Source organism: Drosophila sulfurigaster, chromosome 3 (assembly GCF_023558435.1).
Source record: "Drosophila sulfurigaster albostrigata strain 15112-1811.04 chromosome 3, ASM2355843v2, whole genome shotgun sequence".
Classification (NCBI taxonomy): Eukaryota; Metazoa; Arthropoda; class Insecta; order Diptera; family Drosophilidae; genus Drosophila; species Drosophila sulfurigaster.
In genome coordinates this window covers 34,318,533-34,582,128 of record NC_084883.1, presented here as the reverse complement: position 1 = coordinate 34,582,128, position 263,596 = coordinate 34,318,533, and the positions used below count along the sequence as shown (strand labels likewise).

Below are 263,596 nucleotides of genomic sequence, written 5' to 3'. Positions count from 1 at the left end.
ATCACTTATTTAATTTTTTTAATAGTTCTAAATAGTTGCAGTACAGAAAACTTTGCTCTACATCTTCAAATTTCGTTCTCAATTAGCTTCGTCTTCAGTAACTTTATAGTATTGCATTTGCACTGCAAAAAAGTATATTCTAAAATCGATATGTCCAATCAATTATTATGCTACTCAGTTCATTGTTCCTTCTTCAAGATGTTGCCATTTCTATTTCCCAATTCAACTCTTTCGTCCACTTCCTCTTCAATACTTTGCTTTGCTGCATTTTATATTTTCTTCTACAGTTTCTTTTATTGGCATCAGCACGCGTTTCTTTTTTGAAAATGTGGTTGCCTCACTTTCCTCACTCCACCTTGGTGTAAAAGTTTGCTGTCTTTAATTGCTCTCGCAGATAGAAGACCGGAAAAGTGCCGCTTATCGCATCGCATTCGCATTGCAAGTGGAAAACTTTTTGGAGCAACTCTTGGCCAACTTTAAAACGCAGACCACAAACAAAGCATCTAGTGCAACTTGTACTTTAATTGCCACTCCCAATGAATGCCTCCGATTTTGCTCTTCTGCAAGTGCTTAACTCCCTTTTGCTAATTAAATGCAGCAAAGTGCAGCTCATTATGGAAAAGCTGAAAAGAAAAACTCGACACTTGAAAGACTGCGAACTTTAGCGCCCACTAGCTGTGGCGCTGCTTAAATTCCCTTTCTCTCTTACTCTCTCTCTCTCTTTCTTCTCCTCCAGCTGTCTGTCTTCATTTGGGGACTGCTTGTCAAGCTGCCAGCCTGCATGTCTGTTGACAAACATTGTCAACACCCATGGCCAACGTCATCATCAATGTCACTGACAGTTTCCACTCGCTTCCTCCCTCTTCGCTTTCTCACTCCCACTCCCCTACTTTGTTCTCCTCTCGTTGTCAGACATCACTCAGCTTCAACTTCAACTTCAACTTGAAGTTCTCTTCACGCTTTCAATGTTGACAAACTTTTCACGCGATTATTTCGCCACTCCCTTCCCCACATTGTCAGCCACTTGGCAATCAATTTCCATAATTTCCCATAAAAACGGCATGTTACACATTACTCCCAAAATGCAAAGGGTCCACAGAGAAATATGGGGGAGGTAGGGAGAGAGAAGCCCATTAGGACGACCAGGCGCCCCTTTAATATCATTTGATTTACATTTTATGCGCGTTCGTCATTAAAATTTATGTTTGTCAAATATTTCGACAGCTGGCAGCAATAACTAACAACGAGATACACGTACTCACTAAAATGCATAAACCGTTGAGTGCTTTTCTGGATTGCCTGCGCTTCAGAGATGATCGTGTTTAATAATGATATGAGATGACTAGAAACTACTCTAAATAAATAACCAACCATATCATACCATAAAACATAAAAGGCATCAAATATAATATCTTCTTTAAAATATTTAGCAAAATTATTAATGAATAATTTAATGTAATTTCAATTACAGAAATTTTGCTACAAAACTTTACACTTTTCTTTAGGCTTTACATAAAAATAAATTAATCTCAATTAAGTTGTTTTATACAATTGTCCTGTGCCTACATTTATAAAGCTTTTGTAAACATTTTTTTTTTAAATTTTTGTTCCTTACTTTCTGTCTTTTATTTGTGTAATTTGGTTCAATAGGAAAGACCAAATTCAGAAGTTTTCATTATCATCTCTTTTTTAAAAAAATTAACTTATAAAAATGCTTTTCATATTTATTTATTTCAAAAAATAGATATTAAAGTGAACACTAACGTATTACTAGAGCACAGGCTGAAAAGGCCTTTAGCTTTTTTTCTTTTCATATTATTCTAATAAAGTGTTCCAAATATAGTTCTATATTAAATTGTTTCTACTTTCATATTTAATTAGATACTCCCAAAATAAATTGTATTCATACCCTCAAAAGTATACTACTAATAATCTATATAACCATCCACTAATTAAAATGAAAGCCAGGCATATTTGCAACCTTAAAGGTCATTCATTAAATTTTGTATTTATAGTATGATTGAACGAGAGTACGCGGCGTATACTCAATTTCGCCTACACTTTATTATGAGTGTAATTTAAGTATTTATCTACCCATCGGAAATTAAGCCACTTTTAATTGGGCGTCGAATGGCAAAAATGTTGCATTTAATATTTGCTGTCGATATTAAAATATGCAAATTAGCATTGCCTACATTTAGGCGCCCGGTCGTTTGGCATCGCTCCGCATCACATCGCACGTAATCGAAATGAACGTGAACGCGAAAAGGCTTTTCATCCATTTCATTTGCGTTTTAATTATGTTAATTACTCGTGTCCGGGGCGGGAGAAAGAAGAGAGAGGGAGGAGTCAGCTTTAAGACGACTTTGACTAATTACTTATTATAATTGCACAATATTTTTGTAATTGGTTTCTGGTTAGAGACCGAGTGTGTGTCTTGGTCAAGTCAACAACAGCTGCTTTTAAGGGAATGAGGATAGCTCATCAATCAATGAACAGCTGACAGTCTCATTTAATAACGAGATTAGAAAGGGGAATAACAGATACTTTAAATAGGATAGACAGAGAAAGAGAGTGCCGATAAGTAGCCTATTGTTGGCAGCACCTTAACAAAAGTCTTTTGCCTTGGGAGTCGCTTCATTCCATTTGGCATTCGAGAGCATCGCAATGCATCGACACTTCTATTCAACTTGGCAATTTTCAAGTGACAATTTCCCCACACACATATCCACCAAACAAACTCGGCCCTCTCTGGTTAGTTCCTATTGAAACCGCTTTTGGACTTGGAAGGGAAAGAGGGGAACGGAAATGCTCTGCAATTTGGTACGCCTTTGATATGCGACACACTGTGGCAAAATCCTGTGCAACACGAATGTGTGGTAAGGATGCAGCAGCAGCACCTTCAGCAGGTGGTAGCAATAGAATTGAAGAGTAAAAATGTCAGCAGTCGCACACATTTTCACTTCGATATATTCAAAATATCTTTGGACTAGTCGCCTGGCACTCAAATGAATGTCAGCGTAAGTAGATCTAGCTCAACGTTCGTCCTTAGAGATGTGCAATAAGTCACGAAATGCGGGCATGCAATGCAGAATATAGAAAAAACTTTCAAACATAATAGTTTGCTATGGGAAATAACGCTAACGAATTGATCTTGGGGAATCAAACCAATATGTATTAAAATAAATAAAATTAATATTGATATAAAAAAATGTTTAAAAAATTCTTGAGTTGTCATAAAAAATCTTCAGATTTTCTGATTAGTTGCCAATATTTTAATTTAGAATAATAAAGTTAATGAAATTCTTTGCCAAATTTTGAAAGTCCTTTAAAGAATTTAATAAATATAGTAAATAATCTTTCCATTTTCCTATTGCTCGCATATTTTAAAACATGAAGTAATCAAGAGACAATTTTGTAATTTGGAATATTGAAATACATCAAAATATTTGCAAAATTTATAATCATCTTGATAGAAGTCTGAAACTGTCATACAAAATTCTTTAAATTTGCTAAATAGTTTCAAGTTTTACAAGAAGATGTAATCAAAACTAAGTAATGTAGTATAATTTAATGATATAATTCTAATTATTTTTAAAATTCTTAATCTCATTCAGTTAAATTATATAATTTTGAAAATGTAATAAATGCAAATGTTTTCAAATTTTTAACTATTACGAGAAATTATCTAAGTCCATCGATTTTTTGATTAGTTGCAAATTGAAGAGGTTTAAGAATTCTAAAATAAATATTGTAATTTTTAAATATAAAATTTAGTTGTTAGCCATTCCTTAAAAGGAAACAATTCAACAAAATGGAACACTTTTAAATAAGAAGATAAATATCATAAAAACTTCAAAACTACCTTAAACCATAGTTGAAATATTTATAGTCCCCACTTCTTAAACCTTCAGCTTTGATTAATCACTTGTTAGCACAGCAACAATATGTTGAGCAACAGTAAACTTATTTATATATATCTCCCACTCTCTTAAAGAAAACGTAGATATATTTCCGTTTCCCTGTTGCTGATGTACACTTATAGATAGCATTCTCGAAATGTGACAACCCAATCACGAGTTGGCTCATCACCAGCTGACAGTTCCTATTTAAATCGAATGTGGATAATGATGCTCATGCTGATGCTATTGATGCTGTCGCTGATGATGATGATGACGATGAGCTGTAGATGGCAATGACGATGGTGATGACGATGATGAATCGGTGGCGTGACAAACGCTGCACTTCCCTTTCACAGCAATTTCAATTTCGCATCATATATAAATAACTTTGAATTTCAAAGATATACTCGCTTGCATTCAGTATTCGAAGCAGGAACAGGAGCAGGAGAGGCAAAGGAGTCTGCTGCTAGGGTAAACATGTCTCTGTAATGTGTATTACTTTTGATTGAACCAAGTGCTGGCTCCATTTTTATCTTTTTTTGCTTTCCTTTCGCTACGAGTGCGTTAAGCTGGAAGAAGTTCTTTCTTTGATTGGTTGCGTTGGGTTGCCTTCGTTTGGTCCACTTTTTTGCATGTGGTTTGTGGGTTAGTTTTTTTTGTGATTGATTTTTGTTTGGATTTGGCATTTGATGGTGCTGCTGCTCTTCGTTGCTAGTATTTTCCTGCTGGTTGCTGCTGGTTGAACAGCCATTGATTGGCTTTTATATGCTTAAACTGTCAAAGCACTTCAAACACAATCTACGCAGTCAAAGCAAATTCCTAATGCTCCACCAATTGATCCACTTTTGCAACACTCAAGTTTAGTGTTTCAAGTTCTTAAAGCGCCCGATCTGCAACACACATACATACATATATTTGCAAGAGGTCGCATTTATTTGCACAGTTTGTCACTATTAATTTGCTGGCACTGAAAGTGTAGAGGTAGAGTTCATATATTTGCTTTGCTCTGTTATGCCGAATAATATTTGGCATGCAGCTCGTTCATCTTTTACCTCTCGCTCGCTCAGTTGACACGGCGTATTTGTCTTGCTCTTGTTTGTTATTGCTTTGTTGCATTTGTTTGCTTTGCACTTGCCACATAAATTCATGGCACAAACGCACATCTAATCCTGACTCTCTCTCTCTCTCTCGCTGCCATTGTCCCCTTCTTATCGCCCCGCTGATTTATGGACTATAATTAACGCAATCTGTTGGCATCCAGCATTAATTTAGCAAATCCATTGCAAACACAAAATAAAGATGAAAAACGGAAAAACAAAAAGAGTGTAAGCGAATTGCTGCACGCACTGCTGCAGCCATTGATGAAAATTTAATGAACTGTCAACGCTGTGCGCGGTGCAACGTTGCGTATGTGTGATTTATGTGGCACCAGCTAACGAAAAATATCTATTAAAACTGCTAAACCAAGCGCAAGTCCATAAAAATCAAAATACATAGCAGCTAGCTTGTGTGTTTCATTTTAGATGCTCTATAATATAAATAAATTATTATTAGGTATAATTTTAATCATCTAAAGAAACAACTAAACTACAATAAATCAGATATAACGATAATATTTGTGTGAAAATAAATTTTATAATATTTATTTTTTAAGCTTAATAAACCCAATTATTTATTTTTTCTTAACTTATTAAATGTCTGTCTTAAATTCCTTATTTAGTGTTTTTTAAATCATCTCGGGGAATTATCCAATTAGTGAAATTGTTAATATATAAAGAGAACTTTTGTATGGAAATGAATATCGAAATTCGGTTTGGTTTTTAGGTCTTTATTTTAAATTAAGTATACGCAAATTTTTCAAAGTTTTAAATAAATACGCAATATTTTCAACGGTCTCGGTTAAATCGTTGCGATATGAAAGTAATATTTTTACTGTAAAAATCATTTATTGGTTATTTTAAATACCTCTTAAACTTATTCAATTTATACCGTGCAATAAATTTGTTAGTGCAATCATTAGAGTAGACCGATATATATTATATTATAATACATTTAAAGTCTGATTTATATATTCAATTTCGCTTTTGTAATATTTAATTATTATTTAGTTATATTTACAAGTCGCATACTTAATGAATATAATATATTTAATTATTATTTAATTATTATTTAATTATATTTATAAGTCGCATACTTAACGAATTTATTCAATATTATTAAATTTACATAAAGCAAATGTTTACCTTATAATTATTAGGTATACTTTTAGATTATTTCTTGGAAAAATTAATAAATTACTGCAAAGACATAATAAATGCAATTCATGCATGAACTTTATTTTGTATAGCTAATAAATGTATTCATAATTATTAAGTATACGCAATTTTTTTAGAGTAATGCAAGAGCCAGAAAATGCCTACAAATATTTTAGTTGAAGAACTGTACCCTGATTGCTTAACAACTTCTACATCACAGCTAAGATGCCCAACACCGTCTAAGGTATTAGAGAATTAAAACTGAGCATAGCTGAGCTCCTCCCTTCGCGTGAAGATAATGATGATATATGACTGCGATGGCAATCCGATGCACTGCTATTGTGAATCAAAAACAAATGCCTGAAATTTATCTGTTGCAATGTGGCGAGGGAATAGACGACACTCGCTGTGAGTGTGAGAAGATGTGTGAGAAGGTGTGTGTGTGCATCGAAGGGAGGCGTGGTCTAAATGCATTTCCGTGCGCTCAACTGCTTCACAAGCATGTGCGTGTGTGAGTGAGTTTAATACTTTAATAAAGACACGACAAGGGAACATGCTGGTGTTGAAGAGATGGCGACGTGGGTTGCTGAGCATGCGGCGGAATTCCTTCCTTCGCCTGTCGCCATGCACTTTATCAACTTCCGGCGAGTGAGCGACAGCGGCGGCAGGACGAACGCAAATCAAGCGTGGCAAGCTCTTTGCAAAACTTTGCGGCGTAGAGCCAGAGAATTCGCGGATGCTTGCCATATCACAATGAAGCGTCGCGCAACGTGCAAAATGTTCTTCGCCCATTCCCCCCCCCCCCCAAAGTCTTTGCATATTTTAGGAAGTGATTGCGCAAATGCATAATTTAATGACAGCCCATTGAGTGGGAAAGACATGAGGCAGCCACACACACACACATTATATTCGCTGTTGCAATTTTGATGACATGCCATGATAAACGCCCCCATATCGGGGGGGGCACTCACACAACCATAAATAATTCGAAAGGCAGGCAATAGATTTGCATTTGAGATTACTTCAATTCGCCTTTAATCGCAGCACATTAAAGCGAAGAGCACAAATAATTGAATCATTTGCTGTAGAGTTGTAGAAGTTGAAATTTACCAAGCTGCTTCTTCCACTCGGAAACTCTCCTTTGGGCAAAAGTTGTGCAAGTTTATCGGCGACAACTGGCCAAAATCAATGCCAATTTCAAGCTTTGGGCTTATCAATTTGTGTGTGTGTGTGTGTGTGTGTGTGTGTGTGTGTGTGTCGGTGTGCGCCGCCCACAAAACTTATTCAATATGCCAGCAACATGTGTTGCGCTTGCAACGCCATCTTCATCGTCTCACGTTTCGGTGAAGCAAATCCCCCAAAGAGTTTTGCACTTTAATTGAAAACAAACCGAAAAAGTTATGTTAGCAAATGGCAACTAGCAAATGCCAAATGGCTCCTTATACTGTCTTCCTTTTCGCTCTCTCTCTTTTGGTCACATTTGATTGTCATAATTAAATAAGTTAACAAGCTGGTCAACTAGCTGGATGGAGTGGGGGGAGGAAAGCGAGGGGCGTGCCAATAAATGTAACTGTAACCAACTGTGGTCTACTTGAAATATGCGTAAGGTCATAATAATTAAATATCACTCATACGCACTGGTTAACAATATTACGAGCATCTCTCTGCGCTGCTCTGCTCATCGTACTCGTATAATAAACAAGGCACTCGCTTGTCGCTCGCTTACGCAACAACACGCACAGACAAATGACAACCAGTACAACAACAACAACAACATCAGCAACAACAACAACTGCAAACTACAGTTGCAACAACAACAATTTGCCATTGTTTTTGGTCTGTTGTGGCATTTAATTTATAGACTACGTTGTCGGTCTGCAGCCTTACTATCTACTGCTTTCTCTCTCTCTTTCACTCCCTCTTTACGTCTCTTCATCTATCTCTCTCTATCTCTCGCTCTGTCTCATTCACACGGCTTTGTATTACAGTTGTTAAACTGTGTTACAAATTATTTGACACGAGTGAACTAAATAATGAAAACTAAACGCAATGCTAGTTGTTAACTAAATTGTTTGTTACATACAAAAAGTAGAAATACATTTGGAATATTAAATGTTCTTACAGAGTTTTATAACAATTTTATTTTCATAAATTACATCTTAAGTGAACAATTTAGAATTACATTTACAATATTGATTACTCTTACAGAGCTATACAACAACAATATTTTTAGATCAAGCTTAATCATTAGTTCCTATAAAAAAAATATATTGACTGTAATTCTTAAGTTGTAGTTAACAAAAGAGTTTTGAAATGTAAATATAATCCAACCATTTCATGAGAATGCTTTTACACCTAAATAAATGAAATATATAAACTTCGAAGTATTATTCAGTTGCAACATTTTAGTATTATAGTAAACACAATGTATAGATAGAAAAGCTTAAAGAAACTATACAAATTAAACATACAAACAATAAAGTAAACTTAGCCTTAAGATATCTTCATTTATATTCAATTTTGAATGAGAAAATAAAGTAAAGAAACAAAATAGTCAAAATATTATAAAGTGACAAAAAAAAAAGAATAATTAAAATTAAATCCATACAGTGTTTATCACTTCTGACACCAAGGTGATTGAAAATTCATAAAAATATGTTATTTAGCTTAATTTATTTTTTCCCATAATCTTTCTTTTCTACTGTTTATAAAAAGAACAAATATTCAAAAAACAAGTTGTAATGTGTAAGTGTAATTTATAAAAGTAATGCTTTCTGTAGAAATGTGGATGATGGCGAAATTTCATTAGGATTACTTTAAAACAAAATTGAGTCTAAGATCATGGCAGCCAACACTTTATTAATATAAGTTAGCTGCTTGATCTTAAATTACATTTTAAATAAAAAATAAGAAAACAGATACAGTGAGTGGAGAAACAATGGAATAGTTCACTTAATTTCAACATTGACATAATTACAAGCTTTTGCATTTGTTCTTCTACCCAATATTGCCAAGTAATTCCCAAACTTTGCAGCCCAGTGTAAAACCGAGCGTGCCTGTGTCTAAGGCAACTGCAGATTATATGCATAATTGAGTTCTGTGCGTGCAATTCTATGCACTCATAGAGAGTATCAAGAACAAAAGCTTTGGGTCCTCCTCACGCATATTTCATAATTCAATTGAAATAGTTGCAAAATTATTAGTAAAATATTTGTGCAGCACAAGAGACAGGCAGACAAAGCAGAGACAGAGCGAGAAAAAGAGAGAGAGAAGCAGTAAACTGTATTTACTTGGCCCACTTGAAAAGCTGCAGCTTTCCTCCTTCGCATCTGGCTGCTTGTCAATGAGTGTTTTGTTGAGGGATTTAAACACAGCACGGACAGCTGCTGTTGCTGCTACTGCTGTTGCTCGAGGCATCGTTGTATTGCTGCTTTTGTCCTTGTCCGACTGTGAAAAGGAGCTTAACAGTGCTTAAAAACATTTGCTAGGAGAAATCTGAAATCAATTAGCTGGCATTTTGTGCCGGCCTCAGCAATGCAGCATTGCAGCCGCATTGCTCATACGCCACATTGCACAACGTTGTAGGCGTCAAAGACTCTTGCATTGTTCATTGGCATCAACATCACGAGCCATAAGCCGCTCTAAGCCCACGCCGAACAATACAAGGCAAAGACAAGCAAGCGAATTAAGCCACAAACCGAACGAAGTCTCAATACCCTTTCCTACAAACATACATAAGAAAAGCTATTAAAGCAGAGACTGCGCAACGAAGATAACAGCATTAAATGGACCAAAAAAGCGCAATCAAATGCCTAATGCCTAAACACAAGTTTTCGCATGTAATTCGCAAATGGCAAAACTTTAAATATTATTTAATTGCTGCTTAAACACTTAAGCTCTTTTTGCATAGTTTATTAATCATACGCTCCGTTGGTCAAAAGTTTTTCAGTACTCGCAAAAGTTTTACAGCCCAAGCCGGGCGATCAATGGAAATTAATTGCCAGCGCAAAGGCAAGCAGTAAAATGAATTGCAACTGCATTGCAAGAGGAAGAGTTGCGTCCTGCTTTCTCCGAGTATCCTTTAACTGCTTAACACGTTAATAATTCCAGTAGGAGCAAAAGCTGAGATTGAAATTGCCCACGCAACGACGCAGCGCAGCGCAACGCAATGCTACGCATAAGGCTAACGATTATGGCTAACGTCTAATTACCAATTCTTGGCCTGAACAATCAATTGACTGCACACACACACAGAGCCCGGAATTATCCTTTGGCCTTCCAGACAGACACACAAACAGACCCCATGGGATTCGCCTCCCTCTCTCCCTCTCTCTCGCTCTCTCCCTCCTTTCTGTCGCTGTTGTTGTTTATCAGCGGGGTGCCAATTTATTGCAACATCTCCAAGGCAGCGCTCACTATTTGTCCTCCTTCTCCCTCCCACTTTTGGCCCTTCTGTTGGCCATTTCCCTAATCAATGCTCGAATGCTAATTACCAAGCCAAATTGGCTCACATATTCGTAAATTTGGGGGCCTAAAATTGGCCTACAAACTGTCTGAGATTTGCATTTCGTGTAATTTGCCTGAGATTTTGAGGCACTGCGATTTCACAATCAAATGCGGGATGAGATTGATGGGTTCAAAGTTTGGCACCTTGTATCAGGCGTATCGAGGGGGATTTTCTCAATGTAAACAATTTTGTAGTGCACTGAAAACTTCCCTTTTCCCTTTGTTTGTATGTGAATATTGAACAAGGAAGGTTTATTGTTAAATTAAAATCGAAATTCTACAAATAAATTGCTTGAAATTCAAGATTATAATATAGTTTCAAGAATGGAAAAATCTCTTAATTTAACCAAGAAGGCAAAATCATAAATCAACATTAAACAATCTTAAACGTTTAAAAGCAACGAAAAAAAAAAGATTGTTTGTTTTTTACCTATATAAATAGGTATAAATAAATATATCTGTTGTTGTCTAATTTCTTTCTAATATTAGCGCTACAATTGTATACGAGCTGACTATAATTTGAACTCAAGACCAACTCAAAGATTTACGACATCTTTACTCACTGATCTAACAGGAACATCACCAGAAAATAGGTTCTATATTTAACCCTTCCTTTAAATATACATTTTAAGAAACAAGGACATAATTTTGGTTTTTTAAGTTCGACAAAATTTTAAATCTAGATTTGCAATCTAGAATCTAGAATAAAGCAATCTCGAATAATAATTTCAACCTTAAAATAAAATGTTTTTAATCAAAAAATGAAAATTCAGCATACAAATCTTGATTTAAGATGGTTTTAACATAAAAATCTTATTTCAGGATCAATCTTTTTAAGATCGACAAAATCTTAAATTTAGATTTGCTATTTACTTTTCAATGTCGAATAGAATATTCTTGAATTAAGAGTATAATCTTATAATAAAATTATTTTAATCTTAAAATAAAAATTTAGCATAAAAATTTTGACTTGATTTCTTTTTAAGATCGAAAAAATCTTAAATAAAGATTTTTTCTCTCTGTGTAGTGAACTGAAAATTCATCAACATTTCCCATTCCGTCCGGTCAGTTTGGCAGCCATCAAAAATTCAGCCTTCGCTTCCCTTTAACGAGCTCATTTCATTCAATCGAAATTATCCTTTATGAATTTCATCAGCACTTTTCCATTCCGCAGTTAACGTTGAGCCTTTCTCCGAGAGAGAGAGGGAGAGTGTGTACTTTCTTAGGGCCATTATCAACTCTCTGTCGTGGCTTGGCATCTTTTGCGTGACACTGTCAACGGCGCTGAACCAATTCAACGCTATTCAAATTGCGTATCCATCTTCATTTATTTCATTTTCCTGTAATTTCCTGACATTTTTGCTGATATTTTGCAGCAGCCCACGTAGCAGGAACTAGTCTCTTCTCCCTCGCTCTCTTTTCCCCTCTCTCCCCAAATGGCTGGCAATTGAGTTGCCGCGTCCAGAGCCATGATGCCACAAACTAGGAGCACGTCTTGGCTTGGTCCCTGCTCGGAAATGGAAAAGTGCGCCAACTTTTCGCTTGAATTGGCAATGGTTACACCTCACTGCCTGCCTCTCTGCCTCTCCCCTGTGGCTGCAGTCTCCCCCTCCTCACTTTCTGCTCATCCTCACACCGCATCACCATTTGTTGTCTGCGGTTTTTTCTTGCGGCGCTTGCAACGGGACAACCTGTAATCGTTCTTTTGCGCCACATTTAAAATGTCTCCGGGTGTTCTTTGCCTGTCTCCTCCTTCTTCTTCCCCCCTTCTGCTGTCCATTCGTTCATGTCTTGTTAGCGTAAATCAAGCGTAACAAAGCGACGCCACAGCATCGCTGTGGGATGCGGCACAAAGAAAAACTGCCAAGATGAGGCATTGGTCTCCTCTAGCTGTGATGCTTCTTCCAGTTGCAAAACTCCTTCTTCCTCCTTCTTCAATTCCAAGTTGTCGCAAAACTGGCAAACGGGCAAAAAGTCGCTGGCAAATTTATTATGGCGCTCAAACGGAAATGCGAGCGCTCGCTCACTAAACTGCACCTCTGGGATCTGAATTCGGGATGCCACCAATACCAAGCAATACTTTCAGGGGGTTTGAGGTTCCAGGCTCCACGCTCCAACTTGTTTTTGGCTCCAACTTTTACCCCGTCCTGCGACTGTGCTTATTTTGGCAAGCAAGCAACGGACAACGTTGATTAAATGCTGAGAGATTTGCCATTGAGAAAGGCTTTAGAATGCGACAAAAGTTTAAATTGAATTTTTTGAGGTTTAAAACGAAATGAAGTAGAGACGGCCAAAAAACTGCGATTTCAATGGAAATTTAAAGTCAGAAAACTTTACTAATAACAGTTGAAGGAACTTAAAACGTTAGTTAAAGTATTAATGAATTGAAAGAAGTGCAAATAAAGTAACGAAATAAAATAACATTGAAGTTAAAGAGTAAAAAATTCATATCAGAAAATAAGCATAACTAGATAAAATATATAAAGATGCGATGTTAATGGAAATTTAAAGTAGGAAAACTTAACTTATAACAGTTCAAAGAACTTCAAATACCAGAAAAAAGTACCGAGAAAATGACTCAATAAAATAAAGTTGAAGTTAAAGAACAAGAAATTCAAAACAGAAAATAAATATTAATAAACAAAATGTAATATAATAAAGACGAGTAAGCGATGCAATTTTAATGAAAGTTTAAAGTAAGAATAGTTAACTAATAACTGTTGAATGAACTTAAAACGATAGTTCAATTAATAAAACATTAAGAAAATACAGGTTATTTTACTAAATAAAACTAAATAAAATTTAACTTAAAGTACATAAAATTTTATAGCACAAGCAATAAGTCAATAAAATAAACTTGAGGTTAAACTACATACAAATTCATAAGAGAAATAAAACACTAAATAAATCACTAAAATAAAGTTGACTTTGAAGTACATACAATTCTAAATACAAACAAATTGAAAGTCAAATTCCTATAATTTTAAATGCACTTAAAGTTAATTGTCTCGTTTACCTTTTTAAGCTTTAAGCTGCATTTATTTTAATCTTACTCAAACTTACGTAAAGTTTCAATAATCTAATCAAAATGGAGATAACAAATTTTGTGAAATTTTAGTTCCGGTCATAGAAAGTTGTCAAGTGTTAAAGTTTTGGGAAGTAATCAATAAACAATAAAATGAGTTTCAAATTGAATTAAAAACAAGTAAAACTAAAAGCATTTAAATGTGACTTTAAGGCAATCAAAAATTACAATTGACAAAAGAAAAAAAAAACAAAAGAATTTAATTTGTGCATTGTGAATTGTAGATTGTAGAGTAGAATTTATTTTCACACCTTTTTGATTAAATTAATATTATATAATTGCACAATTATGTAATGATGCATTCCAAGTGATAAAGCATGACTGCAAAATTAAATGCAATTTTACAATTTCACAATTGCACTAATTAAATTAGGCGCTGTCAGAGTTCACATGAATGAAAACCCAAACTGACAGAAAGTTAGATATTGTATTCACTGCTTTTTAACATGATATCAAATATCTCGAAATAAAACGAGACAAGTTTAACAAACTAATCAGCGCTTGATTGAATTTCACAACCCAAACTCCAAAAAATTATTTTCTGACCAATATCTAAAAACTGTTTTTGCATCGAGTTAGCTCACTTTTCCCCCCCTCCTCCTCCTCCGCTGTCGGAATAATGCAATTATAAAGTATTAAAATTATATGGCAAACTGTCGAGCGAGACTGTTGCCAGGATATTGTGGCTGGAAAATGGAGAGAAAAACTCCCGTCAGTGGCAACGTCCTTCCATCGAGGCAGAACTCTATGACTATGACCAACGTTGCGCAAAAATGTTTACTAATTATTTATAAAATATTGGTCGCCATCTGTTTACAGAATTAGTCGCGTTACACGAGGGTAATAGAGAGAGGGGAGGAGGGAGGAGAGTGAACCTGTTAGTTTATTAAAATTGCACAAGCTTTATTGCAATTTCAGCAAGTTTTTGTTTTTGTTGCGGTCTGCGTCCATTTGATTAACAATTTAAAATTATTTTGATTTGACTTTGCAAGAGAATATGAAAAGGAAAAACTTTCGTTGCGAAACACTGCCTTAAATGGCAGCATATTAAAAGCACATTTATAACCATTAATCAGCTTAATTACTACTTAAAAGCATTTGTAGCCTATCACAAGCCTATCAAATTTTAAAGTGTCGGATCATCAATTTCACAAAGAGAAACACACGCACACACTGAAGGAAATTATAAATTATGAACGAATAATAAGTTATGGCATAGGCAATGCATTAAAAAACAATGTTAAATGGAAATTTATGCGACAAAGAAAAGCGGCAGCAAACGGCAAGACAACCGAATGCCATAAATATTCTCAAAAGCAATTTCGTGAGCAATTCACCAAAGCTAATTTTTTGCAGATGAAGATAAAGTGTTGCTAGAAAAACACAGCAAACAAAAAGGAGTTCACATATGTGTATGATATAATATTTAATATTTGACTTTATTTATTTTGATATATCACAATCCTGAAAAAATCAAATGCCTAGACAATTTGTTCATTGAAGAAATGTGACAACTAAAAACTTAATAAAGTCTGAAATAATATTTAATATTTCAGTATATATTTTATATGTATGTTTAAAGGACCTACAACAAATAACAAATTAAATAAATAAATCAATTGTATACAAAATCTTTTTATAAAGAATAAACAAAAAATGTGACAACTAAAGTTTCTAATTTCAAAAACTAAAATATTACATACATAAATAAATAAATTACCTTTAAAATTAAAATATGCATAAGCTAAAAACTATATAAAAAGCAATATGATATTAAATATTTAATTATATTTATTATATTCGTGGCTCAAATAATATTAAATTAATTAATCAATTGACCATAAAATCCATTTATAAGGAATAAGCAAAAATGTCTCAGCTAAACACATTATTAAATGACATTATTAAAAAACAAAAAATTTAAAATAAATAAGTCAATTTAGTCAATAATATGTTCGTAAAGAAGAAAAAACGAGAGTGTAACAATTAAAGACTTTATTAAATGTATTTTTTAGTACCATTAACAATTTTTAAATTATAATTAATTTACATTTTAGAGAAAGGAATTTGGGATCACCTTTTACTGATAAAAATTCATAGCATACTTTGAGGCAGCATATTTAACAAACATTCTAGATAACTCAAATAAGAATGTAATTAAATCAAATTAAAAATTATACTGAACCAAAAATGTAATAAAGCAAAATCAAAAAAAGTGTTTTTTTTTAGTTTTTTTTTATCGATGCAATTGCAAACTGTAATGTGGAATTTAATTTAAGAACATGTTCAAATGCGAAATGAACTGAACTGAAATGCGAATACAACAAACAGAAAAAAAGAGAAAAATGCGGAAAAACAAAGTGCGAGTCAGTTTCACATTAATTTGATTTAAGCGTCGTTGGTTTTTTGACATTTTTATTGTTATTGTTGTTGCGCTATCAGAGGCTGCCGCTTGTTACGCTCTCTTGCATTGTTTTAAACATTTTCCAACACACACATTTCTTTTTTTTTTTATTATTGCTGCTGTCTCCATCGCTCTTGTTGTTGTTGTTGCTGTTGGTTTAATTTTTCGCTTTGCTTGTCTTTTTTTTGTTGTAATTTATTTGTGTGTGTGTGTCATTTTTTTCGGGCCACTCGCCATTGTTAAATGGCATTTTCATGCTCAACTGGCGTCAAATATGGCGGCCAATGAGGCGCTCCAGCAACCACGCTGAACCTCTGCCCCTCTTCCCTCTGCTCGCCATCCATCACCCTATGAAAAAAAGGGGCGCCTATTGGAGGCAAAGAGAGACGGGGGACAGCTGCTGTGCAAATAAAGTTTTTGACACGTGCCAATGCCAGAGGCGGAAGGGAAAGAGAAGGGAAGGGAAGGAGGCAGGTGACAGCTGAGCGGCAGGTTAATGCATAATATAAAGCAAGTGCCTCCCAAGTAGGGATAGGGAGAGTGCCTGGGGGAGAGAGGGGGAAGCAACATGGCCATGTAAATAAATGAAATATTGTTTTGGCTGTAAAAATCATTTTCAAAAGTGCCGACAAATGCACGAAAATAAATTGTGTTCACCTCTTTTCCATTTGCTGTTGTTTCGCTTAACAACATTTTTTATCACTATTATAAAATTTCGTATTAAATATTCAATGTTTTTTGTGTGTTGTTATTTTTGGTGCAGCAACCGCAAGTTTGTAAATAGTTTGTACAATTTGCATGCAATTTATGGAAAGTGGAAAACAATCCGCAAAGTGTTGGTAAAAAGCAAGAAACTTGGGGATGGGAGCTCAGCTTCTGTTTACATAGTGTTGGGAAACGACAGGATGGGAGGTTAATGTTTGTTTATGCAGTGTTGGTAACCGACTCGTGATATATTATTCTTTTGATGTAATGTTTAACTGCAACGTTCTAAACATATCAAAGTTGTATAATTTAATTCTTTTTTGAGTTCTACTTAGTTATAACAGACTATACAACCAGTGTTGGTAAATAACATTCTCATTTTAAAACAAATAATCTACTCTTAATTTGTCAACTCTTTGCCTATGAAGAAAACTTAATATTCTGTTATTTTGGCTCAAAAACAAACTTAGAGATGAAAGTCAGAAAGCTTGTGTTTTAAATTTTAAATAAGTAAACTATTGTTAATTCAAAGGTTTTTAATTTGTGTTCTATCAATACCGTTAGCAAATATATTAAATTTTAAATAAATTAACTGCTCTTCAACATCTACAAATGATGGCAGACAACACCTTTAATGATCTCAACAACAATCAACATTTATAACTGTCTTTAGATATAATTTTATGTGTTTCCGCTATGCAACAGTTGAAATCGAATTAAATAGCGATTTAATGTGCTGATCTGTTCGCTTCGTTGATCTTTTCACACTGCCAGTTGTCATTTTATTGCACATTTAATGTAAATTTGAATGACTCAGAACACAATCCAGTGTTAACAACAAATCCGGAAGGGGAAAAAAAGCGTTAAAAGCGCTGCAAAAAAGACAAAAAAAAAAGAAAAAAAAACGATGTGAGAGAAGAAGTCGAGAACACAGAACTAAAACGCATAAATCTTCGTAAAGTGTCAGTTTGCATATTTTTTTTGCATGTTTTTGTTGCTATTTGTTCATCTCGCCGTTGTTGTTTGTTGTTCTCGTCGTTGTTGTTGTTGTTGTCAGCAGCAGCTTTGCAATTGTTGTCGTTGTTGTTTGGGTAATTTGTACGCATTTTCCCATTGTTTTTATTTTGATGGCACATTTTTTTTATGCATTTGTTTCCAAGCGATTTGAAGGCAGCTGCTCTACTGTTTGTTTGTTTATTATTGTTATATCATTTGTTTATTCGAACGCGTCGAGAGTGTGTGTGTGTGAGTGTGTGTGTGTGTGTGAGTGTGTGAATAACGAGTTGCAAAACGGAAATTAGTTGCAGGACTCTTTTCGAAGAGAAACGGGCTAAAAGTTGCTCAACATTCATCATTAAACCAAAATGGCCGCAAAAAAATGGAGTGTGAAAAGTGCATGGAAAAAGTGTTGCCGAGCTGCGCAAAGGAGAGCGACAAACAAAAACAATTAGCAACAGGCATAGCAATTAGCAAAAGCACACGGGAGCAATGACAATGCGAGAGAAAGGGAGCGAGAGAGAGAGAGAGAGAGACAGAAAACAGACAGCAGATAAATGCAAATGAGTTTCGAGTTGTGGCAAGAGTTTCAGAGCAGTCAGCTTTCGGTGCAGCCAAAGCGATTAGCAGGATTTATGCGAACCAAAAGTTTCGGCTGGACAAGCCGAAAGTTTTCCATTACGTGGTCAACTAAAGAGAGAGAGAAAGAGAGACAGAGATGGGAGAGAGAGCAGTTGAAAGAGATAAATGGAGAATGTCTGCGTAGGATTGGCAACTTTTGTGCTATGCTGTGTGTAAATGATAAATAAACAAGTGTGCGCACATTTATTACGTCTTCTTCTTGTTGATATTAAAATACACTAGCCAGCAAATAAAATACAACCAGACAACTTTTGGGGAGCGTGAGTGTCGTATCCTTGTAGGCGAGTGAAAGTGACAGAGTGAGAGTGAGTGAAAAGAGTTAAAGAACATTGCGTAAATTGCTGCAAAAGCAGCTGGAACAAGCAACAAAAGGGGGGCTAGAGTTTGTATTTAAATAATTTGCACAGCTTGCAGGATAAAAGCCAAAAAAAAAAAAAAAGAAAAATACGAAACTAAGGGGATCAACAACAAAAAGTTGAACTAACGTGTTAATGAATGTGGCCAAAGCTTCGGGTGGCAAACACTTAACTTCTCTCGCTCTCTCTCTCTCGACCAGGGCCAATGGCGAAAACTTTGCCCGACTGACAAATTACAACACTAATTATGTGGATTTATTAAATTTACAACGCGAACGAGGAGGAGACGGAGGGGCAGCATTGTGTAAACACCCAAACAGCACTCAAGAGCAGCTTCAAATGTTGTGGAAAATTGTGATAAATCGAGTGGAAGGCGTTGCCAAAAGAAAATGACGCTGCATTCGCCTAAAAAATGAGCATCTTAATTCGCCTAAGCAACCGAATAGACTACGAATACTACTCAAAATGTCTCCTATGTGAATTAAAAGCTCACACATTTATTCTTATAAATCTCTAGTGGAGCATTTTGCAGCTTTCAAGTTAAAGTGGCATAAATGGTGTTAAGATATTCCGCTGGATGAATGATGATATGTCGTTATGCTAAGAGTTCTCTATGCTTAAAGAGTGTTGACATTTAAACAAAAAAGTTGTGGTTAATGATGAGTAATACATTTCAAGAGCAAACTGACCTAGAAGACTAGAATAATGTTGCCTTGAGGTTTTCCTAGTGAAGAATGATTCCTAAATAACTTTCTCTATTTAAAAGATGAGTACTTAGAGTACTAGAAATATTATATCATTAAGCCTCACCTAAAAGAATTGTTGCTAAATATTTTCCGCTATTGAATGCATGATAACTTAAAAGAGTAGAATAATACAATATTATTCGTACTTTTACTAGAAGTATATTAAAATAAGATTTACAAAATTCGAGAATAAGATCATTTAATGAACTACTGGAAGACTCTAACACCTAAATAAGTTCCAGTAGTTGCGAAAAATTATAATCTAGAAGACAAGAAAAATCAATCGCCATCGCATTTAAAAAATCTGCCAAAAAATACTGCTATTGGAAAAAAATGAAGACTAAAAGAATGATATCCTTCACCTTTCTATTGGAAGTGAGTTTGTTATTCCACAATTTACTTCCACTATTGGAAGCATAAAATTCTCGACTGGAAAAATTACATCTTTCACTTCAGGAAGTAACTTCCACTAGAAGAAAAAGATTGATATCTCTTCTTTCAGGGAACAATATTGTGTATTCCCATACTGGCATTCCATTAAGCACTTCCAGTACTGGAAGACTGTCTTTTCAAAAGCTGCTGATCATGCGAAAACTTCACATACTCAATAAACTTTATGTGCATGTCAAGCTCTGTCTATCCGTCGAGCTTTTTGTTAATTGGTTTCCCGCTGTCGCTCTGGCAATTTATAGCCATATAAATTAATGTACTTGTAGCTGCATTTTCCGTCCCCCTTTTGTTGAATTTTCAATACAAGCGATAAACTAAATGTAAAATACAATAAATCGCCCTCATTGACCTGCGCGTCGGAGTTGCAACTGCGAACAAATGGGTTTAATTATGCGCCACACAGTTGCAGGCAGTCCGGGAGAGGGTCCGGGAGCGGGGGCCAGGACAAGGTGCATTTGGAGCCAGGACAACAGTGACAATAAATTCCAGTCTGGCGTTGGCGTCGTTCTCAAGTGCAAAAATATATTGAAACCAGACGAAACAACAACTACAACTATGGCAACAACAAAGTTGTGAGCTGAAAAGCGCATTTGTAGTGGAATTTTCATTTTGCCAAAGGAATTTTCCATTGCTCCTCGGAGCAAAATTAAAAACAAAGAAGGGAAGTGGACGTTGGGGGTGCGAGGGCGTGGCAAGTGTGAGCAAGTGGCATAAATAAGTTTGCTAAACAGCTGCCCAGCAGGCGAGTGCGGATGGGAAAGCGGATGCGGATGCGGATGTGCTCGGCCGGATGTGCCATAAAGAGCACGACTTACATGCAATGAACACGAAGGTGAACTACTCTGACTGTACTATACATGAAGGCGAGGGAGGGACTTGGCTTAATTGAGTGCACCACGACAACTTATCGACAATTGGGGCAACTTTGCACGAATGGGGCAAAAAGAAATACCCCAACTATGCTTTGCTCTGCCAACAACATTGTTTGAAGGCGTTCAAAAGGATTGAATTGCCACAGCAGCAGCAACAGCAGCAACAGAATTTGCTAGCTGGCAGGCAGGCATCTTCCGTTTGCTTGTTTCGAGTTGCCAATTGCATAAATTTCCAAAAGGCATCCGGGAGAAGAGCAAACACACGCACACACACACACACGCACACAGAAACACACATGAGTACAGCTGACCTGAGTATTTGACTCTAGCTATCTCTGTCTTACTCCCACATGATGCGAGCTTTCATTTGCATTGTTTGCCTTGCTTCGTTTTGCTCTCACTCACATTCCACATGTGAGCGACGCCTGCATTTTGTTGTCTACGTAATTGAGCGACAGCTGTCTATGGTTGTGTATAGTATGTGTGTGTGTGTGTGTGGGTACTCTGCTTTGTGGATCGTGTCATCGCACTCGCGGATCACGCTTCTGCAGCTAATTATTGATGTAAACAAATCAAAAGCGCAGCGAAACATAAAAACAGCTTGCGACTACAATTACAATTACAATTACACAATGAGTGTAAAATTTGTGCAGCTTTCGCACGACGTCAAAGTCAAATATTTATTGCCACTCAAATAAAATTCAAAGCAAGAGTGGAACACAATTGCTGAGAGCCAGAGAGCAAGAGAGAGAGAGAGAGAGGGAGAGCGCACATCACGTTTAGTATTGCCGTCGCAGTCGTTAAAGCGATAAAGTGCCGAAATGCCAAAGCTGCTGTCGTTTGAACTTTAGCTCCCTCTCTCCTCTTCCTTCCCCTCCGCAACTGCTGCCTGCAAAGCAATCGTTAGCTAATTAGATTTATTTTAGCAAAACAAAATGAAGCAAAAATACTAAAAAAAAATTGCTGAAGTGCGCCCACATGAAGATGAATCGCACTCGACGTTTTTTTTTCTTAGCTGTGTCGCGTTGGGTCACGAAAATTGTTAATGCCATAAAGTGGAAAAAACGAGCGAAAAAAAACATAGCGAAAAATTAACGTTGCTATGGGAAAATAATTTATTTTTTATGGGAAAATCGTAGCCGTTTCTCCATTTTGACAGTCGTTTATTTTGATTATTATTCGCAATTTGCGTGTGATTTCAATTTTTCCTTTTTTTATTTCGTTATTTATTTATGCGCTTGCTGCCATTGTTGTTGTTATTGTTTTTGTTGTTGCTTTCATTTATTTATTGTTGAATGACATTTAAGTTTGCGGTGTGGAATTGATTTATTTGCTTAATGTCGCATTTTATGCAAAATTCATGAGACACGAACATTATTCTCAATGGGATTATTTAAATAAATACTGATTAAAGTCGGGGGCGGGCCATACTACACAATATGATAAATGATATCAGCATTATTCAAGTTTATTAATAAGTGACTGTCTGTGGTGTTATTTTGATATATTGCACAGCTTAGAAAAATAATATGGAACATACTCCTCTTCCTTAACTATTTTTTTTTGGCTCAGGCAATTTGCCATTAAAGTTAACAGCTTCACGTTATTTTTAATCAAAAGTGGCTAAGAGAAAAAAAACTACAACAATAATGGCTGCAAGACTGGAAGCAATAACAGATGTAATCACGCTTACAACATGCCGCCATATTGTTTCCCATTTACAGTTAGCCATAAAAAGCAACTTACATAAGCAGACAAGGAGCAATCACCGCATACAGGTCAGACAGAGACAGATAGCTAGCTAAATGTGAATAAGTATGATTGTGAGTGTGTGTGTGTGTGTTTGTGTGTGCGTAAGCGAAAGTGAAAATGTAAATTGCAACAGTGTGCGACATCTTCTTCGTCTTCTTCTTCCAGCGAATTACGCTGTGACCATTTGCTTGATTTCATTTCACATTCGCCTCGTTTCCCAATCATAAATCAAACACACTCAAATCATTCCTCACACTTCTGCTTCTTCTTATCCACTTTGTATCTCTCATGCAATTTGTTTGTCATTTTTTTGTTGTTTTGCTCTCGCTCTCACCGCAATGACATTGCAGTTCTTCTTGTGGATTGTGTTCGTCTCGTTGTCTTCGTTGTTGTTTTTGCCATTTAAACTAATCGCTTGGGCACTTTGCACTGACATGCGTCACTTTGGCATGTCTCTACTTAACCGCACACTTCTGTGTACATCAACTGTTTTTTCTTGTTCTCTCTCTCTCGCTCAGCTTGAGTGAGTCCGAAAAAATGTCAAAACTTTGCTTGATGTTTTACTTTCGTCTCAAATTTCGCGCGTCACCTGCAGTCCTGCTTGCTGTTCTTGTTGTTGTAGTTGCTTTCTTATTTACTTACCAATTTCAAGCTTTTGTTTTTGTTGTCTTTGTCGAGGCGCCATCTGTTGTTAGTGGGCTTTACTACAAGTAAGCAAAGTTGTTTAGCTGCCATCTTCCTCTCTTCTTCTTCTGTTTAGCTGTTGACATCGCGTGCTCGCTGCGCATTCTTAGTGCTTGTTGCTGCTGTGTTGTGTTGTGTGGCTTGTGTTGCACTAACTGATTATCTTATCGAGAAGTAAAATGCAAACAAGGAAGTCATTAGCACAAGCGTAAGACTCGCAAAACCAACTACTGTTGTTGTAATGCGATACTTGTTGAGCTTGGCACGTTTTCAATACGAGTTAAATAGCATCCACTTGGTGCCTATTTTAGGGTCCACATACTACACAAACAACTCGACCATTTGCAATATCGACAGTTCATTCCTTCTTTGCCTTGCCGCAGAGCCTTTGGCATTGTTCTGTTTGTGTGTGTAAGTGTAAGTGTAAGTGTGCGTGTTGTTTACGCTCTTTGTGGTTTTCCAGCAGCGTTGCCAATTTAGCTATTTCCCCGCTAGATCTGACGGTTTTCAAAAGCAAAATGCGGGATAAATTGAAAACTAGCGGCTAGCGGGAAATATAGCTATTTTCAAAACAAAACTTTAAAAATATCTGGTACTTTTGTGTATTTTTATGTTTTACTATGCCACACTTTAAAACCTTGCAGTATTTTTGCATTGCAATGGTAAAAAAACATCGATATGCCAAAAGATCTTTGCATTTTTATCGATTTATAGTTTTTACTAGTTTTATACTAGATATACATGACCAACGACGCATTCATTGGTCAGCCCCATTGACCATTTGGGATTGTTGTGAGGGAACAATTTTCGCAGAACAAAGTGCACCAGAATAGGGCATGATTGATGAAATTAACTACTCAAAAATACTTAATAAAAATATTGTTTTACTAACGTAGCTTTATATTTTGGCTATCATCCTTATTTTCTGGCGGTTTCTAGCGTTTTTCATATGTTACTTTCGCTATTTTATGAACAGAAGAATTGGCAACACTGTTTTCCAGCTGTCGCAGCAATAGTTTTTGTCCCCCCTTCCACCATCTAACGTTACGCTCTCTGAGCAATTGCTCTCGCTCCTTTGGCATATTGCAAAACTTTTAGCTTCCTCAATTTTTGCATTTTCATTTATTTCGCCGCCGCCTTTCATTCACTTATACGAATTGCTTGTTGGGTAGGGGGGAGCAGAGAGTCACATGCACTTTTGTTTGTTATCAGTGCTGGCAACATAATACGCTAGCTTTGAGTATTCTTAGTTTTTTTGCCTAGTAAACTCTCTTAGCTTACACTACAAAACTCACTATCGCATTTAGGGTAAAAGAAGCTGAATTTTTAGCGGCAGAAAAAGCTTAGTTGGCAACACTGGCGTCACTTCACTTTTAGTTGATTCTTCTCCAGCGGCTGTTGTAAAGAAATTTCATTTCATTTCTAAAGAAACTTTGCGTTTCCTCTTTGCCGATGCCCTTTGAACTTTATGCACAACTTTTTTTTTTGTTAGCCGGACACGAATATAAAGAAATAAGCATAACTTCAATAACTAAATGCACACGCCCACAACCCGCGGCCCGCGACCGCATTCCCACCGTACGCACAATACAAAGCAAAACTTTGCACTGAGTTGCAGTAAAAGAAGTTGGCAATTATTTGTGTGTGTATTTTATTTAGATTTGTGTGGGTTGCATTTAAGTGGAATACGTGGAAGCTATATTGAGTACAGAGCTTTGAAATCTGCAAAGTGGAAGGCAAAAGGAAATGCATTAAGAGAAATTTCAATTGGGTTAATTTCCATTTTTTTGAGAAGTAAAGGTTTGCTAGCAAGTTTAACATGTCTCTGAATATATTAAGCTAATAATTGTATGTCTTGATCGCAGTATTAAATATATTATACATATTTGTAAATCATTTATATTTTGAACATTGTTGATGCCAGATGATGGCAGGAGTGACCACTCAAAACAGCTGACAGTGTGGTCGCGATCGATTGATATCGATAGCGACAAAGTTAGTATACTGTGCGTGTGACCTTGTCACACGCGCAGTCACACTGATCTAGTTTATCCTCATGTTGGTCACCCTGCCCACTTTTAGTGCTTTTTCATATAACATTTGTTCTACTATTCTGACCGGCACAACAAGTGTACTTTTTCCAAGTGCAATAAAATAATTGTAAAATTACAAATTCCAACAATTCGAAAAGTTAAAGTGTTATTATTATTCTGAAGACGCCCCCCTACACATTTTGGTCCTTCGAGCCGGATATATGATTGGATTCGCTCGACCCCAGCAATAGCATTGGTTTTTTCAAGATAAGTAATACACTTTCATATATTCTCCATACATTTTGTGCAAGTGTCGTGTTCGCGCCATATTCTTTTTCCTTGTACATTATATGTGACACAGCATATATATAAGTACATAAGCGTTCTACCGGCTTTCTTTCCGCAATCTTTTCTACTTTGTGTATACTTTGCACAGTATATATATATATATATCCTTATATGTATATGTATGTGTAAGTATCTATACAGTTTAAAAGAGTTCGCTTATATTTTCCTATTTGGCCGCTGTTGTATGTACTTTGTTACATTTCTGTCGTGTCGCGTTTGTCTGCTTTTTGACACACTCCAGTGTATGCAACCTCTTCGTGTTATTTTACTCTAAATAACAAGGAAGTTGCACTCTATTAAAAACAAACGCGCGTAGATCCACTACACTCCATATATATATATATATATATATATATATATATATATATATATATATATACATATATATATACACATATACACACGACACATATACATCCACATACGACACACATACATACACGAACACTTCCATATACGACACTTACACACATATACACTCCGTATATATTCCATATACACTCCGTATACATTCCATATACACTCCGTATATATTACATATACCCTCCGTATATATTACATATACACTCCGTATTCAATATACACTCCGTATATAGTTGTGTCGGCTTTGTTCACTATCCTGTGATAGCCGAAGTTCCTTTCCATTTTTTGTGCTTGCTCTCGGCTGCCGAAGCGTAGTATGTCCAAAAGCCAAAAGAGTGAAAAGGACTCTAAACTTTCATTAAAGCTTCCGACCACAGCTCGTCGCCTGTCGTCCGCTTCGCCCGCTCCTTCGGGATCCAAATCCGCCACTCCTGCCGCTCAACTCCGAGTCAAAGTTGATCGTCCATCGCCGTCTGCTTCTTCTGCAACTACACGATCCGTCCAGGCTAAACTTAGCAACACCCGTGCGATGGCTCTCAGCAACTTCATCGCCGTCTCTGACAGACTGGTGCACTTTGAGAGTCGGGTCAGAGGGCCTGCAGCCGAAGACGACAATGTACACACGTACGAGATCCGTCGTGACCGCCTGCAAGCCCTCTGGGACAGTGTAGAGACCGCTTATGCCAAGTGCGCTGATGCACTGCATCGAGACGGCGACAACGAAGGCATACAGGCCATGGAGGCCAAATATGACCACTGCTATGCAGTGTATGAGCGGTGTCTCGCCCATGTAAAGGGGCAAATTACACAAGTTTCCGAATCAACCAGGAGTGAAGCATCCGCTCCTCCTGTGTACTCCAGTGGCTGCCGGCTCCCTCCAGTCGACATCGAAGTATTCCGTGGGGATTACTTGCGGTGGCCGACCTTCCGTGATCTTTTCACGGCCATCTACGTCAACAATCCGAGGTTGACTCCGGTTGAGAAACTATTCCATCTCAATTCAAAAACCGCAGATGAGGCCAATGAGATCGTAGCCAAATTTCCGCTGACGAACGATGGTTTCGCGTTGGCTTGGAGTGCTCTCTGCGAGCGATTCGAAAATAAGCGCTTGTTAATAACGAGCCAGTTAAAAATTCTCTTCAACCTGTCCACGGTTTCGCAAGAGTCTGGAGCAGCGATTAAGGAGCTGCATGGCACAATTCAGCGGTGCTTGACCGCTCTTGACCACTCAGACATTTCAGTCTCTAGTCCTTTCGCCGACTGCATCCTGGTCTTTCTTTGCTCATCCAAGCTCCCCAAACTTACACTCTCACTATGGGAGCAATCATTGGTGGACAAGACCAAGATTCCCGCATGGCAGGACATGAGCACATTCCTCAACGAGCGTTATCGTACGCTCGAGGCTGTTGAGGACGTGACGCAAAAAACCTCGCAGAACTCTACCGCTGGACCATCCCGTCCACAGCAGAGTTCAAAGCGAATTAACTCTTTCAAGGCCCGAGTCACTCAGAGAGGCAAATCGTGTGACTTGTGCTCAAAAGAGAATCACCCTGTCCGGGTTTGTCCAAGCTTCCTTGAAATGTCGGTCAATGATCGGATGAGCTACATCAAACAGAAAAGTCTCTGTTTAAACTGCTTCGCAAGAGGTCACCAACTCCGAGAGTGTACGAGTGCGCACAATTGCTTGACATGCAAGAGGCGGCACCACACTCTTCTCCATCGGGGCGACAGTGCCCACAATGGTGCCTCTTCCACTCCATCCACACTTCCCAACATACAGTCCACTCCGAATCAATCAGCAACAAATGTACAAAATTACTTTGCCATTAACGCTCAGAACATCCTTCTCGGCACGGCGGTTGTCAATGTATGCCATCTAGGTACTACATACACCGCACGAGCACTAATCGACTCAGGGTCCGAAGCGACTTTCATTTCTGAGCGTTTATTCCAGCGCATAAAGTTGCCATTCCAATCCGTGCAAGCCCAAGTATCCGGGCTGAATCATGCAATTGCGGCCCAACCGCAGAAGTTATGCAACTTCAGCATTGGTTGTCCAACGAAGCCGAGGCTCCACATCGAGACCTCAGCGTTCGTTATTCCACAACTGGCAGACAAGCAGCCATCATTCCGAGTGCCGAAAGGGTTCCTAAAGGATCTACCAGCGATTGAACTGGCAGATCCAAACTTCTACAAAGGTGCTCAGATTGACATCTTAATTGGCGCGGATATCCTTCCGTCAGTCATCCTGAGCGGTACCCGGCCAAACATTTGTGGCTCACTCCTTGGCCAACAAACCGTGTTTGGTTGATTCTCACCGGCCCCGTCTCCCAGAATGTGTCGACAACTGTCTCTGCGTTTTCGACAAGAGTCGCTATCCAAGCAGACGATCAACTCGACAGACTAAGCTCCAAAGTTTGGGAGGCGGAGGATATTCCGTCGAAGCTGGTTAGCTGCAAAACACAACTTCACGCAGCAGATGTGGCAGATCTCGGGTGACTCTTCCATTCCGGAAGCCCGTCACCACTCCTAATTTGTATCTGCCTCATCATTCATCCAAACCAGATAGGCATCGACACAAAGACGAATAACCTCCTACTTCGTTTCTCTATTCGTCGTCCTGTGCTGTCCTATACTGTAAAGAAGCTACTGTAATAATCATTTGTTCTTGTTTCATTCCATGTTGTATGCCCTTCTCCGTGTGGATGGGCCTCAACTCTATTACATGATTGCTGCCATGGGACCCAAGTACCAGAAATTTATTTGGTGGAACCAGCCAAATACGTGAATGTCAAGTCGTCAGTGACGACGCGACGACCAGCCGGAAACGACTCGATCTTGAATTCCAGCACGGCCACGTTCCCGCTCGCCGTCGCCCACGAGCAGGCCTCACCTCTGGGGAGTTTCCAACTTCGCTCACATCCTTGCCCCCTCCGTCCCTGGTGCTCGGCACTGATGTGTATCCTCACATCATTCAACATGGCATCCTGCCGAGCACCAACGATTTGCCAATGGCCCAGAATTGGATTCTGTCCGGTCCATGTGGACAATAAATCCGTTTGCAACTCATTGCAAGGGGGGGAGGATGTTGATGCCAGATGATGGCAGGAGTGACCACTCAAAACAGCTGACAGTGTGGTCGCGATCGATTGATATCGATAGCGACAAAGTTAGTATACTGTGCGTGTGACCTTGTCACACGCGCAGTCACACTGATCTAGTTTATCCTCATGTTGGTTACCCTGCCCACTTTTAGTGCTTTTTCATATAACATTTGTTCTACTATTCTGACCGGCACAACAAGTGTACTTTTTCCAAGTGCAATAAAATAATTGTAAAATTACAAATTCCAACAATTCGAAAAGTTAAAGTGTTATTATTATTCTGAAGACGCCCCCCTACACAAACATTTTATTTCAAAAATATTTACAATATAAAAGATTACAGGAAAATTTTAAAGTTATCTGCTTAAACAGAAAAAAGTTTTTTTAAATAATAAAAAAAAATCAATAATAATATTTTTTGGGGAGAGAGGTATTTACAAACAGAATCTCATTCTACATTTTATTTGTTATTTAAATTAATTAGTAAAAAGAAAAATACTGTATATCATTTTTTTTAACATACGATTATTACATTTTCTCAAACTTTACGCAAGTCACTTTATAAACAAATACTCTTTGTAATTTATGAATCCTCCGGTTATCAGTTAATAATGAACAGTCTACATTTTAGAGAATTTATTATAGCACTCAATTTTAATTCATATTTGCTCAGATTACACCGTATAAAATGGGGGAAGCACCTTTTGGTTGGCGATCGCATATCAAATGTTGGATTGTTGTTGCAACAATTAGTGGCAGCCATACACATACAAAGGCTGTTTAATCAAGCGGCTTTTGTTGCCTCCGCCCCAAAAGCCAAGTTAACAGCATTGTTACACATTTAAACGGTATTTTTACGTTTAAATATGCGACCAGCTTTGAACCAGACTCCTGGTCTCCTGTTCTACACTGCACTCTCTCCTCTCTCCACAGTCTCCACTATTCCCTGTCTCCACTCTAAACTGACCTGGTCCAATTCTGGTTTTGGTTTCTAGTTTGGTTCTAGCCGCGTCCACTACTGCGGTTCATTAGCGCACCAAATGCGATTTGCTGGAGCAGCGTGGGCGGGACAAGAGGAGAGTGGAGAGAGGGAGAGAGAGAGAGTGAGACGGGGGATGGTTGTCTACCGAACTCTATGTTAGATAGAACACATGAGCACGTAATTTAGTAGCCGCTTTAGCGCTTTTGTGTGAAAATCACAACGACAACAAAGGCATGCGTCTCCCTTCCTCTCTACCTCTCTGCTTCACAACGTTGCAACATTTTCCATTAACCTATGTGGCTTGTTGTTTATGGTCATGTGCCTCATTGGGATCAGGGGCACTTTGTGTGGGTCCGGTTTTTGCCGTTAATTCCTTTTTATTAATAGCCAGCGACACAATGCCCAAGCGAAAAGAGCAAAAAAAATCCACCAACAACAAGTACAACTACAGCGAAATGAGGCAGTATGAAAGAGACAGCAACAACATTGAAGAAGAAAAAAAAAAACAAACTAATTTTGTTTGCTAAACGGAAACGTAAACGAACCTTTCGACCATGGACGCAAAACTAATCAGTTTTTTTCGGTCTCGACCCGAAGCCGAAGAGAGAGTAATGTTATTGCCTCGCCTCAAATGGAGTAGTGGCTATTGTTGTTGCTATTGTTGTGGATATCGCTGTAATTGGAGAAGACTTTATATCAGTTGAGTAATGCCAAATTACATAGTCATGTCTAGCGCAGCACACAAAACTATTTGAGCTGATCAAATACGGGTCGTAAATTTAACTAGCTTTGTCTTTCAGTTCAGGTTTGTAAATAAGCAAACTCGTATTATTTTTTGTGCAGATATTGTTGAGGAAAGTTTGGTGGGGAAACTTTATTTCTCAACTAAATGAATATGAAATATTTTGATTTGGTATTCAGAAATTTAATATTATAGTATATCATGCTAAATTTATAGAACGTAGCCAAGTTAATTCACTTGCAATGAGTGGAAAATACTTGTAGATAAGAAATCTATAGGGAGTCAAAAATTTATTATAATTTAAGCATGAAATTGAATGCTTAGGTTCTTAGAGGTTCTATCGTATTTTCAAAATTCTAGCTGTAATAAAAAACGGAATATTGATTAAATGTTCAATTATGATATAGCAATGTTATCATTTGCTATGACTCCATTTGGTAACGATTATTTGATTTAGCAATTTTACGTATGTATGTTATATATAAATATAAATAATCATCACACATCAACTACGCAGCAAATAAATGATAATAAACTACCAATTAAAAAAAAAATTAAAATTACACATTGTAGGTGATATTGCTTACTTAAATTTCTCCTTTTCTTTTTTAGGTTCGAGCATTTTCAATTGTTTCATACCCGAAACCCAATGAAAATATTTGCGATTTGAGTTTAAGTGTTACAAATTTAATTTGAATCGGTCTTCATGACTTAATATTTATACATATATAGTAATATATGTATTTAGTTGTGTGTGTAATAATTGATAAAAAAAAAATATATGTATGTTCAATTGATAGTACAACTGTTATGCATATTATGGAATATGAAGATTTTTGGGGATAGATTGAATTACATGCCCAAGATGTCGTCATCCAAGATGTCCTGTGGCTCACGCTTGATGTCAAGTGGCTCACGATTGATGACCTGTGGCTCACGCTTGATGTCCTGTGGCTCACGCTTGATGTCAAGTGGCTCACGCTTGATGTCCTGTGGCTCACGCTTGATGTCCTGTGGCTCACGCTTGATGTCCTGTGGCTCACGCTTGATGTCCTGTGGCTCACGCTTGATGTTCTGTGGCTCACGCTTGATGTTCTGTGGCTCACGCTTGAGGCGACTCATATCAAAGTAATCGGCGGCAATGATGCCCGCCATCTGCGTCTCCTCATGTTGCTCCGAGGCTGCTACTGTCTTAGCTGCTGCTGCGGCTGCTTTGGCTGGCTGGGAATGTGGCTGAGATGGAATTGCAATTGCAGTTGCAGCTTGTAATATCTGTGTGGGAGCTGGGAGTCGTTGAGCTGGATTGGACATGTTTGGACGCGAATAGCTCAACAAATTTGCTACATTAGGCGACGACGTCGACTTGATTTGACCGAGAGGCGCCGCAGCGCGCACAGCAGCCACCGAAGATTTGGCCTGCTGTTGACCTTGACCCTTCACATTGGATATGACCATGCCACGTTTCTGTGGCGATGTGACACGTTGCAGCGTTGTGGAAGTGGCAAACGAGTTGAATCCCGTATTGCCGCTAAGCTGCGGTGACTTTTGTGTCAGTGGAATGCCGCCCTGTGGCGACATTTGCTTCTGTGCACCTGCCAGAGCAGCGCGACGCACCAGCAAACTGTTGTCAGGACTCTGTGAGTAGCGCGGACGTTGCTGCGGCGGCACCATCGACTGCGACACATTGGGGAGACGACGCTTGAGCAGCGCCTCCAAGGAACCATTCATGGGCGACACAACGGCGCCAACAGAGGCAGCAGCCGATTGCGAGTTGGCCAACGCGGCGCTGGGTCCAACACCTCCGCAGACGGAGTAGCGTCTTCCCATCTGACGTACCAGGGGATACATGCAGGATCCGGTTGCAATCCCGGGCGTGCTGCGTGAGGTGCTGCTGTTGCTGTCGATGCTGTCCTGACGCAACATCGTCATCGGCACCTTTACGCCATTGGCCATGGGCATGATGCGATACATTCGCTTCTCATCGAGATTCGGCTTGACTGTCGACGATGTCGCTGCTGGCGACGCTGTCGCGGCTGGCGACGCTGCTGCTACCGCGCCTTGCTGCAAACGTCCGCTGTCGAGAAAATCGGTGGCATCATCGAAGGTCTCCATGAGCGCGTTGAAGACCTTCTCCTTGAAGCGCATCTTCTGCCGGGGATTCATTTCACGCATCTGCGTTCGCACCATGTCCTGAAAATAATCATCTGAACTGGAACTGGAACTGGTACCGGAGCTGGAGCTCATGGTTGTGGTAGTGCTGCTAGCCGTCGGGTAGCTGGTGGTGCTTATGACGAGCGTGTTGCTGGAGGAGACCAAACGTTGTTGCTGCGGTGGCGAAGAGGATATGGCCCCTTTGCTGGCGGGTGGCAGCTTCAAAGGATCGTTGTGTAGACTATGTGGCGGTGACGCACGAGGGTTTATAGAACCAAGCCAGGAAAATTCACGAGTCTAATAATAATTTTTTATGATTCCTGCATGAAATTGTACACTTTGTTTCTCAGATTCTATAGTACTAATAAAAATACGTTGAATATTGGTGACAAGTTCATTAAAAATATGACAGTAAAACCTATGTTAACTATATTTATCAGTCTGTCAACGACGAAAGAGAGAGAGCTTAAGAAAAAGTGAGACCATGTAAGGCCAAACATCAATCGATATTCGATATCTAATATATACTGATTTAATATATCAGTGATGAGATGTTGCGATAACAAATGTATATATATACTGTTTTTGCATCCAGTTTGATGCTACATTTCCACATTAAATAATCCAACTACTTCCATGTATTCTTGTATTTAATTGGTAATTGTCAATAAGATGAATAACTAATAATTAAGGCAATAAACCAGATATGGCAAATAAAGAAAAAAATGTTATTATAAGCTATGACTTCTTTCGTAATGATTGTTTGTTTTAGATTTTTATATATGTACACAAATAATTCATTCCTCATCAACTGCGAAACAAATAAATGATAATAAATAATAAATTACTAATTAATACAAAATTGTTCAAATTATCTACACACTGTCTGCTTTCCTTTTTTAGCTTCGAGCATTTTCAAATGTTTCACACACGTGCCCACATCAGATGATTATTTCAACGTGACAATAAATAAAATTGATAAAGCGGAGAGGAGAAAGATAAAGGAATAAGAAGATAATAAAGTCAATGCGCACTTCTAAACGAAGCCTTTATAATTTATTAATGCTGCTCATATAAATAGAAAAACTTAAAAATACAATACACATAAACATAGTTAACATTAAGAGACGGATTTTCTGTTTGTTTTGTTAACACATGGTTTACAAGGCATCGCTGGCGACGGACATGTCGGGTACAAAATCGACATTAGCCTCAACTGAAGATAAGGATGAGAAGTCAGAAAGGAAGGCATGGAATCATGTGGGGAAAACTTACCCTTGTCCAGAGCATCGGCGGCAACGGACATGTCGGGTACAAGATCGACATTAGCCTCAACTAAAGATGGTGAAGAGGAGTCAGAAAGGAAGGGATGTTAAGGGGAGAAAACTTACCTTTGTCTAGAGCATCGGCGGCAACGGACATGTCGGGAACCTGAACCTTAGCCTGGGCAGCTAATGAAGGCAAAAATTATAATAAAGCTAAATCCTTCAGAGCCGCTCTTTGAAGACTTACTGTGGTTATCCTCAGCATCGGCAGCGACAGACATATCGGGCACAGAAGCTTCCTCCTTACGGAACAGCTGACGGAAGGATTTGCTGTGCACGGTTTCATCAGCATCGCTGGCCACCGACATATCGGGGATCAGAATGCTATCCTTGCCATCCTCGGCCGTGGAAATATCGGGAATAAGATCCACATCGGCTTGCTGGGACCTTGGCACCACAGCGCCATAGACGAGGGGCAAAAGCAGAGCAATAATTGCCAGGTATTTCATTGTAGGCTGTCTTGGAGTGAACTAAGCGCGCAAATGGACTGACAACTTGTTCTTATAGCTGTTTATTTCCCACCCCTCAAACTCATCTTATCACTTATCATTAAATTTATAAGCACACAACTGTTCTCCAGATAAGATTCTCTTCGAAATCGAATCGAAATATAATTGTAAATTTTGTCGTGTGCTTTACCCGATCTCAATACTTGAATGGCACAATAAATAATAAATGGAAGCAATTGATAAGTGTGCGACTTTTAAAGGGTGTTTGAGAGATCTTTGAGTTGAGAGCATGTTTGCTATTGTCTCTTGTCCATTACTCTTTGTTGATTGCTGGCACTTCAGAAACAAACTGCAGCTGCTTATAGATATCGTCTACCTGCGAGTTTCCGGTTTATACCCTACACATTTTCGATGGGACGAATGAGAGTGTAATAGTTCAGTAAAGTTTGACACTGACAGTGAATGTCATACTTACTTTATATACAATATTTATAATGAGTATATTTTTTACCAATTTCATACATAGACTATGTATATTTAACATATAAGGAGTGTATATTTTACCAATTTTAAATTTCGATTAGTGCTAAGTTTTTAATATTCGTGTAAATTTCAACAACGTATCTTATAGTTTTCATTAAGAATTGTCTATTCCAAAATAAATTTAAATTAAAACAATTATTAATCCATCAAGTTGGAAATTGTTTATTTTAATTTCTGTACCACTTTTAACAGATTGTTATTACTTTTAAAGGGTATTGCCTAGACGACCATCATGTAGCAGAGCAGTCGGTGAATTCCAAAACCCAAGAAAAACATTATTGACTTTTAAAGCTACAAATTATACTTCAACTTATTTACTCCGGCAATTGTAAAGATTCAAGAAATAAACTTAAACTATTTACAACTTACTTGGTGCGGCAGCTGATCTGAAATCGTAATAGTCTAGTTTTTGTTATTCTCTTCTCATTGCATTTATTTAAAGCGTATTGTCAAGTCGATTACCCAGCACCTTGAAGTAGCTGCGGAAACCCGAAACCCAATGAAAATATTTGCGATTTGAGTTTAAGAGCTACAAATTTTATTTGAATCGTAATATGGAAAATCTTAACAAACTGAACATTAAATTCTCGGTCTTCATGACTCAATATTTATTCATATATAGTAATATATATATTTAGTATTGTATGTAATAATTGATAAGAAAAGAAATACATATGTATGTTCAATTAATAGTATAACTGTAATGCTTATTATGGAATATGAAGATTTTTTTGGGGATAGATTGAATTACATGCCCAAGATGTCGTCATCCAAGATGTCCTGTGGCTCACGCTTGAGGCGACTCATATCAAAGTAATCGGCGGCAATGATGCCCGCCATCTGCGTCTCCTCACGTTGCTCTGCGGCTGCTGCTGTCTTAGCTGCTGCAGCTTCTGCTGCGGCTGCTTTGGCTGGCTGGGAATGTGGCTGAGATTGAATTGCAATTGCAGCTTGTGATGTCTGTGCGGGAGCTGGGGGTCGTTGAGCTGGATTGGACATGTTTGGACGTGAATCGCTCAACAAATTTGCCACATTAGGCGACGACGTCGACTTGATTTGACCGAGAGGCGCCGCAGCGCGCACAGCAGCCACCGAAGATTTTGCCTGCTGTTGACCTTGACCCTTCACATTAGCGATGACCATGCCACGTTTCTGTGGCGATGTGACACGTTGCAGAGTTGTGGGAGTGGCAAACGAGTTGAATCCCGTATTGCCGCTGAGCTGCGGTGACTTTTGTGTTAGTGGCATGCCGCCCTGTGGCGACATTTGCTTCTGTGCACCTGCCACAGCAGCGCGACGCACCAGCAAACTGTTCCCAGGTGCAATGGGTCCGGTGGGACTCTGTGTGTAACGCGGACGTTGCTGCGGTGGCACCATCGATTGCGACACATTGGGGAGACGACGCTTGAGCAGCGCCTCCAAGGAACCATTCATGGGCGACACAACGGCGCCAACAGAGGCAGCAGCCGATTGCGAGTTGGCCAACGCGGCGCTGGGTCCAACACCTCCGCAGACGGAGTAGCGTCTTCCCATCTGACGCACTTGTGGCACTGTGCTCAGCAGCGTAGTTAGGGGATCTTGTATGCGCGGCGACTTGGCGGGTATAACAAACTTGGCACGTGCCGCAGCTGCGGCAGCTCCGGTTACGGTTGCAATCCCGGGCGTGCTGCGTGAGGTGCTGCTGTTGCTGTCGATGCTGTCCTGACGCAACATCGTCATCGGCACCTTTACGCCATTTGCCATGGGCATGATGCGATACATTCGCTTCTCATCGAGATTCGGCTTGGCTGTCGACGATGTCGCTGCTGGCGACGCTGTCGCTGCTGGCGACGCTGCTGCTACCGCGCCTTGCGGCTTGGCTGCCTTCGCTATAGCACCGCTCTTAGCCACAGTGGGCAAGATCAAGGCTGTTGCCACCGTCGATGTTGTCTCTGGCGTGTGCTTGGCAGCGCTGACAATACTCACAAGCTCACGCATCAAACGCAACTCCACATCGGAGACATTCTCGTAACCCGATGGAGTATTAATGTTGAAATGCTGCAAGTCACCGCTATCAGGAAAATCGGTGGCATCATCGAAGGTCTCCATGAGCGCGTTAAAGATCTTCTGCTTGAAGCGCATCTTCTGGCGGGAATTCATTTCACGCATCTGCGGTCGCACCATGTCCAGGAAATAATCATCCGAAAAGACATCTGCGGTGTCGGTTTGTGAGCACTTCTCCAAGCGCTTGACGAGAGTTGTGGTGCTCGCAATCGCCGAGGCTGTGATGGAGGTGGTGAGTACTGTGTTGGAACCGGAACTGATACTGGAACTGGTACCGGAGCTGGAGCTCATGGTTGTGGTGTTGCTGCTAGCCGTCGGGTAGCTGGTGGTGCTTATGACGAGCGTGTTGCTGGAGGAGACCAAACGTTGTTGCTGCGGTGGCGAAGAGGATGTGGCCCCTTTGCTGGCTGGTGGCAACTTCAAAGGATCGTTGTGTAGACTGTGTGGCGGTGGCGCACGAGGCGCTGTAACCGTGGGCACTGCAAAACGCTTGGCTGCAATTGGAGCAGGAACTGTGTGGTGTGTTCCTGGTACAGGGCGCGGCTTGATGATCTGACGCATAAGCGGTGCAGTCGCGGAGGCAGCTGTGGACGAGGGTTGCGCTGGTGACTGCGATGATGATGGGGTTGGCGACGAGATCTGTAGAGGCGACTGTGTTAACTGCTGGCCAGGACGACGGGCCATGACCACAGCAGGTGGCGCGGCGCGTGGACGCGGAAAGATGTCATCCCGTGAAGTAGCAGCAGCCGCTGCAGTTGCTGCTGCTGGTTGCCCGACTTTGGCTGCCTTGGGAGAAGTTGTTATGGTGCGTGGCAGCGGTGTCATCTTCACCGGCGATGTGGAGCTGCGCAGTCGGAGCGCAGCCGCCACGGACAAGGACTTGCGACGCGACAGTCGGGTTATGCGTTGCTCCGAGACTGTCTTCTGTATGGGGAGCTGCTTGCGAGCGGGACCGCGACGCAGCCGTCGACCACCACCAACGCTTGCGGTTTCATCGGCACTTTCGTCGGCCATTGGATCGAAGTGATCGTCGGCAAGCTGTGGCGGCCCCGTTGTGGCGTCTTCTGTGGGCTGTTTCTTGCCAATGATGAGACAGTTAGGTGTCGTCTTGCTGCTCTGCTTGATGAAGAACTCTGACTTGTTGCTGTCGAGACGCAGGCGTTGTGGCTGCTCCAGCTTTGCTGCTTCTTTTTTGTCCTCTGCTTCGTGTTCCTCTTCCTTCTCGTAATATTCGCTGTATTTACGCTTGTTCTTGGCTTCCTTCTTCTGCTCGACTTTCTTGTCCTTTGGCTTGATTTTGTCTTGTTCGGATTCTGTTTGTTTTTGGCTCAAAGTTGTCTGCTTTAGCTTGGACAACGGCTGTTCCTCAACTGCTTCTGAGTCTTCGTATTCCTCCTCTTTATAGCTCAGCTCAACCGAAGGTTCCTTGCTCTTACTCTTGCTATCTCGCTCGCTCTCATTGTCCTTCTTACTTGTATCCTTTTCGCCGACCGTACTCAACTCGGACGGCGTCGGCAGGTGAGCGTTAAGAAACGCAAGCTCTTCGGCCATGAGGAAGTTCGGCGCATTGCGATTGGCAATGTAATCGCTGCGTATTTGACGCCAGCGTCGTTTGCATTTATCCACTATGAGTTTGGGCGTGCGAAAGAAAGAGACAAACATAGGCACATCATCAAGTTGTGAGCGAGACAAATGCATTGCGCAACGCAGGTAAATCTGAGGAGGACTTCTGGAAGGGGTGTTCGGCCTTTTGATTACCTATTTATGGTACCTATTGCAACCTAACAGATGTCGCGGTCTTCGGACTAACCGTAAATCTGGTGATCGCAATATCTCAACTCTAATCCTAACTCAATAAGCGTCATAAACGTCCCTTACTTTTGCATATAAATTGCCTAAGCTGTTGTTTAAAATTTGCCCGCAAATCTTTAAAGTTTGACCTGATATTTATGACTGTTACCAAAATTTCTTGTCGTAACGTGAAAAATGCTCCGCGGCAGTACTTTTAGTTTTTCTGTATTCCTATAGCAATTATATAAGAAACCATTTTGATTTCATATTTAACCGTCGAGGTTTTTGATGTGTATTTATTTAGTAAACGGAAAAATATGAAATATTCAATCTAAAAAGCACAAATTGATGAACTAGTTAGCAATTCTTCTTAATCGGTTGTGTAAGCCCTTTTTAATATAATAATTGATAAAATTTAGACTGATCAACTCAAAACTACCCGCTTTGATCACTATAAATAATTTAACAAATAAGAAAGCTACAGTATAGCGTGCTCGACTGTGAGATACCCACTACCCATTTTGAATAAAAGCAAAACATTGCGGTATTGTTTTCAAAATATACCGAAAATACTACAAAAAATTAAATATATACCAACTGGTGTATTTGGTATATTTATATAGGACCAAATTCAAAATATACCATAGACACCACAATATACTACATTGTCAGCCAAAGCAACTAAGATCCTTAGTAAGTAGGCGTTTTTGCCCATACAAAAGTATTTCTTTAATAACTTCCACAATTTATATCTGATCGCAACCAAATTTTTAGGAATCATAATTACTTTTGTTATAATTATTTACACTGAAATTCACAACTTTAAACGCTTGTTATTCGATTTTTTTTTGATTTGCGGGGCGAAAGCGGATAATTTGAAACAAACTTGATCTGCGTGAAAACATAACAAATGCTGTCGAAAAAAAATTATTGCTCTATCGCTTATAGTCTCTGAGATCCAGTGTTTCATACGGACAGACACACAGACGGACATGGCTAGATCGTATCGGCTATTGATGCTGATCAAGAATGTATATACTTTACAGGGAGATGCCTCCTTCTACCTGTTACATACATTTCCTGCCGGCACAAAGTTATAATACCCTTCTACCCTATGGGTAGCGGGTATAAAACGGAGCAATTTCTATGTCCCGCCAGTAGACCTGTGGGTATTTCCTAATATTCTTCCCCTGTGTATAACACGCTTTAGTTTTGGTAAAAGTATTGAATACTATAATATTTGTAACCGCTTTAGCATTTAATACCTAAATATCAATAACAAATTTATTTTAGCTAAATTCAGTTATGAATATTATTGAAGTATTTAAAATATATCATTAATTATCTTATTTGTATACTTATAAAATAAAGGCAAACAAAAAATATATATATTTATATATCAAATTCAGGGCTACTTGTAGGAGTAGTTTTCCAAAAAAAAAAGGTAATTATCTTATTGCCGTAAAATAAAAGGAGACATATTCCAAAAAATATTTTTTAATCAAGAAAAATGTCCAAATAAATTGTTCTCTGCTTTTATAATTGCTGTCAATTCGTTATCACTGTCACGTGATAAAAAACGGAAGTGGTTTATACATGAAATCTCATTTAAATATTAAACATTCAGTGAACCCAACACATTTTTTTTTAACTAATTCCTGAATTTTACACATATTATATACACTTGGCCCTCACTTAACCCGGGGGGTTACGTTCTTAGAAATTCTCGTGTTAAGCGAAACATGGATTCAGTACAAAATAAGGAGTTACGTTCGCAAAATTGGCAGCAAAAAAAATTTTTTATTATTCAAATTTTGTCTGTTTTTTATTAAAGTTTCATACATTTGTTCAAAATTAAGCAAAAGTTATTATGCATATGCATTTAATAAATGCATAACGTTCATATTTTCAAAACTAAAAGCTAGTATTTAGTTAAAAAGGTTGCTTCATATAATAATTTAACAGATTAATCTTTATAGAAACTTAAAAATGTTAAAAAGTAAGGAGATCATATGTTTCTATTCATATCAAGTTTGAAATGCATTTGGTGGCATTTATAGCTTAAGCCAGTTTGCTTCAACATGTTTTCTCATTTTGGTGGCTCCTTATCAAAAAATCGTGTCAGAACGAGGTTATTAGCCTGTTAAAAGGGGATGACAGCAAATTTGTAACCGTATAGGACCGAGTTCGTGCTAAAAGAGTTCGTGTTAAGCGAAGGCCAAGTGTATTTGAAAAAGTAAAACATAATTCAAATTTTTGAAAGTCCTCATAAAAAACAGTATATGGGTAATTCCATGACGGAATTTGTCCCGTGCGAGACTCTTTACATTGAAAATAACATAAACTGAAAAAATTTTAAAAATAAGAAAAGTTTATTTTTATAGCTCTAGATAAGTAATTTAATTAGAGCTAAGAATGGTTTTGGAATTTTCTTTCTGTTTTGTTTTCTGTTGTGATAATTGCAAAAATTAACCAATTCGTACGCAAAACCAAAAAATGAACCAAATTATATATTTTATCGGAAAACAGATCAAGTCCCTAAAATCAATCTTAGCTCTAAATATAGTGCATTTCTAGAGCTTTAAAATAACATTCACTTATTTTGACAATTGTTTCAGTTTATGTTATTTTCACTGCAGTGCACTGTAAAAAGTCGCGCACGGGACAAATTTCGCCATGGAATTACCCATATACAATATGACTCTGAAGAAACTAAGTATGTATTTTATAAATAAAAAAAAGAAAAATTATGCTAAAATCGAACTAGATTCACGAAAGTCATAAAAAAATAGTTTTACCCAAATATATTAAAATAATATATGTACATTCTATTTCCATGTGTATTTTTTTCTTTAATCTGAAGTATTTTCATATTTATTGCAGAACGTGAAGGATTACGAAAAAGTATTATTTTTTAAATAATATTCTTAATTTTGAATTTTTGGAGAAACATATAGTACTTAGTAAATTTATTAATAATTAACTTTTTGATTGAACTAAAGCGCTCGACCCAAAATAAATTGCAATATTAAAAATAAATTTTCTTGTATATTTTGCAAAGAAATATAATGTTTACTTATTGTAAATATTGTAATAAAAATAACAAAATTACTTGTTACATATTTGCTGAAAACTAACTATTAAAACTTGGCAATATTCATTATCATTTTGTATAAAAGTAAATGAAATAAATATTCTTTTAAATAGTTTTCGGTATGACCATAAAATATTTTGAGCAAATTTCCACGTTATATTTAATTACATAAAAGGTGGAAAAACGAGTTCACTGAAATTTTTACTCCCTGAAGAAATAATTAATATTTTCGAAAGCTTTCAATTTATTTTAATTACATATACATAAAGGGTTCATTATATTGAAATTGGAATCTGGAGTTTTTCAGATCCTAACGTAATTGTAAATGAAAGATAAGAAAAAATTAATTGAAGCTTTAAATATGCTTGGAGTGAGATTTTCTTGAACTACATTGATTCCTTATGTAATTATATCAAAGGAAATAATTTTTATACCCGCTACCCATAGGGTAGAAGGGTATTATAACTTTGTGCCGGAAGGAAATGATTGTAACAGGCAGAAGGAGGCATCTCCGACCCTATAAAGTATATATATTCTTGATCAGGGTCAACAGACGAGTCGATCTAGCCATGTCCGTCTGTCGTTTTCGTTTTGCCAAGCCCACTTCCGCTCCCGCAAATCAAAAAAATCGAATAATTTTGAAGCTAGAGCAGCGAATTTTTGCATATACAATAATAACAACAGTAGTTGTGATTCCTTTTTGGTTGCGATAAGATAAAAATTGTGGAAGTTTTTAAAGAAATACTTTTGTATGGGAAAAACGCCTACTTACTTGGGCTCTTAGTTGCTTTGGTTGACAATCTGCCGTCTATGGTATATTTTGAATGTGGTACTATATCGATATTCCAAACATACTATTTGAAATTATTTAAGTATTTTTACTATTTTCGGTATATTTTGAAAATAATACCGCAATATTTTGCTTTAATTCAAAATGAGTAGCGGGTATCTCACAGTCGATCACACTCGACTGTAACTTTCTAACTTGTTTTTATTTCTAATGAAATATTAACACCAACTAAAAATTTAAATTAAAAAAATTGATTTTCTTATAAAAAATTTAAAAGCCCAAGTGCGCCTTATTTATTGACCAAGAAAAATACAACTATATTTTGAATAACTGTAAAAAAAAATTGAAAAACACTATTTTGTTAAATTTAAAAAATCATTTAAATATTTCATTTAAAGTATCATTCAATACCAAATGTTTCTGCATATCAACTTCATTTTAATCCTCATTAAAGCAATAAATATTAAACAAATTTTAATAGAAATAAGCGTGCGACTATCCTAAGACCAGCAGTGTATTTTAAAATTACATTTTTATTTTGAATTTATTGCATTTGTATTAACCAATGAGCATAAATACATACATACATTCTTAACTGCATTTGTATTTTAAAAAAAATAATTCGTTAAAGCAATTCAAACACAAGCAAACGTAAGTTACCAACACTGAACGCGCTGCCAACTCGTTTACAGCGGCGAACAATTCACAGTGACAAGCGATATGCGATAACGATAAGCGCGAATGCGCACGCCTCGCTTTGCAACACTGCTTCCACTTACCCGACACTCCCGTCTCCGCCGCAACCGACTCCCAGCAAATCTCCGATGGCTGTCTTTTTCTATGATGTTCATGGTTTGGATCATATAAAGTAGGTTCTTTCTCGATAGCCCGACATAGTTTAACATTCGCCTTATACGCTGCACTATGCGATGACGGCAATGACATAATTAAACAGTTTAACACACCAACGAGCGATTGGTTTGGCTTAAAATTGTTTTTTAATTTCACTTCACAACACGAAAAACTGGCGAGAAACTTGCCCGACACAAACACGCGTTGCAGAAACAAAAATGAACTAAGGCATCTGCGAGAACCAGCACACACACACGCTTATACAAACGCTCATGTATACGAACACGTATTCATATACGTGCCGATGGAGAGTGTGGCCAGAGAGCCGATTCCGATAGTATTGGTGTCGCTGTCGACGAACTTAATTGACTGTTCAACGACGGAGGGTTGCATTATTGAGCTGACCGTCGATTAATGCAGAATGTCAAAGCTCCAAGTTTAACTAAATATTTTAATAAGTTATTATCTAAGTAAGTTTTCTAAAATTTATTTCATAATCCAAGACATTTTTTGTCTTAAGTTGCTGCAACAAATCAGGCATAAATACAACTAATTCGATAAAATTGGCAAATTATTCGTATTCCATATTCCAGGGCCTCAACAAAATTTATACGTTTTCGACATTAATTGCAACCGATCTAATATTGTTGCCAGCTGTTATTCAAACACCAACTCGTTGTTGCTTGCAAATTTACAGCTGGCAATACTGGCGCGCACTCTCGGGTTTGCTCTCTCCCAATCTCTCTCGTTCACTCTCTGGCAGCACAGTTGTCGCTGTGTGCGTGAGCAGTGGCATCCCATTGTTTTGCCAATGAGACCAGGGTAGTTCGCCTGAATATTAGCCATTCCCTTTTCATACAAGTCGCCAGCCAACGGCGCCCATGCTTTAATTTTGTTTAGTTTTCTTCACTTTTTGCCGGCACAAAATTGTTTACGACAATAGCAGAACCTACCATACATATACAGAGCTATTGGAGTTTACATATCTTTCGCGTATCAAGTTTGTTGCTAATGTAAGGAATTCATCTGTGAAACATTATTGACGTTGCAATTGCTGTCGCTTTTAGAAATTGTCGTTATCATTTTGCAAGCAACGCCGGTTGTGACTGTTGAGAGAGCCAAACATACGTACATGCATATGTATGTACAATTTTGAGAGCGACTGCGAGAGCTAGTGAGAGCGTTAGCCTAAATAAATTCTATGTGTGTGTATGTGTGTCGGCTACAAAACTCAGCAGCAACAGCAATTTCACCGCAACAGCAGCATCAACAACAGCAGCAGCTCAACAACGACAGCAGCAACACTTCCAGCAACGGCAGCAACAAAAGCGAATCAACAGCGAAGGCGAATATTTAGAAAATCTGTGTAAAAAGCAATAAACGGATACAACAAATTGCAGGTAAGTGCATGAAGTACAAACCACTAAACGAATGCACAAATTGTAAAAATAAGCGTAATTGTTGCTGGTCTAGTGGAAATCGCGCGCCAAACAGCTGTTGCGCCCTACAGGCGAACGAAATGTCCGAAACGTTTTGTCGTCTGCAAATGCAGTGAATGTGTTTTCGTTTCGTTTGTCACCTGTGTGCGCAACGGTTTGTTTTGGGCTCCGCTTCAATGTGTGTGTGTGTTTATGCACGTGTGTTCGCTCTATCTTGTGTGTGTGTGTGTGTGTGTGAGTGAGAGCGTCAGTTGCTGTGGAAACGGACGCAACAAAATTGCAGTTTCGGTTTGCACTGTTGCTGCGCAGTTAACGTCTAGTTTCTTTATTTTTTGTCGTTTCTTTCGCCACAGCAACAATGAATACTCGACGCAGCACAGGCAGCATCAACAACAACAACAACTACACTAATCACAACAACAACAACAGCGAGAGGCGCAACAACAGAAACAAGTCGCTGAGCAGAAGCCTTTTAGCAGCAACAGCGATTACCACAAATGCGATAACACCCGAGTTGCATGCGATCAATGCCAAAATCTGTCGCCTGGTGAAGCAACATCCTTGCATGTACGATCGCTCGCATCCTTCGTACATGCGCAAATCACATGTGGAACGCGCATGGGAGGACATTGCCAGCCAGATGAATGATGACAGTAAGTTGACATTTATCGATAATCGATAGCAACGTTTGTAATCGTTATGCTTTCCAGTTGATAGTTGCAAGGAACGCTTTCGTAATATACGCACAAGTTTTGCCCGTTCCATCAACGTGCAGCGTCGCGCGAATCGCGTCAAGCCTTACTATCTGAGCGAGGAGCTCGAGTTTCTCAAGAAGCACATTACACCCGGCGTCCCGGTGCCCATCAAAGGCAGACGCTCACGCGACAGCGTTCGTCGCGGCGATGAGGGCGACGATGATGAGGCAGAGGAACTGGTCCAAGAGCCGGGCGCCTTGTTGCACATCAAACACTCGATGAGCAGCGGCGAAGAGGATAACAGCAGCGATAGCTCCGAGTGGGCCAGCCAGGAGCATGCGCAGAGCGTCGCCAGCGAGGCAAAGCAGCCGAGCGACGACGAACAACAGAAGCTAATAGCAAATGCCGCCATTCCGCCTAAAAAGCGTCGCCGCACAGTAGTCGAGGGGGCGCCAGCCACCGAGGTAAGCATACGACTTCTGCAACGTGCCAGAAAGTTTGACTTTATGCATCTTTTTTTTTTCTGGCAGCCCACTAACAACAATGGAGATGTTGCTGTCGAAACGAAGCCAATGATAGACTTTGATGACGCTTTTCTGCAAGGACTTCGTCCCGAAATGAATCACATGAACTTCCATCAGAAACTGTATTTCAAGCGTCGCGTTTACGAGCTGCTGGGCTCAATATTCGAGGAAAACGAGCCACCCAATAACAATATTAATCAAGTTCATTCGAATGGACACCCGACAGCAACACCTTCGCCGAATGCACTGCAGCATCTCGGCTTGTTACCACGCGCTGGCCTGTTGCAGTTGCCCAAATTGGCTCCCAAACCCACCAAAGATCTCTAAAACAGAATTGTTAGCGATTCAATTCAACCAAGCTTGCCCAAAGATGGCCACAGTTAATCGTAGCTGTGTTAATCTCTTCGAATTTACGATGTACAGTAATTTCACTTAACACTAACTAGATATATACACTTATATATATAAGATGTTACGAAGATTCTAGATTCTACTTAACTAGTTTAAGCAACACTTTTTCTAAGCTCAGTTCAAGACGTTAAAGAAAACATAGTGTACCGAAAGTTCGTTCGGTATATGTTTATCGGCTATCCGCATTCCAACAAGTGAATGGCCAAGATATTTGCATTAAATGAAAAAGAATTAACGGTTAACAAATACAAATATATTATTTTAAAAAAGAAAACTGCGTTTATTTATTGGGATATGAATGACAACATTTTAGAGGGGATCGCAAATTTGATTTGATTTATAAAAGTTACAAATAATTAAAATGTTTTTATTAAAGAAATTTTAAACGTTTAATTATTCAAATAAAATTGAGCCTCGAAGTTTAGCGCCTGAAAGCGCGCAGTGGATATTTTTGCGAACCAAAATTGTTGCATACTTTTAGGCAGCTGGAAAATATTCGTCAATGGAATATTTGCTTCGACTCGGCAATAACTACTCCGATCATCAAAAGTATAACATCGATAAGAGGACTATTAATGGACATTTAAGGATAATTATATTGATAGATCAACCCAAAAATCAGGGAATATCTGATCTTCAATTAGAATACTTGAAGAAACTGATCATCGGAAAGATACCGTTTCATCGTTAGCAGATCTAACCCATAAACAAGTATGTATGTATATCATATCATCCCCTTCCAAAGCTATTAATAAAATATAAACTTTCAGATCCAAGCTATCTTAAAATCTGCCCTTTATAGATTAAAAAAAAATTTTAATTTTCTACAACAAAATTTAAAAAAAATTGTTTTATATATTGTATAATTTGTTTATTTTGTAAGTATCATACATACAAGTATAGTGTATATATATAATATAATATTTTTTAGCAAATACTTTTGTAAACGTAAACATTGATTTTGTTTGTGGTTTAAATAATATAAGTAATAATTATTAAGAATAATATATATATTGATCCCGCATAATTTATGGCATAAAATGCATCAAATATTATTGTTGTATTTTCTTTTTTGTTTTTGTTGTTGTTATTATTATTTTTGTCCCATTTAATCTTTTGGATATATATGTATATTTAAGTATGTGAAAATGGTATACCAATATTATGTATAAGGAAAACTGAATTTCATCGCATCGCGGCTTTATGCGCGTTAAATAATGTAAATTAAGATAAGAATATTTATGTACAATCATCATGTGTATGCATGTTATGGTATATAGTATATAGTATATGTATAGGGCGGTGGTTAAATGCGACCGCAATCAAATGATCAAAGTTTAAGCAAATTGCACTTTAAATTATTTTTTAAATAGTATATAATGATTACGATTACGATTACGTTATACGATTACGATAAACATTGTGTATAGATCGTTTTCTAAATGCAGAAACAAAACACTTTGCTTAAAAACTAACAAATTGTGGCGCATTTTCACTATATATCAGCTTCGATCCGTGATCTGTGATTTCTTCAGGGGTTTCTTCAGGCAAATGAAATCTTGACCGGACCCAGCGGCAATTGCTTCATGTAGTTCCAGGCATCGACGCGTGTCATGCGCGCCGTGGATGCACCATTAATGCTGAGGATCTCATCGCCATTTCGCACCTGATTGGTCTTCTGGGCAGCGCCGCCTAAGATAGAAAAGAGAAACCAGGGTTATTAGCAAGATAAGTAAGGAGGAGGAGGAGGAGGAGTTAGTGCTCTCAACTCACCCATGAAAACCTTCTTGACAATCAGCGGGCGATTGCCCAATGGCGAGTCGAAGCCTCCCTCGATGGAGAAGCCCAGTCCACAGCTGTCCTTGACGATTTCCACACACCTCGCACCGCCGCCAGACGCAGCATCCTCAGCTGGAACGGAGAAACAAAAGTTAGTTGCTGAATTTCATATTGTTCAACAACTTGAACTTACCCTGAGCACGAATCTCGGCGGCAATGGCATGACGTGCCTCGGCAGCTCGCTCCAGAAGTTCGCTGGTGCTCAGCTTGGCGGCATCGCCACGGGAGAGTTGACGTCTGGCCCGAATGGTGGCAATGGTGGCTTCCGCATCATTGCTGTTCGCTTCGTCTAGCAGACTGGCTGGCTGCTGTGGACTGCTGGTGCCTGTGCTTGGGGTGCTGGGCGTGGCAGTGCCGCCTTCGTTGGACACAATATCCAAGTCCAGATCGAGGGAGCGCGATGCCTTGTGATAGTTGCGCTTGCGTTCGTAATCCAATTCCGTGGGCTTCTCATTCAGCGAGCTGAGTGAGCCGAGCGAGGAGCGTTTCTTGTTCAATGGTTTGATGATCAGCGATTCGGAGCGTGTCACGACCACAACGACCTCAGGACGTGGTGTCTATGGGGAGGAAAGAGAAGTGCGTTTAAGAGAAGTGCAAATCGGAAGAATTCCTTTGTGGTGAACTCACCTTGAGCACGCTGATGGACTCGCGATGGGTCAAGCCCCGCATGCTCATGCCGTTGACGGCCAAGATGCGATCGCCCTTCTTCAGGCGACCATCCTTGGCAGCCGGCGTGTTGCTCAAAATCTTGTGGATCTGCAGGAGAATAGGAGAACGAATTTTAAAATGTTTTAATACTTATCCAGTAAAATAGTCATGTTATTATTGTTATGGTTATAGTAAATTATATTACAATTCTAAATTTAAATTCAATTCGTGATTTTCTATTTTAAATTAAAAATGTGTTACTAATACTTATTCGATTATTCTGCACTGTCCTAATTTTAGCACGGAGTTCATTTATTAAACAATATCAATTTGGAATTTTAACTGCAATTTGAAATTTCAACAAACCAAAATTAAGTAAGACTCAAGAATGAAATGCAATTAATAACAAATAAATGTTAAGGAATTAATTAAAAGAAAAAAAATAAATTTTCAATTTAAGGTACAACTTATACCTTAAGCCTTAACGGTCGCAACCGGACCCGAAAAAATGTCAATTTACGAGTAAGTAATGCTTCTGTTTTTGAGTGTGGTTAACTAGCTTAACTTGTTAATAAATATTGGAAATAATACCTATATGAGTTAAACAAATAAGCTAAGCAAAAAACCAATATATTTCTTATAATTGCTTTGGTTTTTCCAACTTATGTTTTTGAGTGTGAACGATATGGAAATATGGAACTAAATATAAAGTGTAATCGGCCATAACTCATGTTAAGCAAATCGGCTGTTAAGCGAAGAATAGTGTGAAAGTATATAATAGATGAATATTATAATAAAAATGAGTAAAATCGAAATAAATAAATACCGAACTAATAAATATGCAATAAATAAATATTCAATCAATTCTTAATACGTAACACTTATTTTAAAAATCGAATTATTATTTTATTGTAATAAAAGCGCACTTACGGTAATCTCTTTAGCCTCGTAGTCGGAGCCACCGGCGAGCGTGATGCCAATGCTGCTCTCGGGCGTATCCCGCTGCAGGACAATGATGAACGCCTCCGGGGTCTTCAATGGGGGATCGGCCTCCTCGACAATCTGCTGCACATCCTGAGCGGTGATCAAGCTCTGATTGCTGCCCAGCGACGAGAAGCTGCCGAATTCCGTGGCCGTCTCCTGGGTGGTGCTCACATTCTGTGTGGTTGAGCTAACACCCGACGAACTGGAAGCCAGCGAATCCAGCGAACTGAAGCGTTCGTGATGCGGCTTTGTGGCCACCACCACGGTGGCAATTGCCTTGTGCACCGGCGGCGTTTGTGCGGCAGCAGCTGCAGCAGCCACAGCGGCAGCACTGCGTTCGAATTTCTCCCGCAACTCGGCGGTTGTCTGCGACTTGTTGGCTGCAGCACCGAGACCGACACTGCTCAGCTTAGGGGTTTGAGTACGCTGGGCCAGCGGACTGATGACCGGCTTGGCCTGGACACGCTGTTGCATTTTGGCACGTTGCGTGGGATCCGCTTTGAAGCTGGCTTTGCGCTCCTCATCAATAAACATGGCACTGATCTTGGCCGGCGTATCGGAGCGACGACTGCTGTCGTCTGTGTCGGATGTGAGCTCCACATAGGCAGCCACATTGATGAGCTTGTCCACCACAAGTTGTTTTCCCAGCAGCTGATGTTGCTGCAGTTGCTGCAACTGTTGCTGCTGCTGTTGTTGCTTGTAGCTCGACTTGACGCGACGTCCGTTGAGCACACAAGCCTCACCATCGGTGCTGTCGTTGTCATTGTCCTGACTGTTGTCCTGGCCACGACTCTTGGCGCTGCGACACTTGGCCGAGGCCAAAATGCTCTTGCGATTGCCCAGCGACAACTCCGAGCTGTTGGCGCTGCCATTCAACTTAAGCACACGACGTGTCAAGTCGACTGTGGGAGTGCTGCCCAACGAACTGCAGCTGGCCTGGGAACCAGCTGAGCTGCCCGACGTCAGGGTGGAGGTGTTGGAGCTGGCTATCGAGGTGTTTGTCTCCGAGCTGAGCGTGCGCGTCAATGCGAACTTCTCGGGCGGCGTTGGCACGCGTGCTGTGGTCGAGAACACCGAATCCGTGTCGCTCTCCTGATCACCCAGGAATTGTGTGGATAGATTAGGGCGTGTGGGCGTGGCCAGCGAGGTGCGTGGCGGCTTTGCGGGTGGCTGTGACAGCTGCGACTCAAGCGGACGACGTTGCGAGCTGGAGAAGATGCTGCGATAGCTGCCAATATTGTTGTTGCTGCTTACAGTCGAGTTGTGGGAGTTGGGTTGGGAGCTCAGGTTGTTGCTTGTGTGTCGCAGTGGACGCGTCTCGCCCAGTCCGCTGTCTGTGGAGTCTTCGCCGCTGGCCGCCTTCACCTGGCTCTTGATCTCCGGCAAGTCTAAGATCGGCTCCAGCAGCTGGGGACGCTCCGGGATGACTAGGCCACGCAGCTTGGACAGACTGCGACGCCGTTGCTCCAAGATGTTCGTAATCGCTGCCTTGCGATTGGCCGCATCGCCCTCACCCGAGAAGCTAATGCGACGCTCCACAGCCGAGGCCGAGTTGGAGCCAAGTCCGTGACTGCGACGCGGCAGCGAGGCGTAGCTGTAGTTGTTGCTGTGTGTCGTTGTGGGCGTGGCGGACAGCGTGTGCAGCGAGTACATGGAGTCGGCCACATGCAGCTGTGGCAACTGCTTGGCCAACTGATACTGACGCTGTGCATCATTCAGATTCTCCACGCTCATCGCGCGCGTCTTAAGCGCTGGCGTTGATTGTGTCGCCTCCAGCAGATTCTCGCTGCTCATGTTGAGCGGCTTGCGTGCAAAGCTGGAGCTAGAGCTGGCGGAGCTAAGTGTGGATGTGGGTGTGGGCACAATCGTGTCCAGCTCGTTGCTGGACGAGAACATGGCAATTTTGTCACGCACCGATTTCTCGGACTTTTCATCTTTGCGCCAATCGCTCGGTTTGCGTGGCGCATTCGTGCTCGAGGAACGTTGATAATCACGAGCGCTAGATGGCGCTGCTGTGGCTGTTGCTGCTGCTGTGGCTGCTGTGGATGGTGTGGTTGCTGCTGGACGCGCATCCTCCACATTGATCACCAAATCTTGGCGATACAATTTACGCGGCACAGTTGGCGGCGGTCCCGTCTTGGGCAGCGGTGGAGCTGCCTCCAATTTGTTGTTGTTGTTGTTGTTGTTATTGTTGTTACTCGTGTTGTTGTTGTGCTCGAAGCTGAGCTCTGTTTTCGCTCCAGTCTTGAGCAGCAGCGTGTGTTGCGTCTGTGTGGGATGCATGATCAGCGGCTCACTGAAATTGGGCGGAAACTCATGGCCATCGGGCGGCAAACGTGAATATGTTGGCGGGGAGGCGTAATTCAAATAATCCTGCACCAGCAATTGTTTCGTTGTGGTTGTTGTTGTCACTGCTGCTGTGGCTGTTGTTGCTATTGCTGTTGCTGTTGCTGGGCTGCTCAGCAGCTCCATTTTGTTGTTGTGCTTCTGCTGCAAATTTAAAGTTGGATTTGTGCTCGGATTCAAAGTTTTTGTCGTCGTTGTTGTCGTTGTCGCTGTTGCGGTGCTCGTTGTGCTGGCCAAAAAGCTCTTCTTGCTATTGACTCCAGTTGCTGTGGCTGTTGCTGTGATGATTGTGCTGTGATTGTTGCTGCTGTTGTTGTTGCTGTGGTTGTTTAGGGTACCAAGATCTGTAAGAGGTGGCAAGAGAGCGGGAAAGGCGGTGGTTAGCAAGACACAAGAGGAGCAACAAGTGGTTCAACAAATAACAAAATATCTTAGGGATGTCCTATCATTTATGTATATCGATAGTGTTGAATGCTACTATCGATAGTAAGCTTTTGGTATAATTATATTGATTTTAATTGATGGGAAACTGCAGAGAAGTAGTTAGATATGCAATAGATATGTATATTCATCTCATTGCATACAAATTCATGTAAAAATATTTAGAAATAATTGTTTGGTAAAACAAGGTAAACCATAATTTAAACAAAGCATAGAGAAATCGATAAACTTCATAGGTATTGTTGATTCTGCTTTAGTTGGCAAATTAATAAAACAAGTTTATGAAAATAGAAAACTTTGAGACTGCAAATTAATATATAAATATTAATTTTAAAAGACAACTATAATTCGAAAAATTTATGTCGATTTATTCTAAGCAGTAAAAAAAGTTTGCAAGATTCAAATAAATCTGCTAAATTTAACTTTAAATTATTTGGGATTTTTATATAAATTACGACTTATAGAATTAATGAATATTTTAGAAATAAAATAAAAATTTTATAACTTTCTTCCAATAACAAAACTAATAGAATGGAATTATTTGAATCGAAATTAAAATTCATAGAATTCTTTTGATCTTGAGAATGAAATAAAAATGACTTCAATTCCTTTAAATTATTAATGTAAAGTAATAGCTAAATCATAAAATAAAATGAAATTGAAAGGTAAGGTTGGATATTAGTCAAGAACATGTCACAAAAGTGGTAAGGTTTATGTTTGGTATCAGCTGCATGTGTTTTATATTTTTGTTCAGAGGTAATATGAGTTGGAGTCGTAAGCTGTGCGGGAATTTGGCCAAAAGAATAAAGAGAGAAACATTTTAAATAACAATTTCGAAACGTTTGTGTCTATTAAGCCAAAGCGACAGTGCCTGGCATTAGACTAAACACTATAATTATTCGTGAGTCGAAAACGAAACTTAAAACTTTCGCCCAAAAATAAAGAGATACAAAAAACGCAAAAAGAAAAAAAAAGTCGCAGAAACAAAACAAAAACGAAGCTAAGCGAAACAGTTGCCATTAAACGTTAACCCCCTCGAGAGCTTTTGAGCTGAGTCGAATCTTACGTATTGCCGGAATCTCATAGAGCAATTAAAAACCGCAACAACAAATTGTTTGCGGTCGGTCTCCAGCCAAGTTGACAAAAATATCTCTAATAATAATAACAATAATACGCGCAATAATAAGTAGTTATCATAATACCCGAACAGATGCCAAGATTAATGCAAACAAAGGGCTTTGTTATTTTTATATTATTATTGTTTTTTTTCTAAGCGTAAGAGCGAAAGTTTCGCCAATAAAACGAAGAATCGTAGTAGAAAAGAGTTGACAGATTTTTGCATTGGGGTCAATCGTTATTGGGGGAGTTTTGTTTGTTTGTCTTTTTTCCTTTCTTGAACCTACGTTGAACTCCGGCAGCTAATTTATGCCCCAAGTGGCTTTATTTCTTTTCATTTGTTTTGTTGTGGCACAACAAATCAAGTTTATGCGTCGATTTCTTTGTTTGGCATTAATTGAAATTAGATTTCGTCAACATCAAAATAGATAAGCAGAGAAATTGACATGGAAATGGAAAAACACCCACATACCAAGCAAGTATCATAAAAAATATTTGCATATACTATAATTTTCAACCAAAAAGAACGCAAACATAAAAAACCAAAAGAATGCTGCGTGATTCTTTTCGTGCTCATGTTAATGAACTTTTGCGCATTAAATTGTTTAATCAAAAGTAGGGCCAAAATATCAGGTACAAAATTCACGTTCCAGACGCATTTGCAAAAAAAGCATAAAAAACTGGCAATGTAATTTTGCGTTGTGTAAAGAAATCGTGGGGGCCTGACAAGGGCATTACTGAATGACAGACGAGTACGAGTTCTAGACCTAGAAGTGTTTGCCCATGTTTAAGGTGAAAGAGATGGATAGAGAGAGGGAAGACCTTCAGAGAGTGAGAATAAAAGTAAATAAAAGTGTCGTCAGCACTTCAATGATTTTATTACTCAGTATGTGCAATCGATAACGGAAGCCGAAATAAAAATTCGCTCATCGATTGGACATTATCTCATTCAACTATCAGAAATATATACTAAATACTTTACAAGATAAGTATGAGTAAGAAAAAAGTGATTCAGCAGCCACAAAGTCTGCTTTATGAATGAAATGAATTGAATTGAGTGTATTTGTTCATAGCTTATGACACATCTCTGACGTTGGACTGTGAATTGTGTAAATTAAAGGTAAATTTGTGTATAATTAATAATTATGAAATAGCTGTAGGCGCCATCAATTTAATTTTTAATTTGTCGATTCTATCTGCTTAATTAATCAAATTAAAGGGTGGGGGGCATAGATTATTATTAGCTGAACTCCAGCGAACTCTAAACTCTCCGATCTCCAAATTCTCTTGGCGATTAATCTTGCCACGTCCCAAGTGTAACATGAGGCGCCCCTTGGTATTTAGCAAGTTGTTTTAGGCTCTTTGTTTAAATATGCATACTTTGTTTATAGTCGCTTGATTCTTATCTTGACGATGTTTAATGTAGGCTTCAGTTTTGGACACCTGCCACCAACAAAAAATTAATAATTTGTTTGAGCTTTCGAGTCGAGTATTATTCACTCACCTTTATGGCAATTAAATAACACCAGGCCAACTTGAACTTTCAATCTTGGCAGCTAATAACTAAATCTTTTTTGGCCATTTGCGCAATCTTTGTTGGCCATTTTTTGTGTATTTCTATTTCTGCAGCTTTGGCAACCCGCTGTGGCAAGAAGTGGCTAGAATTAATTGTAATCTTCAGGGGATCGATCGATCGATGTGTGTGAGATGTGAAAGGTTAAGAAAGATCAATCGAAAAGCATTGACCAGAAGAGATTGTTACGTAAGCCAGAGAACAGAGTTGTTCGACGGGCACTTCAATTGACTTAAAGCAATTCTTGGTACTTTGGCAAAACGATCGAGCGTAGAATTCTTCAAAAAGTCTCAGCTTGAAAGCTCGAACCGTGGCATTTCCGTGCTCTCGAGTACATGCCAAAGTGTCGTCTTTAATTAGAAGCGAGTGAAACCAAAGCGAGCGGCAGGCAAAAGCTGAGTGCTAAACTCACTTGCCAAGTCACAATTCACAACTCACACAAACTGGCCAAGTGGGAACTGGGAACTTCAATGCCAAGTTCTTTGGAACTTGCTCGCATAACTGAACTCGACTCGACTCGACTTCAGTCGATTCGTCTCGACTCGCCAACGGGCTCTAATAACTTCCGCTGTTATCAACATGCAACTTCTGCTGCTGCATTGCATAAGTCGAGTGCTTCTTTCTTCTATGGCAGCAGACAGCACGGCAGCGCCACCTATTGCTGATAATTATAAATTACATACAGCCGACTTTTCCCACCACTGAATTTTCCACAACTCCCTGTTTGCCCACTCCGAAAAAATCCTGTAACAAATTGCTCGTACTTAGCGCACAAAATGCCACTTACATCTTACAACTTACAAGACTGGGCGCAATTGCGCCCCTCTCTGCGATTCTCAGCATTCGAGCGCCCCTCTCAGCGATTCTCAAACAACGTGGGAAAATCGCATCTTTCGCGCTGCTTCTGCGTGCTGCTTTTACAGTACGTAAATAATTGAAATTAATATTTTCAGCGATTTCTTTAAAACATTTCATCGTTCGCATTTTACTTGTCGGCCTTTCCTTTGACGTCGTCTCGTCGAAACATTGTAAAACCAAAAAAACAACGTACAAAAAATGTGCGTAGATTGGTAGCCCGCACATTTTTCTACATGGATAGCATTCTGTGGCCACGTTACCGGGGGCCTCTTCGTGGTTTCTGATATTTTTTTATACTTTTATTATTCTCTTTTTGTTTTTTTGCGTTGTTCCCTCCTTTGCAATTTACTCAAGTGCGAAGCTGGAGCGAAACACTTTTAATACGCGTATTGTTCAATTTCAGCTAGAGAATACCGCATTTTTTCTCCTCCTCATTTTAATTATTTTATTAAAGTCCCTCTGCAATTATTTAAAGTGTTTCGTTTCGAAATTTGTAGCTGTAGCTTGTATATTGCGGCCCTAAGGGGACGCAGAGTCATCTTTTGAAATCCGTATCATAATCTTAATACACTTTAATGAGCTCAAGCTACATCCACATACGAGTGGCAAATTTGTATGCATTTTGTGTCATTGATTAATGATTCCATCGAGTTGATGATTGCCACGCATTACGTGTACTATGTCAAAAGGTATTTTCTTTATGTTGTTGTTGTTGGTGTTTGTGTTATTTTCGGCTTCACCTTGGCAATCCACGTTGATCCCACAGTTTGCCATTTGTTTAATTATATTGTCGTAAGACAAGAAATAACAACCAGGCAATAACTCAGCTCAGCTCAGCTCAACTCGGTTATAAGCCAAACAGTTTGCCTGGCCAAAAACGGAGCAAACAGCTGCTACAGTCTGAGAAACAGCCGGTTTATTATGCAAAAAACTAAAACGAGAACTTTTGGTATAGAGTCATCAGTCGCATCAGTTATGCTCTATAATAAGAACAGGAATAGCATGGCTGTTGAAAATTTGAAAGTCGAGGTGGAAATAATGAATACTGAAGAATACTGTAAACTAATAAAATGCTCAAATTTTTAAGGGAATGTAAAGTAAACTTTAACTAACTTCATTTAAAAAATAGAAAATAAAAAAACCTTTAATTGAATATAGTCAAAAAATAGACAAATCTTTTTGCGGCGTTTACAAATTGCAAATAAATATGACAACATTAAAAAAACAATAAAAAAATAAATCACACAGTAAAAGTTAGCTTCAATCTTTTATATCTTTTTCTCATGTTCACATATGGCAAATGAAAATAATGATTTAAGCTAATTAAGCTCAAAATAGCAGTACTATATGTTTTTAGCCATGCCATATGACAAACAAGCATTAAAAATAAATTAATATAATAAAAGATTTAATCAAACTAAGTTCACATAATAAGGAAATATTTTCAAAATGTTATAAAGCCTAGTCTTCCATACTCTTCACCTTTTATAAAATGTTGCAGAGTATTTTATACCAAAAAAATTCCAGAGCATTTCTTTTATTTAATAAAAGCAACACGGGGAGAATAAGAGAACCGGCAGCAACAACAACAACAACAATAACAACCGAGTCAGAAACCGCTGCTCAAACCGACTTCTTGGCGGGGGCAACAAAATTCTTTTGCTTCTCTTTCTCTTTCTGTCTGTCTGTTGCTGTCTTTGTCTAGCAGTTGTGTGTTGCACGCTGCCCGTTTTGCATTTAATGTGTCATGCAACGCTGCATAGCGGACGCTGCCGTTGCTGATGTTGCATATGTTGCAGTTGCAACTTCTGTTGCTGCTGCTGCTGCCGCTGTTATGTGGCAAGCGCCAAGTGTTGCAAACAATGCGATGAGCAGCAAAAAGGGCGAGGGGGGGCAGTCGACAAAAAGGGTAGCTGGAAAAACTGCTTATGCATATGGCGAGGAAAATGTGTTGCCAAGAAAAATGTGCGCTTAAATTGCAGCTGAGAAAGAGAGAGAGAGAGAGAGCGAGAGTGAAAGAGGGAAGAACTGAAGTGAAGTGTGTGCCGTTGCATAAATATCGAGCTAAAGTGCCAGTCCAACTGGGACTCGATCAGGGGAGGAGTGAGGAATGAGGGGAGCGGGGAGCGGGGAGCAGCAGCTGCTGCCACACACGTTGAAAACACACGCACCCGGCGGCTTTCGGCGACTTGACTTAAACGCATTTTTGCCATTGGCAAAGGCCAACACCAAGGCTGATGGAGGAAGGAAGCAGAGGAAACAAAGGAGGGGTAAGGTAAGCGCGTTAAGCGCGCTGTGAATTATTCGTAAGATAGTCGCAGAAAAGGCAGTCAGAAAGGCAGGTGAGCAGGCAGAGAGCGAGAGAGAGCGAGAGAGAGAACATTTCAGTGCTATTTACGAGGCAATTTGGCCAAAGGAATATTACAGAATGTCTACTAACAAATTTATGTTGAGCTTTGCGTTTCTTTATTATTATTTTCGCCTTCTTCATAAGCAGGAAACTCTCACTCCATCCGAAAAACTAAAGCAAAATCAAAGTAAAATTCAGTTTTTCCCGCAGATGAAGAAAAAATAATACTAGTATTTCAGAAGAATTACGATGCCATCTCAAAAACCCAAAAAAAAAAAAAAAATGTGCATTGTTCATAAATTATAGTGGCAGCTTCATAGTTTCATCGTTTGTTTATCATTATCAACATTTTGTTTTCGTACAGCAACGACAGAAAAAAAAGCAAATAAATCTTTGGGGCGGCACATAAAACTCTGTCACGGACTGAACGCAATTTAAATAAAAAATAACAAAATAAAAAAGAAGCAGAAACTAATTAAAATAATACCAAGAAATTACGGAAGCAAACTAATTGGAGAGAAGAAGCTGCAGAGAGTCTTAAAGTGTGACATTTGTGGAGCTCAACTGAAATGAACTGAAGCTGAAAGCTTCAACTTATATAACATGCGGATTGCTTTTAATGTTGCGCCACAGTTGATAATGATGCTGCGGCGATCATCATCATCATCCACATTGCGATGTTGATGGGTTTTAATAACCCCACGAGAAGTTAAATGAATTGAAATGGAATGCTTTGAATATGTCGAGAACCGTAGCAAAACTCAGAAGTCACAGAAGTCGGCAGCAAGAACTTTGATCTGACCATTGAAGAAGCGTTGAGATGAGTTGTTGCCTCAGGTTGCAAACTATTTGCCAACTTTTGTATTTGTATTTGTATTTGTATTGTGTGTGTGTATTTTTGGTATTCCAAATATTGGACATTTAATTGCACGGCAATCGAACAATTAAATGAGAGAACATGGCTTAATTACTCTCTTTCTCTCACTCACTTGTGATTCTCATGTGTTGAAAAAAGGCGTAACTGGCAGCTGAGTGAAGAGGAGTAGGAGGAGGAGGAGGAATGAGGACTGTCTAGAAGCCATTGGGGAGCACGCTTCGTTGCATCGTTTAAGTGCCTCGACCATCGACAAAAAAAGAAGGTTCAAAACTATTAAGTGCTGCTCTGCATACCCTGTAAGTGTCCGCTGCCAGCGGGTATAACTGTTGCTCTACACAAACAATTAACCTTTGCAAATAATTGTAATAAATGAGAGCAATTTTAGTTACGTTCTTTACAGGGTATCTGCATTGTTAATCTTCCATGCTCGAGGCATAGAAAAGTGCACTCAATTGTGGCATGATTCTTAGTTTTTCTCTTCTTTTTTAGATCGGAGCAGGAACCGCCACCTGTGACTGGGGTGTGATCTTTATCGAGGCACAGCTGGCACTTCAAGTTCATTTTAGTTCACTTGGGTTCTTCTGCGTTTTTTTTTTTTAACCTTCTTCTACTCTTTTTTGGTTTTCTTATTTGGTTCTGTCATTGTTTTCCATGGGGATTTCCATTTGACTGACTTTTGTAGCGTTTCATTTACCTACAGTAGCCGGTTCGGAATCTTTATTTTCTCTCTAGTATTTTTTCTGTTTTTTTGGCTCTCGGCAAAGCTACATTGTGTTTTCTTATCAATTAAAGCGTGACCTTTGTTGTGGTTTATCTGAGGGAATTAGTTCGGCCAGGCAGGTCGGCTGCTTTATGGTCTAATTAGTTGGAGAAACCTCTCTGAAGGTTCATTATGACTGCCGAGAAATATAATAACAATAAAAGTAAAGAAAGAAATCATCATGGAAAACAAAAAACGATAGAAAACTCGTTCGGCGATGACATCAAGTTAATGTTTCCATCACTTTCGGCGTCTATCGTAAAAGAGTTAAGAGTATCTGATGATAAATCACACCCTATCAGAGCCGTAAATATCAATTTTGGCACCGTGACAAAGGCAATTAGGTAATCATTGACTCCCAATGCACATAAATAGCTATGAAGTACTCGACCTCTAATATTTTATAATATGTAAGCACTAAATGGCATTTTCTATCTAAAGCCCAATTCACGTAAGTTGACCAATAAATATGCTTTATTACACGTATTTGCTTTTTATAATTATTGCCCCCCCCCGTATTATTATTAACAATTTGTTGTAATGCTCGACAAATACGTGTACAAGTTCGAGTCTCACAATTGCACCTGTCAACAAGTGTCTCAGAGAAACAGAAACAGAGACAGAAAAAGAAAAACGCTTCGCTTCGATTCGATTTAAACAAGTGTCAGTTTGGGCCATGGCTTTGTAATAAGAGCCAACTTGTCATTAACAATTGACAATGGGGCGAATGGGGAAGTAATAACACAACAACAAGCATTCGAATTGCTTTCAAAACAATATCGAAATTATATTACGAACAAAACGAAACAGATCATAAGTTCGCACGAAGGTTAATTGGAAAATCTTATTACAATAAGTCGGAAATTTTCAGGTGGTAATTCCCAACGAACCAAAGAGAACAGAACAGATGAGAACAGAACTCTAGACTGCGTTTGCTGATCTTTTGTGATCTTTTTCGATTACACGACTCTCAATTATCAGTGAGGACAACTTGTCGCATTTTTGCTCATTAAGTAAATTATACGTTTTCACTTTGAAGTCACACCGCACACCGTCACACCGTCACACCGTCACACACGACCCTCTGAAGATCCGTTACGATACGATCCTGAAACTCTTTAAAAATGCCAAACACAAAATGCTTCAAAATAAAACAAAGTACACACAAGTAAATGAAGGAAGGTGACTTCGTTTCTGTGGCTCTTATAAAAACAATTTCAATTGGTTTGCGTTTTGGGTCTTTGGTATTTCCCGACCTCCCCACCTCTTCCCTCTTCCCTCCATTGAAGACACATGCAAGCTCTCTTCTCCTCTTCGGCCCTTTTTAACCGAATTCTTTTTTAATGCGAAGCGCGCAATTTTCGTTGACATTTGCAAATTCTTGTCACAAACGCGAAAACAAAAAAAAATACATATATATGTACATATATATATATAAAACAAAAACGAATCATAAAAAATGTATTTCGTTTTTGTTTTTCGTTTGCTTTTGATTTCGAGCGAATTTCAACTATTTTGTTGCTGCGGCCTCTTTTTTTTTTGTATGCGACCGCTGGAGTTGCATTTAAAAAACCCCTTCCCCTCGTGTGTGTCGTGACAATTTGTGCAAAATTTAATGCAAATATTTGAATGAAAGCAAACTTAAGACTGTCGGGGGACTGAAACTGGCGACTGGGGGCTAAGTAGGTAAATGTTTATGGTGCGTTTTATTTTGTTACGACTGCATTTGACAGCAAAATCAAAAACTTGGTGACTGTCCAAATTGTGTGGCAAGCAAGTGAATGAAGAGAGCGAAAGATGCGGAGCCACATACTTAATAATACTTGCGATGAGTGTGTCGAGATGTATGTATGTATGTTAATTCCCTGCCACCAAATGAAAGTAGTTCAATTTTAGACACAGACAAATGTTTGCCAATGGCATACAAATTTTTCAGCTCTTTGTCAAACTTGCTCTCGCTCGAATAGAAAAGAAAAGAACTTGCGAATTGTAGTTAAGTGAATGAGTGAGTGTGTGAGTGAGTGTCTTGTGTGTGTCTCTATGGAAATGTGTCACAAAAATGAGTGTTTGAGGAGCTGTCCCCACCTAATGATCTACAGAGTGACAAGGCGTATTTTACGACACGGAAAGTGCGAAAGGTTGCTTGTCATCAGGTGTGAGGCTAAAGTAGGCTAAAGATTAAGGAAATGCCACAGAGGAAGTCAGTGGAGCAACAATGAAAATGAGGCAGACGGCTCACCAACTATTGTCACTATTTATTATGATTGCAGGGATACTAACAATGCGATGAATTGAAACTATTTTCGTACTAATGACTTTAAAGAAAGCGCCCAAAGTGTTTGCAACTAGATTATAACAATACTGCTTTCATTAAATTATTTTTTTAACAGCGTTGTAGTATTTGTATAATTGTATTTAGAGTGCTTCACATTCGTATAAATGTGATATTTGACATTTAAATCAACTTTGTTATAGGTAATACAAATTTACGATTTATTCAAAAACCAGTTTAAAATTCTAAAAGCACATTCAACTAGAATTTGGAAATATTTTAAATTCTTTTATTTTGGGCAAATTATATCAGCAATTTATTTTTAATGATGAGGTTCACTTATCTTTCATATTAGATACATTTTTGAAATAAAATCATTTAAATTGATTTAGTTTAAATAGCATTTCAGGAAACTTAAAGCTTATTTGATCGATTTTTCACAGCTTTTGCTTTATGTTTGGAAATAATATAAGTTCTGCCTAGTTTAGTTGTATTACATTATATTATGTTGAATTTTAAATAATTTCAACAACATAGATGCAATTTTAAAAGGCATTTAAAAGGCAGCAACTTAAAAGCTTTTTTATAAAACTTTTTACTTTGCAATTTATAGCATCGAAAAACTCTTTTAGTTTCGTTATTTTCTATGATATAATAATTATTTTCCTTGAATGTAAAAGCTTTTGTAAATCATTTCCATTACACTGTTTTACGATTAAGTTGCTTTTCAGCAACTTTAAAGCTCATTTTTCCCATTTCAACGACTTACGTACCTTTTTAAAAGCTTTTGCTTTGGGTATGGGACTTTCCTTTATGGGCAAATTTCACAGCCATTATTTATACATTATTAAACATATGTTTAATTGTTGCGTGAAAATATTTAAACAGTTTGGTTTTCGTTTGCACTTAAGGGTTTTGTTTTGTTTTGTTTTGTATTATTTTTGTTTGGTTTTTTGTGTTTTGTTGGTTGTCGAATAAACTGTTTCTCACTGTTGACGGTGGCGAAACGGTTATCGAAATTAGCATAATTATTGGTTATTTTTAATTATTGCATTAAGTATATTTTGAGAAATTTCACTTTCTTTACGCGAGCGAGGCATTAGCAATAATCAAAGATAGACAGAGAGACAGAGAGAAAGAGAGGGAGAGTGTTGCCAACCATTTGCGAATGCAACAGCAATTATGAATTGTTGCGCTCGAATGCGCCGCAAAAGCTTAACGGAAATGGATGTGAACAAATGAAAAGCCGAAAATACAACAAATAGAAAAAAAAAAATCAAACAATAATCACAATAATAATAATGTTTGCTAATTGTTAATTGCAATTAGTTTAACACCGATTTCAATATTTGCTTTATTACATTACTCGTACACTAATTAAGCAGTTAGCATGATGATGATGATGAAATTTGCAAACGTGAATGAACTTGCCAGCGAACGTTAACGTGAATGAATGTGCTAAGCAACTCGCAAATGGCAAATGGCAAACAAATAACAAAAGCACTGTTACAGTTACAGTGAGTTCACTCAGTTTATAGACGACGACATGCAAAAAAGAACACTAACTTCACGGTCAGACTGCAGGCGAACGACGCGTTCACACACGCAGACACTTCTCAGGGTGTGTGTGTGTGAATGTGGGGGAGAGCGAACGAACGCGAACGTGGGGGGAGAGTCAAAGTCAAGTTTACAGTTAAGACTTGTGTGCGCGCCGCTTACACGTTGTGGCCGCAACGAGCGCCGAAAGATAACTGAATGTGCTGCCGGTAAGCACGATACGTCTGCGCAGGCGAATACGACTCGAACTTGCTTGACGACCAGCTGAGCGCGACTGCGGAGAGCGCGCTGCCAACTGCGACTGCAGCAGCGACTGCGACTGCGACGCTCGGCGCTTGCAATTCTTTTGGCTTTGGCTTTTAATTGTCTTGGCGTCGCGTTGCGTTGCGTTGCGTTGCGTCGCCTTATTGATCATTATCTCTCAGCTGCTCAACTTCATTATGAGCAGCATGTGGCGATCGCGCTCTCTGACTCCCAACTCCATGTGTCAGAGTGTATGCGTGTGTGTTTGAGTTTGTGATCGCATTACAACAAGCTGATGACAAATTCATGATAAGCGCTGGAAAAATCTCTCACTGAGTATTAAATTATTTAATTTACCTAATGAAAATGCCGATTGATATCGATTGAACTTTGTACTCTGCAGCGTAGCAGTAAACAATTTTCTCAATTTGCGGCATTACAAAGTGTGAATAGGAATTTCTCGGGTAACATTTCTTCAAATGTGTCACAAACAATAATATTTGCATGTCATTTTATTTGCCTTTGTTTATTATTTAAATGAATTTACGACCATAATGTATAATATATATATGTACATATATTGGAACTTATTACTAAGCGTTGTAACACCCAATGCTCAATTGCTTTGTTTGCTTTCATTGGAATTTTACAGCAATTATCGTAAATAACACTATAAATACAAATATGACATATATTTTCAGTGATCGCGGTTTCTTTAGTTCTCGCATTCAACCTTGAAACAGTTCGTCTTGGGTTCGTTTCACATCACTGAGAGATAACCCCATAAACTTTTGCCCAAAACAATTGGCAATTCTTGCGGTCATGAAATTCTAGATATTGTTTAAATTGGTGATCGAAAACCGAAATAAAACGCAAAAACCACAAAATGTGCGATGTACTCGCCACTTAAGGGGAGAAGAAGTGAGGGGGTAAAGAAGTGAGGTGGCATCTCAATGGTGTTTCGGCCACGCTCCACGCTTTGGGCTTAGTAATTTTTAATTTGATGATTAATCGATAAGAGACAGCCCCATCGGCTGACTCCATCGGGCCATTGTACCAAGAGAGAGAGAGAGAAGAGATCGAAACGAAACGGATCGGAGATTGCATGTGATTAGAATTTGTAATAAGCCAAGCACCCAAAAGCTCAATCCGAGTCTTTCATTCGTTTTATTCTCAGCACGCTCTCTGGGGGTATTTGCCAGATAAAGATCTACCCGTGATTGGCCCCGATCAACTGCTGCTGCCTGTGGATGCTTTGTTTTTTTCTCTGTTATTTTGGTTAAAATTCCCAAAAACCAAAAAAGAAATAAAAAAAAAACAACACCCGCAACATGAAAATGATGGAAAAACCGAAAGTGCATTAAGATGAGTACACAATATTTTTGTTGTTGTTGTTGGGATTTTTTTTTAGCTTTCACTTCCCATTTCCATTGTCTAGAATTTGTTATAAAGTGATTTGTATAAACATTGCATAATCTTGTCGAGATTCACGACCTTTAGGCAATTATCATACAACTTTCTTTGCTTCTGCGCAACTTTCACACACAGAACACAAATAAAAAACACTTTCCCAAAAACAGAATTTTTGGGGAATGGGGGAATGGAAATAATGTAGGCAAATGGAAGTTCCACTTTAGTTTGTCATTTATCAAAGCAGAGGTTCTCTCCATCCCCCCCAAACGTCTCTCTGCTCATCGTGATGAGTTATGTTTTTCATTTGATTTTCTGATTGACAGATGCGACCCCAAAGCGTTTGTAATGGATACCAAATGTCTGCTGCCTGCTGCCCCCATAAGTTTTGGCTTAGTTTCGGATATGGTTTCGGTTTCGGTTTTGTGTATAATCGTGATAGATATGTAAATATGTTTTGGCAAATGCAAAACAGCTGCACATTAAAATGTGCCAGCAAAGTGCGAATCGTTTTCATTAAAAGTCACAGACCTTGGGCCACTTGAGAGGCAACAGACTCTGTACCCATTACTATCCCATAAACTATCCCATTCCCGACGCGATCGCACTTCGAACATCATCATGAACATATAATATATTTGTAGATCCCATTCCATTCCATTCAATTTCATTTCAGACAATCAACAGCAAAATCTCTTGGTTCCTCGCGCTCATGTCGTGCGTCACTTGGCAAAACAAATCAATCAAAGGCAGCTGCAGGAGGGCTTGCAAATTGCACATAGCGTATAAAACACGCCCCACACGATGATACCGATGATGTTTCACTTCGCCTCTCTTCCCAGTCTTCCTCTCCTCTTCGATAGCGGACAAATTGCGACAGAAGCTGCGGCGCCAGCATCGACGCCAAAATGCAAATTGCGGCAAAACTTTAAAGGCAAATTATTTGACATGTGACATTATGCGAGAATTTCCTCCCTTGGGGTCCGTGAAACTAGCAATACCAATAGGTCCCATTTGCATTTTACATTAGCGGCAGGCTGTTTACATTATCACACTGTGTTTGCCAGGAATCTAAAATATGCTCTCTCTATACTTTTTTCTTGTTATACGTCGCTTGGCATTTGATTAATCCTCGTAGTTTTAGGTATGAAATTTAATTCGTTTCATAAAAATGAATATTTTTGTAAAAAGCTTTTTACCCATACATATACATACATATAATATTAAAATGTGTACCTTGGATTGTTTTTATTGAGTTTCATTAATTATAAGTAGAAGAGACCTAACTAAACCTTACTTTGTATTATGAAACGTACAAATATTTTGCATGTGAAGTATTGCAAAAATTAATACACATTTTTATAAGGTTCTATAAATGGAATTCTCTAATATTCACATATTTATATTCTCTCTTTTATTTAATATTGAAATAGTAAACTCTGAATTATTAAAATTGTTTTCATTCTAATGATATCCTAAAGAGCTTTCATTCGTAGCTCTTCAATCTTTCCCTTACTTGTCTATAAATTCTCTATGATAAAGTAATTTTCTTTTTTGCTTGGCAATGTATTTCTATAAACATATTAACTAATCATTAATAAAATTCATAAATATATGATGAACTATTTCTTGTTCTGCAATAAAACATTCTTTTATTCATATTAATAAAAAAAAATAGGTAGCTATGTAATGAATTAACTGTTTCTATTTGTGTTTGGTTATATGTAGATATTCTTTAAATCGCCAGCATAATTTTTTCTTTTCTTTGGTTTTATTAAGAGAAAAGTAAATCAACAAGTTGTCATAGATAGTGCATATTAAATTCGGATTGCTGTCGCTTGAATTTTGGTCATGCACCTCGCCAATTGGCGGCAGGCAATCAAAGGCTGTCAATTGATAAGCGCAATTGTTATTGAGCTGGTGCCTTGATTTCACAGGACAGTCAAATGACAAAGTTCAATGTGTCGATGTATCTAAATTTGCATGTGTATCTGTGTGTGTGTGTGTGTGTTGGAGTGGAGTGGAGTGGAGTGTGTTGCATGCCACGGCGAGAGCAAAGTTATGATAGCTCCAAAATGGAGCTCACAATGCTCACATTAACCCCACAATGGAGCATGTTGCACTTGACAGTTGCATTTGTTGTGGTCGCCGAGGGAATTTATGGTTTTGATATTTGAATAAAACAGCCAAAAGCAGCCATAAAAGGCTGCCAGCTTTGGCCTAAACTAGCCAAACTAAATGGCCAATCACTTGACCGCGCACTGTCGGCTCATTAAAAGACTTTTTTCTGTTTTTCTGTTACGTTTTTTTTTCTTCTGTTGTTGGCCAAATTATGAGCCGACCGCACAACTCTATTTTTTTTGTATTTCGTTTGGTTTAGGCCACCTTTTGCTTGGCTTGTTAGCGTAATTTGTTTCTCTCTTCTGGCGGTTCTTTTTGGCGCTTTTAGCGTGTTTATTAATTACAATTTGATTCAACACGTTTTGGCTTTTTAATCCGCCAAATCAGCCAACCAAAAAGGAGGCGTTACAATTTTGGTTTTTCATGAGGTTCTTTTTTTTTGGTGGCCAAGGAAAAGACAATCGAATGGAATTCTTTTATAAGTACACACGATAATCACATAACTTGTAGTTATGTGTAGAGGGCGAAAGCTCAAACATAAACATAAATAAAAATGTGTTAAACCCATTAAAACTGTCAATTTGTGTTCGCAAGAATGAATTGAATAAATTTCAAATAGTTAATGCGAATTATACGCGGGGCGTACCGTAAACTCTACATAAAACAAACATAAAAAAAATATCAAAATAATAATAAATATAAATAGCCAAGGAGTGAGTGAGGGAGAGAGCGAAAGAGACGGTCGATGGTTAGACAAGCTAACGATCATAAATTTCAATCAGCTGGCCAACTAAAAAACCATTAAAAAATATATTTTATAAAATGCATAAAAATTCAATTTCTGGCCCAGCGAGCACTCACTATATTTCTGGCCTAAAGCAAACGCGGCCCAAAACAACAATTGGCTAGTACAAATAATGCACAATAAACATAAATTAGCAATGCCATTTTCTTGTGTTTTAATGCCCTGGGATCGATGATTGAGTCAGTGGGGTAGTCGCGTCTAAAGACTTCAAATGTATTGGTATTCTTTATGCACTACAAAATATTATTTATAAAGATTCTTAATAGCAAATAGTTTAAATTTGGTTAATCTATTAAGTTCACAAGAAGATATTTTGAATGAAGATCACTGAGAATTTAGTTAATCTTAAAGTTTATTAGTTGGTGTTTTTTAAGTTAAGATTTCGAATACGCATTAAGATTTAATGAAACTTAGAGTTTATGAATATATACATTTGTTTATCTGATTTAATGCACACTAGGAGTTTCATTAATCTTGAGGTTTATTTTACGATATATCTGATCGATTTTGAAAGGAATGAAGTAAATCTTCTGATTGTTAGAAGGTTTGGAATCATTTATTTAAATTAGTTTTGTAAGAAGCTCTTCCTTATCTTTTGTTTAAATAGTAATTCGCTTATTGATATTACATTTCAATAATTTCGTTAATCTGAAAGTTTATTTGAATATAAATCTGATTGATTTATTTTAAGTTAAAATCTTGTATAAACTTTAGGAATGAAGTAAAAAAATAGTGAAATCTTTTAAAAGGTATAGAATCTTATATTCAATATTTTCTTTAATAGATTTCCCTTTTTTTCATATTACTAATTTTCTAATTGAAATTTCAATTACTTTTTTTTTTTTTAATAATTTACTGGGTATCTTTATGTGCCCCTCTTTTCAACCCTGTTCGCAAACATATTCTTTAAATGAATTAAATTGGGCTCGTTATGGCCAAGTGACCTTTGTTAGCTGGTAAATAATACCTATAGCATAATACCCGAAGACTTTACATTACAAATTGGCAATTGGCAATTGGACATTCGTTTGACAGTCGCCGATTTGGCCAAGTTCACATGGCCAACACATTGTATCCGATTTCGATGTCGATTTCGCGAAATACAACTGATGTCGATATAGAGTCGATGTTGGAGTCGACTCCTAGTTCATGCATTAGAAAGTACAGCCAGATTTGAATTGGGGCGTGCCTGGGGACGACGACGTCGACGTCGATGGCGATGGCGACGATGGCGATGGCGAAGACACACCTTATAAGTAGAGTGGAGGGGCTCATAATGAGATTTGTTGCCATATCTAAAACAATTGTCAGTGTGCTGAAAGGGGCGTGAAAATTGCAGGGCCTTTAGATACCACAAAAATCTGAGACTGCGACTGTAACTTGGGGCACAAAACATTTGGGCTGGGTCTCGACAGTTCTCTCTGGGCCTCTTACTCGTACTTGAGACGCTTCTCCTCCTCCTCCTCCTCCTGCTCGTTCTCTTCTACCCTTTCGATTCTTAGTGCAGTTCTTCATGCAATCGGCAAGTGCCATTTGCTGCGATTTTCTTTGTTTTTAATTAGTTGACTGTTGTTTCATTACTTCCCCTGGTTTGATCTTTGTTGTAGTTAGTTTTAGTTTTGTTATTGTTGCAGCTGGGCGTGCGAACTTTTTTCTTTAATTAGCTGGCATGTTGTTCGACTTGAAGTTTGACATTTGCAGACAAATTTCATACGGATTTCAGATTTCGCAGCTATCTGCTGACGCAATTCATTGACGTTGCAATTAACTGTAATCTATAACATTATAACATTAGCCAGCAAGCTGACAAGCTTTAATTAATGGCTATATAAAATTTCTCACTATATTCTATAACTTGATTCATTTTTATGGAGTTGACATTCGAGTTTTACGCGCTTTGAAATATTACGTATCCGCTTTTATATATTTAATTTCACAATTTCCTTCTCTTTTTTTTGTTGTTGTGTTCACACCCAATTGAAATTGATTGTTTGGCCTTGTAATTAATAAATAGCTGGCAATTTATTTAAATCAAATATTGATGATTAACAATATGATAAACTGTTGTTTAATGCAGCGAAACATTCACATCAAACTGATGCACTCTTTTATTATTAATGCCAATGGAAGAGAGCACAATAATAATAAAACCAAATTGTCGCAAAACATTTTGTTTAATTCATTGGAAAAGAGGCGAAAAAAAAGAACCCCAAAAAAAAAGTATAATAATAATACACGCTGTGCTATTGTTTATCATTGTTATTAACTGTGGACAACAGCTGCGATATCTGATTAAACAATTAAAAGCGAATGTTTTATTAATAATTGAGTTGAGGTGGCTGCTTTTTTTTTTATTTTCGTCAGTTTTCCTCCCTCGTTTCCGTTTCTGTTCGTTCTTTGATTGTTTATTATAAACTGTTTCATTCTGCGCGCTTTCAATTATCTAAATTAAAAAATTCCTCGCACTTGTTTTGCTTGTTTATTTATTTAATGTATTGCATATTCGCTAATTGTGTGTGTGTGTGTGTGAGTGTGGCACATTTCACGCTTGCTGATTGCTTTTCAGCACTTTGTTGTTACCTTGCAAGGTCGCCGCCGTAGAGAAAACGTTCTCGCAGATACATTTCACAATCAGCTGCAGATGTTGAGATACAATATTTGCGACAAATTAACTTGTTAACATTACGTTGAAGTTTCGAACTCATTTTCTTTGGCATTTTATCTCGCCCCTTCAAGTGTTATCGAACTTTTACAAGTGTGTGTGCGGGTGTGTGTGTGTGTGGGAGTTGACCTTGAGGCATTTGTCATCCGACTGCTTGAAACCTTGACGCAGGTTAATGCCGATGTTAATTGGCAAAAAGCTGAACAGGTTTATATAGATCAGCGACAGCTGATAATCCTGCTCAAGTGCAGAAAATGAATGAATGACTGCTTGAATATTGTCAATAATAAATGAAATGAATGCTTGTTATTCGCTAATTGAAACGGTATCTTCTCTATCTCTATTTATACCATATTTAATCTCTGTGTATTCTCAGCAACTCGATGATTCATATACATATAACTTGCACAATTTTCAAATCGCATTCACTTTGCACATCGTGATTTCGAGTTGACATTTTGTCGAGAGTCTGTAAAATTTGCATTTAAATCAAAGCCGACAGCTGAGACACCTTTTGTACCTTTTATTTTGGCTTTGTTGGTGGCGCCAAAAAAACGTAGCTCATAAATTATATTTGTGCCTAATTTCCCCCTCTTTAAGAGGTAAGTTGCCCTTGCCAAAAAAATAAAATGTGAGTGCTACACACACTCACACACACACATACACACACACACACATAAATCAACGACGCGTCGTCAGGTATGGAAAAGTCGCCTGCCAGGCACTTAGTCAAAATAGAAAAGAAGAGAGAAAAAAATACGAATTTTTGGCGGCACCGCACAGAAAGTTAACATGGAAACTACATAATTCACTTAAATGTCAAGTTTGCCAGCTTGCTTCAGAGTGGGATGAAGGTGGCTAGTAAAAGGTAGTAACTTGGCTATAAGTAGCAAAACGAAATGCTGGTAGCTAGCAGCAGCGGCAGCTGCGCCAAAAACTGTTCACGTCACTCAACCGGCTCTTTGAAAATGTGGTAATAAAGATCCAGCCAAGCTGAAGAGATGAAAAACAGACAGTTGCAAGGTAGGGCAAGAGGGGGGGAGGAGGGGAGAAATTTCACTAAAGCGCTACAGTCACGATTTATCATCATTGCCGAGGAGCCATTTGACAAAAAGGGAAACATCTGCCCAGCTCAGAGACTGAGAAAGAGAGAGAGAGAGAGAGAGAGAAACTTTGTCGAAGGGGTTTTGGTTTAAGGTTCAAGTTCCAGTCAAGCGGCAAACATTTTGTGTTTTTTTGGTTACATAGTTTAGTTTTTTCGGCTTGTCTTTTTTTTTTTAGCGGCCCCCTCAAACGATTGACTCTTTGGGGGATCTCTGGGGGATCTGTTGTAGTGCCTGACACTTAACGTGTCATTCGAACATTTTATTAGACTTGACAATGAACTCTTGAACCGCAAACGGTGCCAAACACAAAACACAACATTAACAACGGAATTATACAAAAAAGAAAAATTGTATAAAAAGCTGAAAAAATCTAACAAAAAACATTAAAACAAAACTTTCTGCAACTTTCACATTAACAAATGTCAACAAGGATTTGCTTCGAAAAGTTCAAAGGAAAATCAGGCTGCAAAATGTAGAAATATGCAAATTTCTTTAAATTTTATTTTTTAAAATGCATGAAATGAATTAAATGCATCATTAAAAAATTTCTACATTCTTGTAAGTTCTTCATTTATTTAAGTTATTTTGTACTTAACAAATTTAAGAAAATACACTGCTAGTCTTAAGTTGATGTGCAAAAACATTTGGTATTTATTGATAATTTAAATATAATAATCGAATGATTTTTAAAACTTGACCAAATTGTGTTTTCAAACCTTTTTTTTAAACTACTCAATTAAAATGTGCGTTTTCTTGGTCAATAGAATAGACGCAGTTAAGCTTTTTAATTTTTGTATAAAAAAAGTAATTTTGCCAATTATTTTCTAATGAAGCTTTTGAATTTGATATATTATTTAAATAAATGCCAGTACAAAATTGTGAAATTTCTTTACTTATTGCAGCAAATTATTAAGAAATTTGTTTTATTTTATTTTAACTTTTCAACCCAAAATATTAATTCAATAATTTTCAATCAATGCCTATTAAAAAATATGAAATTTATTTTTTGTTAAGCTTGAATAAGGAAGTGTTATTTATTTATTTAAAGCCAATGAAAATATGGTTTGTTTATTCGTTAACTCCTTAACCATAATCAGATAAAGTTGTCATTAAATTTGTATTTTATTATAAATACTTTTGCTAAATAGTTTTTCTACTTTTGGCTTAGAATATTTAGCTAAATATATATAAAAGCACATGCCACATATAAAAACATTATAAAGAGTTCTCGTTAAGTTAAACGTTAGCAGACTTTCTCATTTCTATTTCCCATTTGGGGCTACCAATCAGTAGCTTTAGAATTTGACATATTAACATATATAAATAAATGCTAGTACAAAATTGTAAAATTTCTTTACTTATTGCAGTAAATTGTCAAGAAATTTACTTAGCAAATTATCAACAAATTTGTTTTATTTTATGTTAAAAAATTTAATTCAATAATTGCAATCAATGTCTATTACAAAATATGAAATTTAGCTTTTGTTTAGTCTTAAGAAGGAAGTGTTATTTTTTTATTTAAAGCCAATGAAAATATGGTTTGTTTATTCGTTAACTCGTTAACCATAATCAGATAAAGTTGTCACTAAATTTGTGTTAGATTATAAATATATAATATAATATTTGCTAAATTGTTTTTCTACTTTTGGCTTAGAATATTCAGCTAAAATATATAAATGCACATGCCACAAATAAAAACATTATAAAGAGTTCTCGTTAAGTTAAACGTTAGCAGACTTTCTCATTTCTATTTCCCATTTGGGGCTACCAATCAGTAGCCAACTTCTTTTGGTTAATCCAAAATGCAGTCACCCACGACACAACGAAATGATTTGGGTTCTCAGAGAGCTGAAGTGAAAAACGATCTGCTATTTCCCATTTATCAATGCCGCAAAATCGTAGTTTACATTTCTATTCGAATTGTCTTTTAAATGTTATTTTGATTTTATTTTGTTGCTTCTCCGAATTGGGGCCAAAAACGTAAACATTTCTCAATGCGCGCGCTGATCGCTTGGCCTTTAACCAATTCCAACAACAACAGCAACACAAACTTGGCTCAAATAAATCTTATCAAATTAAGCCGAGACTCTACAACAACAACAACAACAACAACAAGTTAAACGTGGGCGTGAGTTTAGAGGCGACTACAAGTGAGAAGTTCCAAGTGGGCGTTCCGCTTGTTTTTTTCCTTCTTTTTTTTTTGTAGGGCTTGTCGAGGTTTGTTGGTTTTTTGTGAATTCGGGTTTTTTTGGTTTTTTTTTTTGGGATTGGGATTTGGATTTTGGGCTAGGGGACTGTTGAGTAATTGTTAACGAGTTGACCAAGTTAAATGTGTACCATGCCAAAATTGGGCAAATTAATTAAGCCATTTTAAACAATTTTACTTTTGGCTTTTGCTTTTGCTTGTGCTTTTTCTTTGTATTGTATTTCTTTTTTTTTTGTTGAACAGTCCAGCGAGTTCAGCTTGAGTTTGCGTTTGCCTTTAAATTGCACTCAAATTAAATTGTTTAATTTAATTTGCTTGAAAATAGTTGCAATTGTTGTCGTTGTTTTTGTTGTTGTTGTAATTGACAGGCGCATTGCGTTTAAGTGAAAAGCGCTCAGCACGTTTTACTTTTTTTTCCATCCAATTCGCTGGCGTTAATTTCCAACTGTCCAGTTTTTTGCTTTTCTTCTGCTCAGTGCAATTGGTTAGAGTAGGGTATATTGAATTTGTAGCAAGGTTTGCTACAGTATTTGGTTGACTTATATACTTAATACTGAAAGTGCTGAAAATATTATCAAAGTACACATACTATATCCCTATCGATACTTAACTTTTGCTCTGCAGAATTGATGTAAACTAACATTAAAATGATAGTTGCGAATAAATACTCAAAGCAGAAGGACGTATTTTATTCACGCTTCCGCCAAGATCTTTATTGACGACATTTTAAATTTGGTTTATCCACAATGCAAAACGCACGACAAACACTATTTGAGTTCTTTCTTAGCTCAGTTTAGTTGAAGTTAAAAAGGATATGCTATTTCCCATTAGTCGAAACCAAAACAAATTAATAGAAAACACACATTCATATTTATAGTTATGTATAATATTATAATAAGTAAATTATAGGAATTTATTCTCAATAAAGAATTCAATATTGAGATAAAACGTCTTAACAGAACAACTAAGATTTTCAGTTTATTATGATGCAAAATCATATAAATATATAATTATTCCCATTATTCCCATTGCATTACCATTTCACTCCATCTTTGAAGACTACTTCGCTTAAAAAGTGTCTTTTATAGTTAATATTTGCGAAAACATTAATTAAGACTTTATACTAAGCTTTATATGCCGGAGCACACACGAAACAGATATCTAATTTTCTATATATACGAGGGTGGGCTGATAAATAGTCGGCCTAACAAAGAAAAAAATTTTAAAAAATCCGTAAGTATTTTATTCGATTAGTGTTTTCTATCAGCCGATTACTGTGAAAGTTTCATGCGGTTTTATCAACACTGGTAATTTTGGCGGGACTTTTAGCGCATTCACTTTTGCATTGTCGTCAACATGAATAAAATCGAATATCGTGCTGTCATAAGATTTCTGTTTTTAAAAGAGAAATTCAACGACGATATTAAAAATGAGTTAGACAAAGTTTATAAGGATTCAGCTCCATCGTTTTCAACCATAAAATATTGGACTGCTGAATTTAAACGCGGGCGGACAAGCATTTTTGACGATGATCGCCCGGGTCGTCCTAGAGAAGTGACAACACCAGAAATTGTGGAAAAAGTCCATGGAATGATATTGGATGATCGCCGAATCAAGCTGCGAGAGATTGCAAATGCTCTAAACATTTCTCGGGAACGCGTTGGAAACATTTTACACGAATTTTTACACATGAGAAAGCTTTCGTCAAGATGGGTGCCGCGATTGCTCACAATGGAAAATAAGCGCAACCGCTTGCGCATTGCGAAGGAGAGTTTGGCATTGCTTAACGCAAACAAACACGAATTTTTCGTCGTTTTGTGACTGTTGACGAAACCTGGATTCATCACCATACACCAGAGAGTAAGGAACAGTCAAAGCAATGGATTTCAACTGGGGAAACGGCACCGAAAAAGGCAAAGATCGGTTTGTCGGCCAACAAGGTGATGGCAACGGTTTTCTGGGATGCCCGAGGTGTAATTCATGTGGATTATCTGGAAAAGGCCGAACAATTACGGGAGAATACTATTCCAATCTCTTGGGACGATTTGATTCGGAGCTGAAGAAAAATAGCCGCACATGGCGAAGAAAAAAGTTTTGTTTCACCAGGACAATGCTCCCGCTCACAAGAGCGTTTTCGCCATGTCGAAATTGTGTGAATTGCACTACGAAATTCTACCCCATCCACCCTATTCTCCAGATTTAGCACCCTGTGACTATTATTTATTTCCAAACTTAAAAAAATGGCTTGGGGGTAAGAAATTTCATTCAAATGAACAGGTAATCTGTGAAAAAACGTCTATTTTGAAGACCTGGACTAATCCTATTTTATGGAAGGTATTGGGAAACTGGAGGATCGGTGGTCCAAGTGCATACGTCTAAAAAGAGATTATGTTGAGAAATAAAAAAGCAAAATTAAAAAAAAAAGTATTTTCTTTGTAAGGCCGAATATTTATCAGCCCACCCTCGTATAAGTCTTCATTACATAAACACAATTAAAAGTGGTGTGCTCATGCATCTGTAATTACTTGAAATAAGTTACTTTTATATTCTTCAATGTTTCAGATAATTCGTTCGTTTATTTATGTAATACTTGGCAATTCTTCCATAATGTCAATAACTACTTGGCAAAACTCTATTGATCTGAGAGAGTAGTCAAGCTTCGTTGAGTTTTAGGATTGAGGAAGAAGCTTTGGCAGTCGATAGGCCTCGTTTGTGAGCTTTTTATCTGGCATTGCGATGCACGTTTATTTCTTTTTTTTCATAGCTGCTGCTGCTGCTGCTTCTCATATTTGTGGCAGGAAGCTGCGCAGGGCCCAATTTATGGAGCTGCCGTTGCCGTTGTGCCTCACTCGAGGGCCATCTCCAATTACTGATTGCCCGGGTACCACATGCCACATGCCACAGACACACACACTCTCACACACACACACACAGCTCGAGGCGGGAGAAAGAAATGAAAACCGACTGTTAACAGAGAAAAAAAAGAGACAGAAAAAACAGTTGAATTTGTTGGGCCCCCGAGGGCTGGCAAAATATTTGACGCTTATTCCATCAACGTCAACGGCTGGAGGAACAACAATAACTCAACTGATCGATCAAATGTCGTCGAGGAATGATCGCACCAGAGGCTAAGTTAATGGGTTACCGAGTTGCTCAGTTATTTTGGTCAATTTTTGACACACTTTTCCACGGTTCGGGTTTTGACACCAATACCACAAATTTCAAGTCGCCGAATTTTATGATGAATTACAGAAAAACTTTCAATATTGTTTAGCACAAATAAATAAATGAAAGTCTACAGAGAATCGCAACTGTATAAATTACTTTCGCTCTCCCAAAAATGGGGGAAAAAGTGCAACAATTGCAGCCAATTAATTTGTCATAAACAAAAAGATCAATACACAGAAAAATTATGTTATTATTAATGGAGAAAATGTCTGTCTGATTTGGAACTGATAAAACGTAGTCAAAATGCCGAATGCAATATGCACCCACAACAATTATAAATAACAACAAACAACAACAACGAGAAATTATAATGCAAAAGTCGATTCGAAATTGAGATGAAAGAAATGCAAGCGATCCTCAATGGCAAACAACAAGGCAAAGCAAATTGCATAATTATTGCTACAAATGAAGCTGAAGCTGGAAGAAGAAAGTGGTACCGTTTGAATCGTGATAAAGCGATAATTTTCCCCCTGCGCCGAATGCATTTCACTTTCAAACAAAATAACAAACAACAACCAACAAAAAATTACCAAACAAACGAGCAGCTTTAAATTCAACTGTCGACTGTGCAGCAGTGAGTATATTATTATGAAATCCGATTTTTTGGGGGGAATCGTCCACAAGGCGCCCACGCCAACTGTTGACCAGACAGAGAGAGAAAGAAAGAGGGAGAGTAAGAGAGAGGGGTGATCGCTTGAGCTCTCTATTCAGCATTGAGTTAGTTCCGTCTGCGAGTTCAAAGTTTGCGCAAATCCGAACAGCGTCTGTCTCCAGGTTCAGCCCCTTCGCCAGTCGCATCCTCTTTCCCAGTCTCTCCTCCTCCATCTCTAGAGATCATCCTACTTCATTTTAAATCATTTGCTTTTCACTCTTTTATTATTGTTCGAGGCACAACTAAAACAATAAACATTAAGGAAAGTGATATAAACATCAGTTTTTATACCCGCTAGTCATAGGGAAGAAGGGTATTATAACTTTGTGTCTCCGACTTCATAAAGTATATAGATTCTTGATCAGCATCAACAACCAAGACGATTAGAAGTAAGCCTATCGGGATTTGGTATACAGTCTGATATATTTTTACCTCTTTGGTATATTTCGAATGTTCTTCTTCAACAAGATACCAAATATGGTCTTCGGTATATTTTTTTACTATTTTTCAATATACTAATTTGGTATATTTTAAAGTTAATACCGCACGGTTTTGTATTTATTCAAAATGTTATCGGAATATTTTGTACTCTATACTATATTATAAATTTTGGTATATAAACATACCAAATATAGCATTCGTCACATTTTAAGTATTTTAGTAGTATATAAATATTATGAATATACGATTTGGTATATTTTTATAATTTCGTGGTATATTAATTTGGTATATTTCAAAGTTAATACCGCATTCATATGCTTTTATTCACAATGGGTACAGGGTATATCGCAGTCGAGCACACTCAACTGCATATTTCTTACTTGTTTTCTTTGCTGCCGCTTTTCCTATTCGCTCTTCACGTCACGAGGACCGTCAGCAGCATCTTTTGGCTGGACTAAACGAGCATTTCATTTTCCAAAAATACGCCACATCATCATCCCAGCTGACGGAAGCTTTGCGGCCGCATTTGACATGAGTTTTGAGCTGCACTTTTGAAAGCCAACAATTTGTATGAAACACGCTTTAGGCACATTTCAATCAGGTGGGAAACGTATGAAATTCCTGCGCTGAAATCGCATTCAAAATTGTGACAAACAATAAGAAAAAAAACCGACTTTTTTTTGGCTACCGTGCGCCGCAAGCTATGCAAACAAGAGGCGGCAACTCTGGCACAAACAAAAGCGTGCTAATCCCGCCCTACGGTTATTGAGGCAACCCACATATCGCATAACCGTCGAATACTTTTTCGCCTCGAGCTGGGATTAAGTTTAATTATTTTCAGCTTAATTAATTTACAAGCAACGAAAAGAGAAACACACGAGGGCCAAAGTTATTTTTGCGCGCGTTGACAGCTGCGCCTTTATCTGGGAAATTGGCCAGATGCATCATCGAAACTAATAGAAAAATGCTAGGAAAATATTTCTGCACGCCCGTTTTTTTGCAGGGCAGAAGGATGTGGATCGAAGGGTGGAGAGGGGAGGGGAGAAACTTGCCACTTGGGGCGCTGCCTTTTTTGGAATTTTCACAGCCGCCAGAGCGGCGACTTTGGCTGCCTTTTGATAACGCCAATGACTTGGGCATCGCCGTCTATAAATAGACATTGGAGCAGACGAACGAAGCTTTGGAGCTTGAAGCTGCACATGCGCACTCGAGGCATGCAGCATGCAGGTTCCTTGGAAAAATGCAGCCTCAGACGTAGTCGAAGACTCTATGTAGCTGAGGCGTAGGACAAGTTCCAGTGACGGGCGCGCAGGGCTGTGTGGGAGGGCAACGTGAGACGAGACGAGACGCTGCGACGCGAACTCCATTCAATACGCTGCCATGCGATGCCAAGCAAAGGCAAGCCAAGCTAAAGCCACAGCCACAGCAAAGTCAAGCCAAAGCCATCCCCTCTCAAAGTCATCCCATCATAGACAGATGCTGTTAAATTGATAGCGTGCGTTGCGTTCGATGTTGTTGTTTGCGTGTCTGCAACTCAAAAGTCGAAGCTCCTCTCTCTCTCTATTTCTCTGAACACAGAGTAAAGTGTCGGTAATGTGGCTAAAAGACTTGCCTGATCGCTAGGTGTGTCTCTCACATTGTTCTAAGCGAAAGGGAAACTAATCGCAGAGCATTCGAAATTGAGAATTTCAAGAAAAGAACTTACCCCTATAGCGCTTAATTGTTAACATATTGGAACTGTTAATTACCTGCAAAGAGAAAGATGGGAAAATGTTGGAGATTAATCATAAATTAAAAAAGAAATGGGCTTAGAATAAGCATTCAAAATAATAAAAGAAAAGATGAGAAAAAGTTAAAAAAAATCATGGAATGAAAATACATAAATTTGAAAAGATATAAGCTTAGAATAATCATTAAAAATAATATTCAAATAAAAGATGTGAAAATATTGTAAATTAATCATGAAAAGCAAATACATAAATTTAAATAAGAGAAAACTTAGAATTATCATCAAAAATAGAACATAAATTTTTAAAAATAATTAGGTGAAACCTTATTTGACACCTAAAATATGTGAAAATGTTGGATATTAAAGATAAAAAGGAATTACATTACTTCTAAAATGAAATAAGCTTTGAATAAGCATTTTAAATATTAATAAAAATATATTGGAAAATTCGTAAAATAATCATGGCATGAAAATACATAAAGGCTTAGAATAATCATTATAAATAATAATAAAAATATATGAAACAGTTAAATGTTGTAAAAATGTTCGAAATCAATCATGAAAAGAAAAATAGATTCCTAAAAGAAATAAGCCAAGAAGAAATATTAAAAATAGTACAAAAAGTAATACAAAATAAATAAATAAGACCTTTCTCTACAGCTGCGCTTTCAATATTCCCTTACTCAGCTAATCAGTCGAGACGTCAACTGCAACTTGGCCAAGCCGCGAGCCATCGGCATCGACATGGCCATGGCATTGATAAGGTCTAGGTCGCCACGTCTGCGGGCGCCCACTGCAAAGCTGGCAAATGCCAAACCCAAACCCAAACCCAATCCCAATCCGAAGCCCAAGCCCAAGTACAAGCCTCGGCCAGTCAGCGAGAGAGATAAGAAAATGCCTTTTATTGGTTTTTCCTTTTGACTTGGCTCTATTTGCTGATTAGCCAGCCGATTAGTGGCAGGCACAGCTGCAATTTGGGGCGCGGCTAAAGCACCGACTGCAACAACTCCGTACATACTTGTATTATTTTATTTTTAGCTGCAAGTAAACTTGTGTAATAATCATAGATGGAGTTTTAATAAAAAATTCCAATTTGAATACAACATTCTCTTCATGCTTAGCTCGTCGCTCGTCTTTTCGTGACAGCTCTACATAAATTTCGATTAAACACTTTTTTCTTCGCTCTTTTGCTTTGTGGCCTCACAAATTTCCATTGCATTTCTCACACCAGCAGCAAAGCTGGCAACGTGCCGTATACGTAATTATTTTAAATATGTTATGAATTTTGCGCATGCAACAACAAAGCATAGACTTTTACAGCATCCGCAAAAAAAAACAAACAATTTGTGGAATTTTGTTAAAAAATTGCTAGAAATTTCATGAAGCGCCGCTGCTAAAGTTCAGTAATTAATTATAAACAAAGGGAAAAGAAAAAAAAACAACGGAAAACAAAACGAAATAAATTTCTTTTAGAGCCGCCCGCATTTGACACGCTGTGGAAAAATTGCGTCCATTTTGATAGCAAATAATCAAATACTAAATTCGATAAAAAACGAAAGTTTCTTCAATATCGATTTCTATTATTTTGTTGTTGTTGTTGTTATTCAATGAGAATTGTGCAACGATTTTGGCCCATTGATTATATTTTTTTGCTCGCCTTTCAAGGGTTATTTTTTCCCCGTGCTGCCTCGTTTGATAAATTGTCAATAATTAAACGTTGGCCCCATACAAATTGGCGAAGATGCTCCCAAACAACGAGCTGGGCAGGTAAATAATTTGCGCCCATTGCCAAATCCAGCCTTAAATGTATTCAATTGATTGACTGCTCAACATTATGTGTGATTTTTTTGTGTGATCTTCAAGTAATTAATCTTTCAACTCTTTGCCGTCGCACGCTTATGCAATCTTTCCGTTTGCCAAAGCAAACAATAGTCGCAGATGTATAACAGTTTCAGTGCCAATCAATGGGGAAGCTTTTAAAAACAGTTAACTTTTCAGATACAAAAAAGGTTCATGTTAAGCAAATGAGTATTTGATAGGAATAGAGAATTTAAAGCTGATATTTAAATGAGAGTGTTTATACAAGTTGCAAATACTTTGCTTCTGTTTTAAAGTTTGTGACAACGCTTATAATTTATTTATTGAAAAAGTTAAGAAAGTATAATATAGTTGGTAATATTAATCTTCTGTCTATTGATTGTAACCTTATCCATATTTTAATTTTTCTTAAAAAAAAAAACGTAAAATGTTTTCATATTCTTTTTATGAATTTCATTTGAAGTAAAGAAATGCCATTTATATTTCCTTTTTTTCTTTCTTTTGCTGTGAGAAATAGTTTCAATAAACATGTATAAGTAATTTCGTTTAAATTTAATTTGAGGAAATTGATCAATGCATAGAATTAAAGTTATATTTTAGGGGTTCCTTCTCTCAAAATGTTTTAAAAATGACTTTTGCTAATTTCTTTTTCTTTTTCAATAATAATTTCTTTGATACAACAATTTATTGAATTGTTAAGTTGTCTCTGGTATCAAAATTCTGTTAATTTTTCATATCATTTTTATTTTATATTCTTTGTGAAGATAGATTGCTGTAGTAGTAAAATCAGTATTATATAAAATGAAATGTATTTTTAGTAAATAGAGTAATTATGTAAATATATGGCTGTTTATAATATCATAATCTGTTTCTCTTTCCCTTTACTGCAATCCAGATTAGATTCCTGATGTGATAATACTTGCATCTCAGTGCTGTTTTAATCTTTCTCTTCCTTTTCGTATTTCTGCTTTGCTATCTGCATTGCAGCGATAACATTAAAGCTTAATGCCCAGTTTATCCGCCCTGGTCGCTGTCCTCCTCTCTTCCCCTCTATCTTTCTCTGTAGATCCTGCTCAGCTCAGCTTACAATATTTGATCGTAATATTTTACGGTCTGCCCCGCTGTCCGCTGTGGTCGGTCATATCGATGTTGCATGTGGAAATTATATGCATTATTAGATATTATGCCAGGCAGCAACTTGGAGAGAGAAAGAGAAGTGAGAAGTGGGACTAGAGAGACTAGAGAAACGTATATGGCTGGCAACAACAACAACGACAACGACGACGACGACGATTGCAAGAGTTGCATTCGATTCGCTGCAAATCTCTGCATAGATTCTAACGGTAACTGGCCAACAAAAGACAACAATAACAACAAAGGCAACAAGAGGCAGCCACAAGCAAGACAAACAAACATGTGTAAGCCGCTGCTTAGCAGCCTGACGATCCACCTTCTTCTTCTTCTTCTTCTCGTGTTGGTTGCAGCTTCTTCTAGCCGTGATGATTCTTTTGCAACAGCAACTGCAACTGCAACTGCTGCAGCTACCGCTTTTAGCCTGAGTCGGAGTTGGAGTCGGAGTCAGAGTCTGAGCCTCTTCAGGCTGCTTTGCGCTTGGCCAAGTTGTTTAGCAACATTTTGAACCTGTCGTCATGACTTGGCCAAAGTCAAGTTAGGCACAACAACAACAGCAGCAGCAGCAGCAAACCACAACAGCAATGCGGCACACGTGATTTAGTTCCTGTCGCTGCAACAAACTTGTTGTTTGTCTCCCCCTTCCCTACCTCCCCCTCTGTCTATTATTGCAGTTGTTGCAAGGCGTAGTGTCGCTTGTGTTTTATGCATATTTTGTGGCCATTGGAGCTGCTCGCTCGCTCGCTTGCTGCTGACTGGGTGATTGTCGCTTATCTTTGGCTTAAATAAATTTTACGCTCGTGTATTTCTTTTCAACGCCAGCCAGTCAGCCAACCAACCAAGCAGCCAGCCAGCCAGCCAGCATCCAAGACTCCCCAATCGCCCCAAACAACGTTGACAACGACACACTGCCCAAATGTCCTCAGTTACCACATTGCAACTTATTTTGTTGTTGTTGTTGTTGTTGTTGTAACATGCATCCTCCAATCGCTTGGCAAGCATCTTTGTCTGGCTATTTTTCCCAGCTGCCTTCGCTCTCCCTCTCTCTCTCTCTCTCTGCCTCTTGTTGTTGCACATTGTTTGAATTTATTGCCACATTAATAAAATTTACAGCTAATAAAAAATGCATCGAGGTCTTGCCATGACACCCACCAAAGCAACCAATTGCACCCGCTTCTTCCCCCCCTAAGCTTGACAATATTATTGACCAGCGAATGGCTTCTTCAACTGCTTCATTTTGTTTGATACGCTGAAGGAATTCTTCTTCATTCTCATTGCAAAACTACGCCCAAAACTTTCTTCAGCTTGTCTTCAGCTGTCTGCGTTCGTTGCCCATTTCTTTGAATGCAACAGAAATTGCGCAATATTATTTAACAACAACAGCTACAACAATGCAATTGATTTTTTTTCTTCTTCTTTTTAAAGAAGACTTCGTAACCAGCAATTACAACGGTACTTGCTTCCAATGAAAGCAAAGCAAGAGAGAGAGAGAGAGAGACTGAGAGATTGCTTAGAGATTCCTCAAACGAAGCGAGGCAAACAAAATGCTTAACAAAGGTCACAACATTGACATTGAACAAGACTTCAAAAGCGCAGCAAAGGGTGGGGGAAGCGTATAGGGAGGAAGGAAGGGGGGAAGTTACTGTTAGACCTTTCCAGTTAAAAATGTAAACATTACTTTGGTAAATGTTGTTTAATATGCAATTACCGGCGACAGCGATGAGTTGGGAGTCTGGACTCTGAAGTCGGCACAACGACAATAGACTTGCATTACAATTGATGTTGTGAGAGAGGGGTAGGACTTAGAGAGGGGCAAAGGAGTGGAGGTTACGTCTTTGATTTTGGAGTATACCGTTTTTCTTTTTTTTTTTTTTTTTGGCCAGTCAATCAAAACGTTTAAAATTAAATTATACATACGATGACAAACGAAAAGAATTTTTCCTACACTTGGATTCATTCTTTCCCCCCTCAACTCGCCTCTTCTCTGCTCTCTGCTGCATCTTCTCTATGTTCTCGGGGCATGTGTCAAAAGTTCAACACCGTGAAGCTTTTCAGTTCCCCCTTTCTTTTTTTTTTTTGGTATTTCGTTCTTTCCACAAATCAATCATTGCTGTCATAGTTTCTTCTCTCGCTGCCTGCCCCATTGTGCGTCACACATAATTATGCTGTAATTGATATTTTCTTCTCCCCGCCCCGTTCCTCCTCCCCCCACCCGAAGCACTCTTTGCATATAGTGCCCCTGTCACTCTGTCGCTTTTGCTTAGTTTCGGGGCGTCGCAACTTTTCAAAAGAAATCAAAATTTGTAACGCCTTTTGATGGCTCGTTCTGCTTTTTTTCTTCAGATTCTTTTTTTTCAGAGAGTTACCGCCTTGAAGTTTAGAGTCTTCTTTGGGTTAACATCTTGTCGAACCTGCACTTAGTTTGCATAGAGTTCTTTACGGTTCTTCTTCTGCCCCAAGACTCAAGCTCTCTTGCACTCTTTTGTTGATTGAATGTTTTCAGTTTGAGTTCTTAACGGTACCGTTGTTAGCCAAGTGTCTGTTAATTTTGCCATATTGTCTATGTTCAACACGATCTATGACTGAAATTCTTTCCAATGCATCTTCAATCTTTACACTTTCCCCTGCAAGTGAAAGTTGCATTCCAACAATGATAGATCATTAAAACATTTCGTAGGTGTTCGCAGAGCAACATCAAAATAGTCACGACCCTGACTACTGACCACAGTCCCAAATTTTCCCCAAATTTCCTCTCTTTAAATTCCCCTTCATCACAGAGTTGAAAGGTCGTGTGAAAGACTGTTAAATGTTACTTTGAGTGCGAGAAGTGCAATTTGATTTGCCTAAAATGTTGTTCCGACGAAAGATTCCCCCGTTGTCAAAGTTGACATTGGGCATGCCAATAGGTCGGTCTCTGATAAATCCCTGGGACAAGGGCTTTACTTTTCAACTGCATTTGTAAGACGGAAATGATTTATGTTTTCGGTGGGAAATGCACAATGAAGCTTTGAGGTTTTTTTTTGGGTCTGTCATTGGGTTGGTTAAAATGAAGCTGAAGGAAATGATGTAAGCGTGTTGTAAGAATTAGAAAGAATTGTGTTAAAGGGTAACAAAGAGTTACTTTATAACATATGTTATCCATTTAAAAGAGTAAGAGAGAATTATATAATATTACTTCAATAATTGTATTTTTGTGAATTGAATTAGATTAGATAAATCTAATTTTAATTTTTCACTTCTATGTGAACTATAAATACTAAAATTAATAAGGAAAAGTCCTTTTTATGAATTGAATTATTTTAGAAATTTCACTTGTGTTTAACTACTTTTAAAAACTTTTAAAAGTCCATCAGTTTAATTTACTGATTGATTATTGACTTTGTTGATTTAAAACTCTTAAAACCTATAACAAATACATTCAAAAGTCTCACATTTGAAACTATAGCAACGCTTCAAATGTTCTTAGCTTTATACAAAACATTCTTCCATCAATTTGTTGACACTTTGTTCAAGTTGTTGAGCATTTTGATGTCAATGACCATTCAATAACTGCCACAAAATAGTTTCGAATGCCTCAAGTGCATGCAACGTGTTCTCCTCTCCATGTTTGTTGCTTTCCTTTTCTCTGTACTTATGTTGGCTAGTGTCAGAGTTATCCATCATTAGACTCAATTTGTTGGCTACGCCTTAAACATGACTCGACAAGAATTCGATTCGATTCTAACTGCATGACAAACAAAACATGTGACTGGATAGATCGAAAGGGTTCGTAGAGAAGGGGAGACAAAAAAAAACGATCTTCTGTCTGCATAATGCATTCATTATAGAAAATTACAAAACACAAAAACCAAAAACTTGCAACAAGCTGAGAACCTCAGCTAGAAGCTAGACAGTAGCCGGGAAAAACAAACATTGGAAGGAAGGAAGGAGAAAAAAAAACAGCACTCGATTGCAGTTCAATCAACTCGGAAAAGCAAACGATGGACCCCGTAGGGTCCAAACAGGCTGACCATAAATGTCGCTCCAAAACTGTCAAAATGACCCTCCCCAGACTCCTGTCTGGCAAATGTCAAACGTTAGTTTTGTAATTAGCTGCTAAGCATGTGACAGGCCCAACAGACAGACAGACGGGCAGACAGACGGGCAGTCTGGAAGTAGGAGCTCCGAGTCTGCCATGCTGACAATTTGCAACTGTCATTGTGACATTTGGCGGCAAGTCGCAAAAGTTGCAAAGTTGCAAAGTCGCTGGGGTTAATGACAACGTCGGCCAAACATCTCGCAACACATATGACAGCTCAAAACACACAACACATACACTCCTCTCAGTTCATTTTTCTTATTGATAGCTTACTGTATCCGTATCTTTCGGCTGGCGACTCTCGACTTTGCCTAGCCTTGAAGTTGCGCAAAATGCTGCGGCACAATTCACATTTCTGGTCGTAAAAATGTCAATGAAATTCGCCAGATCTCTTTTAAGTGAACTGACCAAATATTCATCTACTACTCGAATACGTACATACATATGTAAAACTATTTATAGCTCTCTCAGACAGCCAACCAAGTCGCTGTCAACAACAAGTTGCTAGTTGGCAATGCGATACCTCAAAAAATCGGTGAGAGGTGCTTTAATATTATTGGACATGAGTTGTGCTACTTGTGGAGCACTCAACGGCACCAAGTTGAACACATAAATATCTACAATTTACCAAGCTGTCTGTCAAACGGAAAAAAACACACAGCACATTCCAGCAATAAAACGAAGACAATGCTGAATGCCAATTTCAATATTTCGTGTAAGTAGCAATAATACAAAGTTATTAGCGTAGTTATTTGCATATAAAACATAACTATTATGGTCACTCTAAACCCATATTCGATTTTTACAAATGGTTTTTAATGTTTTATATATTTTGAGTAGTTGGATATTGGCGTAATTATTTGCAAATCAAAAATATATTACATGGTCACCCTAAAAATGTTGTTATTGTATACTAATATTCACTTCGAATGTTAATTCAATATTTTGTGTAGGAATGAATAATAAAATTTTATTGGCGTAGATATCCAAATATTGTTAAATAAGAGTTATGGTCACTCTAAATGGTGTTTTTACATTCTAATATAAAATATAAAATTTTTATTCAATGCTTATTTTGCGAATTGTTTTTTAATACTTTGTATCAATTATAAAATATTGTTTGAGACTTCAAATATAATTGTAGTAGCAGTTGAATAACATAAATGTGAGATATGGTCACCCTGCAAAGCAGTTGAATGACTACTAAGCAATCCAACATTTTCTTTTTAAATGCTAATGATATTTGACAAAATGGTTTACACCTATAAATGAACTACATTATCTGGAGGTGTCATTGTCGCAATTAGTGGGGAATGGTCACCCTGAAGCGCTAATTGAAATCCCTAATGCTTCGCTTCAGCTCCACAAACCAATCAATATTGTGTTGGGTCGTCTGATTAACCTTATTCGACTCGCTTTCCAACATTGCTTGGGGTAGTCTCTCCCTTCTTGCTCTTTCTTTTTTACTCGTTATCTCTCTCCCTCTCTACAGCTGTGGCAGGAAATGCGGTTGACTGCGCAATTATATAACTTCAATCGGCTTCTTTTTAACTCATTTCAATCAACTCTTCCACTTTGCACTTCCCATTTCGATTAACACATTCACCCCAATGTGTGTGTGTACACACATTTGGACTGGCGAAATCGCAGCACTCTGGCCACACTAATCAACAGCAATTAAAATCAATTAAAGTGCACTGCAAAGCAGACAAACAATTTGTCTGTCTCTCGTCTCCCGTCTCCCCCCCAGCCACAACTCGCAACTTCAACTCTACCGAGCAACCCTTTCAATGCATTGCAGCTTCTCCCGCACCCAATGGCAATCGCCCCAACAGTATTTCAGATGTCAAATCAGCGCCTGGCCCGTTGACATTTCTATTATGTCAGTCAGTGAGTCAATTGCAAACTTGCACTCCAAAGACAGAGAGGGAGAGGTAGAAAGAGAGAGAGAGAGAGAGGTACTGACGGAATTAAAAATTCTAAACACAAGCTTCAAGTGGCAGCATGCGGTGGCTCCACATGCCACACACTGTCCGTCAAATGTTAATGACCAGCGTTGGCTCTCTGCGCACGTCTAAAAATAAAGCAAGCGCCAGCAGCCAGTCTCCTTCTCCTTTTCCTTCTCCTACTTGTTTCTCCTCCTCTAGCTGTGAGGCGTCTGCATGGCGAATTAGGCGCAGATTAAACGCAGCCCTGGCTGGGAAAAAGATCTTCGGTTGTATTTTTTTTTCTTTTTAGGGAGTGAGCGTATCAAACGCCTGGCATCTGCAACTGAATTTGACTTTAATGCGCGTTAATTATGAAAAGCAAACTTGACCAGGCACAAAGGAAAAATCGCTTCTGGTCTTTCACATTAGTTGCGGTCTCAACTAAACTGAAGGTCAGTTCTTCTCTCATGCACATGGGAACGTGATGTGATCTCAACTGAACTGAGACTGAAATTCAACTGAACTGATCTCTGATGTGATCAACTCTGATGTGATGTGATCTGATCGCTTCTGATGGAAGGCTGTATGTCTGCCTTAGCCTCTCATTGTGTGGTTTCCCAATATTGTTTCGGCTCCTGACTGCCTACTGAATCCCCTCCTCCTTCCTCCTCGGCTTTATGCCATCCATATATAATTCAGTGCGTCAGTTCTCTGACAGCTTCATGGAACGAGTTGGCAGCACGTTCCAACCACAACTTGGCGTTTTGGTGTGACTTTTGGGTGTCTGCGCCAGCGACGCGCTTTTCTGACAGCTTCAGGGAGGGGAAGAAGCAGAGAGGGGAAGGGGGAGGCAGAGTCAGAGTCTGTTCTCTTTTTGCATAAATGCATAAAAAGTGTTTGCCATTGTTTGCAGTTGAATCGACATGCGGTATTTTTGTATTTTTCATTTTTAATTTTTTTCTTTTTCTTTTATTTTTTTGGGTGCTGCCAGCAGTCGAGCTGTCAAAATATTGAGCTGCCTGTGGATTCTGGTCCAATGTTTTGCACTGACAGCTCAGTTATATTTATGCGAGTACACATATTTTCAATTGCAGACAAGTTTATAATTGAAAACTCTGGCAAGCAAAATAAATGCAAAACTACTCGCATACGCAAAAAAAAACAAAAAAAAAAATGAGAAAACTATTGTAGCTATGGCGATTTGGGAAGTACAGCTGAAATGGTTTAAATTGTGGACAGGTTTTTCAATGCACATCATCAAAGGCTTTCCCCAGCGTAATTACTTGAAATGGGTTTGAAAAGTGCGAAAATTCAAAGGATGTTATAGAAAACAAGAACAACTTCATTGAAAAGGTTTTTATAGCGCTCTCAACTATTCTGTAAAACATTTTAATTGAATGATTCGATAGAATAATAGAATTGTAAATATGTTTTTAAGTAAAAGTTCCAAATTATCAAAACTAATAAAAACACAGATCGAACATTTGAATTGGGTGATGCGATAAACTAATACAATAGGAAAGAATTTCAGAAATAGAAAATATGATTCTATTAAGATATTTCGTAGCAACATTTTGAATAGTTTCATCTTCATACTGAAGCTATTTTATAAAAGTTGTTTACTCAGTAAAGGAATATAAAAAATCATTCCTTTAAAACATTTCGGAGGGTTAAAAAAAACATTTTACGCAGTAAGAATTCGAATTTGTACAAATTTTAAGATTGAATACTTTTATCTTTGACATACGACATTCTTCAACAATTCTTTATTTTTGAAATTCTATTTATTTTTGAGCCGAAATCAAAGAGAACCAATTGCAGGTATAACAATAGCTGTTATAAGTGATTCTGAAGCGATGCTTAATCATTTCACAATCGGTTCTACACATTGTTTGCACTTCATGCCACTAAATGTTTAATGTTTATGCTTGCCACAAGCATTCGTTTGCAGTTGCAGCGTGGATTGGACTCTCGGGGTTATCTACACAAGTTATTTGCTTTTCTCACAACATTTCAAATCACTGCAAACAGAAGATGCAATAGCCGAAAAGGTTTCAAAGTGCATAGAGCGCCTCATAAGCCAACCAACAACAACAACAACAAAAACAACAACTGCAACAACAATACTTGATTCTAACTGTGCTGGGCACATTGCGCAAACATTTGAGGCAACCCAAAACGAAGTCAGAGTCCAAACTGTATGCAAATATTTGTTCAAAGTCCGGAGTTCGAACTCCGTGCAAAGCGACCAATCGGAAAATCATTTTATCATCCGTTGCAGTTTGTTTAGTGAAAGAGAGAAGGAAAGAAAGAGAGAGAGAGAGATGGAGGTAGTTATTGTTATTTTGGGCTGCCAAATTTCGATTCCATTTTCATTTCCCAAATCTGCGCCGCGTGCTCAACGCACTTCAAAGCATGTGCCGCTCTCTCGTTCCTGCTCTCTCCCTCTCTCTCTCTCTCTCTCTCTCTCTTTCTTTAGCGTTATCTTGCGCACTTTGTTCCATTCCGCTTTACGACTCCATTTGACGTATTACAATTACCGCTAACACTTCCCACCCGCACAACACGCACCTCTTCCCGTCTTTATGACTTGCATCCGAAAAAAAAACTACGCTTTGTGTTCTCTTTATTTCTATCTCGGATCTATTGCTATCTGTGCCTTCATATCCGTTTTTATAGCCCATTTCCCACTCTGGCTAGTTACCTACATACTACATACGTTTGTTGTTTTCGGCTCTTTCTCCAGCAATGACATTTTAATTGCTTTATTGCATTTTTTTTTCGCTTTTGACATTAACTTTTTCTTCTACGCTTTTTTCGGTTGTTTGCTTTGTGCTTATTGTCGTGTGCCGCCTTACGTTGCGTGTTACGTCATTTGCGTAATTGCAGTTACGGGCCACACCGTTTCCCTCTCCACAAAACAAAAAAAAAACAGCAACAACAACAAAATCTCTAACTTCAAAGCAAAATGAGGTCAACATTGTTTTGGGCCATGTTGTTTGTTGTCGTTTCTGTTGTTGTTGCAGTCAATTTGAAATTATCGGTCAACTTTTTTTTGTCTGCCGCTTGTCAAAAATTAATCAGATAAATATGTCACACGACAATCTCGAGCAACTCCTACGCCGAAAAGGTCAAACTTGTTTATGTGAAACGCGGACAACAAACACAACAAACCCAACAACATGAGAAATGAGCAAACAACAATAACAATAACATGTAATTAATTGCTTAATGGAAAATTTTACAACTTACGCAGTCAACGAACAATTTCAACAATTTTCAGTTAGAAACAAATTTGCATTAGAATTTGTCTGCAGTTATCCACCGTTGGCTTCGTGTGTTCTCAATATGAGAATTCCACAAATATTTGCAGCTAAAGTGAAAATATGAAGAACACGCGGCGCGGCGAAGCTTCGAAGCAGAGACTGAGACTGAGACGTTGGCGTCGACGCGTCCGAATGCGCGGAAATGAAAAAGTGCACTGGACGAATGAAAGGCAACAAGCGCAGCAGCAGCAGCAGCGGCAGCAGAGATCGCAGCCAAAGATCTGCGCACGAAGTTGTTGTTGCACTTGCACAAGCACGCAGAACCAGCCGCACAGCACGTTGAGAGAGAGTGAGTGAGTGTGTTAGTGAGAGAGCGCGTTGGCTGGTAAGCCGGCACACCGGCTTAGGTGAAAAGAGCGCACGAGCCAAAATGTTGCCAGCACAACGAAGAGAGCAACATCAACATGTTGCTTAGCCGCAATGTTGCCAAGGCGAACTAATTGAATTTCGTAGTGTGATTAAATGGCGAGTTAATCAACATCAAATAGTCGAAAAGAGGTTTTCCAAATATATATTGACAGCTTAGCAAATAAACTGTGTTTCTGTTGTGAACTAGAACTGTGCAAGACATTCCAAGCTGGCATTTCCCACAGCAAGAACCAGGCTAATAATCAGAAATATGAATGTTGATGATGAGGTTGCCAACATCCCCGCTGCTAATGAGAGCAGCTCATCAGCAGGTGAAGATTGCAGCTGAGACACACTCATCACACTCACACACACACAGCTAGCTTCGGGTCCGGAAGCCTGAGAAACTTTTGAATTGTTTCATAAAATGCACAAAGTTGCAGTTAATTGTGTCAGACAGAAATGACAGGCTGATGTTGCTGTTGCAACAACAACAACACCAACAACAACAACTCGAATGGGAGCCCAAAATGAAGCCATTTTTGTAGACAGTCTTCTGGTCTTTCATTTCCATTTCGATTTCGTCTCTGTTCTGCATTTTGTCTTTTTTTGTTTTTTTCTTTTTTTCGTTTGCTTGCGGCAGCTGGCATCAGGTTATATGCTAATGCCAACAAGGATCTTGGAATCTCATCGCATATATAATTTATGCTGGCTTATTGGCAGCTGTTGTTGCCGCAGCTTGCCACATTCGCCTTGTTGCCGCGTTCGCCTCCGTTGCCTCTTGCCTGTTGCATGTAGATTTGCATAAATTTCATATGCAACATGTGGCCAAAGCGGCGAGTGGGCGACGTCTTTGACATTGGCATAAAGCAGCGCAAATGTAACTTGAACTTCAAGAAGCCAACTCGCTCCAAAATAGACATCAATGTTCAGGAAGCACACAGCACAGCACCGCGGAAAAAAAAGAAGAAAAACAAAAACATATCACGGTGAAATTTTGCAGCACGACCTCGTTTCGTTTAACAAGCCTGGCCAAGAAGAAGAGTAGGAGGAGAAGGAAGAGGGGAGCAGAGGAGGGAAGCGGGTGGCAGGTAGTCGAAAAATATGAAAAATATGTTTGGCAACGGGTCGATCAATGATCGTCGCCGCGCAGCTCGATCGATTATGATCAACAGTTCGATTTTAATGAGTTCGCGCGCCAAAAAGTGAGTGAGCGAGAGGGAGAAGCGGGGGGGCACAGTCAGTCAGTGTGGTGGCAACGTCGATAAGCAGGTCACTTTTTGTGGCATGAGAAAGGCAACAACTGAAAGTAAAAGACAAAACGACAGTCTGCCCTCTCTCTCTCTCTCTCACACACACTCACTCTCTCCCTCTCACTCTCAGTCTCTTGGCGGCAGACAGGATGAGAGGAGTCGCCAGTCATCGAGTGACCCAATTTCGCTTTTTAATGGGGTGCCAAAGGCCGCCTCAAGTCGGTATGTGCCAAAAAGATTGGCTGGCGATCAGTTTTTGCGATCGCGATCGCCATCGATCTTTTCAGCTACAATTGCAATTCATCTTTATTACATTCTCAATGGAGATTCTCTAGAGAGACTCTGAGAGAGAGAGGGGAACACTCACTTTGATTTTCACGCTCAATTAATGTTTATGACAAGTGATTGTGTCGCGGCGATAACTCAACGCTTCGGACTTGGACTTTGCCACGATTTGCGTGTGCTGCTTTGGCTGCTGCGGCTACGGCTGCTGCGTCTGCCTCAGAATGTTGCACTGTTTGCGCATAGAAAGTTTTGTGTGTTGCAAAGTCGATGCGATTTGAATTTATGTGGCAAGCTGCCTGCTTGACATGTGAAAATCAAATCTTGATTGATGTTATGACTGCGGCGACGGAATCGCATTCGAAATCAAATCGCGAGGAGTGTGCAGCAGAGAGAGAGAGACAGAGTGAGTGAGTGGGGAAAGAGAAGGCAGATTAGTGAAATGAAACCGTATTAGAGTCGCAAGTCGCAAGTCTCGACTCTCGACTGTCTCGATTGTGTGTCGGTTGTGTGGGCAATCAAGTCGCTTAATCCAGATTCTTGGCTAGTTTTCCACAAAGTTGATATCCTGTTGCTGGTCTGTGAGGCATCCAACAACAAACAACACCACTACCACGTGCCAAATCCCTTAAAGCTGCAATTACAAAGCTGTCTTCAGCACATCTCGATGTGCCTCTCTCTCTCACCCTTCTTGCAACCAATTTGGCAACAAGTTCGTGGCAATCCCTAAAATGGTTAGCTTGGTCAGCTTGGCGGTTGCGTTGTGCCCCCTCTTTCTCGCTCTATCTGCCACCACTTTGCATCAACAGCTGGCGAAAATAAGCGCCCCCCGTTCAAACGCTGTTGCATGCCACTTATTTTCACCACAGCAGCGTCAACAGCAACAGCAACAGCAGTCGAAGCACTGGTATTTGAATTGAGAGATTAAAACGCAGTCCTCCAGCTGCAGTTTCCCCCTCCTTCTACCCTCTCTTCCCCCTCCCTCTGCGCCATCACTCGCCCACACACAATTCGCGGTGTCAGCTTTTAGACAGAGATGGACGGACTTGGAGACCGAAAATTCATGGTCGCCAGTTGGTTCTACAAGCAACAGCGAAAACAGCGAACACACAAAATCCAACAACAACAACAACAACAGCGATTGCAACAGTTGCGCGTACTTTTTGCAGTCAGTGTCATGACATGAACACCAAGTGCGCCAAGTGAAAGCAGGTTAAATGCAAATAAAATTCTGCAACTATACGTTACGATTTACGATACACGATATATACACGATATATCACAGTTTATTTATAAACTGAAAAACACAAAAATTCTGAGCACCATCTGCGTGCACATTTTTGGGCCTCTTCAATTTGATTACTTTTGATTATCATTATTATACACGTTTATATTTGGTTATCATGCGGGTCATTTATTCCCCACAAAAATTATTTAATCATTTCGCTGCGTGTGTACTCAGCGAGATAGAAAGTGGCAGCTGAGTCAATTACGATCCAAAAGGTTTCATTATTTAAATATTTCATTTGGCCATCGATTACATTTCAAGGCAACATTTGCTTTGCTTATATCACATCAAGGCGAAATTATGACAATTGTTTGTTAATGTGTTAAGAAATGGAATTCCCAAATATTTACAAGGTTAACTTCACATTCCTTTAACGTGACTCAACTGGAAAGAAAGGATTTCTACTCAACTTTATATTATTGAATTTGCAGTTAAGTTTCTTGTTATGGGACTTTTTTCATATTGTTAACAACTTGGGATTTTTCTTTTATTTTAATTTATTTTAAATTATATAAAGGTACTAAAGGAATTTAAGAACTTAGTTTTGTAAGTTATCAATTTTTTCCAATTTTGAAAAATATTTTGTTTGTATTTGAAAGAAAGGAATTGTATAAATATTATTCATATTATTTAACAGTTAGTTGTATTTTGTATTGGAATTTCGGAATACTATTCATTGTAAAACAACTATTCAATATTTTCTTTTAATTCCAATTAATTTTGAATGATATTAAAGTGATATATTCAAGAACAAAACTTTGAGAGTTGCCAATTTTTCTGTGATGTCTTAGTCAAAATCGAAATAAGTTCTCAAATGAATTATCCTCTGCATTTTAACTTTTAAATGCTAATAAATTGAATTATAATTAGATTTGTATAAATAACGGGTTAAATAATGAAATATTCCAGTCAAGGTCGAAACAAATTCTCGTGAGAATTCAATTTAAAATCATAATATTTTCATGATTTCAACAATAATTCGATGATAAATAGAATGCAAAATTGTATAGTAAATATAAGATTTGTTACAACTTTTTAAATTTAACATAAGTCAAATATGACCTCCAAAAAATACGCTGCACTAAAAAACATATAAATTTCAGCAGTTTTTTAAGGGAAAGGAATTCTATGTTAAATATCTCCTACTGTGCTTCCTTTCTATGTCGGTCCACAGCATTATCCTTTGTTATCCTTTATGGCAGGCGCTGTCATTCACAGGGCAAGTGTAACAAATTGCGAAAGATAAATATACGAGTGCGATATACTATACTTAAGCAATATGTGAATGAGCAGGTGAGTCCGCTACCTGGTGATCAACTGGACACCGATTCACAGGGTGCTGGGTTTACCTGGTAGAAAACCGCGCCCGGATTTCGCCCGAGAAGCACTTAAGAGACGTCGCGACGTGCTAATGATTTTGGTAGTTGTTGTTGTTTTGTTGTTTTATTTTTGGCAAAAGGTAAATGCACTATAGAGCAAGAGAGGGAGAGAGAGAATACGAAATCGGGAATGGGAATATTGAGTGGACATGAATGAATGTGAAAGTGTTTAAAGATTTATGATATGAGGCAACACCCAGGCGCAGTCGCAATTAGCTCACGTGAAAGTGAAATGTTCTCAACGAAGTGCGGACAAGTAGGTAGGGCAAACGAGAGAGAGAGAGAAAGAAGAGTGGGAGGAATGGAAGGAGGTAAGCAACAAGAGAGAGGGAAATATAAAACACTTTAACGCTTGAGCATCATAAATCACAATGGGACATCATGTTCGTAGTCAGAGTCGGAGTCCTTGTGTACTCCATGTCAGCTGGCCAACTGTCAAAACAGCAGTGGCCAAAATGTGAGTAACGGCTAAATAATAATGTTGCCCAAAAGCGGACACACACAACAAGAAACACAAACCGAGTAACTGGAAACAGTCCCTGTGGGTTAAGGTAAACGCCACGAAATGAACGTTCATTTATCATAAAAGTCGAAGGCTTGAGCAGAGAGGGGAAACAAGCAGAAGGAAGGGGGCAGGGAGACAAGTCTTTGCAGCTGGCCAAAATGGGGTCAGGCACACAGGAAGCCCGTCAAGTGTCGCCAGTGTTGTCGTCGTCGTCGTCGTCGTCGAGGAGGAGTTGGAGAACTCCGACTCCGACTCCAACTTCAACTTCAACTCTCTCGCCAAATGGCTCAATGAACTGTAATTTGAGCGCTCGGTAATTTGCCGAATTCGAATGCGAATACGAATGCTTATGGCCCGAGGTGTTGGCCACAAACAACAGCAACAACAAAAAACTTAATTCATTGACTAAAATTGGCCAAGAAAGAAGCGCTTAAAGAGGCGGCAAAGCAAAAGGAAGAAGCGACAGGAAGGTTTCCTCGCCAGGCTTGGCTTCGATTTGTTCCTCTCTCTCTCTCTCTCTCGCCTCCCTCTCTCTCTGTCTCTCTTTCTTCAGGCTGAGTGTGTGGGTGCGTATGTAATTTAAGACTTTCTCGCTTGGCCCCTGTCTGTTTATGTCGTTTTGGGGGCGATACTTGCAGCTTTCAAAGGCCACCAGCTGGCCTGATGCGGGTTTGCCTCAGGCACAGGCTCAGGCTCAGACTCAGACTCAGATTGCAGAGGCAGCTGCTTGCCCCATCCTCCTTTTTCGTTGTTGTGTTGGTGGCCGTTATGAGTTGGCCTGATCAGGCGAGCAGGCAGGTTGAGTAAGCCAGGCAAGAATGCAGCGATAGGTCAACAAGTTATCGATAATATTCATGTTCTATGTAGAAAGTTAAGCATGAAAGTTTCATAAGTGGGCGTTACAGATATGAGCTATGAATTGTAATGTTATCAATAATGTATTGAGTTAAGACATGAATTGTAAATTTATCGATAGTATATTGAGTTGAACTGTGAATTATAAAGTTATTGATAAAACGCTGAGTTAAGAAATGAATTTAAAAAAAAATCTATAGTATATTGAGTTAAGAATAAATAGTTAAATTATCGACATATTGATATACCGATCTAATCAATATCTTTTATAACATATCAACAAATCGATATATTTGTAATTGTTATCAATTAAATCATAAGGAGAGAAACGAAACAATGTGTAATTAGCTCTATAAGTAAGAGAACAATTTGTTAATCTATTCTAAGCATAGGAATAGACTTAAATTGTGCTGATACGATTGTTAAGCTAACTCACGCAACTATCGATAGTACAAAAAATGTCTTTACTATCCATAGCTGCATGAGTTAATAGTTCATTATCACTACTACATTTCTTTTCTATCATTAACGACAGATTGAACTCTCTCTAAGGCGCTGAAACTGAAATAAAATTTAATTGATCCAGGTTTCAATGCTCCAGATAAGAAACTCTATCAGTTGATAAAAGTTATCGCAGTATTTCAAACCTCAAACGCTGTCTTTTACGACGAGTTAACTGTTCTCTGGCAAACAGTAAGTCACCATAAAAGAAGAGTTGTGACATTTTTAAAAGCCACTTGCAGCTTCTCGTTGACTTCATTTGACTAGCGCAAAGACTCAATTTATGGCATTGCCAAATGACAAAAGTCCATTAAAATTTGGCAGCCGGAACCGCATGAAAAACCAAAAAAATAACATAAACTGTCAAAATGAGCAAAGGAAAGAAAAACTGGAAAAAACTGTTGCACTGTGCACAGAGTGTGTGTGTGTGTGTGTGTGTGGGAAAACCGTTGGAAAAACACGTCGCTGTTTTGCTGTCACTCGTCGTCATTGTCGTCGAAATGGAAAACACAATTAGATGACCTAATAAATATATATTCGGATGCACACACAGTGACATCGGGACATCGGGACATGGACATCGACATGGACATGGACATGGACGCAGCAAGAAGTCGTCGCAAGAGCAGCAGCGAAAGCCCAACAATGGCAACACGAACAACAACAACAACAAAAAAAAGAGGTAACAATTTTTGGTAATGCAAAAATTTGTATGGGAATTACCTTGACTCTGGAGATCGTGAACGTGTCGGAGGGCAGCAGGCAATTTTCATCGGCTCTGCGAGTGAATTTCAGTCTGACTTTGAGTCTAAGCCTTACTTACTCTGCGCCCTGGCTTAGAGCGTCCTCATTGTGTGCCTTTATTGGTGCAGTCACAGCGTGACTTGTCGCTCTTGTTGTTGTTGTTGTTGTTGTCTCTGGTGTTTCTGGTGTTTGCTGTTGCTGTTGGTTAAGGTCTTCTAATGTTTTTGGTCATGGGAAAGTGTCGCTCGGAGGCATGAAGCGTCTTGCTTAGATGCCTTAGAATTGTCAAGCAATTGCTGCAAAATATATGCACGAATCGCAGTGAAAGTTGAGCAAGGGAAGTCCAGCAATGATTGAGAGTTGAGGAAGCCATTGCAATCGCTTTAACTTTGCGAAAGGGTTAAGTTGCTTGTCGAAGGCAAACTTCTAAAGGGAGCAAAAGAAGGAGTTGCCTTTAACGGAGATAGACTGCTGCTGGAAGTGATCTTTGTGAAAAAGAGATCGATGCGCATTCAATTAACCTGATTTCATTTGTCACAATTACTCAGTCGAAGTCGAGCAAACTTTCCAAACAAATAAAAACACAAGAGGAAAAGGGCGAAGAACTGATGACAGCCGATGATTCTTTATTGCAGCAGAGAAATGTAGTTCATAATGATTATGAATTAGTCTGGGGTAAAATATGTTGTACTGCAACTCTTATAAATTATGTCTGTTTATTTTTGTTAAAAATGAGAATATTATTTAGTGAATTAAAATAAAAATTAATTGAGAAAATTAAAATTTTTATTGCAAGAATCTTTAAAGATCACTCGAAAAAAATGTATGATTTCCAAAATAATATTTAATGCATAGATATTTTAAAGTCAGAGGCAATCGATTATTTAGAAATCAAGATATCAATATATTAAGATATAAAAGTTCCTATAGTCACAGTGTTTAAAAAAATTATTAAACTTTTCGAAAGAAATATAAACAAGAATCACTTTCAAAATATTACAAATACATATTTAAATTAAAATGTTGTATAATATAGAAAGATTTAAAAGTATGATAATATATATATACTTTAAAATGTCCAGAAATAAATATTTAATAAATTATTTTAAAAATATAACACATATTTTAAATAACTATTTTCCATATTAAAAAAACTTCACAATTAATTATGATATACTGCAAACTTTTTAAACTTCTCGCAGCTAAAGAACTTTAGTTGTCCTAGGAAGTGAAACCCAGAAGAGAGATTTTTCTGTCTCTTGAGGCTGGTTTAATTGAAAGTTGTGCTACCATTTTGCCCTTAATTGACTGACACTATTAGCCCAGTCTGCAGTTTGTTGTTGTTGCTGGCATCTTATCAGCATTCAATGATTATCAGCTGCCATTAAGTTAACATTTAACTCACGTCACAAGCCAACCAGCGAGAAGAGAAAGAAAGAGATAGCTAGAGTTGTGGAAAGAAAGAGAGAGAGAGGGGAGATGAAGTACAAGCTCCTTTCGGTGCCTCTTTATCGTCGCATTCATCTGCCTCATTTATCATCATCGAAAAATGTGAAGCGTGTTGAGTTTGCTTTTGCTATGGATCGCTTTGCTTGCCTCTGACTTTGTATCTGACTCCGTCTCCGACTCCGACTCTGACTCCACTTCACTCCACTGCAGCCATGGCCTGGCTGGGGGCTCATTGTTTGGACAGGCGCGTTCGTTCCAACAGAGTTTTGCCGACCACATTGTATGACCCACATTGGGGAGCAGCGCGAGATAGAATGAGATAGAGCAACGGAGACAGAGAGAGAGAGAGATGAGACGAGATGACTTCCTCGAGACCATACGCTCTGTGTGTTGTATCTTTTTTTTTTTCGGCTGTCGCTTTTCAGTGATAAATATATGTTACACTTTTTTACTGTTATTGCGCCCCGCATGTGTTCGCATTTCTCTCTCGATTTTTCGGTTTTTCGTTTTTTTTAGCCGGGATCTGTAGATCTCTCAGAGTGACCGAAACTCTTCCTTTCAAATGCACATTTTGGCCATTAATCGTTGCGTCGTCGTTGTTTTTTTCTAATTAAATTGCGGCCAAGCTGCATGTGGGTGTCGTGTCTACACAACACACAATTCGATAATTATTCTACAGCTTAAGAATTGGTAATTGAATTTTCGACTTTTACTTTGCATATACCCCGTTGACTATTTTTGGTCAAGTCTCATAACTCAGACAAAGTGGGGCAATTATACACAGAGAGAAAGAGAGATTCTTTCTATTGCCATGTGGGTGGTCCATCATTAGATTGTGTTTTTTTTTTTCGTTGTTAGTCTAGTTTATCGGATGACTGCATCTAAACATTGAACCCTAGCTATGCGATGTATGCTTAAGTAGCAAACATGCCCAACAATTACCGAGCGCAAACACATAAATTCCCCCAGTCAGAGAATCTCTCTCAAAGGAAGCGCCAGCGAGAGCAGCAAACTTGCAGAATTTGGAGCAGATTGTTTATCATACGAGTATTTTTTTTTTTTTGTAGCGTAAGAAATTCCCCGACAAAAAACCAACCGCAGACTTTGAGCCCAGTTAGAAGCGTTTTAACTGTTTTATTTTTCCTTTTTTTTTTTTTTGGCAATGGCCTCGTCGCTGATTGTGTCAGCGCGATAATGCCCAGGCTTGAGGCTTGAGGCAAGCGAGAGAGAATGGAACGGAACTCTTTGCGGCTGTCTCCGTCAAACAGATTCCCAGCAAAGATTCTCTTCTTGCCCCAACCACGTGCCCCTTTTTTTCTGCTTATTTTTTTGTGGCGTGGCGTGTGAAAGCACAAATTCTGATTATAAACCCCAAAAGCAACTGACTAGCGACTGTAATTTATAGACTAGCCTCACAGACAGACAGACAGACAGACAGACAGATGCCCCTTTGCAACAACTCCAACGCCATCTAGCAAATCTTTTACCAACTTCCCCAAAAACGCTTTTCGTTTTCACTTCCTATCGCACAAAACACAGCCAGGGAAAAAGTTCCCTCCCTCGAAAACTAAGCGCGAAAAAAAAACATTTTATGTGTTGCTGTATTTTTTCGGGGTTTCGTTTTTGTTTTTTTTCTCATAATAAATTTGCGTGGTTTATCCTGCGGCTGGTGGCAAATTATGGTTCTTAAATTCTTCTGTTGTGCCAGTTGTTGCACTGTTGATAATGTTTGCCAAACACGAAATGAAATGGCCATAAAACTCAGTGCTCAACTCGACTTCAAGTGCAACACGCTGCTGTTGCTCTCTCATAACTGGCGTTTTGGGCATTTGTTCGAATTTAACGGAAATAAATTGCTGCACCAATTGCACGCTCTTTAAAATATACAATTTATTCCTTGCTAACTGAAAACTATAATGTTACTTGGTTTAGCTTCGCTTGGCTTGGGGGCGCAAAATCGCAAATTGATAGTGTAACACAATTCGATGGCGAAAGATATAAAAAATGCGAGCTCAACTGGTTTAGGAAATCATCAACTTTTGCATATTTATTGACTACGATCTAATAATTTATTTAACCAATTGCTTAAGCTTTAGATGAGTTTGTAAACTAATAAAAATTTATGAATGAATTTAACGGTTTGCTCGAAAATAAAAGCATAAGACGAACCAATTTAGTTAACATTAAAATTGATAGCATTTTAAACTTTGATAACTCAATATAGCTAATCAAAGACACTCAATGTGGTCTTACAATAAATAATAAATAAATTTTTTATTTAGAGCACTTAAAAATGCTTTATTGCTCCTTAAAAATGCTTTAATATTTTTAAATATTTTCTAAACACTAAAAATAAATGTAGATAAATAGTTGAATGCTTTCCCAAATTTATAATATTTTTTTTAGTATGCAAATAAACTTAATTGAAAAAGCGCTTTGTCTCACTTTGAACAGTCTTTTGAATAATATGATTATTAAAAATTATTTTTAGATTGCCCAAAATATTATTGACAAATTTCAAAAGTTTCTTAATAATTTAAGTGCTCATAATTGAGTTGCTTAAAATCAATTCATCTAGTTTAAGTCGATTATGAATTATTAACCCAATTTTTAGGTTGTCAATTGCAAGATTAATATGTATTTATTTTTGAGCCATAAATAGAAAATGATTTCTTTATTTAAATCAAGTATTTTTGGATCATAAAATGAAAGCCAATGTTCACTGTAGTGTTTATTACATTTCTTTAAAATCCGAATTAAGATGTAGTATTCATTTTACTGTATTTCTCTAAATGCAGAAGAAAGCATTTGATAAATACTTAAAAATGCAATTTATTTTAAGTTGACATTTAGTGGCAATTATTTTGTCATTTTCTGAAACTCGATTATTATCAATTAAGATTGTAAATTAAAGCTTTAAGGCATTCGAAAATTGTTATATTAAAATATGAATGGATTTAGTTCTTTAAATTTTTAAGTACTTTCTATGGTTGGCAATGCAGAAAACTTATAAGCTACTCAATTGTAGTAAGCAATTATTTTATTTGACTTGCCGCCGTTTGGCTAATTATTCTATTGGCAAATAAGTATTATTATTATTATTATTGCAGCTGAAGCTGTCAGTTTTGGCCATTCGACTGGCCATTTGCAGTTGTCATTAGCAGTTGATATGCCATTTAGCTAACAACCACTGTCAAAATATGCTTATTTATTGTAATAATAATTCATTTGATTAACTCTCCAGTTGGACCCCAGAGCCAAGCGACTTCCAATTGTAGTCGGAGTCGGAGTCGGAGTTGGAGTCGAAAACTAAACGCCCCATTAGCCTTTCTAAACCAGCCGAAAGAGAGGCTCAATTCGGGGGCTCGGGTTATAGCTCCTAAATGCGCTCACGTTTAAGTTGTCCGAAATACGACATGGCTTGGGATATGGATGAGGATGGAGACGTGGATGTGGATGTGGACGTGGACGTGGCTGGTGACTACTGTGTGTGCTCTACAGCTCTACAGCCCCTGCAGGAAAGGAATGGAAAGTTTTGTGGCCTGATCGTGGATGTTGCATTGGTTTTTTATTGAGCCATTATTAAGTTATAAACACGTTGCTATTGATACAAATACAAATAAATATTGCAAATACTCGTAGATACAACAACAACAACAAAAAATAGACTCGGCAATTGTTTAGAAAGACAGCAAGCCAAGCGAGAAGCGAGAAGTGAAAGGTTGCAACATGGACAAGGACCTGCCTCAGATTTTAGTTTGGTTTGGACTAGACACTTTGTTTATGTGCAATTTAGTTGCACATTTCGGTGGAAAGTTGCTGTGGCTTGCAGACGATGCTCGAGCGGGGCCAACAAATGTTATAAATAAATATTGCCATGTTTTGATATTCTGTGTGTGAACAGGCAACAACAACAACAACAACAGCAGCAACAACAACAGTAACTTGCAACGTGGGCGAGTCTTTTGCGGTTTTGGGATTTGCGATGTGTTCGCTGTGCATTTGTTTTAATGGCCCATTTCAAATTGAGTTGTAGCCGAAGTCAACTCAAGATTGGGCAACTATAGTACACTGTCTGCCATGCCTCCAACCTGACTGCCAAGTGGGCGTCCATCCGGAACATGGGGTGGAACCACGAGCCCAACGTGATTGCATACAGTTCAATTTGTGCAGCATCATTTAGCCAAGTTTTTACTTGTGTGTTGTGTTGTGGGCTAGGGAAACAATTAAGCGCGTCCAGGGAATGGCAAACAAAAACAAAACAACAAGAAAACAATTGAAATATCACAATCGCAGTCACAGTCACCGTGTATCAGTCACGGTTGCAGCACAGCCACAGCAAATGCAGTGAAGGGATCGTTCTGATTTTGAGGTCACCTTAGAGCTTTCACATTCTGCAGCGACAAGCGAAAATTGGCAAGGTGTAAAGCCTAAAAGGAAATAGTGCCAATTGTGTATTGATCTTGATGGGGAAGATGGCTACCAAAGAGGTGGGACAGTATGTTGAGTAAACAAAGTGAAAGCATTTTGTTTTAAAGAGCTATTAGATGACAAAATTGTTTGATGAGGACTTGAGAGTATGTCATTGTCACCTTAAGGAGTTAACAATCCATCAGACGTAAACTTTAGAGATTTGCCAACATATGGAGTACATGAAAAGCTTTGTAAGAAGAGCTTAGAACTTAAATAAATGAAACTAAAATGCTTTTTTATATTAATGATACAAAACAGAAGCTGGTTACACTTTAAGAAAACATTGAATAATCTTAGAGAATGTTTTCTTATAGCAGACAATGTAGAAAATTTACTATAGATCTTGAATATTCCAAATAAAAGTATTTTTTTTTTTGCAGACAACGTAGAAAATTTTTATTTTGAGCTTCTATTTTTAATATTCAGTTTATATTTCTTTCTTTTAATTTTCATTAACATAAAATTAATTTTAATATATGAATAATAAATAGATACTCTCAAAATTTTTGCTGATGGAAACAAAATATTGTGTCCTGGAGATGGAATATTGAAATATGTAAGTGAAAGTATTTTATATGCAGACATATTTGACAACACATTCAAAATTTGGATCATGAGAAACCACCAAGGTCATCTTAGATATTATTATTATGATTTTAGTTTAGAATTTGGTAGATTTGTATTTTATTTGAAATTAAAAGAAAGAAAATAGTATGTATAAGGGAATTATAAATAAAGCTCTAATGTAAAAAATGGTGTATTTAATATTGTAACCAAAGATGGACACTTTAGAGATTTGAATAAAAACATATGGAATAATGGAAGACAATGTATTTTTATTGAACTTGAAGATGATAACAAATTAATTTTCTTCTGATCATCACAGAGTTGATTATTCTAATTTTCAGTTTGTATTTTTTATTAAATTTGTGTTTTAATTATCTACCAAAGTTTGCTATGAAAGTGACTAACAAAAGAAACTCCTTCAGCGCTTTATCGCCACTAATTCTATAATAGCAAACCTAGCATAACAATACATGGTCACTTTAGATTTAAAAGCCAAAATTTAATGCTTTCACGTATAAGGAATAATTTGTATTCTGCTACGCATATAAGCCAGCATATTAAAATGTTTGATGTGCGCTAATGTAGAGTCGACCTCTATTTGTGTGTGTTAATGATGGACCATTTAAGATACTGAGCCTATCAAAAATTGAAAGTTATGTCATCATTAATCTTAATGCCCAGTCGCAAACAGAGGTGGCGCCTCTGCAAAAAGATTAGCATCGCATCACAAACTGCAGTAAAGCTAAGACTGTGACCTTTTAAGACCAGTTAACAGATGAAGCCAAAAAAAAAACTGAAACATAAAGATAAACATGAAAAGCTAATATGGGGGCTGGCACATTAGATCTTAGCTGACGTTTTCAGCAATTAGCGGGATTAATTGCTTTCGTGTAGAGCTGACTGCCGACGCAAAAATAGAGTTGAAGATGGGGATATAGATGAAGTTGGAGTTGGAGATGGCGATGCAGACCTCACCTAGTAACCTCCCAAAAATACAAAAAAAAAAAAGGAAAAACAATTAGAATCCGACATAAAGAATATACAAAGAGCTTGACATTTGAATTAGACGAGAGAGTCAAACCCACAAAAGAAACTGGAACTGGAATTAACTTTGTGGATATGGATACGGAATTGGGAGCTGTGGGCTCCATTTTTGGTCTGCTGCCAGTGCTTGGATGCAACGCACCGACTCAGTGAGCAACTCAATCCCCCCTCTCAACCATGCTCCCCTCTGCTGTCAAATTGCAGTGGCTGCTGCTGTTGCTGTTGCTGTTGCTGCTGCTGTGGTGGGCGTGACACTTGGAGCCAGCCCACACACAAATACATATTATGGAACAACACCAGCAGCCGGGTGAAGCCAATAAATGGCATTAACCAAATGTGGTAAAAACAATTTTGAAACTTGTTAATAAGTGCTCGTTGGCATACACACACACACAGTCACACACATACACACACTAGACATCCCTCGGTTGCTCAGAAAATGTTTTCATTTTTCAACAAATTTCCCACAATTGTTTGTTGTAGGTGTGTTTGATTTCTTTCGACAATATGCTTCACTGACCAGGCCAACTGAAAAACCAACTTCAGTCAGTTGCGCTGGCAAAAAAAACCAAACCCAATTCCAGTTTCAGTCGCTCTCAGGTCTCATATGCAAATTTGCCTCGAAGCTGTTTGGGTTTCTTGGTGGCCTCAGAGATTAGTGTGACAGCTGAGCGACGATTTGTTGAAAAATTATGGACAGTAGTCGCTGCCAGAAACAATAACAATAAATTTCAATATGCAACGACGACTGTGCAGAGAGTGAAGAAAATGAAGAAGGCGAAGTAGGAGTTGCCGATAGAAATTGGTAGCAGGAAGCATAATAATATTGGTTGGGTGGGGTCCTCTGTGTAGCCTCTGTATAATGATGTGTAATATTTGCACAAAGCGATTCGCCATTAGAAAGTTGCCGAGATTAAGCTTAATGCACTTGAAATGAAAGCTGCCAGCAATGAGCTTTCAAAACTCAAATGTGCTTATCACAAAGAGTGACCCCAAAGGCTATTAGCTTTAATGGCTAGCAAAAATAAAAACGCAAAGAAAAAGCACCTTACAATAAGCTTTCAAAACACAAATGTGCTTATCTTAAGGAGTGACCTCAAAGGCTATTAGCTTTAAAAGCACCTGCAAAGAGCTTTGACTTACCCCAAACAAATGAAATGCACTTTACACAGAACGCAGGGGAAATTCCCTTTTTGGAAACAGCTCATTAAAGTCACTTTAACATACCTGAAAAGATAAATAAGAAGGCGTCAAAAAAAAGTGTCATTAAATATAAATTTATTTGTTTATTTTTTTGTTTTTGAAAACTGAAAGTGCTGGCGTTTAATTGTTAAACAAATAAATAAAAGCAGGCACATAACATAGCTCATGAAAGAAATCAAAAGTGAATTGCTACGTTGATCCAATCCAACAATTACTTTGACAACAACAACAAGCAGAAGTGGACTTTTGACACCCGCTTGAAGACTGAAGTGGCTGTGAGGAATTGCTCAGTCAAAGACAAACAGAAACTGTTTGGAGGTTGACTTTATGGTCTTTTTATTTTTTGCTCAAGCTGACGAAGATGGACTTGGAATGTTTCCACCGAAAATAAAATTGATGATGAGCGATCGCAGAAGGGAGAAGGTGAAGGAGGGGAAAGGCGAAGGAGGAGGCGTGTCAGCGTATTTACATTTCAATTGTAAAAGGTCGGGAGCCGGATGAAGGCGTTGAAGTCGGCGACAGTCGGCGCCTCAGGGTTAAGCAAATTGCGCATCCATCGCAAAATATGCGGGTCAATAAATGAAATGCGATGGCGATGGCGATGAAGTTGAAGTTGAAATTGGTGATGCCAAACTATGCAACCCAAGTTGAATAGCTGCTGAGCTGGTGAGTGGCTTGCCTCAGTCAGTCAGTCATTCAGTCAGTCAATCTCTCAGTCAGGTAGGCAATCGTTTGGAGCTGCTCATTAATTTCATAAACGCAGAAGAAATGCAACAATGAAACCGAAACCCATACTTAAAAATAGCTATAGCTAGTCTACCTGCTTGCCTCCCCTGCAACTACTGTTCCCCCCTTTCTCCATCTGGCTCTCCTCCGTTTGCCATCTTCAGCCGCATCTCTCAGCTGCCATCTCGCATCTCCCATCATAGACAAAAGCGCGCGCGCATTTGGCACACCTCTGTTGCCCTCTCTTTCACTATCTCCTTCTCTCTCTTTCTAGCGCTCTCTTGGGGGAATTGAAGTTGCAGCCTTGGCTAAGGCGTGTGTGATGATGATTATGGCCTAATGGTGGGGCCTGTTGGCATGCCAGTGTGCAGATAACAACAACAACTAAAACAACCGCAGCACAACAACAATGCAACAACAACTACAACAACTGTGTGGCACAGTCGATGGCCGCCAGTTGCGCCGCGTTTGAAGCAGCGCGTAAAAAATGGCAAATAATTTTGCGCTCTGGCTGATTAGTTGATGCCTGCCTGATGCCTAAGCGGTCTACATAGTGGAGAACAGAAAGAGAGGGGAAGGAAAGGTGCTTGCTATTGCGGTGGGGTAGAAAATATCATGAACAGGTCAATGCTTTCGTTGCACTCGAAACAGCAAAAAGAATGCAAAGTGGTTTTGCTATTTTCTGCTGCAAAATGCATATCAGCAAACGCATTCAACAATAACAATTTGCTCACTAAGAATTTATAACTCGATTGAAATGTGTATACGAATTTAAGAATAGAGAAACATACAGGAAAGTTATAGGTAGGCATTGAGGAATGAGGTGCGAATTAAAGAATAGATTGTGCAACAACATTCTTGATTAAAAACTCACGAAACTGTAATTTACAAAGAACTAATTATAAAAGCAACATATTAGGAAAGTATTTTAGCTATTGTTTGAATATTATATATCTATTATCAAAAAGATATAAATTTGTATTCAAACTATTGAATTAAGTCCTCCATTGACTGAGTATTTATTACAGCGTTTAAATGTTAAATATAGAAAATCGATTCACACAAACATTAATAATTGCATTGTGGTTAAACCAGAATTCAATAATAATTATTTATTTATATACTACTACTGATATTGATCTCTCAAATTAAGTACTTTGTTAATTCGGAAGTCAATAGTAGTTTTTTATATACTTTATATATAATATTTCTAATTCATATTATTGTTCTTAGATCAAGTAATTTACTTCAGCATTCTTTAAAAGAGATTGGACCAACTTAAATTTGTGTTTACAAATTATCTGCCAAAGAACAAATTGAGACAACAAAAGCTGCCTTTTTCATAAGCAACAACTTGTCAGCCAAGTGATGAATAACATCACATAACAACGCACATTCAATGCATTTGAAAAATGAGAATAAATATTAAGAACTCAGCCTTAGATTGGACAATATTGGACATTGGATTGTTGTGGGCAGCCACTCAGCGAGAAAAGCTATCAATTGAATCATCAAAAACGCAGCCTACAACAAAGACCAAAAGGAAAAAAAAACAAGCAGCACAGCAGCAAAGCAAAAGTGATCTATGGCTATCTTAAGATTAGCTTGTCTAGATGTCTGGGCCAGCACAATTCGATCAGATTAGATCTGGATCCGGAGAGGACAGGAAAGGGGAAAACAAAGCAAAAGTGTTTTTTGTTGTTGTTATTGTTGTTGTCTATATTTGTTTTGATCAAGAGGCAAAAGCTTGGTGGGCGTTGCACATTTGTCTGTTAGCCAGATGCAGTGCACTCGAGTCTCTCCGATCTCGAATCTCGAATCTTGGGGCTTGCTGGGTTTGTTATGACGCTGACAAATTGTTTACCATATCAGCTTTTTGTCCATGTGTAACAAATGACGCCCTGACCGCTGGAGACCCGGGACACTGAGCACACGGCCCCAGTCCGAAGCACGCCCAAACACACTTACACAAAAGATTGCGACTATATGTAACTTTTGTTAGTGTCTGTTAGTGTGTGTGTGTGTGTGTTGTGTGCTGCACTCAAGGTCGTTTCATTACTCAGCGGCGTCCTTGGATAATTACACACACGCCAAGAGACCAAGAGCAAGACGTCGACGACGAAGACCAAGTCCAAGTCGGGTTCGGTCTCAGACCGCAGACCGCGCCAAAAGAAAAATCACATAATAATAGCAAGTCAGCCAGCCGAGTGAGAGAGTGAGAGAGAGGGAAGCGTTAAGCTTTGGTTTTATTTTTTTCAATTTGAACCATCATAAAAAATGAGCAAGCCAACAAGCAAACAGAGTCGCGCGAGTCTTCGAGTCTCAAGTCCGGTCCGTCCACGCAGCAGCAGCAATCTGATCTTTCGTTCTCTTCCTCTCTCGCACTCTCTCTGTCCCATCCTCTCGCTCTCTCTCTCTCTCTCTCACTCTCTTTGCATTTTCTGCAACATTACTTCCTTTTAGGCTTCTAATCGCTTGCTGACTCAACCACGTTCCCAAGTCGCCACGCTCCCCTTCTTGTTCCTCTCTGCCTGCTCTTCTCCTTCCTTTTAGCCAACTCTCTCAGCTCGCTGCGCATTCGTGCGAAAGTCCGTCGTTCTGCTCTGCTGTCCGTCCGTCCGTCCGTCCATCTGTCTGTCTGTCCGTCTGTCCATTGTCCGTTTGTGCAATGTGTTCGCATTGTATATTTGTAGTATCTGTGGCCATGTTTAGAACAGATACGAGTTCTCAGTCGGTTCTTTCGTTCGACGTCTCCTCTCAGCAGCGTTTTCTAGTTTTGTGGCCTGGTCTGGAATGGACCGCGGACCGTCGACTGGGGAGTTCAATGCACCGCCAATGTTTGTAGCTCTACATGCATTTTGTCCGGGCCGCTGGCATTTTATGCAATTTTTTATTTGCTTTTATCTCTCAGTGAAGTGAGTGAGTGAGTGAGTACACTGCCCTACCTACCTTACTATACTACATACTATATACTATATATAGTATTTTTAGCGGGTCGATTAGTTGCTCAAGAAGTTTTCGCAGCTCATTGCTTTTAAATATCACAATGTTTCAAGTATTTACCAAAATATGCAAGTTAAAAATGATGATAAATGATAGTATGATAATAATATACTATGTCTCTATAGATATATGTAGTATTTTATATACTTTATATATAGTATGTATATATAGTATAGTAATTAATATACTAAAATTATATTTATAATATATTTCACTTTAAAAATACTGTATATGTAGTATCTTATATACTATAATCGTATATTATTATATACTATGCAGTATTTCATATAGTATATTTGTTGTATTTCTAGCTGGTCACTCAGCTACTCTACAATCATTTCTAGAATGCAGTTCACTGCATATAAATATCATTAGTTTTCTCAAATATCTCAAGTTAAATATTTCGTTTATCACAACTCGAATCTTTTTGTTATATTTGTATTATAAAGATCGCGCTCAAGGTAAAACCAATGAACAAAATAAAAAAGAGTGACCTCAACTTGCAGAAACCAGAACCAAAAAATTGCTCTTGCGCATCGGTTGAAGCAGAAGAAGAAGAAGAAGAAGAAGTATAGTATAGAAGAGAGGCAGCTGTGCTACGCTATTGTGTGTGTGTGTGCTACGTCGCTGCTGCCATTGTTGCGATAACAATAAAATGTGGGTGGGTGGCATGAACTTGGACCTCTTCATTGTCCGTGTGCCCCACAATTATACTAGCCTCAGTCTTGAGACGAATTACTTTCAAAACAAAACTTGCAACTCGCCAAAGCACATCTGCCTCAATATCGTTCCCGTTTCTGTTGGCCAGACACAAAGCACAGGGAGAGAGAACTTGAGAACTGACCCAAGCGCGCAAAAATGAACAAAAAAAAACAACAGAAAAAGAATAAAGCCAGTTCACGAACAACAAAAACAAAAACAAATAAAGGAAACGTAATAACAACAAGAACTAAAAGAGAAGTTGCAACTTGCGCGATTCCAACTGCAACTCACAGAGGCGCATTATTCAACTGTGGTAAACGCCAATAGGCAGCTGCTTTTTTGGTCAACTGCAACAGCAGCAGCAACAACAACAACAACAACATCAAACGGCATTTTATGTCGCCGGAAGCAAAGCTGAAACATTCGTTAGAGAATCGGGATTGGGATTGAGACTGGGATTGGGATTGGGATTGCTCTCTCCCCAAGAAACCAGAGAGATCCCAGAATGGGGATTGCCGGGAATGGCGATTGCAGTTAGCGTCTTTTGCTGTGTGGGTTTCCTTCATTCTTTGTTTTTTTTTTACTTAATATAAAAAAAATGCATTTATTTATAGCACATGCTGACTTCCTTTCTTTCCTGCCTCTCTCTCTCCCTCTTGCTGTGTGTGTTGTGCAAACAGCAAAATATTTTTCTATTTATTTATTTATTTTTGCTGCGAATTGTGCACAAAAGAGGAAGGAAGTTTTGTGTTCGTATTGTGGCCATAAAGTGCCGACGCGCACCACTTACAGGGACCGGACCACTTGAATTCTTAATGAGTTTTGGGTTTCTCAAGGTGCAGGTGACGACGACGACGACGACGACGTCGACGATAATAAACAAGATGCTGCTGATGATGATGATGATGATGATGATGATGATGCAGGTCAAGGATCGGAAGCAGCAAACATTACTGATTTATGGATATTACGAAATGGGTCAATAAACGGATGCAATCGCAACAACGAAATCAGTGAACAAAACACATTTGATTGCACTTAACGATGAGACTCGATATTAATAACAAACTTGACGGAGCAATAAAATAAATTAGTATTGCAGTAATGCATTAAAGTTATTACAATTTAAATATTTGCAAATTTAATATTATGACATGGTTTTTGTAGTCTAACAAATAAATCCAACTAAATACAATATATTTTGTTTTTCATTGAAATATTTAAGGAACTGCAATATTAAAACTGAGGTCATTTTATAAATTGCATCAGTATTTTGCATAATCCAATTAATATAAGACATTCATGTGAACAGCAATAAAATAAATTAAATGTTTACCTTAAGTTATGCAAATGTATTTTTAGAATTATTTTATGAATATTAACGACTCCCATAAAATTTCATATTTTATTAAGAAGCAATTTTGCTTCTGCGTTTTTAAAAGTAATTTTTTATGACCAATCTTTAATGAGCGAATATTCACATAATGTTATTTAACTTTGTAACTTGTTGATGAAGTAATAATATTGTTATATTTTTTTTATTTATTTTTCGAGTACGCCTCTTACTATCATAAAATTACATACTTATTATAAAATATACTTCTGTGTTTTTTTATTACCAATCTTTAATGCGTGAATAAACGGATAAATTTGTGAAAGATTGTAACTTGCTGATCAAATAATGGCTTGCAATATTTTGTATTAATGACTATCATATATATTTTGAATTATTTTATGAAAGTTAAAGATATCTTGAAACTACATATTTTGATAAAGATTGCTTCTGACATACATATATTTATGATCTATCTTCAATTAATGAATATTCATATAAATGAGTTTAATATTATAACTCGTTTATTTAATGAAACATTTTGTAAATGTAGAATTAGTTTTTGAATATACTAAACTGTTTTTTTTTTATATTTCTGTTTGTTTAAGCTAGCTTATAATAAAAGGTTCAAATTACGAATAATAATTAGTAAACACTTAAGTAACTTTACGATTTATCTACAATTTTTACACATTAATAATTTATTGTATAATTTTTAAAAATTGTTTTTAAACGTATTTGAATTATTTTATTAACTAATTATTTAATCATTCAATATATTTTTCTTTATATTACTTTTAAGCGTAAGCTCGCTTTTTGTAAGATTTACTGAATACCTTGTTCACAGCTATTGTGAATACATTTGGCATTCAACAACATTTGCTATGCACAATGACTCCTAAGCAAATGTTAACTTTTCATACAAATTACAAAGTGATTTTTATAAATTGTGCGAATGTTTGCAATTTGTTTGTGCCCCCTTTGCACATCCCCTGCCCCCTTCCTTGTTCCCTTCTTTCATAGCTAGACTCTTTGGTTGGCCCTACGAGCAGCGTCTGCGTATATCACAGTATTTGCTTATTGTGGTTGCTGTTGTTGTTGTAGTTGTTTACGTTGTTGTTGCTGCTGCTGTTGTTGTCGTTAGTGCTTTCTGATTACAACAAATTTGTCATGGTTACTGGACGGTCGGTCCCCCCACAGACATTTGATACCAGCCAAATGCTGACAGCAGCAAGGTTTCTACCATTCCTTGGTTGTTGCTGTTGTTGTTGTTGCTGGGGTGCAGCAACAGCTATGCAGGAATAGGAATCGGAATGCTTGACGCATTTGGCAAATAAAAAAAACTCTTTTTTTTTATTCAGTTTCTTTTCTATTTTTTTGCAAATTGAAAATGGGAGTCCGTTGTGGCTGCTGCTGCTGCTGCAGCTTGGTTGTTGGTTGCTGTTGCTGTGACTGCAATCGGACATTGGTCAACTTTGGCGTTGCCCGTGGAGACTTTTGTTTGGCTTTGAGGGCGCGACGTTGTTGTCAACATGTTGCCAAGAAGCTGCAATGCTCTGGCCATAAAAATGATGAAAAGTGCTGAGTGCTGCAGCTGCTTTTCACTGGTCTAACAAGTTGTTGTTGCTGCTGTTGTTGCTGCTGCTGCTGCTTTGGTTGTTGCAATAGCGGTTTCCATTGCAGTTATGTAAACTTTAGTGAACTTTTGCTCAATTAATTTGCCACGCACAAACTGACCAATTGCAGTGCCAAAGCACCTTTCGTTCTGCTTCATTGAGGAGCAACAAGCAACGAGAAACGAGCTCAGCTCAGTGCAGCGTTGTTATCTAGAACGAACACGATCTACAATTTGGCAAACTCTGAAAGCCGGGGAGATCCAGGAAGAGATAAACATGAAGATAGATCACACTGAAAGATCATACATAAATTATACTAATTGTGGCACAGTTACTAAAATAAAAACATTTTAAAGGTCGACTAAAATGTTATTTTATAGAGAGTTCAATAAAAATTGAAATTTTCACAGATATAGTTCACAGTTTAATTAAAAAAGTGATCTTATAAAAACTTCAATAGGAATTTAAGTTTTCACACATACAAAGTATTATCAGAGACTATGGAATTCTATTCTGTTCTGTAGTCTTTGCTATAGAAATCTATTCTTCTCTAGAGTCTATAGAAAACTATTTTATTTTATTAATATAAAGTCGTTTGGCATATGATGAATATAAATTTAAATTATTTTTGTATAAGCTTAATATTTATTCTAAAACTTCGCTGAATAAAGCTCTGGTTACATTTTATGCTAAGTATAATATTAAAATTCATTGATAAATATTTCATATTATAAATATCGTAAGTAATTTTTGGTTTTGCTCTTTATTATTTATTACAAAAGTTCAATGAAATAATAATCTTATTTTTAATCTCTTCTAACAAATCTCAGTTTTGAATATAATTTATTGATATTTTTATTAAATACTTATAATAACTTATACTATATATACTACTAAAACATAATAATATAATAGTCTTAAATTATAGGATATAAACTTTTAGTTCAACTTAAGGTTTTTTAAATGATATAATCTTTGCATAAGACGAACCTTTGATAAGTGCAATCAAATGTTGTGCATAAGTTTTATGTTACAATAACATCGCATTAGTCTTGGCAGATTTTCAATAGAACCCGTTCATTATGGGCAAAGCAATCAAAGTTCTTCATCATCGGCTAAGCGAGGCCAGAGTACATAGCTATACTACAGTTGTATAGGACGTGCCTGTTGCCTGTTTCTGTTGTTTTTTTCTTTTTCTTTTAATGAGTCTCCTTTGGGCTCATCGCGGGGCGCCAAAGCAGCGAAAGATAAAGAGGGTGAGAGGGAAACAGATGTAGAAGATAGTCGAAGAGTTGTGTTCGCACAGTAGCCGCAATCTCGGCGCAATCTGTTACATCTTCAACTTGTAATTATTAACTTACGGCATATTAATTTATTATTTGCTATTTAATGTGGCCAGCCTCCAAGACAAGTTCCCTACCAAGTCAAACTACCTCCCTGCCCCCCCTCTGGACTGTGCCCCCTTCATCATCATCGTCTTGTCTAGGCAAAAGCAAAAGAGTTGGCCAGAGTCTCGGTGTTGAGTCTTTTGGTCTACTATCAAGCTGTGCTTTGGGTCCGCAAGTCAAGTTCATTTTTTGACATCTGATGTATTTATGTGGCTGGGTTGCTGTTGCTGTTGCTTTTGCTGTTGTTGTTGCTGCTGTGGCTGTTGCTGTGAGCGATTGGTGGGAAACTATCCTGTCATGTGTAGCAAGAAATACAGTCTCTCTCTCTAGCATTTTTGATTGAGTGATTTATTTGGAAATTGTTGAGTGCAAAAAAGGTATAATTAAATGGGCATAATGATGCTCTAAAGGGAAAGGCTCTGCTCTGCTCTGCTCTGCTCTGTTCCCCAACAAAACTGGGCTATTGTGGAAAGGAGTTGTTGTGGCTCAAAGGAATTTAGCCAGCACAAAATACACAGAGAAATCTTCGATTCAGGTGATTCGGTGAACGTATTCCGCGATAAGATCAAATAAAAAGATTGCAATAAATTGATAGCAAACTTCCAACTTCTAGTGCAAATAAAAGTTATTTCTAATTACGTCTCTTAACTGACTTAAGTCACGGTTACAATAAAAGAGACTTTCATTTCCTTGTATTAGCCATAAATGCCATACATAAGTATATATTCAAAGTGCGGCGCACAACAATAAAAGTCAATTAAGTGCGGCAAATGTCTCTATAAAAAGTGTGATATAGCCATCATCAAATCACGCACTTGACAGAACGACAAACACGAGGAATCAGAATCACCAAATCAGAAAGCCAATGACTTAATCGCACTCAGCAAAAGACATGTTACACACACACACACACACACACAGCTGTGCGAGTGAAAGAGTCAGCGAGAGATGAAGCCAACTGTAAATAAAAACGAGGCAAAGCAGAGACACGAACCTCAAGCCTGTGGCTGAACCTGAACCTCAACCCGAACCTGAACCCACATAAAAATCTTAATCTAGATCAGGAAGGAAATCAAGAGTCGTTATAATTGATTAACTGCACAAGAGCTGAAGACGCAGTTCTAAAAGACTGCAACGTCGACTATTGAGTGAGACGGCAATAGCGTGAGAGAACGAGATGGAGCAAACAGAGTGAGATAAACGGGCAAAATGCAGATGAACAAGAAACAGGAAGACTTTTCGATTCGCAAAGAACAGAGCAGGAGTTGTGGAGGGGACGGGGGACGGGGGACTGTAGTCTCTAGATTGTAGACTGTGGACTGTGTAGACTGGGGGAACTGGGAACTGGGATTGGTATTGCATATGGAGACTGAGGCGTGGGGCAGTCACGCGTGCAACAGCACCGAGTACCGAGTGGCAAGTCGAGTTGAGTTGCAGTTGCAGTTGTGTTGGCTATTTTGGGATGCACACACGACTGCGACGACGACGACGATGAACGCGACTTTGAGGATGACCAGAAAGGGAAAACAACCGTTGCATTCATCGTTAGAGAGCCAAACATTACGGTAAAATGCCAGCTTCTCTCCTCTCTCTCTCTCTTTCTAGCAGAGTGTGTCTCTCGCAGTGTGTGATTAGATTAGAATTGCTCGATACTTAGTTAGTTAGTTGCGTTAGATAAGTTTGGAGCGTCTCTGGTGTTGGCAGAGGTCATAAAAATAGCAGCAACAACAAGTTGTTGCTCCGTTGCTGCCTCATCAGTCGGGGGGATCAGGATGAGGATGAGGATGAGGGTGCCACAGCACAACTTGAGACTGGGTCTGACTGTCTGACTGATGCGTGCATCTTGGCCATAAAAGAGCGACAACCACAGCGACACACACACACACAACTGCGACCAACAATAATTTAGCTGACGTCGCCAGTGTCCAGTCAAATGGTCGCCAGTCGTCTTAAGGAAATGCATTAAATAAGACTTTTGCCAACTGGCGACTTTAACAGTTAGACAGTTGTCTTCCCAAACCCTCACTCCCCCTTCCTCCCTCTACTAGTTGTGCTACTGTTCATGCCCGACAAGCTATAAAAAGGTGCAATCAAATGTCTGACCAGAGGCCACATCAATATGCATAGAGCTTTAACCGCACTTCTAGCGGTTAACATTGCCATATTTCAATATTGTCGAGAAACTAATGAAGTTCTGAAAAAAAATCTGTAATTACTAAACTTAGTTATAAATCTAATGGCAAACATTAAGGAATTCAGCTATAACTAACTTTGATTTATAACTTGAATAATGTAGAACTCAAATGCAGATGACACAAGTCCATTGGCATTAAGCTATCAAGCTTTCAGCTTCAATGCGCTTTAAAAGCTTTTATCGCTAATAAAAACTGACGAAGCGAGTTGGAATTTGGTTAAGCAATTGACATAAATCATGTTAAGGAGCTAAGTAAATTATACAACAGGATGTTGTATATCATCTTCATCTTAATATTATTTTTGATGAATTTCTATCAAATCTAAACAACTGCTCTTATTTGCTTGCAAAGTAATCTCTACTCAAGTTTATTGCACAATTAAATAAAGTTCCTTAAGTAAATGCAAAACTTGTGAACTGAAGTTATTTAATGAGCTTTCGAGTTGAGCTGAATGTGGCATAAATTGTCGAATGAATTATTATTGGCCAGCTGATCATCATATTGGTATTTGCGATGAAATATTAAAATAGCTGCAATTTTCACAAAAACTTAAAGTTGGCTATTTAGAAAGTACACACAAGCACACACACACACACACACACACTCTAGCTGGCTGTCATCTAATCCATAAAATATCTATAGGAATGTATGCCAATGCATTGGAGTCTAGGCAAATGGCATCGAAATGCTTTGGCCATGGCCATGGCCATATTTTAATGCATTTCAATAATAAATCTCTTTGGCAATTGGCCAAGTGCAGACAGTGCAAGCCAAGAGTGGAGACGACTTTTTTGGGGGATAGAAAGAAAGAAAAAAAACCTTAAATCCGTCCATGACCTTCTTTGGCCACAGAGCGAGTTCTTTTTGCTAATAACGAAAGATTTTACTTTGGCACGACTTTGAACTTGCTTTGGATTTAGTTTTGGTCTTGGTTTTGGTTTTGGTTTTAGGATTTGCTTTGGATGGTTTTTTGGGGCTTGGGGTTCGCCACAGCTGGCCATGAGGACACCAAAAATGATTCTTGGGCCCAACATTATTTTGTGGCATGCAAAGCAAAGCAAGACGAAAAGCAAAACAACAATTGTCTCGCTTTGCTTTTGACTGACTGACTGACTCTGTGACTGACTAAATGAAATTATAGTATGCCAGGGCAGCACGAATCTTGAATTGACATGAAGTCAACAGCAATTCCAAAGTCGGCAACACTGAAGGTTTCAGCTCTCCCTCCGTACTTATACCTTGCCTTGCCTTGCCAAATGAAATAGAAAGATGCCCGCGGCTGAAACATTTTTATTTGTAGACATGGAGAAGATGCTGCTACTTTGGCTGCTGCTGTTGCCGGGTTTTCTGGGTCGTCTTTTTAGCCGGCGATTAAAGCTTGTAAATAAGTTTTTCTTGTCTGATTGTCCGATTGTCTTTCTCTGACTGTTTGGTTTGTCTTCGTTTTGTTTATAATCAAAAGTAAGTAAAAATGATTGCCGCATCGTGTTTGGGGTCGCTTTTTGGCCATTTGATGACCCAGTTGCATGCTTTTCAGTTTTCCCTTCGCTCTTGATTGTTTTATTTTTTTCAGCTGCCGAAGAAAGTAAATGAAGATGCTTGGCCAAGAGAAAGGAACTGCAGTTATAATTGATATTTTGTGATCTGAGCCTTGGCGCTTTTTTATGAGGTGTGAAATAGTTTTTTAATTGGACAACACTGCTGTTTGTGACTTTGCTAGCAAATTACCTCATCTAAGCCCGACACATCCGTCATCTGAGCCTGACCACACCTCTGACCAACCGCAAAGAGTATTTATATATTATAGAAAAAACCGCAGAGGCGAAGAAAAAAAGTTGTTAATGTGATACACAATATTTGCGTGTGACCAATGCGGCGTATGAGTAATGACAGCTCAATGAGTCAATTTGAACTGCGTCAATATTTGATTTCAAAATGAATGCAATTTTAACTGTAACTGTAACTTCTTATCTATTGCTTTTGGGGTTTCTCCATAATTTGGGGAATTTTTTGGTTTTCTTTACCTTGCTTGGCGATTAGAGCGGCGCGTCTTTGCAGGCGATACATGATGATGCACTTGTTGAGAGAAAAACTTGGAAAAGTTGATCGATTTTTTAATGATTATTATTGGTTGCACTTGTCCGAAACACACTCTACAAACAGTTCATCGTAGTATATATCATGAGTTTTGGATATATATCGGAATACACTCGCACACTTGCGCCATTTGAGTTCCACGACTGTGATCGACGGGTACAAAAAAATTGATTTTGTTTTCTTCTTTTTTTGCGTAAAGAACTTGAAAAGTAAAAACTGAAACTCGATGTCGAAGTCGAACTCGTCTCGTCTTGTGGCGAGATCTTGGAATGGAGGCAACAACGCTTTAGGACCGCTTGAGATGACGTGCAAAATTCAACTGAACTGAAATTGAACTTCCTGCTGTTGCCGTTTGGCATTGCAGAAAAGAAAAGAAGCAAAAAAAAAGCAAGAAGCAGAAGAAGAAGAAGCAAAAAATAAAACTACTGCCCCGTGTAGGAGTCTTGTCCAGAACCAACGACTGCAACTTGTTTGGCCAGGCCGATTCTCTCTCGCTCTCAAAAGCATCTTGTATTATCTCTTTTTTGCACTGTCTCTGGCACATAAAGAGAGAGCTGATCTTTAACGAGGCATAAGGTAAACAAAAGTCGCCTAAAACAACAGCAACAAAAACGTTGGCAGCAGCAACAAAAAAATGTACATGAACACAATAAGAACTTGTTTCCATTGTCCATAGTTGGACTTGGACGGCATTACAATGTGCCGCCTATGCGTGTGCTTGCGTCTCTGTCTGTGTGTGAGGCTAAGAGATAATGTCTGATGCTTGTGTTAAGAGAGTCCACAAAGAGCGAGCAACGACTTTGGCTCGATCGAACACGCAACATGTTCGATCGCAGCGACAACTTTAAGCTGCAACGCTTTGACACTGAACTTGGCCGGCTGCTTTTTTTTTGTCCGTGTTGTTGTTTTGTTGTTTTCTTTATAAATTAACTGGAGTTAAGCTTGATAGTGGGAAGGGGAAGTGTTTGATGTGTGTATAAAATGTTTGCTTACATGATTGAAATGGCTAATAAAAACATATAATTGTTTTGACAATATTTTATTGAATAAATAAAGCTTGTTTTGTATTTTTCACATTTAAAAATAGACAATTAAAAAAATTATTAATTCAATTTAATTGTAGGTAATCAGCAAATAATTTTTTACTTTGGCCATTCATTCAAAAGTGTTTTTTCCTAACTTGCCAAAAAATTTCTGAAGTGAGTAAAGGAAAGTTCTATACAAAAGAAGACATTAGAAAAGAATTTCGAATATAAAGTAAATCAAGTAATACAAGAAATTTAAATTTCCGCTTATTCATTGCAAAAAAATTGCTACATATAAACGTAGCACAACTAAGCAAAAAATAGATTGCCGACTGTTGATAGTTGATATAATAAATGTTTTATTTTTATGCAGGCATTTATTAATAAACAAGTTGTGACTAACTAATTATCTCATAGTTTGTTGTGAGATCAACTGAGATCACTTATGCATATGAGATTGACAAATGATCTGCTCGACTGAATGAATATGAATAATTAATTGTCGACTGCTAGACGCGAAGCGTATTTCAAATTATAATTGATTAGAGAATTGCTAAAAAAAAAAGAGGCAAGTATAAATACAAACTGTAAACAGTTTATTATAATGACATAATGATCGTCAAATGTAGGCCAGCAGACAGTTTTGGCTCGAACTAATCTTAGGCGTCGCATCTAGCAACAGATGTGGAGCAATTTGCCCAAAAATTCAACATGAAATGGATTTATCGAAAAAGCAGAAAAATAAAGATAGATAGATAGATAGAGAGAGAGAGAGAGAGAAACATGGCAAGTGCGAATAGCTGGCTAATCAAGTTCAATAAACTCAATGAGATTGTTTTGGCCATCCTCCCACGACGAATAAGTTTTGAATAAGTTGTTACAATGCAAAAAAACATAGCAAAGCTTGGACCCTGACACTGAAACTGACTCTGCATATATGGTATAAAATATATAGTATAAGAAAGATACGAGTAATGTGGAATCTCGATATAACATAAGTGGGTCAAAGTTTGCGAGTGAAGCCAATTTATTTAAACACACACCGGCGAAGTGATGAAAACTAAACAAAAGAGAGCAGCAACAACAACAAATAACTCATGAAATAAACAACAATAAACAAATTTGCAGATCACTGACAAAATATTTTCGGGGATAGCCGCACACACAACAAGTAAGAATGTTACAGTCGAGTGTGCTCGACTGTGAGATACCCGCTACCCATTTTTAATAAAGGCAAAATATTGCGGTATCATTTTCAAAATATACCGAAAATACTAAAAAAAATACTAAAAATATACCAAATGGTATGTTTGGTATATCGATATAGTACACCATTCAAAATATACCATAAACGGCACAATGTGCCAGATTGTCGGCCAAAGCAACTCAGACCCCTAGTAAGTAGGCGTTTTTGCCCATACAAAAGTATTTCTTTAATAACTTCCACAATTTTTATCTGATCGCAACCAAATTTTCAGGAATCATAACTACTACAGTAATTATTGTATATACCAAAATTCGTAGCTCTAGCTTTAAAATTACACTTGTTATTCGATTTTTTTGATTTGCGGGGGCGGAAGTGGGCGTGGCAAAAATTTGAAACAAACTTGATCTGCGTGCAAACATAACAAATGCTGTCGAAAAAAAATTATAGCTCTATCTCTTATAGTCTCTGAGATCTAGGTGTTCATACGGACGGACGGACAGACGGACAGACACACAGACACACAGACAGACAGACACACAGACGGACAGACGGACATGGCTATATCGTCTCGGCTGTTGACGCTGATCAAGAATATATATACTTTATAGGGTCGGAGATGCCTCCTTCTACCTGTTACATACATTTCCTGCCGGCACAAAGTTATAATACCCTTCTACCCTATGGGTAGCGGGTATAAAAAATTTACATGCCAGACTTGTTGCCAGCGCGATTCGTAATCGCATTCATTCGGTGAAGAAGATTTACTCACTACATTCATTTTCGGGCGGTTGCGATAAAGATCGACCTCCATCTATAAATATGTTCTCACGCTTTACGCGTACAAGTTGTTTTTTCTGTATTTATGTTTGTATTTAGATTTGGTTGAGTTGAGTTGTCAAGTCAAGTACTCGAGTGGCCAGCCCAGCCCTTTGATTTCGCTTTGCCAGTTTCAACTTTGTTGCCCATTTTGTGCCTCATTATAAGGGCACTTAAAACTCAAGTTCTGCTATCAAGTTTTATTGGTCAACGGCTATCAAATACCGAAACTGCATACGCTTTATGGCTTATGGCACATTCTTGATGTTTGATCGTTTTACGATCGTCAGCCCTTTACCTCCTCCCCTTCCCATTGGTCGTTGATTTAATTTTTATGCCTCGTTTACACGTTCTATGCTTTATCAAAATGCTCCGCTCTCTGGAGTCGAGCGAGAAGCAATCTGTAGATGAGCTGATTATTGATTTTGTCCAATGCAAAAATCTTTGTAACTATTTTTTAAGTGTCGACTTTTACAGTCGGAAACCTCTTCATAATTGGATAAAATTGTCGTCATCGTAAAAGTGAGAAGAATGAAATAGAGGAGATGCGAAGCGAAGCGAGGCAAAACTTGGTGGCACTTAAACAGAAGTTGTCGTTTGCTGTCAAGTTGCCCCTCAGCAATTTGTTTATTGGGGGATTCGTTTATAGTTTCGATGATATCTTTTTTCTTTCTGTACACAAAATAAACTTTATGACAAAACTATCAAGTCTTGTGACTTAGGTGTGAATTGATATTGTTATTTATTTATCGGGGTGCAATAAAAAATAAACTTTTAATGAAAGTAACTTACATATTGATATAGTTCAGAGTTGGGAATTGTGTAATGAGAGTACAGAGTGAACCATTCCTTATTGCATAAGTTGTTCAACCTCTGGAGCTCAACTCAAGTGTATAGACCACAGCAACAACAACAACAACAACAATGAGGGTCAACTCCTCCAACTCAACAGCAAATAGCAACGAAAAAACACTGAAACCATTCGAATTTTTTTACCACACGATTTGAGCAAATAACAAAAGAAAGCTCCGCACGGGTCCAGACAAAACTCTTTTTTTTTGTTTGCACACGATCCGCATAGACAAAAAAATACTATTCATATATCGCGTACTTCATACTCAATACACACTCCATATACACTCCATCCGTACACTCGACTTGACCAAAAATATAAAAACTACAAATCTACTTATTTTCGCATACAAAATTCATTAAATGCGATCATTGAACCGTGCTCTCCCCGTAATGGATACCCAAAAAGGGGAGAAAGAGACAACAATATTCGAAAAGAATGAGAGCGGAAGATCGACGAGTCACGCGAGCAGAACATATTGCGATCGGTAGATCAGCGTTTATAAATAAAGAATTATGCTACAGAGATTAGCATGGAAATCAATAAAATACCAATTCGAATATACAAATCAATTGGAGATGAAAAATTAATCAAAAAAGAAGACTGCATAAATTTGTCACACACAATTTAAGCATCCGAATCATTAATATCAATTTATAAGCTCTTCCCTTTCCGAAACGAAATCGAACTTGAGCCCCGAAAATATGCGAGTAAATTTCAATTGGCATTTAATTGTGATGACGACTTGGAAGAATGAAGAATGAAAGAATGAATTCATTGGCGACGTTCGCCAATCGATACAATTTCAATATTTGTTTTTTTTTTTGTTTTGTTTTTACTTTTGTATTCCTATACAATACGATATATGAATTCTTTTGTACTCACTTGCGAGTATTTTTGGCGACTTGCCGTCGACTGTCTTCAATATTGATTAAGGCTTAAGCATTCTGACCTTCAACATTCATTGAGATTTTTTTTGTTGCCCCAACTGCTTGTATTCATTATTATTTTATTTATTATGATTATTATTGAATTCGATTTCAATTCGTTGTGTTCAAAGGCAACATCAACAAAAAATAAACTCGTCGTCGCCACTTCACTTCAATCGCTGAGCAATGATTGTGATTTTGATTTTGTTTTTCGATCGTAATTTTTTTTTCTGTTTTATTATTTATTTTGGTGGCGCGATGCCGAGTTCAACAGTTTAATTATGGCTGAGTTATGCGTGGCAGGGATTTATCTCTCGTCGTCGTGCAGCTGCCACATAAAGATCAATTTAGAACTTTTGCTAGTTTTTTTTTTCCTATTTTTTTTCGTGAAGTTGCCCTTGATGCAAAACGAATCAATTGCATTCAGATTTTTGAGTTGCATTCATATCTTCGACAGATGTCTATGAGATCGCCTTACATTATGTAATCTTCCTTGACTGCAATCAGAGATCTCTCTCAGTCTGTCTGCCTTCCTCTCTCATCTGAGTCTTTGGCTAGTTTCATGTTCTTGCCAACACGAGTCTTATCAGCTTATGTTTTGTTGCCTGGCAACTTGGCTTTTTGGCTCGTCATTAGTCAGATCGTTTGCTTATTATTATTATGGGGCATGATCGTGTCTAAATGAAATCTATTTTGTAGTAGAGAGCAAGAGCGAAAGAAAGATAGAGCAAGAGAGGGGAAGGCAATAAAGCGCACTAATGCGATTACATTACAGCTTCGAGTATTATGGCAAAGAGCCGCTTAATACAAGACTGGGAATGGCCAAAAAGCAAACTAACAACTAATAATAAAAGTGAAAAAAAATGTATATGTGAGAGGAAGACAAGTCAAAGTCTTGGCAGAAAGTTCCAAAGTCAATGAACGTTACGCAATTTCAATTAGGTTTTAGGTATTTTTATTTTTCTTCTTAAGGGAAGCCGAAGCCAGAAACTCGGTTCGGAAATGATGAGAATGAAATTGCATTTAATATTTTTGAAATGAGCGTAATTAGACGCAGCCGCAGTCGCACTAACAAAGACCAGCTAATGATAGCCAGAGTTCAAGAGACTTACCCAGCCAACAGTCACACATGACGTATGAGTTATATTTTTAGTACTTTCAAACATACCTGCAAAACAAAAAGGAACGAAAGCAAAAATTAATTATTATTCACCATTAATTCAGCTAGTTAATAAAGCTTTACAGTTATGCTAATCCCAACACTTTATTGCCAACCAACACAAAAATAAACTCTGCTTTATTATCAGCATGTTTTGTTTGTTTGTTCTTTGCGCCGCTTCGCTATTAGACCAGTTGAATTTTTTGCACAAATATTCGTTTTGCGATTTTCACCCAAAATACCAAAACAACTCCCCCATTATACCCTTTTGCATCCCCCGCTAACTGTTGCATCCATAAATCTGTTATTCAGCCAGCGAGCATTTTGCACAAAACTAAACTAAAAATTGCATTGAACAATTTGCACGCGGCGCTGAGTCAACAATTTGTTCATAGCTCTGTCTATCTCTTCTTTCCCTCCCTCTCTCTCTTTCCCTCTCTGTTTTGTCTCGCTCTGTCGCCCTTTTTGCACCTCCCTCTCGCTCAACTCTCAACGCCTGCGGCATTCAACGCTCTGCGCTGATAACAAAAGGCAGCGATACAAATAAATGTATGTAAATGTCTGTGTATATGTGTGTGTGTGTGTGTGTGTACCTTCGTACACCTAGTTTTCTACTTGTACACAATAAAGCTACAACAACGCAGTTATGAACCCATCCCTTGCCACCTCCTCCTCTCCCCAAAGCTGCCCTGCAACAGTTGCCGGCGTTTTTAGGTTTTTGCTTTTTGCGCGCTGCAAAAATATTTGCGATTGCCTTTTGTTAAATGTTGTTGGCCCCCTGTTACGCCCCCTACCAAAGCTCTCTCTCTCTCTCTCACTCTGTCTACAATATACGTATTCATCTTTAGCTATGTGTTTATATGACAGACAAAGCATTGTGTCTATACCCTGGCTTTAAGAGATGCCAGCTAGATACCCCAAGTGTTATCATTGTGGCATGTATGTATATTAGCTGAGATGTGGCAAATGAGACTTCGCAATTAATATCAACACTAATCTGTGCAGTTATAAATAGATTAAAATGTTTCTAAAACGAGTTTCATTTTAACTGAATGCTATTAAAGCAATCATAATTAAATAATAATTGCTTAAATATTTGGTAAATAAAACTAACATTATTTTGGTAATTCAATTTGGGTTTTTGAAGTATATTAAACAATTTTAGCAATTAACAAAAAATATCGCAGCAAATATTAAATAATTAGCAGTATTATTATTTCAGAAAATATTTTACTATCAATCAATAAATTTAGAATTCAATTAAAGTTGACACTTTCATATATTTAGTTATACTTTAAAAGAACGCACAATTTGTTTGTGATAATAATGAATTTTAATAACTATATTTCAATTTAATTTAAAATCGATTTTAATTGTAGAATTATTTCTCAAATTTTGTAGTTATTGTATATTAAAAAATAATATCTCAAATTATTTTTTAACTTATTGCCGAAATAAATTATATAGAAAACATGAATATTTTATCTACTATGCAATTTTCAATTTAAGTACATTAAATAAAAGAACATTAAAACTTCTATCTTTTTAATTTCAGTTACAGGGTATCTTTTAGTCGTACATTGCGCGCTTTTAGTTAGATCCTACAGTACAATTGAGCTTTATTTAGCTTGTGGTACACAGCTACCAGCTAGGGGTACACAGAATAGTACTTTAGAATGAAATCGGCGCCGTTCTTTTGCCGCTTATTATGAATTATGGCCACGTTGACAGTTTGTACTAGGCGAGGGCGTGGAAAACTTGACAGATGCGCGCAGAGATCTCCATGAGCTCTGCCACGAAATGTTGTTCCTGGTATTTATGGTTGTTGTTATTATATTCAGGCAAACAGGCAGGCAGGCAGACGGACGGACGGATGGAGGCAAACAGCCGCAGCTCTATTTCTTATTAATAATGTGATAAAACTGTCAAGACTGCCAACTGGCAACTGTGAGCTCAACTCTCAAGTTGTTGCGCCTTGTGCATGGAAAAAGCAAAAGTGGCTTTTTGAGAAACTCTCGCAATCCATTCCACTAAATTAAGCAATTAATTTCACATTTATATAAGCCGACAACTACAACGACTTCTCTCCCTCTCTCTCTCTCTCCATCTACTATGTGGCAACAATAAATTATTGTAGTTTTCCTTCCCCCACTCCCCCCGCAAGATTATAACAAATCCAACGAGTTATGCGCAACTCTGTCACATTGAATCACTTGATGTTTGCCATCAAATGAGCCACGTTTAAAATTGCTAACCAAAAAGATAGCTAAATCATTTCAAGCAAATGAACTAATCGATTATGGCGTTTGGCATACTTAAGACACGAGGCCTGAACTTAAATCACAAGCAGGAAATTCCTTCACAGTTCTATCCTTTCACAAAAAAAACAAGTAAGAAAGCGAGTGAGCTCGACTGTGAGATACCAGCTATCTATTTTGAATAGAAGCAAAACAGTGGTATAAAATATACCAAATAAATATACCGCAAATATACAAAAATATACGGAAGGTTATATTTGGTATATTGATATAGTACTACGCTCAAAAAATACGATAGATTACAAAATATATCATGGAAACAAAATATACCATGGAATACAAAATATACCATGTAGTACACAATATACCAAATTGTCTGCCAAAAATCTGAAACAATATGCGTGCAATCTTAATAATTGGTGTCGAAAAAATTATAGCTATATCTCTTATAGTCTCTGAGATGAAGGTGTTCATACAGATGGACGGACAGACGGCACTTGACGCTGATCAAGAATATATATACTTTAAAGGGTCAGAGATGACTCCTTCTGCTTGTTACATACATTTCCTGAAGACACAAAGTTAGAATACCCTTCTACCCTTTGGGTAGCGGGTATAAATGGAAAGGGTAAATATTTTATCAATATGAAGCGAAAAAAAAAGATTTTCATATGCCTTCCGGGAATCTCATTAAAACGCTTTTAGAACGCTGGACAGCTGAGAAAAGTTGCCACTCATTTGTTTTGGCCATTTAGCGTTCAATGCTCTGCCATTTGGTATAAACAGATGAGAAGAAGAGAAGCGAAGTCTGGCGATTGAGCCAATAATAAATTCAAATGCTGCTAACATTGCTGCTATCAATAGTCCCGTCTAACCAGCAACAGCAACAACAACAACAACAGCAAATGCAATTACAAATAATATGCAACTTGGTCGTTTATCTTTATCTTATTTATGAAAACGACAACAAACCGACAAATGCAATTTATGTGTTTGTGCTGGTCAATGCAAAGGGCACCAACTTGCAACATGGGGCAGAGAGACAGGGGAGAGGGACAAGGCTGCATCTCTCCCGGCATTGGGATTCCGTATCAGCAGCTGGACCCCAATGGACAACAACAACAACAACAATATCAAGAGGAACAACAAGAGTAGAGCTGCAAATAATGCTGCATAATGGACGTTGCTGGGGGAGCTTGCAACATTCAAGTTGCAAGTTGGAAGCTGCAAAACAAAACAAAGAAAAAACAAAGTACTGAAGAGCTCAACACGATGACGATGACGCTCCCCGAAATGAAAACAAAGCAAAGCCAAAAGCAAAAGCAAAAAAAAAAACACAACAAAACAAAGCAAAAGCCAACTAGGAAGAAGAAGTGCCAACAATTGTCGGGCATTAGAGATAGAAGATGAAATACAAAAAGCGAAAAAACAAAAACCTAAACGAAATGGTAGAAAAAACCCAAAACATTAAACTGAACAAAAAAAGAAGCGAAGCGATTTGTTGAAAGTGTAGTAAGCCCGCACAGTGAGCAACTGCTGCTGAAATTGTGCATAGAATTAATAAAGAAAATATGAGGATTTATTTTGAGTTACTGAAAAGTTAAGAATTAGCAAGCTGAACTATTTTTATACCCGCTACCCATAGGGTAAATATATGGTATATTTTGCATGTATTACAATATACCAAATATAGCTTTTGGTATATTATTATTATATTATATTATTATTTTAGTATTTTGGCGGCATATTTGTAGAATCTCGTTTCATTGACAATGGGTAGCAGGTATCTCAAAGTCGACCACACTCGACTGCAGCTTTCTTACTTTCTGATTTTAAAAATGTTGTATTTAAAAATTTTGTTAATAATTGATTATTTTTATTTTAAAATTTTATCAATTTTCTAATTTTTTACATAATGATTTTGTCGTTTCTCAATTTTTCGTATTTAAAATTTATTGTTTTTATTATATTTTACTTTTTTTTTTTTAATGTTGGATTTTCAATTGTTTAATTGAATACATTTTATTTTATTTCTTTTTTAAAATTCTGTTGATGTTAAAATTTTATTTTAATTTATATATTTTGATAATTATCTTAAATATTCTGAGAATTTTTAAAATTGTTTTTTAATATTTTGTTTTTTATACATTTTGATAATTACTTTAAAAATTCTGGGAATTTTTAAAATTGTTTTTTAATCTTAAGCATTTTGAAATGTCAAGCAAGATCAAAGGGCAGCTTGTCTTCCTAGCTTATCAGCTCATTGAATTGCTGCTTCACAAATTAATTCTTCAACCAGCAAATTAATTGTTGACCTACTGATTAAACGTGTAAATCATAGAATGACTGACAAATTAGCCTATTAAATACACATTTGATTTACATTCAAAAGACTGATTGAAGTAATCTCAAAATTGATGCTCTCTTTATTTAATTTTATTGAACTTATAGCTAATTCAACTTAGGCTTTTTCACTGTGGAGATATAAAACCAACATAGTTTATTGTCTATGCCATTGTACAGTGTATTTTTTTACTACCAGAGGCAAAGGCGGTGGCAGTGGCAGGGTCAGAGTCAGAGTCAGAGCATTGCATCATCGAGTGGCATTGTGATCGAAATAGGGATGCAGAAGATGATGGGGCAAAGGGAGCTCAACTAAAGGGATTTGAGCACACTCGTAACAGAGTGCAAAAGTGTGACTACAACATGGATAGGAGGAGGGTTAGGCTCAGTGGTCAGCAGCAGCAGCAGCAGCGACCAGTGGAATGGATGGTGTACAACAACCTGGAAGTAGGAAGTAGAGAAGAAACAAAACCCTTTTGGGGCCCAGCAGCGACTCCAGCGGCGTTGCAATGCACGCAAAAAATCAACAAAAATAAATCGCACTTTATGGCCAATGGAGAAAAAGCCAGAGTCAGCCACAAATATTGCGTTTAATAAGCGCACATTGAGCTCCGGTAACTAACTGGGCGCAGTTTGAAACAAAAGGCATGCAAGCGGTGGAAGCTTGGCTACCTGGCAACCTGTTGCCAAGTGCAGGGCCGCATCTTCTATTGATAGTCAATGACATTTCGACGTGGTTTGTGGTAGGGCTCTAACTGCCATCCCCCTTCGCCACCCTTTGCCCTCCCACTAGCCAAGATCAAGCAGCAGCAGCTGCTCCCGCGCGCAGCCATAAAAAATGGGCAAAGCTTCTTCTTTGTTGCCTTGGAGCTGGTCAGAGGCTGTTGCTGCTGCTGCTGCTGTGGCTGCTGATGCTGCTGCTGTAGCTGCTGCTGCCGTGACTGCCATTGAAATCCTATAAAAATGTTATCTTAATGGCTTTTATGTTAGCGAAAGCCATTAAAACAACAAAACCAAAGCCCAGGCGAGGCAGCAACAGGCAAACTGGCAACAGGCAAGCTGGCAACATGCAACAGGAGGCAAAAAGCGTCGCCTGTGCTTGGGCCTGTGTTTTGCCCTGTGCGCTGCAAGTACTGCAAATAAAGTTGGATTTTACTCAATTGTACGATTGATCAGCCAACAGGCAATGGGCAATGGGCAATGGGCATTGCTCATGATGGGCTGCACCCAGGCAGCAAAAGTCATGCAGCCCAAGTCCAAGCAGTCAGCCAGGCCAATAGGGATTCAACTTCGATTGTGCTTGTGTGATGAAGATTAGCGCGTGAAGTTTGACTTGAGCCAAAAGAGAGCCCAAAACTATTTGCCCAGATAAATGGCCAAATATAAACAACAACAGCAACAACAAAATCCCGATGCCAATAAAGCCAAAGTCAATAGGGAAAAACGGATTGGAATAATTAACAATAATATAATCTAAAGAAAAAGCTTGCTTGCTTGCGCCTAATTCAATTTCTAGCTCTTATCTAGCTGGCAATCTAGTTATGCTATTTTACCTAACTAATTCTCGGGCTTGCTTCTATCACACGCTGTCGACAGTCTCTCGCTTTACACTCTTCACTCGCCTTTTTTTTGCCAGAAACTCAGTCAAGCAACTAAAGCCACTTAAGCACGCTGTCGCTACCCCAAAAAAAAACAAAAAAAAAACAAAACAAAATACAAAAGCCGAAAACCAAATAACCTACCGCAGTGTCAGCCACAGACAAAGAGAGAAGGAGAGAGCGAATGAGAGAGACAATCAACCTGCCTGACGGTTGAGCACAGTTTGAGAGGCACTGTCAGCTTAACATGCCCTTCAGCTGCTTCAGCCTCAGCTTCAGCTTCAGTTTCTGTTTCTGTTGGCTATCAGTTTACATTTTGATTTTTAAGCCGAACCCCCTTGTCGTTGCTGTTGTCTTGTTTGCTGCTTGTCAGTTTCGCATATTCGTAATTAAATAAAAACAAACTGTAAATATTTGCTAAAAGGCTATACGGAAGCTTTTTATACATATGCGTGCATTCCCCTCCACAACCTCACCACAGCTCTGTTCACCTCTCCTTCGATGATTTTATTTCATTTTTTGCGTATAAGAATTTTTGTGAGCCATTAAAAACATTCAGATTGCAAAGTGAAGTGAAGTGCGACAGCTGCCGGTTTCAAGTGGCCCCAGTACAGCAATAACAACAACAGCAATGTCTACACCAACAACAACAACAGCAGCAACGATAACAATAACAATGCAAAGTCTCCTCTTGAACAACCCATCAACAGTCAGCGAACCAAACGATCTGTCAGGTCTCTCTCCCTCACTCACTCACTCACACTCTCTTTGCATTTACCTCCCCTTTGCTCCTCATCATCATGTTCGTATTATCGCAAAATATTTGTTGAAAAGCCATCGGGATTAACAAGCGGCGAACAAGTGAATTACGTGCTTGGCCATTGAAAATTGTACTAAGGGAAATATTTTTGCACTCAATCGGATTTAAAGTTATTTAAATATTTATAATGCATTTAACTAAACTATTTACATTACTAGTTGATGATATGAATTTCGGTTTCATAATTCAAATCAATACTTAGGGTCACAATTACTGATTGCTGAATAAAAAGATTACAGATTCATAACTCACTTGACTTATTCTACATATGATAACAATTTATTGTTAACAACATTGAATTTGCGTCAAAGAAAGAATTAAAAAAAAAAAAATTAATAATATTTGTTTTCTTTTGTTTAATAATTGTCCCATAGTTGTAGGTTGTTTTGTATTTTTAATTTAATCTCTCTATTTATTTATAGTCAGCTATTATCTGTTGGCTTTAAAAACATTTCATATTAAATCTAAAATGATACATTATTAAAAGCTTAAAAGAGTATTATAGATAGAAGTCTATAATTAAAGGATGTTAGTCTTAAAAAAAAAAAAAAATTCTTATTAGAAATTTAAAATCACGAATCTAAGAATTCTAGAGATATTTCAACAGTATGGATATAATACAGTATTCACTGCGACAATCTATGAAAACTTAGAGAAAAGACTAAATTAAAGAAAATGAAAGATTAGTTCAATTATTATTTTCATATTTTATGCTGAATTTATGTTATTCTTATAATGGAATTCATTATCAATACTTTAATATTTAGTATTTGTTCTTGGCGTTATCTAGGAAAACTTCTCTTGGTATATCTAAGCACATGTCTTTCCGTGATTCAGTTTCTATGAGTGCTTTTATATTATTTTCAAACTCTCTTTACTTTACTCTTTTTTCCGAAATGAATATTCGCCCTCTTCATCCGAGACATATGTAAACTTGACTTTGGAGCTGTTTAATTGCATTTGCCCTCACATAAACTCTATGCGAACCTACAACTGCAACGTCAAGCAACTGATAAACATAATGAGCAATCAGCAAACAACAAACAGCAAGAACTTCAACAATAGCAACAACAAGAGGAGCAATAAAACTAGCAACAACATGCAATACGATACGAAACATCGGAATGAAAAACAGCTTCATTCGCAGTAGCATAAAAAGCCATTTAAAGTCTTTGACACTTCATTTAAAATGAAAATGAGAAGTGTAGAACGACAGAGCGAAGAAGCGTGGAGACTGAAGACTGCAGAGCGGGGAGGAGCGAGGGGCGAGAAGTTGGCGAATTCTACAAAACTACACCCCCGCAAGGGTCTCGATGGGTCTCGATCCCTGTGGACTAAGGGATCCCTTGGCCTGCATTTCGTGCTAAGCACAACAAAAGACGAAAAGCCAAGGCAAAACTGGAGGCAATAAAGAGGCAAACGCAAACGAAATAAAAAAACGAACTCAAAAAAAATTAAATAAAGAACGAAGCGAAAAAGTATTGCAGGCTATAAAAACCTAAACTAAACCTGAAACCTGAGCACAATATGCTGGTCCAGTCTCTCTCTCTCTCTCTCTCTCTGAGCCGAAACTTCACAAAAGTGTTGATCAGGCCAACACAGGGAGGGAGAGGGGGGAGGGAAGGTAGCTGGAGCCTGACGGCGACAAAGTGTCGCACGACGTCGCCCGTCTAGACTACGGCGTAAAGAGCGCTATCTTTCTCCTTCTCTCTCTTTCTCTCGCTTTGTGAGATTCTCAGAACTGGAGAACTGCATTCGCAACACAACGAAATAGCAACAATGAACAACGACAGCAGACCGCAAGTTGACTGATTCGAGAGCTCAGCTCATAAAGCAAACAAAACGAGCCTCATAGGCCAACACAACAACAACCAACAACCAACAAGCATAATGGCCATAAATAATGCCCAGAAATCAGCCAAGAGGCAAAAGCGTAACGCTGGCGACATTCAAAGTGCAACAACCAAAAAGCTCGCTTTGCACTTGGCATTAGTCATGCACATTCCCATTCTGCATTTTATTGAAATTCTGCTAAAGCGTTTTTCGGCCAAAAAGGTGTGAAACTCACGCACAAAAAACTACATCAGGCAAAATGCTGGCGAAAAAAAAACCAAGAAGCGCAGCTCAAATGGGCGCCCTCTGATATTTATGAGTGACTGCCGGAATGGCAAACTGACGCAGTCAGACAAAAAGCGAACCAACCAACCAACCAACCAACTGACTGACAGACACGAAGACAGACAGACTGACAGACTGGCAGCAGCTAAGCTTCGTGTGAGGTCTATTTTGGCACACTAAAAGCACTCAATAAACTACAGTAGAAGCGGACTTAAAGAACCTGACACTAGATACAAGATACAAGAAACAACAGCAAGGCTAAACAAATATTATAATGCCAAATGTTTAAGTGCAGCATGTTTAAAAGTCAGCCGACGAGAAGCTTGAGCATTAGCAGCATATAAATGCATGATAAGAACAGAATCCTTATGCCAACACAGACATGAATAATTTAAAGTTTGCGTGTCTTTTGAATGAAGAAGTTATTAAGGAAACTTTTGTGAATTACACTAAAAAAAGCCATTTATAAAATTGCAAAATAGCTATAGAATATATATATATCAAATATATAAATATATATAATCTACCACCAAGTTAAATAACATAATCAATATCACAAAAGTGCTGAAAACTATTTTCATGAATATTCCAAAAATTACGTATTATTTTTAGAAAGTATTTGGTAGAGAAAATTTTTAAAAAAGTTTTTCATAGCATTGCAAAACAACTCTACCATAAATAAGACTTTTAGTTGAAAGCCAAACAAAATGTTTGAAAATATTTCTGAAGAGTGAATAAAAATTATTGCTGAAGCTAAATAATTTTCATATTTTATTCTAGATAAATATGTTAGATCGTAGGAAATCTTAAACTGCAGAAAAAGAATTACATTACATTTATTATTTATTGTTGTTTAACTTTTATTATTATTATTTTGCTAATAATGCAGCTGCTAATTATCTTCATTGTTATACGATGTGCAAAGTAAAATGTTATGCATTGGAAAATTAGAAATATTGTTATTAGCTTGATAAACATTATTCATGCCTAGAGCAAACTTATGCGCTTGCTTCCTTAGGCAGTTCCCACTGTGGCTCACTAAGAGATTAGCCATTTCAGGATCTTTTTACGCGTGACTCATTCAGAAACAGCAAACATCAGGCAGAACAAAAAGAATACAAAAAAAAAACCAAGCAAAAATAATAATAATAACAAGTCGAAGGGCGCCGTTTGGTGCGCTTTGTTTCTTGGCAGCAGTTTTTCGGTTGAGTTCGGACTCAAAAAAAAAACTTTATCGTTTGCTCCTTTTCCCACATACATATACGACTATAATAAAAAATCAAAAAAAGAAAAGAAAGAAAAGAGACCACCGGCATTTTTTGTGTGTTTGCAATTTTTGCTGAATGAAAATTGAATTTGAAGCACATAAATTATAGGTTTGCCCTGGGTATTAGTTTGGTTTTTATGCGGAAAACGAAGCTGCCTGCCATCATCATTAGATGACGATGGCGATGACGATTACGATGACGATGATGATCATCAGATGCGATACGCCAACGAAGACAAAACTTCACATTGCAGCAGACGTAACTTGAGATGTTGGACTTGTGATAATGCCTCAAGAGCTGCACTGAGAGCTGACACTGACCTCTGGGATTGCGTGTGTCGACGGGCGCTCAAAGTGTGGCAAAAGTTGGCAGAGCATATAGACATATATATACTCGTATATGTATATCGCTGTCTAGTCATGAGACTGCCTCATCATGCAGTCCACAGTGCTGCTCATCCCTGGCCATAAATATTAATAAGCTGCTAGCTAGATAGATGATGCTCGCGCTCTCTCGAACATAGCGCCAACTTCCTCTGAAACATTTAGAATTCTAATTAAAACGACTTGATCTCTGATTGGATGCCAGTTTTTCCATGTTTTTTTTTTGTACATTTTTCATTTTGTCTTTTGTTGTGATTGCATTAGAATCTGAAGCACGTGCCTAGGGACTGACGTCTCTAACTAGACCTACAACTGCTTTTAACAGCTCTACTAACTGATTGTCCAAAGAGGTATTCTAGTTAACTCATTCGGTTTGTTACCCGCAAATGCATTTATCTATAATCACTTCTTAAGCAAAATATTTTCAAATATAAATGCATAAATATTTATTTGTTTAGTGCATTCCATGCTAGAACTATTTGAAATTTCAATTAGATGACAATTAAGCATATCTTACGACCTCAGATCAAGAATCTCAGCCCACATGCTGTTAATGTTAATGCGCCAGCCGCTGTTAACGCTGCTGTTATTGCTGGCAAGCGGCAGCAGCAGCAGCAGCATCGACAGCAACAGCAGCAGGTGCATGTGGTAGTTGTGGTTGGCACAAAAAACTAAATAAGGCGCAAAACAAATAGTTTTTTGCTATTTGAAAAGTGGCAAACAAAACAAAGTCAAACAAACAGCTCATTGAGCAAAGGCAGCCAAGTGGCTGCCAGAGAAAAAAAGAGAGAGAGAGGAATGGGAAGGCGGAAGGGGAAGATAGGGGAAGCCAAACAGTAGCCAGTGAGCAGAAGGAAGAGCTCGACTGCTTCTGCTACTGCTGTTGTGTCTTTTATTTAAACAATTTACAAGAAAGCAACATTCCAGCTGCCTTAAAATGGACAAAAGTTGGCACAAGAACTACGAATAGAACTAGCAAAGCCGGCCAGCTGAAGACGGGAAGACGAGAAGAGGGGCGGAAGGCAAACTGAGACGACGCCAACAACAGCAACAGCAACAACAACAGCAAGAACGACGACGACAATGGCAAACGTTGGCGCGACAGCAACATTTTTCTTGGCACCAACACAGACAATGTACACAAGTCGCTGGAGTGCAAGGAAGTGGAAGGAAGCTGGGGTTGAGGGTTGAGGCAATGCCCCTAGAGATTGAGGGAAACGGGGGGTGTTTGGGTATGACAATAAACGCGTTTATTGACTTGGTTGCCAAGGAGCACCAGCTGCTGCTGCTGCTGCTGTGTGGGCAGCAGCAAACGAGCCTAGTCGAGTAGCCAAATGGAGCCTCCAACTGTGGCCTAACATGAGGCGAGGCGACAAACAGCGCTTAACAGTAAACAGTTTGCCAACAGAAAATGTTAATTGAGTGTAATGTTAATTACGTTGTGGCATTTAAGCGGTTGATTATGTTTCTATTGCTCCGTCGAGCAGAGGGGGGACGCGTTAATGTGGGAGACGCTACAACTGTGAGAAAGCTGACAGCCGCAATGACTCTCAAACTGTAACAACGGAAATGGGATTCTAGGGCCACAATCATATTCTGTGCACATAATACAAAATTGCTTATGAATTGATTTGCCAAAATTATTAAATTAAATTAAATTAATAAAAAAGCTTAATACATTGATTTATTTAGAATCAGAACCAACGCATCAATTTATGTATACATATGTATGTCGAGACAACATTGTCGACTAGAGTCATGTTAATTGATAATTATTATTAAAATCAAAACGCGTGGTCATCGCTAGTCGTCTGAATATATAAATTGAATACTAAAATTCAAATGAAATATATTTGTTTTTGTTTTTTACAATTAATGTCAAAAATTGTATACGGAAGTGATCTTTCCTTTTAAACGCGCACGCAAATAAAATTGATAGTCACACCGAAAAGTGCAAATACAAAACTAATCAAATGGCATTTTGACCCGACATTTCAAAAATCGTAGCTGATAACGCTTCAAAAAATGAGATTTATACCACGCATTCTGAACAGAGGCGACAGTTTAATCCGCAATGGCATCAAAAGTAGTTGTGCTGCTGCTTCTTGGTCTTACTTTAAAAGAAGGCGAGACTTCTTCGATCGGTTCAAGCGACAGCGAAGTGCTTGAAAGGACCAAGGATTTCGCACCTAATCAAATAGTGTGTCCCTCAAATACAACAACTGACACTCCTCTGAATTATACGGCCTTTTTACGTTTCATTTTCAAAGATGATGTGGAGTGTTATCAGTCAGTGCTGAATAGGGTGAGAAATGCACGCACTTTGGAGATGAAAAATGCGATCATCAAAGAAGCAGCGGTGGACTTGGAGTCGTCCAATGTCAATCCCGACGTGATTCTGGGTTTCCATAATCAAATCAAAAAAATGAAGGATATCTCGTCAAAGGAGATCTATCAGGCCTTGGTGAACCGCAGTGCAAGTATTCTCGCAGAGTCAATCCACAGCAACAAATCTCGAATCGAATTGCCAGTGGCTTCCAAACTGCTAGTTCATTTGCATGGTTGTCCAGCCTTGTATATGGAAGACATACTTGAGGCTCTGTTTGACATTGTGCTATCATCCGAATCTCCTCTTAATGTCGCTCAACGCCTTTACGATTTGAACGATGATTCGAAACAAATGACAATAGCCAACTTGCTTCTGCTAAATCGTACTGAGGTGAAGACCAATTCGACTGAGCGCTCTGGATTGCAGGGCAATCTGCAGAAGCTTGCGGCTAGAGGGGATTTTAAAGACCTTCCTGTTCATTTGCGTTCAGAAGTGTACAGAATGTTCCCGCACTTCCTTGATTGGCTTTCCACCTCCCGATGGAATACATGCTTACGCCAGGCATATCATAACAACGTATTCCTTGGGCAATGCTACCATGGAAATCCATCAACTTTGTGCACCAAAACACAACCCCACTCCCGTTTAATTATAACCCATGGTATGGATGAGAAAGGGAGTGTGATTGCTTTAAGAGATTTAGATTCGTATAGATATTTTGCTATAGACCCCGCCATCCAAGTACAAAGAACAAGACCAAAAGCGTCTATGACCATAACCAGCGTTTTTGATTTCTGGTGGCGTGTGGTGCCCGTGCCAAACAGTGGTGTGGCACTCTACGATGATGAGACATCCAGATCGGTACTCTGCGGTAACTCTACAATGCTATGGTATATGGGTAATGGTAATAATGCGTACACTCGCCCTGCCGAGGATTTTGAAACTCATCGCGAAGAATGCATCTGGTTCTTTGACGATTGCAGCGATGAATAATTGTAAATAAAATTATTCTACTATGAAAACATTCCAATCCATTTATTTAATGTGTGATATTGGGGGATCATTTGGTTACAGGTTTTATGACGAAATCGGTTTATTGACAGTGATGATGTGATCTTTAACATAATCCCAAAAAACATAGATAAAGTGAGCGGCTGTCTGAATGACGGAATGTATACTCTTGCACAGAATGCAATTCTATATTGTTATATTAAATATACCAATTGGTATATTTTAGTATATATTCTTTAATATTTAACGATTGAAAAAGGGAATCGGATATCTCACAGACGAGCAAACTCAATTTGTTCATATATTAAATTGTAGGGCACAAAAAGAAGTGCAATCAATGTTCGAAGCATTTAACATATTTGTGTCAAATTAGAACAAACTGAACAATTGTTGTAGATGTGATTAAAGCAAATGCGACCCCTTGAACATAGTTTTGATTGATAATTAATACTCAAGTCGAAGCTCATGGTCATATAAGTTTTGCGATAACGCTGGACTTCGAGAGACGCTCTACGCATGAAAGCACAACACTGCGAGACTTTCATTTAAATATGGGTAATTCTCTGAGGGATGTCGCGTGCGACCATCTTTGCAGTGACAAAAATAAACAACATGAAACAATTTTAAAAATAAGCAAAAAGTATTATGGGGTCAGACTTCCTGTTAACATAAACTGATATGTAAGATTCTTCTACTCTAAAGAATAGATTTGAAATAATTAGTTTTTGTTTTGGCAATTAATAGCACAATTGTATATAAAATTGTTGTTTTAAACGCGAACGCAAATAAAAATTTGATTGTTATACCCGACGCAATTTTAAAAAAATAATCAACGGCATTTTGACCCGACATTTCAAAAATCAAAGCTGATAACGCTTTCAAAAATTTGATTTATACCACGCATTCTAAACAGAGGCGACAGTTTAATCCGCAATGGCATCAAAAGTAGTTGTGCTGTTGCTTCTCGGTCTTACTTCTTCAATCGGTTCAAGCGACACCGAAGTGCTAAAGAGGACCAAGGATTTCGCACCTAATCAAATAGTGTGTCCCTCAAATACAACAACTGACAGTCCTCCGAATCTGACGGCCATTATACGTTTCATTGTCAAAGATGATGTGGAGCGTTATGACTCAGTGCTGAATATGGCGAGAAATGCACGCACTTGGGAGATGACAAATTCGATCGTCAAAGCAGTAGCGGTGGACTTCGAGTCATCCCAATGCCGATCCCAACGTCATTATGGATTACTATATTCAAATCAAATATGATATGAATATCTTGTCAGACGAGGTCTATCAGGCATTAGTGAATCGCAGCGCAAGGATTCTCGCAGAGTCAATCCACAGCAACAAACGTGGATTCGAATTTCCAATGGTTTCCAAACTGCTATTTCGTTTGCGGAAATATCCTCACTATTATCTGGAAAACATACTCGAGGCTCTGTTTGACATTGTGCTATCCTCCGAATCTCCTCTTAATGTCGCTCAACGCCTTTACGATTTGGACACTAATTTCCAACAAATGACAGTAGCCAACTTGCTTCTGCTAAATCGCTCTGAGGTGAAGATCAATTCGAGTGAGCACGCTGGATTGCAGGACAATCTTCAGAAGCTTGCGGCTAATAGCGATTTTGGACACGTTCCTGGCTATTTGCGTCAGAAAGTGATAAGAATGTTCCCGCACTTCTTTGATTGGCTTTCCTACAGCACAGATGCATGCATACGCCAGGCATACAATAACAAGGATTACCTTAATTTCTGCTACGATGGAAATACAATATATATGTGCACTAAACAAAACTCATGTAGTCGATGTCGTGTACGCTACAATGTGGACCACAGACGGAAGGCGATTACTTTTGAACTGGATGAACTGAACAGGATTAGATATTTGGGTTTGAGCTCACCCATACAAACTGGAGGAAGAATACCAAAAGTGTCCAGGAACTTGTTCGGCAAGACGAAAATCTTCTGGTGGCGTTTGGTGCCAGTTCCTAACGGTGTGGCACTCTACGATGATGAAACATCCAGTTTAGTGATCTGCGGCGGCGATCCAAAACTATGGAATGGCAACAAACATTATGCATACACGCGGCGTGCAGAGGATTTTGAAACTTATCGCGAAGAATGCACCTGGTTATTTGACGATTGCGATACATATTAAAAATAATTGTTGATTACTCTGAATGAAAACTTACTAATGGAGCTTGCACTTAATGGGTGATTTTGGGGGGATCATTTATAGGATATATGACGGCTAAAGTTTATTGACAGTGACGATGTGATTAGTCACATATTCCCTAACGACAAAGAGAAACGGATCGGATGTCCGGAAGATGGAGAGTTGAAGTAACTTTTGAATGAAATTTCAGATCACAAATGTCCTTAGGCAGCTACTAACTGTTCGTCATTTAATTTGTTACAGTTTTATATTTTTTGTCTGCAGAAGCAACAGTTTAAGTACCTCACAACTTTCTGAACACAGTTCCTGTTAAGTCACATTCTGCTTAACAGACAGTGCTCACAAAACTGTGCAGTATGCGCTTTAATGGCAACCGTTTTGTGAAATTGCCCCATAAAAACCGAAAATAAATAATAAATTATCAAGCACGCTTAGCGCCTTCGGATAGTGCGAAAGAGACAGCGAAAAAGAAAGAGTCAAAATAGAAGGGCGAGGAGGAGGAGGCGAGAGAAACTGCAAATAAATATTATCGCGATTTTTTCGTCAAGTTTTGCAAAACTCTGAGGCTGCGTCGGGTTTTTGAAGGAGTCTGCACCGTTGCTTCCTCATACTGAGACTTCTAAGCCCCGGCCAGACACGCAATGAAGACAACATCTTGAAAAGGGTCAAAACATCAAGCAAAAGGTTTAAGGGATTGCGATTGCGATTGGTGCTGCGACTTCAACTTCAACTTCGACTTGGGATTGGGAATTGCGAAATGCGAATTGAGATTGAGATTCAAATGCGAAAGGTTTCCCTTTTCGTTTTACTGTTGTTGACTTGCTCTTCAACTTGTTGCGATGTGCGGCACTTGATAGGCAGACTTCGAGCAAACAGAGTTTTCGGAGCTGTCTTAACAGCTTTATAACCAACAATGGACAGCAAAACTGCAAAACAAAATCAAATCAAGCGAAATGAAATGAAAGAACTGAGTTGAGATTTGTGCAGCACGCGAGATTTATGAGCTGAGACTTTGAGATGGAAAAAAGTTCATAAAAACTTACTTTGATTGTTCAAGCGATATGAACAATAATAAACTTGATGTGGCAGCAAAAACTGTTTGATGTGGACGACTATTGTTTTGCACAATTTGGGCAGCACTGCGTGCAAAATGCCTTGTAATTAACACCAAAATAAAAAAAAAACAAACACAAAATACGACTAACTGGCGTGGCGAAGGCGAAGGCGTTGGGAGGCGTGTCACGCAATATGTTTAACGTAATTAGCTGCAGTCGGGAGCCGGTAAAATATTTGCGTCGAATTAAGGCAGCAAACAAGCTCCCGACCGGGACTTGCAACATGCGAGTTGTCGGAGTCGTCGCTGCCTTTTGCAGCAGCACCAATCGCAGCAACAACAACAACAACAACGACAACAGTAAGAGATGCAGTTAGAGATGCTGGCAAGAGCAGCCTGTGATTGGCGTCACTAGACGACGACGACGACAACGATGGCGACGACAACGATGGCGACGCTGGAGACGATGGCGATGGCGACACCCATTGGGGCTCTACAATATGGCGCCACTAATTAGAAATTCTTAGCGCACAAAAAGAGGATGGCACAAAATATTTGTTGTGTTGACGCTGGCGACGCTTTCAGCACTTTTAAGGAAGTGCCAAAGTGACATTAAATAGTTGTGCTTGCATTTCTATGATTCGTCTGCATACCCTGTAGCCAAAAACCATTGCAAAAGGGGTAGAATAAACTACGCAAGAATGAACTTCGTAAACATTTAATAACAATTCAACTACTACTTCTTTTCACTACAGAATATCGGCAAGTTGAGCAGCAAATCTTCGAGTGGCTGACCTTCTTTCGCTACTTTGTTGCCAAGTGTCAACTGCAGCCAGTCAATAACATGGCATTTGGCTGCCTTGTTTCGCTGCTTTGTTGCATAGTGTAAATTGTGGCCAATTTCCCAGAGTTGAGTGCGTTTACTTTTTGAGTGGTACCAACTATTCGCTCCCTTAGAAGTATTTTTTGTGACTTTGGTTGTCAAGCGTCACAGTTTGAGGGCTTACAGTTTTAACAGCACTGCGTGTCGAAATGTTAGGCTGCTGTTAGCTGAAACGTGGGTTGTTATCAGAAGTTTTGGCCAACAGTAGCTGACTTCGAATCTAACCCTAAACTTTTAAGAGGTTGTTCTCGCCATGCCGCATGCCGCATGCCACAGTGGCACTTAAAATTCAAGTTCAATAGCTAAAGCGACACAACAGCGACAGCAGCAACAACAATGATGTTGCTGATGATGACGATGATGGCAACAGCGGAACGTGGCGCAGCATGTGGCGCGTTCTAAGAACTTGCAACAGTTTGCCGACGCTGCCGCAACCGCTGATGCTGCTGCTGCTGTGGCTGCTACTGCTGTGGCTGCTGCTGCCACTTGGCACGAATGTCAACTGCACGAAAATGTTGCAGCAAACAGCGTTGTTGCTGCTGTTGCTGCATGCAATTGCCTCATCCTCTTTCTTAGGTCTCAGCTCAGCTGCTGTTCTATTGATCGTTAGGCGGCTGCTGCTATTTTTTTCTTTTGCTTTTCTTTTTTTTTTTTTTTGGTCCCTGGTGATAGCGTTTGCTCCTTGGCTTGTCAAAGACGAAAAAGCAGCAGCAACTTGCAACAGCAGCTCCTTGTAGTTGTTGCTACTGTTGAAAAGGTTAACAACATTCGCCTTGGACTACGTTTCGGTTCGTGCGGCATCTTGATGTTGTTTTGCTGCTTCCTGATGCTGTTGCTGTTGTTGTTGCTGTTGCTGTTGCATCTCTTGTCGCTGCAGTTGCAGTTGCTGTTTGCCTTTTTAATTAGCAACTTTTGGGTACTCTTGGGGCAGCCCAAAAGGCAGCTGCTTTTCATTAAGTATGCAGTTTCGTTCTGTTGTTTTGCTGCTGTTGCTGTTGCTGCTGCTACTGCTGTTGCATCAACAATGTCTCCTTGTTCTTGCATTTAATTAAATGCTCATAAGCATGTGAGGCGACGAGGCCAAATACAAACTCATTGTTGTCGTCGTCTCTTGGGCAACAGTTGCCATTCTCTCTCTCTCTCTCTCTACCTGGACTCAGCTTACAACTGATGTCTGCTTCTGCTGATGCTGCTGCTTTCTGCTTTCGGCTGTTCTAATGCCCAAAAGGTTTTTCATTGCCATTTTGGGCTCGCTTTTAGGGCCACTTTTGTCTTTTGGGCTTGTTGATATTTATCATTTACTTTGGGCCTCAGGTAAATGAACTGTAAGCAGTTTGGTATCAAGGCACAAGTGGCGTATACTTAATGTGTAGTTTAAATTACAAATTGCGAGCGTATCGCAATAAAATATTCTATGGAACTAAGAGTTTTGAAAGATTGTAATCTAGAGTAGGATTTGTAAAGTTAACAAGAAATTTCAAATTATGAATTCCAAGTCGAACGCAATTTAAAGAAATGTTGAGTATCATTTTTGATCTGATAGTTTTGAACATTATTTTAAATTTGTTGATGTTAATGTTGATTAATTATTACTTTGAATTGTTGAAAATGAATCTGTGAATTGAAGAACTTATTGAATATAATTTTATTATTTTAAAGTGTTTTAAAGTGCTCTGTATTACAGAATTCTAAAGTTTGCTAAGAAATCTAGACAAGTTTTGTTATACTCTTCATTTTTGTAAATAATAATATTAATATTATTATTGTGCATGTGTTTTAATAAAAAATGAGTTATGTATTATTATTCAATGTAGAAAATATATAAAGGATATTAGAGAATATCTTATTTAAAGCTTTGGCAAACACACTGACTGCAAGCCATATATAAAGGTAAGTCGCATAAATAAAATGGGAGTCCCATAAGTTAGTTGAACATCAGAAGTTGCTCTTAGCCTCCCTTTAACCCGAAGTTTGTATTCTTCTACCCCGCTTTCTAGTTTTTTTGTTCCCTCTTCTATCGCCTTGCTGGCTGCCCAAATGCAATGCGAATTTTCAATATACCATTCCCGTTGCCGGCAATGTCCTTTTTGCATTTTAGTTAAGGCAATTTTGCCCTTTTTCAATGTGTACCAGTTTTTTTCTGCTGCTACTACCTTTAGCTGCACTTCCTGCTGCTGCTGCTTCTGCTTCTGCTGCCTTCGGGCCAAAATGCGCATTTTGCATTCAAATTGCCGCCGCCTGTCAGTCAGCATATGCAATGGCATCCCCCCTCACCCGCATTCCCTAAAGCGTGATGCCAGCATATACGATTACTCGTAGCACCGCAATTCCCTGGTACATATTACTATAGTTCGTTCCGGATTCTGTGGCAGTTGCTTCCCATTTTTGCCTGGCGTGTTGTATAAACTTTTATAATCAAATTAAATTTTATGGCTTATTGCAAAATGTGCGCGTGCAAATCCAATTTTCCCACACACACACACACACACATTACTCGTTGCGGAATTTTCTTTTTCAATGCTCACTAGGTTTCCCTTTTTTTTCTGAGCATTTTCCTGGACTTGTTGTTGCTTGTTACGGGACCGCTTTAGGGTTAGGAGCTGCTGTTTAGTTTGAAATACAAATTGAAAATAGTTATTTGCAAAGGTTTGATTTCCGCTCGAGTTCAATGTGATGCCATTGAATCGTTTCAAGTTTCGCCAGTTAACTGTCCAAGTTAAAAAGTCATCACTTGCAGCTTAGTCGTCATATCCAGATGGAAATTTGAATGCAGCTGGTATTAAAGACAATTTGTGTGTTATTCAACATAATGTTGTTTTTTTAACTTCACTTCAATTTTAAATGTATATGCTCATCTTTGTAGTCTTTCAGTCAGATAATGAAGTACAAGTAAGCTACAATCGAGTATGCTGGACTGTGATATATTCTTTAACCATTTGTAATTAAAGCAAAAGAGTGCAGTATTATGCTTCATGTATATCAAATTAATATACCAAATAATCATAATATATTCCCTGAGGTATTGTGCTTAACATATATCAAATTAATATACCAAAAATACTAAAATATAATAAATATACTGTTATATACAAAATATACCATAGCAGATACCTAGATCATCATTGCAGTTTAATTTAGTAGCAACCAAACTGAAAATATTAATATTCAACACAAGAAATCCATGTTGAAATATACACATTCATAATCTTAAATAAATTGACTCAACTAAATTAAATAATTACATTTTTTTCTTGCTTTCAATAATTAATTGCAAACTTCTACCAGCTTACATGACAGCCTGGCACAAGCTAATCAATCCCTTGCATCTAGACAGCAAGAAAAACAACAACAAAAAACTTGAACTAATTTACAGATACAGCCATAAAAGAAACACTTAACATAGTTCTACATTTAAAATTACACAAGTTTTCTAGTTTTTTCCGTTTGATCCAGTTTTTTTCTCGCCCTTCCAGCCAGCGGCGCTTGGCCATTTGACCAGAAAGCGCGGCAAAGCCTGGGCCAGGCCATCAGCCCAAGGCAGCGCATCCACCCACCTAACCAGTTACAACACTAGCAGCATATTTTTTTCTTACTTTTTTTCTCTACTACTATTTTTTTGCTGACTGGCTAGTTGGCTGTTCGTTCGCTTTTTGCTCTGGTGTATTTAAAGCAAATTAAACAAAATTGCGAGCAATAAAACTTAATGGCTAATTAAATGGGTTGGGTTGGACTTGGGCTGGCCCAGAGACTCTCCGGACTCTCTGGCTCTGTCTCTGGCGCATCCTTTTCCAGCTAGCGGAAGCAAGAAGGAGACACAAGTAGCAGAGGAAAAAAAGCGCAGCAGCAGCAGCTGCCAGCAATTTTGCGAAGCCTTTTGCATAATTTACAAGTAGCAAAAGGAAGCAAATACAACAAAAAAAAACCTACTACTACTAAAGACAAGTTGTAGAGCGAAGCAAATGTTAAAAGGCGAGAGGGGAGAGGGGAGAGGGAAAACGGCTCTCGAGTGGGCGGCAAATTGAGTTTAATGTTTTACTATATGGCAATATTTGCTATTCGCTTTAATGAAATTATTCAGTTATTGCTCTATATACAGCAGGAGCTTTTGACTTCATCTGCCATGTGTCCATGTTCCATGATAGCGGTTAACATTGCCCCCTCCCCTTGTTCCCTGTCACCCCCTTTGCAACTATAAATATGCAAATTGCTTATGCATAATAAATGCCAGCAGCAAAAGCATAAACACAAAATGCAACTAAAGGGAAAAGCGAATTTTCAGTTTGAAATAAGTTTCAATGCACTTATCTGCGAGCGAAAAGTATCTGTGAGATACTCGCACACCCAAAAACTGCAGCTTCAACCCTGGACTCTGGACCGAGGACCGAGGAGCGTGGACTCGTGGCCACTGCGAACTTTCAACAATTTTCGCTGTTTGGTTGTGGGCTATTTAACTAAGGGCTGCGCTGAGCGAGTGCTTTAAATATTTTTTATAAATTGTGCATTTACTTACGGTCAAAAATTAATGACTAGAGTTTGTGCTCTTCTGGACTTACCTAGAATTAGAGAGAAAGAAATATACAAATGTTAATTTAATTAAAAGAAAACTGTAATATTTTTAATTGTAATTTTATATAAATAAATTTTTTTTAAATATTTATTTAATTACAAATAAATTAAAGTAAAGGTTTTTTAAAATATTCTTTCTGCTTAGTTTGTTAAAAAAATTTAGGAAAATATCTAAAATAATAATATATGATAGTAGCTTCGCTTTTACTAATTTCATTATGTAGAATCCCTTGATATTGTTTCAAGATTCAAAGATCTGTTAAACATTTCATGATATAGTAAGTGTCAACAATAAAATACTTTATGTAGTATGATATTCGCTGTGCTTAGCTTGATGATGAAATTAATTAGATTTCTCTGCTATTCTCTACCTATTAGCATTGAATTGAAATATGTTATATATTAAGCAAACATTGAAAATGCCTTTCCCATCGTTAATAAAAGAATAATGAAACTCATTCTGCCTCAAAAATATGCTTTTTAATAAACTTTCCTCCACTAACTCAGTTTTATTTTAATATTCAATTAGATAACTTAAAAATGCTACAATCCTCATTCAGCTTCAGTTTCAAGCACTCAATCTTTCAATCGCATCCAAGCGAAATCTCAGTGCTCAGTCTCTCAGCAATCTGGTCGTTCATTATGTCTGCAGCACTTTGTCTACTTAACATTTTCTGCAACAATTTTGCAACTTTTGCTTACAAAACTTTGCATAGTTTTTTCTTCTCTTTGTATTTTATTTTATTTTAATTTTAATTAGCCAGCTGTGTGTGCCTAGAGTAACCCCTTGCGCGTTGCACTATCAAGCTGTAGCTACTCGCTACATGCTTATCTTTTTGTGAACCTCGTATCCAACAGTTGGCTGCCTGCCTTACGCTCAATTTCTTTTCGTTAGCCCGTTCTTGTCCAGTCGTGTCCTGTACTGTGTTGGGCATCTTGGCAGCCGCCGCCTGACCGCCGCGATAAGCGCGCAAATTTCCAAATGGACAGCAAAGTGTCGGCTGGCTGCCTGGCTGGCTGGCTGGCTGGTTGGCCCAAGCCAATGGGGACGAAGTCAGTTAGAGGACGCGGCTTGTGTACGAAGTAAGTAATCTGCATAAAAAGATTTCATTCTTGCCTCGGCATGGGTAATTAGTGCATTTTAAACGTCTTTTAGTATTTGGCCAGTTGGCCCTGTGCAATTTTCTAGGCTATTTTAAGAGTTATGGGCATAGATAAATGGATTAGCCTGCTCTACTCGAGGAGTTAGGGACGCGTCTTTGACGTGCAACAAAGTTGCCTTCCTTTTTTTCTTTCTGTATTTTTTTCAGAACATTTGGAAAAATTATTGCCGTCGTCGGAGAGAGCAGGCGAGTGTGAAAGATAGAGAGAGAGAGAGAGAGAGAGGTACATCAGTTATATCCCCTTTTTCCTTAACATTCTATCTATAGTATCTGAGTTGAACTAAGCGCAAAACGTAGTTAAAGTCAAGATCTGACTGGTAAACGCAGCCAAACGTGCGATAAATTCAAAAGCATAGACCAAAAACAAAAACAGAAGAAAAAAAAGCCCCATCTGACATGGAAATAAAAGGCACAAATGTTAATTGGTTTGTGTCAATCTTCCAGCACATTGCCCCGTGGGGGCACGTGGACGTGGAGAAAGAGGCAAAATGGAAATGGTTTGGGTAGCTTTGTAGGATTGTGTGTGTATGTGTGTGTGCTCTGCCCAGAAGCACACTCCTCAACCTTTCGCTATATGGTGGTTGGCGGTGGCATGGTGGAAACACATTTAATGCAACGGACAGATGAAGTTGTTTAGTTGGTAAATTGTCTTACACTCCCCGACACTTGAGCTCAGTCGCAGTCGCCGACTCAATCTCAGCCTAAGATTCTGGAGTCTAAGCTAAAGTTGCGTTCTGGACGGTTGCTTTTTCGATTTCGCAATTTTCATTTCAATTTCTGCAAAACGTTCGCTGAAAGGGAAATGATGTTTAGCCTCGGTTTCATACCATGCTCTATTAGAGACCATTTCAACTGCATCTCGCATCATGTTCATTCTGGCTGTTCACCTGCCTGTCTGACACTCTAATTCAAAGTTGTGGCTTCTATGATTCACATTCTGTTGCTGTTGCTGTTGCTGTTACTCTTGCTGATTCACATTCAGATTCTTAAGTCTCATTCTGACGGAAATGCGCGTGGCAATTGTGAGTGGCAATTTCCTGACCAAACGGATTCCTGACACTGAGTGCATTCAATCGAAAGACTCAATTGTTTTTCAAGTACTTCCAGTCAAGGCAAACTCTATCAAATTTTCTATTTTATAGACTGAGTTTTCTTAACATTTATTCTTAGGAATACTTCCTTGTAAATGCTTCATCGACAGAGCTTACATTTATTATTGAGCAATCGGCTGAGACTTTACATGGAATGGAAAACTTTAACATATTATATTTAAAGATTTTCTGAAATTGACAAATCTACAAAATATTCAGATTCAATGATAGAAGAAAACATTTTAAACAATAACAATATCTGGCATCTACCTTTAAGTTATCTAAAATTAAATGATCGAGTTTAGATACAAAGTTATACAAATAAATTGTATAAAATTATAAATAATAATACTATTCATTGAAACAGTTTTTCCTATACAACTTTACTTTATTTGCTTAAATTTTTAAACGTTAATAGTAAAGTAACAGCAATTTGTTATAAAATCGAGTATCTTTACACATCTAAAATAATCTTAATCGTTAAGTACTTATTTCTTTAGCTGCCTCAGTCTTAGAAAAAACCCATTAATCACACATTGAATTTGATAGTCAATGAAAATTGACGCTAAATTTTGTGCAGTTCTTAGGCAACTGCTGATCAGTGAGACAACTTTTCACGCTTTAAGCCATGTTAGAACTGTAGCTTTATCTATAGCATCTGCACTATTAGTTTTGCGGTTTTACACCATAAATTATCCCAGAAAAAGAACAGGAGAGCAAGAGAGAGAAAGAACCTCGACGACAATTTGTCATTGCGAATGGCTGCATCAGTTGTTCCCCCTCTCTCTCCCCTCTCTACTGTCTACTCTTCTGTATGCTTGTTTCCTTGCTTCACTCCTCGGTGCAATCTTTCTACCTGCCATAGCCATGGCCCAAACATTTGAAAAATGATCAAAAAGCTAAAATGCCGAAAAGCAGTGAAACCCAAACCGAATCCGTAGCTTCTTTTGCTTTTGTTGGCCCCATCCATTGCCATTTTGGGGCGCAAATCCCTTCAAGTTTTGTTTGATGTCCCTTAACTGCAACGGAGAAGCTGCCGCAGCCGTTGCTGTTGCCGTTGCTCTTGCTCTTGCTGTTGCTCTTGCTGTTGCTGTTGCACGCCCCGTCCATCAAGTCACGGACTGCGAGCTGGGCTTTTTTGCAAACGATGCCGCCTCAACTTGCAACTTGTACAAATGTCCCAAACTGTCCAAAATGTCTGTTCAAATGTCCAGGGCGCAACTTTTATGGGCAGCAGCAGCAGCCGAGTTGATTGCACTTTGCACAACAACTCACAGCGGCGACGTCTCGTTGACAAAAGTTGTTGTCGTTCTCGTCGTTGTTGTTGTTGCCGGCAACTTGCTTCCCTTACAGTTTGATGCAAAGCCCCGGACACGGGTAATTAACACCCACGTGAAAAGAACCACAACCAGAGAGAGAGACGGAGAAAACAGGGAGAGAGTGGAAGAAGTCCAGTAGTCGCTAGTCAGTAGCCAGAGTTTTGAGTGGGAGTAGGTGTTAAAAGGGCAGCTGACGAGACATCCATTTACATGTAACAATGTTGCTTAAGTTTTGAATATATTTACTCAGCATTCGAGATGACAAAGCATTACAAACAATCGATAGTTCTTTTAACAATTCGTCATAGCATAGCCGACAAAAGTTGGATAGGATTGCTAATTTCTAAGTAAGCTGCAATAGTATATTGTTCATTGTGAAAATTATATATTAATTCCATTTTTGCATAAAAAAAAGAAATTAATTCTTTCAGAATTTTATGAAAATATTCCATGATAACAAAAAAAATTAATTCTTTAAAAATTTGACGTGAAAATTACATAATAACAAAGCGACTTAATTCTTTCTTAGCATTCTAAATACCTTTTCAATCAGTGGAAATTTAATTAGCATAGTTGTTTCTTCTTATATATTTTTTATATTGTTTATGGTACTTGTTTAATATTATGAAAATATTAAATAAACAAACATATCTTAATAAAAAAATTTGTATATTAATTTTTCTAAAAATTCTCAGAACATTCCTCTTAATCCTATTTAAGGATTTCAACATTTTTTAGATCTTCTTTTGTAGAAAACAAATTTAAAGTTCATCAACAATTGTCGTTGATAGTTGATAGTTAAATAACATTTAGTTAAAAGTATTGTATTAACATTCCCATTTATTGTACCAATTATATCGTTAGCTATCATTAATTGTGCCTCCAAAAAAAGTATCTTTGCTTATTTCTGTATGCAATGGCACATTCTTTTGCATCATTTCGTTGCAGCGTCTCATCTCCAATTTAATCGTCAAGTGGCTGGCAACCAAAAGCCAAGCTTCTCCAGTGGCATCGCCCCCCCATCCCTTGAGCCGTCCCGTCCGTAGTTGCCACTACTTTGGTTTTGTTGCCACAGTCACGTCAAGTGTGTGGTCTTCGGATGCACTGGAGAGCGACAGTCGCTGATACGCACACTTCACATTGAATTTCCATTTGTTGGCCAGCCAGTCAGCCAACAGGGCTCAAAGTGGCCAAGCTACTTGCAGCCTGGAGTTGGAGTTGGAGAGGTTGCTGCTGCTGTTGCAAGTTGGAGTTGAAGTTGTAGCTTGGACTCGCATCGCTGTTTCTGGCTGTTCCCTTGATTTCCATCGATTTTCTAGACACTTTGATTGTTTTATTGTTGCATTAAGTGCCCGATGCCACAGCAGCAGCAACAACAGCAACAAGCCAAAGCCAAAGCCAATGCCAATGCAGGCAACATCAACAACAGCAACAGAAACAGAAGGAGAGAAGAGCAGTTTGCGTTTTGCCTCTTTGCGACCAACCACAAAAAATGCAATTGACACTTTGGTGTGAAGTGCTTAGCAATGGTCACAGACTCGGCTGCATCGACTGGCATCGCCATCGGCTTAAGGCTTAAGGCTGCTCTGTCACTGAAGCCTGCGGGCTTTAAGAGCTCTGTCTGAGGGGCTCTGCCTCTGATTTCTGTTTAATAGATACATTTGCATCTTCGGCTGACGCTGAAGATGCGTCGTTCCACGTCGTTCCACGGGCTGCGGCATTTTTCTAGCTGGTTGCCTGCGTCGCTTGAGTGGAAAATTGTTTTCGGGCAATTTTGTGCGTGATAGAGAAGGCCTGAGAGTATGCTGTGGGTAGTCTAAACGTTCTCTCTAATACAAACCAGAGAGATGGAGCGAGAGAGGGGAAAATGGAGGCATGAGGCTTGCAATGCTGCATCGATTAGCATGTTGGCGTGAGGTGTGAAACATTAGGCCTTTAAAACGTTTTCAGTTAGTACGTAATATGCTTTTAAGTATGCTACGCTCAAAATATTTCACATTCCCCGGCAATAGATGGCGCTCTTAACGGGTGACACGACAATTTCCCTGGAAGCTCATTAAAGCTTTAAATAAGTCGCCTTCTAATGCGCTTGTAGCTAGGTAAAGTTAGTGAATAGGAAACCACTTTACCAGTAGCTGATCTTAAGCAGAACTTGTTGTGCAGTAAACGAAGAATACATTTTCATTCGCTAATTAGATTTTATTCAATGTCATCTAATAAATGTATAGATAATTTGTGATAGTAGTATGAGTTGAAATCGTCTAAGACTACCAAAAATTGCATTTCGTTAAAATTTAAAATTAAGAAATAAATCTTTACTGTTCTTTTATGTTTTGTGTTCTTCTACAAAAAGAATAGTATATAATAAATGAGTACATATTTAATAATGGTAGATAAAACAAACTGGTATATGAAAATAAGCATCTTATTTTAGTAATAAGTAATTGAAATAGAAATAAAAGTGCAGAATCAAACGTAATTTCCAAGCTTAAGCTGCATGTAGAAAACAGACAATAAAAATTCTGAAACTACTAAAACTTAAATTAAAAGGAATTTAAGTTCAGAGAAACTTCAAAAAGTTTCTTTTAAATTATTGTTTTGTATGTATAGGAAAAGAGTTATACTACATTTTTAGAACTGTTATGTTATATCTTAACTCATTTCTTAGTCTTTTCTGGTTAAGAAAATGTTATTTAAAATCATACTTTACTAAAAATGTTCCTAAATGTAAAGTCTTTTCATCTATATACATGTTATACATAAAATAGACACTTTTCCCACTATCCACTTAAAATTTAATTTAAATTCCTTCACTCTCTTGTTGTCTAGTAGCTGCATTGAATCTCTAAGCAACTAAAGGTTTATAGGATAACAGAAACAGGATCAGAAGCCAACCGCAGCCAAGGATAACAAGAGCAGCCACAGAGCCAAAACTCATGCTGCTATGACATATTTAATCATAACATACTTGTTCTCTATTTATCTAAGTGTGCGTATATCTGACTAAATCCGTATCTGCATAGCTGCAGATGTATCTGTATCCGTACAAGTATCTGCATCTATAGCTGTCTCCGTATTGTTGTGCAAATACACTTCTGGCCATAACTGTCAATGTCAACAGTGTGGGGAAATGAGTCAGTGAATGTCAATTCATATCTGAGTAAGTGTGAGTGCGTGTGTGTGTTATATGTGTGTGTGTGTGTATGTGTGCTTCGCTGCATGTGCCAAATGCTGATGATTGGCAATGCACAGCGTCTGTCCAGGATGTGACTGCAGACTGCAGACAAACAACAACGCAGTCAACGCAGTCAACGCAGTGAACGGCACGCAGGCGATGTCGAGGCCTTGGGGCAACATTGCTGACATTGCCTCGCGCTTTTGCTGCATGCAGCATGCAGCATGCAGCTTGCTGCTGCATCATCGTTCAATGCGGCGTTATGATGCGAGTCCGGCGATGCGAGCGCTGTCCTTTTGACGCTGCGGTTTAAACCGATTTTCTGTTTGCAATTGCCGCCACCACAAACAACAAACACACACACACACACAAGAAGAGCAACAACGGCAGCAACAACAAAGCCACGTCAACAGATACGGCTTGCAACCTGAAGGCAGACGCGACGTGCTGCGATAATTGCCACAAGATTTGCCTTGTGCAACATGAATAATTTCGCACGCAAATTATTTTTAATATTAACGCCAGTCGGAACCGCTGAAGTTGCCCCCAGTCTGGGGCAGCCTGCGAGCTCAGCGGGGGCAACAAGCGGGTGCGGTCAATCATACAATGAGAGAGGGGAGAGAAAGGGCAGCGGAAGGATTGCAAAAGCGCAGCACGAATTTAATTTTTCCTTTGCAGTTTACAGTTTTGGGCAACTGGCAAACGTTGCATGGCAACCTAGGCTAACAGTTGTGTCAGTTGTGGGAGGTGGCAAGTGAGCAGCGGCAGGGTGCAAGAGGGGCACAGAGGGTAACACAGCAGCTGCCGCCAACAAAATTGCGGCCGAATTGTAATGCGATATGTGAACTGGGCCAGGATTTGCTGTCATGCCAAAAACAACTGAAATTCATGTCAGTTTTCTTTTCTGTTTTATTCCATTTGATTGTTGATTATTTTGTGGTTAAGATGCGCCTACGGCGAAGGTGACAAAAGGTCAAGATGATTGCGCAAATCAGTGCAAACGACTTGGCCATAAACATGAACATAAAAGCCACAGTTGGAGCTGCTCTGCAGATTGAGCTGCAGATGCGGTTGAAGTTGGCTTTGCAATTCCAGATATGAGTACAAAACGTGTAAATGCTAAAAGAGATCAACAATGTGATGGCAAAGAGCAGACGAAATAAAAGCGAGCACAATTCGTGAGGTAACTTGAAGACGTCGAAAATGAAATACTCTGAATAGTTTTAAATAAATAGAAATTAATGATAATATAATATAAGTATTTGAAGTAATGAATTAAATAATTATAAATTAATGAATAATAAATAAACAATAAGTTCCATCAAAGAAAACTTCGCTTAAGTTTCTTATCACTTAATATTTGTAATTCTCAAATGTTAATTCTAATCAATTTCATTAAAATATCTAAAATATCTTTCAACTACAATCAACTCCAAAAACAATCTAAAATCGCACAAAAATTCCAATAAAAAAGCCTTAACATACACTCGAGTTTCTTATCGCCCTAGAAAATCAGCTTATCATTCCGATCAGTCGGTTATAGAGTTTATAGAGTGAAATCTGACGCATTGCGAACAATTTTATGTCAAGCACGTATTAGCCTCGTTAAGTGCAAGAGATGACAACACAATTCTGCCCTGATCACAACTAAATCCGCAGCATCTTATCGTACTTCTTTGCCGGGAGAAAAGTTGTTGTCAATGCTAATGGAGGAGAGTGGGAATCTTCATCGCAAAAGGGTTTCGGGTTGGGAACCAGGAAAAAGAGTTTTGCAGCTGCGGGCCAGGTTAAATAACTCACTCAGCGGACGTGTGGCTAATTCAATTTAGCTGCGAACGTCTATTGGCCAGTTTAAGTGGCACGTTAAGCGAAGACTGAGGATTGAGCCCACACACTAAAGACTTCGCTGGACTGGACTGGACTGGACTGGACTGAAGGAGGGAAAGGGCTAATAAAACCTCTCTTTTACCTTGCGAGATGCTCGCATAATCATAAAACACAAAACTCAATTACAACATTTGATGCTCAAGGCCACAAATAAGCTAAGTTACGATGCGTCAACATTTTCAGCGAGCAAGCAGAAGAGAAGACTGTGAGAGAGAGAAGTGAGGAAAGAGTCGACGCAACATCGAAGTGATGCATTGCTTTATTACCACAAAACTGAGTCGAGGCGAGGCGAGTTCTCAGTCTTCTCTTCCACCTCAGTCAGTGTTGCAAACGCGCTTGTGCAACACAGTCTGCAATATGCATAATTATGCGCTGCAACGCCCTCTGTCAGCAGCTGCCCAGTCAGCAGGTCTCCGCTCACTGGACGCCAGACAGAGTCTGCACTACACTACACTGGGGTATCCTTCTCCTTCGTTCGTTTGTTCGTTCGTTCGGCTCGTTTTTAGCGCTAGGCTGTCTTGTCAGCAGGATTAAGCAATTTTCAGCTTGGTTTGCGCTTTTCGCTTTTCGCTTTGCCTGTCCGCGCCACGTCGTCATGGCAACTCCCATCCTGTTCTGCCCTCCACTGTCCCGCCCTCTTCTCTCCCGCCCGCTTCCTGTCTGTCTTCAATCTCAGTTGCGCCGCCGTCGACCCACTGCCCACGTTGACAAAAAAATAAAAAGAATGAACGAAACCGCACACACAAAAAAAAAGAGCGCTGCTAAAATTTTGCGATGCGTTAAATTTTGTTAATTTAAGCCGCACGCTGCGGCCGATCTCTGTAGAGGTGTTAATGTGCTGCTGCAACGTTGCAACGTGTTGCATCTTTATTAATTTCGTGTTTATACCCGACAAGCAAAAGAAAAGCAGGGTAGGAGCTGAAGTTAAGAAAGGGTATAACAAACTGTCTTATAGAATATTAAAAATGTATAGCTATTAATATATCATTAGAGTGAAACATCTCTTGGCAGCACAATCTTCTGACACTAATCGCCATAGAAAAAGAGATCACTTAAAGGAATATCTATAAGGAAGTTTTTACTGTAGTACATTTTAGCACTATTTCCATCCAACGTTACTTTCTACTATCGGTATTTTTATAAGTAATATTTTCAGTCCCTACTCAGAGAAAAAACAATCTACATATATGGAAAAGTTGTTGCAAATCTTTATTTAAGATTATTTCGATCTTAATAAAAAAATTGTAAATGTAGATTTTTATAATAAATGTGCATTTTATAACTAAAAACATCTCATCATGGTTTATTTTTGGCATCGTATAATAATATTCTTTGCTTGTATCTAAATCAAACTTTGCAGAGATCTTTTAACTGTAGTAAACTATCAAAATATATAGAATTGCTTGATATATCAAAGGATTAATCCACCTTTTGAAATTTTGGAACAGTCAACAAAAAAGTCGCATATAATTCAATAAAATTAAGTTCACTAATATTGTTATTTATATTATAAGGTATTTTTTGATAAAATTACATGTTATAGAACTTTAAAGATTACTATCAGCAAATATCGTGTTGCTTAAAGCATTTTATCAACCAATGTGTACTAAATTAAAAATCGATGTAATTCAGTTTTAAATTTGACAGGTATTTTACAGTCAATCATTATCACTGCAGCTCTCGCTTTTTGCCTTCTTGGCGTGCGTGGCACGTTTTGCATGGGAAGTTTTGGTTTTCACACCAGTCAGAGAGAAAAGAGTGTCTCTTAAAGTGCGGCAACTGCGACAGCGGTGTTCTTTATGACTCAGTCGACAGGACGTTTTGGGCTTGACACTCGAGTCAATTCAATAACTATCAGCGTTTAATGTTTGTGGTTCTTTCACCTCCTACAAGCAACAGGCCACATTCAAACGTTCAACTGCTGCCCCCACTCGAAACCATTATCATTAAGCTCAACTCATTAACAGCCTTGGCAGATGTCAGTTGCAAACTCAAACTCAGGTTGTTGCAATCGCAATTGCAATTGCTGCCACAATTGTGGCCGGGTTAACCCCATTCGCAGGCTCTGTAGGTTGGCCAAAAACAAACCCAAACTAATCAGTTGTCATGTCTCGGCAAAACTTCTTAACTGTTTCTCTTTTTTTTTTTTGTGCGGCTGAGAAGGAGGAAAGTCAGATGAAGAAGAAGGTGTCAGGGGGTGGAGGCAATATCAAGTGCTGTCTCTCTGCACTTTCAAATCCAATTAAGAGTGTGAACTTGCAACGCGTTGCAAATTAACAGACAGATAAACAGCAACAACAACAACAAAGTGACATTGTCACATTAAATGCGAAACAAAGCGAAAAATGTGCAACAGTAGCCGAAGAGTGAAAGAGCGAGGTATATATGCGGAATAGAGCGAGATGGCAGCTAGAGAATGCTTTGCCAAGCCCAGCTGCACTTTAGTGTCAAACGCAACCAAGCCGAACCCCTGATTCCCGATCCCAAACCTCCGAGCCTCGGATCCCAAGCCAAGCTCACGGCTATGCCTCATTACAAAGATCTGCTTCTGGGTACGAGTCTCGACATCGACTTCCACTTCGACTGCGACTGCGACTGCGACACAGGCAGCTGCAATTATCACATTGCCAAATGGTCACGGACCACGAAATCTTAACTTCCAGATAGCAGAACCCAAAACACAGTCATAAGTAGAGAACCCCAAGCACACACTCTATGCACTCTATGACTTCATCACAGTTGCTGTCGCAGTTGCTGTCCTTTCCTCTTTCCTCCTGCCTCCCCAATATTCATTCACCCCATTTGCTATTTGCTTTTCTTTCTCTGGGTTTTTTTGTGCACATTGTGTGTCATAATTCTCGCCAGGTTGACATTTATGATGTGTGCTGCCCATGTGTGAGACTCAAGCTCAACGTTTTGCGATTTGAGTGCGATAAAACAATGAAAATGAAGTCATGTCTCGCCTTCCCAATGGATTTCTCTTGCTTTTCGCCTTTGCTTTGCCTTTGCTTTGCTCGACTGACTCGACTTGCGCACCAAATTGGACATGCAGCAAGTGTTAAATAATTAGCTAAAGATTTTTTATTTTCCTTCACGCCTCGGACTTTGGGTGTGGCTGTTAATTAAGGCTTTCATTGTGCCGCTAACTAACTAGAGAATGCAACTAAAGTTCAGCTTTGGGATTTTGTCTCCGTATTTGCCTATTGGTTAACTTCCAACAAGGATGCTGGGCAGCTGATCAGATAAGTCAGCTTTATTTTAAGTGTTACTTTACAAATAAAAAAAAATACATATTTGTTTGTAATGACACAAGTTAAAACCTTAACATTTTAGAATATTATAAAAGGAATCTTAGATTAGTCAACCAGTTTAATATTAGCTTAGTGAATTTACTAAGAAATCAAATAGTTGATAAAAATTTTCAGATAATTGAGATGCTACATAACCAGTAACTTTTTACACTACTCTTATTTAATTATTGATATTCAAATATTTCAATATTCATGATAAATACGCTAAAGAAAATGTTTTGTGCAAATTAGCCAATTTAATTTCCAATAAAACTAAACAAAAAAAGATGAAAATTTCAAAATAAAAATAGAAAAATCAACAATGTTTTTGTCAACTAAATAAACTAATGTAAACACAAGAAATGTGTTGACCCTGGAAGTAAATTTTTTACATATAGAATGTTTGCTTTACTTCATTATTTCCTTTATTAATTTGCTTTATTTATTGTATGTTATAATGCCGTTTTTATCTACTGCAAAATCATTGCAATTAATTTCAATTAATTGTTTTTTTATCTTGATGGCATTGAATTTACTTTACCAGTCAGAAAGAAAACTCGAAAGATTTTTCAATTACATTATTTGCAATTTTAACTCAGAGCTCGCTGCCCAATTCAATGAGAATCCACATTGTTTGCCTATCAACCATTTAAGATCCTTAAATGGCACTGACAATATTGACCCAATGCTCAAGAATCACTGTCAAATGAAATGTTGTTCATCTTTATGTTTTTTGTAAACGACTCTGAAGCCAATATACAACTGCAAGTATATGTGAAAAAGGGCTGACATAAAAGCGAAAGAGAACTGAATTCATATTTCTCAAGTGAATTGCCTGAGTGGACAGTAAATGACTTTTGGGTGATATTCAGTTGAAATGGAAGAACGGCATTGAGTGCAGCAATTCCATCATTTGCCCTTTGCCATATCATCTTGCAGTTCATTCGGGTTTTTCTTTCCTCTTCAACCAGTTGCCAGTTTTGCAATTACTTTTGCCAGTCTCGAGATTATTTTGCATATTTATAAAGTGAACGAGAGAAATGCTGATGCTTTATGGCAGCTGCTGGCAACAAATCAAATTGAATCGATACTGAAACGAATCGGAATCGTGTTGCGTTGCAGCGAATTGAATCAGTCAGTCAATCAGTTTGCTCTTTGACCTATGGTCGAACGCGTCTCAAAGTGTTTGAGAGGGTGTTGCATTTTCTGGCTCATCGATTGTCAAATTAAATGCCATTTAAAATCAATCAAATCAACTGGAAACTTGACAGCATTTTGTGGTGCCAATCGGTTTTGTGGCTACCAATTCGTATTGGTCGTTAAACCGTTGCATTGCGGTTTAGCTAACGGTTCCATATTGATTACCATTAATTCGCTCGATTGATGGCACTTTGATTGAGGTGCATTCGAGCTGTTAATAAAGTTCTGCTTATCAAGTTTAAATGTCCATTTTCACCTAGTATTTGTGTACATTCTATTTCACACACAATGCGACATCAACCAAAAAAACCCATAACCAACACTCGACACTTTTTATTTACCAAACAATTTGAAAACGAGAAAACCGCAAAACAGCAAAATTAGCTACAAAATCTAATCAAAAGACCCCGAGGCGCCAACAACAACAACAATAACCACAACAGTCAACCGATTCGACATGTAATTACATGAAAACCAACTGCAATAACAACAAAAACACACACGAGAAGGAAACCCCGAAAAATCGAATTGAAAATTAATTTCAAATTAATTTCGAATTCACAAAAGCGATAAATTTTGCGCAATGTTCGTGACACACACACAAAATCAGTCAGAGGGCGAAAGGGGAGAAGGCGGAGCGAGACCGGCAAATGTCTACAGCACTTGTAATCAAATAAACAGACAAGGCTGTCAATAGAAAATTGTAAGCCAGAGCACAAATAAAACACCTAAGGAATAGCAACAAAGAATAGGCGAATAATTTATGCGCTCTCGAGTGTAAGACTAAAATTGCTAAGCAATATATAGTTTACTACATTTATATAACATTTTATATATAAATTGAGCATTTTACATACATAAATAAAGCAATTAAATTGAATTTGTCTAGCACTTTTCAAAGAAGACACAAACCCGCAAAAGCAGCAAATATTTTTCGTTGCATACTTTCGAGTGCTGGAAAATATGCCTGTCGTTCCTACACTCAACATTTATTTCAGGCGCCTGAGAGTATGCAACAACAAATTGCAATCAATCTGGTACTAAAGGGAATTGCAATCGACAACAATTGAAAAGCTTTTATTTGTGCAGCACAAGTCTCATTGCAAATGCCAGCTACTCTCATGCAGTTCAACAAATACCCTAACATCCTGTGCCAACTTTGCTGTCATGCATTTTCATTAGCCCAGTGGAGAATAAAGTGGTCCCTGCAAGTCGTCTAAGCGGGTGCCATGTGCCCAAAAGCAATTATGCCAAGCGTTGGCAGCGACAGCGGGAGGAAGGTCGGAGGTCGGAACAAGACCACAGCTGGCGAGCTTGCCAGTCAGTTGGTCATTATGGCTCAAAATCCAATTTCAAAGTGTTGAGTGCACTGACTGAGCATTGAACGGGAAGCAACAGGAGTGAAGCCCTGGGCACTCGTGCTGGTGAACAACGGATAGCTGAAGCTGAAGGCAAACAGGGTTAACTGCAAGTTGAGCTCAGTTTGTGCGGTTGAGTGGTAACTGTTTACGGATTAGCGAGATCAACAAGGCTGTTCGCTTCATGTGGGGTGGCGGTGGGGACAAAAGGATGGTTGGGAACGAACACAACACGCTTAGCTTGTTGGCCGTAATGATAAGGATGTTATCGGGAAAAATGTCGTATCGAGGCAATCTGGCCATATGGACAGCGAAATGGAATCATAAAACACAGACAAATTTGTTGACAGCCGATAAGAGAACACACAACCAATATCAATGCACTTTGGTTATAAAAATAATTATCAGAGAGTGAGAGAGAGAGAACAATAAAAAGAGGGGCAGACAATGGTTTGTAATTATGAAATTCGGCGTTGTGTGATAATAACTCTTTTTATGACCACAAAATACCAGAAAAACTTTGCTTTAATTACATTTATGCAGAACAATGATAAATGCGAAGAAAACGCAAAAAGGAAGAAAAATCCACAGAATGTTTGCATAAATTGCAATTTGTTGAGTTTAAACCAGAAAAACACCCCACCTCTAAGGCAATGGAAAATAAAACCATAAATGCCAAAAATTCTATTACTATCAGCACATTGGATAAGACTAGCTCCCGATCGATTGATGACGTCATATAGTAATTGATTTTATGATTATTTACAAAGAAATACAAAATTTGTGAAATGGAATTCAATTGTCAGCTATTGATTAGATACGGAATAAATAGTTCAATAAAATCTAGCACATTACAAGCTATATGACCCACTGTGCCGTTATGCAAATTGCAATTCAGTGTCCAGCAAAATCGCATTAATATTTCGTGGTGGGGATGCCAGCCATCCAATCTGGACGCACCGAAATGCATTTTGGTATGCAAATTCCTTTTGCTATCCTCACACACACACACACACGCACCTGTTGTTTTGGCCTTGCTTGCACAGCCAGGTGCCAATATTTGTCAGTTTTTTGTTTAATTAAAACATTTTGCCAATATTTTATATATGATCCCCGGCCCACCTGAACAACACACCTCTCTGCGGTTGCCCCTATTGATTTCGATTTGATTTTGTTGCCGTTGCTTTCGTTGTTTTTGTTGTTGTTTTGGTCTGTAACCCAAAATGTAAATGACTCGTTTGCACAGGTAACGCAAATCCAATGCACATGAAATATTTAAGCCAAACAATTATAGTAGAGCGAGATAGATATACAGTATTCATGCATCTGCACTGCATACGCGTCGTATACGCAATGCAATTGTATTATTTTTACCTTTCACAGACCCAAAAATTTGCATTTTTGGTGGCAACGTGTTGTTTTTTGCTTTTCTGATTGCTACTTTTTGTTTATATCGACCACATGCACACAAACACATACAGGTTAAATAAAAATAATTTGTTCTGTATGCTGCTAAAATAAAATTCTGGCATATTTAAGAATATAATTCACATTGTATTGTCGACGGCAATTCGACCATATTTCATCCATTACGCTTTACATGCGAAATTAAATGTAAAATTCATATTTTGATAGTCAAATGCGCTGGCCAATATTCTATAGTCGTTTTAATGAATTCCAAATGCCAGAAAATTGTTTCGATTTATCGACAGTTGTTGGAATTAAATGCTTAAAACAATGAAAAACAATACTTGATAGAAAAGAGGTAAAATATTTTCGTGAAATGTTTTCAACAGATAAAAAGCACGTGTTCCTTTCTAGCACATTAAAATAAGAATTAAATGGTATTATTAATAAAATAATTGAGAAAAAATACATTTCTTTCTAGCACTTTAAAATACAAAAATCATAAAATACTATTAAAAATAAAAACAATTATTCAATACAATTATTTTCGTCCAATATTAAAAAACAATTCGTTTAAGAATCGTGGAAGTAAACACATAATTTTTAACCTTAAAGTAGCCCAAACCCCGTAAAGTGCAACGAAAACATTTCTCTGCAAAAACGTGAAGCTAGTTGAAACAGTTTCTGCTAAAATTGCATTCACACTTTTGGCAAAAGTTGACCACTAATAACTAGAGCGAACTGACCAAACAAAACTGTTGTCCTAAATCGGAACAACGCTTCAGAGTCAGTTTTTGGGGTGGCATCAAGTCCATAAAGTCCATTAGTGGCATTTTGCATATGGCCAAAAAATAGGGACGCAGGCGAAAAGTATAGAACATTTTCAGCTCTCAAAATTGCGGTCACTAGAGAGCGGCTCAGCAACGACCGGGCAAAGTAGGGGGATAGAGTGAGTGAGGGAAGAGTGAGAGGAAATAGCGTTGAATAGTACAAACTCATATGGAGACCAATAATTGGATGCGTCCGACTGAACAGACTGACAGTTTTAGAGACGAAACTTGTCAAAAATCAACTTACTAAGCGGCCCCGCAAGGGGAACTTCACCCCAAATAGACCACAGCACTATATACACAGTACTGTCTCCCATTACCCACCCAACCCACTAGCAAACAACACACACACAAAAAAAAAACCTCTTTCAGTTCTTCTCGTCCTTCCTGTCAGTTTCAGTGCTGCGCATTTGCGGTAAATTTGCAATTGAATGCCAAACCATAGGGAGATATCTACAGACCATTAACAGCAAACAGAATCGCCCCGAAAAATTGCAAAATAATATTATGGAGAAATTGGAGCACAAGCCTCTAGAGTCTAGAGTTCTGCGCTGGCAATATTGCTCTGTGTGTTCATTTGCTGCCATCAATTTTGGATTCGTATTCTGAGGTATTTACCAAGGAAAGCGATTGTCGATGAGCATCGATTTTTAATTTCGTTTGCTAAATTTCAATTTTGCAGGTTCCAATTCGAAGGTAGTTAATATACAGAAGGATTATATCCTGTATTTACTAAGAAGAGCTTAGAAGAGTTTTGGGCAGAATTTTAAGGCAAATCGAGTAGTTGAAATTTGAATAATCATCAAAATTGTTGTCATCTACTTAATGCCATGGGTTTAATATTGTCCATGTAACAAATTTCACCCTCTAGTTATGCACATAAATTTTACAATTTAAAGCACATTAATTTAAAGTAAGGTAAGGCTTAGAAAGATTATTACATAATATGATTCAATATGTCCAATTAATATTCCGAAGAAATATTAAAAAATATACTTAATACTATATTTGGTTAAGAAAACTCCACTGTAATTTAATACTTGGTTTTCTATAGGAAATACAACGCAGTTAGGAGCATCGAAAGAATATAATATTCTATAAAGAATTATGACGCTATTATCATAATACAATATAACTTAATGACTTGCTACACCTTTGCTAAACAAGTGATATAAAATGCAACACTTGCCCTCTGATGCCAAACGTGGCTAGAAGCGTTTGTTGGCCATTAACGATATGTGGACTGTTAGTGCACTGAGCTCTTGGCTTAAGCCAGAATGCCGTGCGTCACACCCAGAGAGATGTTATCATGACATGACATGCACTCACCTGTTTCGTGTTCTCTATCAAACGCCAATGTTGACACATCCTGCACATCGTCCGCCTCCTCGTTAGGTGGCTCAACAGCTGTGACGCCTCCATTGAGGCAGCTGTCGTTGTTGTTGTTGCTGTTGCTGTTATTGGTGCTGTGATTTTCGACGCTGTCAGTGGCATTGCCATTGATGACCTCGATGACACTTTTGACCGAATCTAGTGATGACGTTGCTGATACCAAAATTGGCGTTGTTATGGGCGTCGTTGCCAGCGACGACGATGACGAAGCTGTTGATGTCATCGATGAGCTGGCGCTCAATACTCCGCCATTCACTTGCCCCTTTGCACTTTCCGCCTCCTCTTCAACTTCACCCTCAATCTGGCGTTGTTGTTGCTTCGTTGTTGCTGCGGCATTCGGCAACTGATGGCTCTCAAAGTGCAGCTCATCCTGCAGCAAATCGACAGCCTGGGCGACAAGATTGTCATTAGATTTGTTGTTGACATTGGGCAAATCCACGCTGGCCAAGGTAATAATTGCACTTGGTTCTTCGTTCGGTTCGTTCTGCTCGACGCCCACAATAATGCGCTCCAGTGGCTTCGGTGGTGGCGTCAACTCGAGGCTGCTGCGTCGTTGGGTTGGCGTCGGCTTGACATTCAGGCTCAGTTCGCTGCGCTTGCTCGGCACTGGTGGAGGAGCTGTTTTGGGCTTGATGACAGCCGACGACACTTTGGGCTTGTTGCTGGGCACAGGCGGCTTCGATTTGGGCGCTGCCTCCGCTTTGGGTGTGTCTATGATGTTCTTGTGCAGCACATAGCCCAAGTCGTCTTCGACAATGGGCAGTGCAATCGTAGCCTCCACTGTGGGAAGTTTAATCACTGGCTCCTCAGCGGGCAATTCAATCACTTGCTCAACAGTAGTTTTCTCAACTGTCTGCTCCACTTCAACCGGAGCAGCAGGTTGCTCGGCATGATTCTCCACCTGCTCAAAGGCACTCAGATCAAAGCCTTGCTCATCGTCAGCTAGCTCCAGTTTGTAGAGCTTCTCCGCCTCCTTCTTGACCTTCTGATAGCTTTCGATGAGCTTTTGTGCCTCCTGCTCCAGGCGGCGTTCCTCATCGGTCTTCTTGAGCAGCTTGGCACCCTTCTTGCCGGTCGTATCTTTGCTCTGTTCCAGTCGCTTTGTCACCTGCTTCTCGCCATCCTTGCTGACTATCATCGTTTCGCTGAGCTCACGCTCCAGTGTGGGCAAAGCATTGTCATCGACGGGTTCGTCATTCAAAGTCTGTTGGCCCTCCAAATAGGTTTGCTGTTCGGTCTCCTCGACCTCGGTGTAGGTGATGCCGCCATTCTCGGACAGCTGCAGCTGTTTGCCACATTCGGATAAGGTCAAAATACCCTGTTCAATACTCTGTTTATCCTGTGGATTATCCAAACGCTCCGTGAGACGCGTCTCCGCCGAGACGGTGGCAGTCAACGGCTGCAGCTGCTCGACATCCGCAAGGTCGAGCAGATTGTCGTTGCTGCTGATCTTCTTGAAGCGTGCACTGCTCGATTTTGATTCGGCGCTGGTCAGCAGCTGCTCCTCTCCTGTCAAAGCATCCTTGGTGCGACGCTCACTCAACACTTGCTGCTCGCTAACCACACGACGTTCCTCATGGATGGTTGTGGTTGTAATAGGTGTCGATTGCTGCTCCTCGTGATCCTCGCGTTCATCGTAGGGTTGCAGCTTGAAGGCAATATCCGATGTGGGACTCTTGAAGATCGAAGAGGAGCTGCTGCTGCTTAAAGTGCTGCTGCTGCTGCTTGTTTTGGTGGTAATCACCTTGGTTGTAATCGTGCGTTGTGTTTTCGTTGAGCTTTGGCTGCTCTCATCTCTGGTCTCTTCCTGCGTGCTCGTCTCGCTGTGATTCGTTGTGCTGCTGCTGGTGCTTTTCTCAACAATCTGGTCAGCTGTTTGGTCAGCTGCGTCATGGACAACAATCTTATCGATATCGTTGTCGCACTTCAATTGAGCCGCGAGCGTATCTGTGTTCACTTCCATTTTAACTGTGCTCGACTGTGGCACCTTTGACGACGGTTGCACGTATTGCGGCAACTTCTTCAACTCCTCCACTATCGCACCAGGCGGACTATCGAGCAGAGAAAGAGAGGTTGATACATTGAGTAATTACAGTGATTGGAGTCTTATCAATCTTTGATATGTTAATTTTGTCACCTGTCTCACACACAAAAACACTAAACGGAAATTCGCAAAAGAGTGAGGAGAGAGAGAGAGAAGAAACCGCAACCGAAACCGAAACTGTCTTTTGCTTTTCGCCTCCAAAATAACACTAATTGGGCCCGAAAAAAACCTAACTCTCTATACTGCCTTCTCTCTATTGCCATTAACTCTTATCGCTGCTCATACAAAATATTCAGTCATTATCAGTCAGTCCGCTTGGCGGTGTTAGTAAACACACCGGCATTTACTGCCTTATCAGCTACCTACGAATGCCTTGAGGGGGTGTGAACCGTTTACCCTTGCCGAATGTGTGAATATTTGTTGTTGTTATATACTGCAAATATATATCTAACAATTTGCGAAAAAAAATCACATTGCCTGATGAAATGAAATGAATGGGAAATCGACCTGACTAAAGCTAAACCGAAATATATTCGTTGTTCAGGTATTGATCGATTGCATAAGCAAACTATTTATAACAATCTGAATCGGATTGAAGTTTGATTTGGTTTGGCGGATTGCATTTCGGCTTAGTGCAAAAACTACTTAAATGCAAAAGAAACTTCTAGAGAAAAAAACTATCTTCAAATGTTATTTATCGCTTGAAAGATCTTGACTTCGTTTTTGCATTACTATGATTATATGAATAACAATATCTAATCAATATATAATTGCGTCGGGGATTTTCATTAATAACTGTGCATTTTTAATTGTTGTACATAATATAAATTCTACTACTATTTTGATTGACCGGGCGATAAGCTGAACTGTCTAAATCCTAGTCGAAATCCTGCATTAGCTAATCTAATCTCCATGGTTTTCCAAGTATTTATTATCAATCGATATTTTCTCTCGCACTATAAATAATCTCCAATGGTTTATTGACATTCTATGAGGGAAGAAATATCCGCAATCTTGACCTAAATACCATGTTCTACCTAAATGATTCTAATTGTTTCTCAATTACTCACCCATTGGTCAAAGATTGCGGTTCCAGTGAGGAGAATTCCTCTTCGACTTCGCCAATGGTTGGCAACATATTTGAGTGCCAATACATATTGAAGTACGCCTCCGAGGGACCAGGACCATTAATCAATTCCGGTGGACCCAGCTTTTCGCCATCCTCACAAATATATTCGCGCTCCGTGCCATCATCGACATCATCCTGATCGCCATCATCCTCATCGCTGCTCGAGCTGGAGTAGCAGGTGGTATTCTCATTATCATCGGCAATCTTCATGCACTTGCCCACCACCAAAGGTGGCGGAGATTCCCTAGAGAGATCCACGGCTTCAGCTGCAACCGCAGCCAGTAGAGCGTGAACATCCCTTTGAGCTTTGGATGAACTCTCCGGTTTCTCTGTGATGTCCTGTTTGTGCACCAGATCAAACAGACTCGGCAGCTTATCCTCATCCTGTGTCTTACTCTCATACGTCTGAATCTTGAAGCGAATTTCCCGATTGCTGGTCGGCGATGGCGTGTTTACAGGTGTAGTCTTGGGCGTGGCTGGAGGCGTGATCTGCTTAAAAGTCTGCATGCTCAGCTTGGGCTGCTGCTGTGGCGGTGTTGTGGGCAACGTTTGCAGCTTGGGTATCTGAGTCTTTTGCAGCGATTGCACACGCTCCGGTGGCTTAGGCTTGGGTCCTTTGGGTGAACGTCCTGTACTGCCATTGCTGCATATCGAGCTGAGCGACTCGGTTGAATTCGAGGTGCTTCTCGAGTTTCCATTGAGCAGCACTGGGATGAAGGTGCGATCAGGTGTGCGGACTGGAGCTTCAGCGGAGTTAGCACGCTGCAGTGGGGCACGCAGCTGTCCAGGACTGGGACTAGGCTCCTTGGACTTGCTGCGATAGAGACCCAGCTTTAGATCTGTTTCAGACTTTTGCTTCTGGAGCAGGCGAGGAATGTTGGAGCCGGTTGGTGGGGGCGATGAAGCGACTATCATTGACTTGGCCATCGCTGGCGGTGACTTTTGAGCCGGCGGCGTGCTCACAATGGGAATACGAGACTTGAGCTGCGGTGACTGTTGCTTAAGTGGCTGAAGATGCAGCTTGATCTCGCCTTCGGTTTTGGCGCGTGAAAAGCCCGGACTGACTATAAGCTTGGCTTTGGGTATCTTTGTGCTGAACTCGCGAACTTCCTTAACCTCTTTAAGCTCCCTCGAGTTCTTTGCTTGCCTTATTTCTTTGACTTCCTTCACTTCTTTGATCTCTTTTACTTCCTTTGATTCGTTTACCTCCCTGAACTCCTTCCTGACCTCATTTGTCGGAGTCTTGGGTGATCCTGGCTTCGGAGTCTCATTGGTAGGCGTTTTATCTGCATCCATGGGCACTCGCGGAGGCGCGACTTCAATAGGCAGCTTGCTGGGTGTGGCAATCTTCCTTGGCATGGGGATAATGGAACGCTTCTTAGGCTCTACTGTGGCCAGCATCACACGCGGCTTAGGCGTCGGCGTGCCAAGTGGACTGCTCTTCAGCTCTACATTCTCATAGACATTGACTTTCTCCGTCTTGAACTCGACATTCTCGTAGTTATTGCCCGGTATGATTAGCTTAGGTTGGCCCAATGTCTGCTCCAGCTGAAACTCCTGCTCGAGCAGCGTGAAAGGTTGCACCAACTTAGCCAACTCCTGACCATTGAGACTGTTGGTCAACTCCGTGTCCGAGGAGTAATTAGAGCCCATCGATAATTTGTCAATGACTGTGGAAATTGTGCTCGCTGTGTCATCCGATTCGGAGCCCGCTTTGAGGGATTCAGCAAAGAGATTAATGTAGTATTCCGCATCGGGTGGCGGTGTCAATGGCTTCTCGATGACCAATTGAACTGTGGCTGGACCCTCCTTCGAGTTCTGTCGCTTCACTAGCTTGCGCGGCGGCACTGGAGGCGGTGGCGGTGGTTGGGCATTCAGTGAGATGCAGACCTCCATTTGTTGCTCCTCCTCGCTGGGCGGTTTCTGACCATGACCGTTGCGTACAATCAATTTGATGGCCACATTATCCTTGAGACAGCGAACGCATTCAATGCGTGTCATTTGCGAGACTTGTCGCTCATCGATGCTGAGGATCTCATCGCCTTCACGCAGATGACCCCAACTGGTGGCCACCTTGGAGGCAGGACTGTCTGTGGCGCAGGATTGTATGTACAGCTTTTGCACCAGCTCTGTGTTGCGTGTGCCGCCCTGGAAACGCAGGCCGAAGCCCAAACGCTCTCCAGGCAGGCGATAGACTGTAACATGCTCTGGTTCGTCCGCTTCCAGTTGCTCCTGTTGATCCTTTTCTAATTGTTGTTGTTGCTGCTGCAGCAGCTGCTGCTGCTCGTTGATGGTCAGCACAGTGATGAATGAGGAGTCTTCGGCCACTGAGCTCTGGCGTTTGACTAGCTTCTTCAGATGGTTTGTGTCTTTGGTGGACGATGTCGGATCGTCGACTTCAACAACGGTTATGTACTCCTCGTCCATTGTTGAACCGTTTGCAGAACCGTTTGCTGCTGTTGTTGAGTCCATGATGGCTTTTGTGGAAAAGCTTTTCGCATGTGACGTTGTTGATCGTTGATCGTTGTTGATCGTTTGGGTTTCCGCATACGCTAAATACCGTTTCGGTTTAACCGCTTCGGTTGTAGCACACGCTACAAACTTAACCGTTTCGTTTCGTTCGCTTGGGTTGTTGCCTTTGCTTTGTGAACTTCAGTTGTGCGGTTGCTGTCTATGCTAAGGTTGACTACTTGTGTTTTGTGCTGCAAACGAAAAGATGATAAATAACAAATTAATACATTTTGTGTAAAAAACGTGCTTACATATTAATAAAAAACAACGCAAGAGTGAACATAATGTATAGCTTCCAATCATTATTCACACCGCATAATCATTTGAATTTCAATCAGCCAATTCAGCACGCTTTTGGCTCTTGGCTTATCCGCTATCATCTCTACCATTCATCAAGTCATAAAGCAGCGAAGACAAAGGCGATTAACTTGTTTTACGAAACTTTCAAATGCATTTCATTTCATCACCAAAATCCCACACAAAAACTTGCCAAAAACTATCCACAATCCCGCTCCGGCTCTTCACTCCCCTTTCAACACAAGTTATTTCCTTCCTGCGCACGACATAAAACGGCAACAACAACAAATAGCGACGACAATAACTGGCAACTTTTTTAGCTACCGCAAACTTCAAATGGCCAAAAGTAGAAAAAAGTACAAAAAATCACATCGGGCTAACAATTTATGTCAACTTTCTTTTTTATCAAACAAAAAGAAAGAATTAAGGAGGTAAACATAAAAAGTGCAAAAAAACATTCCAAAGATTTTTCAAAGTAACCGCAAAAATCTTGCAAACGACTCCCACACGAAAAGTTGCCTAGTCAGGTGGGTTGGGTTCCACCGACCAGGAGAGATGCCAGCTAAGAGTTGCGGCCAACTTACGAGATTCAACAGATGATTTACCAACGGGTTTTTTTCGCAGTCTCAGTCTTAGCATCAGCCTCAGTCTCAATCTTTCGGCACCGACTGCAACATGCTGCAAGAAACTTTCAAAGTTGCCAAATCATGTTGCGGTTCTTCTTCGGCCCGGACCCCGGCACAAATACATTTTTGAAATGGTTATCGAAGACAAAAAGAAAAACAACAACACAACCTAAAAAAAAAACACAACGTATCCCAACAAGCCGGCCAAACAGGTGACCAACGGCAATCGGTGCAACACTAGTCGGTTGAGTTCTTAAACTTGTTTTAATTTCTGGCCAATTCCCAATATACCCTACACGGACAGACAAGTTGGAAAAATAACATTACTTGCAGAAAAGTTTGGTGTATTTTGTAAAGATTTTGCAAGTGCTTTTTGAAGAGATTTTCAAATTTAAGGAAGCTTTTTCTTTCGACAATATTCAGATGAATAGAAATATATGTTAAATCAAAAGTACTGAGTATAGAAAATCTGGAAAAGTATAAAATAATCAAATTATTATATAATAACTTTATAACTTTATATAGTTAACTTTGTATAATAATAATTACACTAACAATTAAAAAATTCGTTACAAATTTCAAGAAACTGTTCCCCCATTTCACATCTATCACATATTAAGACTAAGTGTTTTCTTGATTTCTTGTGGAAAACATTAATGTTGATTATAAAGCCGTAATTTAGATTAGCAGCCTGTTGAGCACACTCCAAAGTAAATAAGCTGTTGACCATAAAGACAATCTAGACAATCTTCAATTATTTGCTACCAAGAGAGTACAAAGACTTCGCTTTATAAGTGTGTCGTCTCTTTTATTTTCGGACATTTCTGGACGCCTCTTTTATAACTGTTGTTTTCTGAGCGACAGCAAGGCCTGCTTGTGATACTGAGAGATAAAGCTGCTTTTGGGCCGGGGTAATTACCAAGTTCGGTTCGCAGCTCGCGGCCTGCACATCACTAAATTTGAAATCAGTTTCATTATATAAATTGTTACCTTTAGACAATGTGGCAGACACTCGCTTGCAACACGCAAGGAAAGGGGAAAAAGAAGTTGAGAGAGAAAGAGAGAGAGAAGGGAATCGGATCTGATTCGACTCAATGAACGGGTTGGCATCTGGAACTGAAACTGAAACTGAAGCTGAAGCTGTGAAATATTTGGTGTTTTGCAGCTGAACTAAATTGGCTTTAAATTGCCACAATTTGTGGCGCATAATGTCAAAGTTAGTTTCTGTTGCTGCCAGATAAAATAGCTGCTAGCAATGCACTCGACTTCAATTAGACTGGCAACCCAAAAGGCTTCCGATACTCGAGACGAGACGAGACGCGATGCAATGCGATGTGATGTGATGGTCGTCGTGCCACACTCTAGACTTCATACTCACTCCAAGCTGTAGCCATGTGACAAGTGGCGTCTCTTTGGACGGGGCATAAAGTGTGTCAGCCAGGAAGCCAGTCGAGTCGACGACGTTGCTTTGAGTGGCGTTCCCCAGTTTACAGTTTGTTTGCTTTCCATCGTTCCAACGGCCTCCACGATGTTGTTGTTGCAACTTGACTGTCCATATCCCAGTTCATCTATCTCTGTCTCGCTATCTCTTTCTCTCTCGCTCTCGCTCTCTGTCCACCTCGCCAGCTAGCTTGGCCAGTGTTGACTGACGGCTGCCGTCGAGAATTTTGGCGCTACAAAAGCGCATAAATAAAAATTGTTCAACTCTGTTGACAGTGCAACACAGAAAGATAGACAGCAACTGTGAAAGAAGAATATTGTTGCACCATTTGAGCTCAGCAATGGGACGCCATTAGTTAGATGAGCAACACAACCAAAAAAGAAAACCTCAGCAAATTTGTTTGTCTAGCTAAGTTTTTTCTCCTTTTTTTGGTAGTAAATTATTAATATTCTCTGGAGAGTTTCTACTTTACAAAGCGGAATAAGAGGGAGTTTGTTAATTTAATGAGAAATTTTATTGCTGCAGATTTGTCATAAAATGAAGTATTGAAGAGTGTTTTAAAAAACATTTGTATTGAAACTTTTAGGATAACATTCATTTAATTGGGCAATATTCTTTTCAATAATTTTGTTGCATTTAATTTTTACAATCCTCTACAGAATTTCATTATAAGTTTTTTTATGAAAACATTATTGTGTTTATACTTTCAAAATGTTTAAATTTTAAACAGAATTTCGATTTTACTTGTTTATGATAACATACTTATAATATTATTGAGTTTGCATTTTAAAATGTTTTCATTTCGAAGAGAATTTTAATTTGATTTGTTGATGCAAAAATTCTTATAATATTCTTGTGTTTATTTTGTGTTATATTATTATTTGTATTAATATATGTATATTATATATATGATATTCTTCTATACTTATTCAAAAATTATTTCTATTCTTAAAATGTTTATTTCTAAAAGTTTTATCTTTATTTTGCTTAGTATAAATACTTTTTCCCTGTACTCGTACGTAATTGTAGCTTTGCTGTAACCATAAATTATATTTAATTATAGTAATATAATTAATGGCTCTCTTTTATAAAATATTTGCCTTTTTTCGTTTCTTCTTGGCTACTTTAAAAATATAGTTATTCTCTTGTCCCCAATTTGAAGCCCTCTTTCACTGTCTCTACGAAAATTATACCGTAATCATAATTTTTCTTTGCTTTAAAATCTATTCTTAAGTTAGACTCTCTCTTTTTGCATAACAATAGTAATTTGACCACATTGCTTTTGATTTAAAATATATTCAAAGTATTTATATACTTAATAGCTTAGTATTTGTATTGTATACATTTATTATTCCGAAAGGTTTATATCTGAATAACTTAAATATTTATTTTTAATTGCAAATGCAGCTCTCTTTTCTTTTATAGGAATATCCGAAAGGAATATTTAATTCTTTCTCATTATTTCCGTATTATTATTTATTGCTTAATAGCTAGCTGGAACTTTTCCTTTCTCTTTAATCATAGTACTTTCAGTACCTTCCATCAAAGTATTAAGTTAATAACCTATATGTATAATTGCAATTATGTGTGTGTTTGCGGACATGTTCGCTCTTTGCATTCAAGTTGCCTTTCAATTTTTGTAAACATTTTCAATGCTCGCACAAAGTGCGCAAAAAGCCACTTTACAAAATATGCTTTAAACGCTTTAATTAAAAGCATTTATGTTAATTTTGCAACTACAGCAATATTAATTATGGCAAAAAAAAAACTAAGTGCGGCTGCAAACAATGCAGCACGGAGATCCCCTCAGTCTCCCTCTCCCCCTTTCTCTATGAATTCCCCTTTCCCCCACTTGACTGTTAGGCGTTTGCTTTGTCGACGCTTTTGCGAAAATTTCACACCATTTGCAATGCGATTGACCGCAAGTACGCCCCTTACCTGACTTCCTCACACTTGCTCTCTCGCTCGCACCAATTCTCTGCATCTCTCTCGCACTTACTCGATTATTCTCCCTCTCTCGCTCCAGCTGCTCTTGAGCTCATTATGTGTGCAGAGCTACGCAAATTATGGGAAACTATCTCGCTTTATTTTTTCTGTTTTTTTTTCTGCTCTCTTTGCATCTCTTACTAATGTGAAGCTGTCATCCTCCCCTCTCGCTCTATCTCGCTCTCTTTCTTTCATTTGCTGCTTATGCTAATTTCTTTTGCGTCAACTTCCGTCCCCCTTTCTTCCAACTTGCAACTCGAATGCATTTTAATTGCACTTTTTCCTGCTGCTGCTGCCGACAACTAATAACTGGCAATTTATTAAAATGTTTTTGCGGCTTTTGCCAGCAACGGCAACAAAACAGCAGCAGATCAGGGAGGGGAAAGGGGGAAGAGGGAAGACCGTGTTTAGTACTAAGTATTTGGCATAAGCTTTGTACACACAATTTTGATTAAAGAGCAGCTTCAGCCGCAGTCGAAGTCGAAGTCGCAGTCGCAACATCGTCTTGGCCATTGGCCAGCGAGGCGTGAAAATTTCTCTACCCAAGTCGCTGGCGATTTATGTGAGAAATATGCTAAAATATCAAACGAAGCGTTAACTGCCCCCCACACCTCCCTCCTCATACTCCTACTCCTCCACCCTCTTTTATATAAAAAAAAACAAAACTGCGCGAGATGAAACCACAAACAACAAATCTGCTACAGATGAGGGCCATTTGAAATGGTAACAAAAGAACCAGTTTAACACAAGTTTTTTAGTTTTTTTTTTGGGTCGTGATTTGATATACAAGCATGTAGTTTGATATCCATTGATATTGTGATCGAAACTAGTTGATTCCATGCTAGGATGAAGCTGTGCCAAGTTTCCGCTGAATAGCTCTGAATTTAATTAAGAATCTAATAAAGGTGGGTGAATCTTAATTGAGTTTAACCGATCGAATCTTGCAGAATTCCACTTCCAAAGTTGGAAAAGTAGAGTGTTAATTATATTTGCATATTTTGTTCTGGAAATTGATTACTCATTTTCATTCATTTGGTTTGGTTTCTTTAATCACATCTAGGTAACATAAAATTCACAAAAAAGGTAATTTATTGTCTCATAACTTAATCAACAACTCTTAAAATATTTTTAAATTTTCCATGTTTCATTTCTAAAATTATTTCTAACACTTTATGCCTCGTGCTTTTACTCAAAATTTTTATTAAAAATTTGACAAGTTTTATTATTGAAAAGTGCTAAATTTTTTCACTAATTTTTAATCAGTTTTAATAGATTAAAGACGCGATATGATCAGAGATAAAGATCAATTACCAACTGATGATAGCATAAATAGAAATCAAAAAAACAGAAGTATGTTTGATGAGTCTGATGAAGAGAATGAAACTATTTTGGAGGCATCAGAAGCACAACCGGAAACAACGACGACGATAGATGAAGAGACGAACTGTTTAATCGATCTGCTGGACTTGCAAATGCTGCAACTGATGGAGGAACACATTGGACAGCAGCTGACACTGGAGACGCACACAAGCAGAGCCCGCTTAATCCTGGCCAGAAATCGGCTGCAGCAAGGATCGTTGAAGGCAACAGCTGCCTCACAGCTGCCCGCTTGCTCGCCTTATAGAGCTTTGTGTCGAGTAGTTAAAGAAGGCATCGACTCTAGCCTCAAGCTGCTTCGCTTTGATGTGGCAGTAGCCAAAGGATTCCTGGAGCCAGTTACTCACATCTTTGGCAGCCTGGTGCCCTACAGCTTACGCCTGGCGAGTCGCAAATGGGAGCGTTGTGTGGAACAGATTGTGGAGTGTGTGAATGTGCAGCAGGAGCTGCAATCGGTGATCAGATCGATTGACCAATTGAAGTGGACACGACACAGAAGACGCATTGCATGAGGGGAACTGAGGGGGATGAGGAGATAGGTTCAAAGTTCAGAAAATAAAAGACACTTGTTGCGAATTTCATTTAATGCGTGTTATCTTTTTGGCATTAAGAAAAGAGAGAGAGCTATAAATAGACTGATGTGTCTAGTTCAACTTAGATGCATTTAGCATTTAGTATCTGTCTTTTGTAATTGCTATCTTAAATAATTCTTTTAAATAAGTCACAAGAGTGCAAGGTTGCAATGTTGTTAACTAATTCTAAGATAATTGGAAAATCAAAATTCATTTGTTAAAATCTAATGTGCGTCGCTCTTATGCATTGATTGATAAAGTTTAATAAGTGTAATCTCTAACTTCAATATAAGAAAGGTTCTTGCTACATTTTTTGAGGGTTCTGTAAAAACAGTTTTCTCTAAAAATATATATAAATTGCATTATTTATTCTATTATTTGATTTAGTAAAGTAATCTGTTTTCAGCGATTTTTTTGTAAACACGTTCACTTCATTTATTATATATATACTTTGTTTTAGTATTGAATAGTAAAGTTTATAAGACATTTCTTAAATCTGAATTTTCAATTTAAATTTATAACTTTCAGCAGTCTTAAATGCTTCAAAAAAGTTTTATATTCTTTATTACAATAAGCATAAACATCTGATTAGGGATATTATAAGTAGAGATATGCCCAATGTCTATATTAAATAAAATACCATAAAATCAAAGTGAGCATTAAAACACTTGAGGAGAAATTTTTTGACATTAAAAGCACACAGATTTTATTTGTTTAACAAAAAATAAATTATGCCAAAAATCAATGTGTGTTACAACAATTTATTTGTGTAAAATATTTTTATAAACATAATATCAAATTTGTTGACTTCAGTTGGGAATATCTATGTATATATTCCCTTTTATTCAAAACTCTTAAATTAAAGAGCAGTTTTCTAAGAATATTAGCAATCGAGAAATGACATTGCTAAGCCATAACAAACAATTGGCAATTGTATAATGAAAATATTATTGGTTGACTTCCTGAATATATTGATTGAAACACAATTATTAGCCAATTATCGAAAAGCTAAGCTGTGGGTAAATTTGTCACGCTATAACAAAGACTACAAAACTGATTGAACTGATTTGCCAAATTTGGTCAAGTGAGCTGACAACTTTCATAATTATATTTATTTATATTTGTTTTTACGTTGCAAGCGAATAGCAATGTTAATTGCCGGTGCTAAGACCCTTGCAACGCCGGGCAACAACAACAACAACAACAGCAACAACAGCAGCCAGAGGAGCCAGAGGAGCAGCAACCACAACCAGAGCAGCACTTTGCAGTCTAGTTTAAAAATAAAATCAAATGCCAAAGCAGCGGCTGGCAGCAGCATTGACAACATTGTCGATTTGGCCAACATTCCCCCGGATTCCGGCGGGCAGCCGTGTTTTGTGTTGTTGTTTGTGTTGTTGCAAAGCCAAAAGCGACGCAACTGAACGCAACGAGACAGCGGCAATTATGCGGCATTTTCTTCGGTGGGCCCAGCGGCAAGAAACAAGTTTGCTCCGAGAGATATCTTTGTTTGGTTGCCTCGTTGTTGCAACTTGCAACTTGTGTCGTGTGTGTGTTTGTTTGTGTGAGTTGCGGCAACTACAACAAAATACCAGAAATAACTTGAAAATCCATTAAATCGTTGCATGGTCGCTCTTGTTTTTTTTCTTTTTGCCATAGGGATAAAGATAAACTTTTGTCAACTCGCCACTGCCAAAGGGAGACAGAAAGAGATGGATTGGCAGAGGGAAGGGGGAGGAGAATTGGTGTGCAGGAAAGCGAATGAAACCTGCGTTGACAAGTGATAACAATGTGTCAGCGATTCCGCTGCAGCATCGCAACCAATGGCAACGTCCTTGGCTTCGATGACGTCGCCAAAAATGGACCGTGACGGCTTCGCTGATTTTTGCCTGCCTCCAAATGTAAATCTCTTCGGCTCTCTGTTTATTTATTTTTCCTTTTTTTTGTGACCATGTTTTCTTATTTTTTTTACTCATATTGATTTTACAACATGTGCGCAAAAAAGTGAAAGGCCAGCAATGTTTATTGGTAGTTTTTTTTTTCTTATTTATTTTTTATTTCATTTTTCCTCTTTGACTTGTCGAACTCAGCCAATAACCTGTTCCCACAAATATTTGCACACAAAAAATTGGCTTTATGAAAGTATTTTCGGTACACGGTTGCGGGTGTCGATTGTCGAGTGCAGCACAACAACAACAAAAAAAAAAAACAACGTAAAAAACAACTAATAAATATTTACATATGGAAATGTGTTAAGTGTTAGTTTGCATGGCTACGAGTTGTAATTGAAATTTGTAATTAATATGCAAATGTCTTTAAGCTGTTAATCATACATTTTCAAATATTAATCAAAGAAAGTGTGGGATTTTTGTTCATCCAAATAAAATATTTAATAATTACTATCTTTTTAAATCAGAAGGGAAATAAAATAAATTAATATTTTTAGGATTAAAAAAACTGTATGATGTGAACTAATAGAGCTTAAAAAAGAAGACAATTATATATGATTTTTATATATGATAATTTCCATGACAAACTATCTCATATTAATTCTTTTCAGTAAAACAAACTGTTCTTAAATGTCTCTATATGATCGTTTTGTTGTATTGTGTTTGATGTCTAGAAATCATAAAGAAAGACACAATGGTAATAAAAGGTAATAAAAGAGAAGAAAAGATTACATTTTCTTTGTCAAATTACAAAATTTAAAAATTAGCTAGAGAATGAGAAGAACTGTAAAATATTGTGTTTTTTCAAGAATCAGAAATTAAGGATGGATACAAGCGAGCCAATTATGTTAAAGTATCTACAAAATAAATAATTTAGATACCGCAGCAAAAAGTTCACTTATATATCGACAACTTTCAATGGCACTTCTTATCAAAAAATACAGTTTTTGTTTAGTCTAAATAAAAAGTGAAAAGTGAATTTCAAAAAATTATGATTTATTATTAAAATATTAATGCTTTTAGTGTAAATAAAATCAAAACGTTTATTATCAGAATATAAAGATTAAGGCACATAAATGTAATGAAGTCAATGAATTTAAATAATAAATTATATAAATTAAATAAGAAGAAAAGATCTAACTAATAGTTCAAATAAATTAAATAGATTATTTGGATACATAAGAAAACTCTCCCTGATAAATTAAACACTTTTAAAAAGCAACTTCTATCAATGAAATAGAAAAGAGCAGCAGGAAAAAAGCATCCATGATTTTACAAGGTATTTCAGCTGCCTTTTTCAAAAAGCATTCCACTGTTCCCTGAGCAAAAAGTCCAATCTCCAAGCTGATTGTTTACTGAATACAGTAGCAAGCATCTCTTGTGTTGGCCGCAATCCAGTCCAAGTATCTGCTGACTCTGGTGTAAACACCAGGCGCATTGGGCTTGGCGCATCCATAGCCAAAGGAGACAACGCCAGCGAGGCGGAAGATGCGATCCGGCACAATGAGTGGACCACCGCTATCGCCCTGCAGAGAGCATACACAAAATGTATTTGCCATCATAAATAAACTCGGCACTAATTGCAGTCACCCACCTGACAGGCATCCTGTCCACCAGTTTGCACATAGCCAGCACAGAGCATGGTGTCCACAATCATCGACTTGTACGAAGTGGCACGACACTGAGCATTCGTGATGATGGGCACCACAGTCTCCTGCAGCACACTCGAAGTGCTGCCGCCCTCAAAGCTCAATCCCCAGCCAGCGACGATAGCCTTTTGGAAGTCAAACGACTGGAATGGACCGCTGGGCAGGCACACTGGACGCATCGATTGCACCAGCGGAACCGGGGCATCCAGGCGGAGTAAAGCAATGTCATTGACCAGGCGGACGGGATCGTAACCAGCATGGGGATGGGCAAAGGCCACGGCACGTGTGATGCCCTGCTGCTGAGAGTTGCGATCGAGTTGCAGCAGACGCACCGAGACACCGGTCATGTCCATCTCGTGGACACAGTGTGCGGCGGTTAGGACGTAGCGATCGTTGATCAAAGTGCCGCCGCAGAAGAGAAACGAGCCGCGTATCATTTGTGCAATCCATGGATATTTGTTCGATCGCACCTGAGTGCCGCCCACAATGCGATTGGCATTGGGTACGCCGCAGGCTGCAAAGGATGCCAAAGAGATGGAGTCTAGAGGAGAGGGATTTAAGAGAAATAGTACTCACTGCAGCTGGCGCAACGATTGACGCGAAACGCCTTCGCATCGCTGCTCAGAGCAGGCTCATTAGCCAGCGAGGGAGATGAGGCTGAAGAGGAGGAGGAAGTGGAACCTCCCAGCACATTTGACAAGATTTGTTGCTTGTGTCCCTCGATCAGATCATCAATGTAATCCGATTGCACGCCAGGCGGTGGCGAAGGTGATGGCGATGGCACTGGAGTTGAGTTCTCAATGAGATTCTCTGGCAACTGTGGGATTCTAGCTGGCTTTGGATAGTAATAACCCGCAAAAGGAGCCGAGCCATAAGCGACAGCAAACGTGGTTAAGAAGCCCAGGCAGAGCAATGCGCTGGGTATGGATTTCATCTCGAGAACCGCACGAACCGCGAGGCAAAACTCAACTGTTTGCGAACGTTCTCCTCTTAACGGTTCTTATAGGGCTCAGCCTGGCACGTTTTGGGTTATTGTTTCAATTCATTAACAACCTAATGATGCTGTTAAACTGACAATCACTTTTATCAGTCAATATTTTAGCATAATTTGCCAGCCAAAAAACAAACACAGCATTCTTTTTGCACAACTGTTCCCAACGGCCCTAAAGCCATCACTTGACCCAAATGGCAAATGCATAAAACCAAGAGCCTGAACTCATTTATCAATTAATCTTTTTACAAAATTATGCTAACGACAAAACACCAAAAAGCCGCCTTTCGGCAAGAAGATCCCTCAGCTCAGTTGAACACAACTCAACGTTGACAGCTCGAAGTGGTTTCAGTTTTCAGTTCGATTTATATATCAAAAATTTATGTTAATTGTTTTCGCTGCTTTCTATTCTATAAAAAGCGATTTGTCGAAGCACTCATAAAAAAAATATGCTTCTCTCGCGCAAGATTTATAACTTTATTGCCAATTTGACTAAAAGGCGTTTGACCCACTTAGTTAACTTCATTTCGTAAAACTAAACAAATTACGACCTCAAAAATAGACAAAATTATTACGAAACGAAAGTCCAAGAAAGGTTACCCACGTGAAAAGATCATTGACAGCAGCAACATTGTTGCCACCAATATTATTTTAAAATTTCAAAAATACTTTATCAATGTTTAGAATGTTAAATGGAAAATAACATCGTTAGTATTAAGAAGTATTTCTTTATTTTATGTTAACAAACACTAAGTAAAGCTTTATCGAAAGATTGATTTAATTATTAAGGGCCATCGCATAGAAAAATGGCGACGAAAGAACACGAAGTTTTTGTTTATAATATATCTAATTTAAACAAACACAAATAATACACTTATTATTAAAATAAAAGAAAATAAAAGAAGGTTTTGTGTTATAGTGCTCTATAAAAAATTGTGTAGCTTCCAACAGCATCATCATCATAAAGTGTAATTGGAATTAACCACATCGGATTATTTCGTAATGGCAATCGGAGAGAAATATGTTAGTTGGCACATTGAAGGAATCGCAGAGGTAATTGACTTGACTCGACGTCTCGTTACGATCTCTCTTGTTATGAAATTCTAAGAAGTTCATATAAGCATTATAATTGGCATTTGCTCGTGCGTCGTTTAATTAAAAATCAAGCACAATAACCTTTGGCGATCAGTTTGATTAACACGCGCTTTCAATCATTAGCTGCAAGTACTTATTGTTATTAAGTATTTGTTGCTTTTAATAAATACCATAAATGGATCTGAGTAAATTACTTCTCGCATAGTTTTATAGTTGCTATTTAGGTAAATATATAAAAAAAGCCACTTTTAAATGTTATTTGTTTTCTTAAATTTATGTATATAAAGTTAACATGTTTGTATGCATTTATTTTTGTTAAATTATAAAGTTACATAAATCAAAAATGCAAAAATTAGTTTTGGTTTTAAAATTTTTTGTTTTTTTTTTTATTATATAATACTATGTTATTTCTTTATGAAGAACAATAATAATAATTTATACCTTAACATCCAATAAAGGGATAAATTACTATTTAGTTCTGTGGCTAATTCAATTTGAATTAAATTGTAAAATATTGCAACATCTTGTGATTGAAATTCATTCCTTTGCTTCTATATGATTTCAATTTAATTAATGTTTGTCTGCCTTAAGTTACAAAAATAAAGTAGACTCGTCATTGTTTTCAACATGCTGCGTACAATGTTTGCTTGATAAATCAATAACTCATTAGTCTACTTATGATTTGTACCTTTCTCTTTATACACACACTCTCATTTAGAGATATGTAACATAATAATCCCACAGTTCAAACTCTTTCATTAAAAGCACAACTACAGCTCTCCACGCGAAACGGAAGCGACTGAGGCAACGCCCCAACACAACATCAAGGAAAAGACCAAAAAATAAAATCTAACTTAAAATCGGAAACAATAAAAAACAAAACAAAGTTTTCTCAGCTGTGTCAGACAACTGAAAGTAAATTGACTTAAGACGCCCAACCAACAACAACAACAACAACACAAAATCGAAATGCTAACAAGCCGGCTTGGCCAGACTATCAAAATTCTGAAGATCGTTAAGAGAAAATAGAAAGTAAAAAGAACGCAGCAGCAGCATCAACATCAGTGCAGGCCTTGAAATTGGGTCAAACTAATGAAGACACAGATAAAAAGGCGCATAATCGAACAAAAGAAAATAAAGACCTCCCCAGACCAGAAATCACTCTTGGGAAATACAGCGTAAATTACGCTTGGATTTTTGAGTTAGAAGCTGACGATAATCTCTTGGCTTGTTGTGGCAACAGCGAGTTCTACAGCCAAACCCACAAATGACACAAGGTGCACAGAGTGCGAGGTTTTTTGGTTAAGATTGGTGTGGCCAGGTGAAAGAGATTTGTGTATTTGGGTTAGGAACGGGGCGAGAGAGCGTTGCGGCTTCTAAATAAATAATAAATTCAATAGATGATGACACACAACCGCAGACTGGGCCGATGAATGGCAAGATAGTCAGCCGTTGGGGTCATGTTGTTTTGCGAGAAAGAACGAACGAACGAACCAACGAAAGAAATAAAGAAAGTCTTAATTTATTATTTATATGCGTTCCGCTAGAATCAATGAAAGAAAGTTCTGCAGCATCCCAGCAAAGCAAACACACAAAGTCAAAAGCAAAAGCAAAGGCAAAAGCAAACGCAAAGAAAAGAAAACAAAAAGAAGAAGTTAAAGTGGAAGACGAATTACAAGAACTACAAACGTAAACGTGTTTTTTTTGTCGAGAGAGTCGTGGCTCCACTCTGGAGTCGTTTCTCTTTCAGAACGAAAGACTTAGGCAACGAACTTGAGCGCCATTGAGAAAGACTTAAGCAACAAACCTGTAACTTGAGTCTTCATTGAGTGAAGATTTCGCCTTTTTACCAACAAGGGGCAAACAGAGTCTGGTGTCTAGAAATCCGCGCCTGGCTATTTATGGCCGTCCACCTTGCTGCTGTAAGTGTGTATGTATGCACGTTGTGAATGTATGTGTGTGTGTGTGTTCCACTTGCAACCAAAACTGGGTCAACTGCAGCGAACGAAGATGCAGCTTAAGAACAAGTGGAAGATGCGATTGTGTCGAGTTGGACACATCATCGGAAGAGTAAATGTTGCATGCCACTTGCATGCTTCGGCTTTGTTGTCGCACAAATTTGTTAGCAATTATCGCATTTTTATCGCTGTTTGCAATTTACGATTTTGTGTTTTTTGATTGTCACTCGAGCAACGCTGGGCTCAGTGCTCATCAGGCGGAAAAAACTACAACTACACACAACAACAACAACAACAAGAAACTGCTGCAAAGCGGCAAGTCAAGCCAGCACTTGCAACTTTCTCAGGCTTCATTAAGTTTCACTTCAACTGGCATTTTCAGCAGTTATTTTGAGTATGGCACGATTTTGCTTATGACACGAAAATTGTTTATGGAGTTGTTTGCCATTTCTTAATGAGTTTTCTGCGCAACGTGCATTGAATTTAATTAAATGCGCGAGTGCCGATTTGTTAAATGCTCTTCATTTAAACACACACTTTTTTATAATGCGTGTCTCCGCAATTTCCATTCGTTTTTCGTTTTTGTTTTTTTTTCTTCTGTTTTATAACTGAGATTATAGATCTAGCTTTTGCAATGGCGAGTCAACTGGTTTTCTTTGACATCAACACAGTTCTCACACCTTCAAATCGCTTAAGACATCGCCGCACCGTCAAAGTCCAGTCTCTCTAACTACACATAAAATACCAGAGTCAAGTTCGTTGCTCAAGTCATTCATTTTAAAAGCAAAAAGATACAAAAAAAAAATCCAACGATAACATGACTCAATATAAATCATATAAAAATATCTTTGTCTATATATGTAGCTCTCTATGCAGACCGGGCCACCTTCAACTCCATTTGACATTTGAAAGTAAGCAAGCCAACGAGCTGAGTAACAACTGCGAATGACACTTGAAGATAAATATGCAAAACGTAGAAAACGTAGAAGACGCAAATTGAAAAAATACAAAACTACAAAAATAGAAAAAATGGGAAACGCTATAAAACTGAAACTAGTTTGCCAAATGAGAGAAATAAGTCATAATAATGAAAACAACAAAACATAAAGTAACTGAAAATCACTCTCATTTTTTCTGCCAGCTCTTCATTTGTTTATAGCCGGACTGCACACAGAAAGCAACTGTAAAACAGGTAGGAGTTTGCCCTAGATAGTGATTGACTGGCTAGATACCTAGTAGAGAGTTTATAAATAAAAGAAACTAATGAAGGCTGGAGGAGCTCTAGAGATAATCAATTGATTGTAGGGAAATATTCAAGATGCACGAATTACATCCAAGAATATAAAATTTAACAAATTTAATATGTTATTAATTTGAAATGATCACTTTAACACTTAGATTAATTTATTATTAGCAGAAAATAGTAGACACTTAGTAAGTAATTGCTGGAAAACACTCTTGAAATGATAAATGAAATATATAAAAATCAGAAGGAAAGAATTCTAGATGGCAACTTTAATATCATAAACTCATTATTTAATATCTAACACTAATTCTTAGTAATAACATCAAACGTTATTTGTATTAAAGAATATTTCAATATATAAATACGACATTCAAAAGTAAAAACTTCATGACGTTTTATAATTTACTTATTTGAACTAATTTTAGATTGCAATTATTTTATTACAAACTAAAGATTTAGTGGAATAGATTCATTCTTAGTAATTAGATATTAATGGTAATAAATTACTAAAATGAAATGAAAAGACGATCTTACGATAAAAATAGTGTCAGAAAATTCTAAACTGCATCAGGTTTTATATTTAATTTATTTGACAAAGAAATTGATTGCAATTTTAGTATCGCAAACTAAATATTTAACAGCGTACATTGATTGTAATTTACCGAATACTATTTTTAAGAAATCACTAATATATTGAAAAACTTTACTACTTTTAAATTCCCAATATGTTTATATATCAAACGCTCTCTCCATTATCATATGCTTTTCTCTATTTATTTTTAAACACTGGGTATTTAGCCAGAGCTGTAACTGTTTAAACGCTTTTGGCTTTGGACTGGACTACGAAGCGCATTGACATCAACAACGACGCTCCATTTACGGGGCAACGGCAGCTCGTGTTACTCGAGCAGGCAACGCAACGAGCAACGTGCAACGTTCAACGCCTTTTGTGGGTTCTATTTGGCCCGGTTTGTTTGTGCCTCGTTCATTTTGTCCGCTTGTCTTTTGTCTGCTGCTTGTTTGAGTTGCTGGTGGGCGCTTTATATGCGCCACACGCAATTGTGCGGTGAGGTAATTAATAAGCCACCAAACCAATTGAAATTGAGCGTCGCCTCTCGCAGTCGGGCATACCAAGTAACCAAGTAAGTAGCCAAGTAGCCCTCAGTATACGATTACTACTACGGCGAGTATAACATACTCGTATATGAGTACATAAACAATAACAAATACGAGCTCTGAGCTCTGAGCTACCGGTTACTGACCATACACAAGTCAAGTTTCGGTTGGGCCACTTTTAAGGCTTCTGCACAGATTTTACGCAAGTGCAACCAACAGCGAGCTGGTCAAAACAACCACGGAGCACTTTTTGAAATGATGTCAAAAACAAAATTGATCAGTTAAAGGAAGTGGCAGGATTTTATAAAGTAAACTTAAAAGGTTTATCAATGCAGCTGGCAGAATTACTTAAATAGTATTTTATATATTGTACAATTTACAAATCTATTTAAAAGCATCCTAGTAATGTATTATTACATTTCAAGCTGAAGGCCTTTGCAGCCAGTGCATTAAAAACAAGTTGGAGTTAATTTAAATATATGTAACTATTATAAATATATACATTTTTCGATTTAAGACAATCTTTACGTATTTATTAAATTTGAATGCTTATATAAATAAATAATTCATTACGTATTTGTTTCTTTTCTTTCATATAAATAAAATAAATAAATCATTAATTCATTCACTATAAATTTTCTGATTCTCTTACTTCTTATCAATGCCAATAAAGTTCATTTTAATATTTAAATTCACATTTTTCTATATTATATTACTATTTCCACAAATGTAGTATTCATTTAAATTTTTGTATTATTTAATTTGTTGTTGTATTTAATAAATAATATTTAATATTATAATTTTCTTATTTTATATGTTTTTTTTCTCAAAAATGTAAAATTCATGTTCAATTTTATTACTTGTAATAGACAATATAATTGTAAATAATATTTATTACTATAATTCACATGTTTTAAATATTTTCTTTTAAAAAATTTAGTATCAATTTTCAATTTTACTACATTTAATAGATAATATTCTTGAAATTCCTCTTTTAATATATTTTTTCTGCACTTTCCAATATTGTAATACTCGAATTCATGTTCAATTTAGTTATTTATAACTTATTTTTTTTAATTGATAATATTGAAATCTGGAATTTATTTCCTTAAATTAAAAATAATACAGAACAAAGTAGAAAAGTCATAATAGATAACATTGTAGTCATTTTCAATAATCTCATGCTATACTTAAATGTAATTTATTCTTTTTACGTTACATATTATTTGGTCGACATACAAATTGTCTTCTCAATTGGACACCTGAAACAACCGAACACTTCTCAGCTGAATTATTCTATGTTATGCACTTTAATATCTTAACTGAGCATGGAGGACATAATCTGAGCACAGTTAACATAAGTTGTGCATTCTGCTCGTCATTGTCCTCAATGGCAGTGAAACAGAAATAGAATTATCCAGCAATTGGACAAGCCAAATTAGTTGCAACCGAGCAACAATAGAGACAGGAGAGAGAGAGAGAGAGAGAGAGAGAGAGAGAGAGGAGACTCTATAGAGTTTGTCGATGATTGCCATAACTGTTGGCAAGCTTTAGCTTTAGCTTTAGCTTCGAACTGCTGCTCATTGTTGCTCCCATTCGCATTTCCCATACCGATTCCCATTATTGTTGTAGCTCATTGTGTGTGCTGTTTGCTGACCCACTCAAAGTGTTCATTCATGCCACATATATCCGAGTATAACTGGAGTAGAGATGGGTTGGGGGCAACTAATCGGTCGCCGCTCTCATTATCGGGCAATGCTGCGTTTTGCGTTTCCGCAGCTATTTAGGCTAACCGTAAACGTAATCCCTATTGACCTGTTGAAAGGGCAGCGGTATCTGAGTATCTAAGTATCTGATGGATACTTGAAATGCGACTTGATCTGCATCGATTTGCAAATGTCTTTCCTTTTTGTTTTGGTTTTTTTTTGGGCACTTTGCAATTGGCCTTTTCATTAGCTGCAATTTCAATTTGCACACATTTTGCTTTTGCCTGTTTTGCTGTCTTTTTTTTCCACTTCTCATTTGAGTTTTTGCTTTTTTGTGCTTGACTGAAACTTGTTTATGGTTTGTGCTCCTACAAGAATGTGGCCATAGCACAAAACTGGGTTAAAATAGTTAGACAACCGACCAACGGGCGGTCGCCTTTAAAGTGTGAGTGTGTATGGGTGTTTGTTGTTACTGTTGTTGTTGCCGGCTGCCGTCTGAAGTTGCAGTTGGCGTTTAAACTGATTGCACAGCCTGCTGCTGCTGCTGCTGCGGGTCTCTTAGCCATGAAGTACGACGAGAGCGAGTATGTTAAAAACGCAACTGTTTTGCGTTATTAACACCGATTTTGCATTTTTTTTTTCTCTCTATTTTTTTTTTTGGTTTGGTCGATTGCAACGAGTTTGCCACAGGCAGCCAAATCAATGGGAGCTCGCTTAAATATTTTTGCATACAGCGTCTGAGCCACACTCGGAATACTGATTACCAATATTCATTTCAAAATGCTGCTCAAAAGTGTGGATCTATTTGCAAATAGCAAACACTTGCAAAAGCGCCATGATTTGGCTTTTTTGAACTGCGAATCTAGAGCAAACTGCAGCTAAAGTTGTTTGAAATAATATTTACTTTGTTGTTTGTTGTTTGGAATTTGAATTTTACATAATAAACTTAAGTAAATATATTTTTTACAGTGAACATTTTAATTATATTTAAAATAAATACGGTAATGAAGTTTTATATTAAAAAACATTAAATGCAATTGAGAAATTTCTCTAAATTCACAAAATTATTTGAATTTACTGCCAATTTAATCCACTTATGATATAATTAAATGTAATATGAATTTAACTGACCATAAATAAGGGATCAATTAAAAATCATTTTATGAACACGTGAGCTTGAAAAATAATAAATTCATCAACTTTTCCTTGCACTGCATAATAACATTTACTTCTTTTACACTTACAAAATTTATTTAAAATTCCATTTTGAGACTTCATTAAGTAGAACAAAAATTAAGCTTATAATTGTTTAAAATTACAAAAAAAAGGAGAACAAACATTTTAATTGTATAAACACAGAATAAAACAAACCTAAATGTATTTAACAAATAATTCATGACAAATTCATCAACTTTTCTACGCGGAGCAATAGAATATTAAATTCATTATTTAACACTTACAAAATATATTTAAGGATTGACAAAAACTCAATAACATTTACTTCATTAAATAGTAGATCAATAGAATTTGCTTTAGTGATAAATAAGATAACAAATATTTATATTATTATATTATTATAAATAAAATTTATCTACTTTTCCATACACTGCAATACAAATAAATTTCTTGATTATTTGCTTTGAAAAAGTAATCTAAATAAAGCGAAAAATTGACTCAATTGGATATAATAAAGAAATAATGAACTATAAATTAGACACGCCTAAAAAAAAACTAAATTCAATAAGCTAACAATGCATTATGAAAATGAATTTATTAAATTTATGTTTCTAAAACGAAATTTAATTTTACTGAAAACTCAGTTAAATTTACAATTCTATTCAACAAAATATCAATTAAATTCATTTCAGTTTAAAAACCTTTAAATAAAAGATCAATTAAATAATCGCTTTTCTTATGTTTTATTTTAAAGCAAACAACGATCTTCCATTTGTGTGCGCGTGCATTGTGATAATGATCTCTATATGTTATTATTATATTACATATATAAGCTATTATTTCATGTGTGAAAAATGCGTCTAAACAAATAAACAAAGCTTAATTAGTTATACAATCTGCTAAGGCAATTACTCACGGCGACTTAGTATAGAATGTGTTGAGGCCAAAGACGAAAGAGATGTGACACATTTAGTGCTAACCAAACATCATCAATCTGAAACTCTGAAACTCTGGTGGCAAGTTCAGTGACCTCCACAAACTTATTTACTACTTCTGCGGCTACTGTCCAGCTTTTCTATTGTGTACCTTTCGGTTCCGCTGCTGATAATGATGATGATGATGATGATGGTCTGGCGACTCGTAGTACACTTGTTGTTCAGTAGTTTGGTTTCTTTTAACACACACTCGAACACACACACACACACACCCCGTTTTGGCTATTAACTTGTACACGGTGTCATCCGCATTTTCTCCAAGTCATGATCCGAGTACAACTCGTACTAACCTGACTGCAATGCCAGATATGCTAGATGGATAGATACTTACTACTATATGCGATATCTTTTACCTGCCTTCTGTGTTCGCTTACAATTACGTATTATATTAATTTTATGACTTTCTTGCGTTCTTCACTGCTATTTACACATGCTGCTTAACTGTATGTAATGTCTTCTTTGCGCCACACACTCACTTACTCTAACCTTCAGGGTACTTTAACTCTCTCATCGAACACGCAATTGCAAGCGAGAGAGAGAGTATCTCAATCTTCAGGGGCTTTTCCCCTTCTGCTTCTTTTGTGCTTTCTGCTTCATTTTCACACATAAAAAACGCATAAAGAAATGTTTCATTGTCATTAAAAAGTCAAATTTATGATAGTTATACCAGAACGACGAGTTTGGCTCGCTTTTGGGCGCTCTAGGTGAAATCTTCTAACGGCTTCTCTCGCTCTACACCTTCAGAAGAAGAACCTTACGAACCTTCCAAATGGTTTCCATGTGCGTTGGGCCTTGAGGCCCAAAATAAAAAAAAGAAGAAGCAGATAAACAAGCGTTGATTGTTGTGCTCTAATGGAGTTAATAATTAATAAACCATTTTGATAATGGTATCGTTAATAATACGTTGAAATAAACGCGCCTCTGTGATCGATGTTTTTTTCTGCTTCTCATTTAGCGATGACACAATTATCGATAACTAATTATAGCTCTCGAGTGATGAGCAAAAGTTTGAAATGAAAATAAAAATAGTTGAATTCTTATTCTCACTCTTATTCTCAACACTTGAAACACATTTCCTTGGAATTTACTCAACCTGTTTGAGAGGCCATCCCAATTATCTTGATTTGCTTAAATTCACAATTATAGCGCGAGCTCCAATTAATTGCCCGCCAAAAAAACACACAGTAAATGAAGCAATTACAAAATGCCAAAGTGACGACTGGGGCGTTTCAAGCAAGAAGCGTTGAGCCGCAATTAGCCAAGTTTAGGCCGAAGCTGTCGCTCAGTTAGCCAGGCAGGTAGGTTGAGCTCGAGCCGGGCTTTGAGTATATAAACAAATATCAAAAATACAAACAGCAACCTTGACATTGAGCGCTGACAAGTTGCGTCAAAGATGTGCAGCCGTGTGGAAAGTAAATCAAAAAGGAATGCACAGATGATCTACTGCAAAATACGCTGTACATCATATAAGAAAATCTTAATTCTAGCTAAATAAAACTTTGATCTGACTGATCGACTAAATATCAGCGTACTGAAGAAACTGTAAGAGCTAGGAAGCTAAAATTTTCAGCCAGGATAATTACAATAGTTAGCGAAAATCACATTAAAATGAGAAAAAAAACATACATAAATGCTTGAGCGGACTTACTGAACGAACTTACAACGTAGAAGCCAACCGATAAGAGCTAGGAGGCTGCAATTTTTACCCAATATAGATCACAATTCGATAGAAAACTATGTAAACGAGTGCAAAATCCATTGTACTCTAAATTTTTGTTCTGACTTACTGAAACACTAGACGAAGAAACAACGCGTCAGCCAAATGGTAAGAGCTAGGAGGCTACAATGTTTACCTGTTTCGAAAACAATAAAAAGTTCAACAACTTTACCAAAATACAAAAGACACAATTCTAAATAAAATCTAAATTATAAATAAAAGAAGTTACTACAAAGTTAAATAAATGTTCAGCAAACCAAAAGCATTATTTCAATATACCCTTCAGCTTGTAATTACAGGGTATGCCCGCAACCCACATACCAACCGGTTGAGTATAACAATCCACAGATTGTAGCAAATATTTGATTAGAGTCAGCAAAACGTGTCTTCCACGGGAAACCAAAAAACAACAACGACAGTGAAAATGACCAAAAAAGTGCATACAAAATTTATGCAAAACATGAAAAGCGATAAATAAAAACGTTAATAACGTTCGAGACGCTAGGAACAGTTAATGACAACAATGCCAAAAACGCTCGATATGTGACTGTGACTCATTCATTATGCGAGCATTATTTGTTGGCAGCGGAACAAGTTTATTTCTGGTTCTGATTCTGATTCTGTTTCTGGCCACCGACAAAGATGAGCTCACATCTCAGATAGTTCAGCGATGCCGTTAATAGACACAACAGGTCAGAAAAGATCTCATCTTCGATCTTTAACTTGAATTTGCGTTTACTTATAAATTATTTTGTACATACATATTTTTTTTTCTTTTTGTATTTACCTTTTATTTTGTTGTTTTCCTTCTATTTCGTTGGCTACTGCCTGCTGATGATGTTGCTTTTGAGCTGCTTCTCCTCGCTTCTCGCTTCTGATCGTGATTTTTCACCACTTTCACATTCACAATGAAAACAAAATGATCACCATAAAATTGATGCTTTTGATTATTGAAACTTTTTTCTTTACTTTTTTCTCTTTTTTGTTATTGTTGTGTGATTAATTCAATTTTTGTTTTTTTTTTTCGCTTGTTTCACGCTTTAATAGAACAATAATTAATTTTGGTATAGATTAGAAGTTGCTTTTCATTCGATTGTCAATTGATTTCACTTCTTCAATGATTTTGATATTTTCATAGCTGGAAAATTCAATGTTTCCCACTTTTTTTTTTACACATTTTTTACACACAGCGCTCAAGTTGAAGTCATAAGTCAAGACTTTCAATTAAGCGGCTTAAACACGTTGGTAAATGTAATTGTGAAATGATGCTCACTTATGCATGTATCTTGATATTTGTATCTATGTATCTGTTGCGCTTGTATCCATATCCATGTGTGCAGTAAAAGTGTAAAAATTACACTAGACAAGAAACGACTTGCGCTTTCACAAAAAAAAGAAGCACACACTCTGCTAGATGATCACTGCTGGCTCTGATCATGATTTGCCATATGATTTTTTTTTGTTCGCTGTGCGCATCTGCGAGATACATTTGTATCTTTTAAGCACAGCACCCTTTTAGCATTAGTTTTTCAGATCTGAGAGATCTGCGAGAGCAGAGTCAGAGTTCCGGGTTGAATGACAATGTCACATTATTGGAACTCGCGATTTTTTATCCAATGCGATCGATTTAAAATAAATTAAAATACACGCACAGTTGCCCAAATACAATTGGAAAATTGCTCGCTCTCTCTGCCAGTGTGTGAGTGTATGTATGTGAAAGTACGCAGCGCACAAAACAAATCAAAGTGGAAAAACGCAGCCAGCCCATTTCGAAAAATGGAAAATTGTCAACGCACATTGAACTTGACGACAAAAGAAAGAAATGCGCGGCGCAGTGAAGAGCGAGACAGAGAGAGAGGGAAGTGAGAAAGAGAGAGATGGGGCCAACTACAGTTAAGCGACGCAAAGATGCAAAACACACAGCGACTTTCGGCCAGCGGAATGCGAAATGCACTTGCTGCGCCAACTTTTTGCTGCTGCTGCTCTGAGCGCAGACAAAAAGTGAAGGGGCCTCCTCAGCATCCAAGATCTCTTGTCTTCTATGTGTGTGTGTGTGTGTCTGTGGCTAATGTTGGCGAACCCAAAAAAAAAACAGCAAAATAAAACTACTTGTCTATGCAGAGAGACGGCTAGCCGGCGCATAACGGTACTCTGAGTGGGCATGACGAGGAGCTAATGACTCGGCGCCCCAATCGACAGACAGATGGACAGACAGACAGCACGCAGGAAGTTGGCAATTTTGGTTAGAGTGAGTTTGAAAAATAAATTAAATGTTGATTGGGCTGCTTAACAATTTCAATGAAGAATTCAATTTATGTCTCATTCAATTACTTCAGCAAATAAATTATAGAATTTCATGCAAAACGTTGACAAATTAATTTATCGATAATTAACACCGCTCCTGTAATCGAAACACTTTTTTTGCAAAGTTGCTTCTGCAAACTGAAGTTTGTCTATTTCAGTTTATAATCATTTATCTTATCACCACTTTAAGATTTTAAACCGTTCTTGTTATCTTCTTTTCTTACAAAAGTTAAATAGACTTCTTTAAATTGCCTATTGCCTATGCTATTCGATGATCGAAAATCTTTCACTGCACACATAAATATATCGACACGCCTCCACTTTGGAATAGAATCCGTTACCGTTACTTTGTAATGGTTAACACTTTTCTTACAATTGACTGTGCTGCGTTCTCACTGATATTTAATTTGTTAATTAGCCGCTAAGTACGCGCGAAATGAACTTTTCAAATGCATCTGCACACATAAAGTACATGTGTGTGTGTATTTTAAATGTGTGTTGCAAGTACATGAAGACGGCGGCAAACGGGTAAAATAAGAACGCGCGCGCGTGGCGAACGCGCTACGTACCAAACTGAGACTGTGAACGGTCACACGGCTAGGCAGACGGCCAAGCAGCCAGCCAAGTAGCAAAGGCAAAATGCAAAGACACAAAAGCACAGAGGCAAAAGCACAAAGCAAAACCAGACTCAATGCGAAAGCAGCCAGCTGCTTAAGCGGCTTATAAAAAGTCAAAAGCGCAGAGAGACAGCGAGAGAGTGCTGCAAATTGAGAGAGCGCCAGAGCTCAGCTGTTGTTGCGAGACTTAAAAGAGTAAAATACAGGGTGTCCAGTGGATTGATAAATACTATATATATACATGAATATAGTAGATTATTACAATTATTATTGTTAGTTGATCATTTATAAAATGAGAGCTTAAACTAATTGCCTTTTAAAGGTATTTTATGCCAGTTTCAATTGGAATTTTATTCTCAGCTGAGACAGTTGCTCTTCTCCCTGCAATTAGATTAATAAATTAACATTATATTTTATGCTGTACAATGAAAAATAAATGTATCTATCTTACCCATATTGGCTGCCGAGCTGTTCTCACACAACTTTAGCAATTTAAGAATTTTGGTCACCTTGGCTAACTGTTCCCACTAGACAAACTGTTCCCTATGTGATGTGGGTGCTCATGTGACGCTTCAAATTATAGTTGACTGCAAACACTTGTGGACAGTGGGGACACTTGAAGGATCCCTCATCGGTGTGAATGCGCATATGACGTTTTAGGCTGCCCGGCTGAGCATAGGACGATTGGCACTGATTGCACTTGTAGGGATAATCGCCAGTGTGTGTGCAAATGTGAATCCTTTGACTGTTGGCATTGTTAAATGTCTTGGGACAATACAAGCACTTGTAACTGCACTCGCTAAGATGTGTGCGCAGATGACGACGCAGGCTCCAACTGTCCTTGAATGCTTTTTCGCAATGGGAACACTTGTAAGGACGTTCGCCTGTGTGTGTGCGAAGATGGCGCTGCAACCACCAATTACCATTGAAACTCTTCTCACAGTGGGGACACTGAAACACTGCTCCCCCTGCTGCTCCCGTACTATTGCTGCTCTGCTTGCGATCATGAAAGCTCTGATGCAACATCAGTTGACGCCTTGTCTCAAATACTTTGCCACATGTGGGGCAAATATGTGAATCTCGTGCAGCTTCAGCCTTAATATGCGAGACCAGCTCATCATTAGCTGCCGTATAGTTTTCGGCAATATTCAGTTGTAGTTGCGACATTTTGTCCTGCCAACTGTCCTCGAGCTTAACCGTTTGACTGCTCCCACTGAGCTGGTGCCAAAAGTGTTGGTGACTCTGTTCGCACTTGCGCTTGAAGCGAAATGCATTTTGTGCAGCCAAAACGCAGGCGAGACACATTTGCTGCGGCAATGGATCGTTGCGTTTCACCTCGCAGGCGGCCAATTCACTAAGCATCTCGGCGAGACTGGGTTCATCCTTTTGCTGCTGGTAGCGTTCGTCGAAAATGTACACCATGGCGATGGCACTCTCACGACAAGCGCGGCAAACTTGTTCCACCATTATTCCTTGTTTTCCCTTTTTTTTGTATTTATTTCTGTTTACAATAGAGCTGGCAAACTGACACTATCGATGCAGCATTTGTCAAGCATTTCCATTAGTTTCACATCACCATTATTTGTATGAGATTCATTTTTATATTGTTAAGTGTGTGACGGATTTTTTGTAGTCACAAAATTTGCATTGCGTTTAAAAATATAAATTTTTAAACAATGCAATAACAAATACAAATAATCGAACACAATATCGATAGACAATGAGCAGGCGCTGCTTTTTATCGCAAGGCACGACTTGTACAAAAATTAACAATGACGGCTGCCGTCGATATGCCTATGTATCGATAGTTCAACAAATGTCGAACACTAGCTCATTTAATTATTTTATTTTTTACTAATCTTACATCACTTATTTTTAAATGAGAAACACAAAAATTAATTTGATTAATTTTAAATAATAAAAATAAGATTATATCGATATACAGTGAGCAAAATAGTCACGACTTCATCAGATATTGCAACAAGCCATCGATAGAACTATCTGACGATAGTGTGCACCGAATGTTGTTCGTCAGCTGATTGAATATTATTGTTTTCAAAATTTCTTGTTTACAATGTCGCAAGCAAATTGCATATTCTGTGATATTTCAAGTGGCAAAAGCGAAACGACGCTGGAACTTGATACCGACGAATTTGTCATATTCAAGGACATAAAGCCGGCATCCAAATACCATTATCTGATTGTGACGAAACACCACTACGAGAGTCTAAAGGTTCTCGACAAATCGCACGAAAAACTGGGTACGTAAAATTCATAGATAAAGACTGGCAATTAAATTAGATTTCTCATTGATTACACAATCCATACCATATATTTCAACCATAGCTTAATGAAGAAACTGAGCCTAAAACATTATTTTAATATATGCATGTATAAACATTTCCTGCAGTAACGCGCATGGAGGACACGCTTAAGGATTTCTTTAAATCGAAGGGAATAAGCACAACAGACGCACTTTTCGGCTTCCATATGCCACCATTCATCTCCGTGAAGCATCTTCACTTGCATGGAATTGCGCCACGCTCTGAGATGGGATTCTTCGCACGTTTGGTGTTCAAACCCTCCGCACCTTGGTTTAAATGTGTATGTAAACGTTAAATATAGTTAACAATATTTTACTATTACTATATTCTAAACAATTCTTTCTCTAGGCCAAGGAAGCACAGGCTTATTTAAATGCCAAATCGGTTTAACTCCATGTGACAATAAAACTAGCCAAAAGCGGACTTGCATGACAAAATACACTTAACATAAATTAGATAAATTCCAATTTTAGCAAAAAACATTAGTAATTAATACGTGTCAATAAAAAAACGCCTCAAATTAGTTTTATTTACCGAACAGCTGTGGTTTGATTTCAAATATACTAAAAACAGTTAAATATAATTACACATACATTAAGTGTGGCCACACCTTCAAAAATCTAATTTGCGAAATATACCATAAAAATATTAATACTACCATAAATTCAATTTTTTGTAAATTGTCATTAAATATCCCCAACAAAATGCATTTTTTTTTAATAATTTACAATGCATTTTCAGTTTGTCATATGCAAAGAAAATAGTAAAATAAAATAAATGTTTCGTTTATTTGAAATGGACATATCGGTTATGTTCATGGTTAACGCATATCGATAGCATACAAAGCATTCATGCATATCGATATAATATCAACAATCCCGGAGTTGATTTCAGCTGTGTGTGCACGGCTGCTCTTCTGCTCTCGCTCGCTCTGCTCACACAGTTCGTATGTTTGTGTCTCCGCTTGCATGCGAATGTGTGCGTGTGTGTGCGCTGCCTATAACTGTGTGTGTGTGTGTGCGTGTGCGTGTGCAAAATCAGAGACTTTGAAGAAAAAAAAACAGAAACAGAAAACTCATCAAACGGCCCGCAAACAAACAACAACAAAAGTTCCTATTTTTTTACACAATACGTGCTCGTGTTCATTAGAAAAGTGGCCAAAATTCGGCGAAAACAGCGCAAGTGTGATAAAACCAACGTGCCACAGCCGTCTGCAAAACGAACGAAAACAAAAGAGAACAGTGTTGATAGTACAACAAGCATTTTAAGCAGTGGCAGTGCAGCCAGCAGCACCAGCAGCGGCGCCGGCAGCAGCAGCAACACTAACATCAACCACAACAACAACAACAGGGGCGGCGGCGTCGACGTCGGCTTCGGTAGCGGTGGTAACAACAACAACAAGCGTGCATACACGTCGTTGGGCCGGGGAGCGGCCGACGTTGTACCCCGCGTACCAGCAGCGGCAGCGACCACCACAACAACAACACGAAGAGCAGCAGCCGCAGCAGCAGCGGCGGCAGCAGCAGCAAAAGAAGAAGAAGCGACAGCTGCCGGCCGGTGTGCGGTCGACGTCGACGTCAACGAAACTGTTGCTAGTAGTGGTGGGAGGGGCGGTGGGGCTAACGAAAACAGCAGCACACAGGTAACAAAGGGCTCGCTGCTGAATGCAACAACGCATTTATCGCTCGCCGTTTGTTTGCGCACTGTGCAAAAGCTTGCGCTTAAGCTTGACGCTGACGGCAACGGCGAAGTCGACGCGAGCAGCGCTGCTGGCTGCGCTGTGAAGGTGAACGTGATGTCGGAAACAGGGTGCCGGCATTATCAGAGCTACGTCAAAGACAACAGCTACGACACATTTCGCGTCATCGATGCCTACTTCGCTGCCTGCGTCAACAAGGATGCGCGTGAGAAAAAGGTACTAACCCTTCTCTCCCTCTCACACACACACATACACAGATAGTTTATATTTAACCCGCTTTTGCTCACCACCTTTCTTAGGCCATTCACTGCAACTGCTTCGAATGCGGCAGCTATGGCATACAAATGTACGCCTGCCTGCAGTGCATCTATTTTGGCTGCCGCGGCGCACACATCACCAGCCATCTGCGCGCCAAGAAACACAATGTAGCGCTGGAGCTGTCCCATGGCACCCTGTATTGTTATGCCTGTCGCGATTACATTTACGATGCGCGCAGTCGCGATTATGCGCTGATTAATCGCAAACTGGAGGCCAAGGATCTGCAGAAGAGTCTGGGGTGGCAACCCTGGATACCGACTGCCAAGGAGACAAATCTCTTGCTAGCGAATGCGCGACGTCGTCTGGTGCGACCGAATCAAACGATCGGGTTGCGTGGTCTGCTCAACTTGGGCTCCACTTGCTTCATGAACTGCATAGTGCAGGTAAGAGTGAGACAGCGAGAGTGCAAGAGAACTTTTGAGCGCAGTGTTTAGTGTTGTGTTATGTTAATCGTTCGATGAGTTAATCGCTTAACTAACAAAACGATTAGCGCATCGATTATCATATCGAAGCATTTGCGATTACGATTCTAAAGATTATATCAAGCCCCATTTTCGAAATAACGTAAAGGCAAATATGCAAAGAAGAAAAGAAAAAGAAAGAAAGAACTTTCTCTGAAATTTGTGATTTATAAAAAATGTAGTTAACATTATCAGTTATATGGTTTTCTTTGAACACAATGATTAACGTTAAGTGATATCAGGAAACTCTCGTCGAATGACTTGACTATATTTAAACCCGGGGTTAAAAACTTATTTTTTAAATAGTGCACAATAAAGACACTTCATATACATTTTTTTTTGTACCATAAAATTTATTATAGATCTGTATCCATATTAAAAACCCAAATTCAAAAACAGACTAAAAAGACTAAATTCAATACTTAAAATTCGACGGTTTTCGTAGCTCATTTCAAAGACTGATTTATTATTAAAAAGAAATGATAATATAAGATAATATTATAATCTTTGACAGGCACTCGTGCATACGCCACTGCTAAGCGATTATTTTATGTCGGATCGCCATGACTGCGGCAGCAAATCCTCACACAAGTGTCTGGTGTGCGAAGTGTCGCGTCTCTTCCAGGTAAACCTCATTCTGAATACACATTTGGAATATGATCACTATATTATTGCTGTAAACAGGAGTTCTATGCTGGCTCACGATCGCCGCTGTCGCTGCACCGATTGTTGCATTTAATATGGAATCATGCCAAACATTTGGCTGGCTACGAGCAGCAAGATGCCCATGAGTTCTTCATTGCCACACTGGATCTGCTGCATCGACACTGTGTGAAGGCCAAGTCGGAGCACGAGAGCAAATGCAACAGTGGCTCAAGTGCATCGGCGACTGGTGGCGGTGGCAACTCGACGAGTTCGGGTTCCGGAAGCAATGCGAATGCAACGGCAACGCATTGTTACGGCCAATGCAATTGCATTATCGATCAAATCTTTACGGGCATGCTGCAGAGCGATGTGGTGTGCCAGGCCTGCAATGGCGTTTCAACGACATTCGATCCCTTCTGGGACATTTCACTGGATCTCGGCGAGACAACGTCGCATGGCGGTGTGACACCGAAAACCCTCATCGATTGCCTCGAACGTTATACGCGTGCCGAGCATTTGGGTTCGGCGGAGAAGATCAAATGCTCCACCTGCAAATCGTATCAGGAGTCCACCAAACAGTTCAGTCTTCGCACCCTGCCCAGCGTTGTCTCCTTCCATCTGAAGCGTTTCGAGCATTCGGCCCTGATTGATCGCAAGATCTCGTCGTTCATTCAATTCCCCGTCGAACTGGATATGACGCCATTCATGTCCGAGAAGAAGAATGCCTACGGCGACTTTCGTTTCTCGCTGTATGCGGTGGTCAATCATTTGGGCACCATTGATACGGGACACTATACGGCGTATGTGCGACATCAGAAGGATACGTGGGTGAAGTGTGATGATCATATAATCACAATGGCATCGCTCAAACAGGTGCTCGACAGCGAGGGGTGAGTTTGTTGTTGGTTGGCGCCGGCAAGAGAGCGCCAAAGTGCGAGAGAGAGTTTGGCAAAGAGAGTGCACGCAAGGCACGCTCTCTTTTATTGCGCATACACATGACCTGTATGTATGTATGTGTTTGTAATGTTCGTGTTTTGTCTGTTCTCATTGCAGTTATTTATTATTCTATCATAAGAACGTGCTGGAATATGAGTGAATTGGGCAGCTAAGACGCAAGCGGAGATGAAATGGCATTCACAGAGACTGTAATTCCCCCACTCTCTCTCTCTCACACACACACACAAACACATACACTCGCGCATGTAGCATACACACACACACGCATAGAAACATAGAAATACAATTACAAATACAAATATGATTACAATTACAATTACAAATACATTTACAAATACAAAATACGAATTACAAATACAAAAGCAGACGAGAACGCGGCAGCGCTTACAAGAGAAATCTTTAAACTTAATTTGTGAAATGCAACCACTCTACATACATAAATATAATGTTCTTAAGTAATTTCCAGCACAACTACTGCTACAAACTAAATGAATACTAAACTACAACAAATTACAAATTTGCTTATGTATGTAAAACAAAAACGAAAACTCAGAACTCACACAAAAAAAAATCAACACAAAATTATGCATAGCAACCAAAATGCGAAGCAACGACAAAAAAAAAACAAAAACAATTTTTGCTCTTTTCTCGCATACAAAAAAAAACAACATAATCCAAATGGAAAACTTACTGATAAAAAGCCGTCGCCGACGTCAAGAGCAACAATTTGTTTCTTGGTTTTTTTTTTTAATATGGTGGCAATTAATTCTTTTCACAACTTGCACTAAATTAATATGACTCAGCAATTAACAAAAGGTAAAAAAAAGAAAAATAAAAAATTTGGTTAGAACAACTTGGGCTCGTCCGGGAATTGAACCCGGGACCTCTCGCACCCGAAGCGAGAATCATACCCCTAGACCAACGAGCCGGTTGAAGGTGGTTCGCCCTATTGTGTATTTCACTTTGCTGTGCCAGCATTCTTTGAAATGATTTGGGCATGTGTGAGTCAAGCGCACGCAACACGTGTTGGAAAGAGATGGCAATAGTACATTTCACAATATTGTCTCTGCTAAATTGATATGGTGTAATAAAGCAAGGACACGAACCGCATTGCGAAAATGGTGCAAATTTAAAATCTGTAAATGTGCGAAGGTGAGTTTTAATACTGCTTGCGGATCTTGCGCTTAGCTGCTTATAAAAAATATTTTTTGTTGTATATTGAATACTGCATTTATCTTATTATTTATTTATTTTTTATTTTTATTAAACAAACAAAGATGAGGATGGTTTGAATTAAAACTTTTTATTTCAATGATCTACTGCCTTGTAAAACAATGTGGTGCTGCTTTTTGGTATTAAAATACTAAAAATGCTAAAATTCTTTAATATTTTCATATTTCTATAAAAATGATCGAAAATATCGTTTCCGTAAGTAACTGTAATATCGATGTGTCGATCAATCGATAACATTAAAAAGATATCTGATAGTCGCTTCAAAAGAAGCTTTAAATTGTTCGTCGTTAATAAAAATAAAATGGAAATTCAACAGGACAAGTTGAAATCTAAGTACTGCTGGGCAGGAAAGACTGTAACAGCAATTAGGCCTATTAAAAGCGGTCAGGAAAATTCTGCTACTGGCGGCGATTGCATCTGCGCTCGCAAACGGGGATTGATAAGCTGCGTTTGTTGCCAGAAGTCTTTTATGGGTCGTATCGCAAGTCGCTGCCCACAGCATCCTGAAGTAAGTATTATAATCTTAGATTTTTGCCAATTTAACTAATAATTCCTATTGGATGGAATAAGGTTGCATATCTAATGGACTCCCGTAATTGCGCTTTCTGTGGAGCAGCCGCAAAATATCTGCAAATTGATGAAGTATAGTAAAATTTCTTGCGTTGCAATGTTGTTGACGATAAATTTGAGACTTGCAGCTAATACTGATTACTTATGATGCATAAACAAAGAAATGCAGAAATAAATAAATAAGTACGAAATGTGTTTTTGATATACACATACACAAATAAATACATGTATACAAGTATCGAAATTTGTATAATCGAAATTAGTTGTTCTTTTTGTTTGCGTGTTTGGTGTTTGCTTTGTTTTACTCTTTCGGCCATCTCTAGGAAAACACCGTTACTTGAACATTTTGGGGTATTTGTTTTAATCAGTGTGACAAGTGAAGAAGACAAAATATATATTTTTGGCATACTCGCAAATAACTTAACCGCTTTGTTGTAAAAACAATATCTGCAGATAATAATTTGTTTTTGTGTAACTGCTACGTTCATATTTAATTTTCTTAGTTTATTTTTGTGCTTATTCTTATTGCTTCAATAAGGTTGGCAACAGAAGCAGATCGTCTGATTTGATTGGCAATTTTTGCTGAAAATTGTTTGGAGTTCCTGCAATTTGTCACCTGATGCGTAAATAAACATTTTCAATACAAGGTAAGCGATATTTATTATTATTATTGTAGCTGTGTGGAACTTTATTTATTTACGTATTGAGTGTGTGTATCCAGGAACAATGATATCAAATTGCGAAGATTTCTATAAATTTACATACATACATATGTATGTATGTACATACATACGTTCATGGATGTTTGCAAAAATGTATGTGCATTCATACATACATACATACATACATATGTATGTATATACGTGAACATACAAATGGGCATATGCGACTGACGAATTCACTACTACCATTCGGTATAGTAATTTCGGGGCACCAGCTTTAAATTTCTATATATGAATTGAACTGTAATTAATTGCATTGCATAATGAAAATTACAAATAATTATGTTACATTTTTTTTAAATTTAAAACTACATAGTTTAATAAATTTTGAACTTATTAAATTTATTAGACTTTGCTGAAATCGTCTGTTTCATCTCATATACGATTTGAGAAATTTTTTAAGATCAAACATAGCAACACGTTCATAATCAAGTAATTTCCTTATGTCACTTTATTTATTTATATATTTCAATGTTCTTTACTTACTTGGCTACGATTAATCTGTAAACAGAAAATCAACAGAAAAAATATTTTCGAGTTAACATTCTAATCTGTCAGTTTAAACAAAAACTATTTTTCTTTGTTAAAAAAAGTGAAGAAGCAAAAGGTTTCAAGTTTTAAGAAATGGGTAATTTTGAGTTATATATTAAACAAAATTGTGGCTTTTAACTGTGTATTTATATATTTCCAGCATCATCAAATCTTCCTAATAATATGGAGGTCGATGAGAATAACAACGACGAGAATGCTGTAAATTATAATAAACTTGTATACGTTCTGCCTTTGGACTACAAATACGAGGTGCATAAATGCATCTGTGATCGACCCCAAAAGGTTTTCGAATGTGGAAATTGTCATCATTATTTTCGTGGCAGGATTCGACTGCAATGCAAAGTGCATCCCCAGGTATGAAATTTAAAAACTTGCATTTCTTTTCTTGAGCTTTAATAAGAATAGAAGTAAGATATTTGATAAGCATTTCATCCACATTTTGCGCTTTAGTATAATATTGCCATTATCATTTATTTGAATTTGTAATTCTTTGTTAAAACCAAATGTGAAATATACTAAACTTTTATTTTTCATTTGCAGGATGTATTCTTAATGGATTTTCAGACGTGTCCTTACTGCTTTGCAGCCGCTGTGTATGCAAAGGAATCTGTGTTGACTTGGTCTCAAATCCGTGAAATGGAAGAAGCCAAGTTGCCAAATGACAGCGACGATTTCTAACCCGAATTCGAGTTTAATTAGTTTTTTATGTGGTACATTTTGCAAATGTATATTCGTTGTCATAAATGTTAAACTAATAATAGTTCTACCTTGAACGCTATGATAGTAAAGACTTCGTAAAGCTTCGGCTTTAATTGTGGCTGTCTTAAGTGATGTATACTGCTAGTTGGGGCTTAAGGCATTTATATAGTACATATATAGCATAACAAGCTGTCAGTCAGTCTCCGGAATCTGTGCACCGTTCAAACGTGACATTTATGAAGTGCTCAATGTCGTCGCCAGCTTGCAAAGAAGTTCCACATAAGCAGGAGCAGCAGCAGCCGCTTGCCATATGCCCCATATGTGGCAGCAAAAGCAGCTCAAGCTGTCTGCTTGCAACAGGCAGCGGCAGCCACGACTCGTTGCTAAGTAAGTGAGGTGAAGTGTTGTTGTTGCAGAATCCATTTAACTATCTTTCGCTTCTGTTTCTCCTTGCAGTGTGTAAACCGAAAAGGTGCAGCATCAACTTGTGGCACTCAGCTGGCATTCAATCATGGGCACTGCGAATATCGCGGGAATGTTCTTGAAGATGAGTTAAACGAACGAACGCAAAGTGTGTTGTGCTATTTCTAACACCATCACCAACATCATCATCATCATCATCATCATTATCATCATCATCATCGTGATGCAAATTGTCGAACAAATGTCCATGTCGCTGATAACAATTCAATCACTTAAAAGTTCAAATCGCCTTACAAATTCCTCCCACGAGTCCGAGTCTCGAGTCTCTCCAGCTGGTTATCCGCAACTCCTTTGCTCTCCTTAGATGCCATCTGCTTGGATTTATTTCCTGGTTTTCCTTTTTGTGCCGAAGTTTTCACTTGACTCAACAGCTTGCATTCAATCGATTTGCTCTGCGGCTGAGAAGTGTCTTCTACTTTTTTGTATTTTGCTGCAGCTGCTTTAACAACGATTTGTTCAACGACCTGGCTATTGACATTATGGCATGTACTTACACCTACAATAATATAAGTATAACGACATGTATTTTGTCCATCATTATTCATTTGATTTTATTATATAGGATAACACGCATCGATTGTGCTCGGACTCGGAAAGTTCTACACACTACTCCATCAATGAAGGAAGGACAACTAAATGCTGCCACAGATAACTGGCAACAACTTCCCAACAACAGCTGCAACTCTACGCTGGATATTTTGCTGAGCTTTTGTTGTTTCACTTGGCCGCCTGCTTAAATCCACCAGGAGTTGACAGCACCGTTCCCCTCGCTCCCTGTTGCCGCTCTCATTGTGAACCCACTTCAAACGCAGTTGGCCCTACGTTTGTTACCCTTGACAGCGACAACTGCAACCAACAACTCCATCTCCAACTACAACTATTTTCTATGGTATCTGTGTAGTTGCCGCCTCAGGGAGACTGCTGAGTGAATTGCACAATTGCTTTCATGCTGATTTCATTTCCCGCAACACTCTCACAACTTAGTTTCCTCGGCTTTTCTCTGCTCTTTCCTGCCGGCTTTTTTCAAGTTTTACTGTCGTCGGCGGCCCAAAATAACTTAACCAAAGTATTAACACTATTTAAGGGGCAAAATGCAGTTGGAAATTTTCCAATTAGTGTTGCTATTTGGCCAAAATGCCCTCCCTCCCACAAAAGCGATTGGCGCACTCCCATTGCATTTAGCTTGGCGTAATCTTGGCAATTATTTTGCGACCAGTTCGCTGTTTGTCTAAATTATGCAGTTGCTTAAAATATTCATAGAAAAGTTGCTGCTTGCTGCCTGCTGCTCTGACCAAGCAGCAACCAACGGCTGGCAACAGCACAACACAGTTGCTATCAACTCATCTAACATCCTTCGCGCTGAAAAATGAACGTTGTTTCATGTCCTTTAAACGAGCGCCATTGTCAATGCGCCTTTCCCATTGTCCTGACTGTCTGTGTACGTATGCGTATGCGTATGCGTATGTGTGCGTGTGTGTGTTTGTGTCTGGGCATGTCCTTGTGTCCCTCCGCACTTTGGTGCCACTTGGCGTCACCCGGTTCCATTATTGAAGTGTGCACTTCCGCTAAATGGTATTTGGGGCAAGCACATAAGCTTACGATATGGACCAGATAGCATCACCCACTACTACTGTTCTATCCTATCTCTCTCTCTCTCTAAATTTAGTGATGCTTGCAATTTTTATGGCAAACAATAAGAGTGAATGGGGGGAACATTGTGCCACATTTTGTAGGCGCTTCTGCGCTTGCTGTTTTATTAGCTTTGCTCTTACATATTCTAATGGCGAGACTTTCAGGCCAGACACGGCTGCTTTAGCATCTCCAGTCCGGCAGCTATGCAATTTGACATGACTGCAAGAGACAAGTTAATTAATTTCAATTATTTTAATCAAATACACAAACACTCAGATACTCACCCCATCGGGAACCCATGACAACCGGACAGACTGCATGTTCGGCTAGTTTCTCTGGTCTCTTCTCGTTGTCGCGATTTATCCAGACTAAGACGTTTCCTTTCTTCGGCTGCACGAGCAATTGCAGCTTGGGAAATATTGTGGCGCCACCTAGCGGTACATCGCTGGCCTAAGAAAGCACATTTTAATATAAGTTGAGTCTGCTAGACTATGAGATACTTCATGGAACATTATATTGGAATAGCTGACTACTAACAATTGTTGCGACAATTTGTACAACTATATAAATAGGAAGTGTAATATATCTCTAGTTATGCCTTTAACTAAATTTTAAACCATTTTTTGAGGAAAAAATTGTGTATTATAAAATTAAAAACACAGAAATAATTGTTACGGTTGTGACTGGCTATATTGAATATCAAAATTTGTGCTTGGTGTACCTTTTAAAGCACGAAAAGCTCTTTAAAAGAAATCAAGCAAAGGTCGTTTCAACTACAGTTGTGTTCTTTGAAATAGCAGTGGCTACTAAATTGAAAAATACTATTGTAAACATAATTTCTAGATAAAATTTTGTTATGACAGTTTAATTAATTTATTTTAAAATAATTCAACAATTTTTTTTTTTTTATTTTAGGAAGTTCAATTGTATAGTGAAGGATAGGATGCCGTATGAGGTCCAATGAAATAATTTTAAATGAAAATCTTATTTAAGTTTACTATTTAAATTTCATCTGTGTCGCTTTTTTTGGGCTTCAATTTAAATTTATATCATAACGTTCTCTGAAAGCTATTTTAATAATCTTTTTTTTATGTTTTTTTAAGCAAATAAGAAGCTAAGATTTGTATGTTGTTAAAAAGAACAACCTGAATACTATAAACCTGCCTTACACTAATGAATTGACTATTTCCAAACACTACCGTATATGTATTCTATGACTAAGAGTATTCTCATGAAATTTAACTGATGTTATATAGCTGTTCAATATAGCAGACAGAGCGACATACAGTTGATTATTACTTGGAATTTACTCACATAAATAATCATTGTGGCAATGTGTTTGCTGTGGCAACGTTCCTGAACATTGATTTCTGCTGCGTTGGCTGATTTCTTGAGCTTTGTTTTTTTTTTGGGGGTCCACGACAAGTCGATTTGGAATTTCTCTGCAAGTAGCCTCCGAGTCCATAGTTGTAAACATGTAAACTGTGATCCGTTGGACCAACGCCCAATATGTGCATTATTCGCCGATTCAGTTGACGTTGCAACGACGCTTGAGTCTCCTCCAAGGGGAATAGTTTCACACTTTGCTTGGTAAAATCTCTGGATGTGCGATATAGCGACAAGTTTTTCAGGGACCTCACTTCGCTGTCGGACAGCACTTGATGAAGGAGAATGATGAGTGGCTGAGTGCTCAGGGTTTCCTCTTTAAGCGGAGCCAGGCGCAGAAACGCGCTGTCTGCCTGCGAATATCTGCAAGTCAATCGATGTGGCTTTGGCTTCTCCCAGAGTCCACGACATCCAAGTTGCATGGCAGTGGGTTTTGGTTTATGCTTAGCACGTGCGTTGATGAAAATCTGTTCGTCGGCGTCAAGATACTCCTTCGTTAGTTTCTTGATTTTCTCATTGCTTGCCTTGAACACCAAATCGTCGAGCATATTATCTGCCACTTTTTTGCCATTCCTTCATTGTTATATCCTGCGGCTTCTTCTCGATGCCATCAGCTGTGTAATAGACAATTGAAATAGTGTATTTTAACGTCTACCAATTGCTTACTATCTCTGGCAATGGCCAGTGCATATGCTCGAGCCAATTTAATGCGTTTTAATCCCAACACTTGGTTATATAATTTCCCATAGGGCTGTTTGTAGTTGCGCAATGCAGTGCGGAACCAATGTGTGGACTTGGAGTACTCTGTGAGATTCAACAGATGATTGCCCAGAGCCATGCAATCAGCTGGATTCAAATAAGAGCTGCACAGAAAAAAGAGAGAGAAAGAGAGATGGATTAGTGTATTTTATTCAAGTCGCTTCACTCACTTGTATTGCTTATCCAGGATTAATCCCTTGGCCATGTGCGATGCCTCTAGATCGTAAAAGCTCTCAATGCGCAGCAATCCATCGGTTGCCAAGTGTAGATCCTTTTCACTCGGCGCCTTCTTCAGCTGCTGCTGCATTTGCTCGATCAGCTCTCGAGTGTCTAAATAGGATAACCACTTGGGCCAATCTTGGTGCAGTCTTCGCAACAATCCATATGCATTTAATGGATTGGAAACATATTGTTCTTGACTCTCGACATCGATCATTGCAGGACGATGAAGCATTTCTTGATAGCTACAATATAAATCACGTTGATATAATAAAAAATTTCTTAATCGGAAATTCTTACTTACAGGTTGATCATATCCAACTTCTGTTGCATGAGCTTCGCGTAGCTTTTAAGCTGAGTCAACAACTTATTTTCCATTTGTAATAACTTTGCCATACTGGCAACTGATGTGCTGTAGAGATAATTTGGGTCTTTTGCTTCCTCATTGATCTCTATGCCGATGACTGAGTGAGAGATGAAGACGAAAATGCTGAGTCGAAATAAAAAAACACGTCATTCTTTGTGGCAAGCTGTAAAATCACTGGACACTTAATTGAGAGTAGTTGAAAGATTTCAACTTAATTTTTTTAATTTCACAGTATCGATTTTCATGGTTTATACCCTGTTAAAATTAAATTTAAATTAACAATGGGTATATGCAATAGACAGATAGAAATATTTCCCATATATTACATACATTTATGTCTATTTTATATATATTTTACATATGTATGTACCCTGCAGTTCTGGAGGTGTCGATTGCCCTGGGTAAGTGCTTACCTCGCCGATCACTACATGGGTACTTACTAAAGTGACCCTATAGTAATCGAACGTCGAACCACCTAGTCGACTCGAATTTGCGATTGGCCCTGGATAAGTGCTTACCTCGTCGATCACTACCTGGGTACTTACTAGATTAACCCTATAGTAATCGAACGTCGAACCACCTAGTTAATAAATATATGCGCATTAAAGCATAAGTACAAAATAACGGCAAGCATCGCTTTTGTTTTTGTTATTTTGTGGAAAAAGTATACACAAGTTTAAAGAGAAAACTTCGATTATGCTTTACATCGCTGTTTGTTTACGCGTCTTTGTTTTATTTTGTGCTACTCTTTTACTCAAACGCAGCTGTGTTTCCTAGATGATGAAATTATTGCAAGCATTTGAGTTGAGAAGTGCAAAGCGGATCCGCGATCAATTATTAGGTGAGTTACTTAAAAAAATAATTTATGTATGCATTATATGTTTAATGTGTAAAATATTAAATAAACAGATAATAAAAGAATATCAAGCAGTTAGTATAATGCATAGTTCTACAGTGGAAAGCGACAATGTGCCTAAAGAAGAGGAAGTGGAAATTATGACAGAAAATCTACGTTATAGAAATTATGACAGGGAATGCGGCCTAAAAAGAAGACAATTTCTTTGGTGTTATGATCGGTGAGTATTTTAAAAGATAATTATTTAAAAATCATTATCCACTTTAATCTATTAAGACTTTTAATCCTTTATTTCCAGATTCAATAACTGAGGACCAGTTGAGAAAGGCCTTGCAGCTCCAAAAAAAACGATATTTTAAAACTCAAGTTGCCTTAAAGTAATAAAAGTATCCGTCTTATTAAAATAAAGAAAAATTAAAATTAAATAAAAACTGTAATTGTAATTGTAAATTTTTTTTTAATTTTTAATGGCCGACCCCTACATGGGGTCCGATGTAAGCACTTATTTTACTGACCCTTCAATGGGGTCCCATGTAAGCACTTATTTTACCGGCCGTTCCATGGGGTCCCATGTAAGCACTTATTTTACCGGCCGTTCCATGGGGTCTAATGTAAGCACTTATTTTACTGACCCTAATATGTTGCACTATTTCACTAGTTCGTGGTAATCGAGGCGGTGGCGATTGACCCTATTTGCGGACATTTCATACAAAAACGGAAATTAAGAAACGCATGGCTAGACGCCACTTTGTAAGTAGTGACTGGCTCCTGGTAAGCGCTTATTTCACCAGCAACGAACTAGCGCTCAGAACTGCAGGGTATTATTCAAATTTATTTTAAAGTTTTGTAATTGGTGAATTTTATTTATTGCATTATTATCATCATTTTTAAAAATATAAGTATAGCATATGTGCTAGTCGAGCATGTTTTTTTTTTTATTAATTTTTTGTGTGCATTTAGTCTTGACGATAAGAATTAGCGTGACTTTTAATTATACGTTTTAGATACGCTCTAAAAATGTCTTACGCGAAACGTTTCAAGGCTGAATTTATTAAGCAAAAATATGAGGCATTAACTTGAAAATGTAAAAATTTAACTTTTAAGTCATTTTCCTGGGACTGCAGGGCTTTATAAACATTTGAGGATCACTGTGGAACCATTTCGTGAGAGCTAAAAAGAAAATAAAAGTTAGTTATTATATAAGTTTGCTTATACTGCTATGCAGACTTACTCCATCTGGAACCCACAATGACAGGACACACTGAGTGCAGAGTACGTTTGATTGGAGTGCCATCATCGTATATATTATACCAGAATAAACTGCTGCCCTTTTGTGGTTGAACTGATATCTGAATTTCGGGAAAGGTTGTCTGTCCTCCTTGTGGTACATCGCTAGCCTGATTGATAGATATAGATATAAACATAGATATACAGAGATAATTGTCAAATTCAATCCAATCACAAACTTACATAGAAGATAACGCTACCGATCCGATCGCCTAGTCCATCCAAAGTATCCTTTGTCACCCGAGTTCCATACATAAAGTCATAATGTGGTTTAAAATATCCTCCTAGTCCGAAATTGCCGACTTGAAGAGCCGGAAACTCTCTCACATCCAGTCCAGTCATGTCTGAGATGCGCTGATTAAGTCGCAAAAGGAAGGGCGAATTATCCCTCAACCAGTGTATATGTGCCACAATTTCGATTTTTTCGGTTTGATTCGGTGTGAAACTTCCCGAGTACCCATTATACATCTCCACTGCCAGACTTTTCATTTCCTCTATTTCATGATCGGAGATCACATTATGGAACATGACGATGTAAGGATCGTGATTGATTTCTTCCATTCGAAAGGGAGCCAAACGCAAGAAAGGATGTGTTGTGAAATTGTAACGGCAATTGAGATTGGTTTTCTTGATAAACTGTCCTCGACATCCGCGTTCATGGTTTGAGGTTGGCTGTTTGATTTTGTTCGCTTCCTCTACAAATTGTTCTACACCCTGAGCTAGTCGCTTTCTTATGTAGTTCTCCAACTCAATTGAACTCGTTTTGGCCAAGAAAGCTTCGACTTCTGCCAGTAGTTTTTTATGTGTGTAAGTGGGATAACGTATTTTGGTAGCTGGCAGAGAAGTGAAAATATAGCAAAAGTTTAAAAAAAAAAAATTGGCATTTCTTTGTTTTGGGCTTACCATGCATTAGACATGACATGGCAAACTTTCGTCTCAATCCTGAAGCTGGTTTTCCAATTACTTCATCGTATACATTAGAATTGGGTTCATCTTTAATGTTCATAGCCAGTCGATACCAGATTGCCGATCTGGTGTAGTCGCCCTCCTCGTATTTATGAGTAGCAATGGCCAAACAGTCCCGCAAGGAAAGCTTCTTACTAAAAAAAAGAATTAGATTAAAAATATACTACATTGATAAGTTATTTACTTGAATTCCTTGTCCTGCAGTCGTCCTTCGGCTATGTCAACGGGCTTCAAGTCATATGTCTGTTCAATGCGACTGATTCCCCTCAGAGTCTCCCGCATGTCCAGCCATGTTGGCTTATCCTCAAGCAGTTGTTTCATTGCCTCCAAAGTAGCTAAAAAAGCGGAACGAAATACTTATATTTTATAGAAAGAATTAAAATATTGATATATCATTACCTTTGCCCGGCTTAAGCTTTGTGTACTTCTGCAAATGAATCCAGTCTTCGTAGATGCGTCGCAGTAATTTAAATGCCTTCAGAGGATTCGTAACATACTTTTCCCTTGCAGCTACGGTTGGATATGAAGTGTGATAGAGTGTTTTCAAGTGCCTTTAATTATAAATAAAATTATTGATGAAAATATATTTACAATTCTGTGTAGAAGTTAGAAGACATTTATTTAAATTTGTACTTTTTTATCTTAACCCGTCTATTGCTCTAAGAAATTTCTGTAGTTGTAGAAATTTCATTGTGAGTTCAAATTGCCAGTTCAAATTCTTTTTTGACAATTTCACAAAAAAAAATGATAAAAGATGAATAAATTTTATTAACTCTGATTGAAACTTACAGCTTAAGTGTTTCCAATTTCTCCTGCAACGCATCTGCATAACCTCTAACCTCCAGCATTAATTGCTTTTCGATATTCCATAGTTGCAGCAGTCCGGACGTGGAACTGACATACAAAAAGTCCTCAAATTTAGTTTTAGTGCAATTGCTGCCAATTGCGAGAACTGAGAAAATTGTAAGTAATAAATACAACTTCATTGAAAAGACTTTTCCTTGGATGTGATCGCAGCCACAAAATATGTATTTGAAAGAGGCAAGTAAAAGTTTGCATTTAAATTAAATTATACACAGCACATTGGATCTGCTTCACAGATTAATGAAGTAGAATTGACCATACTATTTCTCATTAGTAATTTAAAATTAATTTTGCGATCCGTCATGTATTCATTTAACTAGTGCTAAAAGTATAATAAGTGGTGATTGTAAAGAGTATTTAAAGTTTGTCGAAAGAAATAAAGAAATATATAAATTGATTTGTTTTGCCACAATTTGAACCATTTCAGTATATGCATTAGGGCGGGTCTATTTTTTTTTCTCAAAAATCGTCCCCCATAATCGGAATCTACGAAGAATTCTAAGAAAATTTCACCATCAAACCATGTGTATAAAATGAATTCCTAGCTCGCGCCGTGAAGCTTAAAGATTTCACTTTGAGGTACATAAGGTATTTCGAGGTATTTAAAGCATTTTAATGTATTTAAAAAAAAACATACGCATTTTGCAATTATGTTGGAGTCAATTCTGATTCTTTTTTTTACAACAAATTTTATAATTTTTTTTTTTAATTTATTTAACTTTTAAATTAACCATGTACTGTAACTTTTTAACGAAGTAAGGTATCGGTCTGAAAATTGAAATATACATATATTCAAAGGCATTTTAAGCAACTAAATAAAAGTAGGCGCGGCATGATAAAAGGCGGAATTTAATTTTATTTTTTATTATAAAGTTTATTTGCTTGCAAAGAAATATATTATTACATTAAGAAGCTTTCTAAAGATAAGCTTTAGAAATATAATAATATTAAAGCTTTTGTGAACCCTTTTTGCATTCCTTTTATAACAGTTTATTTAAATGATAATTCATTTTGCGGTAAAACTTGTCAACCAATGGCAGTGGCGTAGGTGTGGAGGCAGTCAAGAGCATCAGTCCCTATTGGTAAGTTATCCCTCTTTCGAAAATAGCTATCTACGCCATTGAATACCATAGACTAGCAGTAAATAAAGTTCAAGATTGTTATCAGTTCTAAATTTGTGTAATAAATTTGGTTTACTTAGTATTTGACTGTTAACAAATAAACGTGTGCTAATAATATAAAATTATGGAATCATCAGCGATGTCTATTGACAATTCGGAAATTGACAGTATTATTATGATGTCTGCATCAAGTTTCAATTGCAGATTGCAAATATCATTGGTGTACCTAGTGAATTTTCCGAGCTAAATAGCCAACTTTTCGGGATGTACTTAAATATTATTTTTACGTGAGTGATCGCAATAAACAGCAAACAAAAAAACAACACTTTTATGCAAGCCTTACTCCGATGATTGCAGACAAAATAATTGAAATTTGGAGAAAGGCGAATATTAATTAAAGTCGTGCTAAATGTAGTTGATCAACAGTCAAGACAATTGCCAGAAAGCTCTGATCCTTCTTATAGACCCGAATCTGCGCATGTGAACATCGAAAGTGAATTTGAGTTTTCAATACCAGCAGCAAAAGATCTGAGTTTTAACAAACGGGAACCTTACGCTAAGAGATACGATGCATTTAATTTCGCAATGATGTGTGATAGATTTGGCATTTCCGACAGAGTTGCCTCATGTTTGGCTACAGCCTTATTTAAAGACATTGGATTTACTGATGAAAATGGGGAGACAATTATTATGGATAAATCCAAAGTTGGACGAGAAAAAATGAAATGCAGGGAGACCGTTCGACGTATGCAGCAAAATGATTCAGCTTTACTAGCTTTTTCTTTTGATGGCAGGAAAAATGCCGCTCTGACACGGAATGAAGTTAATGGAAAATAACATCCAAGAGTACAAAAGAAGTCTCATATTGTGATTCTTAAGGAACCGCAAGGCAAGCTGTTGGGGCACATAAAAGTTAATGCTGAGGATTCCAATACTAAGCAAATCCAATTATGGGAGTTCTTTATGAAAAAAAATTAACGCTTAGTAACTTGATTGGAGTTTGCTGTGATGGAGAACCCACCAATACTAGAATTGAAAATGGAATAATTCGAAAATTTGAACTTTTATTGAATAAACCATTGGTTTGTTTGTTTGTTGCATTTTAACGAACTTCCATTTCGCCATTTGTTCAATGCCTTGGAAAATGCAACTACAAGTGGACCACGTACAGCTAGTGGGACTTTGATGAAGTTACTTGAGACCTGTGAATAACTTCCGGTAAGAGCCAAGTTTTAATAGAGCATTTTCAAATTAAAACAAACATTTTGATTTAGGCCATACCTGACTTTGAACCTATTTCATTGGGGAATATGCCTCCAGCAATGGATAATAGAGATGAAAAAAGTCTTTCGACAGACGTTTTATATCTCTATCGAATAGCCAAAGCTGTATCGGAAGGTTTGTGTCCAGAAGATCTTGCCAGCATGAAACCCGGAAAAATGGTTCATTCTCGTTGGTTAACAAAAGCCAACAGAGTTTTACGTCTTTATGTCGCGGGAATAAATCGCAGGCGAATCGCGAGCGAAAAAATATTATAATTATTATATAATATTATCGCGATTTTTTCGCGCGCGATTCGCTCGCGATTTATTCGCCCCGTGAAAAAAGTGAATCGCGCGCGAATAAATCGCGGGGCGAGAAAATGTTTGAAAACACAACTTATGTTATATTTTTAAAATATTTGAATATAATAATTGAAGTATTATTAAATAACTAAGGTTTGAACTTTTTCCAAAAATCGCAGGCGAATCGCAAGCGAATCGCGAGTATTATTAAATATTTTAAAAATATAACATAACATAAATCGCGGTGCGATTTATTCGCTCGCGATTCACTTGCAATTCGCTTGCGATTCGCCTTAGATTCGCTTGCGATTCGCCTTAGATTCGCCTGCGATTCGGTTGCGATTCGCCTGCGATTTATTCGCGTGATTTATGTTATGTTATGTTATATTTTTAAAATATTTGAATATAATAATTGAAGTATTATTAAATAACTAAGGTTTTTGCATATGAACTTTTTTTCAATCGCCCCGCGATTTATTCGCGCGCGATTCTTCTGCGATTCGCCTGCGATTCGCTTGCGATTCGCCTGCTATTCGCTTGCGATTCGCGTGCGATTCGCCTGCGATTCGCCTGCTATTCGCTTGCGATTTGCTTGCGATTCGCCTGCGATTCGCTTGCGATTCGCTTGCGATTCGGTTGCGATTCGGTTGCGATTCGCCTGCGATTCGGTTGCGATTCGCTCGCGATTTTTTAAAAAAAAGTTCAAACCTTAGTTATTTAATAATCTAATAGAATCGCAGGCGAATCGCAAGCGAATCGCAACCGAATCGCAACCGAATCGCAGGCGAATCGCAAGCGAATCGCAAGCGAATCGCAAGCGAATCGCAGGCGAATCGCGAGGCGAGAAAATGTCTGAAAACACAACTTATGTTATATTTTTTAAATATTTGAATATAATAATTGAAGTATTTTTAAATAACTAAGAATTGAACTTTTTTCAAAAATCGCAAGCGATTCGGTTGCGATTCGCTTGCGATTCGCCTGCGATTCGGTTGCGATTCGCCTGCGATTCGCTTACGATTCGCCTGCGATTCGCTTGCGATTCGGTTGCGATTCGCCTGCGATTCGCTTGCGATTCGGTTGCGATTCGCCTGCGATTCGCTTGCGATTCGGTTGCGATTCGGTTGCGATTCGCCTGCGATTCGGTTGCGATTCGCTTGCGATTCGCCTGCGATTCGCTTGCGATTCGCCTGCGATTCGGTTGCGATTCGCTTGCGATTCGCCTGCGATTCGCTTGCGATTCGCCTGCGATTCGCTTGCGATTCGGTTGCGATTCGCTTGCGATTCGCTTGCGATTCGCCTGCGATTCGGTTGCGATTCGCCTGCGATTCGCTTGCGATTCGCCTGCGATTCGGTTGCGATTCGGTTGCGATTCGCCTGCGATTCGCCTGCGATTCGCCTGCGATTCGGTTGCGATTCGCCTGCGATTCGCTTGCGATTCGCCTGCGATTCGGTTGCGATTCGGTTGCGATTCGGTTGCGATTCGCCTGCGATTCGGTTGCGATTCGCAGGCGATTCGCTTGCGATTCGCTTGCGATTCTATTAGATTATTAAATAACTAAGGTTTGAACTTTTTTTTAAAAAATCGCAACCGAATCGCAACCGAATCGCAAGCGAATCGCATGCGAATCGCAACCGAATCGCAGGCGAATCGCATGCGAATCGCAACCGAATCGCAGGCGAATCGCAAGCGAATCGCAACCGAATCGCAACCGAATCGCAGGCGAATCGCAAGCGAATCGCAGGCGAATCGCAGGCGAATCGCAAGCGAATCGCAGACGAATCGCAACCGAATCGCAGGCGAATCGCAACCGAATCGCAACCGAATCGCAACCGAATCGCAAGCGAATCGCAACCGAATCGCAAGCGAATCGCAACCGAATCGCAGGCGAATCGCAACCGAATCGCAACCGAATCGCTTGCGATTTTTGAAAAAAGTTCAATTCTTAGTTATTTAAAAATACTTCAATTATTATATTCAAATATTTAAAAAATATAACATAAGTTGTGTTTTCAGACATTTTCTCGCCTCGCGATTCGCCTGCGATTCGCTTGCGATTCGGTTGCGATTCGCTTGCGATTCGCCTGCGATTCGGTTGCGATTCGCCTGCGATTCGCCTGCGATTCGGTTGCGATTCGGTTGCGATTCGCCTGCGATTCGCCTGCGATTCGCTTGCGATTCGGTTGCGATTCGGTTGCGATTCGCATGCGATTCGCTTGCGATTCGCTTGCGATTCGGTTGCGATTCGCCTGCGATTCGGTTGCGATTCGCCTGCGATTCGCTTGCGATTCGCTTGCGATTCGCCTGCGATTCGCTTGCGATTCGGTTGCGATTCGCTCGCGATTTTTTAAAAAAAAGTTCAAACCTTAGTTATTTAATAATCTAATAGAATCGCAAGCGAATCGCAGGCGAATCGCGAGGCAAGAAAATGTCTGAAAACACAACTTATGTTATATTTTTTAAATATTTGAATATAATAATTGAAGTATTTTTAAATAACTAAGAAATGAACTTTTTTCAAAAATCGCAAGCGATTCGGCTGCGATTCGCTTGCGATTCGCCTGCGATTCGCCTGCGATTCGCTTGCGATTCGCCTGCGATTCGCTTGCGATTCGCCTGCGATTCGGTTGCGATTCGCATGCGATTCGGTTGCGATTCGCTTGCGATTCGGTTGCGATTCGCCTGCGATTCGCCTGCGATTCGCCTGCGATTCGCTTGCGATTCGCTTGCGATTCGCCTGCGATTCGCTTGCGATTCGCTTGCGATTCGCCTGCGATTCGGTTGCGATTCGGTTGCGATTCGGTTGCGATTCGCATGCGATTCGCTTGCGATTCGCTTGCGATTCGCTTGCGATTCGGTTGCGATTCGGTTGCGATTCTATTAGATTATTAAATAACTAAGGTTTGAACTTTTTTTTAAAAAATCGCGAGCGAATCGCAACCGAATCGCAAGCGAATCGCAAGCGAATCGCAACCGAATCGCAGGCGAATCGCAAGCGAATCGCAGGCGAATCGCAACCGAATCGCAACCGAATCGCAAGCGAATCGCAACCGAATCGCAACCGAATCGCAACCGAATCGCAGGCGAATCGCAGGCGAATCGCAACCGAATCGCAAGCGAATCGCAAGCGAATCGCAAGCGAATCGCAAGCGAATCGCAGGCGAATCGCAAGCGAATCGCAGGCGAATCGCAGGCGAATCGCAGGCGAATCGCAACCGAATCGCAAGCGAATCGCAACCGAATCGCATGCGAATCGCAACCGAATCGCAGGCGAATCGCAAGCGAATCGCAGGCGAATCGCAACCGAATCGCAACCGAATCGCAGGCGAATCGCAAGCGAATCGCAGGCGAATCGCAGGCGAATCGCAAGCGAATCGCAGACGAATCGCAACCGAATCGCAGGCGAATCGCAAGCGAATCGCAGACGAATCGCAACCGAATCGCAGGCGAATCGCAACCGAATCGCAACCGAATCGCAACCGAATCGCAAGCGAATCGCAACCGAATCGCAAGCGAATCGCAACCGAATCGCAGGCGAATCGCAACCGAATCGCAACCGAATCGCTTGCGATTTTTGAAAAAAGTTCAATTCTTAGTTATTTAAAAATACTTCAATTATTATATTCAAATATTTAAAAAATATAACATAAGTTGTGTTTTCAGACATTTTCTCGCCTCGCGATTCGCCTGCGATTCGCTTGCGATTCGGTTGCGATTCGGTTGCGATTCGGTTGCGATTCGCCTGCGATTCGGTTGCGATTCGGTTGCGATTCGCTTGCGATTCGCCTGCGATTCGGTTGCGATTCGCATGCGATTCGGTTGCGATTCGCTTGCGATTCGGTTGCGATTCGCCTGCGATTCGCCTGCGATTCGGTTGCGATTCGCATGCGATTCGGTTGCGATTCGCTTGCGATTCGGTTGCGATTCGCCTGCGATTCGCCTGCGATTCGCCTGCGATTCGCCTGCGATTCGCTTGCGATTCGCAAACCTTAGTTATTTAATAATACTTTAATTATTATATTCAAATATTTTAAAATTATAACATAACATAAATCGCGGTGCGATTTATTCGCTCGCGATTCACTTGCAATTCGCTTGCGATTCGCCTGCGATTCGCTTGCGATTCGCCTTAGATTCGCTTGCGATTCGACTTAGATTCGCCTGCGATTCGCTTGCGATTCGCCTGCGATTCGCCTGCGATTCGCTTGCGATTTATGTTATGTTATGCTATATTTTTAAAATATTTGAATATAATAATTGAAGTATTATTAAATAACTAAGGTCGCAGGCGAATCGCTCGCGATTTATTCGCGCGCAATTCGCGATTTATTCGTATTATTATTAAAATGATTTTTGAAAAAAAGTTCAAACCGTAGTTATTTAATAATTATTCAAATATTTTAAAAATATAACATAAGTTGTGTTTTCAAACATTTTCTCGCCCCGCGATTTATTCGCTTGCGATTCGCCTGCGATTCACCCGCGATTCGCCTGCGATTCGCTTGCGCCTCACTCACGTAAAAATAATATTTAAGTACATCCCGAAAAGTTGGCTATTTAGCTCGGAAAATTCACTAGGTACACCAATGATATTTGCGATCTGCAATTGAAACTTGATGCAGACATCATAATAATACTGTCAATTTCATAATTGTCAATAGACATCGCTGATGATTCCATAATTTTATATTATTAGCACACGTTTATTTGTTAACAGTCAAATACTAAGTAAACCAAATTTATTACACAAATTTAGAACTGATAACAATCTTGAACTTTATTTACTGCTAGTCTATGGTATTCAATGGCGTAGATAGCTATTGCCTCCACACCTGCCTCCACACTTACGTCACTGCCATTGGTTGACAAGTTTTACCGCAAAATGAATTATCATTTAAATAAACTGTTATAAAAGGAATGCAAAAAGGGTTCACAAAAGCTTTAATATTATTATATTTCTAAAGCTTATCTTTAGAAAGCTTCTTAATGTAATAATATATTTCTTTGCAAGCAAATAAACTTTATAATAAAAAATAAAATTAAATTCCGCCTTTTATCATGATGCCACGCCTACTTTCATTTATTTACCTTATGTACCTCATAGTGAAATCTTTAAGCTTCACGGCGCGAGCTAGGAATTCATTTTATACACATGGTTTCATGGTGAAATTTTCTTAGTATTCTTCGTAGATTCCGATTATGGGGGACGATTGTCAGGATTTTTTGGACAGGAACAAATTGACACTCCCTAATATGCATATTAAATTTAACTGTATTATAATAAATTAGGTGACATTAGGGGTAATAAATAATATATAATAAGGAAGTATTCCGATACGTACTTTACATATTTGATAAATTCAGTTCTGTTAGTTTTTTATATTAACTTAAATCTTCTTTATTCTTTACTGCAGATCAATAGAAGCCCGACAGAGCTGCTTGCAAATAGTCGAACAGCCATTTTGGTGGCATTTAATCGAAGCCCCTCTTAAATCTCCATTGAGCTACCTAGAACAGTGTCGCCTATGCATTGATTTGGTAATCAGGCTGTTATTCAGTCAGTCATTCAGTTAGTCAGTCTGTCAGTCAGTTAGTCAGTCTGGAGTCTGATTTATAATGGCGAGACATTTAAACCTATTCGAATTGCAAATTTACAGCTTCGGGGCTGTGTCTCTCTATGTGCAATGGATATTTATGCGCCCGGGGTCTGTGTCACAGCTGTTGGTCCTGTTGGTTGGTGGCCATCGTCATCATCATCATGACCCTCCTCTTCCCTTCGGCAATCTCTCAATTTCATTCGAATCAATTCCTCTTCAATAAACAAATAACATGACGTAGGTGTTTGGCCTGGTGTGGTCTGCTCTCGTCTGGTCTAGTAGATAATCGCATGTGATATGAAAGTACAATGTCCTTTGTCTGCCGTCACCAAGCCCGTTGATTAGTCGAACATAAATTGAAGATTATTCCCAACCTTGAGATTATTAATTTAGCTTTCTTTATACTTTATTTTTGTGTTGTTGCTTGACAGATGCCCAAAATTCATCAGCTACGAGACAGATTCGAGATGAATGCCGTGTGCGAGCACATTCTTTGAGCTATTTTTGTATGAGTGTAATTTTGCTTTCAAATACCGCGCAGCTTTTTATTTCGCTGACTGGTATTCCTTGTTTTTCATTGCAGAATATTGAGATTTATGTTTTGATGCAAAACAAAGGCTTTAGATAAAGTTAATGTATGCGTTTAGTCTGCTGACTATTCTTAAATTGAAATTGGTATTAAATTTTATTTGACTATATATGTTACATATTCAAAATTTGAAATGATATTCAGTTTTATTTGGTTATTACCCAGCGTATAATAAATATGAAGTCTAGAACTTATAGTTTCAGAGACAGACAAAAAGTCATTCTACATTTTCGCAAGTTTGATATTTTGATTTATAACATTTATTACCGCAACTAAAAATATAATATATATTATTCCGGACTTTATGTATATTATCCTCTTTATTCAACTAGACTTACAGAGTATCTTCGCGTCGATCAGCTGCAATGCTGGCGTCTTTTACTTGTTTTTTATGGTGCGCGTATTTTGCTTTTATTATTTCTTTGTCATATGCCAATTAAATTTTGTTTATCATTGCTTTTCTTTCTCGGATTCTCTCTCTGCCGCTGACGCAATTTGTTGTCGTGGCAATAAGTTAACACAGAGAGCTGCTGAATGGGAAAGCGAGCGAGGAAAGAAAAGAAAAAGCGAAGTAAGTGCAGCCATTTGAGTGAATGAGTTTATTATTTTGCAGATTTGCATCGGCTTCAGACTCGAGCAGCAACAGCAGCAGGTAAAGTTGATTTCCAGCTAGCTGCAATTGCATGTATGTCTGCGGCAAGTGTGGCTGCCACATGTGGCAGGTCTGGTTAGCTCATTCGTTTGGCCATCGTTGAATGTAATTTCATTGCTGTCTGAGCTGAGCTCCAACGCTGCTTACTTAAATGATTATCTTTCTATTAAAGCAGCAACACTATTGAAGTATTGTTTGATTCCTCGCATGTTGAGCAGTCTTTATCATTGAAGGAAAAACTGTTTTTCCTTCTTCTCTCGCCGAATGAGTGTCTGTGTGTGAGAATGTAACAATTGATTTTGATTTCGACTTGGCTTGTCTTGGCTTTAAATAGCATTGAGTTACGACAATAGAAAATGGCAAATGAAAATGGAAATGGAATAGAAATAGAAATGGAAATACTCCCAACTTTCCCTCTAATACTCTCGATCTATCCTTCTCTATGTTTGTCTCTACATCTATGTATGGCTGTGTGTGTGTTTTTTTTTTGGGGCATTATGTGCGGCGCTTCATTTACTTTATGTCTTTTGTCTGCTCTTTATGTGTACATGGCTACAATTTGAATGAGCTTCGGTCTTTGACTGGGCGTTGCATTTTTATGGCTCCCCATACTGTCCCTCAATTTTTCCCCATTTACTTTCACTTCCACTTCCCCTCTGGCTTGGCATCGACTGTTCTTTTATTTATTGTATGGCTACTTGATGAGCATTTGCTGAAAACGTTTTATGGCCCATGTGCCAAGTTCCACTCTTGTCATTCTACTCGCAAGACTATCAATCATCGATGGCAGTCGCAGCATTTCAAGTGAAATGCGCCTTTAATACATCTCTTGTTTTCTCAACTCGCATGGCAAGCGGAAAATTCTGCGAAAAATGGGTGGTCTGAATTTCTGATCAAATGGAAGCGTTGAAAGATGAAGACAACTTTATTTTATTTATAGTAAATACGTTTTAAAGTGAGTTTATTTCACTTTACTTTATTTTCTTCGTTATATAAAAGAAGGGAATGAAGTATATTTTTGATTTAGGACTTTAGTTTGCTTATTTTACAGGGTGTCTGATCATTAAGTATCTCCCATCGTTTGTTATTATGTTGTTTTTGGCTCACGCATTTATGAACTGCTTACAAATTGTTGGCGCGTCCAGAGCACGAAATCTACTTAAACTGTTGGTCGGTTGGCTGCCCCTTCGGGGGCTCGGTCAACCTGTTGGACCTCGATTTATCACAGATGCCGGCGAGTGCTCAAAACGGCGGAACTAATGTGTCCAGCGTCACATTTGAATTATGTATTATAACGCTGAATTATGTGGCGAACAGCGAAGGAGACGAATGTGTGAAAAAGGAAGAGGTTTGGTGGAGCGGGCGGGAAGAATTTGTACAATGTACATATACATATGGTTGTCAGTGTAAAAGTGACGGCGCGTAAATTCCGCACGATTTACTGAAACAGCTTCCAGTACGTCGAGTTTGACGTGAAACGACATGTGATGCTGTTTTGCAATTTATAATCTGCAAATTGCCAAAAAAGAGAGAAAAAAAAGTTTATGGATTATACTCTTTCTTGCGTATACGTAATACGTATTTAGCTAGACGTCATAGGTTGATTTTTTCCCATTTTCGAAATTTTATACTGCTTTAAAGTTAAACGAAATCTTCAAAAGACTCTCATCATTATAATTTTTATAAATATTAATGGATTTTTAATCAAAATGTTTACATTGCGTATACGTAATACATTTCGATCAACACGTCATAAGATTTTTTCAGATTTTCCAAATGCAATACTTCTTTAGAGTTGAACAAAATATTATACTTTGATTCAATTTTAATTTTCATAATTATAAATTTATTTGTAATCAAAATATTTACATTGCGTATACGTAATGTCCTTGCCAATCGTAGAGCAATGATTTATACTATTCTTAATTTATTAATGTATTATATATTTTAATAATTGTAATATACGAATCCGAAAATGAAAAATCCATAGTAATTCACAAAGAGACCACATGACGTATACGTAATCTTTGTTGAATTAACTGCATTACTTTTTATTTCGAAATTGGAGTTTAACAATAACTGACAGTTGTTTTCGCTTTTGTTCGAAAGTATCGAAAGCAAATAAAAATCGATTAACTTTGTATTTTTTTTGTTTTTCGTTTTAAGCCTGAATTGATGGGCTCTCATATTTAGCACTTGTTGTCCTTGTCGTTCTTGTCGCATTGGCTATTAAAACAACGGCCAGAGACTGCTGGTTATTCGCCTAGGTTATCGTCGAGCCATCGTTATCGGCTCGCATTACGTTTAATGCTTTTTGAGGCTCGATACCCTGTAGCCTGGTGAGTCATAAAATCGAGTGTTTAAGTTATTTGCTGTGTGCGACGTATAACAACTCAATTCCAACTCGGTTTGGTCATTTTTCTTTGACATTTCATGGAGTGGGCTACTCGTGTGATTGCGCACTTGATTGCATCGATTTAATCATTCGAATTTTTTCGCTTTGATTGACACTTGGCCTAAGAGTTCTCGTCGCACGATGCACGATTCATTGCTTTCAATTCGCCTTGAAATTTATGACCTTTAACTTAACGCTTCAGTAAAGTGACGAAAAAAAGAAACGATCTTTTGCAAACATAAAAGACATTTTACAATTAGTCGCTGTCCGTTTAATACATTTCAATCGAATGGAATTCGCTCGTTTTCGCAATTTTCTCAATTTTCAATAACATATTTCCCATTTAACCAACATGTAATTAGCAGCTGGTCGCAAAATACAAATAAAAATGGAAAAAACCAACACAAAAATGAAAGCGAAAAATTGGAAAATGTTCGCGTTGACATTTTGCGACTTTCGTTTGTGGCCACACAGAAAGCGAAACCGCAATAAAGAGCCAACACCAAGCAATGGATGTAAGTGTCGTATTCTTGTTGCTACGTTGCCAAATCCAGCAAAACGTGACAGCTATCGGGAGCAGCATACCCTGTGAAGTTAATATAAAATTTTTATAAAAATATATGGAAAAGAATTTCAGGTAAATAGATGTATTGACTTTATCTACATTTCAATCTTTCATTATCGTTTGGTCAAGACTGTCTAAATACTTCATTTATTTAGATAAGACTAGAGTTAAAGTTTTTAAACACTGATTTCTATTATATCTATTTATCTTCTTAAACTTCTAGTTGTTAATTGTTAACATGTTTTGGTAATTAACAAATTTCTGTTCGCAACTCTAATACTTTATAATATAATTCTATAAATAGAATAAGAATAAATAAGAATTTTATATTTGTAATTCTACAACTTTTAATAGCTCATAGTTTAATTCCTCATATTTTATTCACACATATTTTATTCACATTTTAAAAATTACATATTTTGTGTATTGCCTGCACAAAATTCTTCTAAAGCATATCTACCAGCTGTGGAATACTTTTCTCCATTTCGTTTATCTTTCTTTGTGGCGTTTGCTCATTTCCTATGATTTTAATTTTCCGCAGTTTGTTGCACAGCATTTTGCTCTTTTAAAATAGCAGCAAAGAAGCGCAAACGAAAATCAAGAATACAAATTATATCGTTTTAAATTCCGACTGCTGCTAAAGTGAGAAATAATTGAATATTCAAATAATAATTAATGCTATGCGAACAGAGATTAAAGCTGATTTTTCGCTGCAGAAAATATGTTGAATGAGTTCTGAAAGTTTTTCAATTTTCGACGGCACGTTTTTATATTATTTTAAGTAGCAACACTGCTTTTATGGTTCTTTTTTTTTAAGAAAAATATTGATTTTATTCACATGCTTTGCTACTTAAAGATGCTTCAAGGAAAATAAGCTGAAATAGTTTTCTTTCCAACCTTCTAAAATATAAAATAAACAATTATTTTTTGCTTAGATTTGAATGTTTTATTTGATGAAAATTTACAAGTTTTTTAGTCAAAATCTTAATCTAATGAAATGAAATAATTAACTTAATTTACAAGGACTGCCCATCTCAGAGTTGCTGATGATCACACAGGGTCCGTGCTGCACCTGAACGGAGCTCTTTTTGCGCCAATCACACTCGATGGGCACAAACTGACCCTTTCTCATCACAGTCTTTGGCTTCGTGATGCCATAGCAATTGAACTGAAAGTGGCTGCGTGAAATGGGCAGACACTGCTCATAGATCTCCACAATATCGGGATGCATGCTGTCCACACTAAAGTCCTGTCCGCACCGCAACTGCTGATGAATGTGCAACCGACTGCGGCACTTGAACTGCGCACGACAGCGACGACATTGCAAAGGACGTGAGCGGGAGTTGTTGTTGTGCTTCTGGTTCTTCTGGCTCTCGCTGCTGTTGCTGACTTGCTCGATGGGTGTCTGCAGCTCGTGGAGTCGCTGGAACTGTCCCATGCTATTGTTGAGGATGAGAAAGTTCTTGTTGGGCTGCTGTTGCAGCGTTTCGCTAATGTGATACGGCACCACATACAGCTCCTTGGTGGTCTGACATTGCTGCAGCCCATAGAGATTCACACGCATGTTGGAGGGGAAATAGCCGTTGCACTCGCGGTGATGCTTCACATATGCCGCATGTAGACTGGCCAATTCCGCTTCGCTTGTCTTGCTGTTGTGGCTGACAGTGGCTGACTCGTGGCGCAGTTGAAGTGGCAGTGGCAACTCCAAGTCGCAAGCACTTTCGTTGTCGTTACGCATACGCTTGACTTGTACGCGCAGTCGGGTGATGCTGCACTCTTCGAGGCCAACGTCATGACTGCTGGCCAAATAGTTCTCGATGCGTTGAGTGATCATCTCGTAGATGACGCTCACACACTCCTCGATGTCGTAGTGATGTTCCACACAGAGCGAGCCGCTTTGGAAGATGTGCACTTGACTTAACACATTCACATAGCAGGCCAAATTGAATTCCACACGCTGTGACCCATTGTGGAACATCCATCGCAGCAATTCAGGCACTGCACGTGAGCAAGTGTCACTCATGAAGCTGTCCAGATCATCCTTGGCACTCTCGTCGCAAATGAAGAACGTTTCAATTCGTCGTGCCTCGATAATGTCGAGCACAGCCTGTTGTTGTTTGCTCAACTGTGGTTGCTGCTGGCGGCCATGTTGCAGCCAATGTTGGCTGGGCGGCTCATCGGCATCGATGCTGCTGAAGCAGGTGTCGCACTCCTGCAGCTCGCCATCCACTTGCCACTGATGGCGAAATGTTTGCTGGTTGCCACGGCTGCCGAACACAAAGCTTGAAATTGGCTCTTCGTCGTATACTGAGTTAAGCTGCGATGCCATGTTGCGAATGAGATTTTAGTATGCTGTGATGTGATGTGCAGAGATGTGTCTAGTACAAGATTGCCTTGTTGACTGATGTGTTGTGACCCCGGGACACGAGATTATATACACATTTGGTCCACTGCAGCACTGCAGTTTACAGGTAGCCTATCACCCAACAGGTAGACTTCCTGCGCAGCTGTTGGGTTTTTTTTTGCCTGACCTTTAATCCTAGAACTTTTCACCAGGCGCAACAGCTGCCGCTGGCTGCCAGGTCATAAAACCGAGCAGCAGGCGACTCAAATAAAAAGGGTTCAAGCTGCATTTGTGAGCTAGCTTTAAATACACTACGCTAAGCCTTTTTATTTGGCACCCTCATTTGTTGTGCCTGGCAAACAGAGTGGACAATGGCCAAGTGATGGTGACAATGGCCAAGCCAGGACATTTTTTGCTTTTGCCAAATGCATAGACTGAGCAGCAGAGAAGTGGAGAACATAGTGCAGCCACTTAATTTCCTTTTCCGCTTTTTACGCTCCATTGTCTGCCTGTGGCTTTGGCGGCTATCTTTCTTCTGCATTCTGCTGCCTTTCTCTCACTCTCTTTATTGAAAGACTGCTCTCAGCTAGTGAAATGTGCTTGAAAATTAACAAAGGCAATTAGAGAGCACTTAAAGCTGCAACTGCAATGATTATTTGTGCTTGTTTGCTTCCCACTTTTCATTGCTGATTATTTTGCATTGTCTGCCATTTGATCGTATACCCTACCAAAAGGTTGCATAAATTTTGGTATTTGCTTACTACGCTCTTTAATTTTCATTAATTATATTCCCATTTCGTTAAAGAGTATTCAAATTCCGTTGTGTTTCAGCTATTAGCTGCTCTTGCACTTTTATTTATACAAGCATTTTTGGCAACTGACTGCTCGAGTAAACAATGACATTGAGTGGGTGGAGAGGAGGAGAAGAGCAGAAGAGAGGAGACACAAAGAGAGATAGAACGCTGGGCACCAAGTTAATTAAGGTTTTGTTGTGGGTCAGGGGATTTGTGGAGGTGGCGGTGCAGAGGGGAAAGGGGCGTCACCCTTAGGTGCCAGCTGCCAAATGCAGCGAGGCGAAAAGCAGCCGCCAACTGACTATTCTAACAGTTGACTAACTGACCAAAAGAACTGATTGCATCCAAAAGTAATCTTTTAAATAAATATAAAAAAGATGCAAGCTGTTGTTTTAAGCAAACCGAAAAAACTATACACTAAATATGATAAGAAAATAAATAAAATAATATCATCATTATTTTTTTTAGCAAGTCAAACAAACGAACTTTCTTTTAATATTAATTATATATATAATGTAATGTAATGTTAAGCAAATAATTTAATTTAAAATGTATACCTACAATTAAATAACAATTAAAATAAGCCAACTTGTGGTCAACGGGTAATCATAAGCTGTGAAATTAACTTTTTCTACTATTCGAATGAAAATTATAATACTATCATTAGCGAGATTCTTAAATTGTAAAAGTAAAATTTAATATTTGAAGTTATTATCTACATTTTAATCAATTCGTCAAATTGTTACAAATAGTGTTCAATAATTGCAATACCCTTTCTGGAACCGACAAAGATAGTCAACTTTCAAAGGACCTGCAGCCTTTTGGCTGCCACAAAAGTGCCAGCAATTGTTTGTCTCTCGACTGTGCAACTGTTGTGCTGCCAGTTTTTGTTGTTGCTGCCATTGCTGGTTCTGCTTGGTGGTCGTGCAACTCAATCGTGCTGCCCTGTGGCAAGCAACTCGCTCAAAATCAAATCAGAGCTAAGTGTGAAAACGTTATTTGCTATTTACCAGCACTCTCTCTTTCACGCTGTGCAATCGAATGCCAACTGCAAGCAGTTGAGCTTTTGAAATGGAATATGAATCACAGCAGCATAAACAAGGACGAGAACTAAACAAACCCAGACCACATCCTCGAACGGTGCTCCATCATAAAATGTTTAATCCAGCTTGACTCATCACCTTTCAATACTTTAGTTTTTCCAGTTGACATTGGAGCGCAGTGTGTACTCGTATTTACCAAGCTGCTTAGTTGAGGGAGTTCGGTTCTGGGTCACAGCATCGACACCGAGAGGAAGTTGCCACCAGGTGGCAGGCAACTGCAGTTGAAAGACATCAAATGCTATCTTTTTACATAGGTTTTTTTCTCTGTATTTTTGTATACCCGCTACCCATGGGGTAGAAGGATCTTTTAACTTTGTGACGTCAGAAAATGTATGTAGGCAAAAGGAGTCATCTAAGTATATGTATTTGCTGATAAGCCGAGACAGCTGATATAGACAGACAATCAAAACTATAGTTTTTAAGATTCTTGGTTGCGATGGGATAAAAATTGTAAAAGTTACATAAGGAATACTTTTGTATGGGGAAAGACACCTATTTGATGTGCTTTGACTGACATTCTGGTATATTTATACGTACTATGGTATATTTTGAATGTACCAATATACCAAATATAGCCATTGGTATATTTCAGTATTTTAAGAATAATACCGTAGTGTTTAGCTTTTATTCATAATCGGTAGCGGGTATCTTAAAGTTGAGCACACTCGACTGAAGCTTTCTCACTTGTGTTTTTTTGCTTTTATCGCTGCCTGAATGTGTTGACACTTTGTGCTTTTACTGGGAATTCTTTCTCTTCTTTTCTTGGTATCCATTTCAGTTGGAAAAGCGTGTTGACTTCTGGTCAGTTGCGGTTTGTCAACTGAGACATATTGTTCAAATCGTAACTGAGGAAAACAACTGCAAATTCCATTTAACTTCAACTCAATTAATAGATTTGCAAATGCATTTAGCATAGTTTTCCCTACAAGTTGAACGTAATGCGGCAGAAAGTTTTTCACTTTGCACACAGCCTACGTGGAAAATGAAAGGAAAACTTATTAGTGACTTGCTGCAGTTTTAGTTAAATTTGATATTCAGGGAAGAGCAACAACAGCAAGAACAACTCAAACTACAACTACACTTTAAATTAAAGTTAACAAGATGAGGAAAAGTGGCAACTAAGAGAGAGACAGAGAGAGAGAGAGGCAAACTACTCCCGAGGCGTCTGGCTGAGAAATTGCCATAAAAAGAAAACTTTGGCTGTCTCAATGGCAAAAGTCGTCAACGGCATCGTCGTCGTCATCGTTGTCCTGGTCGTTGTTGCTTTTGCTGTTGTTGTTCTTGTTGTCGTCGTCGTCCTGGTCGTTTGCATGCGTAATTCAAGCAATCTTTAGACGTGCCACAGACGGAGGTAAGTGCTGTGAATCGCATGCAACGCAGATGGCGGATGGAGGGGGAGGGGAGGTAGGTGTTGACATTCGCCAGGGCCGCAATTTGTCAGCAAGCTTTTGGCCCAAGCTAACAACTAAATTCTATACTTTTATCCTTCTCGCTCTCTCACACTTTTTCTCTCTCTCTCTCTTCTCTTGCTCGCTTTGTGTTGCATGCAAATTATGCAAATTTGGCTTTCACTTTCTAGCTGAATAACTGCAAGGTCAACACATATTTGTGCCCTTTTCCTCCATGCAACTGCATCAAAGGATGCCAGCAACTCAAGCAAATTGAGCGTATACAACTTGCCAAATACCCTACACACACTTCTTAAGCGTTGCTTATGCTAAAAGTGCAGAGTATTCGCAAGTCTAAGTTAACTCTCAACTGCAATTAGAAACTGATGTCGCAGTCAAAGATTGACTCAGTCCATCTCAGCTCGTTTGACAGCTGCTGCGATGATATCATTAGGTTGACAGAGCTCGTAAATATTCGCAGAGAAAGAGAGAGGAAGAGAGCAGAGAAAGAGAGACTGCGATGATAACTGTATTCATGAAATGTGCTCAGTCTGTTAAATGCAATTTCAAAGAGTCATTTTGCGCTGTTGAAATGCGCAAAAAAAACCTGCAAAATAGATGTGATTATGCCGCATTAAGTCGCCTCTTTTTAACAGCACAAGAAAAAATGGAAAACACAATTTTATGCATATTTTTGCAAAATACAAGTTTTGTGTATCAAGTTTGCTGCAGCCTCATGAATTTTCTTTGCCACTTTGTTGCCGCTGTTTGCTAATTTTCAGCATAATTTGCCAGTCGAATAGAATGAGTGCAAGTGTGAGTTTGAGTGTCTGTCGTTAACCTTCCCTCATTTATCATGCAACATATGGAGGTCAGCGGTGAGTGTGTTGAGCATTTAATTCATTGCTCATTTAATTGAAATGCATTTCATTCAGGTTCGATTGGCAGATCTGCAGCCTGTTTCCTATTGACCATATTAAGTTTTCCGCACCTTTGTCTAAGACATAAATATGCCAGCTACAAGACGATTTAATTGATGTTCATACCACGAACTCATAAAGAAAATGTAGTCTGCTGATAATATTGTAATCCATAGAAACATTCTTCAGAAGATTTAATTTGTTGAATTTAATTTTCATTAAGAATTAATTCTATTTAAAGATTTAGAATTTTACATTTAATATAAGATTCTTTAAAGTTTTTGTTTTTATATAACTTTTTAATTTAAATGTATTTCTTTCCAATGTCTAGAAATGAGTTTAGAAAATTTTGTACAACTGTTCAGTATTTAAATTATTACTTGAGCACAAACAAAATATAGAAACATTTAAAAATCTTTTTGCATATTTGAATTTTGAATAAAAACTGAGTATCTCTTAGTCGCACATCCGTTTTACTTATTTACAACATTGTTGCTTCATAATTTATGAGATTGTTATTCATGTTGTTTTCGCTTTTCTATCTCACTAAATTTGTATTTAAGACATAGTCTCAGGCAGCACACAATTTGTATTGCTTTATTTCAATTTAAAATGTATTTATTTCTTTCTACTTTTCGCACAGCCTCTCAAATTTTTGCAGATTGCTCAGCTTTTTCAAGCTCTTTGCAATTCCGTTTAGCGTTCGCTTAGCTGCCGCTTAAGTTGCAGAAAAAAAAAATTCGTTGATTACTTTATCTTAAGCTGCTTTTCATTTGCTTAACATTTTTAGCGCACCTTTGCACCGCCTCTTTACCTCCCTTTCCCGCCCTTTTTCTTACTTCGTACTTAGTTGAGCAAGAAAATGCATTTCACTTGGCAGCAAAAAATAATCCTTTAGCCTTGTCTGTCTCTATTCGTGGCATTTTTTTTTTTGCCAACTCTTAATTCTCATTAACGTGTAGTCTTCTTGCAGCATTTTCATTTCTCATTTTTTTTCGTTCTTGTTCTCATTAAATTTGAAATTCGATCAGTTGTAAAATTCATTTGTAATTTAGTTGCAAATTGTTAAAAGAAATCGAATGGGATTTTATTTGCATTTTATTTAAATGGAAACTGTTGTTCTTCCTCCATCTCATTTACCTTGAGCTTATCTATGTGCTTCCATTGTCGAAAAGTAAATCCCCTTAACAATTTGCCAGCGCCTTATCTATTTTGCTGAATCCATTCATTTATTTATGCTTTACGGATTTTGCAAAGGCTTTTGCTTTTCCAATTAATTGTCTAGAATCTCATCTGTAGCAGACCTTGCCTAAATTTATTGCTTGATTGCGAACGTAATGAATTTTAAATTGGATTTATTGCCAAAGAGTTATTTTATTTAGTTTTAATAATAATTTTTCCAGCTCTTCTTTTATGCTTTAACTTAATCTGAGTGATATATTCCGTCTCACATCTAAGCACTCTCATTAGCATTCTCTAGCTGAGACGAGCACTTATTCAAGCACATAAAATCACACAGCGGATGTGGTGCATTTTGAGTTTTGCTCCTTTTCTCCCATTTTGGCTCAACGATATGATGTTGAAAACGATTTCCCGTCACACATTTTGGCTACAAATTGCGGCATTGGCATTGGCATTGACGGAAGTGCCAACATCATTTTAACTTGGCCAACGTTGAGTTACTTATTTATATGGTTGCCTCTGGCACGTGACCAGATTTAATTGAACGCAGACGCTTCTAGGATTTTTGGCTAATTTGTTGTTGTTGCTGTTGTTGGTTCGTGGTTTGTGTGTCCGTGGAAACGATTAAATGCCAAACTAAACAATTCATTTGCTTCTCCATTTTAATTAGAATTTCAATTACTATTTACTACTTCTATTTGCACGTGCATTAATCAGCAATTAATTGAATATACGACTAAGAGAAGTAGTGGCAAAATTAAAAATTCTCACATCTATCGAATTAGCTGTAATTAATTTGATATCGCAGATTAAAGTTGAGAGTTCAGTTAGGGGCAATTGTCCAATACTCTATATATTTTGTCAGCACTTTGTGCCATTTCAAAATGCTATTAAAGAATCAACAAAACCCGATTAAAACAAAATCATTTTTATTGGACACCACGTGGAGTCCTGGGGTTTGCCATATGAATATGGCACAAGGAGGAGGGGCTCAGTCCAGTGGTAATGTTCGCCAACGGGGCAGAAAAAAATGACTGACGTTTACGTTTTTTTCTTACTTTTTGTGCGTTTTCCATAATTTATGCATAATAAAACCAGCAAAATGCAGCGAGCACAAGTATTTGGCTCTTTACTACCCTGTGAAAGAATTTAAAGTGTTAATTTTAAGTGTTCAAATTTTAATAATGAATAGTTAAATAGTTAATTGTTAAAGATAATTTGAAATTATAGCTTAGAAAAACGCTATTAAAAAAGACTTAAGAAAATTATATTTTCTGACTTGTAAGATTTTTAATGGTAACAAAACATACTTTAAAAAAGAATTAAATACTTATCAATACAAAATTACATAAATCACATACATGTTATACAATTTAGTTATTTAAAGATTAATTAAATAAGTTACTCCATTTACTTTTATATACAATTTGGTTTTATGACTTTATTTCTATTAATCTTTGAGTCAACTTACAGAATAGCATACACAGAGGGCAGAAAACTTGCATTGAAAAGAATATTCGAAATATTCGGTTTCGTATTTTTTTTTGCCTAAAAAATCTCGAAACAAGAAATTTTCCAAATTGTGTTACACGAAGTTATTTGCAATTTTACTAAATTATTCCAACTCATTGAAATAAAATCTCTATTTATGAAATCAAATAAATCATATCTAACTCAGTAGTTAATAGCTACAGGGTATCGAAATGAAAGTTGTGGATGTGTAACCTCTCAGTCCTCAGTCAGTCTCTGCCGGAAACCCGTCTCGGGGCTGGCTCCCAGCCAACCGACAGTTTTGTTTTTTTTGTATGATCCCTTTGCAATAGGGGCTAGGGAGTTGTTGGTGATGGATGGGTGTATAGGAGGAGGAGGAGGAGGAAGAGCAGACGTTGGGGAACCTTTGGCTAGGCGTGACCCAGTCAGCTGTCGACTGCTATTTACGCGAAATCTGATATATTTTTATTTTATGTCGGTTTTTTTTTTGTACCCCCAAAGCTTTTGAGTAATTTAACATTTCAGCGTCCAATTAACATCTGAAGTCAAAGAGCTTTTGCAAAACAGGGGAGATAAATTAAAGAAATAATGTTGATTATAAACATGATTTTATGATTTTGCATGCAATGAAAAGGTTGGAAATGCGTCGTAGAAATGCAAGAAGAGAAATGCACTTAAGTATTTTAGTAAGGATATGACAAGCAGCGAGATATTCTGCAAGGATGAGGAAAATGTGATTTGGTGCATGTGTATCAATCAAGAATTAAATAATTAAATTAAATTTAAATGTTTTATAAAAATTGTATTTCTTTGATTTCATTTCATATTTCTTAGAGCTGAGATTTCATATTCATTAAACTCTTTTATTTTACATAGTTCTTGCTTACTTTATAAAAAAATAGTATTGCTTATAATTAAATTTATTCTACTTGCTACTTAATGTATAATTTTATTTTCTATTAAGTTACAAATTTCATAAGGTGTTATTAAACTTTTACTTTGTATTTTATTTTTATAAAAAATTAGACTTATTTAAGGTAAAATTTGAAATTTTTTTAAATTTCTAATTTTTAATTAATTTACTTCTAAAGAATGATATTTTTATTTGTATATATATTTTTAATAGATTTTGTAAAGAGGTAAAGTTATAAATTTTCTTGCTTGACATATTCAAATATATTTTGGTAAGCCCTGTTTCTTACTGCACTTCACAGCAATTTTATTGAAATTAAATTAATTCTTAACTTTTAAACTCAGCCTGAAGAGCCGCCTTTTAAGAGCTGCAACATTTTACAGAGCATATTAAATGAAAACCGCTAAGTAGCGGCAACCAGTTGTGAGCCAATGAACTCAGCCTACTCAAAAGGCATTTCAATTGGCAGGCGAAGGAAGCGAGTGCACTCTGAGGCTTGGCCCCAATTCCAAATCCTGCGAAAGTGCAGCTTACATCGGCCCCTAATGTATGCAATGAAAATTTGTGTGGAGTGCAGAGTTTTTTCTTTCCCTCTCTGCGCTTTGGTGCAATGACATTGCAATTCAGTTTGGTCATTGTTAATGAATATATCTCTCGATGTTTAGTAAGCAATTTTTGCATTTCTATGAAATGCAAGTTGTGTCTGCACTAAAGGGGGATCGCAGTGAATGGGAGGGAGGGGAACTGCTGCTGCTGCTTCTCATTCGCTTCGCTCATTAAAATTGCAATGATGTTTGGTTTTTATGTGCCAGCGAGACCTTTGTACTTTGAGCTTTGGTGGCAGCCATAACGGCGGAAAGTTGCACTTGCTGCGTGTTAATTTATGCGTGAACTTTCCTAACGAACCGGAAGCCCAGCTCCCCTCCCCGCCCCCACCACACCCTTTACATCCCTTGACGGGTTAGGGGAATTGGGAATCGCACAGACCGTAAAGCGCGTAATTGAAATTGCATTTAAATGTTTCGCGAATGTCAAAGCGAATAATGCAGTGCAGCAAACAAAAGAGTTTAGAACATATTACAAAAATTTTAAAAAATGCACTGCTGCTTTAACTTAATCTGTGTTGATAAAGATTATTAAATAGGAGATATAAAATAATCTTTTTTTTCTGCTTTTAATTAATATGCGCCAATTAGGATTGTGGGTAAGGGGTGAGAAAACCAATTAGACTATACTCAAAATTGTGTCGGTCTTCAATATCGCTTTCACAATTTTTGGCACCGAATTCTTACACACACACACACACACAGTGTCGTGCAGCCACAGACTTTGTGGCGCTGTCCAAGTTTTGCGTTGCAGTTGATGATGATGCTGGCAGCTCCATTACAAAGTTGCAACTGCAACTTGCAGCAACCACATATATCAATTACACAAGTTTCGTTTAGACCTTCGCCTCGTCCTCGTCGTCGTGCGTCGTGTTGCTGTAATTGCATAGAAAATTGCAACCGCAGGAGCAAATCACACAGCACCCAACGGACCAGGTCCCCGTTTATATGGCTAACAACCACAACCACAGTCTCAGACTCAGACTCAGTCACAGACGCAAACGCAGACATAGACTGGGCCTTTCAGTCGCAGTCTCCGTCTGAGCTGGCAACTTAAATTGGCATTTAGTTGCTGAGCTGGTTGCATGGACACGGTCTCATAACTTGGACAAAACATTTCCGGCAATTGATGGCCAAAAAAGTTTGCAGCAGCGGCAGCTCAAGTTCTAATTCCATTACAATGTAAACTCCTTTTACTTCAGCAAATTTCTCTTATTGTTATTCCATGCACTTTTCCTTTGACTTCGCTTCTTGGCTACGCAAATATTTTTACGCTTTTGGCATGGAAATTCAGGCAAAAGGAAAAACCCAACAAAATGCACGATTTCCATAAAAATGCGTGTGTGTTTGTGTGTGTGCGAAGGGTAAAGGGCGATAAAGGCTAAAGGCAGGTGAAAAAGTTTTTCGGCTCGGTCTCCCACACTCTGCTGTGTATACACATACGTATCTATAAAGCTGTTTTTCACTTTAACTTTTTGTTGTTCTTTGGGTCGCGGCACTCAATTCGCGATTGAGTCGGTGTGTGAAGGTGTATGGGGTGTGTTTGAAGTGTGTGTGTGTGTGGCGCAGATTGAACACTGGCTGCACATTACAAAAGAGATATCATGTATTGCCAGATTGATGGAGATGCATCCGGGCGTCTCGTGGCAATTGAAATGTTCTGCTTCGAGCTGCAGCTATAATTGGTTGAGAGTTGCAAGTTCTGAAATTTTAATTGCCCGAAGTGTTGTTTTACCTTTAAAGGTTTATCGAGAAGCACAGCAAATATTTAGTATATTCGCAATACGAGAAATGTAATTTAGCTTTCCTAGAAGCAAAGCTGCAACAAAACATTGTAACATTGTTGTTCATAAAAGCATTTCTGATTTTCGATTTAAGTCGAAATTGTGGGAACAGTGTTAGGATTTATTGGTTAAAGTGATTTTCACACTTTCTATTTGTTTACACTTTGGTTGAAATGCAGTTAAAGTTTGTAGGCAAATAGTTGATATTAACTTAATGAAATAACTTTTGTGCCTTACTTTTAAACTTTAAATTCGTACGTCTATTTAAATCTTGTGAAAAAATAGTTAAGTCTTTTTTTCTTTAAAAATATATATAATGCAATATATATAATATATAATAAAATAATCTGAAAGTTAAGAATATAGAATTAAAGACTTTAAAGTAATTATGAATAATTTATAAAAAATTTTATTTTTAACTTAATGTTCCATTCAAAAACCTATAAAATTGAGAATATTTATTTTGACATAATCTCTTACGATTTATTCCTTTTATTTCTGAATAAAGAGAAGAGCTATATTAAGTTTTAGCATTTGAAATTCCCTCCTTTTGTAAATAAAAGTACTTCTGCCAAAATCCAGCTTGAATTCTTTGCTGTCAGTCAGCGGAATGAGTTTATGTCTGTTTGGGAGTGCAGAAGGTGAGAAATACAAACATTTCCATTGATTTATATTGATAGCTTACAAGTCAGGCAAATGCTCTTAAGGCGACGCTTTTCAAGTCAACCTGCCAATACATTACCAATACCCCGTGCTTATGCTATATATATAACGTATATATGTATATGTTATACCCCCATAAGTATGCTAGCATTTTTCAGCTTAAACTCTGCGGCACTGGCATTAAATCAACTTTAGGAACTTGGCTCTCAGCCTTTTGCCAATGCTGCCATTGATTTATGCTTTCCAGCATAAAGACTGCTGCAGCGCAACTCCAACCCCTCAACCCCCCTTTCCACCATGTCCTGTTCTACAACTACCTGACAGTAGGAGCCAAAATGAATGTTACTTTAAATGTGGGAAAAGAAGAATCTCTTTGGTTAAAGTGCGAGTCGCTAAATCGACAAAGCCCTATGTTGAGCTGCTGTGTATTGCGGGCATGTTTACCCCAAGTTCGCGGGAGGGGAGGGAAAGTGGCAGAGAGAACTCGCAACTTTTTGGAGTGCAAATTTGTAAGGATTCATTCCTGTTGCTTGGTTTGTTTTCAGTTTCCGCCAGCTAGTTACCTTTTTCAGTCTCCTCGCTCTGTATTTTGTTTCACTCTCTCTTTTTTTATGCACTTCAGTTTTATTATTACTTTTTGACTCTTGAATGCGCTGGCACTTTGGCTTTTAACCCCCTACCTCTTCCTCATTCCCCTCCGTTGGAGTGCATCTCTCTGAACGCTGCCTTAACGGGCTTAGTGGGATTTACTATATATATGTTATATATAAACAGAAAGAAAAAAGATTTATGCACTGCAATACTTTTGCTTTGATTTATGCCGAATTGCGGGCTTGACAACTCTTTCGTTGCGTTGAGGGGTTGCAAATAAATTAACTATAATTTGTTTGCCCGCACTCGAATGCGTTGCTCTTTCATGTCTCTGTCTCTGCATTGCGGCTGTGCTACATTTTAATTAGTTGATTGCCGTGAAATACCGGCACCTGAGAGGTGTATTTGCAAGTGTATCGACAACGTCTTTACATGCTACGTGGGACTGGTTGCTTGAACGAAAAGCATACTGAAAATACGGCTAAGTTGTAAAATCTGGAAATATTCGTCTTAAAAATTGTGTTCTTCAAATAAGACCACTTTTAGAACAAATTCTTAAACTAAGAACGCCAGTCTAAAAGATGCCGAATTAGTAAAATAAGACCAAAAATTCTAGATTTAGGTTACACATTTCTGTAACTGAGAGAGGGAAGTTCTGGGATCAAATGAAAATAACTTAATGCGCTAATTAAATCATGAAGTGTTAAAATAAAAAATAAGTTTTACTTAAAGATAAAACAATGAAATGTAATTACTTTTTATGATATCATATTATCATCATTAAATTTGGGTCTTATATAAAATGTTCTTCAAATCCAGATGTATTTTCTAGCATTAAGATTTTCATGTTCTTGAAGAAAAATATTCAATTGAATATAAAAAATTACAAATATTATATTATATTATCCAAATAGTTTCAAAGCACTAAATCTACATTTTTTCACAGTGGTTCATAAACTTATAAATATGGTAGTGATTACAAAGCTTCTAAAAATATGTTGGCTTATATTATTATATTAAATGCAGAGCTCTTAGTATTTGTTTAAATTTGTGATATAATTTCTTGACCAACTTCTTGAGTACAGGTATTCAATAGTCACACAGTCGACTTAGTTTTCCCTCATATGTTTGTGGTGAAATTGGGTAAAATTAAATTACATCTGTGATTGACATTGCGGAGTGGAGATTGGTTCATTGCTTGCCCTGTTGACTGACCACAAGGTGTGCCCACTTTGTGGTTCCGGCCGGTTGATAAATTGATTTTGCGCACTTCTCTGCAATCGTTTGGCCCTGTCCAATGCAGAAGGCAGTTGAAGACTGCAGCAAAATCAATAGGAACAGCGCTAAATTGGTTAAATTGTGAGGCCTGAGTGCTGCTTTTGCTGCCAATTTACCACATGTCACAGCAAAACAGCTTCAACAATAAAGGGCCAAGTCAATGAGCTGTCCCACAATTAAAACCAAACAGAATCGTTAAGTGCTTGAATCCCTGGCGCAATCTGAAACGTGTGTTGTACCAAAATCCAGATATCATTGGATATGAGGCTAAAGCTCTGCAATGCGAAGCGAACCTGCGACAAATCTGTGAAATATAAAACGTGACCAGTGCATTGGTTGGTTGGTTGCATGCTAGCCTTTTGTTAGCGAGGGGTTGCAAGATGAGGCTACAATTGCCTCACAATGCATGTGGCATGTGGCAGCAGCCGCAATGTCGCAGTGTGTCTGTTGCATTTTGGCTGCGTATTTGGCGCCTCAACTCTCTCTCTCCCGCTGTGAATTGCGAATGTGTCGTCTGGCTCGCTTTCAGCATTTCATTATTGCGCCTGATTGGATTACGTTGTTAATGCATTTCGCTGTTGTCCCAGGCAACGAGACAAGCCTTTCTTTTCCTTTCTGTTCTGTTCCATCTTATAAAGTGTCCTCGGTTGGGAATGTTTTCACTTCAGACAGCTGGCCATTTGAGTATAGTCGTTCTTATTGGACACAATGTGTTTGGCTTTGGCAGGGAAAATAGATAATTTGCAGCTTGACCAGAAAACACGACGCGTTATGGCTCAACCATTTGTTTGAGCGCTTTGCTTTAAGTGAAATTTAAAGCTGAAGACCACAACTAAGTGAATATTTTTGAGGTAAACTCGTAATTATGAATGTTTAATTCAGTTTCAATAATATAGACTTCATGCTTTGATATAAGCAATGCCTAATTGTATTTAAATTATAAATTTTGAAAATTGTCAAACTTTTGTTTAATTGAATTTCACATTTCATATTAGAAATCTTGCCAAAAATCTTTCTTTCTTTCTTATTTTTATAAATTTAATTGCGGAATGGCTAAGAAAAACGATAATTTATAGATGGAACAAAAAATGCGAAGCTGTATGACTGAACCATTTGTTTGAAAGCATTGCTTTAGGAGCATTTTAAATCTGACCACAGCAAGTTTCCGTATTTTAATTCAATTGTGACATTCTAGATTTCAAGCATTTATTATTTCAACTTTAAATTTTAAGAAAAGCTAAACTTTTGTTCTATTGAATTCCACATTTCATATTAAATTTCTTGCTTTCTTAAATTTATTTGAATTTAAATTAAGAAACACATTTACTTAAATACACTTGTTGGACACAAATAGATGAGAATTGGGTGGGAGAAAGATCATTCTTTCTTAAACGTTTTGCTTTGAATAAAGAAAAGCACAGAAAATGTTATTAAATTACGATAAATATGACTTTAAGATTTGCCATATGAAATGCCGATTTTTGTATTTAATTATCCTGTCGATTTTATTAAAGCTTGCAATTCAAAAGCTAAAAACCACAACTAATGAAATATTTTAATTCAATTTTGATAAAATTGCTTTGAACATTGACATACGAAATGCCAATTTTAAAGTTCAATTAAACTACTAATTTTATTAAAATGTAATAATAAATGTGTGTGTAAAGAACTATCAAAATATTGCCAAACTTTTTGTAATTAAATTTCCATTTTGCATATCAAAAATCTAGAAATTTATTTGTCCAATAAATTTTGAAAATAGCCATACTTTTGTATAATGCAATTTCTATTGCAAGTCTTGTTAAAAATATTCTTTAATTTAATTTATTTCAATTTGTATTTATTGATCCATTAAGAAGCACATTTACATAAATAAATAAAGTCTTAAGTACTAAAGTAAATTTACGCTTAGCTTGAAAAAGACACAACTGCTTTTATCTGCACTTGAGCTATTTCTTTTAGATTCGCTGAACAGATAACAATTTGAAATGGAAGTAGTTTTTATATATTGCATAAAATCATTATAGCTAATCGTAGTATATAAGAGAGTTATAATTCTTTAAAAAATGTCTGAAGTTAAGAATATGTAGAGATGCCTGACTTCTCTAAACTTTAATTTCTTTCGATGTATAAAATGGTAAAAAACACAATGTGGCTGTTTATATGTAAAACATTTAGTAATACTGCTTAGAAGAAATTGACTAGTTGCTAGAACACGCACACACATACATACATACAAAACACACATATACATACATACATACACACACAGATTAATAGAAAATATTACCCCATATTTTGTAAATGCCAGAGAACTTAACACATCATCATAGTATTAATAAAACTTACAAATGTAGATTTATTCAAATATCTCAATTAATTTCTACAGATCCGTTTGTTGCACCAAATTCGAGCCACGTCGCGTTGTGGTGCAGAAGGTTTCTTGTTGCTCATCCAAACAGATGATCAAATTCTCAGCACCCGGTGCAACAACTTTGCCATTGGAGCTACACGATTTCGGGGCATTCGTGGAGCCCGTCTTCTCGGCCGTCGTTGTCGATGAGGTCGTTGTCGATGAGTTGTTGTTGCCCACATGCAACGCCAACAGCGGCGGCTGTTGTTGCAGCTGCTGCTGCGCATTGGCAGCTAGGAGACGCTTGGATCCTCCACGACGTCGACTTCCCTGCTTGGTGAAGACACTCGGCTCGTTCTGCAGCTGTGCGTTGATCTCCTGCTTGTTCATGCAGGTGAAGGCCTTGAAGAAGCTCTTGCGAAAGTTCTCACTGAGAAAGGCATAGAGTATCGGATTCACTGCCGAATTGGAATAGACCAAGGCGCCCAACAGCAGAAAGATGAGTATCTCCAGCCGAGAGAGATCACGCTGCGCGGGATTGGAATTGATCAGCGCCAGCTGCGACATCCAATGCGGCAGCCAGCAGCAAATGTACACCGTGATGACAGTTAGCACCAAGCGAGTGACTTTGCGATGAGCTCGTCGCTTTTCCTTCGACTTTGTCGTGTGTTTGGGACCCACTGAACGTAGTTTCCTGATGACCAAGTAGTAGAAGCTGAGTATGAAGCAAAGAGGCGTCGCAAAACCCAGGAAGAAAGTGTAGAGTATGAAAGTGGTGCCCGAGTGTTTCTTATACGCATCGGGCCACATGATGTTGCACGAATAGTTGATGCCATCCTCCTGCTCCACGGTGCTGGCATAGAGCATCACGGGCAGCATCAACACCGCCGAAGTTGTCCAAGCCAGAGCCGACACGAGCTTGGCAATGTGTATTGTGCGATAGCGTGGTGAAGAGATCGGATGACATACGGCAATATAACGATCGGCGGACATAATGAGCAGAAAAATGGATGAGGTGAAGGAGGTAATCGAAGTGCTGACCATGTAAGCTTTGCACATGAACTCCCCGAAACGCCAACTACAAATGCGCATTGTGTAGAGCAGAAAGGGAATGCCAATGAGAAAGCATTCATCGGCAATCGCCAGATTAAGTATGTAGATGTTCGTCACGGTCTGCATCTTGGAGAATCGCAACACCACATAAATGACGAGCGTGTTGCCAAACAGTCCCACAATGCACACCAAACCATAGAGCACCAAGGTGAGCAGATCGGCAAAGGAATTCCGTGTGGCAATGCAATGTTGATACGTGGGCAAATCGGTGCTCGATGCATACGAGCTGCCTGTGGCACTCAGATAATCTCCCGCCGGCTGTGTGCTGTACATCGTGTCATTGGGGTAATACACAAGTGTTGTGTTACTTAAACCAAACTCTGATTCTGTGGCCAACTGCAGGCCTAGACTGAGTAGCCACATTTTGTTGCAGCACTTTTCGTATTAGTTGTCGCTGTTTAAATGTTCAATCTCTTCTCTCATTTGTTGCATAGAAAGTTTGTTTGTTTTTTGTTTGTGGCTTTTGCAAATCCTTGTTTAGTTTGCTTTGGTTGTTTTCAATTTGTCGAGCTCGTGGTCAGCATTTGGTCTGTTGTTTGGCCTGCAAAATAATTGTAAATTTTGTAAATTGTGAATTGTAAATTTGCGAAATTAACATGTTGGTCGAGTTTGCAAAAGTTCATGTTTGCATGTTTTGATTGGCCTCCCAAATGTGAAAAACATTAGTTGATTGCTCTTTAATTAAGTGTGCCAGTTGATTTGCATAATTTTCATGTACTTGCCACGTTTCGATTACAATGCAATTTTGGCCTTAGAAAATGTTGTTGAATTTATCTTAATCTTTAATGTGCTTAATTAAGTGCTTTTATAATAATTTAGAATTTATTTAGAAATGTTCCTTAGGCAGTCAAGTATTATAGGATTAATTGTTGAATATTCTGCCAAAATTAATAATGAGTAAATGAGTAGTTAAACACAAATACCCAAATAGCTAAAGATAGAAATAGTAAGCTAATGTTTTTCTTAGTCTGCACATTTAAACACTATTAATTAATTAAAATCACAAATATTTCTATGGCAATTTAAACTAAAGCTCTCACTTGCTCTGACTGCACTCTCAGCCCTAGAATTTAATTCCAAGTTAAGAATAATAAAACATAAATTTACAACCATTTTTCAAAAGTAGCTCCTTAGAAATTCATTGATATAATAATGAGCTTTGCCATTTGCGACTAATATGGAAACGACTTTAACAAAGTTCCAAATTCAACTTTTGATTATTTTGCTCTTCAAGTTTTTCTGCGAAAATTCCAAGAAAGCGTTGCGCATAAATCAAACTCTAGAGTGGATTGCACAAATAATACGCACAATTAACTTTGGGCAAACATACAAATTCACAATCAAAGCGAAGAGTACGGTAACGGGAAATTTGTGATTTTGTAACAATTTTTGGAATTAACATTTAAATTGAAATTAAATTACGCATAAATTTGTTTGGCAAAAAACGAAGCAACATTGTGGCCAACAATATGTAAACTTAAATAAAATTCAAGCCGTAGGTATGTAGATAGGAATATCTTTCGAAGCTTTGCATAAGAACAACGCACAAATTATGCAAATAACAGGTGAAAATGTGAATTTTCTCAGCATGCCTCACGAGGCGTCAATACAAACAACATTTTGTGCATGCGGCACGTGTCTAGCTCAATATTTGTGCAATACACCTACAAACGAATGAAGATATATATATGTATATATGTATATGCACTTGTGGTTATATAAGTTGCAGATAGATAAGCCGCTTAGTGTTGCAATGGCCACATGCCAAACACAGCTCGAGTTGTCCTTGAATTTTGCGACTTCTCTTGCTCGATTTCTCTGGCAAATCTCCTTGGACTAAACATATTGAGTTCAGTGCAGACTTTTGTTGTGTGCTTGGTGCAAATTAATTTGCAGTATCTTTGGCAATGCGTAAATATTGCAATTTAATTCCAAAGCTCTCTCTCTTACATCTTGCAAATTAAAATAGCCAACGGAGGCGGGCTGACAGGTTAATGCATAACACATAAATTTCACTTGCAATTTCCAAAAAGTGTTGGCCAAACACAAAAACCCAGAAAACGATTATAATCTGCATTGAAGTGTTCATTGGAAATTACGATTATGTCCGCTAGCTACACAATATCTACAAATATAACTTGACTAGTTAGTTTCCGGTTAGTTAACGCAAATTAAAATAGACTCGAAAATGTAAATAAATTCCAAATATTTCACAAATATTGCTTAAGATTGAAATAGCTTATCACTATTTAAATCAAATTCATACATGCAACTCTTTGTTCTGACTTAGTGACTGACTGACTGCATGACATTGAGTGATTGACAAGCACATTAAACGCTAGTAAGCTTGACAGTTATTTTCCATGATGATGTGAGTGTGCATTAAGACAGTATTTCAACAGAAATCACATTGTATAAGCGAGTTCAAAATGGTTAAAACGCTGTGATGTGCAACTTCATTGTCTTGTCAAGTAATTTTGTCAAGCAAATCTGCCAAAAGCTAATCGATTTTTGTCTGTCTGAGATTAGAAAGCTGACTAATCTAACAATGTCCTGATGAAGCAAACAACTTAATTAATAGAGTGAGGGAATAATGCATTGGGAGTCGAAGAATTTATGGCAGATTTCCATCAAAATAAATCATTTTCAATGATTTTAAAAATAAGTAAGCATTTATGAAATTAATTTAATTCTATAATTCTAAAATAGTTTTGCGGCTTTTTACTTTACTTTTATTTATTGACTACCCATTAAATTCTAAAAAGCAATTCTCTGCGGCTCAAAAACATATTCATGTCTCTCCTTACAGACTTTAAGCAAATTGTGTGTGAATTTATTGACTCCACAGTCGCTTTGTCCCCAGGTGGACTTTCGGTAACGCCCTCGTAAACTTCTCGTATAGAAATCTGAGCAGTAAATCGCCTGCCATCGACGATAGCTGCAATCAGCGAGACACGAATTCAATGCAATTGACATGAGCTGGCCGACAAAAGGCTACAACAGCGGGTGGGGAGGGGCAAGAGAAAGAGGTGGAGCTTTGGACTTCAGTTCGTGAATGAATTCAGATTGTGCAATCAATTATCGTCGTGTTGGCGGCATGTGCATGAAATTAATATGAAGAGACGACCATAACAGGGTCCGAAATAAATGTAGGGATTTTTGGGAAATATGAAACTTTAAACGAGATTATCGTGCTTATACGTGGAAGAAGTAAAAAGAGAGCAGTGAAAGAATTGAAGAGAGGAGAATTGAATTAAACGCTGTAAGCGAGAAATTGAAAGAGATCTTGAAGCGAATTCATGATAAATTAAATTTAAAAAGTATAAAATAATTTTTTTGTTTAACACGATTTAATTTTATACAAGACAGATAAATATAATGTCTTCTATTAAAAATATATTATATATACGCAGTGTTAAATTCAATGTTAGAAAAGAATATGATTTCTATTTAAAAATATAGAGTACACGCAGTGTAAGATAGAAAATAAAATGTTTTCTATTTAGAATTTTAACATGAAAGTCAGAAGATAATGCATTTTCTATAATATAGAGTATACGCAGTGTTGCATATATCGCCACTTTTAGCTACGTCCGACTTTTGCTGTGTTTGTTGCTTGATTGTTATTGGTTTGACAGGTTTGTGGCAGGGCTTTAACGGCTTTAGTTTTACACCTGTCTTCCCGTTGCTGTTGTTAATGTTGTTATTGTTGCTGTTGCTGCTGTTTGGCTGCTATCGTTTTCGTATCTGTTGAATGCTTTTTGCCTTTTATTGTGCTATCAAATGGCAGCGTCAACTGTGGCTGTTACTCCTGTTTATGTTGTTGTTATCTGCAACCACAATGCAAGCGCAAATTGCAACACTACAAAGCGAGAAAGAGGCACGACAGAGAGTGGAGGAGGGGGACACATTGGTTGTCATTGGAGAGGCAAATGGCACATGTGTTGCAGCTGCAATTGCAGCATTGCTGCAGTTTTTCACTAGCAACTTCAAGTGGCAATTTTTGGTTGCTGACACAGGCAGAGAGACCAAACGGAAGGTGCAGCCCCTCTTCCCATCCCTTTACCATCCTTCTTCAGCTGCCCCTAATGCTGTCAACGCTGTTGTCGTCAACTTTTTGTCCCTTGGCTGCATTTTGTGTGCGTCGCTTATTAAAAATTTATGCAGTTTATGTGGCTCTTGCCACAGAGCACAGCTCTGTCTCTGCCACTTGGCCTGAGCCTGGCTTTGGCTTGAATGACGTGCAGTTTGTGGCCGGACATGACTCCGTCAGCTATTGCTGCTTCTGCTGCTGCTCTTGATGATGATGATGTGGCAAGAGGCTATAAAGCAGATGTTTAGGGCTTATGTGGATATGCAACAAAGCTGCTCGAGTTGTGAAATTTTGTGTGTGTTTGCTGCAGCACACCCAGAATTTTCGATTTCTTTTCAAAACGATATTGATGGCAGCTAAAATCCACAAACATTGACAAATGCAACTTGAGGGCGAACTTGATTTATGGCCAAGCCACAAAAAAACGGGCAACGAAAAACTAAACTCTCCACTCTCAATAATTGAAGTGAGAATCTTTGATTCGATTTCGTAATTGATGCACATTGAAAGTTGCTTTAATTCCGTAGCACTTGATTGATTTGATTTATGGAGTGAGATGGTGAAATTCGATGTAATTAATTAAAAGTTTCATGCAAGAAACTTTGCCATTACCACTTGAACTCCAAAAACCGACAGCTGCTTAGCCAGAGCCAAGACCAAGACTAGCATCATCTTAAAACTTACGAGTTGTTGTTGCACGCGTGCGGATAATGCCACAAATTTACAGTGGAGTCCGCAGAGCAAGTTAAACAGTGTGGCAAAATGTATTGCATACAACAAGGCGCAGGGCAAACAAACACAAACACACACAAGAACTGAAACTGAAGGAAGCATGGAGGGCAGCCAACAGCTTGGTAAATGTTTAGCTGCCTTATGGTGGCTGGCATAGAGGGACAGAGAGAGAGAGAGAGAGAGAGAGAGAGAGCGGTTGGTGCGGCATGTGAGGCGCATAATTTTTGGATAAACAACAAGTACAACAACACACGCACACACACAGGCGAACACACAGTCAGTGAGAGCTTGCAAATATGGCTAGCAAATTTGCATGGCAACCCTCAAGCCTCGTCCTCCTCCCCGGTTTCGTTGTCGTTCCTCCCCATAGTCAACAACATGCTGCGCCTCCTGTCAAGTGCACTTGGAGTGGGCCGTGTTTATGAAGTGTGTGCGGCCCACTGTAAAGTGCAACATAAACAATAGCCAATTCACCCATTGCTTTCTCTCTCTTTCACTCGCTCTCTCTCTCTCTATCTCTCTCTTTGTCGCTATCGCTGTTTGCCAAATGTTGACCGCACTTAATCTTTGGGACACTTTTGCCCCACAGGTAGCCACTCAGCTGGGGCCTTTGATAAAAAACACAACACGTTTCATACTATAAACAACAAGTTGTAAAGGACCCTCTAGACTGACTACAAATGAAAGCCTTTTGATCGCAAAACAATTGTTTTAGCCAGACAACATCGTGCTGTAAGCAAACAGTGGCTACCCAAAGTACGCGTACATATTCATACATATTTACATAATCGTAAATATGCTTAATCACGGGCAAAATCTATTTAAATTGTAAGCTCAGCCTTATTTATTATTCTTTCTGTCAATTTCAGGAGCTTGAGCAGCATATGAAGCACGAATCTCTAAAATAATCCTCAATATTAATATCTTATCGTCTGGCAGGTATTTCTTTAAGCTGACAACAGATTGTTTACAATTTATATATTAATTTATATAGAAGATTAGTTACCTATGAAAGGTTTAAATGGTATTGGTTTAATAAATGAAATTAAGTGAACTTATCCTTAAACTATGTATGATTATAATTTAGTTTTAATGATAATATTTTCTTTGTTAAGTATTAACAACTTTTGATAGGTATGTAAGATTAAATGAAGAAAAAAATCTCATCTAATGAATGTAATATAAAATTAAGTAACATTTTCTTTTAGCACTTTTAAAGTCTTCTTTAATATTACTATATTTTCGCTTATTAATAATTTAGTGAAATTTAAATTTACTATTTCTAATGACTTGATTCAAAATTTTATATTTTTGCATATTATTAGTTCAAAATAGTTAAATTTAATCACTAAATATAATAATGATTTATAACATGATTTTATGTGAAAGTCAAAACAAAATAATTTTTTAAAAATCGCTTAGAATTTTGAAGAAGATTTTGTTAAATTTATTTTAATAATGTTTAGTTGCTTATTTAGTTCTTTTTATATGTTTATGATTAAAAAAAAAAAAGGATTTAAAGTTTAATATTATTTATTATAACATATTTTGAGTATTTTCGTTTATTATTCAAAAGCTTTTCAGCGAAATTACAGCGTATATTTAAATCAGTGCCCTTGCATCTTGTTGACATTCCAATAAGCCAGAAGTTGACTTTATGCGCCGAGTGCCAGCCACACAGGACATTGGTTAGCTCGCATCCTGTCAGCTCAATTATGTGCACAGCACTATATAAGTGAATGCAACTGTGAATATGTATGTGTGAGTGTGTGTGGACTTTCTCGCATTGTTAACCAAGTGCAGCAGCCTGCAGATTGTTGTCGCCTAGTCCAAGTTGTGGAACTGATGCGGTTCCCTTGCCATTTAACCAGCCGGACCGCTCATTTTATTTATGTTGCCTCTCAACACCATTGCCAAGCTCTGACTCATTTGCCTTCTCCATTTTCCTGGCTTACAGCACCGCCCTCAGCCTTTAGTCCTCCGCCCCCACAATTTATCATAGGCAGTGGCATGCGGCTTTTAACAGACACATTTGCACACACACATTTGCACCTTTTGTTGGCCAAGCGAAATGAAACCCAAATTTGGCCCGAGAAGAGCCACCCTTTGATGTGGTTCCATTGTTGCTGCTGTTGTGGGTTTTGTGGTTTCAACAGCAGCCGTCTAAAGCTCTATTCTAACCCCGTTGTATCCTCTTTGCTTCATCCTCTGACTGTATTCATTGTTCCATGGGCTCATCTACAGCTAATTTTTTTTTTGTCTGTTGTTAGTGCCTTTTGCATACTCGTTACTTGGAAACGGCAAAACTTCCACTCAGTGTCCAGCTGCCAGTTGTTGACGTTCAGGTTTTTGATGCCAGGCTCTCACGTGGCTTTAAAGCCATCCGACCTGTTAGCCTATTAGTCAGATATTTAGCATCAATTTGGGGATTTGCAACCATTCATTTGGGCTTTGTCTATGTTTTGATAGAGTAGCTTGGACATTGAGTGTTGAGTTTTAACTGCACTAATTATTACTGTTTTACTCGAATTACAGTACACTATTTATTTAAATTGTGGCTGTGTAATTAAGTGAGTAGCTAAAGCCTAGTTATTGTCTAACTGGGAATATCTTTCAGTATATGTTTGCAAATAACCTATCATATACGTGTCAAAGATCCGTATGATATATCACATTTAAGTATCAAAAATATATCGACGTATAATTGGTATAGAAAAATACTATTATATTTTTAGAATTAGTCACATTGTCAATGAATGCAAGAATTGTTGTGTGATCATCATACTTATATATATAAAAACATTAAAGAAATAATCCTTCATTTAATGGGTATAAAAAATTGTAGATTTAAGAAAGTAATTAATTTTGTTATCACTTAAAATATTACTTTATAATTATTTAAATTTAAATTTCTAATTAAATTCTATAAAATTAAATTTCTAATTATGTTCAATTTAAATTCTTTTAAATCGAATTTCAAGCTTCACCAGCAAATCACAAATCATAAGCATAGAGTCAATTTTGCAGCCAATTAACCGCATTGGCATATGAATTTATTATAGGTGTTTCATTATACACATCACATAATCGTATTAGCATTATCAGTGCGGTTGCTTGTAAGACTCTCAATAGCACACCTCCTTCATCTTATGCCCTCGCACACATCGGCATCTCGAGAGGAACGTGTAAAGCTACCCAGTAAATAGCTTAAGCACACGCTCCAAGCTGGCTAATTATCGAAAGCCGCCTCAACAATAATAACGTGGTTAAAGCTTCAATTTCGTAGCATTATTGCAGGCGCTTAGATGAACACTTCCTCCACACTTCTCTCCCTTCCGTTCCCACCCGCAGTGCAATTTACTGACTGCTCGCTGTGTATGCGTGTTCCACATGACGCAATTTGCATAAATTAGCACCAATATATCGCCACGCCCCCCTCCGATGTCTGCTGGTTATGTTTATTGTGTGCGCTTTCGGACCATGCTCATTAAGAAGGGGCGAGTGGGGGGAGGAGAAGGAGGAGGGGAAGGAGGAAAATCGTTGTCGTTGCACGCCTCGATAGTTCAGCTCAAAAATTTGCAACATAATTTTTGGGAACTATTTGAAATAATTGAACTATTCACATTGGTTCCATATGCCGCGTAGGCGTATGCGTGGGAGTGGGCGTGGCAAATGCTCTCGATTGTTGCCTTAATGGAAATGCTTTTGTCGTTCGCATATTTGGCGATTTCATTGTGGGATTTAACTAGATGCATAATTTTTGGTCAGTTTTTGAATTTTTGGTTTCTATTATTAGCATTTGTCCTATTTTATTTCTTTTTCGTATTTATTTTATTTACGCATTTTGATTAAATTTTCCTGTGCGTTTTATTGAATCATACGCACTGCTAACTGTTGAAATTAAACTGATGTGCACATATTTTTTTGGTCCATTGTTTTCTCATCAAAAATACTGCTTTCATAAGCAATTTAGTTGCTGTATTAAATTACGGCTTTCAGTATTAAGCTCGGTTTTTCTACGTCTATTATTGGTTTTTCTTTTTGATTGAAACTTTATGTGCTTTAAGTATTAATCATACGCACTGATGACTCCTCAACTCGGTCTGGCCGACATCACTTTTTATTCAATTTATGGTATGTTTGTTAAGTCGATTTTTTCCTAGAAGTATTTATCATACGCACTGAGATTCAACTATACTTTTTTTGTATCAGTCAAAATATATAATGAAATTACTTTGTAACTTTCGTAATTATAATTTAATTTCACTATCGGTTTGGTCCATTAATTTGTGCAGTAGCAATTGAATTTAATGAAGTTTGTTAATATCCTTAATAATGCGAATAATAATTAAATTATCTGCTTCGCCATTTTCAGCTTTGTCTAATTAATTTTCATAATAATAATTTAATTTCCTGTTTTTGCTATTCAACGTCACATTGAATTTGCTTCAAATGTTTTTCTGCCTTGCAGTCATTTTTCATTGCCTGCATCAATCATACGCCACGTGAAACATTTTCTACTCACAGGTCTCAGTTAGTTTGCTTCAATCCTTTGTGTTGAATGTTTTGGAGCAATGTTTTGCTTTCCTATTCACTCCGAATTTGCCTTCTGCACGACAGCAATCATACGCCCCATGGGCCACAAACAACTCTACTGATCTGTCTTTATTCTTGACTCCTGCTTTTGAACTAAACTACTCAAAGGCAAACTGCTTTGAGTTGTGTTTCAATGGAACTTTGCTTCTACTTCTTTTTTTTTTTTGCACCAGCTTAGCTGCCATTTACCTGTGTGTGTAAATAACGTTTCTGGTGTAATTATCAGCAGAGGGAAAATCACAGAGAGATAGCAAAATTGTCAGCACGTGGCGCCTAGTGCTTTGATGAGTTGCCAAGCAAGTTCCTGAGTTAGTTAGTCAGTCAGTCCAGCAGTCAGAGTGCCAATCACTTCAATCAGTTGCTCTTTGTGGATATTTACAGCTGATTCAACAAGCATAAAAATAAATAAACAGCACTGAGTGAGAAGCAAATCATGCGGCAGGCAAAAGCAAATTGCCCGGTTCGAAAGTCGAAAGTCGTTTGCTGATGCTTCGCTTCAAATGCAATTAGCAACATGAATGGCCAATTAATAATTATTCAAAAGTTGTTGTTGTTTATGCGTTGTTATTGCTGTTGCTCCTGTTTTTATTTTGTTTTTTTGCTGTTGTTCAATGGAACTTGGTCGTCAATGTTTTGCATGCAACCATCTGTGCTATTTATTCATTCAATTATGATAGTTGGCTGAGTTTATGTGCGCAATAATAATCAATTTGGCCAAAAGGGTTAACTTATGGCTAAAGCTTAAAGTTTAGACAGTTATTAACACTCTTGCTGTCTTTCAAGTGACTTTAAGAACTTTCATATTGCCACTTAAACACTAGCAAATTGTTTGCCTGCTGGTGAATTTTATAAATAAGTTTTTGTATAACTCTGCAAATAAATAATTTAGTTGTATTTGTATAGAACTTTTCGATTTTTCAATGCTTTCTAGCCTTGACGAATCTTTTTTATTGAACGGTACTAACTAATAGAGCTGCTGATTATGATGTTTGTGTTGTTTTTCAATCAACTTTACAGTTTGAATATTTTAATTAATTGTGCAATCGTCTGTTGTTGTTGACGTTGCAGCTATTTGTTATTATTATTCTGTTTATCGCATTGCTCTTTGAAGTGCTTTCAATATTTGTAGCCATGACCCATCCCCCTCCGCTTGCTCTGCTCCTCATGTATCTGTTGTTTCATTAATTGCACAAGTTCATTTAAGCAGAAGCAATGAAAATATGATGTACTTGTATTGTGCATTGCCAATTTAAATTGATTGCTCTTCAGCGACCCCAGTTGTTGGCTAAGATACGAGTAGAGTCAAGAGAAGAGCTCGAGGGATGGGGACTCAATGATATTTACTAAACCGGGCCAGACAATCCCCAGGGGAGCTTTGACGCCTCTGCGAGTGTAATATACGCATCCTATGTAAGTACTTATCAATGATGTATTGACGCTCAATTAACACTAAATCATGCCGTTAATTAATTGATATTTTTTTTGTGCTGCTCATATCAGCAGCACATAAATGTGTGGGTTACTCTTTCCATACCCTGCATTGAATCGAAAAAAAAGGGGGAATATAATGTTCAGGTAATTGCTAACATAATTATGCTTGGGTATTGGCAAGTTCATCATCATTAGATAGTTCTTTTTGCGCTCTTGTGTCACATGCAGCAAGTCCAATCAATAATCTCTAAGTTGGTGTGGGCTGGTTAGCGTTTCAGCGTTTGCCATACTTTGTTGGGGGTGCTCTTGTCACATCCGTTTGTTTCATGGGGGCCCAATGGCAATCATTCATTTCGTCATTGGGTCGCTAATTGAATTGCGAAATCGAATCGGAAGCAGAGCGAAATTGATCTCATGACTCATAGAGTGCCCTTGGAATGGGTTTCTATCTAATACAGAATATCTCGTATGGAAATTAATCGCATTCTAGGGGAGTTCATATTAAGTTTAATACGTTTAGTTTATTTTGGGAGTTGCTTGGTCTATTCATTGATTTGATTGATTAGTTAATTTGTACTCCATTTAATAGTGATGGTTAAGTCGATAATCTGTAGGAAAAATACTGAGTGATGAGCAATCAATTAGAAAGCCTTTTACGTATTGATGGAATAATTAAAGTATTTTTGGATTGCTTAAATTGCAACAAAGTGGTAAAAAGTATTTAACGGAATTTCAATTTATAATATTTTTAGGAATTTTAATGTATTTCTGTAACAATTATTAAGCGCTTCACTTAATATATAATAAACGGAATAATATATGTATGGAATCTAAATATATTTGTACAAAAATAATTAAAAACTTCATTCAAATACTTTGAATGCTAGTTCATATTTTAAACGATTTCCTCCCACTACTGAAAAATTACTATGCGAGGTCAAATATACTAAGTATGTTTTGAATACCGCCCCCTACACAATTGCCAACTAGTTTATTCAGCATAACGAAAACACAGTTTCGCTTTTGGATATTTTTTGAATGGATAGATTACGATAACATTATGCCCCTAGACTATTTGCAATATATTATGATGCTGTTGCTGCTGCTGCAGTTGTGTTGTGTTCTGTTGTTGTTATAGTCCTTTTGTTGTTTATGTTAATATTTTTTGCCATTTTGTTTTGTGACTAACACTATAGTTTGGCTTCTTTTTTGTTGGTTGCGTTAGTGCCATTGTTGTCGTTGCTTCTCTTTTGTCGTCATTAACGTCAGCCTGGCGTTGTTTAATTTGAACATTAATCATGGCGACGCCAGGGAGGCAAAGTAGAAGGCGAGTTCGAGCGTAACTAGATACAGATGCAATGTGCAACAATGAGTTGGGTGGGGCTAAAATGCCTGGCGACAACTTGATGAAAAAGTTGTGGCAAGTTTTCTTCTTTTTTTTTTTCGTTGTGCGCAAAAGAAACATAAACATCGTTGTGTGTAGAGAGTGTGGGAATATGAGAATATGCATTATACTGATTTATTGCAGCAACCTGGAGTTGCCTTGATGACTGAATTTGATGAAACATTTTTGTGGAAATATTTGTAATGAGATGATTTGTCAATTCGATATGCAGTTCGTTAGAGCTATCATTATGTTTTTGTAATATGCATTTAGAGATTTGTAAATTTAATAAAAACTTTTGTTAATATTGTTTTTATTTTCAAATTGATGTTAATATGCGTTGTTGAGGGAAATTCGGAATTAAATTTTGTAAGAATATTTCAGATCTGTTCATATCTGCCTTAGAATTTGTTTTGCTTTTTATGGGCTTCACTTAAATTTCACATTTATTTGATATTTCTATAAATATAAGTAGTAAAAGAAAAATCGGATTTAAATTTTGAAAATTAAAAACATAGAAGTATATTTCGAACTACTCTTCTTCGTTGATATCTGCTGTATTATACCTTATATTTAATGTAATTTTTTTAGAGTATTCCTACATTTGCTTACACTTTGCCACTTTTCGTTACATATATATTTTACACCCTCTTTTGTGGCGTTGCATTGTTGCTCTGTTGTGTTTTCTTATCATATTTTCTTTTAGCTTTTTCAAGGCAACTTTTCTTGTGCTCTTTTTCTTTTAGTTTGTTGTAGCCACATCTGTGGACTTTTATGAACAGTTTGTTGGCACTTTAGCACCACATAGCAGCAACTAACACCTGCTGGCTTCCCTCTCCCCAACTGCTCCCCTTTGGTCTCTACCAGTTGGTTATTAATTGACAGTCCTGCAATCAGTTGGGTCGGATGGATGCTGCTGAGTTCTCATTACTTTCCATTACAACTGAACTGCAGCAACATCGTCTATCATCTGACTGTTTCAGGGTGTTGTGATTCAGCCTTCATTAGGGCTGTCGATAAGTAGGCCAGCTACAGTTAGCAATGGAAAGTTCACGGCTGAATTTTATTATGCATAGCCAATTTCAAACGCAACGCTCCTTAACTTCTGGGATGCTTTCAGGATGCACTCTCGCATTGACTGCATTTCAATTCCCATTTACGGCTCACAACTAATTGAAGCAGCTCTTGACATGCTTATCTAAAACTCGAGCGAAGTATCGTTGGCAATGCCAGCTACCATCTACCATTTACTATCAGCCATCTATAGCATCTACCATCTGATACTTGCCTCATGCCATTTGCCCCTATTTGTGCCCCATTTGCATCAACTGCTTATATAGTTCGGTTTAAAGGTCTCCTCGTAATTAATTGCAAAAGTTTTTTCTGCTGTGGGGAAAATTGTTGAAAGTTTACAGGCAGCTTTGGATATCTCATTAAGTGCTTAAAGGGAG

General features: G+C 38.1%; 15 protein-coding genes, 3 long non-coding RNA genes and 1 other non-coding gene across 25 annotated transcripts in view; 9 read left to right on the top strand and 10 right to left on the bottom strand.

The window, feature by feature from the left end:
* Nucleotides 1–31,556: 31,556 nt before the first annotated feature.
* Nucleotides 31,557–44,215, bottom strand: LOC133840619 (mucin-2). Its single transcript, XM_062272549.1, has 4 exons — nt 43,893–44,215; nt 36,194–39,063; nt 31,800–31,998; nt 31,557–31,667 (listed from the first exon to the last, which is right to left on the bottom strand). The coding sequence occupies exons 1-4, from the start codon at nt 44,056–44,058 to the stop codon at nt 31,639–31,641; spliced, it is 3,264 nt and encodes a 1,087-aa protein (XP_062128533.1). The 5' UTR covers nt 44,059–44,215; the 3' UTR covers nt 31,557–31,638.
* LOC133840618 (uncharacterized) lies at nt 34,102–34,887 on the bottom strand. The gene is made up of 4 exons (XM_062272548.1): nt 34,591–34,887; nt 34,470–34,529; nt 34,354–34,413; nt 34,102–34,294 (listed from the first exon to the last, which is right to left on the bottom strand). The coding sequence occupies exons 1-4, from the start codon at nt 34,850–34,852 to the stop codon at nt 34,239–34,241; spliced, it is 438 nt and encodes a 145-aa protein (XP_062128532.1). The 5' UTR covers nt 34,853–34,887; the 3' UTR covers nt 34,102–34,238.
* A 718-nt stretch (nt 44,216–44,933) lies between the features above and the next one.
* On the top strand, nt 44,934–47,291 carry LOC133840616 (putative mediator of RNA polymerase II transcription subunit 26). Its single transcript, XM_062272547.1, has 4 exons — nt 44,934–45,365; nt 45,758–46,057; nt 46,115–46,563; nt 46,630–47,291. The coding sequence occupies exons 2-4, from the start codon at nt 45,763–45,765 to the stop codon at nt 46,948–46,950; spliced, it is 1,065 nt and encodes a 354-aa protein (XP_062128531.1). The 5' UTR covers nt 44,934–45,365; nt 45,758–45,762; the 3' UTR covers nt 46,951–47,291.
* Nucleotides 47,292–47,972: 681 nt separating this feature from the next.
* Nucleotides 47,973–199,878, bottom strand: LOC133846136 (DEP domain-containing protein DDB_G0279099). Of its 5 annotated transcripts, XM_062280905.1 has the most exons (8): nt 197,770–198,031; nt 172,519–175,279; nt 169,342–171,455; nt 50,452–53,195; nt 49,501–49,629; nt 49,007–49,430; nt 48,808–48,945; nt 47,973–48,726 (listed from the first exon to the last, which is right to left on the bottom strand). In XM_062280905.1, exons 2-8 carry the CDS (start codon nt 175,047–175,049, stop codon nt 48,578–48,580), a joined length of 8,229 nt encoding a protein of 2,742 aa, XP_062136889.1. In that variant the 5' UTR covers nt 175,050–175,279; nt 197,770–198,031; the 3' UTR covers nt 47,973–48,577. The 5 variants fall into 5 exon arrangements, with proteins under 5 accessions (XP_062136889.1, XP_062136890.1, XP_062136893.1 ...); XM_062280906.1 differs by lacking the exons at nt 172,519–175,279; nt 197,770–198,031 and adding an exon at nt 171,542–171,628; XM_062280909.1 differs by lacking the exons at nt 169,342–171,455; nt 172,519–175,279; nt 197,770–198,031 and adding exons at nt 63,872–64,087; nt 64,665–64,851.
* Nucleotides 77,799–78,098, top strand: LOC133843207 (uncharacterized). The gene is made up of 2 exons (XR_009894480.1): nt 77,799–77,920; nt 77,973–78,098. It is a non-coding gene; the product is annotated as an uncharacterized LOC133843207 (long non-coding RNA).
* On the top strand, nt 93,155–93,672 carry LOC133846140 (uncharacterized). Its single transcript, XR_009894840.1, has 2 exons — nt 93,155–93,429; nt 93,497–93,672. It is a non-coding gene; the product is annotated as an uncharacterized LOC133846140 (long non-coding RNA).
* On the top strand, nt 142,789–143,417 carry LOC133842725 (uncharacterized). Its single transcript, XR_009894428.1, has 2 exons — nt 142,789–143,037; nt 143,086–143,417. It is a non-coding gene; the product is annotated as an uncharacterized LOC133842725 (long non-coding RNA).
* On the top strand, nt 180,577–181,396 carry LOC133844882 (uncharacterized). Its single transcript, XM_062279157.1, has one exon. The coding sequence runs from the start codon at nt 180,725–180,727 to the stop codon at nt 181,325–181,327; it is 603 nt and encodes a 200-aa protein (XP_062135141.1). The 5' UTR covers nt 180,577–180,724; the 3' UTR covers nt 181,328–181,396.
* LOC133842511 (trypsin-1) lies at nt 184,633–185,970 on the bottom strand. The gene is made up of 3 exons (XM_062275624.1): nt 185,559–185,970; nt 184,928–185,496; nt 184,633–184,859 (listed from the first exon to the last, which is right to left on the bottom strand). Exons 1-3 carry the CDS (start codon nt 185,914–185,916, stop codon nt 184,686–184,688), a joined length of 1,101 nt encoding a protein of 366 aa, XP_062131608.1. The 5' UTR covers nt 185,917–185,970; the 3' UTR covers nt 184,633–184,685.
* A 240-nt stretch (nt 199,879–200,118) lies between the features above and the next one.
* Nucleotides 200,119–201,572, bottom strand: LOC133846138 (zinc finger protein 891-like). Its single transcript, XM_062280911.1, has 2 exons — nt 200,355–201,572; nt 200,119–200,284 (listed from the first exon to the last, which is right to left on the bottom strand). The coding sequence occupies exon 1, from the start codon at nt 201,368–201,370 to the stop codon at nt 200,447–200,449; it is 924 nt and encodes a 307-aa protein (XP_062136895.1). The 5' UTR covers nt 201,371–201,572; the 3' UTR covers nt 200,119–200,284; nt 200,355–200,446.
* Nucleotides 201,573–201,715: 143 nt separating this feature from the next.
* Nucleotides 201,716–202,734, top strand: LOC133846139 (adenosine 5'-monophosphoramidase HINT3). 2 transcript variants are annotated; one of them, XM_062280912.1, is made up of 3 exons: nt 201,716–202,164; nt 202,314–202,507; nt 202,576–202,734. In XM_062280912.1, the coding sequence occupies exons 1-3, from the start codon at nt 201,978–201,980 to the stop codon at nt 202,615–202,617; spliced, it is 423 nt and encodes a 140-aa protein (XP_062136896.1). In that variant the 5' UTR covers nt 201,716–201,977; the 3' UTR covers nt 202,618–202,734. The 2 variants fall into 2 exon arrangements, with proteins under 2 accessions (XP_062136896.1, XP_062136897.1); XM_062280913.1 differs by lacking the exon at nt 202,576–202,734 and having other exon boundaries at nt 202,250–202,366.
* Nucleotides 202,735–203,022: 288 nt separating this feature from the next.
* LOC133840043 (ubiquitin carboxyl-terminal hydrolase nonstop) lies at nt 203,023–206,656 on the top strand. Its single transcript, XM_062271696.1, has 6 exons — nt 203,023–203,039; nt 203,233–204,142; nt 204,226–204,627; nt 205,220–205,330; nt 205,390–206,240; nt 206,404–206,656. Exons 1-6 carry the CDS (start codon nt 203,023–203,025, stop codon nt 206,444–206,446), a joined length of 2,334 nt encoding a protein of 777 aa, XP_062127680.1. The 3' UTR covers nt 206,447–206,656.
* Nucleotides 206,657–207,163: 507 nt separating this feature from the next.
* Nucleotides 207,164–207,235, bottom strand: Trnap-cgg (transfer RNA proline (anticodon CGG)). The gene has a single exon. It is a non-coding gene; the product is annotated as a tRNA-Pro (tRNA).
* A 532-nt stretch (nt 207,236–207,767) lies between these two features.
* On the top strand, nt 207,768–208,372 carry LOC133842663 (uncharacterized protein CG13380-like). Its single transcript, XM_062275858.1, has 2 exons — nt 207,768–208,048; nt 208,111–208,372. The coding sequence occupies exons 1-2, from the start codon at nt 207,842–207,844 to the stop codon at nt 208,186–208,188; spliced, it is 285 nt and encodes a 94-aa protein (XP_062131842.1). The 5' UTR covers nt 207,768–207,841; the 3' UTR covers nt 208,189–208,372.
* A 100-nt stretch (nt 208,373–208,472) lies between these two features.
* Nucleotides 208,473–210,211, top strand: LOC133842664 (uncharacterized protein CG13380). 2 transcript variants are annotated; one of them, XM_062275861.1, is made up of 3 exons: nt 208,473–208,757; nt 209,524–209,738; nt 209,925–210,211. In XM_062275861.1, exons 2-3 carry the CDS (start codon nt 209,547–209,549, stop codon nt 210,060–210,062), a joined length of 330 nt encoding a protein of 109 aa, XP_062131845.1. In that variant the 5' UTR covers nt 208,473–208,757; nt 209,524–209,546; the 3' UTR covers nt 210,063–210,211. The 2 variants fall into 2 exon arrangements, with proteins under 2 accessions (XP_062131845.1, XP_062131844.1); XM_062275860.1 differs by lacking the exon at nt 208,473–208,757 and adding an exon at nt 209,348–209,460.
* Nucleotides 210,212–212,291: 2,080 nt separating this feature from the next.
* On the bottom strand, nt 212,292–215,112 carry LOC133840042 (prolyl 4-hydroxylase subunit alpha-1-like). Its single transcript, XM_062271695.1, has 6 exons — nt 214,867–215,112; nt 214,514–214,807; nt 214,251–214,447; nt 213,524–214,143; nt 212,483–212,648; nt 212,292–212,417 (listed from the first exon to the last, which is right to left on the bottom strand). Exons 1-6 carry the CDS (start codon nt 214,956–214,958, stop codon nt 212,359–212,361), a joined length of 1,428 nt encoding a protein of 475 aa, XP_062127679.1. The 5' UTR covers nt 214,959–215,112; the 3' UTR covers nt 212,292–212,358.
* A 1,703-nt stretch (nt 215,113–216,815) lies between these two features.
* Nucleotides 216,816–219,062, bottom strand: LOC133843611 (prolyl 4-hydroxylase subunit alpha-2-like). Its single transcript, XM_062277242.1, has 7 exons — nt 218,828–219,062; nt 218,438–218,589; nt 218,223–218,373; nt 217,976–218,172; nt 217,256–217,905; nt 217,017–217,182; nt 216,816–216,955 (listed from the first exon to the last, which is right to left on the bottom strand). Exons 1-7 carry the CDS (start codon nt 219,022–219,024, stop codon nt 216,885–216,887), a joined length of 1,584 nt encoding a protein of 527 aa, XP_062133226.1. The 5' UTR covers nt 219,025–219,062; the 3' UTR covers nt 216,816–216,884.
* Nucleotides 219,063–232,393: 13,331 nt separating this feature from the next.
* On the bottom strand, nt 232,394–234,060 carry LOC133840041 (protein terminus-like). The gene has a single exon (XM_062271693.1). It carries the CDS (start codon nt 233,714–233,716, stop codon nt 232,394–232,396), a length of 1,323 nt encoding a protein of 440 aa, XP_062127677.1. The 5' UTR covers nt 233,717–234,060.
* A 14,214-nt stretch (nt 234,061–248,274) lies between these two features.
* Nucleotides 248,275–263,596, bottom strand: part of LOC133843361 (somatostatin receptor type 5) — a 17,611-nt gene continuing 2,289 nt past the window's right edge. The window contains exon 2 of the mRNA XM_062276867.1: nt 248,275–250,450. Coding sequence (XP_062132851.1) covers nt 248,827–250,272 — 1,446 coding nt within the window. The 5' untranslated portion in view covers nt 250,273–250,450 and the 3' untranslated portion in view covers nt 248,275–248,826. The remainder of the gene's footprint in view (nt 250,451–263,596) is intronic.

Bases quoted from the DNA above. Each gene is read 5' to 3' on its own strand.
- LOC133840618 (XM_062272548.1), bottom strand. From the start codon at position 34,852: ATGAAATACCTGGCAATTATTGCTCTGCTTTTGCCCCTCGTCTATGGC. The intron at 34,530-34,590 runs GTAAGTCTTCAA...TGCCTTCATTAG, and splicing joins CGATGCTGAGGATAACCACA to CTGCCCAGGCTAAGGTTCAG. The intron at 34,414-34,469 runs GTAAGTTTTCTC...CACCATCTTTAG, and splicing joins CGCCGATGCTCTAGACAAAG to TTGAGGCTAATGTCGATCTT.
- LOC133840619 (XM_062272549.1), bottom strand. From the start codon at position 44,058: ATGTCATTGCCGTCATCGCATAGTGCAGCGTATAAGGCGAATGTTAAA. The intron at 31,999-36,193 runs CTCAAGCGTGAG...GAGCCACAGAAC, and splicing joins ATTACTTTGATATGAGTCGC to ATCAAGCGTGAGCCACAGGA. The intron at 31,668-31,799 runs ACGACATCTTGG...ACAACTAAATAC, and splicing joins GCCACAGGACATCTTGGATG to ATATATTACTATATATGTAT.
- LOC133840616 (XM_062272547.1), top strand. From the start codon at position 45,763: ATGAATACTCGACGCAGCACAGGCAGCATCAACAACAACAACAACTAC. The intron at 46,058-46,114 runs GTAAGTTGACAT...TATGCTTTCCAG, and splicing joins CAGCCAGATGAATGATGACA to TTGATAGTTGCAAGGAACGC. The intron at 46,564-46,629 runs GTAAGCATACGA...TTTTTCTGGCAG, and splicing joins AGGGGGCGCCAGCCACCGAG to CCCACTAACAACAATGGAGA.
- LOC133846136 (XM_062280905.1), bottom strand. From the start codon at position 175,049: ATGGACTCAACAACAGCAGCAAACGGTTCTGCAAACGGTTCAACAATG. The intron at 53,196-169,341 runs GTGAGTGCATGT...CACCTCTTACAG, and splicing joins TGATAGAGAACACGAAACAG to ATCTTGGTACCCTAAACAAC. The intron at 49,431-49,500 runs GTGAGTTCACCA...TCCTCCCCATAG, and splicing joins AGTCCATCAGCGTGCTCAAG to ACACCACGTCCTGAGGTCGT.
- LOC133844882 (XM_062279157.1), top strand. From the start codon at position 180,725: ATGATCAGAGATAAAGATCAATTACCAACTGATGATAGCATAAATAGA.
- LOC133842511 (XM_062275624.1), bottom strand. From the start codon at position 185,916: ATGAAATCCATACCCAGCGCATTGCTCTGCCTGGGCTTCTTAACCACG. The intron at 185,497-185,558 runs GTGAGTACTATT...CATCCTTTGCAG, and splicing joins CAATCGTTGCGCCAGCTGCA to CCTGCGGCGTACCCAATGCC. The intron at 184,860-184,927 runs GTGGGTGACTGC...TGCTCTCTGCAG, and splicing joins GTGGACAGGATGCCTGTCAG to GGCGATAGCGGTGGTCCACT.
- LOC133846138 (XM_062280911.1), bottom strand. From the start codon at position 201,370: ATGGTGGAACAAGTTTGCCGCGCTTGTCGTGAGAGTGCCATCGCCATG.
- LOC133846139 (XM_062280912.1), top strand. From the start codon at position 201,978: ATGTCGCAAGCAAATTGCATATTCTGTGATATTTCAAGTGGCAAAAGC. The intron at 202,165-202,313 runs GTACGTAAAATT...CATTTCCTGCAG, and splicing joins CAAATCGCACGAAAAACTGG to TAACGCGCATGGAGGACACG. The intron at 202,508-202,575 runs GTATGTAAACGT...TTCTTTCTCTAG, and splicing joins CCGCACCTTGGTTTAAATGT to GCCAAGGAAGCACAGGCTTA.
- LOC133840043 (XM_062271696.1), top strand. The intron at 204,143-204,225 runs GTACTAACCCTT...CACCTTTCTTAG, and splicing joins AGGATGCGCGTGAGAAAAAG to GCCATTCACTGCAACTGCTT. The intron at 204,628-205,219 runs GTAAGAGTGAGA...AATCTTTGACAG, and splicing joins TCATGAACTGCATAGTGCAG to GCACTCGTGCATACGCCACT.
- LOC133842663 (XM_062275858.1), top strand. From the start codon at position 207,842: ATGGAAATTCAACAGGACAAGTTGAAATCTAAGTACTGCTGGGCAGGA. The intron at 208,049-208,110 runs GTAAGTATTATA...GGATGGAATAAG, and splicing joins GCTGCCCACAGCATCCTGAA to GTTGCATATCTAATGGACTC.
- LOC133842664 (XM_062275860.1), top strand. The intron at 209,739-209,924 runs GTATGAAATTTA...TTTCATTTGCAG, and splicing joins AATGCAAAGTGCATCCCCAG to GATGTATTCTTAATGGATTT.
- LOC133840042 (XM_062271695.1), bottom strand. From the start codon at position 214,958: ATGGCAAAGTTATTACAAATGGAAAATAAGTTGTTGACTCAGCTTAAA. The intron at 214,808-214,866 runs GTAAGTAAGAAT...TTTATATTGTAG, and splicing joins AAGTTGGATATGATCAACCT to CTATCAAGAAATGCTTCATC. The intron at 214,144-214,250 runs GTAAGCAATTGG...ATGGCAAAAAAG, and splicing joins ACTGGCCATTGCCAGAGATA to TGGCAGATAATATGCTCGAC.
- LOC133843611 (XM_062277242.1), bottom strand. From the start codon at position 219,024: ATGAAGTTGTATTTATTACTTACAATTTTCTCAGTTCTCGCAATTGGC. The intron at 218,374-218,437 runs GTAATGATATAT...CCGCTTTTTTAG, and splicing joins AAAGCTTAAGCCGGGCAAAG to CTACTTTGGAGGCAATGAAA. The intron at 218,173-218,222 runs GTAAATAACTTA...TCTTTTTTTTAG, and splicing joins CTGCAGGACAAGGAATTCAA to TAAGAAGCTTTCCTTGCGGG.
- LOC133840041 (XM_062271693.1), bottom strand. From the start codon at position 233,716: ATGGCATCGCAGCTTAACTCAGTATACGACGAAGAGCCAATTTCAAGC.